Source organism: Typopeltis vanoorti, chromosome 18 (genome assembly GCF_054136105.1).
Source record: "Typopeltis vanoorti isolate ZY-2024b chromosome 18, IOZ_Tvanoo_1.0, whole genome shotgun sequence".
In the NCBI taxonomy this organism is placed as follows: domain Eukaryota; kingdom Metazoa; phylum Arthropoda; class Arachnida; order Uropygi; family Thelyphonidae; genus Typopeltis; species Typopeltis vanoorti.
In genome coordinates, this window is record NC_143566.1 from 48,946,865 (window position 1) to 49,235,222 (window position 288,358).

General features: G+C 35.9%; 8 protein-coding genes across 8 annotated transcripts; all 8 read left to right on the top strand.

Annotated features, from left to right (window-relative positions):
• The first annotated feature begins 4,121 nt into the window (after positions 1 to 4,121).
• On the top strand, positions 4,122 to 23,554 carry LOC150096646 (15-hydroxyprostaglandin dehydrogenase [NAD(+)]-like). Its single transcript, XM_090408554.1, has 8 exons — positions 4,122 to 4,165; positions 9,425 to 9,531; positions 12,240 to 12,363; positions 14,003 to 14,109; positions 16,781 to 16,877; positions 21,094 to 21,170; positions 22,814 to 22,956; positions 23,310 to 23,554. The coding sequence occupies exons 2-8, from the start codon at positions 9,439 to 9,441 to the stop codon at positions 23,404 to 23,406; spliced, it is 738 nt and encodes a 245-aa protein (XP_090264680.1). The 5' UTR covers positions 4,122 to 4,165; positions 9,425 to 9,438; the 3' UTR covers positions 23,407 to 23,554.
• Positions 23,555 to 38,575: 15,021 nt separating this feature from the next.
• LOC150096647 (15-hydroxyprostaglandin dehydrogenase [NAD(+)]-like) lies at positions 38,576 to 50,797 on the top strand. The gene is made up of 7 exons (XM_090408671.1): positions 38,576 to 38,668; positions 40,531 to 40,654; positions 42,725 to 42,831; positions 44,337 to 44,433; positions 48,073 to 48,149; positions 50,028 to 50,170; positions 50,525 to 50,797. The coding sequence occupies exons 1-7, from the start codon at positions 38,576 to 38,578 to the stop codon at positions 50,619 to 50,621; spliced, it is 738 nt and encodes a 245-aa protein (XP_090264797.1). The 3' UTR covers positions 50,622 to 50,797.
• Positions 50,798 to 55,724: 4,927 nt separating this feature from the next.
• On the top strand, positions 55,725 to 122,163 carry LOC150096648 (15-hydroxyprostaglandin dehydrogenase [NAD(+)]-like). Its single transcript, XM_090408486.1, has 8 exons — positions 55,725 to 55,741; positions 110,227 to 110,333; positions 112,466 to 112,589; positions 114,725 to 114,831; positions 116,863 to 116,959; positions 119,419 to 119,495; positions 121,390 to 121,532; positions 121,888 to 122,163. Exons 2-8 carry the CDS (start codon positions 110,241 to 110,243, stop codon positions 121,982 to 121,984), a joined length of 738 nt encoding a protein of 245 aa, XP_090264612.1. The 5' UTR covers positions 55,725 to 55,741; positions 110,227 to 110,240; the 3' UTR covers positions 121,985 to 122,163.
• LOC150096649 (15-hydroxyprostaglandin dehydrogenase [NAD(+)]-like) lies at positions 73,818 to 86,500 on the top strand. The gene is made up of 7 exons (XM_090408610.1): positions 73,818 to 73,920; positions 75,740 to 75,863; positions 77,967 to 78,073; positions 81,199 to 81,295; positions 83,955 to 84,031; positions 85,906 to 86,048; positions 86,404 to 86,500. Exons 1-7 carry the CDS (start codon positions 73,828 to 73,830, stop codon positions 86,498 to 86,500), a joined length of 738 nt encoding a protein of 245 aa, XP_090264736.1. The 5' UTR covers positions 73,818 to 73,827.
• Positions 122,164 to 127,516: 5,353 nt separating the features above from the next.
• Positions 127,517 to 154,690, top strand: LOC150096650 (15-hydroxyprostaglandin dehydrogenase [NAD(+)]-like). Its single transcript, XM_090408485.1, has 8 exons — positions 127,517 to 127,557; positions 141,705 to 141,811; positions 143,890 to 144,013; positions 146,152 to 146,258; positions 148,433 to 148,529; positions 152,209 to 152,285; positions 153,918 to 154,060; positions 154,415 to 154,690. The coding sequence occupies exons 2-8, from the start codon at positions 141,719 to 141,721 to the stop codon at positions 154,509 to 154,511; spliced, it is 738 nt and encodes a 245-aa protein (XP_090264611.1). The 5' UTR covers positions 127,517 to 127,557; positions 141,705 to 141,718; the 3' UTR covers positions 154,512 to 154,690.
• Positions 154,691 to 169,452: 14,762 nt separating this feature from the next.
• On the top strand, positions 169,453 to 180,930 carry LOC150096651 (15-hydroxyprostaglandin dehydrogenase [NAD(+)]-like). Its single transcript, XM_090408413.1, has 7 exons — positions 169,453 to 169,555; positions 171,796 to 171,919; positions 172,221 to 172,327; positions 175,104 to 175,200; positions 178,520 to 178,596; positions 180,200 to 180,342; positions 180,705 to 180,930. The coding sequence occupies exons 1-7, from the start codon at positions 169,463 to 169,465 to the stop codon at positions 180,799 to 180,801; spliced, it is 738 nt and encodes a 245-aa protein (XP_090264539.1). The 5' UTR covers positions 169,453 to 169,462; the 3' UTR covers positions 180,802 to 180,930.
• A 4,230-nt stretch (positions 180,931 to 185,160) lies between these two features.
• On the top strand, positions 185,161 to 203,374 carry LOC150096652 (15-hydroxyprostaglandin dehydrogenase [NAD(+)]-like). Its single transcript, XM_090408414.1, has 8 exons — positions 185,161 to 185,219; positions 191,580 to 191,686; positions 195,127 to 195,250; positions 195,491 to 195,597; positions 197,818 to 197,914; positions 201,030 to 201,106; positions 202,738 to 202,880; positions 203,144 to 203,374. The coding sequence occupies exons 2-8, from the start codon at positions 191,594 to 191,596 to the stop codon at positions 203,238 to 203,240; spliced, it is 738 nt and encodes a 245-aa protein (XP_090264540.1). The 5' UTR covers positions 185,161 to 185,219; positions 191,580 to 191,593; the 3' UTR covers positions 203,241 to 203,374.
• Positions 203,375 to 217,102: 13,728 nt separating this feature from the next.
• LOC150096653 (15-hydroxyprostaglandin dehydrogenase [NAD(+)]-like) lies at positions 217,103 to 251,267 on the top strand. Its single transcript, XM_090408415.1, has 8 exons — positions 217,103 to 217,154; positions 222,435 to 222,541; positions 226,101 to 226,224; positions 233,515 to 233,618; positions 240,794 to 240,890; positions 244,337 to 244,413; positions 248,165 to 248,307; positions 251,083 to 251,267. Exons 2-8 carry the CDS (start codon positions 222,449 to 222,451, stop codon positions 251,177 to 251,179), a joined length of 735 nt encoding a protein of 244 aa, XP_090264541.1. The 5' UTR covers positions 217,103 to 217,154; positions 222,435 to 222,448; the 3' UTR covers positions 251,180 to 251,267.
• Positions 251,268 to 288,358: the final 37,091 nt, after the last annotated feature.

Here is a 288,358-nt window from a genome sequence, read left to right on the forward strand (position 1 = left end):
AGTGAATAATCCTTAGCCAAAGAAGTGTATAAGAGTGCATGGCTGTTCATAGCTGGAATTGCATACTTGAAGTGATGTGTGTTGCATACTGTAAGAAATTTAGAAGGTTTTGATTATTATATTCATTCTTTGATATCAGTGAAATTAAATGTCAGAGTCTATTTATAATGTGTAAATATCTGAATTGAAATTAAATGTTCCTTTCTTTAAGTTGAACTAGTGACTTGCCTGATTTTTTATTTCTCTTGCACCTTCTCATAAAATTCGAACCACAGCGGGAGATAAATGGTTAGGGAGGCTACGACTGCAAATTAAGCTTCAGTGATTTAAGATAGTGTACTTAACTGAGTTCTGGTTCCTTGATTTTGCGCTATTCAATAATCTCGGATTCAGGGTGGTGCAGTATAATAGAAATTTTCCCTGAATCCGAAAAAGGAATCAGAACCAATACTGAAACAAAGGGGATCGGCACTGTTCAATAGTAACCCCCTTTGTCTTCAATAACCACGTGCACCATTCTTAAGAGTGAATAACGGCCCTGAGCGAATCTTAAGACGGATAGAAAAATATAGCATATTATTTAGACGAAACTAAGCTAGAGAGATTTAAGAAAAGAAATTAAGTAAAAGAGCAAAGCAAAAGTAACAAATAACATAATAAAAAGTAAATAATAGAAAATAAATAATATATAACAATGGCACAGCAGATATAACGGCATCCTATTTAGGTTTTTATTTTTGTAGACAGAAGACGTTTTAAGCTTGCGTGGTGTATCGATGGTCGATGTTTGCTCGTCTAGTCAAAGCTACCTTGGCTTGCTCGGTTGTCGGAGCTTCCAGGTCCTTGCTGCAGCAGCACTGTGATTTCATACGCACGCATAGCCATTTCCGCTCCCTTCACGTCATCTCACCGTGTTTGCTTAAACACAGGCCATACGCAATCAACGTAGCTCTAAGCAAGTGAGCTTCAGCAGCCTTTACAAGTGTGCGTGTTGCTTGGGAAAATTAAGTTACAACTAACTTTTTATGACGATGTTATTGACCAGTTCATAGAGAAGAACTGTAGAGTAGAATTTGTATTCAAGTAGCTAAATTGAAAAGATAGAATATCATTTGTAAAATAAACGTTGTATTTGTATGATTAAATGTACATAAATTTCTAAATCTATAATTTTAAATGGTCAGTAATTTATTATTCCGCTAATCAGACTTCAATCACATCTCTCACTCCTTGAATGATAACAAGAGCAAGCGTGAATTTCAAGACCAGCATTCACCCTTGGCAGAGTTCCGGGCATCGACTGGAACACGAATCTGCATAAAAACATTCAGAACCCAAGCTCACAACATGCAAGTCCCACGTTACCCGAACCAAAGAGTATGTTACAGGGGACGCGGAAGCCTGAACAGCTGTGTTATGGAGCGATAAATCACGCTACACCCTCTGTCGTGCAGATGGACGTGTGAGGCGGAAGCCCGACGAATGTCTCTTATTAGAGGGAGTAACCCCAACTATGAAATTCGGAGATGGCGGCGTGATGTTATGGTCCTTTTTTTTTCCTGGTTTGGCCTCGGACCTCTGTTTCAGACGCCACAAACATTGAACTCTGAGAGGTATCTGAACATTCTTAACAATGCAAAGAATCCTCCTTTATGGCGTTTCTACGGAACTGACCATTGTCTCTTTCAGTATGACAATGCACTCTGTCATAAGGCTGCTGCCGTAACTGCGTAGTTTGTAGACATGAATGTCACTAAATGATTGGACTCCCCAGAGCCCTGATCCCAACCCTTTTGAACATCTGTGGGACTAACTGGAGCTTCGGGTGAGGTCAAGGGACGTCCGCTCCACAACATTCCAGGACTTCATTAGAAGAATGGTCCAAAATTTCCGTTGATGGCTATCGTACGCAAGTGGAAAGTAGGTCCCGTAGAATTGCAGCAGTCATCGAAACGAAAGGTGGTCCTACGTCTTATTAAGGTGTGCGCCGTGACCCACAGTGTGAGAAACAAACAGTGTTTGTTTCTCACACTGTGGGTCACGTGAGACTTCATTCGGGTGAGACTTTTGCTCAGTTTATGTTTATTGGAGACTTGAAGTAGCTTGAAAAAATTTCCATGCTCGGTTTTTAGAGCTGCGTTTCCGAATTATGTAAAAGATTTAAATCATTTACATAAATTAAAAAAAAATAAAGATTTAATCTAATTTAATTAAATTATTATGTTTCTAAATCTAATTTAAGCACTTCCGTTATTAATTATGGTTCGTAATGTTCATTAATATTCCTACTTCTCAGTTAATCTGTGAAAGGTAAAAAACTGCTGTCGAAAACAAGAAAATATGCTAATTTAAGAAATTTGATGATAAATGCCTTTTTTCAATCTTCTTCCATTGAATTTAACAACGAAGTTAATCGTAAAAACGATTTGATGCCTTTCTTAAATACGTGTAATCTGTGGAAGCACAAGAAAAGCTAAGGATAGTCTTTTTTAAAAAAAGTACAAAAATAATTTTCCGGCAAATTCCTAATTTCCTTCTGATGTGTTCTGAAGAGGAATTCTTGTTGATTATAAATCTTAAATACTCAAATTTGCAGATCCCTCAATTACGTTTCCATTAAGATGCATTTATTTTGTAGATCTTTATCTGATTAGATTACTTTCAAGAACTATAATCGTAGTCTTACTAGGACCGCGTTCATTTCCTCTGCTCTCCTTCTCTCTCTCTCTCTCTCTGATCTCGTCTTAGCATTCCTTCCAGCTCTTCCCTGTCTGTTCAGAAGAGTGCTGTGTCATCGGAATATCTCAGGTTGCTAACTCACTTTACACCAATCTAATTCCTGACTCAAGCTGATCAAATGCCATATGCACGTAATGTAATTAGAAAAGTGGTGAACAGCTAAGAAGAAGGTAAGTATCCTTAATTCGCTCCCCTGCTCACCGGAAATCCAGTTAGTTTAATCCTAGAAGTGTTCTTATGGTGACCATTTTTACAATCTATGGCTAAACTGTCACCCTAATAGTGTATACTGAAAGCCATTTCTTTCATTACAGCCGCGAGTGTGTGTGTGTGTGTGTGTGTGTGTGTGTCCTGGCAGATCTGTCTGTTTTGCTATGTGAATCTTCTAAGGGATGCACCATGTAGGAGTTCGCTCTTTCCCAGAGAGAGTTCGCTTCTACAAAGAATGAAGCTGATTTGCATTTTTGTATATTCGAGTCTTTCATTAAAGAACGTGTGTTGTTCCGGTTATGTAATGGAAAAATAACAAAAAAATTAGTAAACTGTGTGGTTTCTTTTCCATTCAGCGGAGCGCTAAATAGGGAGAAGATGGATTTGCGCTCTCTCAAAGTATCTGGTACTATTGCAATAGTTGAGAATTGTGATGTTACGTAAAATGTGGCAATAAGTAATGCCTGCATGCTTACTTTTTATGACAAACACTGGAGGACTAATTTCTTTCAAACGTCTTTACACAGATCGGTAAACATTCAAAATTTTTTTTGTCATTATCCATGGAAGAATCCCGATCCAGCAATGAATTACCTTTCCCATCTAGAAGACATTTTTCAACTTCATAGCAGTTGAAATACTTTAACAAAAAACTAGTATTAATCAGACAAAAATACAAAATGATTTGAAAAAACAAACAAACAAATAAACTTTAATTTGAAGCAAGGCTATGATTTTCACGATCCAAACTGTTGCGAGCATCTCTATTGCTACGAATAGCACAAATGTATCTGAACTGCTGATACGGAGCAGTTACTAATTTAATAGATTTTAAAAATCTATTGTGGGAATAGCGACGTTGAGGTAACAGCAATTAAAATCAGCGTACTATGTAAACGAAGGGCAATATTCCAATTCAAACCCCCCCATCTACTTTTGTAATAAGCAGAAAGAAGGGCAACATTTCAACTTTTATTCTCATTGCATAATTCTACATTAAATATGCTACAAAAAGCTGAATTTATTCGTGTCTGTCAAAAGCTAAATTTATCAATATCTGTCAACATCGTCACGTGAGTTTTCAAGCACCAATGCTCTTCTTGATGTTTTCCTATCGACGACCTTGTCTTTTATACCTGTTTTATCACACTGGAAAAAATAAAATAAAATACCAGTACGTAAGTTTTGACTTTGCGGCTGAGTGCTGAAGCGAAAGGTAAGCAGACCTTTATTCATTTTTATGGCATTCGTTTCAAATTTACGTAGTGTTCAATGCCAGGCGTTCACATAGCTCTGTAGTTATACTATTTTCGGTAATATATATTATAAAATTCTGAAAATATATTATATCGGACTTCCTGCATTACGAACTGAAGATTACCGATTAAACTCGGGGTTCAATGTAACGAAAGATTTCAATAAAGTCGGGATTGCTTAATTTCTTAACAAAATTACAAGCTTTCCTCGTATTTTGTTGAAAACATCCAATTGTCCGCGTTTGGTCGGTTATTTTGAGTATTTACCAACAGAATTATGAGGTTTCCATATAAAATATATTTAGAATTTGGTCTCAGTTTGAGAATTACAGCGGTTCTACTGGTGACAAGTGGTATCTTTAGAGGGAAAGGTCCATTTTCAGAGGCCAGAAGACGTACGACCGGGATGTGTTTATGCTAAGAATGGCGAGATGTGAGTAGACACGGAAAAGATCTGAACTTGTTTGGAGATCAGGGTGTTATGAAAGATAAGGACAAGCGAAGTGAGATATTTCTAAAGAAAAATCAGGCAGAAAAGTTTAACTTTTATTTAATAAATTTCTTCACTGTTTTTACAATTCTACAGTAATTCTATCTATTTCAGAATTTTTCTCAATATTTAAATTTTTCAATAAAACTAAGACCAATAAACGAAAGGTTTTAACTAATAATGTAAAATGATTAATCTTTTAAGTAAACCTTTCTGTGAAATATTCTGTCTTGCGGATTTCGGCATCGTGGTTAAATTATCTTATTATTTATTTTTATTTTTAATTTATTTTTCTTCGGACTTTTCACAAATTCTTCTAATATTTATGCGGAGTGAGCCATGCTGGTAAAAAAAAAGTTTAATGCGGACTCCAAGCTAAAACCTTATTTAGACGAACTAATTAGGAAAGCAGCTAAATACATTTTTAGTTTATTGGGTATATACTAAACAGGCGTTTATTATCTCTACGTTTCTTATGTGAATAAATAGTACGCAGAATTCAACACTGTTATTGAGTTTGGCTGCATTTCAAACATTCAACTGCAATTCTCAGGTAATAACAGAGGCAAGAGGAACTCAAGTCGCACGAAAGACTCCTTTGTTTTACTATTCGGAGAAGTTGAATAATGCTTACCAAAGGATCTATGATGTACCTGATGTAGTTAAAAGAGATAATTAAAAAGAGAACAAAAGGTTTTTTATTCGTTATCCATACGAGTAGTTCATGGACAATGGTTTATCCATCATTCAAAACGATTGTCGTAAGAGAAAGCAATCAGCCTTATCCACTTATCAAACACGTTACTTTTTTCAATAGATAACAGGGTTGAGTAACATTTCACCTCGCAACGGCAGGTTGCGAGAATCGTGTATTAAGAACGAGTCATACAAAATACGTGTGTACTTCAGTCTGTCGGTTATGCATAAAGCGAAACCTCAGTTGCGAGAGCAAAATTCCTCCCACACGTTACGAGACCGGCTAACTCATCTTCGACTGAAAAGCATTAATAAAGGTTATTATTGAGGTCAGTCAAATACAGTTCTATCCAACCAAAGGGCATCTTGGAGTCTCCTAGTTTCAATTACACCAACTTTATCCAGTAAAGAACAGATAGTGCTAATAAAACAACCGTACATTATAGAGGATAATTTAAAAAAAAAACTAGGTTATTTTATTTCCTCGCATCTTTTATATATATTTATATGGAAACCTCATTTTACATTTCCATCTGTAGAGCGATGTGCTGGAATATCAGTACGAAAGTTTTAACAGCTCATTTCATTCGCTCTACCTATATATATATGTTGCTGAGGTTATAGCCTTTCGGCTCTTTATGGGCAGCTATATATACTCCACCGTTGCCTTTCTTGTCGTACTATATCCTAAGACTGTGTCCTGTGAAATCAGGGTGGGCCGGCTTTCGGGATGAAAACCCCCGATAAAGTGGCGGAAAAAACCCTGCTGTCCTGTCCATGCCCAAGACCGGCTAACTTGGCAATGGCTGAGGAAGATCCTTAAGCTCCTCATGTCGCCAACGAGAATCGAACCTAGGACACTCCACACACAAATTATATATATATACATATACGCGTAAATGATCCACCTCGTAAAGGCCACAAGCCTTTATGAGGTGCCATGTGTGGGCAAGAGTTAAAGAAGAAAGGAGGAATATCTTCACATTTTGTTTGAATAGCTCAGGATAGTAATTTTTAGGGAAGGCAGAGTGAGAGAGAGATAGAGAGAGAGAGAGAGAGCGAGAGACTATTCAAAAGGACAGAAGTAGATGGAATGAAAGAGGAGTCTGGGAAGTTGGTTCAGTTAGTTTATAGATGGACTGTAAAAGTTGTTAATTAGCAGTGGCTCTTGTTCTAATGATTTTGAAGGAATTATCGAGGTCAATTCAGCAGAGCACTTTCTATGAAAGCATCTGTAGAAGAAGCACAGAGCTGAAACGGAACGTCTGTGAGAAAGATACTGAAGTGGATATGTGAGATGATTAATTAAACAGAGTGCCCTCTTCTGGATAGGATCAAGCAAACCTAGAGACTACTTTCGTGTACCAATACAAACATGGGAGCAATATTAGCGATTCATAACATTTTAGCAATAATTTGGAATATGTACAGAGTTAGCAGCTGCGAAAGTGAAGTAGTGTCTTGTGCGAAAAAGTACACCAAGATTTTTGGCTGCTGCAGAAGCCGTAGTTGAAATACGTTTGTGCCAGGGAAGTTCGGGGTATACGTCATTTCAAGAACGGAAATCTGATTTTGTTTAGAAATCTCAGTATGACTGAAAGTAAGGGAGGGATGCGAGCTCTTTCTTGTGAGAGATCAGTCAGCACTGCGTTTTGGTTGCATTGAAGTCTACAAGGTTGTCCTTATCCACTGGGATATCGTTAGGAGATCGGAGTTCAGGCGGCCGCTGGTCGTGGTGCATCTTGAGGTTTCTAATACTTCAGCACTACAAGGTTTGTCAAAGGAAAGGAGGAATGGAGCATTCCGTCATCAGCAAAGCTATGAATAGGATAGGATCGAACGCCTGTGAGAGCAGGTTATTTATATACAAGAGGAAGAGGAGAAAGAAGGGAATTCTCTGGGATACTTCTGCATTGATGGAGAAATCTGAGGAGAGGAAACCGCCCACCATGATACTTAGCAACCAGTTGCAGAGTGTAGAAGGCAGGCCATAGGATGGCAATTTGCTAAGTATACCCCTGTGCCAAACCCGATCGAATGCCTTTGAAATGTCAAAGGCAAACATTTGAGTTTTTCCAAATTTTTCCATGGCTTCATTCCAGACGGGGGTGGTGAAAGCAAGAAGATCAGTTGTAGATGGCGAGTGGCGGAATCTGTTACTGCGGGTCACTGATTAGTTGGTAGGTGGTTCAAGAGTTGGTTGATGATGACCTTGTCCATAATTTCAGAGAGAAGTGACAGCAATTGGACGGTAGTTTGTTGGACCTTTATCACGTTTCTTTGGGAGGGCTGTGTATGGGCCTGTTTTCATATTGTAGGGTAGATGCCAGTTGAATAGGATAGATTGAGTAGGCGATACAAGGTAGGTGTTATTTCTGGGGCAGGCACAATTTTTAACACAGAAGGTGGAATACCATCAGGACCAGATGGCTTGTTTTTGTTCAGGTTACTAAGGATTGTTTGGATTTCTTTATGAGTGATATGGGAAAGCTGTTCTTGTGAGAGTGGAGGGAACTTTGCCCAGGTCGTTAATGCAGGAATTGAAAGAGAAGAGTGATGCCAGTAATTGTTTTTAGGTGAAGTAACTACGGTACCATCCGGATGTAGAGTGGTGAAAACGTAGGTGGGCAAAAGGTACTCCCAGTGGCCTCGACAAAGGGGGGAGATAGAAGCAGTGACTGCCTTTGGGAAGGATGCGAGTTTGCAGCATTTGGCCTTTCAAAGTTCTGATTTGATTTAGTAATGATTCTTTTACAGCTGTTGAGAGCTGCAGCATAGGCAAAGTAAACAGCTGGCGTTTTGGTATCGAACCGTTCGTGGTATACAGAGGTTTTTTTTATTTTACTACGGTGGCACATTTTTAGAACGAAGACTTGGATGGTAGTTGAGGATTTGAATAAGGGATGAAAGTCTTCATTTATGTGATGGTGATTTCTGTTATTAGGTCAGAGGATGTCTTTGGATTACAGGAACTAAAGCAGTAGTTGGACTTGGGAAGGAGGAATAGAAGCCACAGAGGTCGTCCAATTTCGCGCCCTTGTATTCCCAAAGAACAAGAGATTGAGAACTGGTGTTTTAGTTACATTAAAGTCTGTGAGTGAAGGCTGTTATGTGACAAAAGAGATTTGTATGAGTTTGTAGGGAATTGACATCCACAGTATACTTAGAAGGGGAGCCTGTTAGAGGTTAAGCTCGTATGCAAATTGAAGGGAAATGTCAGGTATTCTGGAAGGAAAATTGATGATCTATGATGGGTCATTGCTAATGGCAAGCCCCGTTATCCCAGTCTGCTTGATTGATGAAACTGGAGCTAATATAAATTGTGGAAGCTGAAGTCCCAAGCAGGATGACCTCACTTTTGGGATATTTTGACTGTAGAAAGTTGAGCTTAAAGAGAGATAATTGAAAAGGTCAGAGTGGTTAACGAAGTTTGTGGAGCGATAAACAGAAAGCATATGAAAAGGGCAAATGGTTTGATAGGGACATTTTGAGCCAAAGTGGATCAAACAGTGGAGATTCGTGGTCTTGCCATCTCTCGTATAGTGTGTCAGTTCTGATTAATGCACAAGTGTTGACCTTGTGGCGTCAAGAATTGTGTAATGTGTAGTTTCGGCAGTTGAGATGGACAGTCGTTATTGAGGTTAAAATTGGGGTTCTGTTAGGAATAGTAATTTTGTTTTAGACGATTGTAGGTGGTGGAGCACACATCGTTTGATGTTGCTGCTTAGGTGAAGTGGATGTGGAAATTTTTTTTTTATAAGAATTAATTGTTGTTGGCTGGCCAGTGCATTAAACAGGGGCAGGCCTGCGGAACCATTTTACTACTGTGCCTTCTAATGGGATAGAGTACGGGCCCCTTCAGTGTGATTGGTATTTCATTGAGAATATCATTCTTGCCCCATTTGGGAAGAGAGAGTAGGAAACAGAATCCTGAACACTAGCTCTAGAGACAAACATGGCTTTAGTCACTTCAAGTCTCTAATAAGCAAATTTCATATATAACTGAATATTCAAAGTATTCTACTATTTTCAGAATTGCACGGCACAATGGAGCTCCGAGGAAAAGTCGCCATCGTCACAGGAGGTGCTAATGGAATAGGGAAAGCAATTTGCGAGGCTCTTGCCAATCATGGTTGCAAGGTAAGCTCACAAAATTTTATGTAACAGGAAATTGTAGTAAAGCAACTGAGTATTTAGTTATTTTTAAAGTGGATGTTTTAACAATAATGCTAAATATATTTGTACTGAAATAGAAGAATTTTTGTTTCAAACGAAGATGGCTTGAAATCAAAATAGTTTCGATTCTTTGCTGAAAGATTATAGGGTGCGTTTATTTTCCTTATTTGCTAGTGGGAGTTCTTGTGTAATACATAGCAAAGAAATCTGAATTCCGGCCAACACAATTATTTTATTTGTTTAGTCATTTTCAAGGAAAACGAGCCCATCGGGTTATTGAACTTGAGGCAATAGGAACATAAACAACAAGGAAAAGTATATTTCCCATCGGATTTTCTGTATACAATTAGACTACTTAATAACAAGTAATAGGCAAGTTCACTTGACTCTTATGAATCCAGTTTTGACAACGATTGGGCGATCTCATAATCACAAATTACTCGAACTGCAAAACTTATTATTTTTTTTTTAATTTAAAAAAAAGATTTTTATTGATTACAAGTAAAGAAAACACCGACTATAATGGTGAAGAAATCAGTACGAATTTATAATTTACGGAAGTTCGAAGAGGGTTAATGTTCAATGTATATACAAAAACCATTCGATAAATAAAAATGAAAATAATTAAAAGCAATGGCGACCATTAATGCATTGATATAGTTCCATCACATATAGTATAGAAGTAAGCTATACAGAGGATTCTTACTAACAATGTAGTATACAGTAATATATATCGTAGATATATGAAATATGCAGATGTATACAAAATCACCCCCCCCCACTTTACACACTGATTCTCCACATTTGGCCCTACAGAATTCGCTTATTTCGGTTGTAATCAAAACCAAAACAAACCCAAAATTTACCAGAAATCTTCGAAGATTCGCTACTAGTTTGAATACAAACAAAACAGTTTACATACAAATTCTTACGTGGTCATATCCGTACTCTGGCTCATCGATCATTGTGGGAGAAATCTTAACTTGTATCAGGCGCACTTTTGATAATGGTTAACAAATGTGTACTTGCGTCATTGGATGTGGAGATTCCTGTTATGGTGAATGATCAGGCTTCTCCACACAGGCAGTCAATTGTGAATATCCGGAATCAAATTTAAGGAAAGAAAGAAATCGATTTAAGTAACAAAAGATACTTTAAAAATGCTTTTAGCTGTGCAGCTATGAAACAAATATACACTCAGTGACCAAAATATTCGGAGTGTTATCCTAATAAATGGAAACTACCAGAAACAGGCGAGTGACGATAATGCAGAAAGCAGCTTATTCAAATCGGCAGTAGACTGCCTCGAAGCAACACTCAAGTGCAATCGTAATTAATAAATCCTGTGGTCTGAGTAACTTCTAAGACCATACATAGTGGCATAGTTGGTTATTACCACAGAAGCAATTAACGTTTCGAGGGTATAATGTTTGCAAAGGTGTGGTTTGTTGTCAGTATTCTGTGATTAAAAAAAAAACAACAAGGATTTCTGGGAAAAAAAAAAAACGTCCGCAATTCTCGCATGAGAGCAGCTGACTCTGCTTCAAGTGTTATATGTAAGATTTCAGTAGGGAAAAACCTTACACTTCTAAATGATAGGCTAACACATCCTCAGATGAGTTAATTTGTAAGTTGTACCAAACACAGACGGAACTCGTTTAGCCGTATCGACAACTGATGATGATCATCAATATCGGGTGAACTACGGAGTATGAACACTTATGATGCTGCAACAAGGAATTAAGTGTTTATCTAATAGGGTTAAGCGTTAGTGTAAAAGTGCGTCTTTAAAATACAACTGAAGAGTTAATAAGTAGGACAAGGTTTTCAGTTAAAAATAAACGGGGTTTTGTAAATCACACATGATTATTGAGGTTGAATCCGCTAAGGTTGGAACTGAGTTCTTCTACAAATATTTTTGAAAAGAATATGGAATTTTAATGGTTGTAAGCAAGACGTAGTAGTCTTCAACCATCCTAGTAGTAAATAAAATGTTATTATATTAATTATTCTTATAAATTTATGCGATTTCGTCACATTAAAAAAAAGCAAATCTTATCTCATCTTGTTCTTAAGATGTTAAGTGTTAAGTTTGGACACGATACGTTCAAACAACTTAGTTTTATCATAAGCATAAATCATGTCAAGATAGAGCCGATTATTTCAATCTGCCTAGGTGTGCCAATTGGAGATTCTTAGACAGGTGGCAGATTTCCCTATTTTCGGGGACGAAACACCCAAGTTTCTGGAAGTAAATCCTTGATACATTCATATAACATTGGCCTAGTGTTAGTTGAAAACACCTTATAAACGTTCTCCGCCTCCTAGATGATATCCGAATACAGATCTCTAATCAAAAAATTTTGTACCGCCGATACAAAACGAGGCTACTTAAGCTCTTTGTAAAGATAATCTCGATAATTCAAAGTGAAAGAAAACATTTCACTTCAACGAAATGATAGCCATCCTCTTTACTGAGGAAAGACTGTCTTGTATCAATATAATCTGTCCTGTAAATTCACAACGTGAGAGGGAATTTTGTAAAAAATAAAAATAAAATAAAATAAGGGTATAAAATCACCTTCGATTTCGAAGGTGATTTGTACCTTTATATGCCAACAGATTATTTCTTTTTTTCATAGAAACAAAATAAATATTCGATGTTAATTTAGGTGTGTATAGCAGACGTGATCGTGGAGAAAGGTCAGTCCACTACTGCCGAGATCAATGAAAAACACGGAAAAGGAACTGCAATGTTCGTGAAATGCGATGTCACCTCCGACGAGGAATTCGAAGGTAAATAATGCTTTAGCTATTTAATTGTTTTTTTTTTTTTTTTTTACTAAATAACAAATTGATAAAATACACACACGGACAAAGAAATTAGCGCACCTGGAAGAAAACATGGTACAACGGCGAAACTAAGCAAATAGCTAGAGTGCGGGGTGGTATGCAAATGATCCAAGTTTGGTGCGATTGAGTATGCCCACACACCCTGCTGTGGTGTTGCAAGCACGAACCGGCAGCCTTATAAAGCCAGCGTGTAGTCGATAGCCGATTAAAGCGAAAAGCACCGGCCGACGCAAGCCAGAGTACAGAGTGACAATAATGTCGGGTAGATGCCAGAGACATCGATTTAAGCAACTTACGGACTTTGACAGAGGCATGATCATCGGCCTGAAAACCGGAGGGTGGTTGGCACGTCGTATAGGCGTGCACATGAACCGTTCTGACCATCCGACAGTGTTGGGAGCTGTGGACACGTTCCGGCACTTCCACATGGCAGAGCGGCACCGGTTGGATCAGGAGGACCAACGCTAGAGAGGTTCGACGGATCGTGCGGCAAGCACGGAGGGATCCCACGGTGACCAGGTCCACTATACAGGCAGATGTAGGGGCTCCTGTGTGCCCATGAACCATTTCCCGACGCCTCGCGGAGGCAAATCTACGATCCCAACCACCTTACGTGTGCTCCCATTACCACCGCAACATCGCTGACTCCGTTTGCAGTGGTGCCAGGCGAGAGTAACGTGGAACGCCACAAACTGGCGATGTGTGGTCTTCAGCGATGAGTGCCGCTTCGTATTGGGGATAGATGATCATCGTGTCCGGTTGTGGAGGACCCCTGGTCAAGGACACAATCCCGACCTCGCTATCGAGCGCCGCACTGCAGGCATTATGGTCTGGGGGAGCCATAGCCTACGATAGCCGATCACCCCTCGTAATGGTACGTGGCGCATTGACGGGGCAGCGGTATGTCGACGACATCGTACGGCCCCCACGTTTTCCCATTCGTGGCCGGGATACCAGGAGTACTATACCAGCAGAATAATGCCCGTCCGCACATGGCTCTGGTTGCCCAGGCCTGCCTACGTCGTGGACAGACACTTCCATGGTCTGCCCGCTCCCCGGACTTGTCCGCTATCGAGCATGTTTGGGAGCAGCTGAAACAGCAGCTCCCACCATGCCACAATATCCGGGATTTGGAGCACAGCATCCAATACGTGTGGGCCAGTCTGCCGCAGGACAACATCAGGCGTCTATTCGCCACCATGCCGGACCGTATTGCAGCATGTAACTCCCCACGAGGCGGTGCAATGCGCTATTGATGATGACCGGATTGTGTACCACAGATCCCTTTGAAATTGTCCTTCAGCTCTATTTTTTGCCATCATATGCATCACTCGCCTGTATCATTAACCAATAAAATTTAAGTTGAATCCTATGCTTCCTTCTTGGTGCGCTAATTTCTTTGTCCGTGTGTGTCTTAATTTCTTATCAGTAGAGCAATTAGGGATGAGAAATAAGATATATAATAATATATATATATATATATATATATATATATATATATATATATAAATACTTGCTGTAATAGTGGAATCATGCATACAGAGGAGTAATTATTCGGTTTTTTTTCCTTTTTCATCTGAAGGTGTGTTTCAGGAGGTGATGGCAAAGATGGATCGGGTGGACATTCTCGCTAACAACGCTGGAATATGTTCAGAAAAGAACTGGCAAAAGATGGTGGATGTTAATCTGGTAAGTAATGTTTGATGTTGCTTTCAACCACGAAAGGTTGATTTGTAAACCTTGTAATACATTCGTGCCGTGTTAAGGGTTTTTATTGATTTATTTTGAATTTTCTACATATTTATTTTTTACATATAACTTTTTGATTTCACTTCACGCCTCTAATAAGCTGGGTAGTGGTCTCACACGGCCGATGAAATTCATCTCTGTCTAAAGACAATCACAAGCATCCATGTGCACAGCAGGATTCGAACCGACAGCCCGTCGGTTGGAGAGTGGATACGCTAAGCACTTGGCCAACCAGAATGGCATAATACTAAATATATGAACGTTATGAAAGCACTATTGGCAGGTCTCATCTGTTAAGTTTAAATGTGCTCTTAATAGAAAGTCTCTTTCACAGTTATCTGAAACAACACGTTCATAAATCTAACAGAGAAGATTGGGTCTCGGATGTCTACAGAAATTAATAAGGGATCGTCATCACTACCTAGACGCCCAATGTGATAGTAATTATTCGACCTTGATGGAGGAATTAAACCTGTCCTAAGGGGCGAATGCGGAGGAAAGAAGGGAATTTAAGCCTAATGGAAGATAACGATTAGGCCATATCAAATTGGAATTTTGTTGTAAAAAAAAAACAACTTACACGAAATATTAACAGAATTCGGGAGTGCTACCTGGGAATCTTCACTGCATAATGGAAGTAATCACGCTAATACAAAATCCACAACGCTCGGATTTATTAATCCGACAACACGTGTTCACGAACAAAAAGTAGATATGCCTACCTGCTACTTATGATCCCAAATGATTAAAGATGTTATCGATTTCCTTCTATTATTCATTAGATTTGATCTGATTCCAGTGTTTGATGAAAATTTAGGTATTAATTTTTTTATAAAAAGTAAATATTAAATTATGCAAGAATATCGCATAATATGTTTATTTAAAAAATATTCTGGTCTTTTAAATGAATTCCAAGCGCAATGTTTTATGAAAATAACTGGTCGGATACATTTAGACATTCAATTATATAAGATGGTTTGAAGGAAATCTTGTCTAAATCTATTCCGTGAAGTAATTTTCATAAAACTCCTCAGCCGCCTGAATCAGTGAACAAGTTCGCAAAGAAATCATTTGTAAGGAGACGCAATGGAATTTTGGAGTTCCGATAACTATAAGCAACAACCATATTAACTAAATTGTTAATTAAAGCATAATTTGATTACAGATTAAATATAGCATATGGATAATTTTATAATTTACACTAAACTGCACTACAATCACCATTATTTACAGATAAAATTACTTTAATGATATAGATAGGAAATTTGTTGACTTGTATGGAAGGTATTAATACTTACAGGACAGTCTTTTAAAAACCATCTTCTCAAAGGTAATTAGGCGACTTGACCGGAAGATATTATGAATTATTATTATTAATAGTAGTAGTAATATTTGAATACAATGATTTAGGTCGAATGGATAGATGCAGTTTGCTGAAGATGTTAGTACTGTTGTGAGTTTTGTATATAAACGTATATGTGAACAAATATTTAAAAAATGAAAAAGAAAGATCTAAGAAGATGGAGGAAAAAGAAAATCTGTCAATGTGAACTTAGAGAAGCTAACCCATACGAACAAACCAGCCAACAGGGAGTGCGTTGGGAGGTAAATTTTGTATACTTTGTACATCGGCGGCACAGCGGCAGTTAGAAGGAATAAGCTTGATGCGCAAGTCAACTAAAGCTCAAAAGAAAACAGATCATAAATCTGGAGATCGCAACATTATCAAAATGTAAGAGGGAGCAAAGTAAAGATCTTTCTTTATAGAAATAAACAGGACTGTTTTCATATCGTTGAAGTTCACTCGCACTCTGAGAGGATCTATTTAAGATATTGGTTAAGGAATATCTTGAAGCTTGAATTATTTGAGTACTCCGTACAAGGTTTCTAGAATGAAGAAGATTGGAGAAAATTGTCGTCAGCAAAACTACGGAGAGGCTTTGCATTTAGAGAGAGAGAAGAAACTCGATGTACAGAAGAAGAAGAAGAGCGTAGGCCAGAGGCCCGGGCTATTCCTGCACTATTCATATTTCGGTCTGTATCTTGAGAAGCTCCAAAATACTAAAAATACTATTTTTCTATATCCCGAAGTATCAGTTGTGGGAAGCTTTCCGATTCTTGCGATACATCATTCGCTCATCATCTGAGATATTTTATCCCTTGGAGAATTTTGGTTTTCCCCTCTTATATATAAACCGACGTGGAACACATTTTTCGTAGTATGACATGTAAGTTATACATAAAGTGGAATTTGTGGTAATTCGTGCAGTTCATAAGGTTTCTCCATGTGATGAACTGAAGGCTTCTGGAAAGTCAATAATAGTAATAAATGATTATTTAATACACACACACACACACACACATACATACATACATACATACATACATACGAGTAGAAGTCATAAATAAAATTTATTGTTAATACTATATGATGCACTTTTTGAAAAGAGAAGTCAATTTTGTTTGTTAAAAGTAGCATCCCCCCCACCGTATTCATAATGTATATTTACATAGACGTATTTGTCTTCCATCACCCCAAAATGGACCCCTCTTTATAGGAAAGTACAAATTCAAATTCCACCCTATAACTGTCTCTCTCTGTTATTTTCAGAAAGGTGTGGTGCGTGGGACTCAGCTGGGATTGCGATTCATGGGAAAAGACCAAGGTGGACATGGTGGAAGAATAATCAATACAGCCTCCCTGGCAGGTAATACTAACGAAATTTGACATTTTTCTGATGTCATTCAAATTCTTACTCAAGTAAAAATACAAGGAAACCACATTCCTTTCAAATTCCACAAGGAAATTTTGAACACCTACTTAACAAATTAAAAAATTGAGGCAGTGGTAGAATGGAAAATCGAAAATCCAATAAATCCAGCATTCAAGCTCTTTAAGTCTTTGAATTCATCCAAAAATTTAACGACACTTCTATTCTCAATTAATTAAAAAAAATAATATTTGCAGGCATAGACAAGCGCCTTTTGTCAATGGCCCATTATCAAATATTCCAAATGCTTAAAAAAAATCAGCTAACGCCTTTTATTCCCTTATAGGGAGTAGGCAAGACCATTATACCCTATCTAGCTTTTGGATACTGAGTGGGCAGTTCAATCTCCACCGGTAGCCAATCGGAGATAGCTGGCCCATGTCTATCACTAATTACAGCAGCCACTGATGAAGAGGTTGGCAGACAAGTGCTGCCATCTCTTGATATCTAACCCTAACAAGATATGTTACTGTCTGAAATAATGTGGGTACACATTATCTTGAGTTTATGGAATTATTTTCTTGAGTTTATGGAACCAAAAACTCGAGTTTCTGTGAGGAAAAACTCGCATGCCCATGTCAGGGATCGACTAACTCGGGAATCGGCCGAAGAAAGGCTTAGAAAAAGTTCCTCTAGTCGGCGACTAGACTCGAACTTAGTCTGACTTCGAGCGACCAAGTGCAGAGGACACAAGCGACACTTCTCACTGAGCTACACAGACCAAATGCTTTTAATTGACTTGTTATCCATAAATACTACCACCAGTATTTCCTTTTCTCACATATTTCTAGATAGTTATTATACGGAGCGCAGAGATGCTCAACTCAAAGAATTCCACTTTGAAATGTTCAACTAAAGAGTTGTCGAAATCAGCCGCTTCATAGCAAAATTCAGTTAACTTAAAAGCTACTTCAGAGGAGGGAAGGAGGGAGAGTCAATTAAGGGAAGTGGCAGACTGAGAGGGGAGCCAAGAGGCCCCAAAGAAAAAGAAAAAAACTAGAAAAGTTTCAAAAAATCTGAGATAAAGAGTCAAAAGACTTCACTTCGGCGATGCAAATACTAAGAACAGTGATTAAAGCTTCTCCACCTTTACTACGAGTTGCCACGGCAAGTACTACTTGGCTTACGCGTGGACTCGCCAAACCTTTATAGGTTTTAAATTCGGCATGGAACTGTTAGATTTTCTATCTTAGAGTTTCTTAATCGACTAAGAAATAATGTTGGAGTCAATATCCACTTAATTTGAATAATTTTCAAAAAATCTTTTCCTAATTAAAATTCTTTTTTTTTATATTTATGTTGTGTCGTGTCTTCTATTTCTATACTAATTATGAATTAGCGATAATTGCAGATGCCCAGTCATAGGTCGTATGAGATACGTAGTGTGTATTCGCAAATCGTCTGCTATACTTAGAACCCCATCCCTTCCAGTTTAAATCCTGAGTGCGCTACTGGTTAGAATATATATTTAAGTAGATAATCAGTTATTAAACACGATAAGTGCTGTTCCGAAAGAAATATTTCAGATTCCAGTTTTGATTTTTTGAAAGTTAATAAGATATTAAGAGCTGGAGTTGACTTTCTATAGACTCCAAAGTACAGACAATTAAGTAGTATCGTTTATATGTCGCGTGCGTGTATAATATCTGTGGTATACGTAGAAGACTCTAGTGGATCCACGAATTATATTTAACGAACTGTGCCCCCCCCCCCGTAGATGGGATCATCATTTTTAAGGGAAAGGACGAAATTATACCAGGATCACCTCATATATAAAAAGTTCGTGTACTTTTTTTTAATGCCAATAACAAGCAATGCCGAAAGAAGGCAAAATGTCGAGAAATAAACGTAAATCCATTGATAAATGGAAATGAGAAACCTTCACCCCTACAGTGTTTCATTCAGAAAGTGTTCAAAATAACCTTCGTTTGCTTGCAACACAACTGTTTTAGGCTTCTGATTGGTAGTCTCAGCAGCAGAAAATTTCTGGCTAGTGTCTGATGGTACTGCATGCATGTTCAAATCCTGCACTTTAAGAACATTCCCCACTGGGAGTAGAGTACACCAATAATTTCAAGTTGCCTCACACACCAGAACAAAGAATTTTGATCAGATGACCGAAGCTGGTGTAATTGTTTAATTAATTAAGCAGGCAAAATGTTTGTTGCCAGATTTCTCAAGAAGTCAGGGTACGAAGGTATTGCAAGTGTATTTAGCACAGTCGTATTAAAATCTGTCTCTAAGGATTCTACCCGTACGTTCATGGTAGGTATCATTGGACAATTCTCACTAAATAACTTCATGTGGATTTTGATTGGCGCCCACTGCTTGGAAAGAAGTCAATGGACACCCTCCCCCCCATAGGCAAGATGCATCGTGCCGTGAAACAAGTTACTCGTTTGTAGTCAGTATAATGTGGAGGAATACGATGCTCCCAAGACAGTACAACTGTGTCCGGATGAAATGGCTGCGAGAAGGGAACTGACAGAGTTTGAAAGAGGCATTGTGATAGGATGCCACGTTCGGAACATTGTTGACATGTGATAGCCGAATTTTTCAACAACCAGTGATACTGTACTCTGATAGAAGCGAAGGGAGTCAAGTGCAAATATTTACCGCAGTAGACGCCCCATCACACGCACCAAACATGACTATAGGATGCTACGAATAATATGTAAAAGCCATCATTCGTCAGCCAAAACTTATACTACGGAGTTCTGGGCATCAACTGGAACACGAATCTATGCACAAAAAACATTCAGAAGCGAGACTCACAAGATGGGTTTCCATCGTAGGAAATATGCAATATGTACGTCCCACCATGTAGCGTCGTCTCTTTAGTGGTGCCAAGAGCGCATACAGTGGTGTGGAATCTTGAAAGATTTGTTATTGAACGACGAATCACTTTACACCTTCAACGGAGCAGATGGCCGGGTGTGAGTGGTGTTGCCGAAACCCGGCGAACGTCTCTTATTAGAGTGCGTAATCCCAACTATTCAATTCGGAGGTAGCGGTGTAATGGTACGGGTCTGTTAGTTTGACCTCGGACTTCTGTTTGCGATGCCACGAATATTGAACTCAGAAAGGTCCTCTAAGTTATTTATGGGAACGTCAAATACCATCCTCCATGAACAGTGCTTCGTCTGTGAAAAGCACTCGAGAGAGAGAGAGATCGTTTGTCCAACCTATACCTGTAGAATCTGCATACAAAACACTACTCGAGGACTTGCATTTCTAAGTAGGTATTTCTGAAGTTTCCTTTAGTTCAGTTTTCTTCAGTTTCCCATTGCAAAAAACTGAAGAAAATGGACATTTCTGTAGCTCAGTCAGTATCGGCGTGTGTCTCTTCTGTTTGGAAACGCCTTGTTTCCAAATCCCGTCCAGGACACGAAGAAGCGTTATAAGTGTTTTCACTTAAGGGTGAGTTAGTGATCTTACATGGACGTAGATGGATTTTTCCTGCTCAAAACAGGAACACTGCCCGTTTGAACACAGCAATTAACAGGACGTGATTCGGACATAATTTCAAATAACAGCATGAATCCAATGCCAACTGCCTTACTCACATTGAATCTGAAAGCAAGTCCAGGCGAATCCTGTATGAGATTCTGGTTATTTATCTCAAGTTATTTATCGAGTCGTGTCCATGGCGATGTTTCGAATAAAAGCACCAAAGTACCTCGTTATACTGCGTGTGTACTATTGCTGCGTAGTTTGAGGAGAATGTTGTGGGAAAAGGTTATTGGCCAGCAGAAAATGGTTATCTATAATAAGTCACCCCTGAAATTAATTTGAAAATCAGGTAGGATTCATGCAAAAAACAGCGAAATAACAGTTATTAAAGAAGACTGGTTCGAAATACTTGACTCATCTGATATCAAACTGGTGGAGGGTGTACTAATAAAAGTTACAAAAGAAGCACGTTAAATTTAGCTTTTTACACTGATCTACTATTTATTTTTAATACAATGCAATATTTAAGGTATTTGTATATATATAAATGGTTGATGCTCTCTTGTTTTTCTGGATGAGAATTCCATTTTTATAAAACGACACTTAAGATTCCTTAAATTCAGATTCCTATTAAACCCTTCAAGGATTTTCGTAGGAAAGTGAAAATGCTTACAAAGCAAACGTTTTAATTTATTTTTAGGTTTGATTCCATCTCCTAAGCATGCAGTCTATAGTGCAACTAAGTATGGCGTGATTGGAGCGACCTACAGTTTCGGAGTAAGTAGTTCAATATGTAGACATTTTCAAGTGTTTATTTATTCATCAATCTATCAGTAAACTGCAACCCGTATTTCATTAGAAATATTTGTAAATTAAATTAAGAACATACACGTTACAGACAAAAATACTGTAGGGTTGTATGTAGTTTGAGAACTGAACACTAGGAGAGACGGTTGGATGTATTTAGCGAAGTAGAGTAGAGTGCCCTCTTGCAATGAGTAATCGGACCCCTTGGAGGTGTTACATAATAATAATAATAATAATAATAATAATAATAATAATAATAATAATAATACTAATCTTGAAATTTCCATAGGTGACAAGAAGTGCCAAGTTTTCACATAATATTATCAATATTCTAAGATTATATGTCAGTATTGTTTAATTCAAAAATATTTAAAAACAGCATTTTAAAAAAAGATTTGCTTGGATTAGAATCGAGCTTTGTTAAAGATCAATCTATGATGATGTAACTTTCTAATTAAACAGCAAAAGAACACACGTAAAAATAGGACCACATATCTCCAATCGAGAAAATGATAAGTGAAATGATGGAAGAAAGATGAAAATTGCAGAATCCAATAAAGATATAATCAGTCTAAACAAAACAACCTGTAAAATGGCGTAAGCTAGATGCAGAGGTGAAGCTGTGGATAACAAAAATAATGGAATTTGTGTCTAGGACTATGATCATTTTTTTAAGCGAGATGTTTGATGTGGCACACGATGTCGCTGACTTTGCTAGAAAAAATTTAGATTTAGGAAAGGGCATGAAGTAGGCATGTAAAATAAGAAATCAAAATTTGCGATGGGTGAAGAGTGCATTAGGAGTATGTGAAACCCAAGAAAAATCCAAAGTTTTTAAAGAAATGTGGAACGGATTGGCAATTTGATGGTATGAAGATGATGAAGATGTACTGTTTGAAGGATGTTCGACTATAACAATAGTAATGAGCGTGATAATAATGATACGCGTTTTAAGGCAAACCTCACATGATATTTCCCTGTGTTTTTTTTTAATAAAGTATTTGTGAAATTTTGCTTCATAAGATTCAGGTGAATGTGGATTTATCAAAATAAGACAGAACGATATGATTGTGGTATACACCTCCATTCCGCTCAAAACTTATAAAAAAAACTTTATAAGTTTTTTTTTCTTTCCATCTGAATTTCCAGAGTTTCCTTAACGGAAAGTAGTCGAATTTTCCAAAATTATCTCAGTCGGTTCAGAAGAACACACACAATTTACAAACATAACATACTTCCACATAGCTCGAATTCGACCATAATTCCAACTGACCTACTACGATAACAGTGCAACTCAGAGTACAAGATCTGAGGACACTTCAGGATTCCAGACCGAAGTGTAAGCAGTCCCGAAAAATATCTTAATCACTCCCATTTGCAGCAATGACAGAAAGAAAAATTAACTAGGGGATAATAATGTGTAGTTCATCCTGAACTGTTTTTTTTTTTTTTGGAGGGGGGAGGGGTCGTATTTTTCATACAATACTAAAGTAATCGTACGCTATTATTTAAGTAAAGTGTTCTCAATATGACACTTATTAGCTGCTATCGTCGTGCAAAATTAATAGAAAACCAACATATTTTAACTGTTTTCTTTTTTTCTCTCTTTGCAGAGTGATTTTTACTTCGCCAAATCAGGAGTGTCGGTGTGCGCTGTTTGTCCAGGGGGAGTAGAGACCAATATGTACTGGGAAGGAATAAAGGAGTTCAGCAGTGAAGAGGTTGCATTTATAGAAAGAGAATTCCCAGTTATTCGGTAAGCCTTCGAGAGCTGAACAGTTTTACAGTGAGAGTGCGCTAAATGCAAAGTCAGTATTCTTTCAGAGAGCGTTCGATGGTGCTCAACCACCGAACGCTCAAAATATGCATTTTATATTCTATTTCTTGTTCTCATTATCATAAATCTTAAAGGTTATTAATGAAATAATGTTAAACAAGATAATATCTGAAACGGTGTATGTTTGCGGTACTAATCAAGTAATTTTACACATTAAAAATGCAGCAATTCACTTAATGAAGTAACTTGCCTTAACCATATTAAAACAATACTAATGAGATTTTTCACACATTTCATGTGATTATGCTATTCTAATTTATTATTTTTTCCAGTCCCTCTGATGTTGCCGAAGCCGTGCTGAAACTATTAAAGGATGGCAAAAATGGAGCACTTCTGAAAGTGGCCAAGGACTGCGTCGAATATGTGTGAGAGACATTTCTTCTTTTCCTAATGATGAAGGATTAAAGAAGAAATTTCCTTGTCTTATTATTTACTTTTAAAAGTAAATACGCATTGTAAGAACCACAAGACAAATTAGTATTTCTTTAGAATAATTAATTATTAAACATTAACCTCATATTTCTAATAAATTTAATTTTCAGTATTATCCAAGGAATTAATTTATTGTATTTCTACGATACTTACTGATTATTAAGCCCAAGCCCAATAAAGTTAAATTACATACAAGACATTAACATATTTTTGAATAACGTTATTAGTGGAACTTTCATAAAGGTAATAAAAATTACCTTTCACTATAATCTTGGCAACTTACTAATACAGTGTAATTGTGTAAATATACACTGGTAAATGTGGATAAAACGAACCGCTAACCTATTCTGCTTATGAGGCTACTGGTGTAGCGAAGTCACAAAGGAAGGGCTGCATGGACATGGCGTATAATGTATGGAACACGTGTTGTGTGTGCAAGTATTCTGAGGTAAAGATTAGTTTGCGAAGTATATTTGCGTGTAGTTAAATATGCTCATATCGATGATGTCGATTAGAATATTATTTAAAACCAATCCATGTTACAAATCAAAAATGTTATAGTAAAATAGACATTGAACTGATTAAAAAGTATGAATAGATTTTATATCAATTCGATCGAACGTTGAATTAACCTTCTAAATTTCCTATTTATGCACTTCTTAAACCAATACATTTCTCTCCCATAGTCTTTGATTCATACGATTATTCGGTAATCTAATCTTACGACTTCACTAGAATTATTTAGAAGTCTCAGGTGTCGAGTCAGTGGAACAACAGGCTTAAAGTATCTTGATGAACCCAAGTTAAAGGTACCACTGACAATTACTGATTGTCAGTGGTTCCTTGATTTACTGACAATTCATAACCTGCAATATTCGGTTGCCGATGAGTGGAAAAAAGTTTGGAGAAGGGTTAAAAAGCCTTATAGCATCTATGGGGACATTCAAAGTATTTCTCTAATAGGCAGAACCATTTAGTCTCGAACCCAATGTGCGACACTAACAGATTCGGAATCAAGATGATATATACATTAACTGGACAAAAATGAGAAACTCACAAGGGTTTAAATTCGGACTCATTCGCCCTGTCAATGTTTCAAACACTTTACACTAGTAAAGTGTGTTTGAAGTTTTGTATGAATTCAACGAGCAATGTTCCATTTAAAACTGCGCATGCGCTACCAAGTAGCAGTCACTCGCACGCATACAAGACTCATTTGTACCGCTCACGACTCACTAAAAAAGTGTTTGTTATCGTAGGATGTATCAATAAACAAAAGAGGAGATACATTTTAGTTTGGAAAAGAGTGGATACCAATCAAACACGATGTTACTAAATGGCAAACTTATAACCGCGATGGAATTCGTTACAGATTCCAAATAGATTTGTGAAATCTCTTCGGAATAGAAAATGAATCTTACTTATTCAGGTAAGAACCTCCTTAACTCAGTCGATATAGACGAAGCTCTTTGGTCGGAAAAACCTGGGTTGGATTGCCGTTCTTGACGTGAGGAACCTCTACCTGGTCTCTTTCGACAAAAGGTGAGATAGCTGGTCTCATACAGGGTTGCGGGGTTCCACCGGAAACTGGGGGTTTTTGGCCCACAGATTGACACACGAATCTGCACAAAAACATTCAAAACTGAGTCCCACAACGTGGGTTTCCACGGTATGACCGCAATATGCAAGCCCCCCACATTACCCGAACCAACGTCTTCTTCATTTGTGCATAAAGCGTGTACAGTGGGACGTGGAAGTTTAAAAGCTGTGTTATGGACCAACGAATCACGCCAGGCCTTCTGCCGAGACGATGGACGGGTGTGGCAGATATCCGATGAACGTCTCTTACCAGAGTGCGTAACCCCATCTACGAAATTCAGAGGTGGTGGTGTGATGGTATTGGCCTGTTTTCTTGGTTTCGCCTCAGACCTCTGTTGTGCCACGAACACCGAATTCCCAGAGCATTCGGAACAATGCAATTCATCCTCCTTCGTGTCGTTTCTACTGACTTCACCATTCTCTTTATCAGGAAGACAAAGCACAATGTTAAAGGTGTTGATGTAACTGCGTGGTTTGGGGACATGAACGAACCAAATCATTAGACTCGGCGAGCCCTGATCTCAACCCTATTGAACATCTGTGGGTGAACTTGAGCATCAGGTGAGGTCAACGGACTTCCGCTCCATAACAGTCCAGGACTTCATTAGAAGAATGGTACAAAATTTCCGTTGATCGCTATCGTACACTTGTGGAAATTATGTCCCGTAGAATTGCAGTAGTCATCGAAACGAAAGGTGGTCTTACGTCTTGTTAAGTTGTCCGCCGTGACTGTCTGTTTCTTACAATATGGCGTCCGCTGACTTCTTTCCAAGCAGTGTATACCATAAAGCGAAATCGACCAAGAGATTGCGTTTCGATTCCGCTCGGTGGCCAACGGTGTCTTCGGGGTGTGACTTTTGCTCAGCTTATTGGAGACTTGAAGTAGCTTGAAAAAATTTCCATGCTCGGTTTTTAGAGCTGCGTTTCCGAATTATGTAAAACGTTGAAATCTTTTATGTAAATGTAAAAAAAAAAAAAATTAAAATAATTTAATTAAATTATTGTTTCTAAATCGAATTTAAGTACTTCCATTATTAATTATGGTTCGTAGTGTTCATTAATATTCCTACTTCTCAGTTAATCTGTAAAAGCTAAAAAACTTCTGTTGAAAACAGGAAAATATGCTAATTTAAGAAGTTTGATGATAAATGCTTTGTTTTTCATTTTTCTTCCATTGAATTTAACAACCAAGTTAATTGTAAAAATGTTTTGATGCCTTTCTTAAACACTTATAATTACAAATTTTTAATTTTTAAAATTTTTAATTTTAAAAGCATTTTTTAATTTTTTAAGAGTACAATAATTTTTAAAATAATTTTCTGGCAAATTCCTAATTTTCTTCTGATTTGTTCTGAAGAGGAATTCCTGTTGATTATAAATCTTAAATACTCAAATTTGCAGATCCCTCGATTACGTCCTTCCCCATTAAGATACATTTCTTTTGTAGATACCTTCTTTGACTAGATTAATCTAGTCAAAGAAGTTGCTGATGTGTTGAAATGAAAGGCAATCCTAGTCTTACTAGGACTGCCTTTCATTTCCTCTGCTCTCTCTTTCTCTCTCTGATCTCGTCTTAGCATTCCTTCCAGCTCTTCCCTGTCTGTTCAGAAGAGTGCTGCGTCATCAGAATATCTCAGGTTGCTAACTCACTTTACACCAATCTAATTCCGGACTCAAGCTGATCAAATGCCATGCACGTAATGTAATTAGAAAAGTGGTGAACAGCTAAGAAGATGGTAAGTATCCTTAATTATCCCCAATGCTCATCCAAAATTCAGATAATTTAATACTACAAGTATTCTTATGGTGACCTTTTTTACAATCTATGAATAAACTATCATCCTAGCAGTGAGCTTAAACGCCATTTCTCTCATTACAGTGCAGTTTGTGTGTGTGTGTGTGTGTGTCCTTCTGGCAGATGTGTCTATTTTGCTATGTAAATCCTCTAAGGGATGCACCATGTAGGAGTTGACTCTTTCCCAGAGAGAGTTCGCTTCTACAAAGAATGAAGCTGATTTGCATTTTTGTATATTCGATTTTCCATTCAGTAGCGCACCAAATAAGGAGAAGATGGAACTGCTCTTTCTCCAAGTACTTGAATCTAATAGTAGAGAACAATTGCACTGTTCCATACAACGTGGCAATAAGGAATGACTACATTTTATAAGTCTGAAATACTGGAGGACTGATTTCTTTCAAGCATCTTTACAGAGATCGGCAAACATTCAAAAAAAAAATTGCTATTATCTAAAGGACTAAGAAATGAATTACATATTCCCCCCTCTAGAAGACCTTTTCGAGTTCACAGCGGTTGCAATACTTTAATAAAGACTATATTCTATTGATCAGGCAAAAATATAAAATTATTTGAAAAATGCCGTTAATTTGAGATCGTCCTATGGCTTTCAAGCTCGAAACTGTTGCGAATATCGAGTATAAATTGGTAATGCAGAATAGCACAAATTTATCTGAATTGCCTGATGCGAAGCAGTTATTCATTTAATCCTATCCTATCCTAATTCACGGTCACGCGTCGACCTACACATTTTACCGTGTCGGCTTTCGGTACCGAAATCCTACGGAATAGGTTGGTTACTACTTATTCATGGAGGTGTCGTACGTCTGTATAAGCGTGTGGTCACGGGGCGGTTTTGCCTGTTCACGGGGACGAAAAACCTGAGTTTTCGAGTTTCGAGTTTACTTCGTCTATAACTGAGCTACGTACCTTCATTATTTTAATAGAATTATAAATCAATTGTGGTAATAGCAACTTTGTGGTAACAATAATTAAAATCAGTGAACTAAGTAAAGGAAGGATAATATTCCAATTCAGCTCCCTCCAATATTTAATTTTGTAATAAACAGAAAGAAGGACAACATTTCAACTTTGATTCTCATTGCATAATTTTATATTAAATATGCCATAAAAAGCTAAATTTATCCGTATCTGTCGACATCGTCATGTGAGGTTTCAAGCACCCAATGCTCTTCGTGATGTTTTGTTATCAGCGAACTTGACTTTTAAGCCGGTTTTATCGCACCGAAGACAACAGAAAACAGGAACACACACGTTTTCACTTTGGAGCTGAATGCTGAGGAGAAAGGTAAGCGGACATTTATTTTTTGATTGCATTCGTTTCAAATTTACGTAGTGTTCACTGGCAGGCGGTCAGAAAATATAATATCTTTTATATATTATACAATTCTGAAAATATATTATATCGGACTTCCTGCATTACGAACTGAAGATTACCGATTAAACTCGGGGTTCAATGTAACGAAAGATTTCAATAAAGTCGAAATTGTTTAATTTCTTAACAAAATTGCAAGCTTTCCTCGTGTTTTGTTGAAAACATCTAATTGTCAGCGTTTGGTCGGTTATTTTGAGTATTTATCAACGGAATTATGAGGTTTCCATATAAAATATATTTAGAATTTGGTCTCAGTTTCAGATTTGACAGTGTCAGCAGTTGTACTGGTGACAAGAGGGTATCTTTAGAGGGGAAAGTGCATTTTCAGAGGCCAAAAGACGTACGACCGGGATGTGTTTATGCTAAGAATGGCGAAGTGTGAGTAGACAAAGAAAAGATCTGAACTTGTTTGGAGATCAGGGTGTTATGAAAGATAAGACAAGCGAAGTGAGATATTTCTAAAGAAAAATCAGGCAGAAAAGTTCAACTTTTATTTAATACATTTCGTCTCTGTTTTACAATTCTACAGTAATTCTATCTGTTTCAGAGAATTTTTCTCAATATTTAAATTTTTCAATAAAACTAAGACCAATAAACGAAAGGTTTTAACTAATAATGTAAAATGATTAATCTTTTAAGTAAACCTTTCTGCGAAATATTGTGTCTTGCGAATTTAAGCATCTTGGTTAAGTTATCCTATTTTTTTTTAAATTTATTTTTCTTCGGGCTTTTGACAAATTCTTCTAATAATTTATGCGGAGAGAGCCATGCTGGTAAAAAAAAAGTTTAATGCGGACTCCAAGCTAAAACTTTATTTAGACGAACTAATAGGAATGCAGCTAAATACATTTTGAGTTTAACTATGCGTGTGTACTAAACAGGTTTTTGTTATCCATGCTTCTCTTTTTTGAATAAATAGTAAGCAGAATTCAACACTGTTATTGAGTTTGACTGCATTTCAAACATTCAACTGCAATTCTCAGGTAATAACAGAAGCAAGAGGAACTCAAGTCGCACGAAAGACTCCTTTGTTTTACTATTCGGAGAAGATGAACAACGCTTATCAAAGAATGTGTTGGCGATGTGTTGGCGGCCATCATCTGCGTTGATGGAGAAGAGAACATGGTTAGAGAGAGAGAGCTGGCTCTGGTTCTGTTGTAAGAAATGTCTCTTTGATGTTCCTCCATGCATAAAAGGATGGATTTAGCAGTTTGGCCGTAATATGGCTTGCCACAATCACACAAAATTTTATAGACATTACCATACATCAGCTCTCTCTCCCCGAAACTGGCAAAAATGCTTCAGAAATTCAACATTACAACTTGCTTCACTACGTTCCCTAAACTTCGCTCCATACTAAGCAGACCTAAAATGAAACATCTTCCTACTCAATATCCAGGAGTCTATAAAATTTTGTGTGATTGTGGCAAGCCACGTTCTCTTCTCCATCAAAGCAGATGATGGCCGCCAACATGTCGTTGACTGGCAAAAACCCTCTAATATCCATGTGTGCTATGATGAACTGGAAAGAAAAATAATTGAATCTAAAGAAATATCACTTGATTCATCTCATATTAATAACAGCCTCAGCTATAATATTTCTGATGCGCACATTGCCACTGTCCGATACTGGCACTAATAGCAGCTCACACACGTAGTTAACTTCAGTTGGAACTCTAGCACGCATTTCTTTTAAATGTACTTGTTTTATACTAGATCTGTTAATGTATTTTTCATGTGTCTGTTATATTTTATTTTATTCTTTGCCCATGATACCTGAAGAAATTGTATTTCAACGAAACTAGTTGAATCTTAACAATAAATTTGGCATTCTCGGTATAAAGTCATTTAATTTTCTTTTTTATATACTGTTCTACCGAGTAAATAATGAACATTAATATATACAGGGTGTTCGGGATAAATTTGACATATTTATAATTAATTATATTTTCCCGTAAGTTACATGTATTAACACACACTTCTCTTCATTTAAAAGTTTGGACCCTTCTTCATTCATATACAAGATGTCAGAAAGGATGGATAGCTGGAACCCACCTGAATCATGGAAGAGAATAACTTGTATCATGATGATTCGTGCCCGCCATCAAAATAAGGATATTACGACTGCTGCCCAATGCTCCCTGAATACAGTAAAAACAATCAGGCATGAACTAGAGACTTGCAATGGTGACTACGAGGATGTAGCAAGAAGAAAGATCCCTAGCAGACGATCTGATTGCGTTCGTACAGCAGAATTCCTCGCAAATCTGCAGGAACAGGTGTTGAAGAACCCTGGCATTGGAATTCGGGCTTTGTTCGTGGAGTTGCTAACTGTAGTCAAGCCCTGGATAACAAGGGTAGCCAATGGTAGGCCGTATGTATGGCAGCAGGATTCGGCCCCTTGCCACACCTCTGGGAAAAGTCAAAAATGGTTGTCTGAAAATTTCTACGACTTCACCAGTCCAAATGTTTGGCCTCCAAACTCCCCAGACCTTAACCCCATGGATTATTTTGTATAGGGCGCAGTTGAAAAAGACACCAATCGCACTTCCAGTAATACAAAAGCCCAGTTAATGGATAAAATTAAAACAGTTTTTGCGGCCCTTCCCAGGGAGACTGTAGCATCAGCTTGTTCGAGGTTCCGAAGCAGAATTGAAGCTGTGATCGATGCTAATGGTGGTTATTTTGAGTAAATCTTGTTGATAGTATTGTAATTAACTCTGCTGTAAAGTTTTTTTGTCAATTCATTAAATTTAATAGATACAAAGAAGATTTTCTTTTTCCTTACGAAACTGTCAAATTTATCCCGAACACCCTGTATATATATATATATATATATATATATATATATATATATATATATATATATATATATATATATATATATATACAGGGTGTTCGGGATAAATTTGACATATTTATAATTAATTATATTTTTCCGTAAGTTACATGTATTAACACACACTTCTCTTCATTTAAAAGTTTGGACCCTTCTTCATTCATATACAAGATGTCAGAAAGGATGGATAGCTGGAACCCACCTGAATCATGGAAGAGAATAACTTGTATCATGATGATTCGTGCCCGCCATCAAAATAAGGATATTACGACTGCTGCCCAATGCTCCCTGAATACAGTAAAAACAATCAGGCATGAACTAGAGACTTGCAATGGTGACTACGAGGATGTAGCAAGAAGAAAGATCCCTAGCAGACGATCTGATTGCGTTCGTACAGCAGAATTCCTCGCAAATCTGCAGGAACAGGTGTTGAAGAACCCTGGCATTGGAATTCGGGCTTTGTTCGTGGAGTTGCTAACTGTAGTCAAGCCCTGGATAACAAGGGTAGCCAATGGTAGGCCGTATGTATGGCAGCAGGATTCGGCCCCTTGCCACACCTCTGGGAAAAGTCAAAAATGGTTGTCTGAAAATTTCTACGACTTCACCAGTCCAAATGTTTGGTCTCCAAACTCCCCAGACCTTAACCCCATGGATTATTTTGTATGGGGCGCAGTTGAAAAAGACACCAATCGCACTTCCATTAATACAAAAGCCCAGTTAATGGATAAAATTAAAACAGTTTTTGCGGCCCTTCCCAGGGAGACTGTGGCATCAGCTTGTTCGAGGTTCCGAAGCAGAATTGAAGCTGTGATCGATGCTAATGGTGGTTATTTTGAGTAAATCTTGTTGATAGTATTGTAATTAACTCTGCCTGTAATTTTTTTTGTCAATTCATTAAATTTAATAGATACAAAGAAGATTTTCTTTTTCCTTACGAAACTGTCAAATTTATCCCGAACACCCTGTATATATATATATATATATATATATATATATATATATATATATATATATATATATATATATATATATATATATATATATATATATATATTGTACACACACATACGTATACGCTATATGCATACGATATACATTCTCAGAAGAGGTGCTTAGATTAATCGGAAGAGGTTATCAACTACTAAAGAGGAAAGAACGACCTGGAAGAGTGATCTCTCCATAGCGAAGGGACGGTCGTTTAGAATGATAATGATTCATCAGCAAGTAATTTTATAAACTTGGTTATTTTTACTCCTAATCCCGAGTATGCAAACAATTAAGTTTGCGCTGAATCAAAGTTCAAGTCTAAAGATGGTACAACACCAGGGCAACTCATTGTAAAGGTGGTTAAGCTCTGATCACTATTCTTAGTATTTTCCCATAATATAAAGCACATCTCACTAGAAGATGTATACTGCAATACATTACGGGTGGGGTCACTACCCAGACCGGTTTCAACCTTTTTTGAGGTTTCCTCAGTGAGTAGCTAGACCCTAAATACCAAGGTTTTAGTAATACAGAGCCTTAACAACTTTACCTATAGAAGTTGCAATAAGGTGTTTTTATTTTTAATAAAAATCTATGGAGGAGATATAGATGTAATAATTTTTTTTTAACTTGGGGATATTGTATATTAGGATAACCAAGTAATTTTATAAACTTGGTTATTTTTACTACTAATACTAAGTATGCAAACAATTAAGTTTGCGCCTGAAACAAAGTTCAAGTCTAAAGATGGTACAACACCAGGGCAACTCATTGTAAAGATGGGTAAAGATCTGATCACTATTCTTAGTATTTTCCCATAATGTAAAGCACTAGAAGATGTATACCGCAATACATTATGGGTGGATGATGTATTGCATCATAATGTATTGCAGTTTATATATATGTGTGTGTGTGTTTGTTAAAGATACCAAGCTATTTTAAACCTGGTTTTTCTCCATTTCCCAAGTAAGCAAACAGACAAATAAGTCAAGTTTATGCCTGCACGTTTTTCAAGCGCATATATTATACCCAAGGTAAAACACTTCCTACATCTATCTCTCATCCTCAGAGTTTTATTTAATAAGGTCAAAGCACCTTTTGGTAACTTGTTTTGGTAAAATACTTATAAGCTGGGTATCACTTAACCTTGGTATTTCTAAGCCTGGCTTCCACTGACGGGACCTCAATAAAGATCGAAACCGGTTGGAAACTTGGGTGATGAATGGCAAAGTTGTAGCCTGTGAAGTTAACTGAGGCACGGCTGTTGCTGTTACCCTTCTAGATGAGCAAATGAGCGTTTCTGATCCTGCGGGTCGCTCATTATTGGATGATCCGGGAAATTTTACGAGTTTTTGGAATGGTATTACCGCACTTAAACTAAGGGAAACCGGTCTGGGTAGTGGCCCCTTGCCTTTAATGCATAGCATCATACATCTCCTCAAGGAGATGGGCTTTGCATTAAGGGTAAATATTAAGAATAGTGATCAGAGATTATTCCACCTTTACCACGAGTTAGCTAGACTTCCACCACTTTGCGGGTCACCATCATCATAATCATTATCAAATTCCTGCCGTGTACCCTCAAGAGGTGTACAGGATATGATAGTACTACATGAAAAATTTACATCATTACTAGCTTCCTATCTACAATTTTCCTCCAAATCAGTCTGTTACTTGTCAAGTCACGAATATTATCAGTTCTTATATTTCTGTCGTCTAAGGCACTTTGTACTGTATCAATCCACCTATATCTTGAACTTCCTCTGGGTCATTTTCCTGCCAACCTGGCAGAGAACACTTGTTTTGCCAATCTTTCCTCGCCCATTTTGTTTAAATGACCATACCACCTGAGATTAGCTGTGCTAACGCATTCCTGGATGCTGACAATGTCAAGTTCTTTCCTAATATCCTCGTTTTTAATATGATATTGCCATTGATGCCATCTGTTCACGCCTCTAATCTTTCTCAGGACTCTCTTTTCTGCGGTCTCAAGTGTTTTACTTCTGACCTAGCTCTCAGATCCATAAGTTAAAACTGGTTTGAACACTGTGTATACAACTAATTTATTGTTCCGACTAATTTCTCTCTTATTCCATATGAATTTATTCAATTTACTTCCTACTATACCAGCTTTATTGATTCTGTTTTCTATTTCCATATTTAATTTACCATCTTCACTAAAAATCGTGCCTAAGTAGGTGAAATGTTTTACTTGTTCCACAGGTTCTCCGTTCACAATGCAGTTCAAATTTTCATTCTCTTTGTCTTGTTATTGCTGACCATCATACCATATCTATTGCAACAGTTATTCAATTTAGTAAGGGAATCTTGCAGACTCATAGTGGATTTCTTGATAAGTATAACATTGTCCGCATAAAGCAAAGAACTGACATTAATATCTCCAATTTTGATATCATGTTTAATACCATTTTCCTTCATAATGTGATCCATATTGATAATGAATAACAGAGGGGATAACGTATATCCTTGTCTCACACCAGATTTAACATCAAACCATCTTCCTGTACTTCCTTCAATTCTAACTGCTGACTTACAACTCAAATAAAGACTAAGTATTGCTTGATATAATGCTCCATTGACACCATATAACTGTTGTGTATTGAATAGCTTTTCTCTTGGCACCTTGTCATATGCCTTTTTCAGATCTACAAAACCCTAAATGGAGATTATTTAAGTTAAGGGATAATGTATCCCATATTGTTTCTTAGCCGAATAAGAAACTCGAAGAGTTTCATACCGCATATAGAAACTATATAAAGTTCGGCGATTCCAAGCGTAAGCAAATACCTGGATAGCAGCACCTGATCCTTTTCGCTACAAACTTGGTATTTTAACTAGGTCTACCTACTCACTGATGAGACCTCAAGAAAGGTTGAAACCGGTCTGGGTAGTGGCCTTCACTCATAATGTAGAACAGTAATACAGCTCCTATGAGCTAAGTTCACATTATGGGTAAATATCAAGAATAGTGATCGGAGCTTGCTCCACCCTTTCTATGAGTTGCGTCAGTTTGTACTACCTAAGGGACAGGTGCTGCTATCCAGGTATTTATTTGCTTACGCTTGGCATCGCCGAACTTTATATAGTTTCTACTATATTCGGCATGAAACTCTTTGAGTTTCTTATTCGGCTAAGAAACTATATGGGATACATTATCCCTTATCTTAAATAAGTTCATGTCGCCGAATTGAAACCTTTGGCTCTTCATATAATTAGTCAAATAGAGATCTTTGTTTTATTTCCAAGATTTCGCCACTATTTGTCGTAAAGTGAAGATCTGCTCCTGACAGCCTCTATTTGGCCGGAATCCAGCTTGTTCTTCACCAAGCTTTTCTTCTACAATTCTTCTCAACCGTTTATCAAGTATACTTGCATATATCTTACCAGGTACACTCAGTAGGGAAATACCTCTGTAATTCTCACATTCAGTTTTATTTCCCTTTTTATATATGGATACTATGAGAGCTCTGCTGCAATCATCGGGAATTCGTCCCTCTGTCCAGACATTCTGAACTATGCAGTGTAGCCACTGTAAGACTTTTATACCACCGTACTTAAGCATTTCTGCTCGAATACCATCTACTACTGCTGCCTTTCCACATTTTAAGCCTTTGGTGGCTTTTTTCTATTTCAGGTATGGATATGTATTCCTGACTGTATGCCTGTTGAGTGTTTTTTAACACTGTGCTATCACTGTTTGTTTCATTTCGCAATTTTTCGAAGTAATTACTCCATACTTCAAGGATATCTTTTTCTCCTGTTTTCATGTAACATTTATCATATCTAACTCTTCATACCACTCTTTCCTCCATTTATAAGCTTCTTCAACAACCTCCAGAATATTTTGCTACCTTCTTGATATTTATTTTCTTTGTTCTTGCCAAAATCTTCCCACGACTTTTTTTTAGCTAGTTTTACAAAGTGTTTGGAATTCTTACATTAGCCTCTGTATTCTCTAAGAGCACAAGCTGACTTATCTGCCAGGAACTTTTGATATGCTTTCTTCTTTTCCTTCACTGCCTCTTTAACTTCCTGTGTCCACCATGGAGTTCTAATTTTTCTATCCTTGCAGACAACTTCACAACATGCCTCTCTAGGTGAATCAATCGAAGCTTTCTTCAAGGGTTGCCACTGAATCTCCAAGGTTTCATTGCTATTCTAAAACTCTTTCATTTTTTTTCAATAACCTTTGTGTTTTTTAGTCTACAGTTCACATCTGAGAGCTGCTCAACTTTTATCCGCTTTAAAACTTTCTTACATGTTATTCTTTTCAATATGAAATTCAATTTTATCCTGCTCAAGACTAAATAGTGATCACTTCCAATTTCAAATCCTCTGTACACTCTGGTGTCCCGCACCAGAGAGAAAACATCACTATCAACAATTACGTAGTCAATGAGACTTTTCTTATTCCTTGCGTGTCACCTGGACTTGCAATTCGTGCAGGTGCAAACTCGACTTATTTGTCTGTTTCCTTACTTGGGAAATGGAGTAACACCAAGTTTAAAATAGCTTGGCATCTTTAACATATATTATTCCCAAGGTAAAAAAACTTTCTATATATATATATATATATATAGAATTAACCTAATATAAAGGCCGCATGTCCTATAAGCACGTGTCATGTGTGGTAAAATTTAAAGAAGAAAGGAGGAATATCTTCACATTTTCTTTGAACAGCTGAGGATTTTAATCTTTAGAAAAAGCATAGTGGGGAAGAATTCCAAAGAACAGAAGAAGATGGAATGAAAGAATCCGGGAAGTTGGTTCATGAGGTTACAGATGGACTATAAAAAGAGTGGTGGTTAGCAGCAACCCTTGTTTTAATGATTTTGGAGAAGAGTGAAGGAAACTTAGTGGCCATTTCAGCAGCTCTCAGTGAAAGTATCTGTAGGGGGTACAAACTGAACGTCAATGACAGAGGATCTTTAATAGGCCAGATGGACCTCTTCTAAATAGAATCAAGCAATCCAAGAAAGGATTTTGGTGTGCCATGCCACCCCAAATGTGGGAGCAATATTTAACGATCTGTAATATTTTAGCAATAATTTGGGATTTGCATAGAGTTAGCAGCTGTGAAAGGGCGAAGTAGTGTCTTCTAAGGAAAAGTATACCAAGATTTTTGACTGCTGTAGAAGTTATAAGAGAAATGTGTTTGTGTCAGACCAAGAACGGAAATGTGATCTTGTTTGGATATCACAGTATTACTGAAGGTAAGAGAGGGATGCGATCTCTTTCTTGCAAGAGACCAGAGAGGACTGATTTTGGTGGCATTGAAATCTACAAGGTTGTCCCTGCCTCACTGGGAAATTGCTAGGGGATCGGAGTTCACGCCTCTGGCCGCAGTGCATCTTGAGGATTCTAATACTTCAGCACTACAAGATTTGTCAAAGGAAACGAGGAATGGAGCGAATTTCATCATCCAAGCAATGAATAGGATCGTTCATCTGTGAGAGCAAGTCATTTATAAACGAAAGGAAGAGAGTGGGTGAAAGAAGGGAATACTCTGGGATACTTCTGCATTGATGGAGAAATCTGAGGAGAGAAAAAACCGTCCACTATGAATCGTCGTCAGCGACCAGTTGCAGAGTGTAGTAGGCAAGCCATAGGCTGGCAGTTTGCGAAGTATACCGCTGTGCCAAACTGTGCCTTTGAAATGTCGAAGGCAATCATTTGAGTTTTTCTGTATTTTTACATCTCTTGAGTTCAGACGTGGGTGGTGAAAGCGAGAAGATCAGCTGTAGATGGCGAGTGTGCAGAATCAGTACTGCTGGTCACTAATTAGTTGGTAGGTCTCTAGGTTGCTCAAGAGTAGATTGATGATCACCTTCTCCATAATTTCAGAGAGAAGTGACAGCGATTGTACGGTAGTTCGTTGGACCTTTATCACGTTTCTTTTGCAGGGCTGTATATGGGCCTATTTCCATGTTGTAGGATTTGATGCTAGCTGATCGGCAAGCCTCTAGATTCGTTACTAACTTGTGTGGTCCCGAGCGGTAGGGTATGACCCCCCCTACAGTTTGATTTGTTTGCTATTGAGACTATCACTCTTGCTGAATGTGGGAAGAGAGAGGAGGAAACAAAAATCGGAACACTTGTTCTAGAGACGAAATATGGCCGCAGTCACTTCAATTCTCTAGAATTGAAGATTCGAGTATAATGTTTTCTTTTCATTAAAAGCGGCATTGCATAAAGAAAAATTGAGCAGAAAACACACCAATGAACGTTAGATTGGCACTTAAAAAACTGTACTTAAAGAAAAAAATTACAATTTCCTAGAATGAAAACAAGCAGCTCTAATAATGCTTGTCACGAAAGGAAAACGAAGCATGAGCGCGCGCACACATACACACATACATGCAAATCTGCACATACCATACATTGGCTGTCCCATTATTCAGAAAAGGTACATTTAATATAGATCTGAATGTTCTAAGCAATTCTACTATTTTCAGAACTGAATAGTACAATGGAGCTCGAAGGAAAAGTAGCCATCGTCACAGGAGGTGCTAACGGGATCGGGAAAGCAATATGCGAGGCTCTTGCCAGTAATGGTTGCAAGGTAAGTCCACAAACTAACATGTAGAATTGTTTAAGAAACTGTAGTAAAGCAACTGCGTATTTAGGTATTTTTAAAGGTAATATGCTAAAAATAATGCTAAATATATCCGTGCTGAAATAGAAGAAATTTTGTTTCAAACGAAGATCGTTTGAAATCAAAATAGTTCCAATTTTTTTTTATGACAGATTATAGGGTTGTGTTTATTTCCTTATTCGCTAGTGGCAGACACAATGCGTTATGCAGTTTAAGTTAAGATAATGTAATGACCATTATAATATTATATTGAGCATGTTGAGTTGCACAGATATCTTATTGATTCCATCGCTGTAGTATAATGTTTTTATCATAAATTACAGCGATGGACAGGAATCGCAGGTATATTTAGAGGGGCTAGTGACATGAGCATTAAGAAGTATAATAGCGCATTACAATATTATCCCTTTTAAAAATATCTGGCCCTACAACCTTCAATTACTTCTTTTGTAATCAAAACCAAAGCAAACACGAAATACTCGAGAAGACGAAGTATTGTCTATTAGTTTGAATACAAACAAAACCGTTTACATCCAAATCCTAATTTGGTCATATCCTCCGTACTCTGGCTCAACGATCATTGCGGAAGGGATTTTAACTTGTATCAGGCAACCTTTTGATGATGGTTAACAGCGCAAATGTGTACTTGCGTCATTGGATGTGGAGATTGCTGTTATGGTGAATGATGAGGCCTCTCCTCACAGGCAGTCAACTGTGAATATCCAGATTCGAATTTAAGGAAAGAAAGAAATCGACTAAGTAATAAAAAATGCTCTAAAAAGGCTGTTAGTTATGCATGATATGCTGCTATGAAACGAATTTATACTCGGTGACCAAAATACAAGCGGCTTATTCAAATCGGCAGTAGAATGCCTCGAAGTAAGACTCAAGTGCAATAGTAATTAATAAATCCCGAGAAGAACCACAGAAGAAATTAGGTTCCGAGAGTATCATGCCTGTAAAGGCGTTTGATTTGCTGTCAGTTTATCTCTTGGCTGAGATAAGGAGTTTATCTCAGCAAACAGACAAGGTTTTCAGTTAAAAAATAAACGGGGTTTTGTAAATCACACATGATAATTGAGGCTGAATCTGCTAAGGTTGGAACTGAGTTCTTCTACATATATTTTTGAAGAGAATATGGAATTTTAATGGTTGTAAGCAAGACGTAGTAATCTTCAACCATCCTAGTGGTAAATAAAATGTTATTATATTAATTATTCTTATAAATGTATGCGATTTCGTCATCTTAAAAGGCAAATCTCATCTCCTGTGGTCCTTACGATGTTATCTGCGTAGGTGTGCCAAGTGGGGATTTTCAGACAGGTGGCACATTTGCCTATTTTGGGAGACGAAACACCTAAGTTTCTGAAAGAAAATCCTTGATTCATCTATACAGCATCAGCGCACCGTTAGCTGAAAATAAATTCTAAATGTTTTTCGCCTCCTAGATGATTTTCAAACCCAGATCTTCAATCAAAGCAAGGTGTCGATACAGAAGGAGCTACGAAGGCTCCTTCGTAAAGATAATCGTAAATTGAAAGTAAAAGAAACCACTTGACTTCAACAAAATGATAGCCATCCTCTTTACTGAAGAATGACTACCTTGTATCAATACAATCTGAACTGTAAATTCACAACGCGAGAGAGAATTTTGTAAAACATAAAACGTAAATTAAATAAAGGTATAAAATCACCTTCGGTTTGGAAATTATAGGTTAGCAAGTTATTTTTCTTTTTCATAGAAACAAAATAAATATACGATTTGTTAAGGGATATTACATCCCATATAGTTTCTTATATAATCTAGTAAATATTCGATGTTAATTTAGGTGTGTATAGCAGACGTGGTCGTGGAGAAAGGTCAGTCCACCACTGCCGAGATCAATGAAAAACACGGAAAAGGAACTGCAATGTTCGTGAAATGCGATGTCACCTCCGACGAGGAATTTGAAGGTAAATATGCTTTAGCTACCTTGTATTCCGGCGTAAAAGTCGACCTGGATATAAGTCGATATTGGAATTTTTTGAGTTTATTTGAGTTTTAATTGTATACTCGTCGTATAAGTCGACTCGAAAAATTTATTTAAAAATAAAAATTATGACAGTTTTTAAATAAAATTTTTATACAGGCGTCAACCACTAGGATCATAACTTCCTTTTTAGTCCTTCCATTCTTTGTTTTAGCAAATGATATAAAATACTTAGTTGACAAAAGAAATTTTATTTTGTATTGACCAGTTGACTAACAGTGAACTAAAGTGCAATGGCTCCTTTTAAAAGAGTGAAATATGACGCGAGTTTTAAGTACAAAGTGATTAAATTTGCAAAAGAAAATGCTAACTGTATTGCTGCACGTCAGTTCGGAGTAAACGAAAAACTAGTTCGCGATTGGAGAAAAAATGAAACTGTAATAATGAAAATGTCAAAAAATAAGTGCGCATTACGGAAAGGAATTTGTAAGTGGCCTAATGTGGAACATAATATTACCGTTTGCTTTGAAGTGGGGCAATGCAAATCAAACGGACAGCGAAAACTTCAAAGCTACAGTGAGTTGGTGTAGCCGGTTTATTGAAAGGAAAAATTTAGTGCTTCGACTAAAAACCAAAATCGTACAGAAGCTGCCAAAGGATTTGGATGATAAGTTATTAAGTTTTCAAAGATTTATAATTGCTAAAAGAAAGCAAAAAAATTACTTATTGTCTAAAATCGGAAATAATTATGAAACTCCAGTTATGTTTGACATGATCGGGAATAGAATAGTAGAATTGAAAGGAAGTAAAATTATTATTTTATAAACAACTGGACATGAAAAAAGCCGTTTCGCAGTTGTACTTGCTTGTATGGCTGATGGTACTATATTAAAACCGATGATAATTTTTAAAAGAAAAACAATGCCAAAGATCAAAATTCCAATGAGAATGGTTGGATGGACGAAGCAGGAGTTAAGCTGTGGATAAAAAAATGTTTGGAATACACGACAAGGTGCATTAAAAAATCCAAACAGTCTTTTAGTGTGGGACATGTTCAAACCCCATTTAACGGAGAGCACAAAATCCTTATTAAGATTATTAATAATACCAATATGGCAGTGATTCCAAGTGGGTTAACCTCACTAGTGCAACCGTTGGATGTTTTTATAAACGAGCCATTTAAAGACAGTTTACGAAAACAGTGGAATGCGAGGATGCAAGAAGGAGAGAAAAGCTCCGCAAAAGGAGGACAAATGCGACATGCGTCTTTGGTAACTATGTGTGAATGGGTAGCGAAAGCATGGGATGAAATAAAACCAGATGCAGTAATAAAATCTTTAAAAATATTTGTTATATCTAGCAAATTAGATGAGGAAGATGATTTTGTTTACAATGATGACGAAACTGATGGTAAATCTGATGGAGAAAACGAATACAATTTATATGACGATATACCGGAAGAAATTAAAGAACCAGAGTACAATGAACTTTTCCGACATTCAGACAGTGGAAATTAAATTTTAATTATGTAGTTATCTACCTATTTTCGTTTGTAAATAAATAATTATATAACATGTAAATAATTTTTTCTGTAAATAAATTTGATATAAGTTGAAATATTTTTACTTATTTACCCTTTTTGTATAATGCTAATAAATTTAACAGAGTGTGATACGTACTAGTTTTTACTTGGAAAGCAATCAATTTTTGACCGGGCGTATAAGTCGACCTAAAAAATTTAGTACTTTTTTTCAATGCTGAAAAGTCGACTTATATGCTGGAATATACGGTGTTTCATTTTTTTAAAATATAAGAAATTGGTAACACATTAATTTCTTAATCGGTAGAGCAATTCGGGATGAGAAATAAGATATATAATGGAAACACTGAAATTTTGTTTACGTCAAATCTTGCCAACAATAAAAGAGTAGCTTTGGAATTATTTTAATACCATCAAAAAATATACATATACATATATATATATCTGCTGTCATAATGGAATCAAGCATAGAGATAATTATTTATTCGTTTTTTTTTTCTTTTTCACTTGAAGGTGTGTTTCAGGAGGTGATTACAAAGATGGGCCGAGTGGACATTCTCGCTAACAACGCAGGAATATGTTCAGAAAAGAACTGGCAAAAGATGGTGGATGTTAATCTGGTAAATAATGTTTGATGTTGCTTCCAACCACGAAAGGTTGATTTGTAAACTTGATAGTACATTCGTACTGTGAGCAAGTTACGGATTTTTATTGTTTTTTTTATATTTTTTACATTCATATTTTACATAGAACTTTTCATTTCACTTCACGCCTCCAATAAACTAGGCAATAGTCTCACACTGCAGATGAAATTCATCTTCGGCCTAAAGACAATAGCAAGCATCCATGTGCACAGCACGATTAGAGAGTCTGTTGGAGAGTGGATACGCTAAGCACTTGGCCAACCAGAATGGCATAATACTAAATATATGAACGTTATGGAAGCACTATTAGCAGGTCTCATCTGTTATGCTTAAATGTGCTCTTAATAGAAAGTCTCTTTCACAGTTATCTGAAACAACACGTTCATGTATATAAGAGAGAAGATTGGGACTTGGATGCATAGCTACATTAATGACGGATTATCATCATTACATAGACGCCCAATGCGATAGTAATTGACCTTGATAGAGGAATTAAACTAGTCAGCAAAACTACGGAGAGGATTTGCATTTAGAGAGAGAGAGAAGAAACTCGATGTACAGAGTAAGAAGAGAGTAGGGCAGAGGACGGAGGCCTGGGATATTCGAACACAATGCATATTTCGGTCTGTATCTTCAGAAGCTGCAAAATACTTCTTTTCCATATCCCATCGTATCAGTTGTGGGAAGCTTTCCGATTCTTGCGATAGATCATTCGCTCATCTAATGCGAATGTTCGTCGATTCTGTTCAGTACTGAGCAAATCTGCCTCGATATCTGAGATATTTTATTCCTTGGAGAATTCCGGTTTTCTTCTCTTATATATAAACCTAGCAGCAACACATTTGTCGTAGTATGACATGTAAGTTATACATAAAGTGGAATTTGTGGTAATTCTTGCAGTTCACGAGGTTTCTCCATGTGATGAACTGAAGGCTTCTTGAAAGCCAATAATAATAATAATAATAATAATAATAAATGGTTTTTTAATATGTGTGTATATATATATATATATATAATGATGAGCCTTTTTCTGTAACGTTTTTGTGTCAGGTTTTTTGTCAAGTCATTTGAAATGTTTCGAAACTCAGGAATTACCTTGAGTGTCGGGTCTTCAAAATTCGCGTCATCGGAATTCAAGGAGAACCGGCGTACCAGTCCAGAACACGGGGGGGGACGCCGTAGGCGTCAGGGGGCAAAGCCCCCTAGTATATGTATATATATATATATATATATACACACACACACACATTTAAATAGATGCATACATATGAGTAGAAGTAATAAATAAAATTTATTATTAATACTGTGTGATGCACTTTTCGAAAAGAGAAGTCAATTTTGTTTGTTAAAAGTAGCATCACCCTCGTATTCCGAATGTATTTAGATAGTCGTATTTGTTTTCCATCACCCCAAAATGGACCTCTCTTTATATGAACATAGAAATTCAAATTCCACCCTACAACTGTCTCTGTTATTTTCAGAATGGTGTGGTGCGTGGGACTCAGCTGGGATTGCGATTCATGGGAAAAGACCAAGGTGGACACGGTGGAAGAATAATCAATACAGCCTCCATAGCAGGTAATACAAACGAAATCTAACATTTTTGTTATGTCGTTGAAATTCTTACTCAGGCAAAAATACAAGGAAACCATATTCCTGTGAAATATTTCAGCGAAATTTGAACACATACTTAACAAATTAAAAAATTGAGGCAGTGGTAGAATTGAAAATCGAAAATCCCAAGAATCAAAAATTTAAACTCTTTAATTCCTGAAATTCCTGCAACAATTTAATTACACTTATATTCTGAATTAAGTAAAAAAAATAAAATAAAATAATATTTCTTTACGAAATTTTCTTCATGCTTTCAGTGTGCACTCTTCAGCTTCTAAATCACAAGCGCCTTTTGTCAATGGCCAATAATCAAATCTTCCAAATGCTTCTAATTTATTTGTTACCCATAAATACTACACTAGTATTTCCTTTTCTCGCACATTTCTTGAAAGAGTTATTATGCGTTCGCGCAGGGATGCTCAACTCAAAGAATTCCACTTTTAAATGTTCAACTAAAGCTAGTTCAGAGGAGAGAGGGAGGAAGAATCGATTACGGGAAGTAGCGCATAGAGAAGGAGGCCAATGGACCCTCAAAGAAAAAGAAAAAAACACTAGAAAAGTTTTAAAAAATCTGAGATAAAGAGCCAAAAGGATTCACTTCGGCGATGGAAATACTAAGAACAGTGATTGGAGCTTACTTCACCTTTACTACGAGTTGCACCGGTAAGTACTACCTGTAGGCTTACGCCTGGACTCGCCGAACCTTTATTGTTTTTATATTCGGAATGAAACTCTTAGATGTTCTATCTTAGAGTTTCTTATTCGGCTAAGAAATAATGTTGAATTCAATATCCACTTAATGTGAATAATTTTCTAAAAATGTTTTCCTAATTAAAATTCTTTTCTTTTTATTTATATTGTGTCGAGTCTTCTATTTCTATACTACTTATGAATTAGCGATCATTGCACCTGCTCAGTCATAGGTCGTATGCGATGCCTAGTGTGTATTCTCCAATCGTCTACTATACTTAGAACCCATCCCCTCCAAGATTAAATCCCGAGTGCGCTACTGGTTGCTGAATGTATATTTAAGTAGATAATCAGTTATTAAGCACTATAAGTGTTTAATAACTAATTAAACAGCCGGAGTTGACTTTTTATAGACTCCAAATTACAGACAATTACTAGTATATTTTATATGTTGTGTGCGTATTATACTTAACCACGAATTATACTTAACGAACTTCCGCCCCCCCCCACGTAGATGGGATCAGCATTTTTAAGGGAAAGGACGAAATTATACCAGTATCTCCTCATATATAAAAAGGTCGTGTATTTTTTTTAATGCCAATATCAAGGAATGCCGAAAGAAGGCAAAATGTCGAGAAATAAACGTAAAACCTTTGATAAATGGAAATGAGATACCTTCACCCCTACAGTGTTTCATTTAGAAAGTGTTCAAAATAACCTTCGTTTGCTTGCAACATAACTGATTGAGACTTCTAATTGGTAGTCTCAGCAGCAGAAAATGTCTGGCTAGTGTCTGATGGCACTGCATGCATGCATGTTCAAATCCTGCACTTTATGAACATTCCCCACTGGGAGTGGAGGACACCAATAATTTCAAATGACCCCACAAATCAGATCAAAGAATTTTGATCAGATGACCGAAACTGGTGTAATTGGTCCACCTCGATCAATCCATGTTTCCGGAAACATTATATGAAGATACCTGCGCGCCTGAAGTGTGAAGTCTGGGGAAGCACAGTCATGCATTTACTGCAATTTTTTTTGGATGGGAAGAGAAAATGTTTGTTGCCAGATTTCTCCAGACGTCAGGGTACAAATTTCTTGCAAGTCTACTTACCACAGTCGTATTGAAATCTGTCTCCAAGGATTCTACCCGTACGTTCATGGTAGGTATCATTGGACAATTCTCACTAAATAACTTCATGTGGATTTTGATTGGCGCCCACTGCTTGGAAAGAAGTCAGTGGACACCCCCATAGGCAAGATGCATCGTGACATGTAACGAGTTACGCGTTTGTAGTATAATTTGGAGGAATAAGATGCTCCCAAAACAGTACAACTGTGTCCAGGTGATGTGGCCGCGAGAAGGGAACTGACAGAGTTTGAAAGAGGCTTTTTGATAGGATGCCACGTTAGGAAAATTGTTAATCTGAGATGGCCCAATTTGTCAACAACCAGTGATACTATACTGTGTTAGAAGCGAAGTGAGTCAAGTGGAACACGAATCTATGCATATAAAACATTCGGAATCGAGGCTCACAAGATGGATTTCCATGGTAGGAAATATGCAATAAGTACGTCCCACGTTATCCGGATCAACATGCAGCCGTCTCTTCAGTGATAATGCCAAGAGCCTGTACAGCGGTGTGGAAACTTGGAAAGATTTGTTATTGAACGACGAATCACGTTACACCTTCTACGGAGCAGATGAACGGGTGTGAGTGGTGTTGCGGAAACCCGGCGAACGTCTCTTATTACAGTGCGTAATCCCAACTATGCAATTCGGAGGTGGTGGTGTAATGGTACGGGTCTGTCAGCTTGACCTCGGACTTCTGTTTGCGATGCTACGAACATTGAACTCAGAAAGGTTCTCTAAGTCATTTATGTGAACCTGAAATGAACAACGATGAATAACGCTTCGAATGTGAAAAGCAATAGAGAGAAATCGTTTGTCCAACGTACACTTGTAGAATCTGCATACAAAACACTAATCGAGGACTGGTAGTTCTAAGTTTTCTGTTGTTTACTTTACTTGAGTATTCTTCAGTTTCTCATTGCAAAAAACTGGAAAAATTGGACATTTCTGTTGCTCAGCAGGATCGGCGTGTCTCTTCTGTTTGGAAACGCCTTGTTTCCAAATCCCGTCCAGGACACGAAGAAGCTTTATAAGTGTGTTCATCATTGAAGGGTGAGTTAGTGATCTTACATGGACGCGGATGGATTTTTCCTGCTCAAAACAGGAACACCGCCTGTTTGAACACCCAATTAACAGGACGTAATTCGGACATAATTTCAAATAACAATATGAAACCAATGCCAAATGCCTTACTGAAGTTGAACCTGCATGTGACTGTGGTTGTTTATGATCACGTGATTTATCGAGTCGTGTCTATGGCGATGATTCGAATAAATACACCAAAGTACCTCGTTATACTGTGCGTGCACTATTGGTGCGTAGTTTCAAGAGAATGTCGTGGGAAAAGGTTATTGGCCTGCAGAAAAGGGTTATCTATAATAAGTCACCTCTGAGATTAATTTGAAAATTGAAAATCAGGTAGGATTCATGCAAAACACTGAGAAATGTGGACTGACAGTCGTATTAAGGAAGACTGGTTCCAAATACTTGACTCAACTGATATCACACTGGTGGAGAGTGTATTAATAAAATTTACAAATGAAGCACGTAAAATTTAGCTTTTTACACTGATCTACTATTTATTTTTAATACAATGCAATATTTAAGATATTTTTATATATATAATGGTTGATGCTCTCTTCCTTTTCTGGATGAGAATTCCATTTTTGTAGAACGATACTTAAAATTCATTAAATTCAGATTCCTATAATAAACCATTCAGGAATTTCGTAGGAAAGTGAAAATGCTTACAAAGCAACGTTTTAATTTATTTTTAGGTTTGATTCCAGTTCCTAAGCGTGCAGTCTATAGTGCAACTAAGTATGGCGTGGTTGGAGCGACCCGCAATTTCGGAGTAAGTAGTTTAATATGTAGATATTTTCAAGTGTTTATTTATTCACCAATATATAAGTAAACTGCAACCGTATTTCGTTAGAAAAAGTATCTAAATTAAATGAAGGACACACAAGTTACAGACAAAACTACTGTAGGGTTGTATGTAGTTTGAGAGCTAAACACTAGGAGAGACGGTTGGATGTATTTAGCGAAGTAGAGTATATCCAATCGTCTCTCCTAGTGTTTAGTTCTCAAACTAAATACAACCCTACAGTAGTTTTGTCTGTAACTTGTGTGTCCTTCATTTAATTTAGATAATTAAATAAAACTGACATGTAATCTTATAATATAGTTAATACTCTGTGAAAACTTGGCACTTCTTATCACCTATGGAAATTTCCAGATTATTATTATTATTATTATTATTATTACGTGACACCTCCAAGGTGTTCGAGGTCTCATCGCGAGAGGGCACGTAATAATAATAATAATCTGGAAATTTCCATAGGTGATAAGAAGTGCCAAGTTTTCACAAACTATATCTGTATTCTTAGATTGCATGTCAGTATTATGTATTTCAAAAATATTTAAAAACAGCATTTTAGACAAAGATTTGCTTGAATTAGAATCGATCTTTGTTGAAATCAATCTATGATGATGTAACTTTCTAATTAAACAGCAAAAGAACACACGTAAAAATAGGACAACATATCTCCAATCGAGAAAATGATGTGAAATGATGGAAGAAAGATGAAAATTGCAGAATCCAATAAAGATATAATCAGTCTAAACAAAACAACCTGTAAAATGGCGTAAGCTAGATGCAGAGGTGAAGCTGTGGATAACAGAAATAACGGAATTTGTGTCTAGAACTATGATCATTTTTTAAGCGAGATGTTTGACGGGCACATGATGTCGCTGACTTTGCTAGAAAAAGATTTAGATTTTGGAAAGGGCATGAAGTAGGCATGTAAAATAAGAAATCAAAATTTGCGAGGGGTGAAGATTGCATTAGGCGTATGTGAAACCCAAGAAAAATCCAAAGTTTTTAAAGAAATGTGGGATGGATTGGCAATTTGATGGTATGAAGATGATGAAGATGTACTGTTTGAAGGATGTTCGACTATAACAATAGTAATGAGCGTGATAGTAATGATACATGTTTTAAGACCAAACCTCAGATGATATTTGTTTTCACATGACATTATATTTCCCTGTTTTTTTTTTAATAAAGTACTTGTGAAATTTTGCTTCATAAGATTCGGGTGAATGTGGATTTATCGTAACATAGCAGAAAGATATGATTGTGGTGTAGTCCTCCATCCTCCTCAAATTCTAGCTGCCTATAATTTTTTTTCTCTCGAGTTAGGATTCAGAACCTGCAAAACTTTTATAAGTTTTTTCTTTCTTTTAATCTGAATTTCCAGAATTTACCTAAAGGAAAGTAGTCGAATTTTTCATCTTTTTCTCAAAACAGGTAAGTCAGTTCAGAAGAACACACGCAATTTATAAACATAACATACTGCCACATAGCTCGAATTCGGTCTGGATTCCTGAAGTGCCCTCACTATGATAACAGTGCGACTCAGAGTACGAGATCTGAGGGCACTTCATGAATCCAGACCGAAGTATAAGCAGTCCCGAAAAATATCTCAATCACTCCCATTTGCAGGAATGACAGAAAGAAAAATTATCTAGGGAATAATAATATGTAGTTCATCCTGAATGTTTTTTTTTGGGGAGGAGGGGCTCGTATTTTTCATACAATACTAAAGTCATCGTACGCTATTATTTAACAAAAGTGTTCTCAATATGTCACTCATTAGCTACTATCGTCCTGCTAATTTAATAGAAAATCAACATATTTTAACTGTTTTTTTTTTTTCTCTCGTTACAGACTGATTTTTACTTCACCAACTCAGGAGTGTCGGTGTGCACTGTTTGTCCAGGGTCAGTAGAGACCGATATGTACTTGGAAGCGATAAAGGAGTCTAACAGTGAAGAGGTTGCATTTATAGAAAGAGAATTCCCAGTTATTCGGTAAGCCTTCGAGAGCTGAACAGTTTTACAGTGAGAGTGCCCTAAATGCAAAGTCAGTATTCTTACAGAGAGCGTTCGATGGTGCTCAACCACCGAACGCTCAAAATATGCAATTATATATTCTATTTCTTGTTCTCATTATCATAAATCTTAAAGGTTATTAATGAAATAATGTTAAATAAGATAATATCTGAAACGGTGTATGTTTGCGGTACTAGTCAAGTAATTTTACACATTAAAAATGCAGCAATTCTCTTTATGAAATAGCTTGTCTTAACCAAAATAAAACAAATCGAACGAGATTTGTCACACACTTCATGTGATTCTCCTATTCTAATTTATTATTTTTTCCAGTCCCTCTGATGTTGCCGATGCCGTGCTGAAACTAATAAAGGATGGGAAAAATGGAGCCGTTCTGAAGGTGGTCAAGAACTGCATCGAATATGTGTGAGAGACATTTCCTCTTTTCCTAATGATGAAGGATGGAAGAAGAAATTTCCTTGTCTTATTGTGTACTTTTAAAAGTAAATACGCATTGTACACAAGACAAATTAGTATTTTCTTTAGAAGAATTAATTATTAAACATGAATCTAATATTTCTAATAAATTTAATTTCTTTTTCTGTATTTTGCATTGAATTCATTAACTGTATTTCTCCGATACTTACGGATAATTAAGCCTAAGCCCAATAGAGTTAAATTACATACAAGACATTAATATATTTTTGAATAGCGTTATTAGTGGAACTTTCATAAAGGTAATAAAAATTACGTTTCACTATAATTTTGGCAAACTACTAATACAGTGTAATTGTGTAAATATAGCACTGGTAAATGTGGATAAAACGAACAGCTAACCTATTCTGCTTATGAGGCTACTGGTGTAGCGAAGTCACAAATAAATACACCATATGATAATTAAAAATCTGTGATTAGACTACGCAATGAAATGTCAAATGCAGCTGTACAAAAGAAGAAACGAACCAAGGTAAATAAATATGAAGAAGAGAATATTTTAGTAACTGTCGAAGAGAGGGAAGGACTACAAGCAAATGACGTAAAATGTATGGAACACGTGTTGTGTGTGCAAGTATTCTGAGGTAAAGATTAGTTTGCGAAGTATATTTGCGTGTAGTTAAATATGCTCATATCGATGATGTCGATTAGAATATTATTTAAAACCTCTCCATGTTACAAATCAAAAATGTTATAGTAAAATAGACATTGAACTGATTAAAATGTATGAATAGATTTTATATCAATTCAATCGAACGTTGAATTAACCTTTTAAATTTCCTATTTATGCACTTCTTAAACCAATACATTTCTATCTCATAGTCTTTGATTCATACGATTATTCGGTAATCTAATCTTACGACTTCACTAGAAATATTTAGAAGTCTCAGGTGTCGAGTCAGTGGAACGACAGGCTTAAAGTATCTTGATGAACACAATTTAGAGGTACCACTGACAATTACTGATTGTCAGTGGTTCCTTGATTTACTGACAATTCATAACCTGCAATATTCGATTGCCGATTAGTGGAAAAAATTTTGGAGAAGGGTTAAAAAACCTTATAGCATCTATGGGGACATTCAAAGTGCTTCTCTAATGGGAAGTACCATTTGGTCTCGAACCCACTGTGCGACACTAACAGATTCGAAATCAAGATGATATATACATTAATTGGACAAAAATGAGAAACTCACAAGGGTTTAAATTCGGACTCATTCGCCCTGTCAATGTTTCAAACACTTTACACTAGTAAAGTGTGTTTGAAGTTTTGTATGAATTCAACGAGCAATGTTCCATTTAAAACTGCGCATGCGCTACCAAGTAGCAGTCACTTGCAAGCATACAAGACTCATTTGAACCGCTCACGACTCACTAAAAAAGTGTTTGTTATCGTAGAATGTATCAATAAACAAAAGAGGAGATACATTTTAGTTTGGAAAAGAGTGGATACCAATCAAACACGATGTTACTAAATGGCAAACTTATAACCGCGATGGAATTCGTTACAGATTCCAAATAGATTTGTGAAATCTCTTCGGAATAGAAAATGAATCTTACTTATTCAGGTAAGAACCTCTTTAACTCAGTCGATATAGACGAAGCTCTTTGGTCGGAAAAACATGGGTTCGATTGCCGTTCTTGACGTGAGGAACCTCTAAATGGTTCTTTCGACAAAAGGTGAGATAGCTGGTCTCATACAGGGTTGGGGGGTTCCACCTGAAACTGGGGGTTTTTGTCCCCCAGATTGGCACACGAATCTATCTGCACAAAAACATTCAGAACTGAGTCCCACAACATGGGTTTCCACGGTATGACCGCAATATGCAAACCCCCACATTACCCGAACCAACGTCTTCTTCATTTGTGCATAAAGCGTGTACAGTGGGACGTGGAAGTTTAAAAGCTGTGTTATGGACCAACGAATCACGCCAGGCCGTCTACCGAGACGATGGACGGGTGTGGCAGATATCCGATGAACGTCTCTTACCAGAGTGCGTAACCCCATCTACGAAATTCAGAGGTGGTAGTGTGATGGTATTGGCCTGTTTTCTTGGTTTCGCCTCAGACCTCTGTTTGTTGTGCCACGAACACTGAATTCCCAGAGCATTCGGAACAATGCAATGCATCCTCCTTTGTGTCGTTTCTACCGAATTGACCTTTGTCTTTATCAGCAAGACGATGCACAATGTCATAAAAGTGCTGATGTGACTGCGTGGTTTGTGGACATGAACGACACCAAATCATTAGACTCCGCGAGCCCTGATCTCAACCCTATTGAAGATCTGTGGGGTGAACTTGAGCATCAGGTGAGGTCAACGGACTTCCGCTCCATAACAGTCCAGGAATTCATTAGAAGAATGGTACAAAATTTCCGCTGATCGCTATCGTACGCTTGTGGAAATTATGTCCCGTAGAATTGCAGCAGTCATCGAAACGAAAGGTGGTGTTACCATTGTTTAGTTGTCCGCCGTGACTGTCTGTTTCTTACAGTATGGCCTCCGCTGACCTCTTTCTAAGCAGTATATTCCGTAAAGCGAATTCGACCAAGAGATCGCGTTTTCATTCCGCTCGGTGGCCAACGGTGTCTTCGAATGTCTACGGGGTGAGACTTTTGCTCAGCTTATTGAAGACTTGAAGTAGCTTGAAAAAATTTCCATGCTTTTGTTTTAGAGCTGCGTTTCCGAATTATGTAAAACGTTTAAATCTTTTTTTATGTAAATGTAAAAAAAAAGAAAGATTTAATATAATTTAATTAAATAATTATGTTTCTAAATCGAATTTAAGTACTTCCATTATTAATTATTAATCTTAATGTTCATTAATATTCCTACTTCTCAGTTAATCTGTGAAAGCTAAAAAACTGCTGTTGAAAACAAGAAAATATGCTAATTTAAGAAGTTTGATGATAAATGCCTTTTTTCATTCTTCTTCCATTGAATTTAACGACCAAGTTAATTGTAAAAACGTTTTGATGCCTTTCTTAAATACTTCTAATGGCGGGGAATTACAAATTTTTAATTTTTAAAATTTTTAATTTTAAAAGCATTTTTTAATTTTTTAAAAGAGTACAATAATTTTTATAATAATGTTCTGGCAAATTCCTAATTTTCTTCTGATGTGTTCTGAAGAAGAATTCTTGTTGATTATAAATCTTAAATACTCAAATTTGCAGATCCCTCGATTACGTCCCCATTAAGATACATTTCTTTTGTAGATCCTTCTTTGACTAGATTACCCTCGCGTAATCTAGTCAAAGAAGTTGCTGATGTGTTGAAATGAAAGGCAATCCTAGTCTTACTAGGATTGCCTTATCATTTCCTCTGCTCTCTCTTTCTCTCTCTGATCTCGTCTTAGCATTTCTTCCAACTCTCCCCTGTCTGTTCAGAAGAGTGCTGCTTCATCAGAATATCTAAGGTTGCTAACTCACTTTACACCAATCTAATTCCTGACTCAAGCTGATCAAATGCTATGCAATTAGAAAAGTGGTGAACAGGTAAGAAGAAGGTACGTATCCTTAATTATCCCCCATGCTCATCCAAAATTCAGATAGTTTAATACTACAAGTATTCTTATGGTGACCTCTTCACAATCTATGAATAAACTATTATCCTAACAGTGTGCTTAAACGCAATTTCTCTCATTACAGTACAGCGCAGTGTGTGTGTGTGTGTGTCCTTCTGGCAGATGTCTATTTTGCTATGTAAATCCTCTAAGGGGTGCATCATGTAGGAGTTGACTCTTTCCCAGAGAGAGTTCGCTTCTACAAAGAATGAAGCTGATTTGCATTATTGTATATTCTAGTGTTTCCAATTAAAGAACGTGTGCTGTTCCGGTTATGTAATGGAAAAATAACAAAAAAAAAATTAGTAAACCGTCTGGTTCCTTTTCCATTCAGTAGCGCACTAAATAAGCAGAAGATGGAACTGCTCTTTCTCCAAGTACTTGAATCTAATAGTAGAGAACAATTGCACTGTTCCGTACAACGTGGCAATAAGGAATGACTACATTTTATAAGTCTGAAATACTGGAGGACTGATTTCTTTCAAGCATCTTTACAGAGATCGGCAAACATTAAAAAAATTACTATTATTTACTGGACTGAGAAATGAATTACATATTCCCCCCTCCAGAAGACATTTTCGAGTTCATAGCAGTTGCAATACTTTAATAAAGACTATATTCTATTGATCAGACAAAAATATAAAATTATTTGAAAAACGCCGTTAATTTGAGGTCATCCTATGATTTTCAAACTCCAAATTGTTGCGAATATCGAGTATAAATTTGTGCTACAGAATAACACAAATTTATCTGAATTGCCTGATGCGAAGCAGTTATTCATTTAATCCTATCCAATCCAAATTGACGGTCACGCGTCGACCTATACATTTTACCGTGTCGGCTTTCGGAACCGAAATCCTATGGAATAGGTTGGTCACTCCTTATTCTTGGAAGTGTCGTACGTCTGTATAACCGTGTGTTCACGGGGGGTTTGTCTGTTCTGGGGGACGAAAAACCTGAGTGTCCGGGTGAAAAATTTCCCTACCCCCGTATGGGACCAGCTAACTCACCTTTCGTCGAAAGAGACCAGATAAAGTTCCTCACGTCATTTACGAGAATCGAACCCAAGTCTTTCCGACCAAAGAGCTTCGTCTATAACGACTGGGCTTGGAAGATTCATTATTTTAATAGATTTTAAAAATGAATTGTGGTAATAGCAACTTTCTGGTAACAATAATTAAAATCAGTGAACTACGTAAAGGAAGGATAATATTCCAATTCAGCTCCCACCAATATTTAATTTTGTAATAAACAGAAAGAAGGGCAACATTTCAACTTTGATTCTCATTGCATAATTTTATATTAAATATGCCATAAAAAGCCGAATTTATCCGTATCTGTCAACATCGTCATGTGAGGTTTCAAGCACCCAATGCTCTTCTAGATGTTTTGTTATCAGCGAAATTGACTTTTAAGCCGGTTTTATCGCACCGAAAACAATAGAAAACAGGAACACATAACTTTTGACTTTGGAGCTGAATGCTGAGGAGAAAGGTAAGCGGACTTTTATTTTTTGATTGCATTCGTTTCAAATTTACGTAGTGTTCACTGGCAGGCAGTCAGAAAATATAATATATTTTATATATTATAACATTCTGAAAATATATTATATCGGACATCCTCCGTTACGAACTGAAGATTACCGATTAAATTTGAGGCTTAATGTAACGAAAGATTTCAATAAAATCGGGATTGCTTAATTTCTTCACAAAATTGCAAGCTTTCCTCGTATTTTGTTGAAAACATCCAACTGTAAGCGTTTGGTCGGTTATTTTGAGTATTTCCGAAACAGAAGTAGGAGGCTTCAATATAAAATATATTTAGAATTTGGTCTCCGTTTGAGATTTGATAATTACATAGTGTTAGCGGTTGTACTGGTGAAAAGGGGTATCTTTGGAGGGAAAAGTCCATTTTCAGAGGTCAAAAGACGTACGACCGGGATGTGTTTATGTTAAGAATGGCGAAGTGTGAGTAGACAAAGAAAAGGTCTGGATCTTGCTTGGATATCAGGGTGTTATGAAAGATAAAGACAAGCGAAGTGAGATATTTCTAAAGAAAAATCAGGCAGAAAAGTTTAACTTGTATTTAATAAATTCTTCTCTGCTTTTACAATTCTACAGTAATTCTATCTGTTTCGGAGAATTTTTCTCAATATTTAAATTTTTCAATAAAACTAAGACAAATAAACCACAGGTTTTAACTAATAATTAAAATTATTAATCTTTTAAGTAAACCTTTCTGCGAAATATTGTATCTTGCGGATTTCGGCATCGTGGTTAAATTATCTTATTATTTATTTTTATTTTTAATTATTTTCTTCCGACTTTTCACAAATTCTTCTAATATTTATGCGGAGTGAGCCATGCTGGTAAAAAAAAGTTTAATGCGGACTCCAAGCAAAAACCTTATTTAGAGGAACTCATAGGAATGCAGCTAAATACATTTTTACTTTAACGCGTGTGTACTAAAAAGGCGTTTATTATCTCTACGTCTCTTAAGTGAATTAATAGTACGCAGAATTCAACACTGTTATTGAGTTTGACTGCATTTCAAACATTCAACTGCAATTCTCAGGTAATAACAGAGGCAAGAGGAACTCAAGTCGCACGAAAGACTCCCTTGTTTTACTATTCGGAGAAGTTGAACGACGCTTATCAAAGGATGTATGATGTACTTAATGTATATAAAAGAGATAATTAAAAAGAGAACAAAGGGTTTTTATTCGTTATCCGTACGAGTAGTGCAAGAACAGAAGTTTGGACTTTCTTATCCATAAGTTAGAACGATTGTCATACGAGAAAGCAATCAGCCTTATCCACTTATCAAATAGGTTACTTTTTTAAAAAATATTTTTAATAGATAACAGGGTTGAGTAACATTTCAACTCGCAACGGCAGGTTGCGAGAATCGTGTATTAAGAACGAGTCATACAAAATGCGTGTGTACTTCAGTCTGTCGGTTATGCATAAAGCGAAACCTGAGTTGCGAGAGCAAAATTCCTCCCACACGTTACGAGACCGGCTAACTCATCTTCGACTGAAAAGCCATTTATAAAGGTTATTATTGACGGGAGTCAAATACAATTCTATCCAACCAAAGGGCATCGCCTATACCTATTTAGGAACGGAGTAACCCAGTTTCAATTACACCAACTTTATCCAGTAAAGAACAGTCAGTGGTAGTAAAACAACACTACATTATAGAGGATAATTAAAACAAAAATTAGTTTACTTTATTTTCCTCCCTTCTCTCATAGATATTTATATGGAGACTTCTTATTACATTCCTATCTGTAGTGCAATATGATGGAATATCAATACAAAAGTTTTAGTAGTTCAATTGATTCGCTATTTACATATATTTACATATATAATATATGTAATTTACATATTTACATATATAATATATGTAATTTACATATTTACATATATAATATATGTAATTTACATATTTACATATATAATATATATATATATTGTACACACAGATATGTATACGCTATATGCATACAATATCAATTCTCAGAAGAGGTGCTTAGATTAATCGGAATAGGTTATCAATTTCTAACGAGGAAAGCCAGAAATAGGATGACCTGGAAGAGTGATCTCTCCATAGCGAAAGGGACGGTCCTTTAGAATGATAATGTTTAATCAGCAAATATTGGCAACATCCATTACAGCTAACAGAATGAAATGGCAACGTTATATGTTATATATATATATATATAGAAAGTTTTTTTTTTTTACCTTGGGAATAATGTATATATATATGTGTGTGTGTTAAAGATACCAAGCTATTTTAAACCTGGTTTTACTCCATTTTCCAAGTAAGCAAACAGACAAATAAGCTAAGTTTCCGCCTGGAAGTTTTGCAAGTCTAGGTAACCCGCAAATTAGTGTAAGTCTAGGCAACTCGTGGTAAATGTAGTAAAACCAGGTTTAAAATAGCTTGGCATCTTTAACATATATTATACCCAAGGTAAAAAACTTCCTACATCTATCTCTCATCCTGAGAGTTTTATTTAATAAGATCAAAGCACCTTTTGGTAACTTGTTTTGGTAAAATACTTATAAGCTAGGTATCACTTAACCTTGGTATTTCTAAGCCTGGCTCCCACTGACGGGACTTCAATAAAGGTCGAAACTGGTTGGAAGCTTGGGTGATGAATGGGAATGATGTAGCCTGTAAAGTTAGCTGAGGCACGGCTGTGGCTGTTACCCTTCCAGATGAGCAAATTAGAGTTTCTGATCCTACGGGTGTCGCAAATTATTGGATGATACGGGAGAATTTGCGAGTTTTTGGAATGGTATCCCAGCACTTAAACCAAGGGAAACAGTTCTGGGTAGTGGCCCCTTGCCTTTAATGCATAGCATCACATATCTCCTCAAGGAGATAGGCTTTGCATTAAGGGTAAATATTAAGAATAGTAATCAGAGCTTATTCCACCTTCACCACGAGTTAGCTAGACTTGCACTATTTTGCGGGTGACCATCATCATCATCATCATTATCAAATTCCTGCCGTGTACCCTCAAGAGGTGTACAGGATATGATAGTACCACATGAAAAATTTACATCATTACTAACTTCCTATCTACAATTTTCCTCAAAATCAGTCTGTTACTTGTCAAGTCACGAATATTATCAGTTCTTATATTTCTATCGTCTAAGGCACATTGTACCGTATCAATCCACCTATATCTTGGTCTTCTTCTGGGTCGTTTTCCTGTTAACCTGGCAGAGAACACTTGTTTTGCTAATCTTTCCTCTCCCATTCTATTTAAGTGACCATACCACCTGAGATTAGCTCTGCTAACGCATTTCTGGATGCTGACAATGTCAAGTTCTTTCCTAATATCCTCGTTTTTAATATGATATTGCCATTGATGCCATCTGTTCATGTCCCTAATCTTTCTCAGGACTCTCATATATGCGGTCTCTACTCTTTGATCAAGTGTTTTACTTGTGACCCAGCTCTCAGATCCATAAGTTAAAACTGGTTTGAAAACTGTCTTGTATACAGCTAATTTAGTTTTCCGAGTAATTTCTCTCTTATTCCATATGAAGGTATTCAATAGACTTCCACTATACCAGCTTTATTGATTCTGTTTTCTATTTCTTTATTTAATTTACCATCTTCACTAAAAATTGTGCCTAACTAGGTAAAATGTTTTACTTGTTCCACAGGTTCTCCGTTCACAATGCAGTTAACATTTTCAACGATCTGCCTATTTTCATTGTCTTTGTCTTGTTATTGCTGACTTTCATACCATATCTATTACAACAGTTATTCAATTTAGTCAAGGAATCTTGCAGACTTGTAGTGGATTTATTGATAAGTATAACATCGTCCGCATAAAGCAAAGAACTGACATTAACATCTCCAATTTTGATATGTTTAATACCACTTTCCTTCATAATGTGATCCATATAGATAACGGATAACAGAGGGGATAATGTACATCCTTGTCTCACACCATATGTAACATTAAACCATCATCCTGTACTTCCATCAATTCTAACTGCTGACTTACAACTCAAATAAAGACTAAGTATTGCTTGATATAATGCTCCATTAACACCATATAACTGTTGCATATTGAATAGCTACTCTCTTGGCACCTTGTCATATGCCTTTTCCAGATCTACAAAACTCAAATAGAGATTATTTAAATTAAGGGATAATGTATCCCATATTGTTTCTTAGCCGAATAAGAAACTCAAAGAGTTTCATGCCGAATATAGAAACTATATAAAGTTCGGCGATTCCAAGCGTAAGCAAATACCTGGATAGCAGCACCTGATCCTTTTCGCTACAAACTTGGTATTTTAACTAGGTCTACCTACTCACTGATGAGACCTCAATAAAGGTCGAAACCGGTCTGCGTGACCTTCTCTTATAATGTAGAATAGTAATACAGCTCCTAGGAGCTGGATTTCACATTATGGGAAAATATCAAGAATAGTGATCGGAGCTTGCGCCTCCCTTTCTATGAGTTGCCTCAGTTTGCACTACCAAATGGGTCAGGTGCTGCTATCCAGATATTTGCTTACACTTGGAATCGCCGAACTTTATATAGTTTCTATATTCGGCATGAAATTCTTTGAGTTTCTTATTCGGCAAAGGAACAATATGGGATACATTATCCCTTATCTTAAATAAGTTCATGTCGCCGAATTGAAGCCTTTGGCTCTTCATATAATTAGAAAAATAGAGATCTTTGTTTTATTTCCAAGATTTCGCCACTATTTGTCGTAAAGTGAAGATCTGATCCTGATAGCCTCTATTTGGCCAGAATCCAGCATGTTCTTCACCAAGCTTTTCTTCTACAATTCTTCTCAACCATTTATCAAGTATATAAGTAGTATATAAGTAGTATACCAGGTGCTTTAGACAAAATGCATCCGGTGGGCGTGGCTTCCTGACGTCATTGTGAGTGACGTCATGAGTTTGGAATGTTTGGAATTTCGTGTGGGCAAATGTGTTACTGGCTTCAGTTCTTGTGTTTTGGTTCGCGTATGGGATTATGGGTGATGATAGAGATAAGGATTCGTGTTGTGATTGGTGGGACATTTTGAACCAAATGCTGCCGGTGTGCGTGGCTTCATCAGTCAGGAATTTCCCTGGGAGTATATGTGGTCAATGGCTTCAGTTCTTGTGTTTTGGTTTGTTTGTAAATAAATGTCGTCATTTGTAAATAAGTAATGTTGTTGTTTTGAATGGAAAAGGGAGATATATTAGAGATAAGGATTCGTGTTGTGATTGGTGGGACATTTTAAACCAAATGCTTGCGGTGTGCGTGGCTTCATGAGTCAGTAATTTCCCTGGGAGCACATGTGGTCAATGGCTTCAGTTCTTGTGATTTGGTTTGTTTGTAAATAAATGTTGTCATTTGTAAATAAGTGACGCTGTTGTTTTGAATGGAAAGGATGATATTAGTGGATAAGAAATCATGTCGTGATTGGTGGACATTTTAAACCAGATCAAGATCACGATAAGATAAGGAAATGTGACATGAATATTTGTTGTTAGTTGTAAATAAGTGATGTTATTGTTTTGAATGGGAAGGATGATTTTAGTGGTTAAGTAATCGTGTCGTGATTGGTGGGACACTTCTGACAACATCAAGATCAAGATAACATTAGGATTCGTGAACACAAACATACAGTTTTTTTTTCTTCTATAGATGGTTGTACTAATTTCCAACACATTTTGGGTATTTCTTTCCTGCTAAAGTGTGGGAATTCTTAGAGAAAGTCGTGATGGCTCTCGTGTTTCGAGTTTTTCTGAATAATTAATTATATACTTAAAAAACCTGTCCTTGAACACACACACATACACACACATATACATATTAGATATAAAAAATCGCTAATGTATCCATGTTGATACTCTAATATATACCCTATGATTATTCTTAACGGAAAAAAAAAACTATTCAGTATTAGAATTACGCTTACCAAAAACATACGAGCAGTTGTTATGTTTAAGTTAAAAAAGTACTTACAGTTTTCCAGATGACTCTTCTAAATACGAATATTCCAAAATAGTTGAATTTTATATCCACAACACAACACAAACACAAAAACCACAAAGAATGAAATTTCTGTAAATACTGTAACCTGAACTAGTTACTTCATCCTTTAGATTACGGACCATAGATGCGGAGGTTTCGTCATTTGCAATATCCCCCAGCGAGCACTTTTCTTCAAAGGGGATGACATGAGTCACATCCGTAAATTGGGGTATTGTTCAAAAGGTAGCATTTCTTCAAGTTTGGATATTCTCAAATACTTACATATGACTAAGGGATTCGTATCCACATGTTTGAATGAAAATTATTCATTCTTCGTTACCGTCGGCATTCATTGGTGTAGTAAATTAATGCTTACATTTAATGTTAATTTAGATTGCTGTTAGAGTATGGAATTCAGACAAGTGAAATTATTATTATTTTTTTTTCAAATTGATTCGTTATTTTCTGTATTTTACTTTTACAGGTCATATTCTAACAGAATAACTGAGTAGAATTAATAAATATATAAAGTATATGTGAATTTATTTTCCAACACTGTATATTTCTCAGTAAGTCTTATATTTAAGGTATCTATCTTATCCGGTCGCCTTTTGTTGTACGTAGGTGAAAAATCGTGTGTTTTGTTTCGAACTCTTGGTTTCCGTTGGGAAATTACCAATATAACTATTAATTTTACCTTCGATTCCTTGTGCTCTTAACCTATTTCTGTAAGTAGAATTTATTTGTGAATTATTTTCCCATACTGTTAATTTTCATTAACCTTGTTTGTAGATAACGAACAAATAAGACTTTTAATTCAATGAATCAAAAAAAAATTCTCTGGTTACTTTGTGGCATGAAATTTCACAAGGAAAAAAAAAATGTTATCTTCCTTCTTAAATTTGTATAACACATATGACACCCAATTTGTTCATTTAAATTTACACATTTTATTGAACGAAATATTATTTACAAATTGTATTTACTGAACCTAACAATACAGAAAATAAATAAATTGAAAAATACATCACAATGTACGTGTCTTCTAAAATAATAATCGGTTTCCATCCTTTTAGAGCTAGGTGAAGAGTTTTGTCTCGTGCTATTTTCCTGAAGAAAGAAAATTTCAATGACTTTTGTGGCTCACCCATTATTTTACTTTACTTTACTTTCCTGGATACCAATCACCACAACACAATACGATAACTTCACAGGATGAACGAATTGTCGTAACTGCAAAGACACTTGACTCGTTTATTTTTCCTTATAGTACTGTTTACCTGACCCTTAACCCTGACCGTTCCTTCCAAAATGAAACTTTTGCGCAGATGATTCATGAACATGTTTCTACATGGTGTTGGATAAACCATGATGACAATGATGGATGTGTGTCACCCTGGAAAAATTCTAAGATATCTTATCTCAAAAACATCACCCACAATTCCATAGCCAAACAAAACATGACAACAATGTCGTTATATGTTTGGATATTTCTGGGGAACATATGTCTCTCATACTGTGATATCACAGAGGGTGACAGATGTCTTCCCTGCAATGCTCCCCCACCTAACCCCATCACCCTAGTCTCTCACCATCCCCTCTCCTCCAGAAGATGTCTGCTCAGCCTAGTAGAGATGAGTGAACTCATCGTTTGCGGATATCTTTTAGTGATGTCACCTCCAATTGATACTGATAATTTTTTTGGGAAAAAACAATTTAAAAAACTGGTTTTTTATGATAACTTTTTAGGAAAAAATGCGTTTTTTTATTTAAAAAAAATTAAAAAAACCAGAAAGATTTCATAAAAAATGCATTTTTTCCTAAAAAGTTATCATAAAAAACCAGTTTTTTAAATTATTTTTTTCCCAAAAAAGTTATCAGTATCAATTGGAGGTGACATCACTAAAAGATATCCGCAAACGATGAGTTCACTCATCTCTACTAGGCTGAGCAGACATCTTCTGGAGGAGAGGGGATGGTGAGAGACTAGGGTGATGGGGTTAGGTGGGGGAGCATTGCAGGGAAGACATCTGTCACCCTCTGTGATATCACAGTATGAGAGACATATGTTCCCCAGAAATATCCAAACATATAACGACATTGTTGTCATGTTTTGTTTGGCTATGGAATTGTGGGTGATGTTTTTGAGATAAGATATCTTAGAATTTTTCCAGGGTGACACACATCCATCATTGTCGTCATGGTTTATCCAACACCATGTAGAAACATGTTCATGAATCATCTGCGCAAAAGTTTCATTTTGGAAGGAACGGTCAGGGTTAAGGGTCAGGTAAACAGTACTATAAGGAAAAATAAACGAGTCAAGTGTCTTTGCAGTTACGACAATTCGTTCATCCTGTGAAGTTATCGTATTGTGTTGTGGTGATTGGTATCCAGGAAAGTAAAGTAAAGTAAAATAATGGGTGAGCCACAAAAGTCATTGAAATTTTCTTTCTTCAGCAAAATAGCACGAGACAAAACTCTTCACCTAGCTCTAAAAGGATGGAAACCGATTATTATTTTAGAAGACACGTACATTGTGATGTATTTATCCCAGACCACTTGGGAAAAATTAAGCAGAAAGTGGTCTCATAACCTCGGCTACTTGCAAAGAAGAGTTGACTACGAAATGGACCTCGGTGAGTGTTATATTCTGAAATGCCAAGATGGGAAACTAATACCTGATGATACAGGAGCTGATGGAAGTAAGGTTTTTTCTATTAGTTGTGAAGAAGCTGAGAGATTTTCAACAAAAATGTACGACATTGATAATCATTTACTATTTTTAGAAACTGAATTACCATCTGTTCGTATAATGGGAAAAATTATCGCTCAACATTTAAATTCATCAATGGTAAAATTAGACTTTCAAGATTTTATCCAATTCGATAAAGATTCTTTATTTTGGGACATTTATGAACATTTTACAAAAACTGTTTGTGTATATTTGCTGACAAAAGAATACACAGAATGTTTAGTGAGGCATGGTGTCATTTCCAGACTGACACAATATCAAACGTATGGAAGTGTGGTTACCATGGTATCTGATTTAAAAATTCTTTTGCGTGACCAGCTATTTTGATGTAATGTAACCAAGAAACAGTGAGTAACAAAAAATTTTATTCATTGAACTCTTTGGAAAATGTTAAGAGTCTAAACTAAATATTGTGAAATATTTTTAGGTAATTACATGTTTTCGAATTTTTCTCAGTGAATATTCTTGTAAATAGTATTTCACCAAAATAAAATGTACATTTGTAAACTTAAATGAACAAAGATGTGTGTTTTTGTTGTGGTATTTTTCCACAGTGAATTTTTACTCAGTTATTCTGATTAGATCTTGATATTTAAATCCACAACTTTATAGCTTAATGCAATTCTGTTTAATTATTTAAAAAAATCACAACTGTGAAATTAAATGCCAGGACAGGAAAAAAAGTGTTGAAAAGGAATATCCATATATTGATTATTTTAGAAATTGTCTAATGCTACCTATTAATATTATTTGAGTTATCTGAAAAGAAATCGTTCACATAATCGAAAATCCAAACTGTTAGAATTTGGTTATTTTACAGAGAGAGAGAGAGAGAGAGAGAAAGAGAGAAGCACCTAATTAAACCAACAAAACGTGACTTTAACACTTCTTTAAAGTTTGGCATAGAGAAAATGTTTGTACTCTACAGATAACACATATACAAATTTTACCTTTCCCTACACAAAGTAAGATAAAAACACACCAACAGTATATCCAACAGCATGTGAAAACATGTCGTTGAGTCATCTGCACAAAAGGTTCATTTTGAAGGAACGGTCAGGGTAGGGGATTGTAAGTGTAAACAGTACTATAAGAAAATACCATAGAGTCATGTGACTTTGGACTTAAGGTAATCGTTCATCCACTGCAGCTGCTGTTTTGTGATTTGTGTTTGGTAATGCAAAAATAATGGGTGAGCCACAAATTCTTTTAAAGTTTCTTTGTGAAAAGTTCTAATTGTTTAGAATTTTGTAAACGAATGTTACCATAAAGTATACGATCAGCGCTAATAATCAGTGAAATAATAATAAATAACTATTTATTGTGCTGCCATATGAAGTAATCAAAGAAGAAGAATGAAGGAAAACGATTATGAAAATTCGACAGTGGGTGAAAAATACGAATTTTCAGTTATCATTGGGATAATTGATGTACAATTTTTGTTGAATAAGAGTTCAAATTTATTTCCTAAAGAAATTTGTATTTCTGATGGAATTAGTGTGAGATATGCAGTGACAAAATCACCTTGTAGTTGGAAAGAATTACCTGAAAGAGTTAAAAAACAGAATTCTTGGTTAATAAAATATAACCATCAGCTGAAGTGGGAAATTGGTTCACTAGCTTTGGACAAACTAAGAGATTGGATGATAGAATCAACATGCAAATATCATATATTACTTGCCAAAGGAAGAGAAAAATCAAAAACATTAACGAAGTTAATAGGGAGGCCTGTTCTTGATTAAAATGAAATTGGATGCCCAAAACGTGAAAACATAACGTGTACTTTTAAATGCTTTTGGAAACATAACGAAAGATTCTGTGCTTTTAATAATTCTCTTTAGTATACATATTGGATTCAAAGAAATAAATACAAAACCCTTAATTTTACTACAGTAATAAATTCTCAACGAACGCCAAACGAAAAATTAACTTTCAGATGAGAGTCACATTGTCAAAACCATACGATGGCAATTCCACAACCATGGAAGAACCTTTGATGTATTTTTCAATTTATTTATTTTCTGTATTGTTAGATTCAGTAAATACAATTTGTAAATAATATTTCATTCAATAAAATGTGTAAATTTAAATGAACAAATTGGGTGTCGTATACGTGTTATACAAATTTAAGAAGGAAGATAACATTTTTTTTTCCTTGTGAAATATCATGCCACAAAGTAAACAGAGAATTTTTTTTTTTGATTCATTGAATTAAAAGTCTTATTTGTTCGTTATCTACAAACAAGGATAATGAAAATTAACAGAGTGGGAAAATAATTCATAAATAAATTCTACTTACAGAAATAGGTTAAGAGCACAAGGAATCGAAGGTAAAATTAATAGTTATATTGGTAATTTCCCAACAGAAACCAAGAGTTCGAAACAAAACAAACGATTTCTCACCTACGTACAACAAAAGGCGACCGGATAAGATAGATACCTTAAAGATAAGACTTACTGAGAAATATACAGTGTTGGAAAATAAATTCACATATAATTTATATATTTATTAATTCTGCTCAGTTATTCTGTTAGAATATGACCTGTAAAAGTAATATACAGAAAATAACGAATCAATTGAAAAAATAATAATAATTTCACTTGTCAGAATTCCGTACTCTAACAGCAATCGGAATTCGAAACCGGAAATAACACTTACCCTAAACAAAACGGCGCATAGATTTTCCCACCAAGGTTGGGCAACTTTAAGAAAAGACTATGAGAAATATTCAGTGTTGGAAAATAAATTCACATATACTTTATATATTTATTAATTCTGCTCAGTTATTCTGTTAGAATATGACCTGTAAAAGTAAAATACAGAAAATAACGAATCAATTTGAAAAAAAAAAAAATTTCACTTGTCAGAATTCCATACTCTAACAGCAATCGGAATTCGAAACCGGAAATAACACTTACCCTAAACAAAACGGCGCATAGATTTTCCCACCAAGGTTGGGCAACTTTAAGAAAAGACTATGAGAAATATTCAGTGTTGGAAAATAAATTCACATATACTTTATATATTAATTAATTTTACTCAGTTATTCTGTTAGAATATGACTTTTAAAAATAAAATACAGAAAATAACCAATCAATTTGAAAAAAAAAATAATAATTTCACTTCTCTGAATTCCATACTCTAATAGCAGTCTAAATTAACATTAAATGTAAGTATTAATTTACTACACCAATGAATGCCGACGGTAACGAAGAATGAATAATTTTCATTCAAACATGTGGATACTAATCCCTTAGTCATATGTAAGTATTTGAGAAATATCCAAATTTGAGGAAATGCTACCTTTTGAACAATACCCCAATTTACGGATGTGACTCATGTCATCCCCTTTGAAGAAAAGCGCTCGCTGGGGGATATTGCAAATGACGAAACCTCAGCATCTATGGTCTGTAATCTAAAGGATGAAGTAACTAGTTCAGGTTACAGTATTTACAGAAATTTCATTCTTTGTGGTTTTTGTGTTTGTGTTGTGTTGTGGATATAAAATTCAACTATTTTGGAATATTCGTATTTAGAAGAGTCATCTGGAAAACTGTAAGTACTTTTTTAACTTAAACATAACAACTGCTCGTATGTTTTTGGTAAGCGTAATTCTAATACTGAATAGTTTTTTTTTTCCGTTAAGAATAATCATAGGGTATATATTAGAGTATCAACATGGATACATTAGCGATTTTTTATATCTAATATGTGTATGTGTGTGTATGTGTGTGTGTTTAAGGACAGGTTTTTTAAGTATATAATTAATTATTCAGAAAAACTCGAAACACGAGAGCCATCACGACTTTCTCTAAGAATTCCCACACTTTAACAGGAAAGAAATACTCGAAATGTATTGGAAATTAGTACAACCATTTACAGAAGAAAAAAAACTATATGTTTGTGTGACATAGAATATAGTTAAATTAAATTATCATTCCAAACTCAATAACAACAAACATTCACGTCACGAATCCTAATGTTATCTTGATCTTGATCTTGTCAGAAGTGTCCCACCAATCATGACACGATTACTTAACCACTAAAATCATCCTTCCCATTCAAAACAATAACGTCACTTATTTACAACTAACAACAAATATTCACGTCACATTTCCTTATCTTATCTTGATCTTGATTTGGTTTAAAATGTCCACCAATCACGACACGATTTCTTATCCACTAATATCATCCTTTCCATTCAAAACAACAACGTCACTTATTTACAAATGACGACATTTATTTACAAACAAACCAAAACACAAGAACTGAAGCCATTGACCACATATGCTCCCAGGGAAATTCCTGACTCATGAAGCCACGCACACTGGAAGCATTTGGTTCAAAATGTCCCACCAATCACAACACGAATCCTTATCTCTATCATCACCCATAATCCCATACGCGAACCAAAACACAAGAACTGAAGCCAGTAACACATTTGCCCACACGAAATTCCAAACATTCCAAACTCATGACTTCACTCACAATGACATCAGGAAGCCACGCCCACCGGATGCATTTTGTCTAAAGCACCTGGTATACTACTCATATATCTTACCAGGTACACTCGGTAGGGAAATACCTCTGTAATTCTCACATTCAGTTTTATTTCCCTTTTTATATATGGATACTATGAGAGATCTGCTGCAATCATCGGGAATTCGTCCCTCTGTCCAGACATTCTGAACTATGCAGTGCAGCCACTGTAAGACTTTTATACCACCATACTTCAGCATTTCTGGTCGAATATCATCTACTCCTGCTGCCTTTCCACATTTCAAGCCTTTGAATGGCTTTTTCTACTTCAAGTATGGATATGTATTCCTGACTGCATGCCTGGTCAGTGTTTTTTACCACTGTGCTATCACTGTTTGTTTCATTTCGCAATTTTTCGAAGTAATTACTCCATACTTCAAGGATATCTTTTTCTCCTGTTTTCATGTAACATTTATCATATCTAACTCTTCATACCACTCTTTCCTCCATTTATAAGCTTTTTCAACAACCTCCAGAATATTTTGCTGCCTTCTTGATATTTATTTTCTATGTTCGTTTAGCTAGTTTTACAACGTGTTTGGCTTTCTTACATTTGTCTCTGTATTCTCAAAGAGCACAAGCTGAGTTATTTGCTAGGAACTTTTGATATGCTTTCTTCTTTTCTTTCATTGCCTCTTTAACTTCCTGTGTCCACCATGGAGTTCAAATTTTTCTATCCTTGCAGACAACTTCACCACATGCCTCTCTAGGTGAATAAATCGGGGCTTTCTTCAAGGCTTGCCACTGAATCTCCAAGGTTTCATTACTATTCTCAAACTCTTTCATTTTTTTTCCAATAACCATTGTGTTTTTTAGTCTACAGTTCACATCTGACACCTGCTCAACTCTTATTCGCTTTAGAACTTTCTTACATGTTATTCTTTTCAATATGAAATTCAATTTTATCCTGATGAAGACTAAATAGTGATCACTTCCAATTTCAAATCCTCTGTACACTCTGGTGTCCTGCACCAGAGAGAAAACATCACTATCAACAATGACGTAGTCAATGAGACTTTTCTTATTCCTTGCGTGTCACCTAGACTTGCAATTCGTGCAGGAGCAAACTCGACTTATTTGTCTGTTTGCTTACTTGGGAAATGGAGTAAACGCAGGTTTAAAATAGCTTGGCATCTTTAGCATATATTATACCCAAGGTAAAAAATCTTTCTATATATATATATATATATATATATATATATATATATATATATATATATATATATATATATATATATATATATATATATATAATTAACCTCATATAAAGGCCGCAAGCCCTATTAAGCACGTGTCATGTGTGGTAAAAGTTAAAGAAAGGAGGAATATCTTCACATTTTATTTGAACAGCTGAGGATTTTAATCTTTAGAAAAAGCATAGTGGGGAAGACTTCCAAAGAACAGAAGAAGATGGAATGAAAGAATCCGGGAAGTTGGTTCATGAGGTTACAGATGGACTATGAAAAGAGTGGTGTTTAGCAGTAACCCTTGTTTTAATGATTTTGGAGAAGAGTGAAGGAAAATTAGTGGCCATTTCAGCAGAGTACTCTCAATGAAAGTATCTGTAGGGAATTAGAAACTGAACGTCAATGACAGAGGAACTTTAAAAGGCCAGCTGGACCTCTTCTGGATAGAATCAAGCAATCTTAGAAAGGCTTTTGGTGTGTCATGCCACCCCAAATGTGGGAGAAATATTTAACGATCTGTAATATTTTAGCAATAATTTCGGATTTGCATAGAGTTACCAGCTGTGAAAGGGTGAAATAGTGTCTTCTGAGGAAAAGTACACCAAGTTTTTTGGCTGCTGTAGAGGTTATAAGAGAAATGTGTTTGTGTCAGCCCAAGACGGAAATGTGATTGTGTTTGGATATCACAGTATTACTGAAGGTAAGGGAGGGATGCGATCTCTTTCTTGCAAGAGACCAGAGAGGACTGATTTTGGTGGCAATGAAATCTACAAGGTTGTCCTTGCCTCACTGGGATATAGCTAGGGGATCGGAGTTCAGGTCTCTGGCCGCAGTGCATCTTGAGGATTCTAATACTTCAACACTACAAGATTTGTCAAAGGAAACGAGGAATGGAGCGAACTTTCATCATCAAAGCAATGAATAAGATCGTTCATCTGTGAGAGCAAGTCATTTATAAACGAAAGGAAGAGAGTGGGTGAAAAACGGATTACTCTGGGATACTTCTGCATTGATGGAGAAATCTTAGTAGAGAAAACCGTCCACAATGATATCGTCAGCGACCCGTTGCAGAGTGTAGTAGGCATGCCATAGGATGGCAGTTTGCTAAGTATACCGCTTTGCCGAACTGTGCCTTTGAAATGTCGAAGGCAACCATTTGAGTTTTTCTGCATTTTTACATCTCTTTGGTTCAGACGTGGGTGGTGAAAGCAAGAAGATCAGCTGTAGATGGCGAGTGTGCAGAATCAGTACTGCTGGTCACTAATTAGTTGGTTGGTCTCTAGGTTGGTCAAGAGTTGGTTGATGATGACCTTCTCCATAATTTTAGAGAGAAGTAACAGCGATTGCACGGTAGTTCATTGGATCTTTATCACGTTTCATTTGGAGGGCTGTGTATGGGCATGTTTCCATGTTGTAGGATAGATGCCAGCTGAATATGATAGACTGAATAGGCGGTACAAGATAGGTGTCGGTTCTGGGGCACAATTTTTAAAACACAGTAGCTGGGATACCGTAATGACCAGTGGATTGTATGGGTTCAGGTTACTTAGGATTGTTTACATATCTTTATGAGTGATATGGAGAAGCTGTTCTTGGTAGCGAGGAGGGAACTTTGCCCAGGTCGTTAATGCAGGAATTGGAAGAGAAGAATGATGCCAGTAAATTAGCCTTGTCTTTAGGTTAAGTAACTAGAATGCTATCCGGATGTAGAGTGGTCAAAAGGTAGTTGGCCCTTTCAAAGTTCTGATTTCATTTGGTGATGATTCTTTTACAGCTGTCGAGAGCTGCAGCATAGGCAAAGTGAGCAGCTGGCGTTTTGGTATCGACCCATTCGTGGTATGCAGAGATTTTTCTTTTATTGCGTTGGCACATTTTTAGAACAAAGGCTTGGATGGTGGTTGAGAAATTGGAGTGTAATAAGGGATTCAGTGAAAGCCTTCATTTATGTGAGGATGATTTCTGTTATTTGGTCTGAGCAGATCTTTGGATCAGAGGAACTGAAGCAGTAGTCGGACCTTGGGAAGGAGGAATAGAAGTCACAGAGGTGGTCCCATTTTTCGCCTAAAAAACACGAGACTGAGGTCTGGCAAAAGAGACTTGTATGAGATTGTGATTTCAGTTACCAAGATCGGAACTGACAGCCACAATATACTTGGAAGGGGAGCTTGTTAGAGGTGATGTGTTGCAAATTAGAGTAAATAGTCAGGTATTCAGGCCGGAAAATTAATGATTTGTGATAGATCATTGCTAATGGCAAACACCTCGTTAACCTGTCTGCATAATCGGTGAAACTGGACAAGAGAAGCTAATATGAGTTGTGGACGTTTAATTACCCAAGCAGGATGACCTTACTATTGGGATATTTTGATTGTATAAAGTGTATCTTTAGAGAGAGATAATTGAAAAGATTCAAGTAGTTAACGAAATTTGTGGATCTATAGAGAGAGAGAGACAGAGAGAGAGCTTATGGATACAGCAGGTGGTCTGGCTGGGAAATTTTGAACCAAAGAAGATCAAACAGTGGGGGATGCGTGGTTTTGCAATCTCTCGTATAGTGTGTCAGTTCTGATTAATGCACAAGTGTCACACTTGTGGCGGAAAGAATTGTGTAAGGTACTTTGGGCAGTTGAGATGAACGGTCGTAATTGTGGTTACAAATTGCGGTTTCGATGAGAATAATAATTCTGGTTTAGATGACTGTTGGTGATGTAGCACGTCGTTTAAATTGCTGCTCACGTGAAGAGGATTGCGAATCTTTTTCATAGGAATTAATGTTGTTGGTCATTTGAGAATGTTTATTCGATTTTTGTTGTTTTTTATGACTTAACTGTTGTTTTGTGTTCCGCAGTAAAATCGCATTTCTTTGGGTTGTGATCCATTATATGTGATGAGAAAGAGGGGAAAAGGAAGTGGGTAATGCATTGAACTCGCAAGCAAATCGCCCACATAGAACTTTGGTCTCTTTTCCATATGTGGCCTTGACACCCCCCCTCTCCCTGCAGTCACTGTCTTTGTTCCTCCTCCAGTGGCAAAACACGTGCTTGTAGGATTTGATGCTAGCTGATCGGCAAGCCTCTAGATTCGTTACTAACTTGTGTGGTTCCGCGCGGTAGGGTATGACCCCCCCCTACAGTTTGATTTGTTTGCTATTGAGACTATCACTCTTGCTGAATGTGGGAAGAGAGAGGAGGAAACAAAACTCGGAACAATTGTTCTAGAGACAAATATGGCCGCAGTCACTTCAATTCTCTAGAATTGAAGATTCGAGTATAATGTTTTCTTTTTATTAAAAGCGGCATTGCATAAAGAAAAATTGAACAGATAACACACCAAGGAACGTTGGATTGGCACTTAAAAAACTGCACTTAAAGAAAAAAATTACGATTTCCTAGAATGAAAACAAGCAGCTCTAATAATGCTTGTCACGAAAGGAAAACGATGCATGAGCGCGCGCACACATACACACATACATGCAAAGCTGCAAATACCATACATTGGCTGTCCAATTATTCAGAAAAGGTACATTTAATATATATCTGAATGTACTAAGTAATTCTACTATTTTCAGAACTGAATAGTACAATGGAGCTCGAAGGAAAAGTAGCCATCGTCACAGGAGGTGCTAACGGGATCGGGAAAGCAATATGCGAGGCTCTTGCCAGTAACGGTTGCAAGGTAAGTCCACAAACTAACATGTAGAATTGTTTAAGAAACTGTAGTAAAGCAACTGCGTATTTAGGTATTTTTAAAGTAAAAATGCTAAAAATGATGCTAAATATATTCAAGCTGAAATAGAAGAAATTTTGTTTCAAACGAAGATCGTTTGAAATCAAAATAGTTCCAATTTTTTTTGATGACAGATTATAGGGTTGTGTTTATTTCCTTATTCGCTAGTGGAAGACACAATGTGTTATTCAGTTTAAGTTAAGAAAATGTATTGACCATTATAATATTATATTGAGCATGTTGAGTTGCACAGATATCTTATTGATTCCATCGCTGTAGTATATTGTTTTCATCATAAATTACAGCGATGGACAGGAATCGCAAGTATATTTAGAGGCGCTAGTGACAGAGCATAAAGAAGTATAATAGCGTATTTTATATTATTGCACAGTACAGTATTATCCCTTTTAAAAATATCTCGCCCTACAACCTTCAATTACTTCTTTTGTAATCAAAACCAAAGCAAACAAAAATACTTGAGAAGACGAAGTATTGGCTATTAGTTTGAATACAAACAAAACTGTTTACATCCAAATCCTAACTTGGTCATATCCTCCGTATACTCTGGCTCAACGATCATTGCGGAAGGGATTTTAACTTGTATCAGGCAACCTTTTGATAATGGTTAACAGTGCAAATGTGTACTTGCGTCATTGGATGTGGAGATTGCTGTTATGGTGAATGATGAGGCCTCTCCTCACAGGCAGTCAACTGTGAATATCCAGATTCGAATTTAAGGAAAGAAAGAAACCGACTAAGCAATAAAAGATGCTCTAAAAAGACTGTTAGTTATGCATGATATGCTGCTATGAAATGAATATATACTCGGTGACCAAAATACAAGCATCTTATTCAAATCGGCAGTAGAATGCCTCGAAGTAAGACTCAAGTGCAATCGTAATTAATAAATCCCGAGAAGAACCACAGAAGAAATTAGGTTCCGAGAGTATCATGCCTGTAAAGGGGTGTGATTTGCTATCAGTTTGTCTGTTTGCTGAGATAAGGAGTTTATCTCAGCAAACAGACAAGGTTTTCAGTTAAAAAATAAACGGGGTTTTGTAAATCACACATGATAATTGAGGCTGAATCTGCTAAGGTTGGAACTGAGTTCTTCTACAAATATTTTTGAAGAGAATATGGAATTTTAATGGTTGTAAGTAAGACGTAGTAATCTTCAACCATCCTAGTAGTAAATAAAATGTTATTATATTAATTATTCTTATAAATGCATGCGATTTCGTCATCTTAAAAGGCAAATCTCATCTCCTCTGGTCCTTACGATGTTATCTGCGTAGGTGTGCCAAGTGGGGATTTTCAGACAGGTGGCAGATTTGCCTATTTTTGGAGACGAAACACCGAAGTTTCTGAAAGAAAATCCTTGATTCATCCATACAGCATCAGCGCACCGTTAGTTGAAAATAAATTCTAAATGTTTTTCGCCTCCTAGATGATTTTCAAAACCAGATCTTCAATCACAGGAAGCCGTCGATACAGAAGGAGCTACGAAGGCTCCTTCGTAAAGATAATCGTAAATTAAAAGTAAAAGAAACCACTTGACTTCAACGAAATGATAGCCATCGTCTTTACTGAGGAATGACTATCTTGTCAATATAATCTGTCTTGTAAATGCAGAAAATGAGAGGGAATCTGGTAAAAAATGAAAATAAAATAAAATAAAGGTACAAATCACATTCTGTTTTGAAATTACACATCAACAGATTACTTTTGTTTTTCATAGAAACAAAATAAATATTCGATGTTAATTAAGGTGTGTATAGCAGACGTGGTCGTGGAGAAAGGTCAGTCCACCACTGCCGAGATCAATGAAAAACACGGAAAAGGAACTGCAATGTTCGTGAAATGCGATGTCACCTCCGACGAGGAATTCGAAGGTAAATATGCTTTAGCTACCTTGTATTCCGGCGTACAAATCGACCTGGCATATAAGTCGATATTGGAATTTTTTTGAGTTTATTTGAGTTTTCATAGGATACTCGTCGTTTAAGTCGACTCGAAAAATTTCTTTAAAAATAAAAATTATGACAGTTTTTAAGTAAGATTTTTATACAGGCGTCAGCCACTAGGATCATAACTACCTTTTTAGTTTGTTCTTCCATTCTTTGTTTTAGCAAAAGATATAAAATACTTAGTTGACAAAAGAAATTTTATTTCGTATTGACCAGTTGACCAACAGTGAACTCAAGTGCAATGGCTCCTTTTAAAAGAATGAAATATGACGCGAGTTTTAAGTACAAAGTGATTAAATTTGCAAAAGAAAATGCTAACTGTATTGCTGCACGTCAGTTGGGAGTAAACGAAAAACTATTTCGCGATTGGAGAAAAAATGAAACTGTAATAATGAAAAAGCCAAAACATTAAGTGCGCATTACGGAAAGGAATTTATAAGTGGCCTAATCTGAAACATAATGTTGCCGTTTGCTTTGAAGTGGGGTAAAGCAAATAAAAAGGACAGCGAAGACTTCAAAGCTACCGTGAGTTGGTGTAGCCGGTTTATGGAAAGGAAAAATTTAGTGCTTCGACTAAAAACGAAAACCTCACAGAAGCTGCCAAAGGATTTGGATGATAAGTTATTAAGTTTTCAAAGATTTATAATTGCTAAAAGAAAGCAAAAAAATTACTTATTGTCTCAAATCGGAAATATGGATGAAACTCCAGTTATGTTTGACATGATCGGGAATAGAACAGTAGAATTGAAAGGAAGTAAAATTATTTCTTTAAAAACAACTGGACATGAAAAAAGCCGTTTCGCAGTTGAACTTGCTTGTATGGCTGATGGTACTAAATTAAAACCTATGATAATTAAAAAAAAAAACAATGCCAAAGTTCAAAATTCCAAGAAACGTTTTTGTCCATGTTCATGAGAATGGTTGGATAGACGAAGCAGGAGTTAAGCTGTGGAAAACAAATGTTTGGAATACATGACAAGGTGTATTAAAAAATCCAAACAGTCTTTTAGCGTGGGACGTGTTCAAACCCCATTTAACGGAGAGCACGAAATCTTTATTAAGAGAGAATAATACCAATATGGTAGTGATTCCAAGTGGGTTAACCTCACTAGTGAAACCGTTGGATGTTTGTATAAACGAGCCATTTAAAGACAGTTTACGAAAACAGTGGAACGCGGGGATGCAAGAAGGAGAGAAAAGCTCCGCAAAAGGAAGACAAATGCGACTTTCGTCTTTGGTAACTATGTGTGAATGGGTAGCGAAAGCATGGGATGAAATAAAACCAGATGCAGTGATAAAATCTTTAAAAAAATGTGTTATATCTAGCAAATTAGATGGTCCGGAAGATGATTTTGTTTACAATGATGACGAAATTGATGCTAAATCTGATGGAGAAAACGAATACAATTTATATGACGATATACCGGAAGAAATTACAGAACCAGAGTACAATGAACTTTTCAGACATTCAGACAATGAAAATTAAATTTTAATTATGTAGTTACCTACCTATTTTCTTTTGTGAATAAATAATTATATAACATGTAAATAATTTTTTCTGTAAATAAATTTGATATAAGTTGAAATATTTTTACTTATTTACCCTTTTTGTATAATGCTAATAAATTTAACAGAGTGTGATACGTACTAGTTTTTTTCTTGGAAAGCAATCAATTTTTGACCGGGCGTATAAGTCGACTTCAAAAATTTAGTACTTTTTTTCAATGCTGAAAACTCGACTTATATGCTGGAATATACAGTGTTTCATTTTTTTTAATAAATAAGAAATTGGTGATATATTAATTTCTTAATCGGTAGAGCAATTCGGGATGAGAAATAAGATATATAAAGGAAACACTGACTGAAATTTTGTTTACGTGAAATCTTTCCGACAATAAAAGAGCAGCTTTAGAATTATTTTAATACCATCAAAAAATATACATATACATATATATATATCTGCTGTCATAATGGAATCAAGCATAGAGATAATTATTTATTTGTTTTTTTTTTCTTTTTCACCTGAAGGTGTGTTTCAGGAGGTGATTGCAAAGATGGGTCGAGTGGACATTCTTGCAAACAACGCTGGAATATGTTCAGAAAAGAACTGGCAAAAGATGGTGGATGTTAATCTGGTAAGTAATGTTTGATGTTGCTTCCAATCACGAAGGGTTGATTTGTAAACTTTATAGTACATTCGTGCCGTGAGCAAGTTAAGGAATTTTATTGTTTTTTTTATATTTTTACATTCATTTTTTACATAGAACTTTTCATTTCACTTCACGCCTCCAATAAACTGGGCAATAGTCTCACACTGCAGATGAAATTCATCTTCCGCCTAAAGACAATCGCAAGCATCCATGTGCACAGCAGGATTCGCACCTACAACCCGTCTGTTGGAGAGTGGATACGCTAAGCACTTGGCCAACCAGAATGGCATAATACTAAATATATGAACGTTATGGAAGCACTATTGGCAGGTCTCATCTGCCATGTTTAAATGTGCTCTTAATAGAAAGTCTTTTTCACAGTAATCTGAAACAACACGTTTATAAATCTAACAGAGAAGATTGGAAGTTGGATGCATAGCTACATTACTGACGGATCATCATCATTACCTAGACGGCCAAAGCGATAGTAATTGACCTTGATAGAGGAATTAAACCAGTCCTTAGAGGCAGATGAGAAGGAAAGGACAGGCGGCTAAGCCTAATCGAAGATAACTATTAGGCCATATCAAATTGGAATTTTAAAAAAAATCAACTTACATGAAATGATAACAGATTTATGGAGTGCTATCTGGGAAACACTACAGCTTAATGGAGTAATCACGCTAATACAAAATCCACAACCATCGGATTTATTAATCCGACAACACGTGTGTTCACGAAGAAAAAGTAGATGCATGTCTACCAGCTACTTCTGATCCTAATGATTTAAGATATTATGGATTTCCTAATGGAGGAAAAAGTAAAACTATCGATGCGAACTTTTAGAAGCCAACCTAAAAGGACAAGCCAACTAATAGGGAGTACGTTGGGAGGTGAATTTTGTATACTTTGTACATCGGCATGGACACAGCGGCAGTTAGAAGAAATAAGCTTGATTCGCAAGTCAACTAAAGCTCAAAAGAAAATAGATCTTAAATCTGGAGATCGCAACATTATCGAAATGTGAGTGGGAGCAAAGTAAAGATCTTTCATTCAAGAAATAAATAGGACTGTTTTCATATCAATGAAGTTCACTCGCACTCTGAAGGAATCTATTTCAGATATTGGTTAAGGAATATCTTGAAGCTTGAATCATTTGAGCACTACAAGGTTGCTAGAATGAAGAGGAATGGAGAATACTATCGTCAGCAAAACTAGGGAGAGGATTTGCATTTAGAGAGAGAGAAAAGAAACTCGATGTACAGAAGACGAAGAGCGTAGGCCAGAGGCCTGGAATATTCAAACACTATGCATATTTCGGTCTATATCTTCAGAAGCTGCAAAATACTTCTTTTCCATATCCCGATGTATCAGTTGTGGGAAGCTTTCCGATTCCTGCGATACATCATTCGCTCATCTAATGCGAATGTTCGTCGATTCTGTTCAGTACTGAGCAAATCTGCCTCGAGATCTCAGATATTTTATTCCTTGGAGAATTCCGGTTTTCTTCTCTTATATATAAACCTAGCAGCAACACATTTTTCGTAGTATGACATGTAAGTTATACATAAAGTGGAATTTGTGGTAATTCTTGCAGTTCACGAGGTTTCTCCATGTGATGAACTGAAGGCTTCTGGAAAGCCAATAATAATAATAATAATAAATGGTTGTTAAATATTAATATGTGTGTGTATATATACAGGGTGTTCGGGATAAATTTGACATATTTATAATTAATTATATTTTTCCGTAAGTTACATGTATTAACACACACTTCTCTTCATTTAAAAGTTTGGACCCTTCTTCATTCATATACAAGATGTCAGAAAGGATGGATAGCTGGAACCCACCTGAATCATGGAAGAGAATAACTTGTATCATGATGATTCGTGCCCGCCATCAAAATAAGGATATTACGACTGCTGCCCAATGCTCCCTGAATACAGTAAAAACAATCAGGCATGAACTAGAGACTTGCAATGGTGACTACGAGGATGTAGCAAGAAGAAAGATCCCTAGCAGACGATCTGATTGCGTTCGTACAGCAGAATTCCTCGCAAATCTGCAGGAACAGGTGTTGAAGAACCCTGGCATTGGAATTCGGGCTTTGTTCGTGGAGTTGCTAACTGTAGTCAAGCCCTGGATAACAAGGGTAGCCAATGGTAGGCCGTATGTATGGCAGCAGGATTCGGCCCCTTGCCACACCTCTGGGAAAAGTCAAAAATGGTTGTCTGAAAATTTCTACGACTTCACCAGTCCAAATGTTTGGCCTCCAAACTCCCCAGACCTTAACCCCATGGATTATTTTGTATGGGGCGCAGTTGAAAAAGACACCAATCGCACTTCCAGTAATACAAAAGCCCAGTTAATGGATAAAATTAAAACAGTTTTTGCGGCCCTTCCCAGGGAGACTGTAGCATCAGCTTGTTCGAGGTTCCGAAGCAGAATTGAAGCTGTGATCGATGCTAATGGTGGTTATTTTGAGTAAATCTTGTTGATAGTATTGTAATTAACTCTGCCTGTAATGTTTTTTTGTCAATTCATTAAATTTAATAGATACAAAGAAGATTTTCTTTTTCCTTACGAAACTGTCAAATTTATCCCGAACACCCTGTATATACCCTATAATATAAAATGATGAGCCTTTTTCTGTAACGTTTTTGTGTCAGGTTTTTTGTCAAGTCATTTGAAACGTTTCGAAACTCAGAGGCTACCTTGAGTGTCGAGTCTTCAAAATTCGCGTCATCGGAATTCAAGGAGAAACGGCCTACCAGTCCAGAACACGGGGGCGCCGTAGGCGTCAGGAGGCAAATCCCCCTAGTATATATATATATATATATACACACACACACACACATACACACACACACACACACATTTAAATTGATGCATACATATGAGTAGCAGTAATAAATAAAATTTATTATTGATACTGTGTGATGCACTTTTCGAAAAGAGAAGTCAATTTTGTTTGTTAAAAGTAGCATCCCCCTCGTATTCCGAATGTATTTAGATAGTCGTATTTGTTTTCCATCACCCCAAAATGGACCTCTCTTTATATGAACATAGAAATTCAAATTCCAACCTACAACTGTCTCTGTTATTTTCAGAACGGTGTGGTGCGTGGGACTCAGCTGGGATTGCGATTCATGGGAAAAGACCAAGGTGGACACGGTGGAAGAATAATCAATACAGCCTCCCTAGCAGGTAATGATAACGAAATCTAACATTTTTCTTATGTCGTTGAAATTCCTACTCAGGCAAAAATACAAGGAAACCATATTCCTGTGAAATTCTTCATCGAAATTTGAACACATACTTAACAAATTTAAAAATTGAGGCAGTGGTAGAATGTAAAATCGAAAATCCCAAGAATCAAGAATATAAGCTCTTTAATTCCTGAAATTCCTGCAACAATTTAATTACACTTATATTCTGAATTAAGTGTAAAAAAAATAAAATAAAATAATATTTCTTTACGAATTTTTCTTCATGCTTTCAGTGTGCACTCTTCAGCTCCTAAATCACAAGCGCCTTTTGTCAATGGCCCATAATAAAATCTTCCAAATGCTTCTAATTTATTTGTTACCCATAAATACTACACCAGTATTTCCTTTTCTCACACATTTCTTGAAAGAGTTATTATACGTCCGCGCAGGGATGCTCAACTCAAAGAATTCCACTTTGAAATGTTAAACTAAAGCTAGTTAAGAGGGGAGAGGGAGGAAGAATCAATTAGGGCAAGTAGCGCATCGAGAGGGAGGCCAATGGACCCTCAAAGAAAAAGAAAAAAACACTAGAAAAGTTTTAAAAAATCTGAGATAAAGAGCCAAAAGGATTCACTTTGGAAATACTAAGAACAATGATTGGAGCTTACTTCACCTTTACTACGAGTTGCACCGGTAAGTACTACCTGTTGGCTTACGCCTGGACTCGCCGAGCCTTTATAGTTTTTATATTCGGAATGAAACTCTTAGATGTTCTAAAGTTTTGGATGGGAAGAGAAAATGTTTGTTGCCAGATTTCTCCAGACGTCAGGGTACAAATTTCTTGCAAGTGTACTTAGCACAGTCTTATTAAAATCTGTCTCCAAGGATTCTACCCGTACGTTCATGGTAGGTATCACTGGACAATTCTCACTAAATAACTTCATGTGGATTTTGATTGGCGCCCACTGCTTGGAAAGAAGTCAGTGGACACCCCCATAGGCAAGATGCATCGTGACATGTAACGAGTTACGCGTTTGTAGTATAATTTGGAGGAATAAGATGCTCACAAAACAGTACAACTGTGTCCAGGTGATGTGGCTGCGAGAAGGGAACTGACAGAGTTTGAAAGAGGCGTTTTGATAGGATGCCACGTTCGGAAAATTGTTAACCTGAGATGGGCCAATTTGTCAACAACCAGTGATACTATACTCTGATAGAAGCGAAAGGAGTCAAGTTGAACACGAATCTATGCATATAAAACATTCAGAATCGAGGCTCACAAGATGGGTTTCCATGGTAGGAAATAGGCAATATGTACCTCCCACGTTATCCGAATCAACATGCAGCGTCGTCTCTTCAGTGATAATGCCAAGAGCGTGTACAGCGGTGTGGAAACTTGGAAAGATTTGTTATTGAACGACGAATCACGTTACACCTTCTACGGAGCAGATGAACGGGTGTGAGTGGTGTTGCGGAAACCCGGCGAACGTCTCTTATTACAGTGCGTAATCCCAACTATGCAATTCGGAGGTGGTGGTGGTGTAATGGTACGGGTCTGTCAGCTTGACCTCGGACTTCTGTTTGCGATGCTACGAACATTGAACTCAGAAAGGTTCTCTAAGTCATTTATGTGAACCTGAAATGAACAACGATGAATAACGCTTCGAATGTGAAAAGCAATAGAGAGAAATCGTTTGTCCAACGTACACTTGTAGAATCTGCATACAAAACACTAATCGAGGACTGGTAGTTCTAAGTTTTCTGTTGTTTACTTTACTTGAGTATTCTTCAGTTTCTCATTGCAAAAAACTGGAAAAAATGGACATTTCTGTTGCTCAGCAGGATCGGCGTGTCTCTTCTGTTTGGAAACGCCTTGTTTCCAAATCCCGTCCAGGACACGAAGAAGCTTTATAAGTGTGTTCATCATTGAAGGGTGAGATAGTGATCTTACATGGACGCGGATGGATTTTTCCTGCTCAAAACAGGAACACCGCCTGTTTGAACACGCAATTAACAGGACGTAATTCGGACATAATTTCAAATAACAATATGAAACCAATGCCAAATGCCTTACTGAAGTTGAACCTGCATTTGACTGTGGTTGTTTACGATCACGTGATTTATCGAGTCGTGTCTATGGCGATGATTCGAATAAATACACCAAAGTACCTCGTTATACTGTGCGTGCACTATTGGTGCGTAGTTTCAAGAGAATGTCGTGGGAAAAGGTTATTGGCCTGCAGAAAAGGGTTATCTATAATAAGTCACCTCTGAGATTAATTTGAAAATTGAAAATCAGGTAGGATTCATGCAGAACACTGAGAAATATGGACTGACAATCGTATTAAGGAAGACGGGTTCCAAATACTTGACTCAACTGATATCACACTGGTGGAGAGTGTATTAATAAAATATACAAATGAAGTGCGTAAAAATTAGCTTTTTATACTGACCTACAATTTATTTTTAACACAATGCAATATTTAAGATATTTTTATATATAAATGGTTGATACTCTCTTATTTTTCTGGATGAGAATTCCATTTTTGTAGAACGATACTTAAAATTCATTAAATTCAGATTCCTATAATAAACCATTCAGGAATTTCGTAGGAAAGTGAAAATGCTTACAAAACAACGTTTGAATTTATTTTTAGGTTTGATTCCAGTTCCTAATCATGAAGTCTATAGTGCAACTAAGTATGGCGTGGTTGGAGCGACCCGCAATTTCGGAGTAAGTAGTTTAATATGTAGATATTTTCAAGTGTTTATTTATTCACCAATATATAAGTAAACTGCAACCCGTATTTCGTTAGAAAAAGTATCTAAATTAAATGAAGGACACACAAGTTACAGACAAAACTACTGTAGGGTTGTATGTAGTTTGACAACTAAATACTAGGAGAGACGGTTAGATGTATTTAGCGAAGTAGAGTAGATCCAACCGTCTGTCCTAGTGTTTAGTTCTCAAACTAAATACAACCCTACAGTAGTTATGTCTGTAACTTGTGTGTCCTTCATTTAATTTAGATAATTAAATAAAACTGACATGTAATCTTAGAATACAGATAATACTCTGTGAAAACTTGGCACTTCTTATCACCTATGGAAATTTCCAGATTATTATTATTATTACGTGACACCTCCAAGGTGTCCGAGGACTCATCGCGAGAGGGCACGTAATAATAATAATAATCTGGAAATTTCCATAGGTGATAAGAAGTGCCAAGTTTTCACAGAGTATTATCTGTATTCTAAGATTACATGTCAGTTTTATTTAATTCAAAAATATTTAAAAACAGCATTTTAAACAAAGATTTGCTTGAATTAGAATCGATCTTTGTTAAAAATAAATTATGATGATGTAAGTTTCTAATTAAACAGCAAAAGAACACACACAAAAATAGGACTACATATCTCCAATCGAGAAAATGATAAGTGAAATGATGAAAGCAAGATGAAAATTTCCGATTTCAATAAAGATATAATCAGTCTATACAAAACAACCTGTAAAATGGCGTAAGCTAGATGCAGTGGTGAAGCTCTGGATAACAGAAATAACGGAATTTGTGTCTAGAACTATGATCGTTTTTTAAGCGAGATGTTTGACGGGCACACGATGTCGCTGACTTTGCTAGAAAAAGATTTAGATTTTGGAAAGGGCATGAAGTAGGCATGTAAAATAAGAAATCAAAATTTGCGAGGGGTGAAGATTGCATTAGGCGTATGTGAAACCCAAGAAAAAATCCAAAGTTTTTAAAGAAATGTGGGACGGATTGGCAATTTGATGGTATGAAGATGATGAAGATGTACTGTTTGAAGGATGTTCGACTATAACAATAGTAATGAGCGTGATAGTAATGATACACGTTTTAAGACCAAACCTCAGATGATATTTGTGCTCACATGACATTATATTTCCCGTTTTTTTTTTTTTTTAATAAAGTACTTGTGAAATTTTGCTTCATAAGATTCGGGTGAATGTGGATTTATCGTAACATGACAGAAAGATATGATTGTGGTGTAGTCCTCCATCCTCCTCAAAATCTAGCTGCCTATAATTTTTTTTCTCTCGAGTTAGGATTCAGAACGTGCAAAACTTTTATAAGTTTTTTTTTTCTTTTAATGTGAATTTCCAGAATTTACCTAAAGGAAAGTAGTCGAATTTTTCATCTTTTTCTCAAAACAGGTAAGTCGGTTCAGAAGAACACACGCAATTTATAAACATAACATACTGCCACATATCTCGAATTCGGTCTGGATTCCTGAAGTGCTCTCACTATGATAACAGTGCGACTCAGAGTACGAGATTTGAGGGCACTTCATGAATCCAGACCGAAGCATAAGCAGTCCCGAAAAATATCTCAATCACTCCCATTTGCAGGAATGACAGAAAGAAAAATTAACTAGATAATAATAATATGTAGTTCATCCTGAATGTTTTTTTTTGGGGTGGGGGGCTCGTATTTTTCATACAATACTAAAGTCATCGTACGCTATTATTTAAGTAAAGTGTTCTCAATATATCACTCATTAGCTGCTGTCGTCCTGCTAAATTAATAGAAAATCAACATATTTTAACTGTTTTCTTTTTTTCTCTCGTTACAGACTGATTTTTACTTCACCAACTCAGGAGTGTCGGTGTGCGCTGTTTGTCCAGGGTCAGTAGAGACCGATATGTACTTGGAAGCGATGAAGGAGTCTAACAGTGAAGAGGCTGCATTTATAGAAAGAGAATACACAGTTATTCGGTAAGCCTTCGAGAGCTGAACAGTTTTACAGTGAGAGTGCCCTAAATGCAAAGTCTGAGATTCTTACAGAGAGCGTTCGATGGCGCTCAATCACCAAGCGCTCAAAATATGAAATTATATTTTCTCTTTCTTGTTCTCATTATCATAAATCTTAATGGTTATTTCTTAAATAATGATAAACAAGATTATATCTGAAAAGGTGTATGTTTGCGGTACTAGTCAAGTAATTTTACACATTAAAAATGCAGCAATTCTCTTTATGAAATAGCTTGTCTTAACCAAAATAAAACAATACTAACGAGATTTTTCACACACTTCATGTGATTCTCCTATTCTAATTTATTATTTTTTTCAGTCCCTCTGATGTTGCCGAAGCCGTGCTGAAACTATTAAAGGATGGCAAAAATGGAGCCGTTCTGAAAGTGGCCAAGGACTGCGTCGAATATGTGTGAGAGACATTTCCTCTTTTCCTAATGATGAAGGATGGAAGAAGAAATTTCCTTGTCTTATTATTTACTTTTAAAAGTAAATACGCATTGTAAGAACCACAAGACAAATTAGTATTTTCTTTAGAAGAATTAATTATTAAACATGAATCTAATATTTATAATAAATTTAATTTTTTTCTGTATTTTGCATTGAATTAATTTACTGTATTTCTCCGATACTTACTGATTATTAAGCCCAAGCCCAATGGAGTTAAATTACATAGAAGACATTCACATATTTTTGAATAACGTTATTAGTGCAACTTTCTTAAAGGCAATAAAAATCACCTTTCACTATATAATTTGGGCAACCTACTAATACAGTGTAATTGTGTAAATACAGTCCTGCTAAACATGGATAAAACGAACCGCTAATCTATTCTCTTATGAGGCTACTGGTGTGGCAAAGTCACAAATAAATACACCATATGGAAATTAAAAATCTGTGATTAGACTACGCGATGAAATGTCAAATGCAGCTGTACAAAAGAAGAAACGAACCAAGATAAATAAATACGAAGAAGAGAATATTTTAGTGACTGTCGAAGAGAGGGAAGGACTACAAGGAAATGACATAAAATGCATGGAACACGTGTTGTGTGTGCAAGTATTCTCAAGTAAAGATTCTTTTGCGAAGAAAATTTACGTATAGTTAAATATGTTCATATTGATGATGTCGATTAGAATATTATTTAAAACCCATCCGTGTTACAAATCAAAAATGTTATAGTAAAAGTAGACTCTCCCATTGAACTGATCAAAAAGTATGAATAGATTTCATATCAGTTCGATCGGACGTTGAATTACCCTTGTAAAGTTCCTATTTATCGGGTTTTCAGAGCAAACTATGCACTTCTTAAACCAATACATTTCTATCCTATAGTCTTTGATTCATACGATTATTCAGTAGTCTAATCTTACGACTTCACTAGAATTATTTAGAAGTCTCAGGTGTCGAGTCTGTGGAACGACAGGCTTAAAGTATCTTGATGAACACAATTTAAAGGTACCACTGACAATTACTGATTGTCAGTGGTTCCTTGATTTACTGATAATTCATAACGTGCAATATTCGGTTGCCGATGAGTGGAAAAAAAGTTTGGAGAAGGGTTAAAAAGCCTTTTAGCATCTATGGGGACATTCAAAGTGCTTCTCTAATGGGAAGTACCATTTGGTCTCGAACCCACTGTGCGACACTAACAGATTCGGAATCAAGATGATATATACATTAACTGGACAAAAATTAGAAACTCACAACGGTTTAAATTCGAACTCATTTGACCTGTCGATGTTCCAAAACCTTTACACTAGTAAAGTGTGTTTGAAGTTCTGTATGAATTCAACGAACAATGTTCTATTTAAAACTGCGCATGCGCTACCAAGTAGCAGTCACTCGCAAGCATACAAGACTCATTTGGCGCACTAACAGTGTTTGTTATCGTAGAATGTATCAATAAACAAAAGAGGAGATACATTTTAGTTTGGAAAAGAGTGGATACCAATCAAACACGATGTTCCTAAATGGCAAACTCATAAGTGCGATGGAATTCGTTACAGATTCCAAATAGATTTGTAAATCTCTTAGGAATAGAAAATGAATCTTACTTATCCAGGTAAGAACCTCCTGAACTCAGTCGATATAGACGAAGCTCTTTGGTCGGAAAAACCTGGGTTCGATTGCTGTTCTTGACGTGAGGAACCTCTACCTGGTCTCTTTCGACAAAAGGTGAGATAGCTGGCCTCATACAGGGTTGGGGGTTCCACCGGAAACTGGGGGATTTTGTGTCCCCAGATTGGAACAAGAATCTGCACAAAAATATTCAGAACTGAGTCCCACAACATTAGTTTCGACGGTATGACTGCAATATGCAAGCCCCACATTACCCGAACCAACGTCTTCTTCATTTGTGCATAAAGCGTGTACAGTGGGACGTGGAAGTTTAAAAGCTGTGTTATGGCCCAACGAATCACGCCAAGCCTTCTACCGAGACGATGGACGGGTGTGGCAGATATCCGATGAACGTCTCTTACCAGAGTGCGTAACCCCATCTACGAAATTCAGAGGTGGTAGTGTGATGGTATTGGCCTGTTTTCTTGGTTTCGCCTCAGACCTCTGTTTGTTGTGCCACGAACACCGAATTCCCAGAGCATTCGGAACAATGCAATGCATCCTCCTTCGTGTCGTTTCTACTGAATTCACCATTCTCTTTATCAGCAAGACAATGCACAATGTCATAAAGGTGTTGATGTGACTGCGTGGTTTGGGGACATGAACGACACCAAATCATTAGACTCCGCGAGCCCTGATCTCAACCCTATTGAACATCTGTGGGCGTGAACTTGATCATCAGGTGAGGTCAACGGACTTTCGCTCCATAACAGTCCAGGACTTCATTAGAAGAATGGTACAAAATTTCCGTTGATCGCTATCGTACGCTTGTGGAAATTATGTCCCGTAGAATTGCAGCGACGAAAGGTGGTCCTACGTTTGTTAAGTTGTCCGCCGTGACTATCTGTTTCTTACAATATGGTGTCCGCTGACTTCTTTCCAAGCAGTGTATACGGTAATGCGAAATCGACCAAGAGATTGCGTTTTGATACCGCTCGGTGGCCAACGGTGTCTTCGAATGTCTTCGGGGTGAGACTATTGCTCAGCTTATTGGATACTTGAAGTAGCTTGAAAAAATTTCCTTGCTCGGTTTTTTGAGCTGCGTTTCCGAATTTAATTATGGTTCGTAGTGTTCATTAATATTCCTACTTCTCAGTTAATCTGTGAAAGCTAAAAAACTTCTGTTGAAAACAGGAAAATATACTAATTTAAGAAGTGTGATGATAAATGCTTTGTTTTTCATTCTTCTTTCATTGAATTTAACGACCAAGTTAATTGTAAAAACGTTTTGATGCCTTTCTTAAAGACTTCTAATGCGGGGAATTAAAATTTTTATTTAAAAAAATTTTTAATTTTAAAAGCATTTTTTAATTTTTTTAAAAGACTAAAATAATTTTTTAAATAATTTTCTGGCAAATTCCTAATTTTCTTCATGTGTTCTGAAGAAGAATTCTTGTTGATTATAAATCTTAAATACTCAAATTTGCAGATCCCTCGATTACGTCCTCCCCCATTAAGATACATTTCTTTTGTAGATCCTTCTTTGACTAGACTACCCTCGCGTAATCTAGTCAAAGAAGTTGCTGATGTGTTGAAATGAAAGGCAATCCTAGTCTTACTAGGATTGCCTTATCATTTCCTCTGCTCTCTTTCTCTCTCTGATCTCGTCTTAGCATTCCTTCCAGTTCTTCCCTGTCTGTTCAGAAGAGTGCTGCGTCATTAGAATATCTCAGGTTTTTAACTCACTTTACACCAATCTGATTCCTGACTCAAGCTGATCAAATGCCATGCACGTAATGTAATTAGAAAAGTAGTGAACAACTAAGAAGAAGGTAAGTATACTTAATTATTCCCAATGCTCATCCAAAATTCAGATAGTTTAATACTACAAGTATTCTTATGGTGACCTTTTTTACAATCTATGAATAAACTATCATCCTAGCAGTGAGCTTAAACGCCATTTCTCTCATTACAGCGCAGTTTGTGTGTGTGTGTGTGTGTGTGTCCTTCTGGCAGATGTGTCTATTTTGCTATGTAAATCCTCTAATGGATGCACCAAGGAGGAGTTGACTCTTTCCCAGAGAGAGTTCGCTTCTACAAAGAATGAAGCTGATTTGCATTTTTGTATATTCGATTTTCCATTCAGTAGCGCACTAAATAAGCAGAAGATGGAACTGCTCTTTCTCCAAGTACTTGAATCTAATAAATGAGAACAATTGCACTGTTCCATACAACGTGGCAATAAGGAATGACTACATTTTATAAGTCTGAAATACTGGAGGACTGATTTCTTTGAAGCATCTTTACAGACATCGGCAAACATTAAAAAAAAATTGCTATTATCTAAAGGACTAAGAAATGAATTACATATTCCCCCTCTAGAAGACCTTTTCGAGTTCATAGCAGTTGCAATACTTTAATAAAGACTATTCTATTGATCAGACAAAAATATAAAATTATTTGAAAAACGCCGTTAATTTGAGGATAGCCTATGATTTTGAATTATCCCCAATGCTCATTCAAAATTCAGATAGTTTAATACTACAAGTATTCTTATGGTGACCTCTTGCACAATCTATGAATAATAGCTCGAAACTGTTGCGAATATCGAGTATAAATTTGTGCTACAGAATAGCACAAATTTAACTGAATTGCCTGATGCGAAACAATTATTCATTTAATCCTATCCTATCCTAATTCACGGTCACACGTGGACCTACACATTTTACCGTGTCGGCTTTCGGAACCGAAATCCTATGGAATAGGTTGGTTACTGCTTATTCCTGGAGATGTCGTACGTCTGTATGAGCGTGAGTTCATGGTGCGGGTTTGCCTGTTCTGGGGGAAGCAAAACCCGAATTTTCGAGTAAAAAATTCCCCTAACCTACCTTCGTATGAGATCAGCTAACTCACCTTTCGTCGAAAGAGACCAGATAAAGTTCCTCATGTCACTGGCGGGAATCGAACCCAGGTCTTTCCAAACAAAGAGTTTCTTATATACTGACTGAGCTACGGAGGTTCATTATGTTAACAGATTTTAAAGATCAATTGTCGTAATAATAATTAAAATCAGTGAACTAAGTAAAGGAAGGATAATATTCCAATTCACCTCCCCTCTCCTATTTAATTTTGTAATAAACAGAAAGAAGGGCAACATTTCAACTTTGATTCTCATTGCATAATTTTATATTAAATATGCCATAAAAAGCTGAATTTATCTGTCAACATCGTCATATGAGGTTTCAAGCACCCAATGCTCTTCTTGATGTTTTCTTATCAGCGAACTTGACTTTTAAGCCGGTTTTATCGCACCGAAAACAATAGAAAACAGGAACACATACGTTTTCACTTTGCAGCTGAATGCTGAGGAGAAAGGTAAGCGGACTTTTATTTTTTGATTGCATTTGTTTTAAATTTACGTAGTGTTCGCTGGCAGGAGGTCAGAAAATATAATATATTTTATATATTATACAATTCTGAAAATATATTATATCGGACTTCCTCCCTTACGAACTGAAGATTATCGATTAAACTTGGGGCTTAATAACGCAAGATTTCAATAAAGTCGGGATTGCTTAATTTCTTAACAAAATTTACTAGCTTTCCTGATATTTTGTTGAAAACATGTAATTGTTCGCGTTTGGTCGGTTATTTTGAGTATTTCCGAACAGAATTATGAGGTTTCGATATAAACTATATTTAGAATTTGGTCTCAGTTTCATATTTGATAATTACATAGTGTTAGCGGTTGTACTGGTGACAAGCGGTATCTTTGGAGGGAAAAGTCCATTTTCAGAGGCCAAAAGACCTACGACCGAGAAGTGTTTATGCTAAGAATGGCGAAGTGTGAGTAGACAAAGAAAACGTCTGGATCTTGTTTGGAGATTAGAGTGTTATGAAAGATGAGGACAGGCGAAGTGAGATATTTCTAAAGAAAAATCAGACAGAAAAGTTCAACTTTTATTTAATAAATATCTTGATGTTCTTACAATTTTACAGTAATTCTATCTTTTTCAGAGAATGAATTTTTCTCAATATTTTTATTTTTCAATCAAACTAAGACCAACAAAAGACAGGTTTTAACTAATAATTAAAATTATTAATTTTTTAAGTAAACCTTTATGCGAAATATTATCCTATTTTTTATTTATTTTTCTTCGGACTTTTGAAAAATTCTTCTAATATTTATGCGGAGTGAGCCATGCTGGTTAAAAAAAGTTTAATGCGGACTCCAAGCTAAAACCTTATTTAGACGAACTAATAGGAATGGAGCTAAATACATTTTTAGTTTATTGGGTATATACTAAACAGGTGTTTATGATCTCTACGTCTCTTATGTGAATAAACAGTAATCAGAATTCAACACCGTTATTGAGAATGACTGCATTTCAAACATTTAACTGCAATTCTCAGGTAATAACAGAAGCAAGAGGAACTCAAGTCGCACGAAAGACTCCTTTGTTTTAATATTCGGAGAAGTTGAATAATGCTTACCAAAGGATGTATGATTTACTTAAAAGTATATAAAAGAGATAATTAAAAAGAGAACAAAGGGTTTTTATTCGTTATCCGTACGAGTAGTTCAAGGACAGAAGTTTAGACTTTCTTATCCATCATTCAGAACGATTGTCGTAACAGAAAACAATCAGCCTTATCCACTTATCAAACAGGTAACTTTTTTAATATTTTTAATAGATAACAGGGTTGAGCAATTTTTCATCTCTTCAACGGCAGGTTGCGAGAATCGTGTATTAAGAACGAGTCATACAAAATGCGTGTGTCCTTCAGCCTGTCGTTATGCATAAAGCGAAACCTCATTTGCGAGAGCAAATTTCCTCCCACACGTTACGAGACCGGCTAACTCATCTTCGACTGAAAAGCCATTAATAAAGGTTATTATTGACGTCAGTCAAATACAATTCTATCCAACTATTTAGGAATGGAGTCTCCTAGTTTCAATGAAATCAACTTTAGCCATTAAAGAAGTAAAACAACAAGTCAGTGCTCGTAAAACAACAGTACATTATAGAGGATAATTAAAACAAAAATTAGTTTACTTTATTTTCCTCCCTTCTCTCATAGATATTTATATGGAGACTTCTTATTACATTTCTATCTGCAGTGCGATATGTTGGAATATCAATACAAAAGTTTTAGTAGTTCAATTGATTCGCTATTTACATTCTCCGCTATATATGTGAAATTTTTTTTACCTTGGAGATAATATATATTAAGGATACTAAGTAATTTTATAAACTTGGTTTTTTTACTCCTTCTCCCAAGTAAGCAAAACAGTTGAGTTTGGCTTGAACGTAGTTCAATTCTAAAAGGTAGTGATTCGCTGTTTACATTCTCCGCTATATATTGTACACACATATATATACGCTATATGCATACAATATACATTCTCAGAAGAGGTGCTTAGATTAATCGGAGAAGGGTGTGGAGTTAATCGACCGTGAGATTCGGTGATTGATACCCTTGGAGGGTAATGGATGGCAATGCTGTAGCCAAATGAAGTTCTAACTGAGGCTTGGCTATTGCTGTTACCCTCCTGCCATGATCAAAGCTTTAATAGCTCAATAACACCTTATCCCTGAAAAGCATTCTTGCTTCGCCCCTTTAAGCCAGTCCTTATAAGGACTTAGATTAATCGGAAGAGGTTATAAACTACTAAAGAGGAAAGCCAGAAATAGGATGACCAGGAAGAGTGATCTCTCCATAGCGACAGGGACGGTCCTTTAGAATGATAATGATTCATCAGCAAGTATTAGCAACATCCATTGCAGTAAACGGAATGAAATGATATATATATATATAACACGTTGTACATCTCCTCTAGGAGACGTGCTTTGCATTAAGGGTAAATATTATATATCATTTCATTCCGTTTACTGCAATGGACGTTGCTAATACTTGCTGATGAATCATTATCATTCTAAAGGACCATCCATGTCGCTATGGAGAGATATTTTAGTTTTAGTAATACAGAGCCTTATCAACTTTACCTATACAAGTTGCTACAAGGTGTTTTTATTTTTAATAAGAATCTCTGGAGGAGATTTTTATTAAAAATAAATATAGATGTAGTTAATTATATAGATGTAATAAGATATAGATATAGTTAATTTTTTAACTTGGGGATACTGTATATTAGGGTTACCAAGTAATTTTATAAGCTTGGTTATTTAACTCCTAATCCCAAGTAAGAAAACAGTTAAGTTTGCGCCTGAAGCATAGTTCAAGTCTAAAGACAGTACAACACCAGGGCAATTCATTGTAAAGGTAGGTAAATCTCTGATCACTATTCTTAGTATTTCCCATAATGTAAAGCACATCACTCTAGAAGATGTATACTGCAATGCATTATGGGTTAAATAACTAAGATTATAAAACTATTTGGTAACCCTAATATAACCCTAATAATATACAGTATTCCCAAGTTAAAAAATTAATTACATCTATATCTCCTCCAGTGATTCTTATTAAAAATAAAAAGACCTTGTAGCAACTTGTATAGGTAAAGTTGATAAGACTCTGTATTACTAAAATCTTGGTATGGTATATGGTATATATGGTATTTATCTTGGTATGGTATATTTATCTTGGTATGGTATATGGTATTTAGGGTCTAGCTACTCACTGAGGAGACCTCAAAAAAGGTTGAAGCCGGTCTGGGTAGTGGCCCCACCCATAATGTATTGCAGCATATTGCAGTATACATCTTTTAGTGAGATGTGCTTTACATTATGGAAAATACTAAGAATAGTGATCAGAGCTTCACCCACCTTAACAATGAGTTGTTCTGGTGTTGTACCATCTTTAGATTTGAACTATGTTTCAGGCTCAAACTTAACTGTTTGCTTACTTGGGATTAGGAGTTAAATAACCAAGCACTAGTACATCCATGACCAGGTCAAATAGGTAGGGGCTCAGAGCTGATCCTTGTTGTAGCCCTACGACAATGGGGAACCCTTCTGTCATGCCGACACTAGACCTGACCTGAGTTTCTGTTCCCTCATACATCTCCTTCACCAACCTTACGTACTTCTCCGACACCCCCCTTCTTCCTCATACACCTCCATACCTCCTGCCTGGCCACTCTGTCGTATACCTTTTCCAGGTCTATAAATAACATGTGCAGATCCACTTGCATCTCTCTATATTTCTCCATCAATCGCCTTAGCGCAAATATCGCATCCGTTGTCCCTCTTCCTGGCACAAATCCAAACTGTTCCTCACCAATTTTCATTTCCTACCGTATCATTCCTTCAACTACTCTTTCCCATATCTTCAATGTGTGTAACATCAGCTTGATCCCTCTATAGTTGCCACAGTCTTGAACATCTCCTCTTCCTTTGTAGATTGGGACGAGAATACTTTTCCTCCATTCCTCTAGTATCTTTTCCTGTTGGGCTATTTTCCTCATCAGATCCCATAACATATCCACGCCCTCACTGCCCAAACTTTTCCACACTTCCCCAAGTATCTGGTCTGCCTCCACAGCCTTTCCATTCTTCATTTTTCTTAGTACCCAATCCACTTCCTCTCTACTTGTCTTGCACCGGTCTCTCGTTTGCCTCTCCATCCTCACACCTCTCTCTCGGATTCTCCTCATTTAGTAGTTTACGGAAATATTCTTTCCATCTTCCTCTGATTTTGTCCTCCTCTTGTAATACTACTACTGAGGCATCCTTTATCTGCTTGACTGATTTTATGTCTTTCGAGTCCTTATCTCTGGCTTTCGCTATTCTCAACAACTGAGCCTCACCACCGTTTCTCTCTAGTTCTTCATAAACCTCATCAACTGCCCTCGCTTTCGCCCTTGCCACAGCTCTCTTTGCATTTTCTTCGCTAATCTATATACCTCCTTGTCGGCTCTAGTTCCAGTCATGTCCCATTTTTTCTTTGGTAACCCTAATGTGTGTATGTATATATATATATATATATATATAGAAAGATTTTTCATCTTGATTTTTCACTTTTTTATATATATATATATATATATATATATAAAATCAGCTAACGCCTTTTATTCCCGCATACGGGGAGTAGGCGAGGCCAATTAGCCTTATCTAACTTTTGGAGACTGAGTGGGCAGTTCAATCTCCACTGGTACCAATCAGAGATAGATGGCCCAAGGCTATCACTAATTAAACGGTACTCAGTGAAGAGAGACGGCTCAAATGTGCCGCCATCTCGTGGTCCCTAACCCTAACACAATATATTTAATGTCTGAAATAATGTGGGGCTTACGGTCGATTTTCTTGAGTTTACAGGACGAAAAACCCGAGTTTCCGGGAGGAAAAACCTGCTTGCCCGTGCAAGAGATCGACTAACTCGGGAACCGGTCGAAAAAATGCTTAGAAAAAAATTTCCTCTAGTTGCCGACTAGACTCGAAACCAAGTCTTCCTTTGTGCGGCCAAGCGCCGTGGTTTGCAATCGCCACATCCACTGAGTATATTTTTATTAACACTAAAGCATCTATGTACAATCAAAATAAATATATATACAACTATTTACAATATATACATTTGTACATAGAATGCTTATTCTAATTGACATTTTGATTTACATTTCTTGAGGCTACTTCAACTGAGGTTATTTGTATCAACAACAGCAGCTGTGTACATTTAAAAATAAATATATATATATATATACAGCTATTTACAATTTGTACATAGGCTGCTAATTCTATTAGGCATTTTCATTTACTCGTTACAATATACTTATGACACCTGTTTTACAATCACTGCTTAAATAAGATACAACATCACATGCTCAATTTCTATTTTCCTTATTGTCCTATTGAATTGCTTGAGCTGTTATTTTTGTTGGTATATGTTACATAGTGATTTCAGTCTATAAGTTCCATTATCAGATCAGTCTATTCTCGTTTATATATATATATATACATACATACATACATACATACATATACGCACACATATACACCCACACACACATATACATATACATACATATATATGTTAGCATTGACATTTTCCATATGTACAATTCGTTTTACATATATCTTCATTTTATATCTTTGTTCACATATTTTGGAAGACTATTTTATTAACTTAATTTAAATGCACATCTTATTCTTAAAATACATACATTGCTTATGTTTTTATTTACATTTATATATGCATATATTTTGGTAGTATCTCTATATACTCATGCAGATTTTATTTTTTTGTAGGCACTCTTATTTTTACAAAAAGAATTCCATCTTGCTTTAACATTATATTGTTTGCTTAACTTAAGAGGTAAATCTGTAGTTTCTTATATACAAAGTTTTCTGAATTGCAGAATTAGTTATAGGTCTATAAATGGATAATATATCCTATTAACATTTTGGGTTATTATCATGTTATGAACTTATGTTATCTGCATTTCTTACAATTGACATTTCTACCGTCCTTGTGTCTGTATATACAAGAACATATACATATGTCTGGTAGTATATCTTAATCTACATATTTATTACTAGAGTAGTACTGACTTATCTTAAGGAGTAATTTGCTATTTACTTTTTTTTTTTTTTTTTTTTTTTACACAATTAGATATATATAACATTCTTATCCCTTATATATAGGCGTACCTATATATTATTATTAATATTTTTATTATTATTTTTAAACTTTTACTTATTTATTTATTTTAATTATTTTATATACATATATTACTTTTTTTTATTTTTTTATTTTTATTTTATTTTTTTTATTAGATTTGATATCTTGTTGTCATTATTCCTCTCGTTGTGGCGAATGAGCCTACGTTAACAGCACCTTTGTCTGGGATTATGCTTTTTGTTCAGATAGTGGGTTATCATTATTGTCTACCACTAACTATGGGGGTTCCATTATCGGTATAAGTTTTATTTTTCCTTCTTCTCCTCCTTCTTCATTTAGGCCGAGTTTCCTCCATTGCTGTGTTGTTATGCTTTTGGTTTGTGTAGTGTTTATGATAATTTCCTTTAAGTAATTGTTAATTTTTGCTAGTATGTCTGGTCTGGTCTGGTGTCTCTTCCGTGTATTTTGTCACATCTGTGGGACCATATTGCATACATTGTTATTATTATGATTATTAGTTCTGTTTTTTCATTTTTTGGTCTTCCAACCAAAATAATGTGTTTTCAGAGAATGGTTGTGTCTTATGTAGGAATTTCTGTATGGTGTTCCATACTGTGGACGTTTTGCTACAGAACATCATAATATGATATATTGTTTCTGGGTCGGGACAGAAATGACACTTCGCTGGGCCTTGTAGTGGGATTTTTTTTTGCTACACACCACATTTTTGTTGGGAGAGAGGCATGGTGTACTTTATAGAAGAATGTTTTTTATTTTGGTGATATTGGAAGTCGGAAAACTTTGCTAAGCACTGGACTTAGCCTAATTTCTCCTTTTCTTATTTCCCTGTGTTGGGGAGGTGGGAATGTCACTTGACTTAATGTTTTATATAGTTTTCTTGGTTTAATTGTCAGTAAGGTTTCGGTATCTGAGTGTTTCATTATATATGTGTATCCTTCGGCTATTTCTTTGAACATTCTCGGGCTTGGTTTTTTTTATGTCTGGAAGTGAGCTTATAAACCTATGCGGCAAACACTTTTGTAAGAATGTTGCCGCATGGGCATGATAGGTTTTTGTGTGTGCTCGGGCTGCTGTTATTGCCCTGCCGATGAGAGTTTTCAGATGGATGTTTAGCAATGCTAAACCTCCAGCTTCAACTTCATGGAAGAGTGTTGATCTGCGCATGGGTTCATACTGAGAGCCCCAGATGTATGTAGCGCATAGCCTGTGTATTTTTTCGGCCCACCTTCCGTGATACGGGGTGTTGTGTATCTTGTACCACAGGCGAGATGTTAGGTAGATGTTGCAAACCCGGGCTCTTCCTCTGACGGACAGCTGTCTAGGGCGCATTGCATTAATTTTCTTCTTTATGCCGTCATGGAGTTCTTTCCACTGTTCTTCGTGTGATTCTGAGCTTCCGATGTTGATGCCCAGAACTGGTATGTAATTATTCATCTGTATTCCTGAAGGAATCCTTGGTTGGTTTTCCCACTTGCCAATTATTTTGCAGTGGGATTTTGCCAGATTCACATTCAGTGCTGAGGCTTTGCTGAAGTCTTTTATTATTTTGAGTGTTGTGTCCAAGGATTTTTGTGTTCCTAGTGTTAAAGTGACGTCATTAGCATATGCCAAAATTTTGGCGTCACTTTCTCCGTGTATATGTGTTCCTTTGATATTGTTGTTTGTGTTAATGGCTATAATGAGTGGTTCTAGGGCTAGAACAAATAGAGCCATGGATAGTGGGTCTCCTTGCCGGATGGAACATTTTACTGGAAAAGAGGCTGAGAGATTTTTATTGATGATCAGCCTACTTTCCGCGTTTCTGTACAAAAGCTTAATCGTTTCTTTCCAGTTTACTCCAACTCCTATTCGGTCTAGTGTTTCAAACAGGTATTGGTGGCTAACTGTGTCAAATGCCTTTTGAATATCTAGACCCATTACAATACATGGATTTTCTGTGAGGCTGTAATAACCGCAAATGCATTGGAGGTGCATTATTTTGTCAAGAATATTTCTTCCTTTCACTGCACATGACTGTGCTGGTGAGATAAGTTTATGGAGGTGCTTTTGTATTCGGTTTGTAAGTATTTTAGATATTATTTTGTAATCAGTATTCAGTAGGGTTATGCCTCTCCAGTTTTTTATGTCTTGTAACTTCTGTTGATCCCCGACCTTTGGTAGTAGTACAATGTGTCCTGTGTTGAATTTTGCTGGCGTTGTCTCTGTTGTAATCATCGTGTTGATCATTTTAATAAAAATATGTTCAAATTTTGGGAAGTATTCTTTATAGAATTCGCCTGTTAGTCCGTCTTCACCTGGTGATTTGTTATCCGGGAGCTGTTTCACTATAAGACGGCATTCTGCTACGGTGATTGGTGCGTCGATCTCCTCAGCCTCCTGCTGGGTGATTTTGGGGAGCAGTGAAAGGAATCTTTCTCTTTCTTCCTGACTGCTGGGTTTTTCTTGAAATAGTGAAGAAAAGTATTTTTGAACACCACGAATTATTTCGGAGTCTTTATTTAGAGTTTGGCCTTCGTATGTTATGGTTTTTATTCTCTGTTTTGCGTTCCGTTGTTTCTCAAACAGCCATGCTGTCGAGGTCTTCCCTTCATCATTTTCAATTATTTTGAGACCAGCACGTAGCCACGCTCCTTCTATTTCCTTAAACCGTTTCGCTGTTATGCGGTTTTTAATTTCTTCTATTTCTGTTCTGATGTTTTCATTATTTCTGTCATGGTGGTGATACAATTTTGATAATTTCTTCGTGTCAGCGTTCTGTTTGTTCCTTTGTTGCTGCTTTTTTATTCTACTAATTTTGATTGCCGTTTGTTTTGTCATGTGTTTAAATTTCTCCCAGGCTGTTACAGCATTTTCTATGGATTCTATTTCCTCGACTATTTTCTCTATGTTATTGTTGAATTCATCGTCATCTTTAAGGTGTTTATTAAATTTCCATAGGGGGAAATTTCTGTTTGTAAACTTATCAGCTGTTTCTGTTTGTTGATATTGTAGTTCAGCCATCACCATATGGTGATCGCTGAACATGACAGGTATGTGTGTTGTACAGTTTTGACCTTTATATTTCTGAATGTTTGGATGTATATGCGGTCTATTCTAGAGGCGTTTCCGGGTGCAAAATATGTGAATTCTTTCTTTTGGGGATGCAAGATTCTGAAGGCATCTGATAGGCCACAGTGGGTGAAAACTCTTGTGAAATTTTTCTGCGGAATTAAGTTTGGGTGTTCTTGATCCTTTTGTGGTTGTTCTGTAAAGTTCATATCTCCTGCTATTATTGGGTTATTTTTTTTTAATATAGTGTCGCACTTCCTCCCAGAAGGTGGTCTTATGATTATGTGTAGCTGGTCCATACATGTTAATTATGTTGTGTATTTTTTTCTGCCAAAGGAGCTCGACCTCCAGAATTCTATGCCTGATTACGACATTATGGGATAATATTTGGAGGTTACCCGATTTTTTTTATTAGTGTAGTAACTCCACCTATTCCATTGGTCTGAGCCTCTTCGGCAACGATATGGTACATTGTTTGTAACTTGTATTTGAAGCTGTTTGATGGGTCAGTGTTGTTGTGTAGTCTAGTGTCTTGTATCATAAGTATATCGGGTCTGTGTTGAAAGATTAAATTAACTGTTAGTTGAATCGATGTTTTATTATTTAGCCCGTTTACATTTAGTGTGATGATTTTTAGATTGTGAGTCATAGTTAGAAAGTTGAAAGTTTTCTAGAGCCTTTTCTTTCCGGACACTTAGCTATTTTTTTTTTTCTTTGGGTTTTGACTTCCGGCTTTTGGTGATGTTAGGCGTAAAATTCATTTTTGCTCTCTTTACTGGGGTCTGTTTAGTATTCCATTCCGATTTCTCTACTTCGTTTTCTAAATCCGTTTTACTTTTTTCTGTAATTTGTGTTACCGAGATGGTTTCAATTATTTCACTGTTTGGAAGTTCTTCATCTTCAACCGGGCAATTATTATTTAATTCTTCATTTGTGTTATTCGGAGTGATTTTTTTTTCTCTGTAGTTTCAGGTTTTGTTACTTTTTCTGAATTTGAAACTGACCTTTGGCTGTTATTCTCCTCTCCCGCCCGGATAATCCCTTCCTTTGCCTTTAGCGGAGAGTTATTCTCATTACATTCCGCGTGGCCGTGGGTGTTAAGCCCTGGGGTGCTGCTCTCATTGACCGGATTATCTGCCTCAAATGCAATACTTGAGGTTATTTCCTGGAAGTCTTCTGCTTTTTCAAGCTCATCGCATGTGTTCGGTTGACTGCCCGAAGGGCGTGCGGCCAACATGGAGGCATATGTCTGCCCTGGACATTGTTTAATATCGTGTCCGATTCTCTTGCATCGCTCACATTTAGATGCTGTACATTCTCTTCTTAGATGACCTACCTGACTGCATCTGAAGCATACAGGAGGTCTTCCTGGAATGATTACTAAGCCTGGCATTTTAGAAACTTTTATAATGTACGGGATATTTTCTATTCTGGCATCGTCATTCAATGTAATAGTCAATCTTTTTTTGTTGGATAATACATGCGCCCATTCTTTATCTTTTATATTGGATACATTTTCAATACATTCTATTTTACCAAATCATTCAAAGTGCATGCCAACTAATCTATTAGATATTTGGGGGGGGGGGAACCAATGAATTAAAATATCTAATTTTCTAGATCTCACAATGGGGATAATTTCACATGTATGGTTATTAACATTAAGCGATTTTAATTTAGCAAATTTTTCTTTCAAAGAAACATGTTTAAATGAAATTATGAAAACATAACTGAACTTTAAGGAGCCAAAGTGCCCTACATCAGAACCTCTTACCTTGCCTTTCAAACTTTCGATGATATCCAGTTCTGTATATGGGGCGCCAGAAGGATCACGCTTTAGGATGCAGGCCTTGCTCCAATCTAGTTCATCTGGGAGATTCAACGATGAGAGAACATCTGAATTGAAATCCTTCATTGTACTGGCAGCAGGTAACTGAAAGACGGTCGCTGATGCCTGTTCCATTGAGTTATGTAGATTTGTTACTGTAGAGACTGGGGATGTATCCTTCAGAGATCCAGTAGCCTTGGTACTTGAAGAGGTATTGCCAGATGAAACATTTCCTTCCGGTAGTTGTTGAAAGCTAGTAGCCTTAATAGGTGAGCTTGTATTAGCAAGTAAAGATTTTTCCGCGATCGACGACATGCTGTATGAAAGCAGCCGGTACGTTAAGGGCAGCGTGCCCGCACTGGTAAGGCTTAGCAGCACTAATCCTCTTACGCTCGAACACTAAGGAGCACACAAAAACACGTCTGCTCTGGTCAGAGTTCATGCCACTTCCCACGCCACATCCACTGAGCTACACAGGCTCTCTCTCTCTCTCTCTCTCTCTCTCTCTCTCTCTCTCTCTCTCTCTCTATATATATATATATATATATATATATATAAATTACTTGGTAACCTTAATGTGTGTGTGTGTTTTAAAGATACCAAGCTATTTTAAACCTGGTTTTACTCCATTTCCCAAGTAAGCAAATAGACAAATAAGTCAAATTTGCGACTGCATGTTTCGCAAGTCTAGATGACCCCAAAGTAGTGCAAGTCTAGGCAACTCGTGGTAAATGGAGTAAAACCAGGTTTAAAATGGCTTGGCATCTTTAACATATATTATACCCAAGGTAAAAAAACTTCCTACATCTATCTCTGATCCTAAGATTTTTATTTAATAAAGTCAAAGCACTTTTTGGTAACTTGTTTTGGTAAAATACTTATAAGCTATGTATCACTTAACCTTGGTATTTCTAAGCCTGGCTCCCACTGATGGGACCTCAATAAAGATCGAAACCGGCTGGAAACTTGGATGATGAATGGCAATGCTGTAGCCCGTGAAGTTTTAACTGAGGCTCGGCTGTTGCTGATACCCAGGGCCTGCGAGGTGGGGTAATGAATGGCAATGTTGTAGCCTGTGAAGTTGACTGAGGCAGGGCTGTTGCTGTTACCCATCCAGATGAGCAAATGAGCGTTTCTAAGATTCTGATCCTGTTGGTCGCTCATTATTGGGTTATCCGGGAAATTTTACAAGTTTTTGGAATGGTATCCCTGCACTTAAACAAAGGGAAACCGGTCTGGGTAAAGGCCCCTTGCCTTTAATGCATAGCATCACACATCTCCTCAAGGAGATGGGCTTTGCATTAAGAGTAAATATTAAGAATAGTGATCAGTTCTTATTCCACCTTTACCACGAGTTAGCTAGACTTGAACTATGCGGGTCACCGTCATCATCATCAAATTCCTGAAATGTATCCTCAAGGGGTGTACAAGATATTATAGTACTACATGAAAAATTTACATCATTACTAGCTTCCTACCTACAATTTTCCTCCAAATGAGTCTGTTACTTGTCAAGTCACGAATATTATCAATTCTTATATTTCTGTCGTCTAAGGCACTTTGTACCCTATCAAACCAGCTATATCTTGGTCTTCCTCTGGGTCATTTTCCTGCCAAACTGGCAGAGAACACTTGTTTTGCTAATCTAACCTCGCCCATTCTGTTTAAGTGACCATACCACCTGAGATTAGCTCTGCTAACGCATTACTGGATGCTGGCAATGTCAAGTTCTTTCCTAATATCCTCGTTTTTAATATGATATTGCCATTGATGGCAATATCATATTAAAATAATGTTTCTCAGGACTCTCTTATTAGCGGTCTCTAGACTTTGGTCAAGTGTTTTACTTCTGACCCAGCTCTCAGTTCCATAAGTTAAAACTGGTTTGAACACTGTCTTGTATACAGCTAATTTAGTGTTCCGAGTAATTTTCTCTTTTTCCATATGAATTTATTCAATTGACTTCCTACTATACCAGCTTTATTGATTCTGTTAACTATTTTCATAGTTAATTTACCATCTTCACTAAAAATCGTGCCTAATTAGGTGAAATGTTTTACTTGTTCCAGAGGTTCTCCGTTCACAACGTGGTTGACATTTTCAACGATTCTGCCTATTTTCATTGTCTTTGTCTTTTTATTGCTGGCCTTCATACCATATCCATTAAAACAGTTATTCAATTTAGATAAGGAATCTTGCAGATTCGTAGTGGATTTATTGATAAGTACAACATCGTCCGCATAAAGCAAAGAGCTGACATTAACATCTCCAATTTTGATATCATGTTTAATACCGCTTTCCTTCATAATGTGATCCATATAGATAATGAATGACAGAGGGGATGATGTACATCCTTGTCTCACACCAGATTTAACATTAAACCACCTTCCTGTACTTCCTTCAATTCTAACTGCTGACTTACAACTCAAATAAATACTAAGTATTGCTTGATATAATGCTCTATCGACACCATATAACTGTAGCGTATTGAATAGCTTCTCTCTTGGTACCTTGTCATATGCCTTTTCCAGATCGACAAAACTTAAATACAGATCTTTTGTTATATTTCCATGATTTCTCCACAATTTGTCGGAAAGTGAAGATCTGCTCCTGACAGCCTCTATTTGGCCTGAATTAAGCTTGTTCTTCACCAAGCTTTTATTCTACAATTCTTCTCAACCGTTTCTCAAGTATACTTGTATATATCTTACCAGCAACACTCAGTAGGGAAATACCTCTGTAATTCGCACATTCAGTTTTATTTCCCTTTTAATATATGAGCACTATGAGAGCTGTACTGCAATCATCGGAATTCGTCCCTCTGTCCAAACATTCTGAGCTATGCAGTGTAGCCACTGTAAGACTTTTATACCACCGTACTTAAGCAATTCTGGTCTAATATCATCTACTCCTGATGCCTTTCTAAATTTCACGCTTTTGATGGCGTTGTTTACTTCAAGTATGGATATGTATTCCTAACTGCATACCTGTTGAGTGTTTTTCACCGCTGTGCTATCACTGCTCGTTTCATTTAGGAAGTTCACGAAGTAATTACTCCATACTTCAAGGATATCTTTTTCTCCCGTTTTCATGTCACCTTTATTCTCTAAATCCTTTTACAGCACTCTTTCCTCCATTCTTAAGCTTCTTCAACAACCTCCAGAATATTTTGATGCCTTCTTGATATTTATTTTCTATGTTCTTGCCAAAGTCTTCCCACGACTTTTGTTTAGCTCGTTTTACAAAGTGTTTCGCTTTCTTACATTTGTCTCTGTATTCTCTACGAGCACAAGCTGACTTATTTGCTAGGAACTTTTGATATGCTTTCTTCTTTTCCTTCACTGCCTCTTTAACTTCCTGTGTCCACCATGGAGTTCTAATTTTTTTATCCTTGCAGACAACTTCACCACATGCCTCTCTAGGTGAATCAATCGGGGCTTTCTTCAAGGCTTGCCACTGAATCTCCAAGGTTTCATTGCTATTCTCAAACTCTTTCATTTTTTTCCAATAACCTTTGTGTTTTTCAGTCTACAGTTCACATCTCAGAGCTGCGCAACTGTTATTCGCTTTAAAACTTTCTTACATGTTATTCTTTTCAATATGAAATTCAATTTTATCCTACTCAAGACTATATAGTGATCACTTCCAATTTCAAATCCTCTGTACACTCTGGTGTCCTGCCACCAGGGAGAAAACATCACTATCAACAATAACATAGTCAATGAAACTTTTCTTATTCCTTGCGGGTCACCTGTACTTGCAATACGTGCAGGCGCAAACTTGACTTGTTTGTCTGTTTGCTTACTCGGTAAATGAAGTAAAACCAGGTTTAAAATAGCTTGGTATTTTTAACATTTATTATACCTAAGGTAAAATACTTTCTACACACACACCACACACACACACACAAACACACACACACACACACACACACACACACACACACACACATATATATATATATATATATATATATAATTAATCTGATATAAAGGCCGCAAGCCCTATAATCACGTGTCATGTGTGGTAAGAGTTAAAGAAGAAAGGAGGAATAAAGGAGGAATATCTTCAAATTTTATTTGAACAGCTGAGGATTTTAATCTTTAGGGAAGGCATAGTGGGGAAGACATCCAAAGAACTGAAGAAGATGGAATGAAAGAGACAGAAAAGTTGGTTTATGAGTTTACAAATGGACTGTAAATAGAGTGGTGGTTAGCAGTGTAATGATTTTGCAAAGGAATGGAGGAAAAATAGTGGCCATTCCAGCAGAGTACTCTCGATGAAAGTATCTCTAGGGGGGGCGCAGAAGGTAGAAACTGAACGTCTCTGAGAGAGGGACTGAAGAAGGTCAGTGAGAGAGGGATCATTAATAGGCCAGATTGCCCTCTTCTGGATAGAATCGAGCAATCTTATAGAGGATTTTGTGTGTCATGCCACTTCAAATATGAGAGAGTTACTTAACGATCTGTAATGTTTTAGCAATAATTTGGGATTTGCATAGAGTTAGCAGCTGTGAAAGGGTGAAGTAGTGTCTTCTGAGAAAACGTACACCAAGATTTCTGGCTGCTGGAGAAGTTATAAGAGAAATGTGTTTGTGTCAGTCCAAGAACACGAACCTGATCGTGTTTGGCTATCACAGTATTACTTAAGGTAAGGGAAGGATGCAATCTCTTTCTTTCAAGACACCAGAGAGGACTGATTTTGGTAGCATTGAAGTTCACAAGGATGTCCTTGCCTCACTGGGATATAACTAGGTGATCGGAGTTCAGGCCTCTGATCGCAGTGCATCTCGATGTTTCTAATACTTCAGCACTACAAGGTTCATCAAAGGAAAGGAGGAATTGAGCATTCCGTCATCAGCAAAGCTATGGATAGGATCGAACGTCTGTGAGAGCAGGTTATTTATATACAAAAGGAAGAGGAGGAGGTGAAAGAAGGGAATTCTCTGGGATACTTCTGCATTGATGGAGAAATCTGAGAAGAGGAAACCGTCCAGCATGATAATTAGTTAGCAACTAGTTGAAGATTTGGAAGTCAGGCCATAGGTTGGCAGTTTGCTGAGTATACCCCTGTGTCAAACCTGATCAAATGCCTTTGAAATGTCGAAGGCAACAATTTGAGTTTTCTACTTTTTTCCATGTCTTGAGTTCAGACGTGGGTGGTGAAAGCAAGAAGACCAGCTGTAGATGACGAGTGTGCGGAATCAGTACTGCTGGTCACTAATTAGTTGGTAGGTCTCTAGGTTGCTCAAGAGTTGGTTGATGATGACCCTCTCCACAATTTTAGAGAGGAGTGACAGCGATTGCACGGTAGTTCGATGGACTTTTATCACGTTTCTTTGGTAGGCCTGTGTATGGACCAGTTTCCTTGTTGTAGGAGAGATGCCAGTTGAACAGGATAGATTGAATTGGCGATACCGGATAAGTGTCAGTTCTGGGTCACAATTTTTAACACAGTAGGTGGGATACCGTAATGACCAGTGGCTTGTTTGTGTTCAGGTTACTAAGGATTGTTTAGATTTCTTTATGAGTAATATCTGTTCTTGGTAGAGTGGAGGGAACTTTGCCCAGGTGATTAATGCAAGAATCGGAAGAGAAGAGTGATGCCAGTAAATTAGCCTTGTCTTTAGGTTAAGTAACTGCAGTACCATCCGGATGTAGAGTGGTAAAAACGTAGGTGGGCAAACGTTACGCCCAATGGCCTTCGCAAGCGGATTAGAAGGATTAACTACCATTTGGGAATGTTGGGAGTTTGCAGCATTTGGCCCATTTTTCTGATTCTAATGTTCTGATTTGATTTTAGTGATGATTCTTTTACAGCATTCGAGAGCTGCAGCATAGGCAAAGTGAGCAGCTGGCGTTTTGGTATCGAACCATTCATAGTATGCAGAGGTTTTTTCTTTTACTGCGTTGGCACATTTTTAGAACAAAGGCTTGAATGGTTGTTGAGAATTTGGAGAGCAATAAGGGATTTAAGCCTTCATTTATGTGAGGATGATTTCTGTTATTCGGTCTGAGCAGGTCTTTCGATCAAAGGAACTGAAGAAGTGGTCGGACGGTGGGAAGGAGGAATAGAAGTGACAGAAGTCGTCCCATTTGTCGACTAAAGGAAGCGAGACTGAGAACTGGCAAAAGAGACTTGTATGAGGTTGTGATTTGAGTTACCAAGAGGGAAACTGAAACCACAGTACACTTCGAAGTGGAGCTTGTTAGAGGTGAAGTGTTGCAAATTGGAGGGAATTGTCAGATATTATGGCAGGAAGATTGATGATTTTTGATAGATCATTGCTAATGGCAAACACCTCGTTATCCCTGTCTGGATGATCGGTGAAACTGGACAAGAGAAGCTAATATGAGTTGTGGACGCTTAATTACCCAAGCAGGATGACCTTACTATTGGAATATTTCGGCAGTAGAAAGATGAGCTTAAAGAGTGATAATTGAAAAGGTTCGAGTAGTTAACGAAATTTGTGGATCGATAGAGAGAGACAGAGAGAGAGCATATGGATACAGCAGGTGGTCTGGTAGGGAAATTTTGAACCAAAGAAGATCAAACAGTGGGGATGCGTGGTTTTGCAATCTCTCGTATAGTGTGTCAGTTCTGATTAATGCACAAGCGTTGCCCTTGTGGCGGAAAGAATTGTGTAATGTGTACTTTGGGCAGTTGCGATGGACAGTCCTAATTGTGGTTACAAGTTGCGGTTTTGATAAGAATAATAATTCTCGTTTAGATGACTGTAGGTGGTGGAGCACATCGTTTAAATTGCTGCTTAGGTGAAGAGGATTGTGAACCTGTTTTATAGGAAAGAATGTTGTTGGTCATTTGAGGGTTTTTATTGTTTTTTATGACTTAACTTTTGTTTTGTGTTCCGCATTAAATCGCAATTCCTTGGGTTGTGATCCATTGTATGTGATGAAAAAGAGGTAAAAAGGAAGTGGGTCATGCATTGAAAGGTGACAGACTCGCAATCAAACCTCCCACACAGAGGAAATTCGGTCTCTTGTTCATACGTGGCATTGACAGCCACTTCCCTGCAGTCACTGTCTTTGTTCCTCCTCCAGTTGCAAAATACATGGTTGTAGGATTTGATGCTAGCTTATCGGGAAACCTCTGGATTCGGTACAAACTTGTGTGGTTCCGCGCGGTAGGGTATGGGACCCCTACAGCGCGATTTGTTTGCTATTGAGACTATCACCCTTGCTGAATGTGGGAAGAGGGAGGAGGAAACAAAAATCGGAACACTTGTTCTAGAGACCAAATATGGCCGCAGTCACTTGAGTTCTCTATTTGTGAGGAAAAGATTCGAGTATAATGTTTTCTTTTTATAAAGAGGCATTGCATAAAGAAAAATTGAACAGACAACACACCAAAGAACGTTGTATTGGTACTTGAAAAACTGGACTTACAGAAAAAAATAACGATTGCCAAGAATGAAAACAAGCAGCTCTAATAATGCTTGTCACGAAAGAAAAAAAGCAAGCAAGCACGCAGGCACGCACACACACACATGCAAAGATGTACATACCATACATTGGCTGTCCCATCATTCAGAAAAGGTACATTTAATATAGAACTGAATGTTCTAAGTAATTCTACTATTTTCAGAACTGCACAGCACAATGGAGCTCGAAGGAAAAGTAGCCATCGTCACAGGAGGTGCTAACGGGATCGGGAAAGCAATATGCGAGGCTCTTGCCAGTCACGGTTGCAAGGTAAGTACACAAACTAACATGTAGAATTGTTTAAGAAACTGTAGTAAAGCAACTGCATATTTAGGTATTTTTAAAGTTAATATGCTAACAATAATGCTAAATATATCCATGCTGAAATAGAAGACATTTTGTTTCAAACGAAGATAGCTCGAAATCAAAATAGTTCAACTTTTTTTGCTGACAGATTATAGGGTTATGTTTATTTCCTTATTCACTAGTGGCAGACACTATGTATTATGCAGGATTTAAGTTAAGAAAATGTAATGACCATTATACTATTATATTGAGCATGTTCAGTTGCAGAGATATCTTATTGATTCCATCACCCTAGGATAATGCGTTATCATAAATTACACGGATGGACAGGAATCGCAAGGTATATTTAGTGCCGCTAGTGATAAGAGCATTAAGAAGTATTATAGAGCATTTAATGTTATAGCGCATTACAGTATTATCCCTTTTAAAAATATCTGACCCATAACCTTCAATTATTTCTTTTGTAATCAAAACCAAAACAAACACAAAATACTCCAGAAGACGAAGTGTTCGCTACTAGTTTGAATACAAACGAAACATTTTATATCCAAATCCTCACTTGGTCATATCCTCCGTACTCTGGCTCAACGATCATTGCGGAAGGGATTTTAACTTGTATCAGGCAATTTTTTGATGATGGTTAACAGTGCAAATGCAATCGATGTGGAGATTCCTGTAATGATGAATGATGAGACCTCTCCTCACAGGCAGTCAACTGTGAATATTCGGAATCGAATTTAAGGAAAGAGCGAAATCAGTTTAAGTAATAAAAGATGCTCTAAAAAGGTCATGCATGATATGCTGCTATGAAACGAATATACACTCGGTGACCAAAATATGCAGGCATTATCCTAATAAATAGAAACTACCAGAAACACAGGAGTGACGATAATAATGCAGCAATTCTTCGGCAGTAGAATGCCTCTTCGAGGCATTCTACTGCCGATTTGAATAAGCAAGCAGCTTATTCAAATCGGCAGTAGAATGCCTCGAAGTAACACTCAAGTGCAATCGTAATTAATAAATCCCGTGGTCTTAGTAACGTCTAAGACCATAGTGGGAGAGCTTATTATCACCATAGAAGCAATTAGGTTCCGAGAGTATCATGTTCCGTAAAGGCGTGTGATTTGCTGTCAGTTTTTCTGTTTGCTGTGATAAGGAATTTATCGAACAGGGTTGCCCATTAGGGTAAAAGTGCATCTTTAAAATAGGACAAGATTTTCAGTTAAAATATAAACAGGGTTTTGTAAATCACACATGATAATTGAGGCTGAATCTGCTAAGGTTGGAACTGAGTTCTTCTACAAATATGTTTGAAGAGAATTTGGAATTTTAAAGGTTGTACACAAGACCTAGTAATCTTCAACCATCCTAGTAGTAAATAAAATGTTATTATATTAAATATTCTTATAAATGTACCCGATTTCGTCATCTTAAAAGCAAATCTCATCTCATTTGGTTTAGTCGAACCACATTAAGATGTTAGGTGGTACGACCAAACAACTTAGTTTTATCATAAGCATAAATCATGTCAAGACAGAGCCGATTATTTCAACCTGCCTAGGTGTGCCAATTGGAGATTTTTAGACAGGTAGCAGATTTGCCTATTTTAGGGGACGAAAAACAGAAGTTTCTGGAAGAAAATACTTGATTCATCCATACAGCATCAGCGAACTGTTAGTTGAAAATAACTTGTAAATATTTTTCGCCTAATAGATGATATTCGAACCCAGACCTCCAATCATAGAATACCACCGATACAAAACGAGCTACGGAGGCTTTTTGTAAAGACAATGGTAAATTCAAAGTGAAAGAAACCACTTGACTTCAACAAAATGATAGCCATCCTCTTTACTGAAGAATGACTAACTTGTATCAATATAATCTGAACTGTAAATTCACAACGTGAGAGAGAATTTTGAAAAAAATAAAACATAAATTAAATAAAGGTATAAAATCACCTTCGGTTTTGAAATTATAGGTTAGCAAGTTATTTTTCTTTTTCATAGAAACAAAATAAATATACGATTTGTTAAGGAATATTACATCCCATATAGTTTCTTATATAATCTAATAAATATTCGATGTTAATTTAGGTGTGTATAGCAGACGTGGTCGTGGAGAAAGGTCAGTCCACTACCGCCGAGATCAATGAAAAACACGGAAAAGGAAATGCAATGTTCGTGAAATGCGATGTCACCTCTGACGAGGAATTCGAAGGTAAATATGCATTAGCTACCTTGTATTCCGGCGTACAAGTTGACCTGGATATAAGTCGATATTGGAATTTTTTGAGTTTATTTGAGTTTTAATAGTATACTCGTCGTTTAAGTCGACTCGAAAAATTTCTTTAAAAATAAAAATTATGACAGTTTTTAAATAAAATTTTTATACAGGCGTCAACCACTAGGATCATAACTGCCTTTTTAGTCCTTCCATTCTTTGTTTTAGCAAAAGATATAAAATACTTAGTTGACAAAAGAAATTTCATTTTGTATTGACCAGTTGATTAACAGTGAATTCAAGTGCAATGGCTCCTTTTAAAAGAATGAAATATGACGCGAGTTTTAAGTACAAAGTGATTAAATTTGCAAAAGAAAATGCTAACTGTATTGCTGCACCTCAGTTCGGAGTAAAGTTCGCGATTGGAGAAAAAATGAAACTGTAATAATGAAAATGCCAAAAAATAAGTGCGCATTACGGAAAGGAATTTGTAAGCCCTATTCTTGAAAATAATGTTGCCGTTTGGGTTCGAGAAAATCGCCAAAATGGGCTCATTACAACGAGAAATAATATTCATTTATTTGCTTTGAAGAGGGGCAAAGCAAATAAAACGGACAGCGAAAACTTCAAAGCTAACCTGAGTTGGTGAAGCCGGTTTATGGAAAGGAAAAATTTAGTGCTTCGACTAAAAACGAAAATCGCACAGAAGCTGCCAAAGGATTTGGATGATAAGTTATTAAGTTTTCAAAGATTTATAATTGCTAAAAGAAAGCAAAAAAATTACTTATTGTCTCAAATCGGAAATATGGATGAAACTCCAGTTATGCTTGACATGATCGGGAATAGAACAGTAGAATTGAAAGGAAGTAAAACTATTTCTTTAAAAACAACTGGACATGAAAAAAGCCGTTTCGCAGTTTTACTTGCTTGTATGGCTGATGGTTCTAAATTAAAACGGATGATAATTTTTAAAATAAAAACAATGCCAAAGATCAAAATTCCAAGAAAGGTTTTTGTCCATGTTCATGAGAATGGTTGGATGGACGAAGCAGGAGTTAAGCTGTGGGTAAAAAAATGTTTGGAATACACGACAAGGTGCATTAAAAAATCCAAACAGTCTTTTAGTGTGGAACATGTTCAAACCCCATTTAACGGAGAGCACAAAATCCTTATTAAGATTATTAATAATACCAATATGGCAGTGATTCCAAGTGGGTTAACCTCACTAGCTCAACCGTTGGATGTTTGTATAAACGAGCCATTTAAAGACAGTTTACGAAAACAGTGGAATGCGAGGATGCAAGAAGTAGAGAAAAGTTACGCAAAAGGAGGTCAAATGCGACATGCGTCTTTGGTAACTATGTGTGAGTGGGTAGCGAAAGCATGGGATGAAATAAAACCAGATGCAGTAATAAAATCTTTAAAAAAATGTGTTATATCTAGCAAATTAGATGGTTCGGAAGATGACTTTGTTTACGATGATGACGAAATTGATGGTAAATCTGATAGAGAAGTCGAATACAATTTATATGACGATATACCGGAAGAAATTACAGAACCAGAGTACAATGAACTTTTCAGACATTCAGACAGTGAAAATTAAATTTTAATTATGTAGTTATCTACCTATTTTCTTTTGTAAATAAATAATTACATAACATGTAAATAATTTTTTCTGTAAATAAATTTGATATAAGTTCAAATATTTGTACTTATTTACCTTTTTTGTATATTGCTAATAAATTAAAGAGAGTGTGATACGTACTAGTTTTTACTTGGAAAGCAATCAATTTTTGACCGGGCGTATAAGTCGACCTAAAAAATTTAGTACTTTTTTTCAATGCTGAAAAGTCGACTTATATGCTGGAATATACGGTGTTTCATTTTTTTTTAATAAATACGAAATTGGTAATACATTAATTTCTTAATCGGTAGAGCAATTCGGGATGAGAAATAAGATATATAATGGAAACACTGAAATTTTGTTTACGTCAAATCTTTCCAACAATAAAAGAGTAGCTTTGGAATTATTTTAATACCATCAATAATATACATATATATATCTGCTGTCATAATGGAATCAAGCATAGAGATAATTATTTATTCGTTTTTTTTTTCTTTTTCACTTGAAGGTGTGTTTCAGGAGGTGATTACAAAGATGGGCCGAGTGGACATTCTCGCTAACAACGCTGGAACATGTTCAGAAAAGAACTGGCAAACGATGGTGGATGTTAATCTGGTAAGTAATGTTTGATGTTGCTTCCAACCACGAAAGGTTGATTTGTAAACTTTATAGTACATTCGTACTGTGAGCAAGTTACGGATTTTTATTGTTTTTTTTTTATATTTTTTACATTCATTTTTTACATAGAACTTTTCATTTCACTTCACGCCTCCAATAAACTGGGCAATAGTCTCACACGGCAGATGAAATTCATCTTCCGCCTAAAGACAATCGCAAGCATCAATCTGCACAGCAGGATTCGAACCCACAGCCCGTCGGTTGGAGAGTGCATTCACTAAGCACTTGGCCAAACAGGGTGGCATAATACTAAATATATGAACGTTATGGAAGCACTATTGGCAGGTCTCATCTGTTATGTTTAAATGTGCTCTTAATAGAAAGTCTCTTTCACAGTTATCTGAAACAACACGTTCATGTATATAAGAGAGAAGATTGGGACTTGGATGCATAGCTACATTAATGACGGATCATCATCATTACCTAGACGCCAAATGCGATAGTAATTGACCTTGATAGAGGAATTAAACCAGTCCTAAGAGGCAGATGAGAAGGAAAGGACAGGGTGCTAAGCCTAATCGAAGATAACTATTAGGCCATATCAAATTGGAATTAAAAAATATCAACTTACATGAAATGATAACAGATTTATGGAGTGCTATCTGGGAAACACCACAGCTTAATGGAGGTAATCACGCTAATATAAAATCCACAACCATCGGATTTATTAATCCGACAACACGTGTGTTCACGAAGAAAAAGTAGATGCATGTCTACCAGTTGCTTCGTTCCCAAACGATTTAAGATATTATGGATTTCCTAATGGAGGAAAAAGTAAAACTATCGGTGCGAACTTTTAGAAGCCAACCTATAAGGACAAGCCAACTAATAGGGAGTACTTTGGGAGGTGAATTTTGTATACTTTGTACATCGGCATGGACACAGCGAAAGTTAGAAGAAATAAGCTTGATTCGCAAGTCAACTAAAGCTCAAAAGAAAATAGATCTTAAATCTGGAGATCTCAACATTATCAAAATGAGAGAGGGAGCAAAGTAATGATCTTTCTTTCAAGAAATAAACAGGACTGTTTTCCTATCAATGAAGTTCACTCGCACTCTGAGGGGATCTATTTAAGATATTGGTTAAGAAATATCTTGAAGCTTGAATCATTTGAGCACTACAAGGTTTCTAGAATGAAGAGGAATGGAGAATACTGTCGTCAGCAAAACTACGGAGAGGATTTGCATTTAGAGAGAGAGAGAAGAACCTCGATGTACAGAACAAGAAGAGCGTAGGCCAGAGGAGGGAGGCCTGGGATATTCCTACACTATGCATATTTCGGTCTGTATCTTCAGAAGCTGCAAAATACTTCTTTTCCATATCCCATCGTATCAGTTGTGGGAAGCTTTCCGATTCTTGCGATACATCATTCACTCATCTAATGTGAATGTTCGTTGATTCTGTTCAGTACTGAGGAAATCTGCCTCGAGATCTGAGATATTTTATTCCTTGGAGAATTCTGGTTTTCTTCTCTTTATATATATATATATATATATATATATATATATATATATATATATATATGATGAGCCTTTTTCTGTAACGTTTTTGTGTCAGTTTTTTTGTCAAGTCATTTGAAACGTTTTGAAACTCAGGGGCTACCTTGAGTGTGGAGTCTTCAAAATTCGAGTCATCGGAATTCAAGGAGAACCGGCCTACCAGTTAAGAACACGGGGGAGGGGGCGCCGTAGGCGTCAGGGGGCGGAGCCCCCTAGTATATATACACACACACACTTAAATAGATGCATACATATGAGTAGAAGTAATAAATAAAATTTATTATTAATACTGTGTGATGCACTTTTCGGAAAGAGAAGTCAATTTTGTTTGTTAAAAGTAGCATCCCCCTCGTATTCCCAATGTATTTAGATAGCCTTTTATTTGTTTTCCATCACCCCAAAATGGACCTCTCTTTATATGAAAGTAGAAATTCAAATTCTACCCTACAACTGTCTCTGTCATTTTCAGAATGGTGTGGTGCGTGGGACTCAGCTGGGATTGCGATTCATGGGAAAAGACCAAGGTGGACATGGTGGAAGAATTATCAATACAGCCTCCCTAACAGGTAATGATAACGAAATCTAACATTTTTCTTATGTTATTGAAATTCTTACTCAGGCAAAAATACAAGGAAACCCTATTCCTGTGAAATTCTTCAGCGAAATTTGAACATAGGTGGGATCAGCATTTTTAAGGGAAAGGACGAAATTATACCAGGATTTCCTCATATATAAAAAGGTCGTGTATTTTTTTAATGCCAATATCAGGGAATGCCGAAAGAAGGCAAAATGTCGAGAAATAAACGTAAACCTTTCATAAATGGAAATGAGATACCTTCACCCTTACAGTGCTTCATTCAGAAAGTGTTCAAAATAATCTTCGTTTGCTTGCAACACAACTGATTGAGACTTCTGATTGGTAGTCTCAGCAGCAGAAAATGTCTGGCTAGTGTCTGATGGCACTGCATGCATGTTCAAATCCTGCACTTTATGAACATTCCCCACTGGGAGTAGAGGACACCAATAATTTCAAATGACCCCACAAATCAGAACAAAGAATTTTGATCAGATGACCGAAGCTGGTGTAATTGGTCCACCTCGATCAATCCATGTTTCCGGAAACATTATATGAAGATACCTGCGCGCCTCAAGTGTGAAGTCTGGGGAAGCGCAGTAATGCATTGACTACAATTTTTTTTTGGATGGGAAGAGAAAATGTTTGTTGCCAGATTTCTCCAGACGTCAGGGTACAAATTTCTTGCAAGTCTACTTAGCACAGTCTTATTAAAATCTCTCCAAGGATTTTCCCGTACGTTCATGGTAGGTATCATTGGACAATTCTCACTAAATAACTTCATGTGGATTTTGATTGGCGCCCACTGCTTGGAAAGAAGTCAGTAGACACCCCCATAGGCAAGATGCATCGTGACATGTAACGAGTTACGCGTTTGTAGTATAATTTGGAGGAATAAGATGCTCCCAAAACTGTACAACTGTTTCCAGGTGATGTGGCTGCGAGAAGGGAACTGACAGAGTTTGAAAGAGGTGTTTTGAAAGGATGCCACGTTCGGAAAATTGTTAACCTGAGATGGCCCAATTTGTTAACAACCAGTGATAATATACTGTGATAGAAGCGCAGGGAGTCAAGTTAAACACGAATCTATGCATATAAAACATTCAGAATCGAGGCTCACAAGATGGGTTTCCATAGTAGGAAATATGCAATATGTCCGTCCCACGTTATCCGAATCAACATGCTGCGTCGTCTCTTCAGTGATAATGCCAAGATCGTGTACAGCGGTGTGGAAACTTGGAAAGATTTGTTATTGAATGACGAATCACGTTACACCTTCTACGGAGCAGATGGACAGGTATGAGTGGTGTTGCGGAAACCCGGCGAACGTCTCTTATTAGAGTGCGTAATCCCAACTATGCAATTCGGAGGTGTGGTGTAATTGTACGGGTCTGTTAGCTTGACCTCGGACTTCTGTTTGCGATGCCACGAATATTGAACTCAGAAAGGTTCTCTAAGTTATTTATGTGAACGTCAAATGAACAACGCTTCGTCTTTGAAAAGCAATAGAGAGAAACCCTTTGTCCAGCGTATACCTGTAGAATTTGCATACAAAACACCAATCGAGGACTGGTAGTTCTAAGTTTTCTGTTGTTTACTTTACTTGAGTATTCTTCAGTTTCCCATTGCAAAAAACTGGAAAAAAATGGACATTTCTGTAGTTCAGCCAGTATCGGCGTGTCTCTTCTGTTTGGAAACGCCTTGTTTCCAAATCCCGTCCAGATCACGAAGAAGCGTTATAAGTGTTTTTTCTTAAGGGTTCAAAACAGGAACACCGCCTGTTTGAACACAGCAATTAACAGGACGTAATTCGGACATACTTTAAAATAACAGCATGAAACAAACTGCAACTGTCTTGCTCACAATGAACCTGAAAGCAAGTCCAGGCGAGTCTTGCATGGGACTGTGGTTGTTTACGATCACGTGATTTATCGAGTCGTGTCTATGGCGATGTTTCGAATAAATACACCAAAGTACCTCGTTATACTGTGCGTGCACTATTGCTGCGTAGTTTGAAGAGAATGTCGTGGGAAAAGGTTATTGGCCTGTAGAAAAGGATTATCCATAATAAGTCACCCCTGAGATTAATTTGAAAATCAGGTAGGATTCATGCAAAAAACAGCGAAATAACAGTTATTAAGGAAGACTGGTTCCATATACTTGACTCATCTGGTATCATACTGGTGGAGAGTGTATTAATAAAAGTTACAAATGAAGCTTGTAAAATTTAGCTTTTTATATTGATCTAATATTTATTTTTAACACAATGCATTATTTAAAATATTTTTATATATGAATAGTTGACGCCTGTCTTGTTCTACTGGATGAGAATTCCATTTTTGTAGAACGACACTTAAGATTCATTAAATTCAGATTCCTATAACAAACCCTTCAAGAAATTTCGTACGAAAGTGAAAATGCTTACAAAGCAACGTTTTAATTTATTTTTAGGTCTGATTCCATTTCCTAAGTATGCAATCTATAGTGCAACTAAGTATGGAGTAGTTGGAGCGACCCGCAATTTCGGAGTAAGTAGTCCAATATGTAGACATTCTCAAGTGTTTATTTATTCACCAATATATCAGTAAACTGCAACCCGTATTTCGTTAGAAAAATTATCTAAATTAAATAAAGAACACACAAGTTACAGACAAAACTACTGTAGGGTTGTATGTAGTTTAAGAACTAAACACTAGGAGAGACGGTTGGATGTATTTAGCGAAGTAGAGTAGATCCAATCGTCTCTCCTAGTGTTTAGTTCTCAAACTAAGTACAACCCTACAGTAGTTTTGTCTGTAACTTGTATGTCTTTCATTTAATTTAGATAATTAAATAAAACTGACATGTAAACTTAGAATACAGATAATACTCTGTGAAAACTTGGCACTTCTTATTACCTATGGAAATTTCCAGATAATAATTATTATTATTATTACGTGACACCTCCATGGTGTCCAGGACTCATCGCGAGAGGGAACGTAATAATAATAATAATAATCTGGAAATTTCCATAGGTGATAAGAAGTTCCAAGTTTTCACAAAATATTATCTGTATTCTTAGATTGCATGTCAGTATTATTTAGTTCAAAAAATATTTAAAAATATCACTTTAAACAAAGATTTGCTTGGAATTAGAATCGATCTATGTTAAAAATCAATCTATGATGATGTAAGGTTCTAATTAAACAGCAAAAGAACACACGTAAAAATAGGACCACATATCTCTAATCAAGAAAATGATGAATTTTCTCGATTCATCATTAATGAGATGATGGAAGCAAGATGAAAATTGCGGAATTCAATAAAAATGTAATCAGTCTAAACAAAACAACCTGTAAAATGTCGTAAGCTAGATGCAGAGGTGAAGCTCTGGATAACACAAATAACGGAATTTGTGTCTAGGACTATGATCATTTTTGAAGCGAGATGTTTGACGGAACCACGATGTCGCTGACTTTGCTAGAAAAAATTTAGATTTAGGAAAGGGCATGAAGTAGGCATGTAAAATAAGAAATCAAAATTTGCGAGGGGTGAAGATTACATTAGACGTATGTGAAACCCAAGAAAAATCCAAAGTTTTTAAAGAAATGTGGAACGGATTGGCAATTTGATGGTATGAAGATGATGAAGATGTACTGTTTGAAGGATGTTCGACTATAACAATAGTAATGAGCTTGATAATAATGATACACGTTTTAAGACCAAACCTCAGATGATATTTGTTTTCACATGACATTATATTTCCCTGTTTTTTTTTTAATAAAGTACTTGTGAAATTTTGCTTCATAAGATTCGGGTGAATGTGGATTTATCGTAACATAGCAGAAAGATATGATTGTGGTGTAGTCCTCCATCCTCCTCAAATTCTAGCTGCCTATAATTTTTTTTCTCTCGAGTTAGGATTCAGAACCTGAAAAACTTTTATAAGTTTTTTTTTTCTTTTAATCTGAATTTCCAGAATTTACCTAAAGGAAAGTAGTCGAATTTTTCATCTTTTTCTCAAAACAGGTAAGTCGGTTCAGAAGAACACACGCAATTTATAAACATAACATACTGCCACATAGCTCGAATTCGGTCTGGATTCCTGAAGTGCCCTCACTATGATATCAGTGCAACTCAGAGTACGAGATCTGAGGGCACTTCATGAATCCAGACCGAAGCAAAAGCAGTCCCGAAAAATATCTTAATCACTCCCATTTGCAGGAATGACGGAAAGAAAACTTAACTAGGGAATAATAATATGTAGTTCATCCTGAATGTTTTTTTTTGGGGGGGGGCTCGTATTTTTCATACAATACTAAAGTAATCGTACGCTATTATTTAACTAAAGTGTTCTCAATATATCACTCATTAGCTGCTGTCGTCCTGCTAAATTAATAGAAAATCAACATATTTTAACTGTTTTTTTTTCTCTCTTTACAGACTGATTTTTACTTCACCAAATCAGGAGTGTCGGTGTGCGCTGTTTGTCCAGGGGCAGTAGAGACCGATATGTACCTGGAAGTGATAAAGGAGTCTAACAGTGAAGAGGCGGCATTTATAGAAAGAGAATACACAGTTATTCGGTAAGCCTTCGAGAGCTGAACAGTTTTACAGTGAGAGTGCCCTAAATGCAAAGTCTGTATTCTTACATAGAGCGTTCGATGGTGCTCAATCACCGAACGCTCAAATTATGAAATTATATTTTTCTATTTCTTGTTCTCATTATCATAAATCTTAATGGTTATTTCTTAAATAATGTTAAACAAGATAATATCTGAAACGGTGTATGTTTGCGGTACTTGTCAAGTAATTTTACACATTAAAAATGCAGCAATTCTCTTTATGAAATAGCTTGTCTTAACCAAAATAAAACAATACTAACGAGATTTGTCACACACTTCATGTGATTCTCCTATTCTAATTTATTATTTTTTCCAGTCCTTCTGATGTTGCCGAAGCCGTGCTGAAACTATTAAAGGATGGCAAAAATGGAGCCCTTCTGAAAGTGGCCAAGGACTGCGTCGAATATGTGTGAGAGACATTTCTTCTTTTCCTAATGATGAAGGATGGAAGAAGAAATTTCCTTGTCTTATTGTGTACTTTTAAAAGTAAATACGCATTGTAAGAACCACAAGACAAATTAGTATTTTCTTTAGAAGAATTAATTATTAAACATGAATCTAATATTTCTAATAAATTTAATTTTTTTCTGTATTTTGCATTGAATTCATTTACTGTATTTCTACAATACTTACGGATTATTAAGCCTAAGCCCAATAGAGTTAAATTACATACAAGACATTCACATATTTTTGAATAACGTTATTAGTGGAACATTCATAAAGGTAATAAAAATTACCTTTCACTATAATTTTGGCAAGCTACTAATCCAGTGTTATTGTGTAGATATAGTCCTGGTAAAGGTGGATAAAACGAACAGCTAACCTATTCTGCTTATGAGGCTACTGGTGTAGCGAAGTCACAAATAAATACACCATATGGAAATTAAAAATCTGTGATTAGACTACGCGATGAAATGTCAAATGCAGCTGTACAAAAGAAGAAACGAACCACGGTAAATAAATAATAATAAGAGAATATTTTAGTGACTGTCGGAGAGATGGAAGGGCTGCATGGACATGGCGTATAATGTATGGAACACGTGTTGGGTATGTAAGTATTCTGAGGTAAAGATTAGTTTGCGAAGTATATTTGCGTCTAGTTAAATATGCTCATATCGATGATGTCGATTAGAATATTATTTAAAACCCATCCATGTTACAAATCAAAAATGTTATAGTATAATAGACATTGAACTGATCAAAAAGTATGAATAGATTTTATATCAGTTCGATCGGACGTTGAATTAATCTTGTAAAGTTCCTATTTATTGGGTTTTCAGAGCGAACTATGCACTTCTTAAAACAATACATGTCTATCCCATAGTCTTTGATTCATACGATTATTCGGTAGTCTAATCTTACGACTTCACTAGAATTATTCAGAAGTCTCAGTTGTCGAGTCTGTGGAACGACAGGCTTAAAGTATCTTGATGAACACAAGTTAAAGGTAACACTGACAATTACTGATTGTCAATGGTTCCATGATTTACTGACAATTCATAACCTGCAATATTCGGTTGGCGATGACTGAAAAAATTTGGAGAAGGGTTAAATAGCATCTATGGGGACATTCAAAGTGTTTCTCTAATGGGAAGAACCATTTAGTCTCGAACCCACTGTGCGACACGAACAGATTCGGAATCAAGATGATATATACATTAACTGGACAAAAATGAGAAACTCACAAGGGTTTAAATTCGGACTCATTCGATCTGTCAATGTTTCAAACACTTTTACACTAGTAAAGTGTGCTTGAAATTCTGTATGAATTCAACGAACAATGTTCCATTTAAAACTGCGCATGCGCAACCAATTAGCAGTCACTCGCACGCATACAAGACTCATTTGACCCGCTCACGACGCACTAAAAAGTGTTTGTTATCGTAGAATGTATCAATAAACAAAAGAGGAGATACATTTTAGTTTGGAAAAGAGTGGATACCAATCAAACACGATATTCCTAAATGGCAAACTCATAAGCGCGATGGAATTCGTTACAGATTCCAAATAGATTTGTGAAATCTCTTCGGAATAGAAAATGAATCTTACTTATCCAGGTAAGAACCTGGATGCGACACGAACAGATTCGGAATCAAGATGATATATACATTAACTGGACAAAAATGAGAAACTCACAAGGGTTTAAATTCGGACTCATTCGATCTGTCAATGTTTCAAACACTTTTACACTAGTAAAGTGTGCTTGAAATTCTGTATGAATTCAACGAACAATGTTCCATTTAAAACTGCGCATGCGCAACCAATTAGCAGTCACTCGCACGCATACAAGACTCATTTGACCCGCTCACGACGCACTAAAAAGTGTTTGTTATCGTAGAATGTATCAATAAACAAAAGAGGAGATACATTTTAGTTTGGAAAAGAGTGGATACCAATCAAACACGATATTCCTAAATGGCAAACTCATAAGCGCGATGGAATTCGTTACAGATTCCAAATAGATTTGTGAAATCTCTTCGGAATAGAAAATGAATCTTACTTATCCAGGTAAGAACCTCTTTAACTCAGTCGATATAGACGAAGCTCTTTGGTCGGAAAAACCTGGGTTCGATTGCCGTTCTTGACGTGAGGAACCTCTACCTGGTCTCTTTCGACAAAAGGTGAGATAGCTGGCCTCATCCAGGGTTGGGGGTTCCACCGGAAACTGGGAGATTTTGTTTCCCCAGATTGGAACAAGAATCTGCACAAAAATATTCAGAACTGAGTCCCACAACATTAGTTTCGACGGTATGACCGCAATATGCAAGCCCCACATTACCCGAACCAACGTCTTTTTCATTTATTCATAAAGCGTGTACAGTGGGACGTGGAAGTTTAAAAGCTGTGTTATGGACCAACGAATCACGCCAGGCGTTCTACCAAGACGATGGACGGGTGTGGTAGATATCCGATGAACGTCTCTTACCAGAGTGCGTAACCCCATCTACGAAATTCAGAGGTGGTAGTGTGATGGTATTGGCCTGTTTTCTTGGTTTCGCCTTAGACCTCTGTTTGTTGTGCCACGAACACAGAATTCCCAGAGCATTCGGAACAATGCAATGCATCCTCCTTTGTGTCGTTTCTACTGAATTCATTCTACCATTGTCTTTATCAGCAAGACAATGTACAATGTCATAAAGGTGTTGATGTGACTGCGTGGTTTGGGGACATGAACGACACCAAATCATTAGACTCAGCGAGCCCTGATCTCAACCCTAGTGATCATGTGTGGGGTGAACTTGAGCATCAGGTGAGGTCAACGGACTTCCGCTCCATAACATTCCAGGACTTCATTAGAAGAATGGTACAAAATTTCCGTTGATCGCTATCGTACACTTGTGGAAATTGTGTCCCGTAGAATTGCAGCGATGAAAGGTGGTCCTGCGTTTGTTAAGTTGTCCGCCGTGACTGTCTGTTTCTTACACTATGGCGTCCGCTGACTTCTTTCCAAGCAGTGTATACCGTAAAGCGAAATCGACCAAGAGATTGCGTTTCGATTCCGCTCGGTGGCCAACGGTGTCTTCGAATGTCTTCGGGGTGCGACTTTTGCTCAGCTTATTGGAGACTTGAAGTAGCTTGAAAAAATTTCCATGCTCGGTTTTTAGAGCTGCGTTTCCGAATTATGTAAAACGTTTAAATCTTTTATGTAAATGTAAAAAAAAAAAAAAAATTTAATATAATTTAATTAAATTATTATGTTTCTAAATCGAATTTAAGTACTTCGATTATTAATTATGGTCCGTAATGTTCATTAATATTCCTACTTCTCAGTTAATCTGTGAAAGCTAAAAAACTTCTGTTGAAAACAAGAATATATGCTAATTTAAGAAGTTTGATGATAAATGCTTTGTTTTTCATTCTTCTTTAACTGAATTTAACGACCAAGTTAATTGTTAAAACGTTTTGATGCCTTTCTTAAATACTTCTAATGCGGGGAATTACAAATTTTTAATTTAAAAAATTTTTAATTTTAAAAGCATTTTTTAATTTTTTAAAAGAGTAAAATAATTTTCTGGCAAATTCATAATTTTCTTGTGATGTGTTCTGAAGAAGAATTCTTGTTGATTATAAATCTTAAATACTCAAATTTGCAGATCCCTCGATTAGGTCCTCCCCCATTAAGATACATTTCTTTTGTAGATCCTTCTTTGACTAGATTACCCTCTCGTAATCTAGTCAAAGAAGTTGCTGATGTGTTGAAATGAAAGGCAATCCTAGTCTTACTAGGATTGCCTTATCGTTTCCTCTGCTCTCTCTTTCTCTCTCTGATCTCGTCTTAGCATTCCTTCGAGCTCTTCCCTGCCTGTTCAGAAGAGTGCTGCGTCATCAGGATATCTCAGGTTGCTAACTCACTTTACACCAATCTGATTCCTGACTCAAGCTGATCAAATGCTATGCAATTAGACAAGTGGTGAACAGGTAAGAAGAAGGTACGTATCCTTAATTATCCCCCATGCTCATCCAAAATTCAGATAGTTTAATACTACAAGTATTCTTATGGTGACCTCTTCACAATCTATGAATAAACTATAATCCTAATAGTGTTTAAACGCCATTTCTCTCATTACGGTACAGCGCATTGTGTGTGTGTGTCCTTCTGGCAGATGTGTCTATTTTGCTATGTAAATCTTCTAAGGGGTGCATCATGTAGGAGTTGACTCTTTCCCAGAGAGAGTTCGCTTCTACAAAGAATGAAGCTGATTTGCATTTTTGTATATTCGAGTCTTTCTAATTAAAGAACGCGTGTTGTACCGGTTATGTAATGGAAAAATAACAAAAAAAAATTAGTAAACCGTCTGATTCCTTTTCCATTCAGTAGCGCACTAAATAAGGAGAAGATGGAACTGCTCTTTCTCCAAGTACTTGAATCTAATAGTTGAGAACAATTGCACTGTTCCGTACAACGTGGCAATAAGGAATGACTACATTTTATAAGTCTGAAATACTGGAGGACTGATTTCTTTCAAGCATCTTTACAGAGATCGGCAAACATTAAAAAAAATTGCTATTATCTACTGGACTGAGAAATAAATCACCTATATTCCCCCGTCTAGAAGACATTTTCCAGTTCACAGCGGTTGCAATACTTTAATAAAGACTATATTCTATTGATCAGACAAAAATATAAAATTATTTGAAAAACGCCGTTAATTTGAGCACAGCCTATGATTTTGAAGCTCGAAACTGTTGCGAATATCGAGTATAAATTTGTGCTACAGAATAGCACAAATTTATCTGAATTGCCTGATGCGGAACAGTTATTCATTTAATCCTATCCTATCCTAATTTACGGTCACGCGTAGACCTATATATTTTACCGTGTCGGCTTTCGGAACCGAAATCCTACGGAATAGGTTGGTTACTGCTTATTCATGGAGATGTCGGACGTCTGTAGAAGCGTGTGTTCACGGTACGGGTTTGCCTGTTCTGGGAGACGAAATACCCGAGTTTTCGAGTAAAAAATTCCCCTAACCTACCTCCATATGAGACCGGCTAACTCACCTTTCGTCGAATGAGACCAGATAAAGTTCTTCATGTCACTGATGGGAATCGAACCCAAGTCTTTCCGACCAAAGGGCTTCGTCAATACTGACTGAGCTACGGAGGTTTATTATTTTAACAGATTTTAAAAATGAATTGTGGTAATAGTAACTTTGTGGTAACAATAATTAAAATCAGTGAACTAAGTAAAGGAAGGAAAATATTCCAATTCAGCTCCCTCCCCTATTTAATTTTGTAATAAACAGAAAGAAGGGCAGCATTTCAACTTTGATTCTCATTGCATAATTTTATATTAAATATGCCATAAAAAGCTGAATTTATCCGTATCTGTCAACATCGTCATGTGAGGTTTCAAGCACCCAATGCTCTTCTTGATGTTTTGTTATCAGCGAACTTGACTTTTAAGCCGGTTTTATCGCACCGAAGACAATAGAAAACAGGAACACACACGTTTTCACTTTGGAGCTGAATGCTGAGGAGAAAGGTAAGCGGACTTTTATTTTTTGATTGCATTCGTTTCAAATTTACGTAGTGTTCACTGGCAGGCGGTCAGAAAATATAATATATTTTATATATTATACAATTCTGAAAATATATTATGTCGGACTTCCTGCATTACGAACTGAAGATTATCGATTAAACTCGGGGCTTAATAACGCAAGATTTCAATAAAGTCGGGATTGCTTAATTTCTTAACAAAATTTACTAGCTTTCCTGGTATTTTGTTGAAAACATCAAATTGTCAGCGTCTGGTTGGTTATTTTGAGTATTTACAAACAGAATTATGAGGTTTCGATATAAAAAAAATATTTAGAATTTGGTCTCAGTTTCAGATTTGAGAATTACATAGTGTTAGCGGTTGTACTGGTGACAAGTGGTATCTTTAGAGGAAAAAGTACATTTTCAGAGGCCAAAAGACGTACGACCGAGAAGTGTTTATGCTAAGAATGGCGAAGTGTGAGTAGACAAAGTAAACATCTGGATCTTGTTTGGAGATTAGAGTGTTATGAAAGATAAGGACAGGCTAAGTGAGATATTTCTAAAGAAAAATCAGAACAGAAAAGTTTAACTTTTATTTAATAAATATCTTGATGTTTTTACAATTTTACAGTAATTCTATCTTTTTCAGAGAATGAATTTTTCTCAATATTTAAATTTTTCAATCAAACTAAGACCAACAAAAGACAGGTTTTAACTAATAATTAAAATTATTAATTTTTTAAGTCAACCTTTATGTGAAATATTATCCTATTTTTTATTTATTTTTCTTCGGACTTCTGAAAAATTCTTCCAATATTTATGCAGAGTGAGCCATGCTGGTAAAAAAAGTTTAATACGGACTCTAAGCTAAAACCTTATTTAGACGAACTAATAGGAATGCAGCTAAATACATTTTTAGTTTATTGGGTATATACTAAACAGGTGTTTATTATCTCTACGTCTCTTATGTGAATAAATAGTAATCAGAATTCAACACCGTTATTGAGAATGACTGCATTTCAAACATTTAACTGCAATTCTCAGGTAATAACAGAAGCAAGAGGAACTCAAGTCGCACGAAAGACTCCTTTGTTTTAATATTCGGAGAAGTTGAATAATGCTTACCAAAGGATGTATGATTTACTTAAAAGTATATAAAAGAGATAATTAAAAAGAGAACAAAGGATTTTTATTCGTTATCCGTACGAGTAGTTCAAGGACAGAAGTTTAGACTTTCTTATCCATCATTCAGAACGATTGTCGTAACAGAAAACAATCAGCCTTATCCACTTATCAAACAGGTAACTTTTTTAATATTTTTAATAGATAACAGGGTTGAGCAATTTTTCATCTCTTCAACGGCAGTTTGCAAGAATCGTGTATTAAGAATGAGTCATACAAAATGCGTGTGTCCTTCAGCCTGTCGTTATGCATAAAGCGAAACCTCATTTGCGAGAGCAAATTTCCTCCCACACGTTACGAGACCGGCTAACTCATCTTCGACTGAAAAGCCATTAATAAAGGTTATTATTGACGTCAGTCAAATACAATTCTATCCAACTATTTAGGAATGGAGTCTCCTAGTTTCAATGAAATCAACTTTAGCCATTAAAGAAGTAAAACAACAAGTCAGTGCTAGTAAAACAACACTACATCATAGAGGATAATTAAAACAAAAATTAGTTTACTTTATTTTCCTCCCTTCTCTCATAGATATTTATATGGAGACTTCTTATTACATTTCTATCTGCAGTGCGATATGTTGGAATATCAATACCAAAGTGTTAGTAGTTCAATTCGCTATTTACATTCTCCGCTATATATGTGAATTTTTTTTTTCCTTGGAGATAATATATATTAAGGATACCAAGTAATTTTATAAACTTGGTTTTTTTACTCCTTCTCCCAAGTAAGCAAAACAGTTGAGTTTGCGCCTGAACGTAGTTCAATTCTAAAAGGTAGTGATTCGCTATTTACATTCTCCGCTATATATATTGTACACACATACGTATACGCTATATGCATACAATATACATTCTCAGAAGAGGTGCTTAGATTAATCGGAGACGGGTGTGGAGTTAATCGACCGTGAGATTCGGTGATTGATACCCTTGGAGGGTAATGGATGGCAATGCTGTAGCCAAATGAAGTTCTAACTGAGGCTTGGATATTGCTGTTACCCTCCTGCCATTATCAAAGCTTTAATAGCTCAATAACACCTTATCCCTACACTGTCCTCTACTCATAACGCGGAAGATGAAAAGCATTCTTGCTTCGCTCGTTTAAGCCAGTCCTTATAAGGACTTAGATTAATCGGAAGAGGTTATAAACTACTAAAGAGGAAAGCCAGAAATAGGATGACCTGGAAGAGTGATCTCTCCATAGCGACAGGGACGGTCCTTTAGAATGATAATGATTCATCAGCAAACATTAGCAACATCCATTGCAGTAAATGGAATGAAATGATATATATATATATATAACACGTTGTACATCTCCTCTAGGAGACATGCTTTGTATTAAGGGTAAATATTATATATCATTTCATTCCGTTTACTGCAATGGACGTTGCTAATACTTGCTGATGAATCATTATCATTCTAAAGGACCATCCATGTCTCTATGGAGAGATATTTTAGTTTTAGTAATACAGAGCCTTATCAACTTTACATATAGAAGTTGCAACAAGGTATTTTTATTTTTAATAAGAATCTCTGGAAGAGATATAGATGTAATTAATTTTTTAACTTGGGGATACTGTATATTAGGGTTACCAAGTAATTTTATAAGCTTGGTTATTTAACTCCTAATCCCAAGTAAGAAAACAGTTAAGTTTGCGCCTGAAGCATAGTTCAAGTCTAAAGATGGTACAACACCAGGGCAACTCATTGTAAAGGTAGGTAAATCTCTGATCACTATTCTTAGTATTTCCCATAATGTAAAGCACATCACTCTAGAAGATGTATACTGCAATACATTATGCGTTAAATAACTAAGATTATAAAATTACTTGGTAACCCTAATATACAGTATCCCCAAGTTAAAAAATTAATTACATCTATATCTTCTCCAGAGATTCTTATTAAAAATAAAAAGACCTTGTAGCAACTTGTATAGGTAAAGTTGATAAGACTCTGTATTACTAAAATCTTAGTATGGTATATGGTATATATCTTGGTATGGTATATGGTATTTAGGGTCTAGCTACTCACTGAGGAGACCTCAAAAAAGGTTGAAGCCGGTCTGGGTAGTGGCCCCACCCATAATGTATTGCAGCATATTGCAGTATACATCTTTTAGTGAGATGTGCTTTACATTATGGAAAATACTAAGAATAGTGATCAGAGCTTTACCCACCTTAAGAATGAGTTGCTCTGGTGTTGTACCATCATTAGATTTGAACTATGTTTCAGGCTCAAACTTAACTGTTTGCTTACTTGGGATTAGGAGTTAAATAACCAAGCACTAGTACATCCATGACCAGGTCAAATAGGTAGGGGCTCAGAGCTGATCCTTGTTGTAGCCCTACGACAATGGGGAAACCTTCTGTCATGCCGACACTAGACCTGACCTGAGTTTCTGTTTCCTCATACATCTCCTTCACCAACCTCACGTACTTCTCCGACACCCCCTTCTTCCTCATACACCTCCATACCTCCTGCCTGGCCACTCTGTCGTATACATTTTCCAGGTCTATAAATACCATGTGCAGATCTACTTGCATCTCTCTATATTTCTCCATTAATCGCCTTAGCGCAAATATCGCATCCGTTGTCCCTCTTCCTGGCATAAATCCAAACTGATCCTCACCAATTTTCATTTCCTGCCGTATCATTCCTTCAACTACTCTTTCCCATATCTTCAATGTGTGTAACATCAGCTTGATCCCTCTATAGTTGCCACAGTCTTGAACATCTCCTCTTCCTTTGTAGATTGGGACGAGAATACTTTTCCTCAATTCCTCTAGTATCTTTTCCTTCTTCTTCTTCTTCGTCTATGATCTCTTATGCTTTTAAGCGTCGAGATTTTGCCAAAGAGATTTCCATGCCGTCCTGTCCAAGGTTTGTTGTTTTGCTTCTTTCCAGTTAATTCCCTTCTTTTCCAATTTTTCTTTAATTTCCTTTTGCCAACCTTTCCTGGGTCTGCCTATGTTTCTTTTCCCTATTTTCTGGCTTTCGTATACAGTTTTTGCTATTCTTCCTTCTTCCATTCGATTGAGATGTCCAAACCATCTCATTTGGGCTTGTGTTATGAATTGATTCAGAGGTGCAACTTGAAGGCTGTCTCTTATGGTTTGATTTCTTTTTCGGTCTAGTCTTGTTTTTTGTGCCACTTTCTTGAGATATTTCATTTCAATTGTTTGTAGTTTATTTGTGTTTCCTGTTGTTAAACACCAAGACTCACAACTGTATGTTAATGTTGGTAGGAACACTGAACGGTACACTGCCAGTTTGGTATTTTGGGTGACTTCTTTCTTATCTAGGAGTGGGCCTTTCATTGCATAGAATAGCTTTGTTCCCCCCCTCTTACCTGTTGTTAATTTCTGTGTCTAGTCTACCATCTTCTTGTATATGATCCCAAGTATTTAAAGGAGTGGACTTGTTCCAGTTGGTGATTCTCTATTTTTATTGTGTGTTTTTGTTGATTTCTAGATATGATCATTGTTTTAGTTTTATTTATATTTATGGTCATATTCCTTTTCTTTGTTTCTTCATGCCAAAATGTTGATATTGTACTGCAGATCTTCAGCTATATTTGCTAGAATCACTACATCATCTGCAAAAGCCATATGTGATATCCTAGTTTCTTTCAGTTTCCTGTATCCTAAGTGGAACTTTTTTGTTTTTGTTTGGCATGCCTTTAAAATTTCATTCATTACTACGATGAAGAGAAGAGGGCTGAGGATACAGCCTTGCCTCACTCCTACATTTGTTTCAAATTCTTTTGATCTATTATTACAGGTTCTTACATAATTTCTATTACTTTTGTAGAGGCTTTGTATGGCTGCTATTAAGTTATCTTGTTTTTCTTTAATGTTTGCCATATTAAGTGTCTGGGAACTCGGTCAAAGGCCTTTTCAAAATCTATAAAACATGAATGTAGTTCTTTTCCATATTCCAATGTTTTCTCTGATATTTGTCTAAGACTGAAGATAAGATCCTGTGTGCTTCTATTTTTTCGAAAGCCATATTGCATTTCATCCAGCGTGTCCTCTATTTGATTCCTAAGCCTCGCTTCTAAAATGCGGGCATATAATTTTCCTGGAACGCTTAAAAGCGAAATTCCTCTATGGTTTTCACATTTGCGTTTGTTTCCTTTCTTAAATATGGGGATTATTATAGCTACTTCCCAGTCTTTGGGAATAATTTTCTTTTTCCATACAACATTGAATAGGTGTAAAAGAAATTTTATGGCTTTCGTTCCTAAATTCTTTACCATTTCTGGTGTTATTTGGTCATGGCCTGCTGATATGCCCAGTTTTATTTTATTTATTGCTGCTAACAGTTCATTTGCATGAATTTCTTCACTCTGATCTTCTATTTTCCTTGTGTGTCTTGCTCTTAGGGTTCTATTTTTTCCATGTACTGCATCTTCCAATAATTCTTGAAAGTACTGTTTCCATCTTTCCATGATGTCTTCGGAATTTGTAACTTTCCATCCTTATTTTTGATAAACTTTATGGGGCATCCTTTCTCTGACCTCATTCTTCTTAAAACATTATAGAAGAGTTTTTGGTTTCCTTTAAAATTTTGTTCTAAAGTATGTCCGAAGTCTTCCCAGCATTTTATTTTCTCTGCTTTCACTAAGGTTTTAACTTTATTTCTTTGGTTGTTGTATAGTTCTCCATCAACCTGCAGCTTTGATGTTATATATCTCTTCCATAATTGCTTTTTCTTTTTGATTTCTTCTTTCAGTTCTTCAGTCCACCAGGGTGTTTTATGTTTCTTATGTTTATTATTTAATGATACACCACAAATTTCTTTGCTTGTTTCTAGAAGTGTTTTGAACCTGTACCATAGGTTTTCTACATCTTGATTTTTTCTTCTTTCTTTAGTTTGTAGCTCTTTATCTTAACATTTATTTCCTTGCTACGTTTTCTACATTTTTCAACTTTTATTTTATGGATTGTTTCCAATACTAATAAGTAGTGATCACTGCCTATTTCAGGACCTCTGTAGACACTTGCATTTTTTGTATACTTCCAGTACGATCTGCTTATGATGGCGTAGTGGATTATAGATTTTCCGTTTCTATTGGGCTCTTCCCTGGTAAACTTATGGATTTCTTTATGCTTGAACATAGTATTCGCTATTACTAAATTATTTGTAAGGCAAAGATTTATTATTCTTTCTCCATTATTATTCCGGGTTATTTCTCCTTGTGATCTCAACACTTGTTTCGTTTCTTCATCTACTTGATCCCCTGCCGGCCAATTAGGTCTCCTAGTGGTATGATATGCCCTTGAACTTCAATTGTTTTTTGTAAGAGTTCGAAGAATTCATCTTTAATTTCATTATTGGCATTATCGTTTGGGCCATATGCAACAATTACAGTGAATACTTGGTTGTCTGATTTAAAATCTATAGTGATTGTCAACAACCTTTAGTTTATTAGTTGCCATGTAGTAATATATTCTTTGAGATCTGGTTTAATTATGCAGTATCTTTTCCTGTTGGGCTATTTTTTTTTATCAGATCCCATAACATATCCACGCCCTCACTGCCCAAACTTTTCCACACTTCCCCAGGTATCTGGTCTGCCTCCACAGCCTTTCCATTCTTCATTTTTCTTAGTACCCAATCCACTTCCTCTCTACTTATGTCTTGCACCGGTCTCTCGTTTGCCTGTCCATCCTCACACCTCTCTCTCGGATTCTCCTCATTTAGTAGTTTACGGAAATATTCTTTCCATCTTCCTCTGATTTTCTCCTCCTCTTGTAATACTACTCCTGAGGCATCCTTTATCTGCTTGACTGATGTTATGACTTTCGAGTCCTTATCTCTGGCTTTCGCTATTCTCAACAGCAGAGCTTCACCACCGTTTCTCTCTAGTTCTTCATAAACCTCATCAACTGCCCTCGCTTTCGCCCTTGCCACAGTTCTCTTTGCATTTTTCTTCGCTAATCTATATGCCTCCTTGTCGGCTCTAGTTCCAGTCATGTCCCATTTTTTTCTTTGGTAACCCTAATGTGTATATATATATATATATATATATATATATATATATAACAGACAAATAAGTCAAATTTGCGCCTGCACGTTTCGCAAGTCTAGGTGACCCGCAAAGTTGTGCAAGTCTAGGCAACTCGTGGTAAATGGAGTAAAACCAGGTATAAAATGGCTTGGCATCTTTAACATATATTATACCCAAGGTAAAAAACTTCCTACATCTATCTCTGATCCTAAGATTTTTATTTAATAAAGTCAAAGCACCTTTTGGTAACTTGTTTTGGTAAAATACTTATAAGCTATGTATCACTTAACCTTGGTATTTCTAAGCCTGGCTGCCACTGACGGGACCTCAATAAAGATCGAAACCGGTTGGAAGCTTGGACGATGAATGGCAATGCTGTAGCCCGTGAAGTTTTAACCGAGGCTCGGCTGTTGCTGTTACCCAGGGCCTGCGTGGGGGAGTAATGAATGGCAAAGCTATAGCCTGTGAAGTTAACTGAGGTACGGCTGTTGCTGTTACCCATCCAAATGAGTAAATGAGCGTTTCTAAGTTTCTGATCTTGCGGGGAGCTCATTATTGGGTTATCCGGGAGATTTTACAAGTTTTTGGAATGATATCCCGCACTTAAACAAAGGGAAACCGGTCTGGGTAGTGGCCCCTTGCCTTTAATGCATAGCATCACACATCTGCTCAAGGAGATGGGCTTTGCATTAAGGGTAAATATTAAGAATAGTGATCAGAGCTTATTCCACCTTTACCACGAGTTAGCTAGACTTGAACTACTTTGCTGGTCACCATCATCATCATCAAATTCCTGAGATGTATCCTCAAGGGGTGTACAAGATATGATAGTACTACATGAAAAAATTACATCGTTACTAACTGCCTACCTACAATATTCCTCCAGATCAGTCTGTTACTTGTCAAGACACGAATATTATCAGATCTTATATTTCTGTCGTCTAAGGCACTTTGTACCCTATCAAACCACCTATATCTTGGTCTTCCTCTGGGTCGTTTTCCTGCCACCCTGGCAGAGAACACTTGTTTTGCTAATCTTTCTTCGCCCATTCTGTTTAAGTGACCATACCACCTGAGATTAGCTCTGCTAACGCATTCCTGGATGCTGACAATGTCAAGTTCTTTCCTAATATCCTCGTTTTTAATAAGATATTGCCATTGATGGCAATATCATATTAAAATAATCTTTCTCAGGACTCTCTTATTAGCGGTCTCTAAACTTTGGTCAAGTGTTTTACTTTTGACCCAGCTCTCAGTTCCATAAGTTAAAACTGGTTTGAACACTGTCTTGTATACAGCTAATTTAGTGTTCCGAGTAATTTTTTCCTTTTCCATATGCATTTATTCAATTGACTTCCTACTATACCAGCTGTATTGATTCTATTGTCTATTTCCATATTTAATTTACTATCTTCAGTAAAAATCGTGCCTAAGTAGCTGAAATGTTTTACTTGTTCCACAGGTTCCCCGTTCACAACACAGTTGACATTTTCAATAAGTCTGCCTATTTTCATTGTCTTTGTCTTTTTATTGCTGACCTTCATACCATATCTATTACAACAGCTATTCAATTTAGTCAAGGAATCTTGCAGACTTGTAGCGGATTTATTGATAAGTACAACATCGTCCGCATAAAGCAAAGAGCTGACATTAACATCTCCAATTTTGATATCAGGTTTAATACCACTTTCCTTCATAATGTGATCCATATAGATAATGAATAACAGAGGGGACAATGTACATCCTTGTCTCACACCAGATTTAACATTAAATGTACTTCCTTCAATTCTAAGTGCTGACTTACAACTCAAATAAATACTAAGTAGTGCTTCATATAATGCTCCATCGACACTATATAACTGTAGCGTATTGAATAGCTTCTCTCTTGGCACCTTATCATATGCTTTTTACAGATTTACAAAACTCAAATAGAGATCTTTGTTATATTCCCATGCTTTCTCGGCTATTTGTCGTAAAGTGAAGATCTGATCCTGACAGCCTCTATTTGGCCTAAATCCAGCTTGTTCTTCACCAAGCTTTTCTTCCACAATTCTTCTCAACCGTTTCTCAAGTATACTTGCATAGATCTTGCCAGGAACACTCAGGAGAGAAATACCTCTGTAATTCTCACATTCAGTTTTATTTCCCTTTTTATATATGGGCACTATGAGAGCTCTATTGCAATCATCGGAATTCGTCCCTCTGTCCAAACATTCTGAGCTATGCAGTGTAGCCACTGTAAGACTTTTATACCACCGTACTTAAGCATTTCTGGTCTAATATCATCTACTCCTAAAGCCTTTCTAAATTTCACGCTTTTGATGGCGTTGTTTACTTCAAGTATGGATATGTATTCCTAACTGCATGCCTGTTGAGAGTTTTTCCCCGCTGTGCTATCACTACTTGTTTCATTTAGGAATTTCACGAAGTAATTACTCCATACTTCAAGGATATCTTTTTCTCCCGTTTTCATGTCACCTTTATTCTCTAAATCCTTTTACAGCACTCTTTCCTCCATTCGTAAGCTTCAACAACCTCCAGAATATTTTGCTGCCTTCTTGATATTTATTTTCAATGTTCTTGCCCAAGTCATCCCATGACTTTTGTTTAGCTAGTTTTATAGTGTTTGGCTTTCTTACATTTGTCTCTGTATTCTCTAAGAGCACAAACTGACTTATTTGCCAGGAACTTTTGATATGCTTTCTTCTTTTCCTTCACAGCCTCTTTAACTTCCTGTGTCCACCATGGAGTTCTAATTTTTCTATCCTTGCAGACAACTTCACCACATGCCTCTCTAGGTGAATCAATCGTAGCTTTCTTCAAGGCTTGCCACTGAATCTCCAGGGTTTCATTGCTATTCTCAAACTCTTTCATTTTTTTTCCAATAACCTTTGTGTTTTTTAGTCTACAGTTCACATCTGACACCTACTTAACTGTTATTCGCTTTAAAACTTTCTTACATGTTATTCTTTTCAATGTGGAATTCCATTTTATCCTGCTCAAGATGAAATAGTGATCGCTTCCAATTTCAAATCGTCTGTACACTCTGGTGTCCTGCACCAGGGAGAAAACATCACTATCAACAATAACATAGTCAATGAGACTTTTCTTATTCCTTGCGTGTCACCTGCACTTGCAATTCGTGCAGGAGCAAACTTGACTTGTTTGTCTGTTTGCTTACTCGGGAAATGAAGTAAAACCAGGTTTAAAATAGCTTGGCATCTTTAACATATATTATATCCAAGGTAAAAACTTTCTACGCACACCACACACACACACACACACACACACACACACACACACACACACACACACATATATATATATATATATATATAATTAATCTGATATAAAGGCCGCAAGCCCTATAAGCACGTGCCATTTGTGGTAAGAGTTAAAGAATAAAGGAGGAATATCTTCAAATTTTATTTGAACAGCTGGGGATTTTAATCTTTAGGGAAGGCATAGTGGGGAAGACATCCAAAGAACAGAATAAGATGGAATGAAAGAGGCAGAGAAGTTGGTTCAAGTCCGAGTTTACAAACGGACTGTAATTAGAGTGGTGGTTAGCAGTGTAATGATTCTGCAAAAGAATGGAGGAAAAATAGTGGCCATTCCAGCAGAGTACTCTCAATGAAAGTATCTGTAGGGGGGGGCGCAGAAGGCAGAAACTGAACGTCTCTGAGCGAGGGATTGAAGAGGGTCAGTTAGAGAGGGATCATTAATAGGCCAGATGGCCCTCTTCTGGATAGAATCAAGCAATCTTATAGAGGATTTTGTGTGTCATACCACTTCAAATATGAGAGCAATACTTAACGATCTGTAATGTTTTAGCAATAATTTGGGATTTGTATAGAGTTAGCAGCTGTGAAAGGATGAAGTAGTGTCTTCTGAGAAAAAGTGCACCAAGATTTTTGGCTGCTGGAGAAGTTATAATAGAAATGCGTTTGTGTCAGTCCAAGAACGCAAACGTGATCGTGTTTGGATATCACAGTATTACTGAAGGTAAGGGAGGGATGCGATCTCTTTCTTTCAAGACACCAGAGAGGACTGATTTTGGTAGCATTGAAGTCCACAAGGTTGTCCTTGCCTCACTGGGATATAACTAGGTGATCGGAGTTCAGGCCTCTGATCGCAGTGCATCTCGATGTTTCTAATACTTCAGCACTACAAGGCTCATCAAAGGAAAGGAGGAATTGAGCATTCCGTCGTCAGCAAAGCTATGAATAGGATCGAACGTCTGTGAGAGCAGGTTATTTATATACAAAAGGAAGAGGAGGAGGTGAAAGAAGGGAATTCTCTGGGATACTTCTGCATTGATGGAGAAATCTGAGAAGAGGAAACAGTCCAGCATGATACTTAGTTAGCAACTAGTTGAAGATTTGGAAGTCAGGCCATAGGATGGCAGTTTACTAAGTATACCCCTGTGCCAAACCTGATCAAATGCCTTTGAAATGTCTAAGACAACAATTTGAGTTTTCTACATTTTTCCGTGACTTGAGTTCAGACGTGGGTGGTGAAAGCAAGAAGACCAGCTGTAGATGACGAGTGTGCGGAATCAGTACTGCTGGTCACCAATTAGTTGGTAAGTCTCTAGGTTGCTCAAGAGTTGGTTGATGATGACCCTCTCCTCAATTTAAGAGAGGAGTGACAGCGATTGCACGGTAGTTCGATGGACTTTTATCACGTTTCTTTGATAGGCCTATGTATGGACCAGTTTCCTTGTTGTAGGATAGATGCCAGTTGAATAGGATAGATTGAATAGGCGATACAGGATAAGTGTCAGTTCTGGGGCACAATTTTTAAAACAGTAGGTGGGATACCGTAATGACCAGTGGCTTGTTTGTGTTCAGGTTACTAAGGATTGTTTAGATTTCTTTATGAGTAATATCTGTTCTTGGTAGAGTCGAGGGAACTTTGCCCAGGTGATTAATGCAGGAATCGGAACAGAAGAGTGATGCCAGTAAATTAGCCTTGTCTTTAGGTTAAGTAACTACAGTACCATCCGGATGTAGAGTGGTGAAAACGTAGGTGGGCAAACGTTACGCCCAATGGCCTTCGCAAACGGATTAGAAGGATTAACTACCATTTGGGAATGATGGGAGTTTGCAGCATTTGGCCCATTTTTCTGATTCTAAAGTTCTGATTTGATTTTAGTGATGATTCTTTTACAGCAATCGAGAGCTGCAGCATAGGCAAAGTGAGCAGCTGGCGTTTTGGTATCGAACCATTCATAGTATGCAGAGGTTTTTTCTTTTACTGCGTTGGCACATTTTTAGAACAAAGGCTTGAATGGTTGTTGAGAATTTGGAGTGCAATAAGGGATTTAAGCCTTCATTTATGTGAGGATGATTTCTGTTATTCGGTCTGAGCAGGTGTTTGGATCAAAGGAACTGAAGAAGTGGTCGGACGGTGGGAAGGAGGAATAGAAGTCACAGAAGTCGTCCCATTTGTCGACTAAAGGACGCGAGACTGAGAACTGGCAAAAGCGACTTGTATGAGGTTGTGATTTGAGTTACCAAGAGGGAAACTGAAACCACAGTACACTTCGAAGTGGAGCTTGTTAGAGGTGAAGTGCTGCAAATTGGAGGGAATTGTCAGATATTCTGGCAGGAAGATTGATGATTTGTGATAGATCATTGCTAATGGCAAACCCCTCGTTATCCCTGTCTGGATGATCGGTGAAACTGGAGAAGAGAAGCTAATATGAGTTATGGACGCTAAAGTACTCAAGCAGGATGACCTTACTATTGGAAAATTTCTACCGTAGAAAGATGAGCTTAAAGAGAGATAATTGAAAAGGTTCGAGTAGTTAACGAAATTTGTGGATCGATTGAGAGAGAGCATATGGATACAGCAGGTGGTCTGGTAGGGAAATTTTGAACCAAAGAAGATTAAACAGTGGGGATGCGTGGTTTTGCAATCTCTCGTATAGTGTGTCAGTTCTGATTAATGCTCAAGCGTTGCCCTTGTGGCGGAAAGAATTGTGTAATGTGTACTTTGGGCAGTTGAGATGGACAGTCCTAATTGTGGTTACAAGTTGCGGTTTAGATAAGAATAATAATTCTCGTTTAGATGACTGTAGGTGGTGGAGCACGTCGTTTAGATTGCTGCTTAGATGAAGAGGATTGCGAACCTATTTTATAGGAAAGAATGTTGTTGGTCATTTGAGGGTTTTTATTGTTTTTTATGACTTAACTTTTGTTTTGTGTTCCGCATTAAATCGCAATTCCTTGGGTTGTGATCCATTGTATGTGATGAAAAAGAGGTAAAAAGGAAGTGGGTCATGCATTGAAAGGTGACAGACTCGCAATCAAACCTCCCACACAGAAGAAATTCGGTCTCTTGTTCATATGTGGCCTTGACAGCCACTTCCCTGCAGTCACTGTCTTTGGTCTTCCTCCAGTTGCAAAATACATGGTTGTAGGATTTGATGCTAGCTGATCGGGAAACCTCTAGATTCGGTACAAGCTTGTGTGGTTCGGCGCGGTAGGGTATGGGACCCCTACAATGCGATGTTTGCTATTGAGACAATCACTCTTGCTGAATGTGGGAAGGGAGTGATGGAAACAAAAATCGGAACACTTGTTCTAGAGACCAAATATGGCCGCAGTCACTTGAGTTCTCTATCTGTGAGGAAAAGATTCGAGCATAATGTTTTCTTTTTATAAAGAGGTATTGCATAAAGAAAAATTGAACAGACAACACACCAAAGAACGTTGTACTGGTACTTGAAAAACTGGACTTAAAGAAAAAAATAACGATTGTAAAGAATGAAAACAAGCAGCTCTAATAATGCTTGTCACGAAAGAAAAAAAGCAAGCACGAGCGCGCGCGCGCACACACACACACACACACATGCAAAAGATGTACATACCATACATTGGCTGTCCTATTATTCAGAAAAGGTACATTTAATATAGAACCGAATGTTCTAAGTAATTCTACTATTTTCAGAACTGCACAGCACAATGGAGCTCGAAGGAAAAGTAGCCATCGTCACAGGAGGTGCTAACGGGATCGGGAAAGCAATATGCGAGGCTCTTGCCAGTCACGGTTGCAAGGTAAGTACACAAACTAACATGTAGAATTGTTTAAGAAACTGTAGTAAAGCAACTGCATATTTAGGTATTTTTAAAGTTAATATGCTAAAAATAATGCTAAATATATCCATGCTGAAAGAGAAGAAATTTTGTTTCAAACGAAGAAAACTCGAAATCAAAATAGTTTCAACTTTTTTTGCTGACAGATTATAGGGTTATGCTTATTTCCTTATTCACTAGTGGCAGACACTATGTATTATGCAGGATTTAAGTTAAGAAAATGTAATGACCATTATACTATTATATTGGGCATGTTCAGTTGCAGAGATATCTTATTGATTCCATCACCCTAGGATAATGCGTTATCATAAATTACACGGATGGACAGGAATCGCAAGGTATATTTAGTGCCGCTAGTGATAAGAGCATTAAGAAGTATTATAGAGCATTTAATGTTATAGCGCATTACAGTATTATCCCTTTTAAAAATATCTGACCCATAACCTTCAATTATTTCTTTTGTAATCAAAACCAAAGCAAACACAAAATACTCCAGAAGACGAAGTATTCGCTACTAGTTTGAATACAAACGAAACATTTTATATCCAAATCCTTACTTGGTCATATCCACCATACTCTGGCTCAACGATCATTGCGGAAGGGATTTTAACTTGTATCATGCAACCTTTTGATGATGGTTAACAGTGCAAATGCAATCGATGTGGAGATTCCTGTAATGGTGAATGATGAGACCTCTCCTCACAGGCAGTCAACTGTGAATATCCGGAATCGAATTTAAGGAAAGAGCGAAATCGGTTTAAGTAATAAAAGATGCTCTAAAAAGGTCATGCATGATATGCTGCTATGAAACGAATATACACTCGGTGACCAAAATATGCAGGCATTATCCTGATAAATAGAAACTACCAGAAACACAGGAGTGACGATAATAATGCAGCAAGCAGCTTATTCAAATCGGCAGTAGAATCCCTCGAAGTAATTATCTCAAGTGCAATCGTAATTAATAAATCCCGTGGTCTGAGTAACGTCTAATACCATAGTGGGAGAGCTTATTATCACCACAGAAGAAATAAGGTTCCGAGAGTATCATGTTCGGTAAAGGCGTGTGATTTGCTGTCAGTTTTTCTGTTTGCTGTGATAAGGAATTTATCGAATAGAGTTGCCCATTAGTGTAAAAGTGCATCTTTAAAATAGGACAAGGTTTTTAGTTAAAATATAAACGGGGTTTTGTAAATCACACATGATAATTGAGGCTGAACTGCTAATGTTGAAACTGAGTTCTTCTACAAATATTTTTGAAGAGAATATGGAATTTTAACGGTTGTACACAAGACGTAGTAATCTTCAACCATCCTAGTAGTAAATAAAATGTTATTATATTAAATATTCTTATAAATGTATCCGATTTCGTCATCTTAAAAGCAAATCTCATCTCATTTGGTTTGGTCGAACCACCTTAAGATGTTAGGTGGTTCGACCAAACAACTTAGTTTTATCATAAGCATAAATCATGTCAAGACAGAGCCGATTATTTCAACCTGCCTAGGTGTGCCAATTGGGGATTTTTAGACAGGTGGCAGATTTGCCTATTTTAGGGGAAGAAAAACAGAGGTTTCTGGAAGAAAATCCTTGATTCATCCATACAGCATCAGCGAACTGTTAGTTGAAAATAATTTGTAAATATTCTTCGCCTAATAGATGATATTCGAACCCACACCTCCAATCAAAGAATACCACCGATACAAAACGAGCTACGGAGGCTCTTTGTAAAGACAATGGTAAATTCAAAGTGAAAGAAACCACTTGACTTCAACAAAATGATAGCCATCCTCTTTACTGAAGAATGACTACCTTGTATCAATATAATCTGAACTGTAAATTCACAACGTGAGAGAGAATTTTAAAAAAAATAAAACATAAATTAAATAAAGGTATAAAATCACCTTCGGTTTTGAAATTATACGTTAGCAAATTATTTTTCTTTTTCATAGAAACAAAATAAATATACGATTTGTTAAGGGATATTACATCCCATATAGTTTTTTATATAATCTAATAAATATTCGATGTTAATTTAGGTGTGTATAGCAGACGTGATCGTGGAGAAAGGTCAGTCCACTACCGCCGAGATCAATGAAAAACACGGAAAAGGAACTGCAATGTTCGTAAAATGCGATGTCAGCTCCGACGAGGAATTCGAAGGTAAATATGCTTTAGCTACCTTGTATTCCGGCGTACAAGTCGACCTGGCGTATAAGTCGATATTGGAATTTTTTGAGTTTATTTGAGTTTTTATTGTATACTCGTCGTTTAAGTCGACTCGAAAAATTTCTTTCAAAATAAAAATTATGAGAGTTTTTAAGTAAAATTTTTATACAGGCGTCAACCACTTGGATCATAACTTCCTTTTTAGTCCTTCCATTCTTTGTTTTAGCAAAAGATATAAAAGACTTAGTTGACAAAAGGAATTTTATTTTGTATAGACCAGTTGACCAACAGTGAACTCAAGTGCAATGGCTCCTTTTAAAAGAGTGAAATATGACGCGAGTTTTAAGTACAAAGTGATTAAATTTACAAAAGAAAATGCTAACTGTATTGCTGCACCTCAGTTCGGAGTAAAGTTCGCGATTGGAGAAAAAATGAAACTGTAATAATGAAAATGCCAAAAAATAAGTGCGCATTACCGAAAGGAATTTGTAAGTGCCCTATTCTGGAAAATAATGTTGCCGTTTGGGTTCGAGAAATTCGCCAAAATGGGCTCATTACAACGAGAAATAATATTCATTTATTTGCTTTGAAGTGGGGCAAAGCAAATAAAATGGACAGCGAAAACTTCAAAGCTACAGTAAGTCGGTGGAGCCAGTTTATGGAAAGGAGAAATTTAGTGCTTCGACTAAAAACGAAAATCGCATAGAAGCTGCCAAAGCATTTGGGTGATAAGTTATTAAGTTTTCAAAGATTTATAATTGCTAAAAGAAAGCAAAAAATTATTTATTGTATCAAATCAGAAATATGGATGAAACTCCAGTTATGTTTGACATGATCGGGAATAGAACAGTAGACTTGAAAGGAAGTAAAATTATTTCTTTAAAAACAACTGGACATGAAAAAAGCCGTTTGGCAGTTGTACTTGTTTGTATGGCTGATGGTTCTAAATTAAAAGGGACGATAATTTTTAAAATAAAAACAATGCCAAAGTTAAAAATTCCAAGAAAGGTTTTTGTCCATGTTCGTGAGAATGTTTGGATGGACGAAGCAGGAGTTAAGCTGTGGATAAAAAATGTTTGGAATACACGACAAGGTGCAATAAAAATCCAAACAGTCTTTTACCGTGGGACGTGTTCAAATCCCATTTAACGGAGAGTACGAAATCTTTATTAAGAGAGAATAATACCAATATGGCAGTGGTTCCAAGTGGGTTAACCTCACTAGTGAAACCGTTGGATGTTTGTATAAACGAGCCATTTAAAGACAGTTTACGAAAACAGTGGAATGCGAGGATGCAAGAAGTAGAGAAAAGTTACGCAAAAGGAGGTCAAATGCGACATGCGTCTTTGGTAACTATGTGTGAGTGGGTAGCGAAAGCATGGGATGAAATAAAACCAGATGCAGTAATAAAATCTTTTAAAAATGTGCTGGATCTAACAAATTAGATGGCTCGGAAGATGACTTTGTTTACAATGATGACGAAATTGATGGTAAATCTGATGGAGAAAACGAATACAATTTATATGACGATATACCGGAAGAAATTACAGAACCAGAGTACAATGAACTTTTCAGACATTCAGACAATGAAAATTAAATTTTAATTATGTAGTTTCCTACCTATTTTCTTTTGTAAATAAATAATTATATAACATGTAAATAATTTTTTCTGTAAATAAATTTGATATAAGTTGAAATATTTTTTACATATTCACCCTTTTTGTATAATGCTAATAAAATTAACAGAGTATGATACGTGCTAGTTTTTTCTTGGAAAGCAATCAATTTTTGACCGGGCGTATAAGTCGACCTAAAAAAATGTAGTACTTTTTTTTAATGCTGAAAACTCGACTTATACGCCGGAATATACGGTGTTTCGTTTTTTTTAATAAATACGAAATTGGTAAAATACTAATTTCTTAATCAGTAGAGCAGTTCGGGATGAGAAATAAGATATATAATGGAACTGAAATTTTGTTTACGTTAAATCTTTCCAACAACAAAAGAGCGGCTTTCGGGATTATATTAATACCATCAAAAATATGCATATACATATATATATCTGCTGTCATAATGAAATCAAGCACACAGCTAATTATTTATTCGTTTTTTTTTTCCTTTTTCATTTGAAGGTGTGTTTCAGGAGGTGATTACAAAGATGGGTCGAGTGGACATTCTCGCTAACAACGCTGGAACGTGTTCAGAAAAGAACTGGCAAAAGATGGTGGATGTTAATCTGGTAAATAATGTTTGATTTTGCTTCCAACCACGAAAGGTTTATTTTTAAACCTTATAGTACAGTCATACTGTGAGCAAGTTAAGGGTTTTTATTGATTTATTTTGTATTTTCTACATATTTATTTTTTACATAGAACTTTTTCATTTCACTTCATGCCTTCAATAAGCTGGGGAGTGGTCTCACACAGCAGATGAAATTCATCTTCCGCCTAAAGACAATCGCAAGCATCCATGTGTACAGTAGGATTCGAACCTACAGCCCGTCGGTTGGAGAGTGGATACGCTAAGCACTTGGCCAACCAGAATGGCATAATACTAAATATATGAACGTTATGAAAGCACTATTGGCAGGTCTCATCTGCCATGTTTAAATGTGCTGTTAATAGAAAGTCTCTTTCACAGTTATCTGAAACAACACGTTCATGTATATAAGAGAGAAGATTGGGTCTCGGATGTCTAGAGAAATTAATGAGGGATGATGATCATCATCACCTAGACGCCCAATGCGATAGTAATTGACCTTGATAGAGGAATGAAACATGTGATAAGGGGGGGGGGGGATGAGAAGGAAAGGACGGGGTATCAAGCCTAATCGAAGATAACGATTAGGTCATATCAAACTGGAATTTTGTTGTAAAAAAAAAAACAACTTACACGAAATATTAACAGAATTAAGGAGTGCTATCTGGGAAACACCACAGCTTAATGGAAGGAATCACGCTAATACAAAATCCCCGACCATTGGATTTATTAATCCGACAACACGTGTGTTCACGAAGAAAAAGTAGATGCATGTTTACCTGCTACTTCTGATCCCAAATGATTTAAGATATTATGAATTTCCTAATGGAGGAAAAAGTAAAACTATCGATGCGAACTTTGAGAAGCCAACCAACTTCCCAACTTAGTTGGGAAGTAAATTTTGTAAACTTTGTACATCGGCATGGACACAGCGGCAATTAGAAGGAATAAGCTTGATGAGCAGGTCAACTAAAGCTCAAAAGAAAACAGATCTTAAATCTGGTGATCTCAACATTATCAAAATGTAAGAGGGAGCAAAGTAAAGATCTTTCTTTCAAGAAATAAACAGGACTGTTTTCATATCAATGAAGTTCACTCGCACTCTGAAGGAATCTATTTCAGATATTGGTTAAGAAATATCTTGAAGCTTGAATCATTTGAGCACTACAAGGTTTCTAGAATGAACAGGAATGGAGAATACTGTCGTCAGCAAAACTACGGAGAGGATTTGTATTTAGAGAGTGAGAAAAGAAACTCGATGTACACAAGAAGAAGAGCGTAGGCCAGAGGCCTGGGATATTCCAACACTATGCATATTTCGGTCTGTATCTTCAGAAGCTGCAAAATACTTCTTTTCCATATCCCATCGTATCAGTTGGGGGAAGCTTTCCGATTCTTGCGATACATCATTCACTCATCTAATGTGAATTTTCATTGCTCTGTTCAGTACTGAGTTAATCTGCCTCGATATCTGAGATATTTTATTCCTTGGAGAATTCCGGTTTTCTTCTATTATATATAAACCAGCAGCACCTTAGTGCTGCTGGTTTATATATAAGTGGTTTACATAAAGTGGAATTTGTGGTAATTCGTGCAGTTCATGAGGTTTCTCCATGTGATGAACTGAAGGCTTCTGGAAAGCCAATAATAGTAATAAATGGTTGTTTAATATATATATATATATATATATATATATATACCCTATAATATAAAATGATAAGCCTTTTTCTGTAACGATTTTGTGTCACGTTTTTTGTCAAGTTATTTGAAACGTTTCGAAACTCAGGGGCTGCCTTGAGTGTCGAGGCTTCAAAATTCGAGTCATCAGAATTCAAGGAAAAGAGGTCCGGAACTCGGGGGGGGGCGCCGTAGGCGTCAGGGGGGGAGGATCCTCCTAGTATATAATATATATATATATACACACACTTACATAGATGCATACATACGAGTAGAAGTAATAAATAAAATTTATTGTTAATACTATGTGATTCACTTTTAGAAAAGAGAAGTCAATTTTATTTGTTAAAAGTAGCATCCCCCCAACCATATTCACATAGACATATTTATCTACCATCACTCCAAAATGGACCTCTCTTTATAGGAAAGTACAAATTTAAATTCCACCCTATAACTGTCTCTCTCTTTTATTTTCAGAAAGGTGTGGTGCGTGGGATTCAGCTGGGATTGCGATTCATGGGAAAAGACCAAGGTGGACATGGTGGAAGAATAATCAATACAGCCTCCCTAGCAGGTAATACTAACGAAATCTTGACATTTTTCTGATGTCATTCAAATTCTTACTCAAGTAAAAATACAAGGAAATCACATTCGTTTCAAATTCCACAAGGAAATTTTGAACACCTACTTAACAAATTAAAAAACTGAGGCAGTGGTAGAATGGAAAATCAAAAATCCAATAAATCCAGAATTTAAGCTCTTTAATTCCTTAAATTCATGCAAGAATTTAATGACACTTCTATTCTCAATTATATATATATATATATATATATATATATATATATATATTAGAAAAATAGAAAATAAAAAATTTAATAGAAAAATTAGTAAAGATATATATATATATCTTTACTAATTTTTCTTTATGCTTTCAGTGTGCACTATTCAGCTCCTAAATCACAAGCGACTTTTGCCAATGGCCCATAATCAAATCTTCCAAATGCTTCTAATGTATTTGTTATCCATAAATACTACACCAATATTTCCTTTTCTCACACATTTCTAGAAAGAGTTATTATACGTCCGCGCAGGGATGCTCAACTCAAAGAATTCCACTTTGAAATGTTCAACTAAAGCTAGTTCAGAGGAGGAAGGGAGAGTCAATTAAGGGAAGTAGCGCATCGACAGGGAGGCTAATGGGCCCCCCCCCAAAGAAAAAGAAAAAAAACAATAGAAAAGTTTCAAAAAATCTGAGATAAAGAGCCAAAAGGTTTCACTTCGGCGATGCAAATACTAAGAACAGTAATTGGAGCTTACTCCCCCTTTACTACGAGTTGCCCCAGCAAGTACTAACTGTTGGCTTACGGGTGGACTCGCGAACGTTTATAGTTTTTATATTCGGCATGAAACTCTTAGATTTTCTGTCTTAGAGTTTCTTATTCGACTAAAAAATAATGTTGGATTCAATATCACTTAATTTGAATAATTTTCAAAAAATTGTTTCCTAATTAAAATTCTCTTCTTTTTATTTATGTTGTGTCGTGTCTACTATTTCTATACTACTTATGAATTAGCGATCATTGCAGATGCTCAGTCATAGGTCGTATGCGATACGTAGTGTGTATTCTCAAATCGTCTACTATACTTAGAGCCCATCCCCTTCCAGTTTAAATCCTGAGTACGCTACTGGTTACGGAAAATATATTTAAGTAGATAATCAGTTATTAAACACTATAAGTGCTGTTCCAAAAGAAATATTTCAGATTCCAGTTTTCATTTGCTGAAAGTTAATAAGATATTAAGAGCTGGAGTTGACTTTTATAGACTCCAAAGTACAGACAATTAAGTAATATCTTTTATATGTCTTGTGTGTGTGTATAATATGTGTGGTATACGTAGAAGACTCTAGTGGATCCACGAATTATACTTAACGAACTGATCCCCCCCCACACACACAATGTAGATGGGATCATCATTTTTCAGGGAAAGGACGAAATTATACTAGGATCACCTCATATATAAAAAGTTCATGTATTTTTTTTTAATGTCAATAACACGCAATGACGAAAGAAGGTAATATTTAGAGAAATAAAGGTACATCCATTGATAAATGGAAATGAAACACTGCAGGGGTGAACGTATTTCACAGAAAGGGTTCAAAATAACCTTCGTTTGCTAGCAACACAACTGTTTGAGACTTCTGATTGGTAGTCTCAGCAGCAGAAAATTTCTGGCTAGTGTCTGATGGTACTGCATGCATGTTCAAATCCTGCACTTTATGAACATTCCCCACTGGGAGTAGAGTATACGAATAATTTCAAGTGGTCCCACAAATCAGAACAAAGAATTTTGATCAGATGACCGAAGCTGGTGTAATTGGTACACTTCGATCAATCCATGTTTCCGAAAACATTATATGAAGATACCTGCGCGCCTCAAGTGTGAAGTCTGGGGAAGCGCAGTCATGCATTGACTACATTTTTTTTTTTTTTTGGATGGCAAGGCAAAATGTTTGTTGCCAGATTTCTCAAGAAGTCAGGGTACGAAGGTATTGCAAGTCTACTTACCACAGTCATATTAAAATCTGTCTCCAAGGATTCTACTCGTACTTTCATGGTAGATATCATTGGACAATTCTCACTAAATAACTTCATGTGGATTTTGATTGGCACCCACTGCTTGGAAAGAAGTCAATAGGCACCCCATGTGCAAGGTGTATCGTGCCGTGTAACAAGTTACTCGTTTGTAGTCAGTATAATTTGGAGGAATAAGATGCAACTGTGTCCAGGTGATGTGGCCGCGAGAAGGGAACTGACAGAGTTTGAAAGAGGCGTTTTGATAGGATGCCACGTTTGGAAAATTGTTAACCTGAGATGGCCCAATTTGTCAACAACCAGTGATACTATACTCTGATAGAAGCAAAAGGAGTCAAGTGGAACACGAATCTATGCAAAAAACTACAGAATCGGGTTCACAGGATGGGTTTCCATGGTATTAATTATGCAATATATCCGTCCAACGTTATCCGAATCAACATGCAGCGTCGGCTCTTCAGTGATAATGCCTAGAGCGTGTACAAAGGTGTGGAATCTTAAAAGATTTGTTATTGAACGACGAATCACGTTACACTTTCTACGGAGCAGATGGACGGGTGTGAGTGGTGTTGCGCAAACCCGATGAACGTCTCTTATTAGAGTGCGTGATCCCAACTATGAAATTTGGAGGTGGCGGTGTGATCGTACGGTTCTGTTAGCTTGACTTCGGACTTCTGTTTGCGATGCCACGAATATTGAACTCAGAAAGGTTCTCTAAGTTATTTATGTGAATGTCAAATGAACAACGATGAACAACGTTTAGTCTTTGAAAAGCAATAGAGAGAAACCGTTTGTCCAACGTATACCTGTAGAATTTGCATACAAAACACTAATCGAGGACTGGTAGTTCTAAGTTTTCTGTTGTTTACTTTACTTGAGTATTCTTCAGTTTCCCATTGCAAAAAACTGGAAAAAAATGGAGATTTCTGTAGTTCAGCCAGTATCGGCGTGTCTCTTCTGTTTGGAAACGCCTTGTTTCCAAATCTCGTCCAGATCACGAAGAAGCGTTATAAGAGTTTTTTCTTAAGGGTTGAAAACAGGAACTGAGCCTGTTTGAACACAGCAATTAACAGGACGTAATTCGGACATAATTTCAAATAACAGCATGAAACAAACTGCAACTGTCTTGCTCACAATGAACCTGAAAGCAAGTCCAGGCGAGTCCTGCATGGGACTATGGTTATTTACGATCACGTGATTTATCGAGTCGTGTCTATGGCGATGTTTCGAATAAATGCACCAAAGTACCTCGTTATACCGTGCGTGCACTATTACTGCGTAGTTTGAAGAGAATGTCGTGGGAAAAGGTTATTGGCCTGTAGAAAAGGATTATCCATAATAAGTCACCCCTGAGATTAATTTGAAAATCAGGCAGGATTCATGCAAAAAACAGCGAAATGTGGACTAACAGTTATTAAGGAAGACTGGTTCCAAATACTTGACTCATCTAATATCAAACTGGTGGAGAGTGTACTAATAAAAGTTACAAATGAAGCGCGTAAAATTTAGCTTTTTATACTGATCTACTATTTACTTTTAACACAATGCAATATTTAAGATATTTGCATATATAAAAGGTTAATGCTCTCTTGTTTTTCTTCAAGGAATTTCGTAAGAAAGTGAAAATGCTTACAAAGCAACGTTTTAATTTATTTTTAGGTTTGATTCCATTTCCTATACATGCAATCTATAGTGCAACTAAGTATGGCGTGGTTGGAGCGACCCGCAATTTCGGAGTAAGTAGTCCAATATGTAGACATTTTCAAGTGTTTATTTATTCACCAATATATCAGTAAACTGCAACCCGTATTTCGTTAGAAAAATTATCTAAATTAAATGAAGGACACACAAGTTACAGACAAAAATACAGTTGCGGTTGTATGTAGTTTGAGAACTGAACACTAGGAGAGACGGTTGGATGTATTTAGCGAAGTAGAGTACAGTGCCCTCTCGCGATGAGTCCTCGGACCCCTGGAGGTGTCACGTAATAATAATAATAATAATCTTAAAATTTCCATAGGTGATAAGAAGTGCCAAATTTTCACAGAGTATTATCTGTATTCTAAGATTACATGTCAGTATTATTTAATTCAAAAATATTTAAAAACAGTATTTTAAACAGAGATTTGCTTGAATTAGAACCGATGTTTGTTAAAAATAAATCTATGATGATGTAAGTTTCTAATTAAACAGCAAAAGAACACATATAAAAATTAGGATCACGTATCTCCAATAGAGAAAATGATAAGTGAAATGATGGAAGCAAGATGAAAATTGCGGAATTCAAGAAAGATGTAATCAGTCTAAACAAAACAACCTGTAAAATGGCGTAAGCTAGATGCAGAGGTGAAGCTCCGGATAACAGAAATAACGGAATTTGTGTCTAGGACTATGATCATTTTTGAAGCGAGATGTTTGACGGACACACGATGTGGCTGACTTTGCTAGAAAAAAGTTAGATTTAGGAACGGGCATGAAGTAGGCATTTAAAATAAGAAATCAAAATTTGCGAGGGGTGAAGATTGCATTAGGCGTATGTGAAACCCGTGAAAACTTCAAAGTTCTTAAAGAAATGTGGGATGGATTGGCAATTTGATTGTAGGAAGATGATGAAGATGTACTGTTTGAAGGATGTTCGACTATAACAATAATAATAAGTTACACGTTTTAAGACAAAACCTCACATATTTCCCGTTTTTTTTTTTTTTTTTAAGAAAGTACTTGTGAAAGTTTACTTCATAAGATTCAGGTGAATGTGGCTTTATCATATCAAGACAGAACGATATGATTGTGGTATACTCCTCCATCCTCCTCAAAACCTAGCTGCCTATAATTTTTTTCTTCCGAGGTTGGATTCAGAACGCGCAGAACGTTTATACGTTTTTTTTTTTTCTTTCCATCTGAATTTCCAGAGTTTCCGTAACGGAAAGTAGTCGAAGTTTTCATCTTTTTCTCAGTCGGTTCAGAAGAACACACACAATTTACAAACATAACATACTTCCACATAGCTCGAATTCGACCATAATTCCAACTGACCTGTTATGATAACAGTGCAACTCAGAGTACGAGATCTGAGGACACTTCAGGATTCCAGACCTAAGTGTAAGCAGTCCCGAAAAATATCTTAATCACACCCATTTGCAGGAATGACAGAAAGAAAATTTAACTAGGGAATAATAATATGCAGTTCATCCTGAACTTTTTTTTTTGGTGGAGGGGGGGACTCGTATTTTTCATACTATACTTCAGTGAACGTACGCTATAATTTAACTAAAGTGTTCTCAATATGTCACTCATTAGCTGCTGTCGTCCTGCTAAATTAATAGAAAATCAACATATTTTAACTGTTTTTTTTTCTCTCTTTACAGACTGATTTTTACTTCACGAAATCAGGCGTGTCGGTGTGCACTGTTTGTCCAGGGGTAGTAAAGACGGATTTGTACTTGGAAGGCATAAAGGAGTTTAGCAGTGAAGAGGTTGCATTAATAGAAAGAAGAAGCACGGTTATTCGGTAAGCCTTCGAGAGCTGAACAGTTTTACAGTGAGAGTGCCCTAAATGCAAAGTCTGTATTCTTACAGAGAGCGTTCGATGGTACTCAACCACCGAACGCTCAAAATATGCAATTACATTTTCTATTTCTTGTTCTGATTATTATAAATATTAATGGTTATTTCTAAAATAATGTTAAACAGGATAATATCTGAAACGGTGTATGTTTGCGGTACTAGTCAAGTAATTTTACACATTAAAAATGCAGCAATTCACTTCATGAAATAACTTTCCTTAACCAAAATAAAACAAAACTAACGAGCTTTGTCACACATTTTATATGACTCTCCTGTTCTAATTTATTATTTTTTCCAGTCCCTCTGATGTTGCCGAAGCCGTGCTGAAACTATTAAAGGATGGCAAAAATGGAGCCGTTCTGAAAGTGGCCAAGGACTGCGTCGAATATGTGTGAGAGACATTTCCTCTTTTCCTAATGATGAAGGATGGAAGAAGAAATTTCCTTGACTTATTGTGTACTTTTAAAAGTAAATACGCATTATAAGAACCACAAGACAAATTAGTATTTTCTTTAGAAGAATTAATTATTAAACATTAATCTAATATTTCTAATAAATTTCATTTTTTTCTGTATTTTGCATTGAATTCATTTACTGTATTTCTCCGATACTTACGGATCATTAAGCCTAAGCCCAAGAGAGTTAAATTACATACAAGACATTCACATATTTTTGAATAACGTTATTAGTGGAACTTTCTTAAAGGCAATAAAAATTACCTTTCACTATAATTTGAGCAACTTACTAATACAGTGTAATTGTGTAGATATAGTCCTGCTAAATGTGGATAAAACGAACCGCTAATCTATTCTCTTATGAGGCTACTGGTGTAGCGAAGTCACAAATAAATACACCATATGGAAATTAAAAATCTGTGATTAGACTACGCGATAAAATGTCAAATGCAGCTGTACAAAAGAAGAAACGAACCAAGGTAAATAAATACGAAGAAGAGAATATTTTAGTGACTGTCGAAGAGAGGGAAGGACTACAAGGAAATGACGTAAAATGTATGGAACACGTGTTGTGTATGCAAGTATTCTGAGGTAAAGATTAGTTTGCGAAGTATATTTGCGTGTAGTTAAATATGCTCATATCGATGATGTCGATTAGAATATTATTTAAAACCCATCCATGTTACAAATCAAAAATGTTATAGTAAAATAGACATTGAACTGATCAAAAAGTATGAATAGATTTTATATCAATTCGATCGAACGTTGAATTATCCTTGTAATGTTCCTATTTATCGGGTTTTCAGAGCAAACTATGCACTTCTTAAAACAATGCATTTCTATCCCACAGTCTTTGATTCATACGATTATTCGGTAATCTAATCTTGCGAATTCACTAGAAATATTTAGAAGTCTCAGGTGTCGAGTCAGTGGAACGACAGGCTTAAAGTATCTTGATGAACACAAGTTAAAGGTACCACTGATAATTACTGATTGTCAATGGTTCCTTGATTTACTGATAATTCATAACCTGCACTATTCGGTTGCCGATGAGTGGAAAAAAAGTTTGGAGAAGGGTTAAAAAGCCTTATAGCATCTATGGGGACATTCAAAGTGCTTCTCTAATGGGAAGAACCATTTGGTCTCGAACCCACTGTGCGACACTAACAGATTCGGAATCAAGATGATGTATACATTAACTGGACAAAAATGAGAAACTCACAAGGGTTTCAATTCGGACTGATTCGCCCTGTCAATGTTCCAAAACCTTTACACTAGTAAAGTGTGTTTGAAATTTTGTATGAATTCAACGAGCAATGTTCCATTTAAAACTGCGCATGCGCTACCAAGTAGCAGTCACTCGCACGCATACAAGACTCATTTGACGCACTGACAAAGTGTTTGTTATCGTAAATGTATCAATAAACAAAAGAGGAGATACATTTTAGTTTGGAAAAGAATGGATACCAATCAAACACGATGTTACTAAATGGCAAACTTATAAGCGCGATGGAATTCGTTAGAGATTCCAAATAGATTTGTGAAATCTTTTAGGAATAGAAAATGAATCTTACTTATCCAGGTAAGAACTTCCGTAACTCAATTGATATAGACGAACCTCTTTGGTCGGAGAAACCTGGGATCGATTTCCGTCCGTGACGTGAGGAACCTCTACCTGGTCTCTTTCGACTAAAGGTGAGTAAGCTGGTCTCATACAGGGTGAATGGGTTTTACCGGAAACTGGGTTTTTTTGTCCCGAGGACAGGCAAATCGGCATCGTGAACACACTCATATACAGATAGGACACATCGGGAGGCATAGTGCTAATCACCTTATCCTTGAATTACGGTTGCGAGGCAATTCTTGAACACCGTACTTCTACCTTTACTGTGTCCAAGAATAACCTGGACACTGTAAAGGTAGAAGAGGAGGATTAAGTAAAGTACTTATATAGGTATATGTACCACGACGCAATTTAGATATGGAGAATAAGACACTATTCAATGAATATTTAGAGTATTATTCAAAATAAGAGGGCAATCATGTTAGAAGATCTGAAAGGCATACGTCAGAGACAAAAGAACACGAGTTGGAAAACATTTTAGGTCAATTGAGATTTGTTCAGAGAAATGCGAACTGACAAGCGTTGTTCGATTTTCTGCATCAGAAATGATCACAGCATTGAAAAGACGTTGACTTTGAGAGACGATCCGGTAATCAAATTACACAGCATGCTTGTGATGGTGAGCAAAAATGAATAAATGATTATTTCATCCTTGATAAAGAATTCAGTAGGGTGGTCATCTACATCAAAAATTTGTATGTTGCTTAAAATAAGATCATAGTCTTTTTATAGTCACCGTTAAGTGGCGAATGGGAAATAAATGTGTCAAGCGAAAAAGAGATAGAATGCTGAAATAGACTGAAGTGAAGAACAAATATGCATCTAATATCAGGTCTAAGGCCCATGGGTTAATTACTGATGCTGAATGGGAAAGGTTTCGAGATGTCCTGGTAGGAATAGCAGAAGAGGTGTGGAAAAGAATGAGTGGAAGCAGAAAAGGTAAAGAAAAGTACACAATAGTGGAATGAGAGCGAGAGCTAAAGAAGCAGAAACGGAGACCACTCAGAGAGTACGTCAAGAATAAATCACGTTGTGATAGAATTGTTTGTAATCAGAGATTAAAATAATCAATAAAATAAACTATATTAATCAACGTAGAAACGATAAAACGCTCAGTTTTTAATAAATGGAGATGGAAATCTTGTGACTACTGGAAGAGAAATCAGAATGATATGGCAACAATATTTAAGAGATAAAATTAAAAAAAAAAAACACTGAGAAAAGCCTATTAACCGTTGAGACATGTTCATGTAAAACTTACACGAAGAATAAATCATACAATAAAGACAGAGGATCTTTATAGCGAGATATTACCATGAATTTAACCCTAATCCAAGAAAAGGCTTAAGCTTGTACGAAACTAAGGATGGAGGAAGGGGAAAAGGTTCCCATGCGCAACACTAAAACGCAGATCTAAGAGAGATTATATACCATATAGACTTTGAGTAAGGAAAGAAATATAGTTGGTATTTCGGTTTTGATTTACTGAGGACACTCATATTTTTGTCTGATCTATTGATCAGACAAAAATATAAAATCATTTGAAAAACGCCGTTAATTTGAAGGCATCCTATGATTTTCAAGCTCGAAACTGTTGCGAATATCGAGTATAAATTTGTGCTACAAAATAGCACAATTTTATCTGAATTGCCTGACGCGGAGCAGTTATTCATTTAATCCTATCCTGTTCTAATTTACGGTCACGCGTAGACCTACGCATTTTACGTGTCGGCTTTCGGAACAGAAATCCTACAGAATATGTTGATTACTCCTTATTCATGGAGGTGTCGTACGTCTGTAGAAGCGTGTGTTCACGGGGTGGTTTTGCTTGTTCTGGGGGACGAAAAACCCGATTTTTCGAGTAAAGTTCATCTACCTCAGCATGAGACCGGCTAACTCATCTTTCATCGAAAGAGATCAGATAAAGGTTCCTCACGTTACTAACGGGAATCGAACCCAAGTCTTTATGACCAAAGGGCTTCTTCAATACTAACTGAGCTACGGAGGTTCATTATTTTAATAGATTTTAAAAATCAATTATGGTAATAGCAACTTTGTGGTAACAGTAATTAAAATCAGTGCACTACGTAAAGGAAGGATAATATTCCAATTCAGCTCCCCTCCTCTATTTAATTTTGTAATAAACAGAAAGAAGGGCAACATTTCAACTTTGATTCTCATTGCATAATTTTATATTAAATATGCCATAAAAAGCCGAATTTATCCGTATCTGTCGACATCGTCATGTGAGGTTTCAAGCACCCAATGCTCTTCTTGATGTTTTATTATCAGCGAACTTGACTTTTAAGCCGGTTTTATCGCACCGAAAACAATAGAAAACAGGAACACATACGTTTTCACTTTGCAGCTGAATGCTGAGGAGAAAGGTAAGCGGACTTTTATTTTTTGATTGCACTCGTTTCAAATTTACGTAGTGTTCACTGGCAGGCGGTCAGAAAATATAATATATTTTATATATTATAAAATTCTGAAAATATATTATATCGGACTTCCTCCCTTACGAACTGAAGATTACCGATTAAACTCGGGGTTCAATATAACGAAAGATTTCAATAAAGTCGGGACTGCTTAATTTCTTAACAAAATTACAAGCTTTCCTCGTGTTTTGTTGAAAACATCTAATTGTCAGCGTTTGGTCGGTTATTTTGAGTATTTCCGAACAGAATTATGAGGTTTCGATATAAAATATATTTACAATTCGATTTCAGTTTCAGATTTGAGAATTACATAGTATTAGCGGTTGTTCTGGTGACAAGGGGTATCTTTAGAGGGAAAAGTCCATTTTCAGAGGTCAAAAGACATACGAACGAGAAGTGTTTATGCTAAGAATGACGAAGTGTGAGTAGACAAAGAAAAGATCTGAACTTGTTTGGAGATCAGGGTGTAATGAAAGATAAAGACAAGCGAAGTGAGATATTTCTAAAGAAAAATCAGGCAGAAAAGTTTAACTTTTATTTAATAAATTTCTTCACTGTTTTTACAATTCTACAGTAATTCTATCTGTTTCGGAGAATTTTTCTCAATATTTAAATTTTTCAATAAAATTAAGACCCTTTAACGAATAATTAAAATTAATAATTTTAATTATTAATTTTAATTATTTAATAATTTAATTTTTAAATATTAAATAATTATTTAATTATTTAATATTTAATAATAATTATTGGTTAAAATTAATAATTTTAACGAATAATTAAAAGTATTAATCTTTTAAGTAAGCCTTTCTGCGAAATATTGTATCTTGCGGATTTCGGCATCTTGGATAAATTATCTTATTATTTATTTTTATTTTTAATTTATTTTTCTTCGGAATTTTGACAAATTCTTCTAATATTTATGCGGACAGTGCCATGTTGGTAAAAACAAAAAGTTTAATACGGACTCCAAGCTAAAACCTTATTTAGACGAACTAATAGGAATGCAGCTAAAGACATGTTTAGTTTAATGCGTGTGTACTAAACAGGCTTGTATTATTTCTGCTTCTCTTATGTGAATAAATAGTAAGCAGAATTCAACACTGTTATTGAGTTTGACTGCATTTCAAACATTCAACTGCAATTCTCAGGTAATAACAGAACCAAAAGGAACTCAAGTCGCACAAAAGACTTATTTGTTTTACTATTCGGAGGAGTTGAATAATGTTTACCCAAGGAATGTAAGATCTACTTAAATGTACATAAAAGAGACAATTAAAAATAGAACAAAGGGTTTATATTCGTTATCCGTACGAGTAGTTCAAGGATAGCAGTTTCTCCATCATTCAGAACGATTGTCGTAAGAGAAATCAATCAGCCTTATCCACTTATCAAACTACTTTTTTAATAGATAACAGGGTTGAGTAACATTTCACCTCGCAACAGCAGGTTGCGAGGATCGTGTATTAAGAACGAGTCATACAAAATGCGTGTGTCCTTCAGCCTGTCGGTTATGCATAAAGCGAAACCTCAGTTGCGAGAACAAAATTCCTCGCACACGTTACGAGACCGGCTAACTCATCTTCGACTGAAAAGCATTAATAAAGGTTATTATTGACGGGAGTCAAATACAATTCAATCCAACCAATGGGCATCGTCTATACCTATTCAGGAACGGAGTCTCCTAGTTTCAATATCAGCTTTTGCCATTAAAGAACAGTCAGTGCTAGTAAAACAACAGTACATTATAGAGGATAATTAAAAGAAAAACTAGGCTATTTTATTTTCCTCCCTTCTTTCATAGATATTTATATGGAGACTTTATATAACATTTCTATCTGTAGTGTGATATGTTGGAATATCAAAAAAAAAATTTAGTAGTTCAATTGATTCGCTATTTACATTCTCCGCTATATATATTATACACACACATATGTATACGCTATATGCATACAATATACATTCTCAGAAGAGGTGCTTAGATTAATCAGAAGAGGTTATCAACTACTAAAGAGGAAAGCCAGAAATAGGATGACCTGGAAGAGTGATCTCTCCATAGCGAAAATGACGGTCCTTTAGAATGATAATGATTCATCAGCAAGTATTGACAACATCCATTGCAGCTAACAGAATGAAATGGCAACGTTTTATGTTATATATATATATATATATATATATATATATATATATATATATATACCGTGTGATTATAAAATAACGTCAAGTGTTCAGAGCCCTCTAGCGAGTAATGTATTGGACGAAACACGAATATTCTGTAGACTTCCACAGTGGAACATGGGGATTCGATTTAACGAAAAACAATAGTACCAAAAGTCGCCAACAAGGGAAATCGTGGCGCTGTTTACCGAGTAAAGTGCATTAATTTGCATTATCGCGTTTCTTGTGAGCGATCATGCAATAAAAGGAAAGCCTGTGAGATTTCTTATCATTCGTAGATGAACTACTTTTCGATGCCTCTTACCTTACGTGGGTGTGCTTTGTTAGTCAAACTCTATTATCGCGGAACAATATTGCCAGTGCTTGTCTTCGTGATTTTCGGCGTATGAAAAATTACGAAAAGGATCAATTAGCGTAACAAACTCACGAAAACTGATTCGGTGATTTGAAACTACTGGAACTCTAGCAGTGCAGGTAGGCAGGGGACGCAAACCAATCAATCACCAACAAGTTGAACAAGTTGCAACTGCTATTGTTGAACAGGAGATGACGAATGTGCAGGGTACCAGCAGTGCACGAACAATATCCCGGAAAACAGATATCGCATACACAACGGTGTGGAAAATTCTACATCAGATGTTGAAGTTTCATCCCTATAAAATCAGTCATGTTCAAGAATTGCGCCCTGGTGATGCGACCACACGAATCGACTTATCTTTGAGATTCTTAGCGCGGAAGGTGGAAGTGGATGAAGCATGGTCGTGGCAGATTTTATGGAGTGACGAAGCGTATTTTTATTTGAACGGCGATATTAACACACGCAACTCACATTTGGGATGCAACTAATCCGCACGTGTGTTTGCAGATGCCTATCCGTTCGCCCAAAGTCACAGTGTGGTGCGGATGTACGGCATCTTTTATCATCGGTCCATACTTTTACGAGGAAAATCGCCAAAATGGACCAGTGAACTGTTCCGTCAATGCTAACAGGTATGCCAATATGCTACAGAACTTTGTGGTTCCACAACTGCAGCAAAGAGGATGTCTGGATTCGACCATCTTCATGCAGGATGGTGCACCATCCCACATCGGACTTCAGGTACATCGTGTTTTGCGACAACATTTCTCTGACAGAAGAATCATTAGTCGTGTATTTCCCACGTCATGGCCACCGGGATCGCCTGATCTCAATCCTTGTGACTTTTGGCCGTGGGGATTTCTTAAAAGCATTGTGTATCAAGGACATGTGGCCGATATTCCAACTTTGAAAGATCGAATAACGTTACACGTGAGACAAATCAATTCCGATATGTTGCGAGCCACTGTGGAAAATGTCGTGCACCGTATGCAATTCCTGGAATATCAGAATGGTGGTCATATTGAACCTCATTTGTAATTAACAATAAACATCATGAAATTGATGTGTGCTGTCTCTCATTTGCCAATTTTTTCATTCATTAGTCACATCTACTAAATTAATTTGGCAGTGCCCAAATTTCCCCTGTTAGCGACATTTAGTACTATTTTTTTTTTTTTCGTTAAATCGAATCCCCATGTTACACTGTGTACGTCTACCGAATATTGGTGTGTTTCGTCCAACAATGCATTACTCGTTAGAGGGGCTCTGAACACTTGACGTTATTTTATAATCATCCGGTATATATATACACTGGGTGATCCAAAAGTCACAGAAAAAGTAAAAATTCAATAATTCGAAAAGTATAGACAGTAGCACGATGCGGTTTTCACAGAAATGAAGACATGGGATTTTTTTAATAACAAAAAATTTTATAGCCAGAATAGTTACATTTATCACCGACAGATGGTTCTATAGAGCTCCTGGAGCTGCTACCTGTCACTATTTAAACCGTGAGGCATGCAAATTTCAGATGTAGTGAATACTGAAGTTGAACTTTCAGCATTTAACGTTTATTACTGAAGTTAAACGTTCAGCCAAGGTGAGTCATGTTATCGTTATTACGAGATAAAGCACTTTTAGTTAAGCTGTATTATCAGAACTCCGAATATGCAAGTGTGGCTTTACGCACCTTTCGTTCGATGCGGGGTATTAGAAGTGGAAAGGGACCGATGTCTTGTTCCTCACTGATAGCTATGATGAAAAGATTTGAGGACACAGGCAGTTTGGAAGCACGTGCAAGAAGCGGGAGACCCAAAAAACTATTGCAGTTGTGCACGAGGTCGAACACGAGACCGACACACAATCGGCAGCTTCCACACATGGGGAATGCAGTGCGCGTGAAATTTCGCAATCATGTGACAGGAATTACAGCTGAAGCCCTCTTCGATGCTGTGCAGAGTGTCGTGCGCAGTATGACGTCCATTCTCAGGCATGACGTCCGTCACATTGAACATTTGTAATTCTAGCTGCGTTGCGAACTGTTCTGTGACACTGCACAAACTACTGGCACAACTGAAGCGCCACCTGTCGGTGGCAAATGTAACTATTCTGGTAATAAAATGTTTCGTTATTAAAATAAAATCTCATCTTTCTGCGCATTTCTGTGAAAACCGCATCCTTCTACTGTCTATACTTTTCGAATTATTGAATTTTTACTTTTTCTGTTACTTTTGGATCACCTGATATATATATATATATAATTAAATAGGCCGGGAAGTTGGTTCAGTGAGTTTACAAATAAACTGTAAAAGAGTGTTAGTTAACAGCCGCTCTTGTTTTAATGATTGTGGAGGAGAGTGGAGGGAAAATAGTGGCCATTTCAGCAGAGTACTCTCAATGAAAGTATCTGTAGGGGGAAGAAGGCGGAAACTGAACGTCTCTGAGAGAGGGATTGAAGAGGGTCTGTGAGAGAATAGGCCAGATAGCCCTCTTCTGGACAGATCAAGCAATCTTAGATGGGATTTTGTGTTTCATGCTACCCCAAATATGAGAGCAATACTTAACGATCTGTAATATTTTAGCAATAATTTGGGATTTGTGTAGAGTTAGTAGCTGTGAAAGGGTGAAGTATTGTCTTCTGAGAAAAAGTACACCAAGATTTTTGGCTGCTTTAGAAGTTATAACAGAAATGTGATCGTGTTTGGATATCACAGTATTACTGAAGGTAAGGGAAGGATGCGATCTATTTCTTGCAAGACACCAGAGAGGACTGATTTTGGTGGCATTGAAGTCTACAACAAGGTTGTCCTTGCCTCATTGGGATATAGCTAGGGGATCGGAGTTCAGTCCTCTGGTCGCAGTGCATCTTGAGGTTTCTAATACTTCAGCACTACAAGGTTTATCAAAGGAAAGGAGGAATGGAGCATTCCGTCATCAGCAAAGCTATGGATAGGATCGAACGTCTGTGAGAGCAGGTTATTTATATACAAAAGGAAGAGGAGGAGGTCAAAGAAGGAAATTCTCTGGGATACCTATGCATTGATGGAGAAATCCGAGAAGAGGAAACCGTCCACAATGATACTTAATTAGTAACCAGTTGAAGAATTTGGAAGTCAAGCCATAGGATATCAGTTCGCTAAGTATACCGCGGTGCAAAACTGTGCCTTTGAAATGTCGAAGGCAACCATTTGAGTTTTTCTGCATTTTTACATCTCCTGAGTTCAGACGTGGGTGGTGAAAGCAAGAAGATCAGCTGTAGATGGCGAGTGTGCGGAATCAGTACTGCTGGTCACTAATTAGTTGGTAGGTCTCTAGGTTGCTCAAGAGTTGGTTGATGATGACCCTCTCCACAATTTTAGAGAGAAGTGACAACGATTGCACGGTAGTTCGTTGGACTTTTATCACGTTTCCTTTGGAGGGCTGTGTATGGGCCTGTTTTCAAGTTGTAGGATAGATGCCAGCTGAATATGATAGATTGAATAGGCGATACAGGATAAGTGTCTGTTCTGGGGCACAATTTTTAGCACAGTAGGTGGGATACCGTAATGACCAGTGGCTTGTTTGTGTTCAGGTTACTAAGGATTGTTTAGATTTCTTTATGAGTGATATGAAGAAGCTGTTCTTGGTAGAGTGGAGGAAACTTTGCCCAGGTCATTAATGCAGGAATCGGAAGAGAAGAGTGATGCCAGTAAATTAGCCTTGTCTTTAGGTTAAGTAACTATAGTACAATCCGGATGTAGAGTGGTGAAAACGTAGGTGAGCAAAAGTTACGCCCAATGGGCATTTGCAAGCGAACTAGAAGGAGTGACTTCCATTTGGGAGTGATGCCAGTTCTCAGCATTTGACCCTTTCAAAGTTCTGATTTCATTTGGTGATGATTCTTTTACGGCTGTCGAGAGCTGCAGCATAGGCAAAGTGAGCAGCTGGCGTTTTGGTATCGAACCATTGGTGGTATGCAAAGGTTTTTTCTTTTACTACGTTCGCACATTTTTAGAACGAAGGCTTGGATGGTGGTTGAGAATTTGGAGTGTAATAAGGGATGAAAACCTTCATTTACGTGAGGATGATTTCTGTTATTCGGTCTGAGCAGTTCTTTGGATCAGAGGAACTGAAGCAGTAGTCGGACCGTGGGAAGGAGGAATAGAATTCACAAAGGTCGTCACATTTGTCGCCTAAAGAACACGAAACTGAGAACTGGTGTGATTTGAGTTACCAAGAGGAGAACTGACAGTAACAGTATACTTGGAAGGGGAGCTTGTTAGAGGTGAAGTGTTGCAAATTGGAGGGAATTGTCAGGTATTCTGGCAGGAAAATTGATGATTTGTGATAGATCATTGCTAATGGCAAACACCTCGTTATCCTGTCTGCATGATGGTGAAACTGAAGAGGAGAAGCTAATATGAGTTGTGGACGCTAAAGTACTCAAGCAGGATGACCTTACTATTGTAATATTTCGACTGTAGAAAGTTGAGCTTAAAGAGAGATAATTGAAAAGTTTCAAGTAGTTAACGAAATTTGTGGATCGATAGAGAGAGAGCATATGGATACAGCAGGTGGTCTGGTAGGGAAATTTTGAGCCAAACAGATCAAACAGTGGGGGATGCGTGGTTTTGCAATCTCTAGTATAGTGTGTCAGTTCTGATTAATGCACAAACGTCGCCCTTGTGGCGGAAAGAATTGTGTAATGTGTAGTTTGGGTAGTTGAGATGGACGGTCGTAATTTTGGTTACAAATTGCGATTTTGATAATAATAATAATTCTGGTTTAGATGACTGTTGGTGATGTAGCACTTCGTTTAAATTGCTGCTTAGGTGAAGAGGATTGCGAATCTTTTTTATAGGAATTAATGTTGTTGGTCATTTGAGGATTTTTATTCGATTCTTGTTTTTTATGACTTAACTGTTGTTTTGTGTTCCGCAGTAAAATCGCATTTCTTTGGGTTGTGATCCATCGTATATGACGAGAAAGAGGTAAAAAGGAAGTGGGTCATGCATTGAACTCGCAAACAAATCGCCCACACAGAGGAAATTCGGTCTCTTTTCCATATGTGGCCTTGACAGCCCCCCCCCTCCCTGCAGTCACTGTATTTGGTCTTCCTCCAGTGGCAAAATACGTGGTTGTAGGATTTGATGCTAGCTGATTGGGAAGCTATGCCCTAACCACAGATCACGAGGACTCCGACGTAGGGGAGTTTCATGGTCAGCGTAATGCAACAATCACCAGAGATAATAGAAAAGATCTTTTGATTGTACAGGGCTATTGAAATGCCAAAATTGGAACAGACATCGGCAAGGATTATCTCCCATTTGTCGGACCGTATGGCTATGGGGAGTCAAACGAAAGAGGTTTTGAATTGATCAATTTTGCCTCACAAAATGAACTTACCATTACTAACACTCTATTTCTCCATACACCTTCCAGACGATGGACATGGACTTCCACTGATGGTAAAACACAGAACCAAATTGACTTTATCCTTGTAAGCACAAGATTTAATAACTCCATCAACCTCACAAGAACCAGATCATTTCCTGGAGCCGACATTGGCAGTGACCACAATATGGTCATCCCAACTGTGAATATGAAAATGAGGGAAAGATTACCTACAAAATCAATTCGTAAAAGATGTAATATTGAAAAATTAAAAGATCCGAAATAAATACACTATATAAATACAAATTAAAACACCTTTTTGACACAAGCTTCAAGAAATATAATAGTATCGAATCTAAAACCAAATATTTCTCACAAAAGACAACTGAGAAAGAAATCCTTGGATACAAAAGAAAAATAAATAAACTATGGATAACCAAAAATATTTTGGACCTATGCGATGAAAGAAGATATTTGAAATCTCATATTAATAGCGATGATAACAGAGAACATTATAAAAATATTACTAAGGTTATTAAAAAAGAAATCAAATATGCTAGAAACTTGTGGGTATTGGATGAATGCAAAAATATAGAAGAGGACTTAAATAAATATAGTTCTAAAAGTGCTTTTAAAATTATCAATAATTTAACGAAACCTTTTACCGCAATTAATTGGAGCATAGAAGATGAAGATGGAACTCCTATCACGGATAACCAGAAAATAGTTGATAGATGGAAATCTTACGCAACCAAGCTTTTTCAAAAGGATCCTGAACTGACCGATGATATTTTGGACGGAATTTTGCCAGGAGGTTCGGAGGAAGGAGATTACCCGATATTAAGAAGAAGATATTGCAGCAGTTAGCTCCTCAAAAACAGGAAAATCACCGGGAAGTGATGGTGTCACAGTGGAACTGATACACGAAGGAGGTGACATCATCATAGACACCTCGCTAAATTTATTCCAGGATGTATGGAACACAGAGAGTTGGCCTTCTGATTGGCGGACTTCTGTCATTGTACCTATCCCTGAAAACGGAAACAGCAATAAATGTAGTAACTATAGAATCATAAGCCTTATTAGTCATCCAAGCAAAATCCTGTTAAAAATACTATTGTCAAGAATCGAAAAGAAAATAGAAAGCAGACTAGCAGATGAACAAGCGGGTTTCCGGAAGTCCAGAAGTACAATTGATCATATTTTTACAATACACATACTAGGCGAAAAATACATAGAACATAACAAAATAATCTGTCACAAATTCTTAGACATTCAAAAAGCTTTTGACTCAATATGGCACGAGACATTATGGAAAATCTTAGAACATTATGGTATTGACAACAAAATCATTAGGATTATTAAATGTCTTTATTCCTCATCTGATATGAGAATTAAAATTACAGCAGTGAACCGTTTCCGGCAGAACGTGGGGTAAGACAGCGACGCATCTTGTCCCCTCTTCTTTTTAATTGCTTTCTGGAATATGCTCTTTATGAATATGACACTGGAATAGTAGGAATAAATAACTTATTCCTACTATTTATAAATAATTAAAGGAATAAAAAACACGGACTAAGAATAAATAACTTACGTTTCGCTGTCGATATCGATCTTCTGGCAGAAAGTGAAGAATTACAAGAGATAACCAGCCGTGTTTTTGGAACATTAAAAAAATATGGATTATACCTAAACCTACAAAAAACAAAAAAAAATAATAACCTCAAAATCAGACGTTAAATTCTTAACGATACAAATTGGCAACAATCAAATTGAGAATGCAAACAAGTTCACTTATCTGGGAAGCACGTTGAGTCAAGATGGCCGCTCAAAAACCGACATTAAATACCGAATTTCTAAGGCAACCGTGGCCCTACAGAAGTTAAAACCATTGTGGGGAGATAACAGAATAGCAATCACAACCAGACTAATTGACACCTTGGTGAATTCTATCCTCGTGTATGGTTGTGAGGCCTAGACTTTATTGAAAGATGAGAGGAGACTTCTGTCTTTTGAAATAAAAACTTACTGAAGACTTTTGAGTATTTCCTATACCACTCACGAAAATAATGAAAATGTCCGAAAACTGATCGATTCAATAGACGGAAGAAAAAGGGAAATATTCTCACAGTCATCAGAAGAAGAAGTGGATAGATGAAATGGTTCGGACAAGTGGAGAGGGCTAATGGCATTCCAAAGCAAGGACCAGAAGGAATCATTCCGGGACCAAGGGTTAGGGGCCGACTTCGATTAAAATGGACTGATGACATCAAAAAATAGAGAAATTCCTCCCTTTCTCAACTGACGTCAAGAATAAGAGACCGAGACGACTGGTGGAGGCTAGCAAAGAGTATCACCTACCAGCCATGAATGACCCAATGGTTCATTTAGGACTACGGGAGAAGAAGAAGATCGGGAAGCCTCTAGATTCGTTACTAACTTGTTTGGTCCCGCGCGGTACGGTATGAGCCCCCTACAGTGCGATTTGTTTTCTATTGAGACTATCACTCTTGCTGAATGTGGGAAGAGAGTGGTGGAAACAAAAATCGGAACACTTGTTCTAGAGACGAAATATGGCCGCAGTCACTTCAATTCTCTAGAATTGAAGATTCGAGTATAATGTTTTCTTTTTATTAAAAGCGGCATTGCATAAAGAAAAATTGAACAGATAACACACCAAGGAACGTTGGATTAGCACTTAAAAAACTGCACTTAAAGAAAAAAATTACGATTTCCTAGAATGAAAACAAGCAGCTCTAATAATGCTTGTCACGAAAGGAAAACGAAGCATGAGCGCGCGCTCACACATACATGCAAAGCTGCACATACCATACATTGGCTGTCCCATTATTCAGAAAAGGTACATTTAATATAGAACTGAATGTTCTAAGCAATTCTACTATTTTCAGAACTGCACAGCACAATGGAGCTCGAAGGAAAAGTAGCCATCGTCACAGGAGGTGCTAACGGGATCGGGAAAGCAATATGCGAGGCTCTTGCCAGTAACGGTTGCAAGGTAAGTTCACAAACTAACACGTAGAAGTGTTTAAGAAACTGTAGTAAAGTAACTGCGTATTTAGGTATTTTTAAAGTTAATATGCTAACAATAATGCTAAATATATCCATGCTGAAATAGAAGAAATTTTGTTTCAAACGAAGATAACTCGAAATCAAAATAGTTCCAACTTTTTTTGCTGACAGATTATAGGGTTATGCTTATTTCCTTATTCACTAGTGGCAGACACAATGCGTTATGCAGTTTAAGTTAAAGAAGATGTAATGACTACTACAACGTTATATTGAACACGTTGAGTTGCACAGATATCTTATTGATTCCATTGCTCTAGGATAACTTTTATCATAAATTACAGAGATGGACAGGAATCGCAGGTATATTTAGAGACGCTAGTGACATGAGCATTAAGAAGTCTAATAGCGCATTTTATATTATAGCGCATTAGAGTATTATCCATTTCAAAAATATCTGGCCCTACAACCTTCAATTACTTCTTTTGTAATCAACACCAAAGCAAACACAAAATACTCCAGAAGACTTGAAGTATTCGCTACTAGTTTGAATTCAAACAAAACCGTTTACATCCAAATCCTAACTTGGTCATATCCTCCGTACTCTGGCTCAACGATCATTGCCGAAGAGATTTTAACTTGTATCAGGCAACCTTTTGATGATGGTTAACAGTGCAAATGCAATCGATGTGGAGATTCCTCCTATGGCGAATGATGAGTCCTCTCCTCACAGGCAGTCAACTGTGAATATCCGGAATCGAATATAAGGAAAAAAAGAAATCGACTAAGTAATAAAAGGTGCTCTAAAAAGGCTGTTAGTTATGCATGATATGCTGCTATGAAACGAATATATACTCGGTGACCAAAATACAAGCAGCTTATTCAAATCAGCAGTAGAATGCCTCGAAGTAAGACTCAAGTGCAATCGTAATTAATAAATCCCTTGGTCTGAGTAACGTCTAAGACCATAGTGGGAGAGCTGATTATTACCACAGAAGAAATTAGGTTCCGAGAGTATCATGCCTGTAAAGGCGTGTGATTTGCTGTCAGTTTGGCTGTTTGCTGTGATAAAAAAAACAACAAAAGGAGAATTCCCGGTAAGAAAAAAAAAAATCCCCAATTCTCGCATGACGCCAGCAAACTAGTCTTCGAGTGATATCTTTAATATTAAGATTTCAGTAGGGAAAAAACCCTTACACTTCTAAATGATAGGCTAACACATCCTCTGATGTGTTGTAAGTTGTACCAACCACAGGCAGAACTCAATTAGACATATCGACAGCTCATGAATATCGGGTGTGCTACGGAGTCTATCTATGAATGCTTATGATGCTGCAAGAAGGAATTAGGTGTTTAACTAATAGGGTTGCCCGTTAGTGTAAAAGTGTTTCTTTAAAATGCAACCGAAGAGTTAATAAATAGGACAAGGTTTTCAGTTAAAAAATAAACTGGGTTTTGTAAATCACACATGATTATTGAGGCTGAATCTGCTAAGGTTGGAACAGAGTTCTTCTACAAATATTTTTGAAGAGAATATGGAATTTTAATGGTTGTAAGCAAGACGTAGTAGTCTTCAGCCATCCTAGTAGTAAATAAAATATTATATTAAATATACTTATAAATGTATGCGATTTCGTCATCTTAAAAGCAAATCTCATCTCATTTGGTCCTTAAGATGTTAGGTGGTTCGTCCAAACAACTTAGTTTTATCATAAGCATAAATCATGTCAAGCCAGAGTCGATTATTTCAATCTGCCTAGGTTTGCCAATTGGGGATTTTTAGACAGGTGGCAGATTTGCCTATTTTAGGGGACGAAAAACAGACGTTTCTGGAAGAAAATCCTTGATACATCCATACAGCATCAACCTACTGTTAGTGGAAAATAACTTATAAATATTCTTCGCCTCCTAGATGACATTCGAACCCAGACCTCCAATCAAAGAATACCGCCGATACAAAACTAGCAACGGAGGCTCTTTGTAAAGACAATGGTAAATTCAAAGTGAAAGAAAACACTTGACTTCAACGAAATGAGAGTCATCATCTTTACTGAAGAATGACTAACTTGAATCAATATAATCTCTCTTGTAAATGCACAACGTGAGAGGGAAGTTTGTAAAAAATAAAATAAAACAAAAGAATAAAATCACCTTCGGTTTTGATATTACACGTTAGCAAATAATGTTTCTTTTTCATAGAAACAAAATAAATATTCGATGTTAATTTAGGTGTGTATCGCAGACGTGATCGTGGAGAAAGGTCAGTCCACTACCGCCGAGATCAATGAAAACCACGGAAAAGGAATTGCAATGTTCGTGAAATGCGATGTCACCTCCGACGAGGAATTCGAAGGTAAATATGCTTTAACTATTTCATTTTTTTTAATAAATAAGAAATTAGTAAAATATTAATTTGTTAATCAGTAGAGCAATTCGGGATGAGAAGTAAGATATATAATGGAAACACTGAAATTTTGTTTACGGCAAATCTTTCCAACAACAAAAGAGTAGCTTCGGAATTATTTTAATACCATCAAAAAAAAAAAATATATATATATATATATATATATATACTGTATATACCTGCTCTCATAGTAGAATCAAGCATACAGATAATTATTTATTTGTTGTTTTTTTTTCTTTTTCACCTGAAGGTGTGTTTCAGGAGGTCATGGCAAGGATGGGTCGAGTGGACATTCTTGCAAACAATGCTGGAATATCTTCAAAAAAGAATTGGCAAAAGATGGTGGATGTTAATCTGGTAAGTAATGTTTGATGTCCCCTCCACCCACGAAAGGCTTATTTGTAAACATTATAGTACATTTGTACCGTGAGCAATTTAAGGATTTTTATTGGTTTATTTTGTATTTTTTACATTTATTTTTACATAGAACTTTTTCATTTCACTTCACACCTCCAATAAGCTGGGCAGTAGTCTCACACGGCAGATGAAATTCATCTTCCGCCTAAAGACAATCGCAAATATCCATGTGTACATTAGGATTCGAACCTACAGCCCGTCGGTTGGAGAGTGGAAACGCTAAGCACTTGGCCAACCAGGATGGTATAATACTAAATATATGAAAGTTATGGAAGCACTAAAGCCAGGTCTCATCTGTTAAGTTTAAATGTTCTCTTAATAGAAAGTCTCTTTCACAGTTATCTGAAACAACACGTTCATAAATCTAACAGAGAAGATTGGGACTTGGATGCATAGCTACATTAATGACGGATCATCATCATGATCATTACCTAGACGCCCAATGCGATAGTAATTGACCTTGATAGAGGAATTAAACCCGTCCTAATGGGCGGATGAGAACTAAAGGACGGGGTATCAAGCCTACTTGAAGATAACGATTAGGCCATATCAAATTGGATTTTTTTTTAATCTACTTACACGATATGAAAAAAACAAAATTAAGGAGTACTATCTGGGAATCATCACTGCTTAATGGAAGTAATCACGCTAATACAAAATCCACAACTCTCCGATTTATTAATCCGACAACACATCTGTTCACGAAGAAAAAGTAAATATATGTCTACCTGCTACTTATGATTCCAAATGATTTAAGATATTATGGATTTCCTTCTATTATTTATTACCTCTGATCTGATTCCAGTGTTTGATGAAAATTTAGGTATTAATTTTAAAAAAATTAAACATTAAATTATGTAGGAATATCGGGTGATATGTTTCTTTTTTTTTTTTTTTTTTAATTTATTCGGATCTGTTATCCTAAAGATATTTTAAGCAAAATGTTTTATGAAAATAACTGCTCAGAATAAATGTAGACATTCAATGATATAAGATTCTTTTCGGGAAATCTTGTTTAAATTTATTCCGTGAAGTAATTTTCATAAAACTCCTCAGCCGCCTGAATCAGTGAACAAGTTCGCAAAGATATTAGTTGCAAGGAGACGCAATGGAATTTTGGAGTTCCAATTACTATAAGCAACAACCAGATTAACTAAATTTTTCAAATGACTTGGAACAAATTAAATAAATTGTTAATGAAAGCATAATTTGATTACAGATTAAATATAGCATATGGATAATTTTATAATTTAACTAAATTCCGCTACAACCACCATTATTTACAGATAAAATTACTTTAATTATATGAATAGGAAATTTGTTGACAGCTGTATGAAAGGCAGAATACTTACAGGGTAGTCTTTTAAAAACCATCTTCTCAAAGGTAATTGGGCGACTTGGCCAGAAGATATTATGAATTATTATTATTCGTAATAGTAATAGTATTTTAATACGATAATTTAGATCGAATGGATAGATGCAGTTTGCTGAAGATGTTAGTACTGTTGTGAGTTTTGTATATAAATGTATATGTGAACAAATATTTAAAAAATGAAAAAGAAAGATGGAGGAAAAAGAAAATCTGTCAATGTGAACTTGAAAATCTGTCAATGTGAACTTGAAAATCTGTCAATGTGAACTTGAAAATCTGTCAATGAGAAGCTAACCCATACGGACAAACCAGCCAACAGGGAGTACGTTGGGAGGTAAATTTTGTATACTTTGTACATCGGCATGGACACAGCGGCAATTAGAAGGAATGCACAAGTCAATGGAAACTCAAAAGAAAACAGATGTTACATCTGTCGATCGCAACATTAATAAAATGTACGAGGGGAGCAAAGAAAAGTTCTTTCTTTTAAGAAATAACCCAGGACTGTTTTGATATAATTGAAGTTCACCACATTAGCTTCACTTTCCCTGTGAGGGGATCTGTTTAAGATATTGGTTAAGGATTATCTTCTAGCTTGAATCCTTTGAGTACTACAAGGTTCAGTTCTGAGCGAGACTGTCTCGAGATCTGAGATATTTTATCCCTTGGAGATTTTCGGTTTTCTCCTCTTATATATAAACCGACGTGGAACACATTTGTCGTAGTATGACATGCAAGTTATACATAAAGTGGAATTTGCGGTAATTCGTGCAGTTCACAACGTTTCTCCCTGAGATGGACTGAAGTCTTCTAGAAAGCCGATAATAATAATAAATGACTGCTTAATATATATATATATATATATATATATACACACATGTTTAGTAATAAATAAAATTAATTGTTTTACGTGATGCACGTTTCGAAAAGAGAAGTCATTTTGTTCGTTAAAAGTAGTCTCTCCCCCTCCCAAATTCAGAATATATTTACAGATAGCCTTATTTGTCTTCCAAATTTGTTCTAATTCGTGCAGTTCACGACGGTGCCCCCTGTGATGGACTGAAGTCTTCTGGAAAGCCGATAATAATAATAATAATAAATGGTTGTTTAATACACACACACATATACAAGTTTAATAATAAATGAAATTTATTATTAATAGTACATTATGTATTTTTTGAAAAGAGAAATCAATTTTTTTGATTAAACATAATATCCCCCTCTCTCTCCATTCAGAATGTATTTAGATAGCTTTATTTGTCTTCCATCACCCCAAAATGGACCTCTCTTTATATGAAAGTAGAAATCCAAATTCCACCCTACAACTGTCTCTGTTGTTTTCAGAAAGGTGTGGTGCGTGGGACTCAGCTGCGCTTGCGATTCATGGGAAAAGACCAAGGTGGACATGGTGGAAGAATAATCAATACAGCCTCCATAGCAGGTAATACTAAAGAAATTTGATATTTTTATGATGTCATACAAATTTTTACTCAAGCAAAAATACAAGGAAACGACATTTCTGTCAAATTCGGCAGGGAAATTTTGAACAGCTACTTAACAAATTAAAAAATTGAGGCAGTGGTAGAATGGAAAAATCGAAAATCCAATAAATCCAGAATTTAAGCTCTTTAATTGCTTAAATGCATGCAAGAATTTAATGACACTTCTATTCTCAATTAAGTAAAAAAATACAATATTTCTCTACTAATTTTTCTTCATGCTTTCAGTGTGCACTCTTCAGCTCCTAAATCACAAGCGACTTTTGTCAATGGCCCATTATCAAATCTTCCAAATGCTTCTAATTTATTTGTTATCCATAAATACTACCACCATTTTTCCCTTTTCTCATACATTTTTAGAAAGAGCTATTATACGTCAGCGCAGCGATGTTCAACTCGAAGATTTCTACTTGGAAATCTTCAACTAAAGGGTTGTCGAAAGCAGTCGCTTCGTAGCTAAATTCAGTTACCTTAACAGCTAATTCAGAGGAGGGAGGGAGAGAGAGTTGGTAACGGACGGGTATATTTAAGTAGATAATTAGTTACTAAAACACTAATTGCTGATCCAAAGCAAATATTTCATATTACAGTTTAGATTTTTTTAAAGGTAATAGGATATTAAGAGATGGAGTTGACTTTTTATAGACTCCAAAGTACAGACAATTAAGTAATATTTTTTACATGTCACGTGTGTGTAATATCTGTGGTATGCGCAGAAGAGTCCAGCGGATCCACGGATTATATATACTTAACGATCCCCCCCCTCCCTGAATGGAATCATCATTTTAAGGGAAAAGACGAAATTATATCCCAATTATATTTTTGAATGCCAATAACACGCAACGCCGAAAGAAGGTGAAATGTTGAGAAATAAACATACATCCATTGATAAATGGAAATGAAACACTGTAGGGATGAACGTATCTCACAGAAAGTGTTCAAAATAACCTTCATTTGCTAGCAACAAAACTGTTTCAGACTTCTGATTGGTAGTCTCGGCACCAGAAAATTTCTGGCTATGTCTGATGGCACTACATGCATGTTCAAATCCTGCACTTGATGAACATTCCCACTGGGAGTAGACTACACGAATAATTTCATGTAGCCCCACAAATCATAACAAAGAATTTTGATCAGATGACCGAAGCTGGTGTAATTGCTCCACCTCGATTAATCCATGTTTCCGGAAACATTATATGAAGATAACTGCGTGCCTCAAGTGTGAAGTTTGGGGAAGCGCAGTAATGCGTTGACTACAATTTTTTTTTTTTTTTGCATGACAAGGGAAAATGTTTGTTGCCAGATTTCTCAAGAAGTCAGGGTATGAAGGTATTGCAAGTCTACTTAGCACAGTCGTATTAAAATCTATCTCCAAGGATTCTGCCCGCACGTTCATGGGTAGGTATCATTGAACAATTCTCACTAAATAACTTCATGTTTATTTTGATTGGCGTTCGCTCATGTGAAAGATTCATCGTGCCGTGTAACGAGTTACTCGTTTGTAGCCAGTATAATGTGAAGAAATACGATGCTCTCAAGAGAGTGCAACTGTCCAGGTGATTTGGCTGCGAGAAGGGAATTGACAGAGTTTGAAAGAGGCGTTATGATAAAATGTCATGTTCGGAAAATTGTTGGCTTGAAATGGCCCAATTTGTCGACAACTAGTAATACTATACTGTGATAGAAGCGTAAGGAGTCAACTGCAACTGCTACCCGCAGTTAGACGCCCCATTACAGTATTCTAGAATTCACCAAACACGACTGTAAGGAGCTACGATTGGTGATAGTAAAAGCAGCCATTCGTTAGCCAAAACGTTGAATGCGAATTTCCGGGCATCAAGTGGAACACAAATCCACACACACACAAAAAAACCCATTCAGAATCGAGGCTCACAAGATGGGTTTCCATGGTAGGAAATATGCAATATGTACGTTCCATGGTATAACCAACATGCAGTGTCGTCTTCAGTGGTGGTGCCAAAAGCGTGTACGGTGGTGTGAAACTTGGAAAGATTTGTTATTGAGAGCAGATGGGCGAATGCGAGTGGTGTTGCGGAAACCCGGTGAACGTCTCTTACCGGAGTGCGTAATCCCAACTATGAAGTTCGGAGGTGGTGGTGTGATATTATTTTTCTGGTTTTCCTAGTTTGGCCTCGGACTTCTGTTTCCTGTGCCACGAACACTGAACTTAGAAAGGTTCTCTAAGTTATTTATCTGAACATCTAATCCCATCTTCCATGAACAACGCTTAGTCTGTGAAAAGCACTCGAGAGAGAGAAATCGTTTGTCCAACGTACACTTGTAGAATTTGCACACAAAACATTAATCGAGGACTGATATTGCTAAGTATGTATTTCTGAAGTTTTCTTTAGTTGAGTTTTCTTCAGAGTCCCATTGCAAAATACTGAAGAAAATAGACATTTCTGTGGCTCAGTCTGTATCGGCGCGTCTCTTCTGTTTGGAAACGCCTTGTCAAATCCTGTCCACGAAGAAGCGTTATAAGTGTTTTCACTTAAGGGTGAGTTAGTGACCTTACATGGACGCGGATGTATTTTTCCTACTCAAAACAGGAACACTGCCTGTTTGAACACAGCAATTAGCATGACGTAATTCGGACATAATTTCAAATATCAGCATGAAACATGAGGCAACTGTCTTGCTCACAGTGAACCTGAAAGCAAGTCCAGGCGAGTCCTAAATGTGATTCTGATTATTTATCTGAAGTTATTTATCGAGTTGTGTTTATGGCGATGTCTCTAATAAATACACTAAAGTACCTCGTTATACTGCGTGTGTACTATTGCTGCGTAGTTTCAGGAGAATGTCGTGGGAAAAGATTATTGGTCTGTAAAAAAGGATTATCTATAATAAGTCACCCCTGCGATTAATTTGAAAATCAGGTAGGATTCATGCATGAAACAGCGAAATGTGGACTAACAGTGGTATTAAAGAAGTCTGGTTCAAAATACTTGACTCATCCGATATCAAACTGGTGGAGAGAGTGTACTGATAAAAGTTACAAATGAAGAGTGTAAAATTTAGCTTTTTATACTGATCTACTATTTATTTTTAACACAATGCAATATTTAAGATATTTTTATATATAAATGTTTGATGCTCTCTTGTTTTTCTGAATGAGAATTCCATTTTTGTAGAACGACGCTTAAGATTCATTAAATTCAGATTCCTATAATAAACCTTTCAAGGAATTTCGTAGGAAAGTGAAAATGCTTACAAAGCAATGTTTTAATTTATTTTTAGGTTTAATGCCATTACCTAATGCTGCAGTCTATAGTGCAACTAAGTATGGCGTGGTTGGAGCGACCCGCAATTTCGGAGTAAGTAGTTCAATATGTTTACATTTTTAAGTATTTATTTATTGAATGGAAAAAATTCATATTTGTGTTAATGGAGAAGCCGAATAGCATTGCTTATCAATCTATCAGGAAACTGTATTTCATCAGATATATTATCCAAATTAATTGAAGAACACACACACAATTCGCAGACAAAAATATTGTTAGTGGTAGTGATGTGCGTTAGATGGCGCTGGTAGTAGTTGTGTGTAGTGGGAGAATTAAGCAGTGGAGGAGATGGTTTGATATGGGTAACGGAGTGGAGTATAATAATAATAATAATAATAACAATAATTATTATTATTTTTAACGTTTCCAAAGCATCGTAATAAGAAGTGCTAAATTTTCACAGAATATTATCAATGTTGTAAGACTTACATGTCAGTATTATCCAATTCAAAAATATTTAAAACAGTTTTTAAACAAAGCTTTGCTTGGTTAAAATTCACTTTGTTATGATGTTGGTGTCCAACTAAACAGCAAAAGAACACATAATAATAGCACGACAGATCTCTAATCGATAAAATATGTGAAATGAGGGAAGAAAGATGAATAATTGCAGAATTCAGGAAAGATATAATCAATTTAAACAAAAACAACTTGTAAAATGGCGTAAGCTGGAAGCAGAGGTTAAGCTCTGGAATTTTCGTGTCTACAACTATGATCATTTTTTAAGCGACATGTTTGATGTGGCACACGATGTCGCGGACTTTGGTAGGAAAAAATTTAGATTTATGAAGATGTATGCACTAGGCATGTAAAATACGAAATGAAAGATATGCAATAGGTGAAGAGTACATTGGGCGTATGTGAAATCCGAGTAAAATTCAGTCCTTAAAGAAATGTGGGATTGGCAATTTGGTATGGAGATGTACTGTTTGAAGGATGTTCGACTATAACAATAGTAATGAGTGTTATATTACTATCACACTCATTACACTGATACAAATTTTCAGGTAACAGTTCACATTATGTTCTCTTTTTTTTCTTAAGTACTTGTGAAATTTTCTTTCCTAAGTTTCAGGTCAATGCGGATTTATCATAGCATAATAGAACGACATGATTGTGTAGTCCTCCACTCTCCTTAAAACCTAGCAGCCTGTATTTTTTTTTCTCCCGAGTTTGGATCCGAAACGCGCAGACAGTTTTTTTTTTTTCTTTTCATTTGAATTTCCAGTGTTTACTTAACGGAAATTCGGATTTATCATCTCTTTCTCAAAACAGGTAATCTAGTTCAGAACACACGCAATTTACAAACAACATACTGCCACATAGCTCGAATTTGAACATAATTCCAACTGACCTACTATGATAACAGTGCAACTCAGAGTACGAGATCTGAGAGGAATTCAGTAATCCAGACCAAAGCGTAAGTAAGTAAAAAGTTAATAGTTTAGGATTAACTATAGGGAAAGACATCTATAGTTAATCCTAAACTGTTTTTTTTTGGAGAATACTTCACAGTAAAACCGTACGCTATTATTTAACTAAAGGGTTCTCAATATGACACTCATTAGCTACTATCGTCCTGCAAAATTAATAGAAAACAAACATACTTTAACTGTTTTCTTTTCTTTCTTTGCAGAGTGATTTTTACTTCACCAAATCAGGAGTGTCGGTGTGCGCTGTTTGCCCAACGGTAGTAAAGACCAACATGTACTGGGAAGGCATAAAGCAGCTTAGTAGTGAAGAGGTTGCATCTTTAGAAAGAGAATTCACAGTTATTCGGTAAGCCTTCGAGAGCTGAACAGTTTTACAGTGAGAGTGCCCTAAATGCAAAGCCAGTATTCTTACAGAGAGCATTCGATGGTGCTCAACCACCGAACGCTCAAAATATGAAATTATATTTTTTATTTCTTGTTCTCATTATCATAAATCTTAAAGGTTATTAATGACATAATGTTAAACAAGATAATATCTGAAAAGGTGTATGTTCGCGATATTAGTCAAGTAATTTTATATTAAAATGCTAGCTGCATTTTAATAATTCTATTTATGAAGTAACTTGCCTTAACCAAAATAAAACAATACTAACGAGATTTGTCACACATTTCATATGCCTCTCCTGTTCTAATTTATTATTTTTCCAGTCCCTGTGATGTTGCCGAAGCCGTGCTGAAACTATTAAAGGATGGCAAAAATGGAGCCCTTCTGAAAGTGGCCAAGGACTGCGTCGAATATGTGTGATTGACATTTCCTTTTTTCACAATCAAGAATGGCTGAATAAGAAATTTTCTTGTCTCATTGTGTACTTTTAAAAATGAAAGTGATTTGTAAGAACCGCAAGACAAAGAAGTATTTTCTTTAAATGAATTAATTATTAAATATTAACCTAATATTTCATATAAATTTAATTTTCAGTATTTTGCATGGAATTCATCTACTGTATTTCTACGATCCTTATAGCTTACTAAGCCTAAGCTCAAGAGAGTTAAATTACATACAAGACATTCACATATTTTTGAATAACGTTATTAGTGGAACTTTCATAAAGGTAATAAAAATTACCTTTCACTATAATTTTGGCAGGCTACTAATACAGTATGATTGATTAAATTTAGCACTGCTAAATGTGGATAAAACGAATCGCTCCCTATTCTGCATATGAAGAATTCCTATTCGTTACCAATTCTGGTGTAGCGAAGTCACAACTAAATATGCAACCATATGGAAATTTGAAATCCGGGATTAGACTACGCGATAAAATGTCAAATGCAGCTCTACAAAAAAAAAGAAAGAAACAAACCACGGTAAATAAATACGAAGAAGAGAATATTTTAGTGACTGTCTAAGAGAGAGAGAGAGAGAGAGGAAAGGACTTTACTACTTCAGAATACTTCCGTACACTGTTGTGTACGCAAGTATTCTGAAGTAAAGATTAGTTTGCGAAGAATATTTGCGTGTATTTAAATATGTTCATATCAATGATGTTAGAATATTATTTAAAACCCGTCCATGTTACAAAACAAAAATGTTATAGTAAAAGTAGACTTTCCCATTGAACTGATCAAAAAGTATGAATTGATTTTTATATCAATTCAATCGGACGTTGAATTAACCTTGTAAATTTTTTATGTTTTCAGGATTTCAGAGCAAACTATGCACTTCTTAAACCAATACATTTCTATCCCACAGTCTTTGATTCATACGATTATTCGGTAGTCTAATCTTATGACTTCACTAGAAATATTCAGAAGTCTCAGGTGTCGAGTCAGTGGAACGACAGGCTTAAAGTATCTTGATGAACACAAGTTAAAGGTACCACTGACAATTACTGATTGTCAGTGGTTCCTTGATTTACTGACAATTCATAACCTGCAATATTCGGTTGCCGATGAGTGGAAAAATGTAGAGAAGGGTTAAAAATCATTTTGCATCCATGGGGACATTCAAAGTGCTTCTCTAATGGGAAGAGCCATTTGGTCTCGAGCCCACTGCGTGACGCTAACAGATTCGGAATCAAGATGATATAATTATCTTGACAAAAATTAGAAACACAGAATGGTTTAAATTCGGACTCATTCGACCTGTCAATGTTTCAAACACTTTACACTAGTTAAGTGTGTTTGAAATTCTGTATGAATTCAACGAGCAATGTTTCATTTAAAAATGCGCATGCGCTACCACATAGCAGCCATCTGCCCGCATACAAGACTCATTTGACCCGCTCACGACCCACTAACAAAGTGTTTCTGTTATCGTAGAATGCATCAAAAAAAGAAACAAAAGAGTGATTTTTTTAGTTTGGAAAAGAGAGGATACCAATTAAACATGATATTAGTAAATGACAGACTTATAAGTGCTATGGAATTCGTTACAGATTCCAAATAGATTTGTGAAATCTCTTTGGAATAGAAAATGAATCTTACTTATCCAGGTAAGAGCATCCGTAGCTCAGTCGATACAAACGAAGCCAGGTCGGAAAGACCTGGGTGCGATTCTCGTCGGTGACTTGAGGAAACTTTATCTGGTCTCTTTCGACAAAAGCTGAGTTAGCCGGTCTCACACCGAGGTAGGGATTTTGGACATCCGGAACAGGCAAACCGGCCTCATGAACACATGCATCTACACACATAGGACACACCGAGAGGCATAGGGCTAACCACCTTATCTTCGAGTAACGGTTGCAAAGTCCAAGAATAACCTGGACACCGTAAACGTAGAATAGCAGGATTAAGTAAAGTACTTATCCAGGAATATGTACCACGACAAAATTTAGATTTGGAGGATAAGACACTATTTGATGAATATTTGGAGTATTACTCAAAATAAGAGTGTAATCATTATTATCTCAACGATAATAAAAGCTACTGTAAATACAAGCTAAATACATGGTATTTCTAAATACCATGTATTTAGCTTATACAGCCAAGGATGAAGTGGGTTGCCTATCAATCTTTTTTATATAGACTTTGACACTCGACTCTGCAATTGAAACGTTCTTTTTTAAACAAGGAGTCTAAAAATGTCTACACCTTGTTAATTCGAATATGAACGAAGGAGGAAATATCACATTCGAATCATCAAACAAATGTTTTACACACTTGGTTAGTTCTGTAAAATATTCAGCCAAATATTTTACATCACCAATTAAAAACTAAATACGAACAAAAATGAAGTCTCACAACACTTAAATCATGATATTTGGTTATAAACAACAAGTAATTGCAGTTGCCTCTCCAGTCCCTCATTGAAATATAAATGAAAATTTTCTTAATTACCCATGATTGTTTCTCAAATGAAGGTAAAATATTTTATATATGAGAAAACGTTTCGTGGTATCGATCTACAAGAATAAGGAAGTGGTGACAGCTACTGAAGAATAATGAAATAGTGAAGTTATCAGAAGGAATGAGAGAGAAAAGGAGGGAATTAAAAGCGATCCCAGAAGACCAGTTTAATCATAAATTTAGAGAAATATTAAAAGATTTTTATGTCCTGGAGACAACCTGCAACAGGAAGGTATTTGGTATACACTGGCCAGGGAAAGAATTTCCTATAATCTCTCTAAATTATATAAATTGACATCATTAAGGATCAGGTAATGATGAGATAAGTGTAAGTGTGACAGGTGATTGTGGAGAAATAGATGGGTTGTTCAGAGATGGACAGTACTAAGAACTATTGCTGATGTCAATATATAAGCAGCGAATTCGTTTTTCGTTTTCTAGCCAATACTTACCAGATTTTTCCTACTGTAGATTTTCTTTAGGAAAATAAAGGCTACAGCAAATATTTTATTTTTCTTCTATATTTTTCATCCGCAATCATTCAACCCCTTGGCACTTCATCTAGTATATCCCCAGACAACTCATTCATGTCATTGCAATAGCGTTGGATGTTTATGGATGATGAGATACTGATTTACTAGCAGAAGGTTTAAATAAGTCGAAACAACGGATGCAGGAAGGGGAACGGTTCCAAAGCGAAGTGCTAAAACCATACAGAATTTGAGTAAGGAGAGAAATATGGTTGGTAATTCGGTTTTGATTTACTGCAGTTAGTTTAATCGTAGAAGTGCTCTTATAGTGACCTCTTGCACAATATACGAATAAACTATCATCCTAACAGTGTGCTTAAAAGCCATTTCTCTCATTACAACCCTGTGTGTGTGTGTGTGTGTCGTTCGTCCTTCTGGTAGATGTGTCTGTTTTGTTATATGAATCCCCTAAGGGATGCATCATCTAGGAGTTGATTCTCCCAGAGAGAGAGAGAGTTCGCTTCTACAAAGAATGAAGCTGATTTGCATTTTTGTATATTCGAGTGTTTCCAATGAAAGACTGTGTGCTGTTCCCGTTATATCATGGAAAAATAACAAAAAAAAAATCAGTAAACTGTCCGGATTCTTCTTTTCCGTTCAGAGACGTATTAAATAGGGAGAAGATGGATTTGCGTTTTCTCAAAGTACCTGGTTGTAATAGTTGAGAATTGTGATGGACGTACAATGTGACAATAAGTAATGACTACATGCTTGCTTTTTATAACTCTGAAACACTGGAGGACTGATTTCTTTCAAGCATCTTTAGAGAAATCGGTAAACATTCGAAAAGAAAATTGCTATTATTCGCGGAAGAGCTGCTTCCGGACCGAACAATGAATTACCTACACCCTCTAGAAGACATTTTTCGAGTTCCTATTGCAAAAACGCCGTTAATTTGAGAATAATTAATATGCAAACTGTTGCGAGTATCTCTAGTGCTACGAATAGCACAAATGTATCTGAATTGCCTGATGGGGGGCAATTAATTTAATAGACTTTATTGTGGTAATAGCAACTTTGAGGTAACGATTATTAAAATGAATGGACTATGTAAAGAAAGGACAATATTTCAATTCAGCTCTTCCCCTTTATTCTAATTTGTAATAATCAGAAAAAAGGGCAACATTTCAACTTTTCTTCTCATTGCATAATTTTATAATAAATATGCTACAAAAAGCTGAATTTATCCGTATCTGTCAACATCATGTGAATTTTCAAGCACCCAATGCTCTACTTAATGTTTTGCTATCAACGACCTTGTCTTTTATGCCGGTTTTATCACACTGAAAACAATAGAAAACCGGTACATAAGTTTTGACTTTGCGGCTGAGTGCTGAGGAGAAAGGTAATCAGACTTTTATTCATTTTTATTGCATCTGTTTCAAATTTACGTAGTGTTGTTCACTGGCAGGGGCGTTCATGTAGCTCTTTTCGATAATATACTGTATATAATATATCATGAATTAACGTTATTTTCCACAAAAACCTCTGAAAATATAAAAAGTCGGACTTCCTTCTGAACTGAAGACTATCGATTAAACTCTGGGTTTAATGTAACGAAAGATTTCAATAAAGTCGGAATTTTTTTAAATTTCTTAACAGACTTGCAAGCTTTCCTTTTATTTTGTAGAAAACATCCGATTGTCCGCGTTTGGTGGGTTATTTTATTTTGAGTATTTACCAACAGAAGTATGAGGTTTCAATATAAAATACAATATATTTAGTATTTGGTCTCTAAGAATGGCGAGGTGTAAGTAGACAAAGAAAATATCTGAGCTTGTTTGGAAATTAGGGTGTTATGTAAGGTAAGGACAAGGGAAGTGAGATATTTCTAAAGAAAAATCAGACAGAAAAGTTTAACTTTTATTTCATAAATATCTTGATGTTTTTACAATTCTACAGTAATTCTGTGTTACAGAGAAATGTTTCAATATTTCAATAAAACCAAGACCAATAAACTACAGGTTTTTAACTAATAATTAAAATTATGAATCTTTTAACTAAACTTTTGTGCAAAATATTGTGTTTTGCGGATTTCTCCATCTTGATGAAGTTATCCTATTTTTTTTTATTTATTTACCTTCCGACTTTTGACAAATTATTATAATATTTATGCGGAGAGAGTGTCGGTAAAAGAAAGCACGAGCTAAAACCTTATTTAGACGAACTAATAGGAAAAGCAGCTAAATACATTTTTAATTTATTGGGTATATACTAAACAGGCTTTTATTATCTCCGCGTCTCTTATGTGAATAAATAGTACGCAGAATTCAACACTGTTATTAAAAATGACTACATTTCAAACATTCAACTGCAATTCTCAGGTAAGAATTTTTATTTATCCAAATTTTGATTGTATAGCAGTAGAATCTCATAAGAATGAAAATGCATCTATTGAACTGTTGCGGGACAGCTTCCTCAAGCAGCATGAGACAGAAGGAACTCGGAGTCAAAGAGTGTTAGATTTGATTATAGTGTCAGAGGGCGTTTCAGTTAAAGATGTAACTATTCTGCCTTCAGTTGTATGGAATGTATGGTAATTCTATTGCACAAGGGTGGTGCAAAGACCGGTGTATCCAACTATCGACCAATTACTATCTCAGGAGTGGTGGTGATGATTTTGGAAAAATTGGTTAGGGTCCGCATTCAGAAATGGGTTGACAGTGAATATCTACTTTGCAATGAACAACATGGATTTACTAAGGGAAGGTCATGTTTTAGCAACTTACTCACAATCAGTAATAATGTTGCTATTGAAAAAGACAAGGAGAATGGATACACCATGATCCTTTTTGATTTTCCTAAGGTTTTGACAGAATACAGCATGGCAGTCTGCTGCATAAATTGGAGAAAATGAGTTTGGGTTATACAATATTAGCATGGATAAGAGGATGGTTGACTGACAGATATCAAAAAGTGGTATACGGGGGGTCTGAGTCTGCAAGGTTTAAGGTAACAAGTGGTGTACCACAAGGATCAGTGCTTGGTCCACTGTTATTCAATCTGTACATGAATGATATTGGGAAGGATTTGACAAGTGACATACAGTTATTTGCTGATGACGCAAAGATAGGTAGGGTAAACAGGAATGCTGCTGATATGCAGTCTTTGCAGAATGATTTTTAAATAGGCTGAAATTGTGGGCATGAGAAAATGGTGTCAATTCAAAGTCAGTAAGTGTAAAGTTATTCACTTCGGCATGATTAGATATCCAATGTCTTATTATAATGATAGGATTAGGCTAGAAGAAACTGATGAGGCTAGGGATCTTGAAGTGTTAATAGAGAGGAAGGTGAAGTTTAGGGGCCATGTGGCAAAGTTTGCAAATACAACTCAAAAGATAATTGAAATGTTGAAACGAACGTTCACATGTAAAGATAAGGATGTTATTTAGCCTCTTTACAAGGCCTTGATAAGACCTCACTTGGACTATTGTGCGCAGGTCTGGTCTCCGTTGTGATTCTGATATGTTGGAGAGAGTGCAAAGAATAGTGTTAAAAATGATATCAGGGTTGTGAAATATTGATTATGAAGACAGATTGAGAATTTGTAGACTGCAGACACTAGCAAACAGTAGAAAGAGGGGTGATATGATTGAGACTTACAAACTTCTGGAAGGATCATACAGGATTTCAATTGATGGAATATTTAAATTTATGGAGGGTGAGGAATGGACGAGAGGGCATCCATGGAAGCTGAGAATGAAGGCCGCCAAGAAGGGTGTGAGGGCTAGATTTTCTCTCAGAGGGTGGTACGTGATTGGAATGGATTGCAATTGGATGTTGTGAGTGCAAGCAGTGTGACTGAATTCAAGAATAAGTATGATAGCTGGTGCGTGTAGTATGTGGCCTCCCTCGATGAGTCTCTGACTCCCTGGAGGTCTCATAATAATAATAATAATAATAATAATATCAGAGGAAAAAGGAACTCAAGTCGCACGAAAAACTTATTTGTTTTACTATTCGGAGAAGTCGAATAATGCTTACCAAAGGAATGTATGATATACTTAAATGTATATAAAAGAGATAATTAAAAAGAGAACAAAGGGTGCTTATTCGTTATCCTTACGAGTAGTTCAAGGACAGAAGTTTGTAGAGTACTTTGTTATCTATCATTTAGAACGATTGTCTTCACAGAAAGCAATCAGCCTTATCCACTTATCAAACAGGTAACTTTTTTTAAAGAGATAACAGAGTTGAGTAACTTTTGCACCTCATCAAGGGCAGGTTTCGAGAGTGGCGTAATAAGATCGAATCATACAACATGTGTGCTCTTCAGTCTGTCGGTTATGCATAAAGCGAAACCTCAGTTGTCGACAGCAAAATTCCTCCCACACGGTACGAGACCGGCTAACTCATATTCAAAGGAAAAGCATTAATAAAGGTTATTGTTGACGGAGTCAAATACAATTCTGTTCAACCAAAGGGCATCGTCTATATCTATTGAGATGTAGAGTCTCCTAGTTTCAGTGACGCCAACTTTATCCAGTAAATAACAGTTATTGCTAATAAAACAACCGTTCATTATAGACAGTAATAAAAATAACTAGGTTATTTTATTCTTCCCCCCTTCTTTTATATATATATTGTACACACACGTATGCATACAATATACATTCTCAGAAGAGGTGTTTAGTTCAATCGAAAGAGGTTATCAACTATTAAAGAGGAAATTAAGAAATAGGATGACCTGGAAGAGGGTAAATAACATAGCGACAGGAACAGTCCCTTAGAATGATAATGATTTATCAGCTAGTATTGGCAACATCCATTACAGTTAATAAAATGGCAACGTGTTTTATATATCTGATCGACTTCATAAAGGCAACAAGCCCTAATAAGCACGTGCCATGTGTGGGCAAGAGTTAAAGAAGAAAGGAGGAATATCTTCACATTTTGTTTGAACAGCTGAGGATTGTAATCTTTAAGGAAGGCAGAGTGGGGAAGACTGGTCCAAAGAACAGAAGTGGATGGAATAAAAGAGGAGGCCTGGAAGTTGGTTCGATTAGTTTACAGATGGACTGTAAAAGGTTGTTGGATAGCAGTGGCTCTTGTTCTAATGATTTTGAAGGAATTATCGAGGTCAATTCAGTAGAGCACTTTCTATGAGAGCATCTGTAGAAGAGGCACAAAGCTGAAACTGAACGTCAGTGAGAAAGTGGATGTGTTGAGAGAGGGATGATTAATTAAACAGAGTGAACTCTTCTGGATAGAATCGAGGAATCTTAGAGAGACGTTTGGTGCCCTAATACAAACATGGAAGCAATATCGAGTGATTTGTAATATTGTAGCAATAATTTGGAATTTGCATAGAGTTAGCAGCGATAAAAGTGAAGTAGTGTATTGGGGAAGAAGTATACCAAGATTGCTGCAGAATCTATAGTTGAAATGTGTTTATGTTAGGAAAATTCAGGGGGTATAGGTCCGTTAAAAAACGAAAATCTGATCATGTTTGGATATCCCGGTATTACTGAAGGTAAGAAAGAAAGTTGCGAGCTTTTTTCTCGCGAGAGCTCAGAGGACAGTTTTGGTTGCATTGACGTCTACAAGTTTGTCCGTTCCCCATTAGGGTATAGCTAGGGGATCGTAGTTCAGGCCACTGGTCGTGGTGAATCTTGAGGATTCTAATTCTTCAGCACTACAAGATCCCATCCATAGTGTACCGTTATCAGCAAAGCTATGAATAGGATATGAAGAGGAAGAGAGTGGGTGAAAGAGGGGAATACTCTGGGATACTTCTGCATTGATGAGGAAATCTGAGGAGAGGAATCCGCCCACCATGATACTTAGCAACCAGTTGCAGAGTGTAGAAGGCAGGTAGGATGGCAGTTTGCTAATTATACCGCTGTGTCAAACCCGATCAAATGCCTTTGAAATGTCAAAGGCAACCATTTGAGTTTTTCCAAATTTTTCCATGGCTTCAGTCCAGACGGGGGTGGTGAAAGCAAGAGGATCAGTTGTAGATGGCGAGTGGCGGAATCCGTACTGCTGATCACTGAGTAGTTGGTAGATCTCCAAGTACTTCAAGAGTAGGGTAGATTCCAGTTGAATTGGATAGATGGATAAATAGATGATACAGGATAGTTGTCAGTTCTGGGGCAATTTTTAAAACAGTAGGTGGAATACCGTACAACAAAGGCCTTCTTTGTGTTCAGGTTACTAAGGATCCTTTGGACTTTTTTATGACTGATATGGAGAAAGCCCTTCTTGGTGGAGTGGAGGGAACTTTGCTCAGCTCGTTAATGCAGGAATTGGTGGGCAAACATTACGTCCAGTGGCCTTCTCAAAGTGACCAGAAGGAATGACTGCCATTTGGGAAGGATGCGAGTTTGCGGCATTTGGCCCTTTCAAAATTATCATTTCATTTAGTGATGATTCTTTTACAGCGGTTGATAGATGCAGCATACGCAAAGTGAGGCTGGAGGTTTGGTGTATTGAGCCATTCGTGGTATGTAGAGTTTCTGTTTCTGCGTTGGCACATTTTTTTAGAACAAAGGCTTCGATGGTTGGTGGTTGAGAATTTGGAGTGAAATAAGGAATGAAAGCATTAATTTATGTAAGGATGATTTCTGTTATTCGGTCTGAGCAGGTTTTTGGATCAGAGCAACTGAAGAAGTACGTTTGTGGATCGATAGAGAGAAAAAGAGAGCATATGGAAAGGGCAGTTGGTTTAGTAGAGAACATTTGATCTGCTTTGGCAGATCAAATGTTCTTATTTTGATCTGCCAAAGCAGATCAAAATAAAAGCCAAATTTTGATTATTAGGTGAAGATGATTGGGAAACGTTTTATAAGAATTAATGTTGTTGGTTATTTCAGGGTTTTTATTGGATTTTTGTTGTTTTTTATGACTTAATTCTTGTTTTGTGTTCCTCAGTAAAATCGGGTTGTGATTCATTGGATATGATGAGAAAGAGAAAATAAAGGAGTGGGGTATGCAATGAATGGTGACAGACTCGAAAAAGAAACGCCCATGCAGAGGGAACTCCTCCTATTCATATGTGGCCTTGATACCCTCCCCTTCCCGCAGCAACTGTATTTGGTCTTCCTCTAGTTACGAACTGGCAAAATACGTGGCTGAAGAAGTTGATGCTACCTGATTGGGAAGCCCCAGATTCGTTACTAATTTGTTCGGTCCCATGCATTAATCAGTTGCTGGTCTGCGGAACCGTTTTTCTACTGTGCCTTCGAATGGGGTAGGGTACGGGCCCCCTATAGTGTGATTGGTATATCATTCAGAACAGCATTCTTGCTGCATGTGTGAAGAGAGAGGAGGAAACAGAATCCGGAACACTTGCTCTAGAGACCAAACATGGCAACAGTCATTACAAGTCTCTAATAAGCAAATGGGACGAATATAAGCGGGACAAATCGGTATTCAAAATCTGTGAGAAAAAGATTCGACTGTTTTCGAGTAATGTTTTCTTTTTACAAAAGTGGCATTGAATAAAGCAAAATTGAACAGACGACACTCTAAGGAATGTTGGATTGGTGCTTAAAGAACTGTACTTAAAAAAGAAAACAACGATTTCGAAGAATGGAAACAAGCAGCTCTAATAATGCCTGTCACGGGAAAAAAAAAAAACCCGTGAACACCCAGACACACAAGCGCTTAACTACACATAACCATACATTGGCTACCATTATTCAGAAAAGGTACATTTCATATATATCTCAATATATTCAAAGTAGTTCTACTATTTTCAGAACTGCACGATACAATGGAGTTCCAAGGAAAAGTCGCCATCGTCACAGGAGGTGCTAATGGAATAGGGAAAGCAATTTGCGAGGCTCTCGCCAATCACGGTTGCAAGGTAAGCTCAGAAAATTTTATGTAACAGGAAATTGTAGTAAAGCTAATGCTAAATATATCCATACTGAAATAGAAGAAATTTTGTGTCAAAATTAGTTTTAACTGTTTTTTTTGCTGAAAGATTATTCTTTCAGCAATTTTTTTTATTTATTTTGGTTGTATTTATATACAGGTTGTATATAAATATAGGTTGTATTTATTTTCCTTATTCTTCATTGGCAGTTCTTATGTAATATATAACAAAGAATCCTTTTGAATTCCGGCCAATACAATTACTTTGTTTGGAAAAACTTTTATTGGGATTATATTGATCAAGTGTATATAATAAATAACTAAGTTATACCAACTAAGTCTGTTGGCATTTTCAGGGTACATAACTGATGTAAGGCACTAAAGAGTAAAAAACTGTTACAAACTAAAATCAATTGATTACAATTATATTAAACAAAGAACAGAGCGCGTACAATACATTCATAGAGCGTGGATGATCTCACTTGTTATTTAGGAACGTTCTATAGTTGGCACTATAATTCAGTTCTGGCGAGTTGAAGGATCTGATAAGGGTCTTCCAGATCACGGGCAAGATTAGTCCATGGTTCCTATTAAGGTTTTGTGTACAGCGGGCAACTGTTGTGGCCTCCTTAAAAATTCGGGAGCGGAAGTCCTCCTCCATGTAAGGAATGTACCCTGAAGATGCCAACAGACTTAGTTGGTGAAACTAGTTGGTATAACATAGTTGTTTATTATATACACTTGATCAATATAATCCCAATAAAAGTTTTTCCAGAACTTTTTGGTCAAGAAAATTAAACGTTTTTTAATATTATTTTGTTTGTTTAGTTACTTTCAATTATAACAAGCCTATCGGGATATTGGGCGTAAGGCAATAGGAACATAAACACCAAAGAAAATTTGGTTTCCCCATCGTATTTTCCTTAACATGTAATGGGCAAGTTCACTTGGATTTTATAAATCCAATTATAAATTTACAACAATTGAAAGATCTCATAATAATCACAATGAAAAAAATTACTCAAAACTTATTCCTTTTTTTAATATCAAAAAAAAAAAGTTTGATTGGTTACAAGAAAAAAAAGACCGTTGTAATGGTGAAGAAATCAGTAAGAATTTATAACTGACGGAAGTTCAAGGAGAGTTAATGTCCATTTTAGATACAAAACTAACTAAATAAATAAAAATAAAAATAATGGCGACCATTAATGCATTGATACACTTCTACCACACAAAACCGCTTTCGTACGGTGTAGTATAGAAGTTATAGCTATACAAAGGTCTCACACTTGTTTTTAATAATGCAGTGTACAGATGTAGAGCATACTGTCTACATACAATAAACAAAATGTGTTATGCAAGATTTAAGTTAAGAAAATGTAATGACCATTACAGTATTATGTTGAGCTGCACAGATATCTTATTGATTCCATCGCTCTAGGATAATGCTGTTATCATAAATTACACGGCTGGACAGGAATCGCAGCTATATTTAGAGGGGCTAGTGACATGAGCATAAGAAGTATTATGGCGCATTTATCCCTTTCAAAAATATCTGGCCCTACAACCTTCAATTACTTCTTTTGTAATCAAAACCAAAGCAAACACAAAATACTCCAGAAGACTTGAAGTATTCGCTACTAGTTTGAATTCAAACAAAACAGTTTATATCCAAATCCTTACTTGGTCATATCCGTACTCTGGCTCATCGATCATTGCGGAAGAGATTTTAGCTTGTATCAGGCGATTATTTGATAATTGTTATTTGAAATTCCTCCTATGGTGAATGATGAGGCATCTCCTCAAAGGCAGTCAACTGTGAATATCCGAAATCAAATTTAAGAAAAGAAAGAAATCGACCAAGTAATAAAAGTTGCTCTAAAAATGCTTTTAGCTATGAGTGATATGCTGCCATGAAACGAATATACACTCGGTGAGCAAAATATTCGGTGCGTTATCCTGATAAATGAAAACTACCAGAAACAGGCGAGTGACGATAATACAGCAAGCAGCTTATTTAAATCGGCAGTAGAATGCCTCGAAGTAACATTCAAGTGGAGTCGTCATTAATAAACACCCTGGTCTGAATAACTTTTAAGATAATAGTGGGAGATCTGGTTATTACCACAGAAGTAATTAGGGTTCCGAGAGTATCACGTCTGTAAAGGTGTGTGATTTGTTGTCAGCTACTCTGTTTGCGGTGATTAAAAAAAAAAAATTTCCAGTAAAAAAAAACGTCTCCAATATTCGCATGAGATTTGGAGAGAAATGAGAAAATGGCGTACGTTAAACTGTTTTGAATTAAGAGAGAAGACAAATAATTATATGAGGTAGGTGTATGATGTCTATTAATTTCATGTATTCATCTGGCCGGCTTTGTTTGTTCTACGGAATGAAAACTGGAATTTCATTAGGAAAAAACCTCACACTTCTAAATGACAATTTAACTTACACTCAGATGAAAAGTTGTTGTAAGTTGTACCAATCACAGACGGAATTCGATTAGTGGTTGACAGCTATCATAATGCTGCAACAAGGAATTAGATGTTTATCTAATAGGGTTGCCGGCTAGGGTAAAAGTGCTTCTTTAAAATACAACCGAAGAGTTAATAAATAGGAAAAGGTTTTCAGTTAAAAAATAAAGGTTTTGTAAATCACACATCATAATTGAGCCTGAATCTGCTAAGATTGGAACTGAGTTCTTCTACAAATATTTTTGAAGAGAATATGGAATTTTAACGGTTGTAAGCAAGACGTAGTAGTCTTCAACCATCCTAGTAGTAAATAAAATGTTATTATATTAATTATTCTTATAAATTTATGTGATTTCGTCATCTTAAAAGGAAATCTCATCTGATTCTTAACGTGTTAGGTTCGGTAACATGATACGACTAAACAAATTAGTTTTATCTGAAACGTAATACATGTGAAGATAGGGCGGTTATTTCAATCTGCCTAGATCTGGCAATTGGAGATCCTCAGGTAGGCGGCGGATTTGCCTATTTTAAGGGACACTGCTTTTTCTTCCCAAGTTTCTGGAAGAAAATCCTTGATACATTCATACAACATCCGTCTACTGTTAGTTGAAAATACCTTATAAACGTTCTTCGCCTCCTAGATGATATTCGAACTCAGACCTCCAATCAAAGAATACCACCGATACAGAACGAGCTACGGAGGCTCTTTGTAAATACAATGGTAAATTCAAAGTGAAAGAAACCACTTGACTTCAAAAAATGATAGCCATCCTCTTTACTGAAGAATAACAGTATAATTTGTCCTGTAAATGCACAACGTGAGAGGGAATTTTGTAAAAAATAAAAATAAAATAAAATAAGAGTATAAAATCACCTTCGGTTTCGAAATTAAACATCAACAGATTACTTTTGTTTTTCATAGAAACAAAATAAATATTCGATGTTAATTTAGGTGTGTATAGCAGACGTGATCGTGGAGAAAGGTCAGTCCACTACTGCCGAGATCAATGAGAAACATGGAAAAGGAACTGCAATGTTCGTGAAATGCGATGTCACCTCTGACGAGGAATTCGAAGGTAAATAATGCTTTCGCTATTTGGTTTTTTTTTTTACTAAATAACAAATTGGTAAAATATGAATTTCTTCATCAGTAGAGTAACTGGGAATGAGAAATAAGATCTATAATGGAAACACTGAAATTTTGTTTACGTCAAATCTTTCCAATAATAAAAGAGTGGCGTTCGTATTTTGATAATAGTGGAATCAAGCATACAGATGATCAATTATTCGTTTTTTGTATTCTTTTTCATCTGAAGGTGTGTTTCAAGAGGTGATGGCAAAGATGGGTCGAGTGGACATTCTGGCTAACAACGCTGGAATAATAACTACAACTGACTGGCAAAAGATGGTGGATGTTAATCTGGTAAGTAATGTTTGATGTTCCCTCCACTCACGAAAGGTTTATTTGTAAACATTATAGTCCATTTATACCTTGAGCAATTTAAGGATTTTTATTAGTTTATTTTGTATTTTTTATATATTACTTTTTACATGGAACGTTTTTAAAGCCACTGCACGCCTCCAAGTGAAGCAGTGATCTCACACGGACGATGAAATTCATCTTTCGCCTAAAGACAATCGCAAGCATCCATGTGCACAGCAGGATTCGAACTTACAGCCCATCGGTTGGAGAGTGGATTCGCTAAGCACTTTGCCAACCAGGATGGTATAATACTAAATATATGAACGTTATGGATGCATTATAGGCAGGTGTAATCCCATGTTTAAATGTGCTCTTAATAGAAAGTCTCTTTCACAGTTATCTGAAACAACACGTTCATGAAACAGAGAAGAATGGGTCTCGGATGTCTAGAGAAATTAATGAGGGATCATCATCATTACCTAGACGCTCAATGTGATAGGAACCATTTTATTCTGATAGAGGAATTAAACCCGTCCTAAGGGACGAATGAGGAGGAAAGGAACAGGAATTAAGGATAATGGAAAATAATGATCAGGCCATATCAAAGTGGAGATTAAAAAAAAACTTACACGAAATATTAACAGAATTAAGGAGTGCTATCTGGGAAACACCACTGCTTAATGGAAGTAATCACGCTAATACAAAATCCACAACGCTCGGATTTATTAATCCGACAACACATCTGTTCATGAAGAAAAAGTAGATGCATGTCTACTTGCTACTTATGAACCCAAATAATTTACGACATTATAGATTTCCTTTTATTATTCAAAGCTTTTAGCTGATTCCTGTGTTTTATGAATATTTAGGTATTAATTTTTATAAAACTTTAAACATTGTATTATGCAACAATATCGCATAATATGTTTATTTATTTTTTAATTTATTCTGATCTGTTATCCTAAAGTTATTTCAAGCACAATGTTTTATGAAAATAACTGCTCAGAATAAATTTAGACATTAAATTATATAAGATTGTTTTCAGGAAATTTTGTCAGACAAGATTTAGATCAATAAAAACTATCAAGTGAACATAGAGAAGTCAACCTATAAGGATAAGCCAGCCGACAGGGATATACACGTTGGGAGGTGAATTTTGTATACTTTGCGCATCGGTCTAGACACAGCGGCAGTTATAAGAGGATAAGATTGATGCGAAGTCAAATAAAACTTAAAAGAAAAAGATCTTAAATCTGGAGATCGTGACATTATCTACATGTAAGAGGGAACAAGGTCAAGATCATTCTTTCAAGAAAGAACCCAGGACTGTTTTGATATCACTGAAGTTCACTACATTAATTTCATTCGCCCTCTGAGGGGATCTATTTAAGATATTGGTTAAGGAATATCTTGAAGCTTGAATCACTTGAGTACTACAAGATGTCTAGAATGAAGAGGAATGGAGAATACTGTCGTCAGCAAAACTACGAAGAGAATGTGCGGTCTATATATAAACTCGTTGATGTACAGAAAGAAGAGTGTAGGTGAGACGAAAGAGGACTGAGATATTCTACCACTATCGCTATGCATATTTCTGTCTGTATCTTCAGAAACTGTAGCATACGACTTTTGTATATCCTGATGTATCACTTGTGGGAAGCTTCCCGATTCTTGCGATACACCATTCGTTCATCTAATGTGAATTTGTGTTGATTCTGTTCAGTACTGAGCTAGCCTGTCTGAAGATCTGAGATTTCTTTCCCTCCGAGTATTTCGGTTTTCTCTTCTTATATATAAACCTACCAGCAACATATTTGTTGGTAGAATGACATGCAAGTTATATATAAAGTGAAATTTGTGCTAATTCGTGCAATTCACGACGGTGGCCCCTGTGATGGACTGGTATTCTGGAAAGCCGATAATAATAATAAATGGCTGCTTATATATATGTATGTGTGTATATATATATATATATACACACACAAATACACACACATATATATGTTTAGTACTAAATAAAATTTATTGTTAATACCACGTGATGCACTTTTTGAAAAGAGAAGTCTTTTTTTTCGTTAAAAGTAGTATCTTCCCCTTCCTAAATTCAGAACGTATTTACAGATAGCTTTATTTGTCTTAAATCACCCCCCAAAATGGATCCCTCTTTATAAGAAAGTACAAATTCAAATTCCGCCCTATAACTGTCTCTGTTATTTCCAGAAAGGTGTGGTGCGTGGGACTCAGCTAGGAATGCGATTCATGGGAAAAGACCAAGGTGGACATGGTGGAAGAATAATCAATACAGCCTCCATAGCAGGTAATACTAACGAATTCTAACATTTATCTGATGTCGTTGAAATTCTTACTCAGGTAAAAATACAAAGAAACTATATTCATGTCAAATTCCGCAGGGAAATTTTGAACACCTACTTAACAAATTAAAAAATTGAGGCAGTGGTAGAATGAAAAAATCGAAAATCCAATAAATCCACAATTTAAGCTCTTTAATTCCTTAAATTCATGCAAGAATTGAATGACACTTCTATTCTCAATTAAGTAAAATAAAATAAAATATTTCTTTACTAAGTTTTCTTCATGTTTTCGGTGTACACTAACTCCTAAACCACAAGGGCCATTTGTCAATGGCCCATTATCAAATCTTCCATATGTTTTTAATTTATTTCTTATTCATAAATACTACCACCATTTTTTCTTTTTATCACACATTTTAGGAAGAACTATTATAACTATTCGGTCACAGGACGCAAAAAAGGTTTATGTCTGTAATTTTGGTACAATTTTCAAAAGTTGATCATTTGTTTCGGCATCCCTTCGTTGACGTAATTCGCAGCTGAAGTCACATCGAACGGAAGCCTTCAAGTTAAACATTTCATTAATAGTTAAACATAAGAGTTGTCAAAAGCAGTCGCTTCATAACTAAATTCAGTTAACTTAAACAGCTAGTTCGGAGGGAGAGAGAGTAACGGAAGGGTATATTTAAGTAGGTAATCAGTTATCGAAACACTATAAATGTTGTTCCAAAGCAAATATTTCAAAATCCAGTTTAGATTTTATGAAAGTAAACATGATATTAACATTTGGAGTTGAGTTTTCATAGACTCCAAAGTGCAGACAATTATGTAATATCTTTTATATGTCGTGTGTGTGTGTAATATCTGTGGTATACGCAGAAGAGTCCAGCGGATCCACGGATTACACTTAACGATCTCTCATCCCCTCCCTTTGGATGGGATCTTAAGAGAAATGATGAAATTATACTATCATCTCCTCATATATAAAAAGGTCTGTATTTTTTTATTTTTTTTTGAATGTCAATAACACGCAATGCCGAAAAAAGGTAAAATGTCGAGAAATAAACGTACATCCATTGGTAACTGGAAATGAAACACTGGTGGGTGAACGTATCTCACATTGAAAACAACACCTCCCTTTACTAGCAACACAACTGTTTGAGACGTCTGATTAGTAGTCTCATCTCAACACCAGAAAGTTTCTGTCTAGTGTCTGACGGCACGGCATGCATGTTCAAATCCTGCATTTCCTCAACCTTCCCTACTTTGGCACAGTACACCAATAATTTCAAATGGCCTCTCAAATAAAAACAAAGCATTTTCGTCAAATAACCGAAGCGGGTGTAATTGGTCCACCTCGTTCAATCCATCTTTCAGAAAACATTTTATGAGGTGTGGGGAAGCTCAGTCATGCATGAACCACATATTTCTTCTGTGTGCGAAGGGAAAATATTTGTTACCAGGTTTCCCAAGAAGTCACGATATAAAGGTCATGCAAGTGTATTTAGCATAGTCTTATTAAATCTGTCTCCAAGTATTCTACCCGTACGTTGATGGGTAGGTATCATTGGAAAATTCTCACTAAATAACTTCATGTGGATTTCGATTGGGGTCTACTGCTTGGAAAGAAGTCAATGGACATCCCCATAGCAAGATGCATCGTGCCATGTAACGAGTTACCAGTTGTAGTATAATTTGGAGGAATAAGATGCTCTCAAGACAGTGCAACTGTCTCCAGGTGATGTGGCTGCGAGGAGGGAACTGACAGAGTTTGAAAGAGGCGTTGTCATAGGATGCCATGTTCGGAGAATTGTTGAATTGAGATGGCCCAATTTGTCAACAGTCAGTGATACTATACTGTGATAGAAGCGCAGGTAGTCAACCGGAAATGTTGCTGCAATATAGACACCCAATTACACTCACCAAACATGACTGTAAGGTGCTACGAATAATTTGTAAAAGCTACCATTCGTCAGCCAAGACGTATAATGCGGAGTTCCGGGCATCAACTGGAACACGAATCCATACACAAAAAACATTCAGAATCGAGGGTCACAAGATGGGTTTCCATGGTAGGAAATATGCAATATGTACGTCCCATGCTATCCGAACCAACATGCAGCGTCGTGTTCAGTGGTGGTGGTGCCAAGAGCGTATCCATTGGTGTGGAAACTTGAAAAGCTTTATTATTGAACTGCGAATCACGTTACACCTTCTACGGAGCAGATGGATGGGTGTGAGTGTAGAGACCTGGTGAACGTCTCTTACCAGACTACATAACCCTGAGTACGAAATTCGGAGGTGGCGGTGTTATGCTATGGTGTCCTGTTTTTTCCTGGTTTGGCCTTCTGTTCGTGATGCCACGAACATGGAACTTAGAGAGGTTCTCTAAGTTCACAATGTTAACTGGAAATACCATCCTCCACGAACAATGCTTCGACCGTGAAAAGCACTCGAGAGAGAGAGAAATCGTTGATCCAACGAGCACTTGTAGAATTTATATACAAAACACTAATCGTGAACTGGTATTTGTGAGGTCTCTGCAGTTTCCTCTTAATTGGTGAAGAAACTATGCCACTCTAAAAAAAAAGCCAGTAATGAAAACAATGAAAACACTAAGAGTATTTAATTCGAGAGCTGATGAAATGTTGTACGTAGTTTGAGGAGAATGTCGTAGGAAAAGGTTGTTCGCCTGTAGAAAAGGGTTATCTATAATAAGTCACCCTGAGAATAATTTGAAAATTGAAAATCAGGTAGGATTCATGTAAAACACAGCGAAATGTGGACTGACATCTTGACAGTCGTATTAAGGAAGACTGGTTCCAAATACTTGACTCATCTGATATCATACTGGCGGAGAGTGTACTAATAAAAGTTACAAAAGAAGCGCGTAAAATTTAGCTTTTTATATTGATCTACTATTTATTTTTAACACAATGCATTATTTAAAATATTTTTATATATGAATAGTTGACGCCTGTCTTGTTCTACTGGAGAGAATTCCATTTTTGTAGAACGACATTTAAGATTCATTAAATTCAGATTCTTATAATAAACTCTTCAAGGAATTTCATAGAAAAGTGAACATGCTTACAGAGCAACGTTTTAATTTATTTTTAGGTTTGATTCCATTTCCGAATATTGCAATCTATAGTGCAACTAAGTATGGCGTGGTTGGAGCGACCCTTAATTTCGGAGTAAGTAGTTCAATATGTAGACATTTTCAAGTGTTTATTTATTCATTGGAGAAAATGGATATTTGTGTTAATGGAGACGACGAAGAGTATTGCACATCGGTCTATCAATAAACTGTATTTCATCAGAAATATTTTCCAAATTAAATAAAGAAATCACACAATTCACAGACAAAAAAAATGTTAGTGATAGTAATGTGTGGTGGATGGCGTTGGTGGTAGTTGTGTGTAGTGGGAGAATTAAGCATTAGAGAAGACGGTTAGATGTGCGTAATGGAGAGTGGAGTGGCGCCCTCCTGCGATGAGTACTCGGATTCCTTGAAGATGTCACGTAATAAATAATAATAATCTTAAACTTTCCACAACATACTTGATAAGAAGTGCCAAGTTTTCACAGAATATTATCAATGGCCTAACATGTACATATCATTATTATTTAATTCAATTCAAAAATATTTAAAACAGCTTTTTAAGCAAAGCTTTACTTGTTTTAAAATCGGTCTCGCATGTTTCTAATTAAACAATAAAAGGACTCATAATAATACTGCAACAGATCACCAATCGAGAAAATGATACTCGTATGTGAAATGATGGATGCAAGATGAGCAATTACAGAATTCAGGAAAGATATAATCAGTTTAAACAAAACAACTGCAAAATGGCGTAAGCTAAAAGCAGAAGGTGAAGTTTCGGATAACAGACCCCAGAAATAACGGCATTTTTGGGTCTAGAACTATGATCATTTTTGAAGCCAGATATTTGATGGCCACACGATGTCCCTGACTTTGCTGGGAAAAAAATTTAGATTTAGGAGGAGGCATGGACTGGGTATGTAAAATACGAAATCAAAAATTTCTGATGGGTGAAGAGTACATTGGGCGTGTGTGTGAAACGCAGGAAAAATTCAAAGTCCTTAAAGAAATATGGGAAGGATTGGCAATTTGATAGTATGAAGATGTACTGTTTGAAGGATGTTCGACTATAACAATAGTAATGAGCGTGATAGTAATGATACACATTTAAGGCAAAACTTCACATTATATTCCTTTTTTTTACTTAAAAAAGTACTTGTAAAATTTTGCTTCCAAAGGTTCAGGTGAATTCAGATTATAACAAGATAAAATAACATGATTGTGGTGTAGTCCATCATCCTCAAAATCTAGCTGCCTATAATTTTTCCTAACGTTTCCCTAACGGAAACACGGATTTTTCAACTCTTTCTCAAAATAGGTAATCCGGGTCAGAACACACGCAATTTACAAACATAATATACTGGCCACGTAACTCGAATACGACATAATTCCAACTAACCTACTTTGATGATATTGCAGGTCAGAGTACGAAATCTAACGGCGCTTCAGGAATCCAGACCAAGGAGTAAGAAGTGCTGAAAAATACCTCAATCACTCCCATTTACAGCAATGAAAGAACGAAAAATTAACAAGGGAATAATAATATGTAGTTAATCCTAACTGGTTTGTGATAACACTTCATATTTTTCATACTATATTTCAGTAAACGTACGCTATTATTTAACTAAAGTGTTCTCAATATGACACTCGTTAGCTACTATCGTCCTGCTAAATTAATAGACAATCAACACACTTTAACTGTTTTGTTTTCTTTCTTTGCAGAGTGATTTTTACTTCACCAAATCAGGAGTGTCGGTGTGCGCTATTTGTCCAACGATAATAAAGACCGACATGTACTGGGAAGGCATAAAGGAGTTTAGCAGTGAAGAAATTGCATTTTTAGAAAGAGAATACCCAGATATTCGGTAAGCCTTCGAGAGCTGAGAAGTTTTACAGTGAGAGTGCCCTAAATGAAAAGTCAGAATATGAAATTATATTTTCTATTTCATGTTCTCATTATTTGAAATTTCAACGGTTAATGATGGAATAATGTCAAACAGTGAAATAATGTGAAACAATGAAAGGTGTACGTTTGCGATAGTAGTCAAGTAATTTTACACATTAAAAATGCAGCTAGAAAATTTGTCACACATGTGATTCTCCTATTCTAATTTTTTTTTTCTTCCAGTCCCTCTGATGTTGCCGAAGCCGTGATGAAACTATTAAAGGATGGCAAAAATGGAGCCCTTCTGAAAGTGGCCAAGGACTGTGTCGAATATGTGTGATAGACATTTCCTGTTTTACTAATGATGAAGGATTCAATAAGTTTCCTTGTCTTATTGTGTACTTTTAAAATAAATGCACATTGTAAGAACCGCAAGACAAAGAAGTATTTTCTTTAAATGAATTAATTATTAAACATTAACCTAATATTTCAAATAAATTTAATTTTCAGCCTTTTGCATGGAATTCATGTATATTTCTACGATCCTTATAGCTTACTAAGCCCAAGCCCAATAGAGTTAAATTACATACAAGACATTAACATATTTTTGAATAACGTTATGAGTGGAACTTGAATAAAGTTAATAAAAACTACCTTTGATTATAATTTTGGTAAGCTACTAATACAGTTCAACTGTTTAAATATTGCACTGCAAAATGTGGATAAAACGAATCGCTCGCTATTCTGCATATGAAGAATTCCTATTCGTTACCAATTCTTGTGTAGCAAAGTCACAACTAAATATGCAACCATACGAAATTGAAAATCCGGGATTAGACTACGCGATAAAATGTCAAATGCAGCTTTACAAAAGAAGTAATGAACAAACAGAGCTGAACTGTTTTACGGTAAGAGTGCCCCTAAATGAAAAGTCAGAATATGAAATTATATGTTCTAGATAAATAAATACGAAGAAGGGAATATTTTAGTGACTGTAGAAGAGACAGAGGGAAGGGCTACATGAACATGACGTGTAATATGTGGAACACGTTCTCTTATATATTCTCAAGTAAAGGTTAGTTTGCGAAGAATATTTGCATGTATTTAAATATGTACGTATCACTGATGTCGATTAGAATCTTATTTAAAACCAATCCATGTTACAAAACAAAATGTCATGGCAAATGTAGTCTTTTCCTTGAACTGTTCAAAAAGTATGAATAGATTTTATATCAATTTGATCACATGTTATATTACCCTTTTAAATTACTTATTTATCGGGTTTTAGAGAGAACTATGCACTTCTTAAAACAATGCATTTCTATCCCATAGTCTTTGATTCATACGATTATTCGGTAGTCTAATCTTACGACTTCACTAGAATTATTTAGAAGTCTCAGGTGTCGAGTCTGTGGAACGACAAGCTTAAAGTATCTTGATGAACACAAGTTAAATGTACCACTGACTGATTTACTGACAATTCATAACCTGCACTATTCGATTGCCGATGAACGAAAAAAATTTTGGAGAAGGGTTAAAAAATCTTATAGCATCTATGGGGACATCCAAAATGCTTCTCTAATGGGAAGAACCATTTGGTCTCGAGTCCACTGTGTGACGCTAATAGATTCGGAATCGAGATGATATAATTACGTGGACAAAAATTAGAAACACACAATGGTTTAAATTTGGATTCATTCGACCTGTCAGTATTTCGAAACCTGAACACTAGTAAAGTATCTTTGAAATTCTCTGTGAATTCATCGAGCAATATTCCATTTAAAACTGCGCATGCGCTACCACATAGCAGTCTCCTGCCCGCATACAAGACTCACTTGACCCTCTCACGATGCACTAACAAAGTATTTCTGTTATCGTAAAATGTATAAATAAAAAGAAAAACAGAGGAGATACATTTTAGTTAGGAAAAATGCGGAGCCAATCAAACACGATGTTAGTAAATGACAGACTTATAAGCGCGATGGAATTCGTTACAGATTCCAAACAGATTTATGAAATCTCTTTGGAATAGAAAATGAATCTTACTTATCCAGGTAAGAGCCTCCGTAGCTCAGTCGATATAGACGACGTCCTTTGGTCGGAAAGACCTGAGTTCGATTCATGTCCGTGACGTGAGGAACCTCTACCTGGTCTCTTTCGACAAAAGCTGAGTTAGACGGTCTCATACGGAGTAGGTGGTTTTATCACCCGGAAAATGAGGTTTTAAGTCCTTCAGAACAGGCAAACCGGCCTCGTGAACACAAGCATCTACAAAAACAGAACACACTCGTAGGCATATTGTTAATTATCTTATCCTCGAGTTACGGTTGTGGAGTCCAAGAATAACCTGGATACCGTAAAAGTAGAAGAGGAGGATTAAGTAAAGTACTTATCCAGTTATATGCACCACGACAAAGTTCAGATACGGTTTTTAATAAATGGAGATGGAAAACTTGTGACTACTGGAAGGGAAATCAGAATGATGTGGCAACAATATTTAAGAGATAAAATTAAAAAAAAAAAACACTGAGAAAAGCCTATTAACCGTTGAGACATGTTCATGTAAAACTTACACGAAGAATAAATCATGCAATAAAGACAGAGGATCTTTATAGCTAGATATTACCATGAATTTAACCCTAATCCAAGAAAAGGCTTAAGTTTGCACGGATGTACGGAAGTCAACAGGAGATAAAGAAGCAGAGGAAGGTGTTGCCTTCAAAAGGTTAGTTTCATCGATTTCAGAATTATCATGAATTTAAGAACGTAGATACAAGGAGAGATTGATAATGGCGATAATGCAGCTAAAGCTTTTCCAGAAACATCAAAATGTTATATCGAACAGAAAGCTGTATACAGATTTTCAATGCTAACAACTCGGATGTAATCGATCACATATTGCGGACAAAGAAATATCTGTCCCTGGTGTCAAGGCATCAAAAGATAGTGTGCTATTGCTTCTTTTCATCTTCTGCTTGTTACAAATGGTGAAAAAAGCAGCCAGTTAAAAGCAAATCATGGGAAGAGTCTCATGGCCGTCAACCCTCTGATTTCCAGACATCTCTTATAAAGAAAAGATGATCAGATGAATGGATAATCCGTTTAGTTTTTCTGCCTCGTCTTCATTTTAAGACTAACCTTAAACCAGCAGTTTATAAGATTCGTTTATATATGTTTCACTGTCAGTGGTCACTTTGATCCCTCCTTACTCCACTTATAACGAAAACCTGCTTGTAATGTAAATTATTTCACTCGATAGAAAAATGTACCTTATATTGAATGTTTAATTAATGGTGAAATAATTAGAACCTTTCACATTCAAACAGAAAAGAAAAAAATGAGATGAGAAGAATAAGATGGAAGATTCTTACTTTATGGTAGTCTCATCCTCGAATGGTGAATGGAGACAAAAGTGAATTCCGCGTGTTGAATTCAGGATGTTAATTGTATCATTAACGTACTTCAACCAAGGGTAGAAAAATACCCAGTAATTTCTGTCAATTAAGAGATTCTTTATATCGTGAAATGTCATGGCACGCGTACCATGACATTTAACGAGTTTAATGAAATTTATTTCGTCAATACAAATTCCAAAGTTTTATTCATTTTCTGATGGCTACTGTTTTAAGACAAGCAGATAAAATTCGAGGAGCGGTACAAGTTTGCACGCTGTTATTACAAATATACGCCTGTGGCAAGATTTGAATTCACAGCTTTTGGAACATGCTAAGTTGGGTGAGTTAATGATAAACTCGTGTTTCAATCAACTGGCTTCCGAATTCCGTCACGGGCAAGCCATTTTGAGTTTCATTAGGAGGAAAATAAATTTCATCGTTCAGTGTAAAACCACCTCCGTGTTTATTGGAAGCCTGAAATAATTTGAAAATAAATACCAAGTATGGTCTATAAAAGACAAAAAAAAAGGACCTTTAGTAGTCTATTCTGCCATGAGACTTAAGAGACTATGAAGTTCATTCAGCATTCGCTTCGCTATTAATTTTTCTAGCAATAATGACCCTGGGTTATAAATAATAAGGAAGCGAGCTCTGCGTCCGTGTACTACGTTATAAGATTCCTTCAACTTAAAGATTCTCAAAATCCTGGGAATGAGTTGGTCAGAGAAGTTTATTGAGTTCATTCTCGTGTTCCTTACGATAAAAACATGTGAAACTTCTGGCGGGTATAATACATGTTTTCTTACAGGTTAGCATCTTGTCGTCCATTCGTGGATATCAATAGAGAATGAACACGTGATTTATCGCTTGGGGCTGCCCATAAACTTTAGTGATTTCATTTGAGTAGAAAGGTTTACATCCGATGTTATCTAGTGAAAAAGATGGATTTGTTCTGAGATCGACAGCAGCAGCAGCAGAGAATTCGTTTTCTACCCAATAGTTACCAGATATATTCCTACTGTAGGTTTTCTTTAGGAAAAAAAAAATACAGCAAATATTTTATTTTCCTTCTATATTTTTCATCCGCAATCATTCAACGCCATGCACTGCACTTCGTCTTGTATATATATCCCCAGAGAACTGATTCATGTCATTGCCATAGCGTTGGATGTTTATCGATGATAAGATACTGATTTACTATCTAAAGGTTTAAATGAGTCGAAATTACGGATGGAGGAAGCAGAAAGGTTCCAAAGCGAAGGGCTAAAACCCAGATCTAAGAGAAATTATATGACATATAGAATTTGAGTAAGGAAAGAAATATGGTTGGTATTTCGGTTTTGATTTACTGAGTACACTCTTGTTCAAATCAGCCTGTTTTTTGTTTGGACTTTGGACGAAGAAATCAAGTGCAGCTAGTGTAATTATGTCTGTAAACTGTATGTGTGCTACAGCCGGTTTGCCTGGTTTTTTTTTTTTTTTGAGGAACCTACTATTAGGAAGAACTAATGATAGAATAAAGAAACTGCTGGATAAGTGGCAAATAGAATTTCAATTAAATGAGTAAAGCAAATAGTTGGAAATAATGCGAAAACTTCCTTTAACCGATAACAGTTAAAGGAAGTTTTATAAGAATGTGGTAAGCGACTTTGATGTATGTTAAGAAAGTTGGGTGGGTAAAGAAGTATGAACAAAGATTTCCAAGAAGCAAAATGTGGATGGCGAAGTGGACGTATGAAGTGACGAGGATAAACTGGACTAGAAACCTCACTATTGGGAAGAATCCAAGGGATGGATATCACTGAACAAGAGATGGATGAAAACAAACCACAAAGGATAATTTGGTCGTGTGGGGAGAAGACTGGAGAGTGATCCAGTTAGAAGAAAACAGAGGTACTGATGGATTGAGCTCGTAGAAGGGAAGATTCAGAAAACAATGTTGGTGGTGGAAAGAGAGAGGGCTGATGATTGTGGAATAATTAAAAAGCTATTCCAAAATATTAGGATATAAATATATACATTTTTATTTTATGAGTGCTGAAGTGAAAAATCGGTAAAAGTACTTTTTATTGCATTAATCCAGCTAATTATCGAGCTTTCATCAGATTACGGATGTGTTACCAGCTTTCGGCATAAATTATATTTGACATTTAGTCTCAGCGTGTTTTTGATACTGTGATCATCGATAAGGTCATAAGCTATCCATGAGATTGCACTGAACATGGTAAAAACCCTCTTTCATATTTTATTCTCTGTCAGGAGAAATACGGAAGGAAATAAGTTGACATATTGTTTAGGCAAACTGCAGATGGCATTTTCAATAGCGCATTTCTTCTTGTGACTCAAGTAATGCAGAAAAGATCAGTCAAGTTACTGAACTGTAAAATAACCTTGCATATCACTAGAATAGAGAACAATACGAACACATCCTTGGAGATTAATAGAAGGAGATTATAGGAAATCCATAGTTTTTTAACGAATTAAATACTTATTTAAGGATTCAACGGCTTAGATATTTACTTTTGTAAGAATGATACTTCAGACAGAAATAAATAATGAAAAGATCTGTGTTATTACACTACCTTTACTTTTGAAGAGGGAATCAATAGTAAAAATGTGTTTAAATTTTTTTTTGTCTCTTGTCTTATCAATAATAGATGTGACACATATACTAGTATTTTGTTTTGAAGTCAATGAACGCAGTCCACTATCTTATATCACATAGGATTCCTTTTTATTCTGGAATAGAGAATTGTTATACGGCTGTTCTTTCCAAACACTGGAGACTAAAAATATTACTATACCGTGAAAAGCATTCTACTCTCACCAGACACAATACTGTGGAAGTAAGACAAACAAGTAGTTTTATTGTATCACTGAATTTATTATATTTAGCAACAATTAGTGTATTTAGAGACAACCGGAATCAGACCCGCCTTCCACAACACAATGCTGTACGCATGCAAGCGAAACATTTTTATTGTAACGCCGGATATAATATCTTAATAAATACATTTGTTCTGACATCTTGTTTCAAATATTCACTTGAATAAAATTCGTGATAACAACTGCTTAAAATGCACTCATTGTTGAACCCTTAAACTTGTGAAAATACACCCATCATACGCACAAAAGTGAATCGTTCTTTATAACGAGTCACGTGTTTATAACCGATATAAATTGGATGAATATGATCTTCCAAAATCAGTGCAACTGTGTCCAGCTGGAATGGCTGCAAGAAGGGAACTGACAGAGCTTCAAAGAAGCGTTGTGATAGGGTGGCTCGGTGGAGGCCTATCTGTTCAGCAATTTTATTGAAAAATTGGGTCATCCCAGGTGAACACTCAGTGGTACAATACTGAGTTGGAAGTGCAGGGAGTAAGAGTTACCCGCAGTGGACGACTCACCACACTTTCCGAACGTGACTATAGGGTGCTACGAAGGATAACATGTAAAAACCGCCATTCGCCGGCCCACGCGTAGAATTCAGAGTTCCGGGCATCGACCTGGACGGCTGTGGGTGTGTGACCGATGCCCATGAATGTCTCTTACCAGAGTACGTAATCCCCAACTATGATATTCGGAGGCGGTGCGTGATGGTATGGGCATGTTTTTCCTGGTTTTGCCTCGGACCCCTGTTTGTGGTACCACGAACAATGAACTCCAATAGATCTGAACATTCCAAACAATGCAATGCGTACTCCTTTGTGGCGTTTCCATGGACGTGATCATTGTCTCTTTCAGGAAGACAATGCACCGTGTCATACGACTGCTGCTGTAACTGCGTGGTTTGTGGACATGAACGTCACCACACTTGACTGGCTTCCACAGATCCCTAATCTGTAACCTATCGAACATCTTCGGGATGAACTCGAGCGTCGGATCAGGTCCAGGACATCATTACATGCATACAGGAAGAATGGTCCAAATTTAGAATTGAAGCATTCATCGCAGCAAAAGGCGGTCCTAAATCTTATTAAGGTAGGGGCCATGGCTGTTTGTTCCTCACACTATGATGTTCGTTGGCTTCTTTCCAAGCAATGTATACCGTAAAGCGAAATCGTACAAGAGGTTGCGTCTTGATTCCGCTCCGTGGACAACGGTGTCTGCGAATATCTTTAGTTGGGAGATTGGTTTCATCATTCGGGTGAGACTTTTGCTCAGCTTATTAGAGACTTGAAGTAGCTTGGAAAAATTTACATGCTTCGTTTTTAGAGCTGCGTTTCCGAATTATGTAAAAGATTTAAATCTTTTACGTAAATTAAAAAAAAACTAAAGAAAAAAATTCATTTAATTAAATTAATTATGCAAATTAAGTGGATATTGAATCCAACATTATTTCAAAACTGAATATAGAAACTATAAAAGTTTCGGCGGATCCAAGCGTAAGCCAACACCTGGTTCAGGCTTGGGCAACTCGTAGTAAAGGTGGAGTAAGTTCTGATCACTATCCTTAGTATTTTCCATAATGTAAAGCACATCTCCTTACGGACATGTATGACGCTATACATTATGGATGGAAGATCACTACCCAGATCGGTTTCGACCTTTGTTGAATGTTCAAGTACAGGTCGAACTCCAAAAACTCAGCGTTGTTCCCCTCAGTAATAGCAACAGCTGTGCCTCAGTTAACTTCACAGGCTACAGTATTGCCATTCATTACCCCCCCCCAACACACACACACACCTAGGTGACAACAACAGCCAAGCCTCAGTTAAAACTTCATGGGCTACAGCATTGCCATTTATCACCACTTCCCAGATCGGTTTCGACCTTTATTGAGGTGTGTTTAAGTAAAGACTTCTTTAAAAATTAGGCGATCCCCACACCCCTCCCTACGAGTGACCAGAGGACAGTCCAACTCAGCGTTGTTCCACTCAGTGACAGGCTCACTCCGTCACCGAGAAGAACTTCTCAGCGTTGACTCTAACCAGTTGTAGGCTCACCCCACCACCAGCACCAGACAGCCATAATCTCATACCTTGGGTAGGCAAAAACCTACCCCAAGCAGAGCCTCTCATACATCAAGCATCTAACCCCTCATCAATGAGTAGGTAGACCCAGATGTAAATACTGAGGTTGAAGTGATGCAGAAGTTATTCTTTACTGTACGAGTTGCTAAGAGGTACACCAAGAATTACTGAGATAACGAGCCAAAAAGGCTTCTCTTCGGCGATGCAAAATTATACAAATTAAGTGGATACTGAATCCAGTGCTGGTTCTAATAGGTGTGCAGGGCGTGCGTGCACGCAGGCGGCCAAATCTCTAGGACGGCCGATGGAATAAATTCGATATAGCCTATAGTTAATTTAAAAATATTGGCGATGAAATAGGAACGTAACATTGTTAAAATGTATAGCGGTGCTAACTTCGAAATATCTTCTTTGGATTTCATTCTCTATCTCTTTAAAAACCTCACTCAACAAGGAATTTTATTCAAGCGAACCATAGTTTTGGCCTGGTTTTTTGCTACTAAAAATACATAATTGGGGAAAAAATGGAATTACAATTTTTTTTTCTCTAGTACCTGTTATAAAATATGCCACCGTCTTTCAGATTGACCTGACAGACAGACAAACAGATGGACAGATCGCAGTTTTTTCGGAATCTGTACAGAAAGGCTTAAGTCAGTTTGGGTCATTACAACATTTATTTATTCATTCAAAAAGAGAAAAAATAATTTGGGCTTATTATTATTATTACCATTATTATTAATGTTTTTTATTATATGTTTAGATATGTCGGATAGGAAAACTAAACGTCTGTCTGGTGATTTTTATCGCGAAAGAATGAAAGTGATAAGGAAAAGGAAAAATTACGAACCTTTTCCAGACAGTAAGAGTGAAATCAAAGTGGAATGTGAAAAATCAAATGAAAAGTGAATTTCGTTCAGTACTGTGCCAGGAGGAAGAGTCAACGCCGAAGTCAAGCCGTGGGGATAGTTTGCAAAGTAAGCCTTCTGGTAATTGTGCTGAATTCACGACAGGATTTTAGGGGATCCTTGTACCTGGCCATCTATTGTTAATAATCCGTTATTAGAACTCATAATTCATAAGGAACTTGTAACACCTCAAAATATAAACTTTATTTAAAGATAACAATGGAAGATCATTTTGCACGTCACAGTTTGTAAGACTCTTACCTAATGGTGAAAAAGTTCAAAGAACTTGGTAAATCTATTCTGAAAATTCGAATAGTGTATTTTGATTTTGTTGTAAGCTGTTTGCTTTAAAGAAAAACAAATTAATAGATAGTCAGGGGTTTTCAGATTGGCGACATTTGGCCACTAATTTATCACGACATGAAACGAGTGTAGATCATATGCAAAATTGTAAAAAGTGCTATGAATTAAAAACACGCCTTGACACAATTTGTACAATTGATAAAGAACAGCAGCGGTATTTTGAATCTGAAAAAAGACGATGGCAAGCCATCATCCAAGGAATCGTTGCAACTGTACAATTTTTAGCAGGGCAGTGTTTAGCTTTCAGAGGTACAAATAATAAATTATACGAAGCAAATAATGGAAATTTTTAAAGACCGTAGAAATGTTGGCAAAATTTGACTCTATTATTTCATAGCATGTAAATAACATAACAGAATCTCAAAATTCTAGAAATCGTATACCCCATTACTTAGGCCATTCTTTTCAAAACGAAATTATATCTGTTTTAGCAAACGGCATTAAATCAAAAATTAAGGAATGTATAAAAAGGGCGAAATATTTTTCTATAATTCTCGACTGCACTCCAGATGCCAGTCACATTGAACAGATATCGTTTGTAGTAAGAATTGTAAATATTTACACTTTTGACGTTGCAATTCAAGAATTAATTCTTGGATTTTATCCATTTTCAGACACACTACAGGGGAAGGTGTATGTAATTATCTTTTAGGTGGACTCTTGATAGATTATGAGTTAGATATTCAAAATACGCGTGGACAAGGGTATGATAATGGGGCCAATATGCGTGGCAAGCACAATGGTTTGCAGAACAAAATTAGGAATATAAATCCTAGAGCCTTTTTTGTACCTTGTGCATCTCATTCTTTAAATCTTGTTGTAAACGATGCTGCCAAAAAACATTTGAAACAGTTAATTTCTTTAACATTATCCAAGAATTGCATACATTTTTACCTGCATCCCCTTATAGATGGGATATACTAAAAAGCAATATTCCTAAATTGACACTAAAGCCTGTAAGTGATACAAGATGGGAGAGTAGAATAAAAGTGGTGCGACCGCTCAGATTGCAATTAAGTGAAGTCTTAAAAAGTTTAAATGATATATTAGTTGATAATTCCAGAGACATGAAAACAAAACATACAGCTCAGTGTTTGTTCGATCAGATTACTTCTTTCAAATTCATTTGCTCAATTGTTATGTGGAACGATATTCTGTCAAAAATTGATGTCGTAAGCCAAATGTTACAATCTCCTGAATCTAATATAAATGAATCTTTTAATATTTTGGGTGAGCTCGTTAAATTTTTAAGGGAAACTAGATGCGATAAAGCCTTTAATACTTATATTAAAGACGCAGACGTTTTAGCTAAAGAAGTAAACATGGTATCCGAATTTCCAGTTGTAAGGTACAGAACCAACGTTCGCCACTTAAATTATGAAAGTCCAGATGAACTTGAGGAAGAAATAAAAAATACAAAAGAATTGTCAGAATACAATTTTATCTAGTAATTGTTGATACTGCATTAAATTCCATAAAGGAAAGATTTGAAATTCTGAGTGAATGTAATAATGTATTTAAATTTCTTTGTGAATTCAGAGAAATGATAGAAGAAAAAATTAAAAAATCTTGTGTTGATTTAGATGCTTCCCTTCAAATTAATAAAGATGGTGAATATATTAAAGATATTGATGGTTTTGAGCTCTTCAATGAGCTGATAACGTATAGAACGTTTAGCGGGGGCATTACAGAAACTGATTCATTAAAAAATTTGACATATATTGCATTTCCAAATCTATTTATAGCTTTGAGAATTTTTCTCACATTATCGGTTAGTGTAGCATCAGGTAAAAGGAGCTTTTCGAAACTCAAACTTATAAAAACATATTTAAGAACATCAATGACCCAAGACAGGTTCAGTGATTTAGAATTGCTAGCAATAGAAAAGGATTTGTCTGAAAAATTAGAATTATCAAATGTTATTGATGAATTTGGCAAATAAAAAAGCAAGAAGAGCAATGTTTAGACGTAATGACTGCATCTGTTTGGGAAGTTGTACATTTTGCACCTGTTTGATATAATTTATACATTCATTGTACTTTTTCTATTTTTATAAAATTAAAATAAATAGCCTAAAGTATATAAAATATTTTATGAATTTTCCTTTGTGTATTTTATGAATTTCCTTTGTCAATTAGGCTACATATACTGTCATAAAACGTACTAATAGTAATATTCTGGGCTATGCTATAAATGTATTCGAGATCTGCATTGTTAGGGTAAGGTTATACTAGTTTTTTTTTTCGAACATGTACAGCAGTGAATAGAACATATGCACAAGAATGGTGATTTTCTGTACAATTTTTTTCCGTCAACGTGGCCATCATCATTCTTGCATATGTTCTATTCACTGCTGTACATGTTCGGAAAAAAAAAACACTAGAGTAGCCTTACCCTCAAGGGCGGCCAATTATCTCTAGCACGCAGGCATCTAACAGTCTAAAATCGGCCCTGATTGAATCCAACATTATTTCAAAGCCGAATATAGAAACTCTAAGAGTTTCATGCTGAATGTATAAAAACTATAAAAGTTTCGACGGATCCTAGCGTAAGCCAACACCTGGTTCAGGCTAGGGCAACTCGTAGAAAGGTGGAGTAAATGCAACCTGAACCAGGTGTTGGCTTACGCTAGGATCCGTCGAAACTTTTATAGTTTCTATACATTCAGCATGAAACTCATAGAGGTTCTATATTCGGCTTTGAAATAATGTTGGTTTCAATATCCACTTAATATGTATAATTTCGCATCGCCGAAGTAAATCCATTTTGTCTCTTTATCTCAGTTATTAATTATGTTTCTAAATCTAATTTAAGCACTTCCGTTATTAATTATGGTTCGTAATGTTCATTAATATTCCTACTTCTCAGTTAATCTGTGAAAGCTAAAAAACTGCTGTTGAAAACAAGAAAATATGCTAATTTAAGAAGTTCGATGATAAATGCTTTTTTTTTTTTTTCATTCTTCTTTCATTGAATGTAACGACCAGGTTACTTGGAAAAACGATTCGATGCCCTTTGTTAAATACTGCTAATCTGTGGAATTACAAGAAAAGCTAAGGATAGTAATTTTTAACAATGTACAAACAATTTTCCGGCAAATTCCTAATTTTCTTCCGATGTGTTCTGAAGAGGAATTCTTGTTGATTATGGATCTTCAATAGTCAAATTTGCAGATCCCTTAATTACTTTCCCATTAAGATGCATTTATTTTGTAGATCCTTCTCTGACTAGATTACCTTCAAGAACTACAATCGTAGTCTTACTAGGACTGCGTTCATTTTCTCTGCTCTCTCTCTCTCTCTCTCTCTCTCTGATCTTCTCCTAGGATTGCTTTTAGATCTTCCCTGTCTGTTCAGAAGAGTGCTGCGTCATCAGGATATCTCAGGTTGCTAACTCACTTTACACCAATCTAATTCCTGACTCAAGCTGATCAAATGCTGTGCACGTAATGTAATTAGAAAAGTGGTGAACAGCTAAAAGAAGGTACGTATCCTTATTTAGCATCCTTGCTCACCCGAAATGCAGTTAATTTAATCCTAGAAGTGTTCTTATGGTGACCCCTTGCTCAATCTATGAATAAACTATCATCCTAACAGTGTGTGCTTAAAAGCCATTTCTCTCATTACAGCCCTGTGTGTGTGTGTGTGTGTGTGTGTGTGTGTGTGTGTGTGTGTGTGTGTGTGTGTGTGTGTGTGTGTCCGTCCGTCCGTCCGTCTGGTAGATGTGTCTGTTTTGCTATATGAATCCCCTAAGGGATGCACAATGTAGGAGTTGACTCTTTCCCAGACAGAATTTGCTTCTACAGAGAAAGAAGGTGATTTGCAATTTTCTGTATTCGAGTCTTTGCAATTAAAGAAGATGTGTTGTTTCGGTTATGTCATGGAGAAAAAAATTAATAAACTGCCTACTTTCTTTTCCATTCGGTGGAGTGCTAAATAGGAAGAAGAAGGAAATGCTTTTTCTCCAAGTACCTGGCTCTAATAGTTGAGAACAACTATAGTGTTACATAAAACATGGCAATAAGTAATGACTACTTTTTATAACTCAGAAATACTGGAGAATTGATTTCTTTCATCTTTACAGAGATCGGTAAACATTTTTAAAAAAAATGCTATTATTCAGGGAAGAGCTGCTTCCGGACCGTTAATTTGAGGCCAGGCTATGATTTTTACGCTCCAAACTGTTGCGAGTATCGCTAAGTGCTACAGAATAGCACAAATGTATCTGAACTGCCTGATAAGAAGCAGTTATTAATTTAATATATTTTAAAAAATTTATTGTGGTAATAGCAACTTTGAGGTAACAATTATTAAAATCAGTGGACTATGTAAAGAAAGGACAATATTCCAATTCAGCTTTTCCCCCATATCTAATGTAATAAGCAGAAAGAATGACAACATTTCAACTTTGATTCTCATTACATAATTTTATATTAAATATGCCAAATTTATCAGTATCTGTCAACATCGTCATGTGAATTTTCAAGTACCCAATGCTCTACTTAATGTTTTGTTATCAACGACCTTGTCTTTTATGCAGGTTTTATCACACTGAAAAAAATAATAAAAATCCGGTACATAAGTTTTGACTTTGCGGCTAAGTGCTAAGGCGAAAGGTAAGCAGACTTTTATTCATTTTTATTGCATCCGTTTCAAATTTACGTAGTGTTGTTCACTACGTAAATTTGAAACGTTCTTTGAGCAGCCGTTCACGTAGCTCTGTAGTTATATTATTTTCGATAATATATATATATATAAGATTAATGTAATGATTATTATATTAAAATTAATATATATATTAAGGATTAATGTTATTTTCCTCAAAACAAGAGAAAAATAGATTTATCACCGAAATGTCTGAAAATATAATAAATCGCACTTCCTCCCTTATGAAGTGAAGACTACTCTTGGATTAATGTAACGAAAATTTCAATAAAGTAAGGATATTTAAAATTTTTTTTTAACAGACTTGAAGCTTTCCTTGTATTTTGTAGAAAACATCCAATTTTCCATGTTTGGTCGGTTATTTTGAGTATTTACGAACAGAAGTAGGAGGCTTCAATATAAAATATATTTAGAATTTGGTCTCAGCCTTTGAGATTTGACAAATACATAGTGTTAGTGGTTCTACTTGTAATATGTAGTATCTTTAGAGGAAAAAGTACATTTTTAGAGGCCAAAAGACGTACGACCGGGATGTGTTATGATAAGAATGGCGAGGTGTGAGTAGACAAAGAAAAGACCTAATCTTATTTAGAGATAAGGGTGTAATGAAAGGTAAGGACAGGCGAAGTGAGATATTTCTATAGAGAAATCAGACAAAGACGTTTGTCTGATTTCTCTATAGAAATCAGACAAAGGAAGATCTAATTAGACCTGGAAGATCTAATTGTAAAGGGAGTTAAGAAATTCATAAAATTTCTTAACTCCCTTTACAATTTTATAGTAATTCTAAGTGTTGCAGAGAATTTTTTTTCAATATTTCAATAAAAGCAAGACTAATAAACGATAGGTTTTTAACTAATAATTAAAATTATAAATCTTTTAAGTAAACCTTCCTGCGAAATATTGTGTCTTGCGGATTTCGGCATCTTAGTTAAATTATCTTATTTTGTTAATTTATTTTTCTTCGGACGTTTGACAAATTCTTCTAATATTTATGCGGAGAGAGCCATGTTGGTAAAAAGAAAAAGTTTAATACGGACTCCAAGCAAAAACCTTATTTAGACGAACTAATAGGAAAGCAGCTAAATACATTTTTAGTTTATTGGCAAGAGGACCTAAAGTCGCACGAAAGACTCATTTGTTTTAATATTCGGAGAAGCTGAATAATGCTTACCAAAGGATGTATGATTTATTTGATGTATATAAAAGAGATAATTAAAAAGAGAACAAAGTGTTTTTATTTGTTATCCGTACGAGCAGTTCAAGGAAAGCAGTTTGACTTTTTTTATCCATCATTCAGAAGATTGTCGTAAGAGAAAGCAATCAGCCTTATCCACTCATCAAACAGGTTACTTTTTTTTTAAAAAATGTTTAATAGATAACAGGGTTGAGTAATTTCTACACTTCATCAAGAGCAGGTTGCAAAAAGTCGCGTATTAAAACGAGTAATACAACATGAGTGTGACCTTCAAAATGTCCTTCATAATGAAGGACATTTTGCATAATGTCCTTCATTATGCAAAAAGCGAAACCTTAGTTGCCGAGAGCAAAATTCCTCCCACATGGTATGAGGTCGACTAACTCATCTTTAACTGAAAAGCCATTTATAAAATTCTTCCAGTCTTAGACGTGATCAAATACAATTCTGTCAAATCAAAGGGCATTGTCTATATCTGTTGAAGTACGGCATCTCCCAGTTTCAATTACACCAACTTTATCCAGTAAAGAACAGTCCGTGCTAGAAAACAATCGCACATTACAAAGGATAATTAAAAACTAGGTTATTATATTTTTCCAATTCTTTTATTTCATATATATTTATATGGGGACCTCATTTTACATTTCCATCTGCAGTGCGATGTGTTGGAATATCAGTACGAAATTTTTAATAGTTCATTTTATTCGTTATATATTTATATATTGCGCGCGCGCGCACATACACACAATATATACGCTATATGCATACAATATGCATTCTCAGAAGAGGTATTTAGATTAATCGGAACAGGTTATTAATTACTAAGGAGGAAAGCCAGAAATAGGATGACCTGGAAGATCGAACTCTCCATAGCGAGAGAAATGGTGCATTGTAGTGATTCAGATTTATCAGCTAGTATTGGCAACATCCATTGCAGCTAACAGAATGAAATGGCAACGTGTGTTTTATATCTGATAAAAGCTGGTCTCATAAAGGCCACAAGTACGTGACATATGTGGACAGGAGTTAAAGAAGAAAGGAGGAATATCTTCACATTTTGTTTGAACAACTGAGGATTGTAGGTTGACTGAAGATTGAGGATCTTTAGGGAAGGCAGAGTGTGGAAGACTGTTTCAAAGAACAGAAGTAGATGGAATGAAAGAGGAGTCTGGGAAGTTGGCTCAGTTAGTTTATAGATGGACTGTAAAAGTTGTTGATTAGCAGTGGCTCTTGTTCTAATGATTTTGAAGGAATTATTGAGGTCAATTCAGCAGAACACTTTCTATGAAAGCATCTGTAGAAGAAGCACAGAGCTGAAACGGAACGTCTGTGAGAAAGATACTGAAGTGGATATGTGAGAGAGGGATGATTAATTAAACAGAGTGCCCTCTTTTGGATAGGATCGAGCAATCCTAGAGACTACTTTCGTGTACCAATACAAACATGGGAGCAATATTTAGCGATTTGTAATATTTTAACAATAATGTGGAATTTGTATAGAATTAACAGCTGTGAAAGTGCAGTAGTGTCTTGTGCAAAAATGTACACCAAGGTTTTTGAACTTTTCTGCTGCAGAAGCCGTACTTGAAATACATTTGTGTCAGGAAAGTTGGGGGTATACGTCATTCCAAGAACGGAAATCTGATTGTGTTTGAATATCTAAGTATTACTGAGGGTAAGGGAGGGATGCGAGCTCTTTCTTGCGAGAGATCAGAGAGGACTGACTTTTGGTGTGAGGATTGACTTATGTCCTTGTCCCACTAGGATATAGCTAGGGGATCGGAGTTCAGGCCATTGTCGTCTGAATCTTGAGGATTCTAATATTTCTTCACTACAATATTTGTCAAAGGAAAGGAGGAATGTAGTGTACCGTCATCAGCCAAGCTATGGGTAGGATCGAACGTCTGTGAGAGAGCAGGTCATTTTACACTAGGAAAAAAAGGTAAAAGAAGGGAGTACGCTGGGATACGTCTGCATTAATGGAGAGTTCCGATAAGAGAAAACCGTCCACCATGATATTTAGCAACCAGTTGAAGAATGTAGAAGGCAGGCCATAGGATGGCAGTTTGCTAAGTATACCCCTGTGCCAAACCCGATCAAATGCCTTTGAAATGTCGCAGGCAACCATTTGAGCTTATGCAATTTTTTCCATGGCTTGAGTCCAGACATGAGTGGTGCAAGAAAGATCAACTGGAGACCGCGAGTGGTGGAATCCGTACTATTGATCACTAATTTGTTGGTTTGTCTCTAAGTGGTTCAAGAGTTGGTTGATGATGATGAACTTCTCCATAATTTTAGAGAGAAGTGACAGCAATTGGACGGTAGTTCGTTGGACATTTATCACGTTTCTTTGGGAGCGCTGGGTATGGGCCTGTTTCCATGTTGTAGGGTAGATGTCAGTTGAATAGGATAGATTGAGTAGGCGATACAAGGTAGGTGTTATTTCTGGGGCACAAGTTTTAACACAGAAGGTAGAATACCGTCAGGACCAGATGCCTTGTATTCAGATTACTAAGGATTCTTTGCATTTCTTTATGAGTGACATAGAGAAAGCGGTTCTCAATGGAGTGGAGACAATTTTGCCCAGGTAGCTAATACAGGAACTGTATTAACGACCTGGGCAAAATTACCTTTAAGTGAAGTAACTACAGTACCATCTGGATGCAGAGTGGTGAATGTTTAGGTGGGCAAAAGTTACGTCCAGTGCTCTTGGTAAGGGGAGCAGAAGGAGTGACTGCCATTTAGGAAGGATGCGAGTTTGCAGCATTTGGCCCTTTCAAAGTTCTGATTTCATTTGGTGATGATTCTTTTACAGCTGTCGAGAGCTGCAGCATAGGCAAAGTGAGCAGCTGGCGTCTTGGTATCGAACCATTCGTGGTATGCAGAGGTTTTTTTCCTTTTACTTCGTTGGCGCATTTTTTCAGAACGAAGGCTTGGATAGTGGTTGAGAATTTGGAGTAGAATAAGGGATGAAAGCCTTCATGTATGTGACGACGACGACAAGAAGTTTGTGTAATGTGTAGTTTGGGAAGTTGAGGTGGACACTCGTTATTGAGGTTGGCGGTTGGCGTTATGATAGGAATAATAATTCTGGTTTAGATGATTGCAGGTGGAAATCCACATCGTTTATATTGCTGCTAAGGTGAAGTGGAATGGGGAAACTTTTTTATATAAGCATTCATATTGTTGAATTCTTTGAGGGCTTTTTGTTGGATTTTTGTTTTTTATGACTTTTAACTATTGTTTTATGATCAGCAGTAAAATCGCATTTCTTTCGGTTGTGATCCATTGTATGCGATGAGAAAGAGATAAAAAGAGAGTGGGGGGGGGGATGAAAGGTGACAGACTCGCAAACAAACCGCCCACACAGAGGGAACTCTGTCTATGTATGGCCTTGAGAGCCTCGTCACTCCCCACAGCCACTGTATTTGGTCTTCCCCCAGTTACGTGCCAAAATACGTTCCTACAGGATTCGATGCTAGCTGATCAGGAAGCCTCCAGATTCGTTACTAATTTGTTCGTTCCGTGCATTAACCAAGGGCCGGCCTGCGGAAACGTTTTACTACTGTGCCTAATGGGGTAGGGTTCGAGCACCTACAGTGTGATTGGTATATCCCTGAAACATCACTCTCGGTACATGTTGGAAGAGAGAGGAGGAAACAGAATGCGGAACACTTGCTCTAGAGACAAACATGGCTTCAATCACTTCAAGTCTCTAATAAGCAAATGGGACGAATATAAGTGGGACAAATCGGTATTCAAAATCTGTGAGAAAAAGATTCGCCTGTTTTCGAGTAATGTTTTCTTTTTACAAAAGTGGCATTGAATAAAGCAAAACTGAACAGACGACACACTAAGAAATGTTGGGTTGGTGCTTAAAAAACTGGATTTAAAGAAGAAAACAATGGTTTCCAAGAATGGAAACAAGCAGCTGTAATAATGCCAGTCACGGAAAAAAAAAACGCATGCGCTCATTACACAGAAAATGTACATTTAATATATATCTGAATATTCAAAGTAGTTCTATTTTCAGAACTGTACGATACAATGGAGCTCCAAGGAAAAGTCGCCATCGTCACAGGAGGTGCTAATGGAATAGGGAAAGCAATTTGCGAGGCTCTCGCCAATCACGGTTGCAAGGTAAGCTCAGAAAATTTTATGTAACAGGAAATTGTAGTAAAGCAACTGAGTATTTAGATATTTTTAAAGTTGATATTTTAACAACAATGCTAAATATATCTATACTGAAATAGAAGAATTTTTGTTTCAAACGAAGATGGCTTGAAATCAAGATAGTTTCGACACTTTGCTGAAAGATTATAGGGTTGTGTTTATTTCCTTATTCGCTGGTGGGAGTTCTTGTGTAATGCATAACAAGGAAGTCTTGAATTCCGGCCAATACAATTATTTTATTTGTTTAATTGCAAATACAATTCAAAAGATAATTGCAATGCTGAAACTAACGTTCACATGTAAGATAAGGATGTTATTTTGCCTCTTTACAAGGCTTTGATAAGACCTCACTTGGACTATTGTGAGCAGGTCTGGTCTCCTGGATTCGTTGTGATTCTCATATATTGGAGAGAGTACAAAGGAGAGTGTAAAAATGATATCAGGATTGTGGAATAGTGGTTATGAAGACAGATTGAGTACTTGTAGATTGCAGACACTAGCAAACAGGAGAAAGAGGGGTGATATGATTGAGACTTACAAACTGCTGAAAGGGTCATACAGGTTTCAATTGATGGAATGTTTCAATTTATGGAGGGTGGGAAAAGGACGAGAAGGGGCATCCCTGGAAGCAGAGAATGAAGGCCGTCAAGAAGGGTGTGAGGGCTAGATTTTTCTCTCATAGGGCGGTGCGTGATTGGAATGGAGTGCCATTGGATGTTGTGAGTGCAAGCAGTGTGAATGAATTCAAGAATAAGTATGATAGCTGGTGTGTGTGTGTGTGTGTGGTATTTGGCCTCCCTCGATGAGTCTCTGACTCCCTGGAGGTCGCTCTTAATAATAATAATAATAATAATTATTATTATTATTTACAATGCAAACAGGCCTATACGGTTATTGGGCGTGAAGCAATAAGAACATAAACACCAAAGAAAATTATATTTCCCATCCTATTTTCCTGTACATATTAGACTACTTTATATCATGAAAGGGATAAGTTCCATTGGCTTTTATAAATGGGGTTTTTAAAAGAAATGAGCAATCTCATAATAATCAGAAAGAAAAAAAAATTACTCGTTTCATGTTTTTTAAATATCAAAAAAAAAAGGATTTTGATTGGTCACGAGAAAAGAAAACGACCAACTGCGATGGTGAAGAAATCAGTAAGAATTTATAATTTACTAAAGTTTGAAGGGAGTTAATGTGCAATGTACATATAAAAATCAATCAATAAATAAAAATGGAAATAATAAAAACGATGGCGACCATTAATGCATTGATATACTTCCATCACATAAAACAGCTTCGTACGGTGTAGCATAGAAGTCAGCTCTACAAAGGATTCTTACACTAACAATGTAGTACACAGTAATATATATCGTAGATATATGTAGTATATAATCACCTCCCACTTTATACACTGATCCTCCCACATTGTGGTGAATGATGAGGCTTCTCCTCACAGGCAGTCAACTGTGAATATCCGGAATCAATTTAAGGAAAGAAAGAAATCGACTAAGTAATAAAAGATGCTCTAAAAAGGCTTTCAGCTATGCAGGATTTGCTGCCATGAAACGAATATACACTCAGTGACCAAAATATTCGGGGAGTTAGCCTGATAAATGGAAACTACCAGAATAACAGACGAGTGACGATAATGCAGCAAGCAGCTTATTTAAATCGGCAGTAGAATACCTCGAAGTAACACTCAAGTGCAATCGTAATTAATAAATCCCGTGGTCTGAGTAACTTCTAAGACCATACATAGTGAAATAGCTGGTTATTACCACAGAAGCAATTAGGTTCCGAGGGTATCATGTCTGTAAAGGCGTGTGATTTGCTGTTAATATCTCTGTTTGCTGTGATAAAAAAAAACAACTAGAATTTTCGCTAAAATAAAAAACGTTCCTAATTCTCGCGAGAGACCAACTAACTCGGCTTCACTTCGAGTGATCTCTCTAATATTAACAGGCTGGCGTGACAAACAAGGCTGGTAATGTGTCTGAAATTAGCAGATTGTTGTGTCAGTTAATTTTCCAAACGCTGCCTGTTTTAGAATGAAAAACATAAGAAAAAACTTTACGACACCACCTCCACTTTATAAGACAGGTTAAATCCCTTTAAAAAGCTTCTTTTAAAGGCTTTTCGCTTCCTAGCAGGAATTTGAAGGAATTTAACCTAGGTCTTTCAAACAAAAAGAGGACTACATACTGAGCAATTTACAGAAACTAAATGGAGAGAAGAGAAAATGGGATACATCAAACGGTTTTGAATTAAGAATGGAGATTAAATAATTATATGAAGTAGGTGTATGCCTACTGATTTCATGTATTCATCTGGCCGGCTTTGTTTGTTCTACCGCAGGGATTCTCAACCTATGGTTACGCGTACCACTGGTGATATGTGAGCCACTGCCTTACTGGTACATCTAATATCTTGAATTAAATATAGTAGTACGCCACTGGAAAAGGTTGAGAACCGAATGAAATCTGGAGATTTCAGTAGGGAAAAAACTTTACACTTCTAAATGACAGGTTAGCACATCCTTAGATGAAAAATTCTTGTAAGTTGTACCAATTACAGACGGAATTTGATTAGCTGTATTGACAGCTGATGATTATCATCAATATCGGGTGAACTACGAAGTCTCTCTATGAACACTTATGATGCTGCAACAAGGAATTAAATAGGGTTGCCCGTTAGTGTAAAAGTGCTTCTTTAAAATATAACCGAAGAGTTAATAAATAGGACAAGGTTTTAGTTAAAAAAAGTAAACGGGGTTTTGTAAATCACACATGATAATTGAAGCTGAGTCTGGTAAGGTTGCAACTGAGTTCTTCTACAAATATGTTTGAAGAGAATATGAAATTTTAAGCAAGCAAGATGTAGTAATCTTCAACCATCCTATTAGTAAATAAAATATTATATTAAAAATGTATATAAATTTATGCGATTTCGTTATCTTGGTCTTAAGGTGTTAGGTTTTCGGTAACATGATAGGACCAAACAAGTTAGTTTTATCATAAACGTAATTCATGTCAAGATAGAGACGGTTATTTCAATCTGCCTAAGTGTGCCAATTGGGGATTTTCAGACAGGTGGCAGTTTCCTTTTTTTGGGGGGAAGAAACACCCAAGTTTCTGGAAGAAACTCCTTGATAGATTCACATCAGCCTACTGTTAGTTGAAAATACCATATAAATGTTCTTCGCCTAATAGATGATATTCGAACCCAGATTTCCAATCAAAGAATACCGCCAATATAAAACGAGTTACGTAAGCTCTTTATGACGATAATTGAAAATTCAAATTGAAAGAAAACATTTCACTTCAACGAAATGATAGCATCCTCCTTACTTTAGAATAACAGTATACATAAAATCTGTCCTGTAAATGCACAACGTGAGAGGGAATTTTGTAAAAAATAAAATAAAATAAGGGTATAAAATCACCTTCAGTTTCGAAATTACACATCAACAGATTACTTTTGTGTTTCAGAGAAACAAAATAAATATTAAATGTTAATTTAGGTGTGTATAGCAGACGTGATCGTGGAGAAAGGTCAGTCCACTACTGCCGAGATCAATGAGAAACATGGAAAAGGAACTGCAATGTTCGTGAAATGCGATGTCACTTCCGATGAGGAATTCGAAGGTAAATAATGCTTTAGCTATTTCATCTTTTTATACTAAATAATAACAAATAGGTAAAATATTAATTTCTGAAACAGCAGAGCAATTCGGGAGGAGAAGTAAGATATATAATGGAAACACAGACTGAAATTTTGTTTACGTCAAAATTTTCTAATAATAAAATATTGACTTTTGCAATTATTTTAATACCATCTTAATTTAAACTTCATATTTAAATACAGCCTAGTAGTAGTCCAGTCACTCTGAACAAGATCAAGAGAAGATAAGGATTTGTGACGTAATTATGTGTGATTTGATCAGTGAATTCATGAGTATGGAATGTTTGAAATTTCGCTTGGAAACGCGTGTCACTGACGTTATGGTGTGTCTTTTTGTTCGCCTATGGCATTCTAGATAATTGTTTGCATATGGAATTGTGAGTGATGGTTAGAGTATGGAATTCTGACAAGATTGAGATGTCGATAAGATAAGATGTTAACTTAAATGGCAACTTTTTTACAATAATTAAAGAGAATTGCATTAAAGTATAAAGTTATGGTTTTATATATCAACTTCTAAACAGAATAACTGAGAAAGAATTTCACGGTTGAAAACACACCAACAACACAAAACACAAAACTTTGGTTCATTTTAGTTTACAAATACATATTTTATTTTGCTTTCGCTTTTATTTACAAGCATATTCACAGAGAAAAATTCGAACATGTAATTACCTAGAAATATTTCAACAGATTTATTTTACACTCTTAACCTTTTCCAATGAGTTCAATAAAGAAAATGTTCATAACCCACTGTTTCCTGATTATATTACATCAAAATAGCAGGTCACACAAAACAGGCTTAATACCCGACACCATAGGAAGCACAGCTCCATACATCTGATAAAGTGTATGGAGAAAAAATGGAATTTTTTCTCCATAGAGAAAAAATTCCATGGAGAAAAAATGGAATTTTTTCTCCATGGAAAAAAAGCTGACATAGATTCTTGAAATATTTGAAGGTTGGCATGAACAAATCAGACTAATAATTCACTGAGTGGTTTCTGGATACGACACCATGCCTCCCTAAACTTTCCAGGTATTCTTTTGTCACCAGATATACACAAGCAGTCTTCATATAATGTTCATAAAGTCTCAAAATAAAGAATCTTTATCGAACTGAATAGTCTTGAAAGTCTAATTTTACCATTGGTGACGTTAGATGGTGAGCAATAATTTTTCCTATGATACAAATATATGGTAATTCAGTTTCCAAAAATAGTAAATTATTATCAATTTGGTATATTTTTGGTGAAAATCTCTCAGCTTCTATACAACTAATAGAGAAACTTTATTTCCACCAGCTCCTTTATCATCGACCATTAGTTCCCCATCTTGGCATTTGAGAATATAACAGTCCCAGAGGTCCAATTTGTAGTCTACTCTTCTTGGCAAGTAGGTGAGGATATCAAACCACTTCCTGCATAACTTTTCCCAAGTGGTCTTGGATAACCATATCACAGTGCACGTATCTTCTAAATAATAATCGGGTTTCATCCTTTTAGAGCTATGTGAAGAGTTTTATCTAATGCTATTATCCTGAAGAAAGAAAATTTCAAAGACTTTTGTGGCTCACCCATTATTTTACTTTACTGGACACACAACACCACAACATGATAGCTGCACTGGATGAACGATTGCAGTAACTGAAAAGACACTAGACTCGATTGTTTTTCCTTATATTACTGTTTAACCTGACTATTTCTTCAAATATGTAACATTTAAGCAGATGACTCAAGGATTTGTTTTTGCATGTTGGTGGATATGATGTTGATGTGATTTTATCTTACTTTGTGACATCATAGTGCAAAGCTTATATCTGTAGCTAGAATGGTTTTCTATAGCATTTATCCTTATTATGTTAAGTATTTTTTTTGAACACAACTAAAGAAATTATTTATTATTGTTTCAACTGAACATTAGATGTGATACTATACTTTTCACGTTAGATCTTCCCCACTAAAAATTCTGGCTATTAATTTGACATCCAATTCCTTGTGCGTCCAAGCTACCTCTGCAGCTGAATTTGTTTTTACAAAAAACGCTGACATAGATTCTTGAAATATTTGAAGGTTGGCATGAACAAATCAGACTAATAATTCACTGAGTGGATTCTCAAAAAAGCCTCTTTATTTTTGAAAACACCATCGAGAGTTTCTAATATTACTTGCTCAAACAGCATTTTTGATGTAAGAGCAAGTGACTAATTCTGTCATCCATATGTCTGAAATTGTTTGGTGAAGGGTGACAGGGTAGTCAAGAGGGTAATGGCAATCTTCCCGACAATGACCCCCCCTCATCCATTCTACTCCAGAAGATGTCCCAATGATCCCCTCACCTCCTCTCCTCCAGTAGATGTCCGCTCATTCACAGGAGATAAGTAACCTCTCTGTTTGCAGATATCTGATAATGTCACTTACCTCAAACTATTAGTTGATAGTTTGAGGTAAGTGATGTCACCCAAATGAACTTAGTGATGTCACCCAAACTATCAGTTTGGGTGACATCACTAAGTACTCTACAAGAAGAAAACAAAAAAAGACAGAGCTAGCAAATAACGTAATTGTGGATTTTTTAATGGATAATATACAAAATGAATAAAATAGTGGCAATTTGCTTACTATATTAGATGTATCAAACAGATTACAATAAAAAAAACCGAAAGAAATTTGCATCATTGCAGACAAATCTTGTGAAATATCTTGCCACAAACTAATCAGAGCCTTTTTTGAAAATACACTTAGTGAATTCTTAGTCTTATTTGTTCATACCAACATACAAATATTTCAAGAAGAAACTGTGTCAACTTTTTTCGAAAAAAAATTCAGCTACAGAAAGAACTTGGAAGCACAAGGAATTGGATGTTAAATTAATAGCCAGAATTTTTAGTGCAGAAGATTTAATATGAAAAGTATATTATCAGACCTAATGTTCAGTTGAAACAATAATAACAATAATAAATAATTACTTTATTTGTGTTGGAAAAAAATACTTAACATAATAAGGATAAATGCTATAGAAAACCATTCAAGCCACAGATATAAGCTTTGCCCTATGATGTCACAAAGTAAGATAAAATCACATCAACATCATATCCACCAGGATGCAAAAACATGTCCATGAGTCATCTGCACAAATGTTGCATTTTTGAAGAAATGGTCAGGTTAAACAGTACCATAAGGAAAAACAATCGAATTGAGTGTCTTTTCAGTTACTGCAATTGTTCATACAGTGCCACTATCGTATTGTGTTGTGTGTCCAGTAAAGTAAAATAATGGGTGAGCCACAAAAGTCTGAAAATTTCTTTCTTCAGGAAAATAGCATGAGACAAAACTCTTCACATAGCTCTAAAAGGATGGAAACCGATTATTATTTTAGAAGATACATACGCTGTGATGTGGTTATCCAGGACCACTTGGGAAAAATTATGCAGGAAGTAGTCTGATACCTTCGCCTACTTGCAAAGAAGAGTAGATTACAAATTGGACCTTGGAGACTGTTATATTCTCAAATGCCAAGATGGGGAACTAATGGTCGATGGTACAGGAGCTGGCGGAAGTAAAGATTTCTCTATTAGTTATGTAGAAGAGAGATTTGTACCAAAAATGTATGAAACTGATAATCATTTACTATATTTGAAAACTGAATTACCATATATTCGTATCATGGGAAAAATTATTGCTAACCATCTGACTTCATCAATAGTAAAATTAGACTTTCAAGACTTTATTCAATTCGATAAAGATTCTTTATTATGAAATATTTACGACCATTAAATGAAGATTGCTTGTGTATATCTGGTGAAAAAAGAATACATGGAAAGTTTAGGGAGGCACGGAGTCATATCCAGGCTAACACCTTACCAGATGTAAGGGGCTGTGTTTCCTATGGTGTTTACTCTTAAGACTGTTTTCTGTGACCTGCTATTTTGATGTAATGTAATCAGGAAACAGTGGGTTACAAACAGTTTCTTTATTGAACTCATTGGAAAATGTTATGATTGTAAACTCAATCTTGTGAAATATTTGTAGGTAATTACATGTTCGAATTTTTCTCCATGAATATACCTGTAAATAATAATTCAACAAAATAAAATATGCATCTGTAAACTTAAATGAACGAAAGTTTTGTGTTGTTAGTGTGTTTTCCACAGTGAAATTTGTATTCAGTTATTCTGTTTAGAAGTTGATATATAAAACCATAACTTTATACCTTAATGCAATTATGTTTAATTATTGCAAAAAAGAAGTTAATATTTCTTTAGGAAAAGTAATGAATTTTTGAAGATCCAGAAAGTTACATCTGTACGAAGACCATATATGTAAAAATCGATGACAAAGACATCTTTAACCAGAATCACTAACACAGATCATAATACAAGAAAATTAAATGTAAAAATAAAGAAATATATATATATATATATATATATATATATATATATATATATATATATATATCACTACTGTGAAATTAATGTCGGGAATGGGAAAAAAGTGAGGAAAACTGATAACCTATAGTTAATTATTTTAAAAATTGTTTAATGTTACCTATTGACATTGAGTTATCTGTAAACATTTCGTTCGTATATTCGAAAACCAGAACTGATAATCTCAATTAGAATGTTGGTGTCATTAGCATCACAGACGGACCGAGTATAAACAAGAAAATGGAGGATATGAGTCATGATTAGTCACCATTGACTTTACACTCACATAAACATAACACTATAAGCTAACGTTTTAAATGTTTGGAACTTTTTAGCATAGAAATTAACAAAGTATGCTACAGAGGTAATATTCATTTGAAATAACAATAACTAACTTTTTATTTGTGCTGGCAAAAGAAGTTTGTAATAAGAAATCGCTAACACAGAGTCCAACCCTTGTTTATCTAATTTCCTTTAAACTTACTAATGCTAAAGAAAAATATAACATTTTGAAAAAAAAATTTAAATTTCAGCTGCAGAAATAACTTTGAAGCACAAGGAATCGAAGGTAACATTAATAGCCCGAAGGGACAACAAGTTCATCCCCACAGTTTTGCAAGCAAAAGCAGCTTCTGTATGCCAACAAAGGAGACATAAAAAGTAGAGTTTGAAAGCATATTTTGAATTTTAAAGTAAAATAGAGAAAAACAACCAATCAGATTTAAAAAATATATAGAAGCATATCAAAAGCCCGCATCATGTGATGCAAATGTTTGGGTTACAGTATTCCAAATGATGAAAACAATATGGGTGTGAATGTCAAAACTTAATTTGTCTTAATATCTGTTTAGTTATGAATGCGAAAAGAAAAATTACGAGTGCAAATTACCAAGTCTTAGTGAAATATGTCACACTACACTGTGAAAATTAACAGAAAAGGTTACGGGTGACTTTACTTTACTTCCAATCCTTGTTTCTCTCATTTCCCGTATTTTTCTTTTGAAAATATGGGAGTCTAAAGTATAATCTTTGGAAGTTGTAACAGAGGAATTAAGATGAAAATTATAGTACCAGACCTAATATTCAGTTGAAATAAGAATAAATAATTATTTGTGTTGGAAAAAATACCTAACATAATAAATGAGTTAAAAAAATATCACTACTGTGAAATTAATGCCGGGAACGAAAAAAAAACCCATAATGCTACACGAGAACAACAACAGCAACAAAAAAAAACTCATCTGTCGTGTCAGAATTCCATACTCTAACCATCACTCAGAATTTTACACACATGACAATAACGTCCATTTCCACTTCAATGCAATGATGTCGTATTGGACAGAAACCTATAGGAACAATAATCAAGTGCATTTCGTTCTTTCAGGCCACAGATCATCTTGCGTGTATGTTGTGTTGTACTGTTTTGTGTATCCTATAAAGTAAAATAATGGGCGAACACAAAAGGCTTTGGAATTTTTCTTTCTTCAGGAAAATAGCAAGAGAGACAAATCTTGTGAAATATTTCTAGATAATTACGTTTTAATTTTTTATTGTGAATATACATGTAAATAATATTTCAGTCACATAAATGCGTATTTGTAAACTTAAATGAACAATTAAGGTATCGTTGATGTGTTCTCCATATTTAAGAATATTTATTCTGCTTAGAATTGTAATAAAAGTAACATTTAATTAGTTTTAGAAATGTGAACATGAAAGGAAAAAAATGTGTGTGTGTTCGAAGGGGGATGCGGGGAACACTACTGATAGCCTATAATTAATCATTTTAGAAAATGTCTAACTACAACCTATTGAGAAGTAAAACATGAAAGGAAAAAAAATAGTAAAACTGAGATTCCAGTAATTAATTATTTTAGAAAATGTAAACATGAAAAAAAAAGTGTGTGTGTGCGTTTGAGGTGAATGGGGTACACTACTGATATCCAATAGTTAATTATTTTGGAAAATGTAAACATGAATGAAAGAAAAAAGATGTGTATCCTATAAATAAATAAATGTGTATCCTATAATCTGGTCTCGTGTGTGTTTGAGAAGGGTGAGGAGGACACCAGTGATATCCAGTTATTAATTATTTTAGAAAATGTCTACTGGTATATTAAAAAATATTCTCCCATAGTTCCACAATCGAGCCAAAGACCCCAAAACTTGACCAAATATTCTCCCAGAATTCCAATCGCTAATCATTAACCATAATGCGACACACAAACAAAAAGCTCATCTCATGTCAATGAAATACACAGCCACATCCCAGAATTCCATGCTCTGACCATCACCCGCAATTCCATACGTGAACTATTAACCATAATGCCCCTCATGAATGAAAAGCTCATCTCATGTCAATGACAAACACAACCCTATCCCAGAATTCCTCTCTCTAACCATTACCCAGAATTTCATACTCTAACCATCATCCACAATTCCATATGCAAACAATTACCCCGAATTCCACATGCGAACCAAAACACACAACGTGATGTCTCAGACAGATATATCCCCCATGGAAATTCCAAGGATTCCATACTCGATCTTATCTCTATCACCCACAATTCCATACGCAAACAATTACCCAGAATTCCATATGCGAACAAAAAGACACAACGTGACCTCAATGACAACCATGTCCCCCAGCGAAAAAATTCCAAACATTCCATACTCATGACGTCACTGATCTTATCAGCCAATGATGTCACGAATCTGGTCACTCTGAACAAGATCAGAGTGACCAGACTACTAGCCTTGCTATAATAGTGGAATAAAGCATACAGATGATTAATTACTCGTGTTTTTTTTTCTTTTTCTTTTGAAGGTGTGTTTCAGGAGGTGATTTCAAATATGGGTCGAGTGGACATTGTCGCTAACAATGCTGGAATACCTTCAAATGACTGGCAAAAGATGGTGGATGTTAATCTGGTAAGTAATTTATGATGTTGCTTCCACCCATGAAAGGTTTATTTGGAAACCTTACAGTACATTAGTACTGTGGAAGAGATAAGAATTTTTTTTATTTTTGTTGATTTTTTTACATTTATTTTTTACTTAGTCTAGAAATCCTGCTTTAGAGAATACTCAGGCCTGGAATAAGCGGGACGGCGGTGGTCTCACACGGGCGATAAAATTCATCTCCCATCTCACACGTTCGTGAACCTAACAAAGAATGTCGGAAGTTTAGCTCAATTAGTGACGGATCGTCATCATTACAATGAGACCCGATTAGATGGTAATCGTTTGACCTTGATAGAGGAACCTGCTACTTGTGAACCAAAACGATTTAAAATATTATGGATTTCTTTGTATTATTCATTAGCTTTTAGCTGATTCCAGTGCTTATGAAAATTTAGGTATTCATTTACTTATTCAATGAATAAGTTCTCAAAAAAATTAGCCGCAAGGAAACGCAATGGAATTTTGTAGTTTTGATAACTTTAAGCAACAACAAGTATTAACAAAATCGTTTATTAAAGTATAATTTGAATACAGATTAAACATAGCGCATAATACTATTGACGATTTATACTTTACACTTTAACTACCGAACAGTTCGTTAGAGTGCAAATTGCACTACAAACACCTCCCTTATTATTTACAGATAAGATTAGTTTAGGAAATTTGTTGACAGTTGTATGGAAGGTATTAATACTTACAGGACAGACTTTTAAAAACCATCTTCTCAAAGGTAATTAGGCGACTTGGCCGGAAGATATTATTATTAGTAGTAGTAGTATTTTAATACAATAATTTAGGTCGAATGGATAGAATGCAATTAGAAAATAGAATGTGAACTTAGAAAAGCCAAACTATAAGGACAAGCCAGCGGATGGGGAGTACATTGGGAAGTGAATTTTGTATACTATTAAAATATGTCTGGATACTGCGGCAGTTATAAGAGGACAGGCTTGATGGGAAAGTCAACTAAAACTAAAAAGAAAACAGATCTTAAATCTGAAGATAGTAACATTATCAAAATGTGAGAGGGAGCAAAGTAAAGACCTCTCTTTCAAGAAATAACCCAAGACTGTTTTGATATAATTGAAGTTCACTACATTAACTGCACTCTCCCTCTGAGAATGGTGAGGAGGGTCTACTGTATTTAAGATATTAGTTAAGGAATATCTTTAAACTTGAATCATTTGAGTACTACAAGGTTTCTAGAATGAAGACGAGTGGAGAATACTGTCGTCAGCAAAACTATGGAGAGGATTTGCATTTAGAAAGAAAGAGAGAAGAAACTCGATGTATAGAAGAAGAGCGTGGGCCAGAGGCCTGGGATATTCCAGCACTATGCATATTTCTGTCTGTATCTTCAGAAGTTCCAAAATACTACTTTTGTATATCCCGATGTATCACTTGCAGGAAGCTGTCGGATTCTTGCGATACATCATTCACTCATCTGGTCTGGTCTGTCTCGAGATCTGAGATTTTTTATTCCTTAGAGAATTTCGGTTTTCTCTTCTTATGTATAAACCTACTAGCAACACATTTGTAGTATGACAAGTCAGTTATACATCATCATGCGTATCAAGGATTTGGGCCTAGCATGGCCTTCCGGCCTTAGAAGTCATCGTTTAAGAGGGTGTCCCGCTTTTCTTTTTCCTAATGGCCTGTACTTTAAGACTTGTTTTGGTAATCTTTCTGTTTTCATTCTTTGAACGTGTTCCACCCATTTATGTTTATATTTTTTAATTTTTTCTATTACTGGTTCTTGGTTTAATTCTTTCATAATTTCTTCGTTTTTTGTGTGATCAAATAGGGTATACTTTGCAGTTTTTCTCATAAACTTCATTTCTGCTGTTGTTAATCTTTGTCTTTTTGTTTTATTGTCCAGATTTCGCTTCCATACATTAAGACTGGTAGGGCTAATGTATTGTATACTTTTTAGTCTGATTTATTTTTGAACTAGGTTTGGGTTTAAATATAGAGTTAATTACAACTGTTGTTTTTAAATATTTTGCAATAAATTTTTACGTTTATATCTTTTTCATTTTCATATGTGATCATACATCCTAGGTAATTAAATGAATTCACCTGTTCTAAGATCTTGTTATCTATTACTATTTTGTTATTGCTGGATCTTGTCCTTTTAGAGTCCATAGTTTTTGATTTTTCTGTTGATATTATCATACCATAATCTTTGGATATCTCATTTAGATTTAAAATAGCTTTCTGTAAGTTATCTTCAGAATTTTTAATTATTATTTGGTCGTCGGCAAAAAGGAGAGTGTTCAAGTTCACTGCAGGAGAAAGTTTAATACTTTCTCCTACAGTGATGTAAATTTTTATTCCATTTTATTATTATTTCATTTAAGTAAATATTAAAAAGAGTTGCGGAGAGGGGACATCCCTGTCGGACCCCTTGGTTTGTCTCTTAGATATGATAGCTCGTGATTTAATCTTATTTGTATTTGATTATTTTCATATATACTTGTGACAGCTTTTAGGATATTATTTGGTATTTGTCTTTCTTTTAATATGTTAAATAATATGTTTCTTATAACTTTGTCAAATGCTTTTTCAAAGTCAATAAATGCAATATATGTTTCTAAATTGTATCCTCTTCTTTTCTCTATTATTAATTTTAGGCAAAATTAATAATAGAAAAAAATATAGACTCAGCCTTTTAGGCAAAAGGCTGAGTCTATACATGATCGTCCTTTTCTAAATCCATTCTATACCTCTAGAGTAAAGTTTTCGGAATATTTCATTAGTTTGTTATTTAAGATTCTGCTATATATTTTGTAACAGGAATTTAGCATACTGACACCTCCATAGTTTTTAGGGTCATCTCTATTACCTTTCTTAAAGATAGGAATCACAATTGCTTTTTTCCATTCTATTGGGGGGATACCAGTTGAGTAAAGTTTATTTAAAAATAATAAGAGTCTTTCTTTGAATCTTGTTCCTGCGTATTTATATAGTTCTGAACTTAGCTTATCTTCTCCAGGTGATTTTCCGTTTCTTGTTTCTTTCAGGCTGATTTCTAATTCTTCTTTGGTTATTTCTTTTTCATTGTCGTTAATTGTTTTGCCAGTTGTCTTTTTTAAAAGATTTGTCTGACCACAATTCTGTGTAGTAATTTAGAAATTCCTCTAATTTCAATTCGGTGTTTAATTTTAATGTTTTCTTTGGTATCTGCATTTAAGTGTTTCAAAATCTTATATACATTGGGTCTTATTTTATATAAATTATGTTCTAAATTAGAAATAAATTTGTTCCATGATTCTGTCTTTTTCTGACTTCTCTTTTAGCTACGGCTCTTATTCTTTTATATTCTATTTCATCTTCTAACCTTTTATTGCTTAACCATTTGTTGATAGGCTTCTTTTTTTCTTTTTGATTATTTCTTTGATTGTATCATCCCAGATCTTCAGTTTTTTCCTTTTATTGAATTTTTTGGTCTTTCCTAAGCTTTCATTTGCTGCAGCATTTAGTATCGTTTTTATATTAAGCCATTCTATTTCTTCGTTTTGTTTTATTTTATCTAGATATTGGTTAATTCTTTGTTCATTTAGCCATTTTTTTTTTGTCGTTCAATAGTCTAGATTTATAAACAAATGCTTCATTTTTTCTTTCTGTTCTTGTTACTTGTAGCCATTTAGGTGGAAATCTTAATTTTATTTTAACAAGGAAGTGGTCACTGCTTATTTCATATCCTCTGTGAACTTAACATCTAGTGAAAATTTGATGTCTTTTCATTTAATATAAAGTAATCTAATATTGATTTCCATCCTCTTGCTGCCCAAGTATATTTATGTATGTCTTTATGTTTATAGAAGGAATTCATTATTTTTAGGTTATTATAAACTACAAAGTCAATCAACTTTTTACCATTCCTGTTTAGAGTATGTTCTCCATGATGTATTCCTATATTATTATTAATTTTCGTGTTTCCAATTCTTGCATTTAGGTCTCCTGCTAAAATTACCTAATCATTTTTATTCATTTTATTATATATGTTTTGTAGCTGATTATAAAAATTAATATTATCCTAATACTATTACACTTTTTTATAAAATCTTTATCAAGCAGCTTTATTTTTATCCTCCTACATGTTTCGCCAATCTGTTTCTATTGGCATCCTCAGGGAATACAAATCAGTAAGCACAAAATGAAGGTTACAGACTAGGTTATAACCGATGGTTCTAAATCATACAAAAATTGGTATTGTGCGTGACAATGTGCGTGTCTCGTTAACGTGATTTATTCGTGATGACTCATGACGTAATTGTTATGAAAGTTCATTTCTTTGATATTTAATGATCTGATAAAAGTTTTCCAAATTTCTGGTAAAATTAGACCTTGATTCTTGTTTAGGTTTTCAGTTTTACGGACGACTATAGCTGCTTATTTAAAGGTTCTTGAATGGTAGTTATCTTCTATGTATGGCATAAGGCTCTTATCCCACTCAATGTGATGGTTAGTAGAGGCAAAGTGGCATGAAAGGCCTGAAATGTCTTGTCTGTTATTTCTGACATATCCTATGTGTTCTTTCTTTCTCGTTTCGAAGCTTCTAGATGTCTGACCTACGTAACTAATACCACATGAGCAAGGAATATTATATACTCCAGAGTATTTGTAGAATGGGTGAGGATATTTCGGTGATCTTAAAAATTTCCGAATAATATTGATTGGTTTGAATGCCACTCTGATCTTATGTGGTTTTAAAAGTTTAGCTAATTTTTTGGAAAGGTTGTTGACAAAAGGAATCGTAATTGTACTGATGTATTGGACGTCATCACGTTGTCGATGTGGTATATCAGTAAATAGAATCTTGTTGTAGAGTCTTTTAGGGTAACCATTTAATGGAAATGGTTACCCTAATTTTTTCCATTTCTAATCACATTAGAAATGGAAAAAGATAAAAAACTGCCATTCCTTGACATTTTAATAAAGAAACAATCCAATAATAGTATCAACCTATCTGTATACAGAAAACCTACAAATACTGGACGTTACCTCCATTTCAACTCAGCTCATCACATAGCTCAGAAACTTAGCATTATCAATAGTCTCAAGAAAAGAGCTATACAGTATACGACAGACAAGGATGACCTACTAACGGAATTAACCACAATTTCCAGAGAACTTTCTTTAAATGGTTACCCTAAAAGACTCTACAACAAGATTCTATTTACTGATATACCACATCGACAACGTGATGACGTCCAATACATCAGTACAATTACGATTCCTTTTGTCAACAACCTTTCCAAAAAATTAGCTAACCTTTTAAAACCACATAAGATCAGAGTGGCATTCAAACCAATCAATATTATTCGGAAATTTTTAAGATCACCGAAATATCCTCACCCATTCTACAAATACTCTGGAGTATATAATATTCCTTGCTCATGTGGTATTAGTTACGTAGGTCAGACCTCTAGAAGCTTCGAAACGAGAAAGAAAGAACACATAGGATATGTCAGAAATAACAGACAAGACATTTCAGGCCTTTCATGCCACTTTGCCTCTACTAACCATCACAGTGAGTGGGATAAGAGCCTTATGCCATACATAGAAGATAACTACCATTCAAGAACCTTTAAAGAAGGCTACAGTCGTCCGTAAAACTGAAAACCTAAACAAGAATCAAGGTCTAATTTTACCAGAAATTTGGAAAACTTTTATCAGATCATTAAATATCAAAGAAATGAACTTTCATAACAATTACGTCATGAGTCATCACGAATAAATCACGTTAACGAGACACGCACATTGTCACGCACAATACCAATTTTTGTATGATTTAGAACCATCGGTTATAACCTAGTCTGTAACATTCATTTTGTGCTTACTGATTTGTATTCCCTGAGGATGCCAATAGAAACAGATTGGCGAAACATGTAGGAGGATAAAAATAAAGCTACTTGATAAAGATTTTATAAAAAAGTGTAATAGTATTATGAATAATTATCAAGAAAAAATTCAACATAATATTATCCTGTTCTCTTCCTTCTTCTGGGGCATATAATACAATGATTTTTAAATAGCCTCTATCTATTTTTATTCTAGCTTCTATTATTCTTTCATTCCATAATTTATAATGTTTTAACTGTTTTGAAAGGGAGTTATGAATCCAAATCATGACTCCTGCTTGTGCTCTTTGGTCTCTGTCGACTCCACTGTATATCACATTAAAAGTTTCGGATCTCATAGTTCCTTTTAATTTCTTTTTTGTTTCAGTGATTACTGCTATTTAAACATTTTTTTCATTTAATAGTTGGTCTAATTCTATTTCTTTATATGCTATTCCTCTTACATTCCAGTTTGCTATGTATATTATATTTTGTCGTTTCCATTTTTGTTTTACCTTTTCCATTCCAGGGTCGTTTCCCATAGATTCAATCCGATTATATTCTGTCAGCTTACAAGTAGAATTATGTTCTCCATGTCAGAGAACTAGCCTGACGATGGAATAGTTCAGTGGCTACCTTAAAGCTTCCGAATTTAAACCCATAGGAGGAATAGGGTATATTGAAGGGGGAAAGAGTAGATTATATAAGAATTATAGTAAGGTTTATAGAGAGAGAATAGTTGTAAGGCCAGAAATGAAAAGACCTCATGGCCCTCGAGTACTCTAACAGCAAAGGGTCATAAAATAAGAAGAGTTGGCTGATAAGGCCTTATAGGAAAGATTAAATTAAGTGGATCTTCCTCAAAGTAGAAGAAGGAGAGAATAGATCCAACTAGGGGTCCTTGGGAGTGCTGCTTCCCTTACAATCAAGATGATAATGCCATAAGGGGCAAGTAAGTTATACATAAAGTAGAATTTGCCGTAATTCGTGCAGTTCACGACGTTTCTCCCTGTGATGGACTGAAGTCTTCTGGAAAGCCGATGATAATAATAAATGGTTGTTTAATACACACACACGTTTATTAATAAATGAAATTTATTATTAATAGTACGTGATGCATTTCTTGAAAAGAGAAATAAATTTTTTTGTTAAAAGTAGCATCCCCCCCCCCTCCGTATTCCGAATGTATTTAAGAATAGCCTTATTTGTCTTTCATCACCCCAAAATGGACTTCTCTTTATAGGAAAGTACAAATTCAAATTCCACCCTACAACTGTCTCTCTGTGTTATTTCCAGAAAGGTGTGGTGCGTGGGACTCAGCTGGGATTGCGATTCATGGGAAAAGACCAAGGTGGACATGGGGGAAGAATAATCAATACAGCCTCCATAGCAGGTAATAATAACGAATTCTAACATTATTATGATGTCGTTGAAATTCTTACTCAAGCAAAAATACAAGAAAACCACATTGCTGTCAAATTCCGCAGGGAACTTTTGAACAAATTTAAAAATTGAGGCAGTGGTAGAATGGAAAATCGAAAATCCAATAAATCCAGATTTAAGCTCTTTAATTCCTTAAATTCATGCAATAATTTCATGACACTTCTATTCTCAATTAAGATAAAAAATATTCATTTACTAATTTTTCTTCGTGTTTTCAGCGTACACTAACTCCTAGATCACAAGCGCCTTTTGCCAATGGCCCACAATCAAATCTTCCAAATGCTTTTAATTTATTTGTTATCCGTAAATACCACCACTATTATTTCCTTTTCTCACACATTTTAGGAAGAGCTATTATAACTATTCGGTCATAGGACGCAAAAATGTTTATATTTGCAATTTTAGTACATTTTTCAAAAGTTGACGATAATTTGTTTCCGCATCCTTGCGCTGACGGAAGTCGCAGCTGAAGTCTCATCAAACGGAAACCTTCAAGTTGAACATTTCCTTAATAATTAAACTAAAAAGTTGTCAAAAGCAGTCACTTCGTAGCTAAATTCAGTTAACTTAACAGCCACTTTAGAGGGAGGGAGTCAGTGTATGAAGAAAACACTCTACGAGTGCTGTTCCAAAGCAAATATTTCAGATTCCAGTTTAGATTTTTTGAAAGTGAATTAAGATATTCACAGTTGGGGTTGACTTTTTATAGACTCCAAAGTGCAGACAATTAAGTAATGTCTTTTATATGTCGTGTGTGTGTGTGTAATATCTGTGGTATACGCAGAAGAGTCCAGCGAATCCACGGATTATACTTGATGATCTTCCCACCTCCCTTTGGATGAGATCATCTTAAGGAAAAGGATGAAATTATACTTCCATCTCTTGATATATAAAAAGGTCTGTATTTTTTTTTGGAATGTCAATAACACGCAATGCCGAAAAAAATCGAGAAAAATGTCGAGAAATAAACTTGCATCCATTGGTAAATGAAACACTGTAATGTGAACGTATATCACAGCAGGTATTCAAAGTAACTTTCGTTTGCTAGCAACACAACTGTTTGAGACTTTGATTGATAGCCACAGCGTCTGAAAGTTCATGAGTAATGTTTGGTGGCGCTACATGCATGTTCAAATCCTGCGCTTCATCAACGTTCCATAGTGGGTAAGAGTACACTAATACTTTCAAATGTCCTCACAAATAAAAACAAAGAATTTTGGTCAAATGACCGAAGCGGGTGTAATTAGTCCACCTCGTTCAATCCATCTTTCAGGAAACATTATATGAAGTATGGGAAAGCTCAGTCACACATGAACCACGTTTTTTCTGCATTCCAAACGAAAATGTTCGATGCCAGGTTTTTCAATAAGTCAGAGTACAAAGGTCTTGCAAGTCTATTTAACACAGTCTTATGAAATCTGTGTCCACAGATTCTACTCGTACGTTGATGGGTAGCGATCATTCGACAATTCTCACTAAATAACTTCATGTGGATTTTGATTAATGTTCACTGCTTGGAAAGAAATCAATGGAAACCCCCATGGGCCATCGTGTCATGTAACAAGTTACTCGTTTGTAGCCAGTATAATTTGGAGAAATAAGATGCTCCCAAGACAGTGCAACTGTGTCCAGGTGATGTGGCTGCGAGAAGGGAACTGACCGAGTTTGAAAGAGACGTTGTGACAGGATGCCATGTTCGGAAAATTGTTGACCTGAGATGGCATAATTTGTCAACAATCAGTGATACTATACTGTGATAGGAGCGCAAGGAGTCAACTGCGAGTGCTACCCGCAGTAGACGTCACATTACTCATCAAACGTGACCATAGGGTGTTGCGATGGGTAATAAGTAAAATCCGCCAAATCCGCCGGGACATAAAGAAGCCAAAACGTTGAATGAGGAGTTCAGGGCATCAAGTGGAACACGAATCTATACACAAAAAACAATTCAGAATCGAGGCTCTCAAGATGGGTTTCCATGGTAGGAAATATGCAATATGTACGTCCCACGGTATCCGAACCACCATGTAGCGTCGTCTCTTTAGTGGTGCCAAGAGCGTGTACAGTGGTGTGGAAACTTGGAAATATTTGTTATTGAACGACAAATCACGTTACGCCTTCTACGTGTTGCGGAAACCCGGTGAACGTCACTTACCAGAGTAAATAACCCCGACTACGAAATTCGGAGGTGGCGGTGTGATGGTATGATTCTGTTTTTCCTGGTTTGGCCTCTGACTTCTGTTTTCTTTACCACGAATATTTAACTTAGAAACGTTCTCTAAGTTATTTATGTTAACTGCAAATAGAACAAGGCTTCGTCTGTGAAAAGCACTGGACAGAGAGAGAAAAAAAAATAAAGTGAGAATAAAGAGAAATCGTTTGTCCAACGTATACCTCTAGAATTAGCAAACAAAACACTAATTGAGGACTGGTATTTCTAAGTTTTCTGCAGTTTCCTTTAGTTGAGTTTTCTTCAGTTTCCCATTGCAAAAAACTGGAAGTTCAGTCAATATCGACGTGCTCTCTGTTTGGAAACGCCTGGTTTCCAAATCCCGTCTGGGACATGAAGAAGCTTTATAAGTGAAAAGTTTTTTACCTTGGGTATAATATTTGTTAAAGAATCTTTAACAAGTTTTATAAGTGTTTTCATTTAAGGGTGAGTTAGTGATCTTATATGGACGCGAATGGATTTTTCCTACTCAAAACAGCAACACTGCCTGTTTGAACACAGCAATTAATAGGACGTAATTCAAATAATAGCATGAAACCAATGCCAATTGCCTTAAGTTGAATCTGAAAGCAAGTCCAGGCGAGTCCTGCATGGGACTCGCCTGGACTTGCTTTACGATCCAGTCATTTATCGAGTCGTGTCCATGGCGATGTTTCGAATAAAAGCACCAAAGTACCTCGTTATATTGCGTGTGTGCCATTGCTGCGTAGTTTGAGGAGAATATCGTTGGAAAAGTTTATTGGTCTACAGAAAACGGTTATCTATAATTAGTCACCCTCTGAGATTAATTTGAAAATTGAAAATCAAGTAGGATTCGTGCATAACGCTGAGAAATGTGGACTGACAGTCGTATTAAAGAAGTCTGGTTCCAAATACTTGACTCATCTGATATCAAACTGGTGGCGGGTGTACTAATAAAAGTTAAAAATGAAGCGCGTAAAATTTAGCTTTTTATACTGATCTACTATTTATTTTTAACACAATGCATTATTTAAGATAATTTTATATATGAATATTAGACGCTCTCTTGTTTTTCTGGATGAGAATTCCATTTTTGTAGAACGACACTTACGATTCATTAAATTCAGATTCCTATAATAAACCCTTCAAGGAATTTCGTAGGAAATTGAAAATGCTTACAAAGCAATGTTTTAATTTATTTTTAGGTTTAATGCCATTTCCTAATATTGCAGCCTATAGTGCAGCTAAGTATGGCGTGGTTGGAGCGACCCGCAATTTCGGAGTAAGTAGTTCAAATATGTATTACAATTTTAAGTTTGTATTTATTCATTGGAGAAAATGCATATTTGTATTAATGGAGAAGCCGAATGGTATTACACATCAATCTATCAGTAAACTGCGACCCGTATTTCATCAGAAAAATTATCTAAATTAAATGAAGAACACACAAAACATAATTCACAAACAAAAATCGTAAATGGCGTTGATGCTAGTTGTGTGTAGTGGGAGAATTAAGCAATAGAGTAGACGGTTAGATGTATCTAACGGAATGGAGTAGAGTGCCCTCCTACGATGAGTCCTCGGACTCCTTGGAGGTGTCACGTAATGATACTCTTAAAATTTCCACAATATACATGATAAGAAATGTCAAGTTTTCACAGAATATTATCAACGTTCTAAGACATACATGTCAGTATGATTTAATTCAAAATTATTTAAAACAGCTTTTTATACAAAGCTTTGCTTGGTTTTAAATCGATCTAGTATGATTGATGCAAGTTCCAATTAATCAGCAAAAGAACACATAATAATAGGACAACATATCTCCAATCCAGAAAATGATATGTGAAATGCTGGAAGCAACACGAACAATTGCGCAATTCATGGAAAGATATAATCAGTCTAAACCATCGGTTCCCAACCTGTGGTACGCGGTCCCCCAGGGGATTCGTGCTGGGCTGTTCAGTGGTACATGAAAAATAATCAGTAATGCGGAAAAAAAACACGTAAATTGAACAAAACGTTGGTTATGGAACAATAACTGTTAAGTTTGCATCACCGCGAATGGAGGCACTTCAAAACTAGCTCACATTAGCGAATGATGATTGGTGACGGCATGGTTGTGAACCCCCTCCTACAACCCCCTTTTCTACCAATCATTACGCAGAGTTTATCCGTCACTTTTGTCACCCATCCTCCTTTCCAGAACATAACGAACCTTCCACTGACTTCTATTTCGCGGCGTTTCTAGAACTTCTCCAAAAATACATTCGTAGCCAGACTGTTTGATCAGTTCAGTTATTGACTGAGTATAAGTAAGTGCGTTGTCTTTAATTGCGATTCTTTTTAAGTAGTGTTTTTATTTAATGTTTAACGTAGTTTCAGTTATTATTGTCAGTGATTTTTAGACGTGTCAGTTATGGACCAGTGGTTGAAAACAGGAACGGTTAAAAAACCAAAACTTGATGTGGATTATAACCCGTCGCCAAGTACTTCTCAATACGTGTCCATAGCTACGAGTAACACCCACTGCTGGAGATAGTAAAAAAGGGAAGAACATGTCCGCAAAAGCGATACTATCTCTTTTTCAAACAATACAATGTCTCGAAGAATTCAGGATATGTCTGACAAAATTAAAGCTGCAGTAGTAGATAGAATTAAAAAAATTAAATTCTTTTCTATCCAGGTCGATGAAAGTGTAAATGTTACTGATTTCTCTATTTTACTGGTCATCGAGACGTACTTGACAGAAAATGAAATTGAGGAAAACCTGTTGATATTTTTAATGTGATCGATTTATTTCATCGACATTAGTTGGTCGAATTGTTGTGGTGTATGCACTGACGGAGCCATGTCTATGTCAAGTTGTTTTATAGAACTACGCGGCCAAGTTAAAGAAGCAGCTCCCGATGTACCATGGAGTCACTGTTGCGTTCATAGACAAACTCTTGCATCCAAGCCTCTTCCAAGTGATCTGAAAGACGTTCTTAATGAGGCTGTAAAAGTTGTACATTTTATTAAGTTACAACCACGTTAAAGCGCTGTGTGAAGAAATGAACAGCCATCACAGCACATTACTTTTGCATACGGAGGTAAGGTCTGGACAACTTATCTGAGAATGACTTGCAGCTATCGCAAAACGTGAACGAGAATATTTTAAGTCACTTAGAATATCTCAAAGTGTCCTTTTATAAGTACTTTCTTCAACATGGAAAAGGAAACAATTGGATTGTAGATCCCTTCAATGAAGAATTCTCCAAAGAAGCTAAACTATCAATCAATGAAAAAGAGCAGTTAATTGAACTTTCAACCGATTCTTCTTTAAATTCTGATTTTAAAAGAAAGCATCTTATTACCTTTTGGTTAGATGTCAGTGAGGAATACGAACAGCTCACTGAGAAGACACTCAAATACCTCTTGCCATTTACTAATACTGAATTAGTGGAGAGAGCTCTTTCTTCTTACACCTTCATAAAAAATACGTATCGCAACAAGCTTAATGCAAGTCCGGATTTAAGACTATCTTGCATCTTTCTAGCCTGATTTCAAGAAATTAAGTGCATCAAAGGAAGCTCAACGATCTCACCAACAATATTGCAATCGAATAGTGACCTGTATACCAATTATTACAGACTTTTCAGATACACAAATAAATATTATTTATAATAATAAATAAAAAGTTTGTTAAATACTTGATCATCATTATCAATATTTAACATGAAGCTATACTTATTTCTGTGTTGCGAATATTGTAAAATTAAATCTGTGGTTTGGTTTGTACTTTTAGTGAAGTCATTTTCCTTTCCCAACTCATTACCTCATTTCCACTATTAAGATAGGCACTGAACAAAAGTGTCAGTATTTAAAAAAAAACATTATTTTAAAAACGAGGGGTACAATATAAAAATAATTTTTAAAAATAGGTTTAAAAGGGGTAAACAAGCGGGATGGGAACCGCTGGTCTAAACAAAACAACTGTAAAATGGCGTAAGCTAAAAGCAGAAGGTGAAGTTTCGGATAACAGAAATAACGGCATTTTGTGTCCAGAACTATGATCATTTTTGATGCGAGATGTTTGACGGGCACACGATGCCGCTGACTTTGCTAGAAAAAAATTTAGATTTAGGAGGAGGCATGGATTGGGTATGTAAAATACGAAATCAAAAATTTGTGATGGGTGAAGAGTACATTGAGCGTGTGTGAAACGCGGGAAAAATTCGAAGTCCTTAAAGAAATGTGGGAAGAATTGGCAATTTGATGGTATGAAGATGTACTGTTTGAAGGATGTTCGACTATAACAATAGGAATGAGCGTGATAGTAATGATACACATTTTAAGGCAAAACTTAACATTATATTCCCCCTTTTTTTTTCTTAAGGAAGTACTTGTGAAATTTTGCTTCCCAAGATTCAGGTGAATGTGGATGCATCATAACATGACAGATCGATGTGATTGTGGTATACTCCTTCATCCTCAAAACCTACCTGCCTATATTTTTTTTTCCTCCGGAGTTTGGATTCAGGACGTGCAGGATGGAAAGAAAAAAAAAACAAAGTTTTTTTCTTTTTTTCCATCTGAATTTACCTAAAGGAAAGTAGTCGGATTTTTCATCTTTTTCTCAAAACAGGTAAGTCGGTTCAGAAGAACACACGGCAACTTACAAACATAACATATTGTCACATAGCTCGAATTTGACCATAATTCCAACTGACCTACTACGATAACAGTGCAACTCAGAGTACAAGATCTGAGGGCACTTCAGGATTCCAGACCGAAGTGTAAGCAGTGCCGAAAAATATCTCAATCATTCCCATTTTTAATGACAGAGAGAAAAATTAACAAGGGAATAATAATATGTAGTTAATCCTGAACTGGTTTGTGGAAACACTTAATATTTTTCATGCTATACTTCAGTAAACGTACGCTATTATTTAAGTAAAGTGTTCTCAATATAACACTCATTAGCTGCTATCGTCCTGCAAAATTAGTAGACAATCAACATACTTTAACTGTTTTGTTTTCTCTCTTTGCAGAGTGATTTTTACTTCACCAAATCAGGAGTGTCGGTGTGCGCTGTTTGTCCAACGATAGTAGAGACCGATACGTACTTGGGATTGAAAAAGAAGTATAGCAGTGAAAAGGTTGCATTTATAGAAAGAGAATACCCAGTTATTCGGTAAGGCTTCGAGAGCTAAACAGTTTTACAGTAAGAATGCCCTAAATCAGTGCTTAACCGGGGCCGAGAAAAATTTATAAAACGTTTCTAGTTTGTAAAATTTTGAAAATCTGTTAAATAATTATTTTTTGCTCTTTATATTACTTCTTTTCAAACTTGTATCGGTTTATATTAGTTATCCGAATTATGCACTTTAATGCAGTAGTTTCTTTTGTGGTGGCGCAACAAGTCGACTTTTCGATGCTAGCAACACTGCCAGTCGTGACATCTGCCTACTGGACGTGTTATAGAAGTGATTCTCTGAAGTTTCAAACAATACTACTACGATGCATAGAACTTAACATTGTCGAGTGTTACTTGAGGGCAATTACTTTTCGAAACTTTCAGTGTCGTAATACTGATTTGTTATTTCTTAAAATTTACCCTCTTATAAAATGAACAAACAAAGAAAATTATTTGATTTTCAAAAATGTGAAAGTAGTGATAATTCCACGGATGATGTAAACGCGTGTGAAACAGAAAATAACGCTAGTCGTAAATGTAAAAAATAATTAGAAGAAAACAAAGGAAACATGATACAAGCTATATAAAATTCGGAGTTTTTAATGTAGAAATGGATAAAATTCAAAAACCATAATGTGATGTTTGCGGTGTAGTCCTCTCAAATGAATATCTGAAACCAAATAAAGAAGGCATTTAAAAACGAAGCATCGGCAAGCATAACAAGGTAAACGAGAAGAGATTTTTAGAAGAAAAAAAAGATGGAAAAAAAAACCCAGAAATCCTTCATGAATGCAATAACTGTTAGAAATAAATCATTAGTTAAAGCTGCGTTTACAACAGCTTTGCATATTGCGAAATTGAAGCCATGCATGATTAATATTTGCGAGGAACTATTTGGGATATCAGAGGCTAATAAAATCAAAGAAATGCTTATGTCGAAAGATTATTTGTCATAGAACTACACTGATTGCGGACGATCTCCAAGAGCAGATAATTCAGAATATTAAAAATTCTCCGTGGTTTTCACTGCAAATAGATGAATCAACTGACGTTTCCAACAAGTAAAAATTCTTATCTGTTTGGGATATGTGCGAAATATTGACCATAATAAAGAAGATATGTTTGAAGAAATGTTGTTTTGTTTAGAATTATAAACTGATACAAATGAAAGTATATTTAACAAAAATAAATTAAATTTTCACATCCAATGACTTACAGTGGAAAAACTGTGTCGGAATCTGATCTGTACAGATGGTGCAGCCGTTACGACAGGTCGTCGTATCGGTGCTGTCTCTCGAATAAAACAAATTGCAAATTCTAATATAATGGTTACTCATTGTTTCATACACAAAGAACAACTAGCTTCTAAAGAAACGAGTCTGGAATTACAGGAAGTAATGAGGTTGCTGTAAAAGTTGTAAATTTTATAAAAGCAAATACTCTAAATTCAAGACTCTTCGTGAAGAAGTTGGCGCCGATCGCACATCGCTCTTCTACTTCATACAGAAACTAGGTGGCTGTCGAAAGGGAAAATTCTTGCTTGTTTATTAGAATTAAAAACGGAAGTCGAAATATTTTTAAATGATAAAAAATGCAGCCTGCATTGGATTACAAAACTTTCATGTTTAGAAGATATTTTCTCTATTCTAAATCAAGTGAATTTATCTTTATAAGGAAATCAGTCTAACATTTTTATTACCCTAAGTCAAATAGAGGCAATGAAAATAAAACTGCATAGATGGATTCAAAGAGAATTTCAGAAGTTTTTGAAATGTTTCTGAACTAGTCGCAAATGATTTCAGACTACAATTTTAAATTTGATAAACTACACGTAAATTCTTTAGTTTTAATATCATCTCCAGAGATTAATTGAAAAGTTCGATGAATATTTTCCAAATAATGAACTCGATTGTAAAAATTGTGGATTCAAGATTCATATAATAACTGCAAAAATTCAAATTTATCACCAGTGGACGATGACACACTACTGGAATTGACAAAGGATTTTAGTCTGATCTCCGTTTTCAGGATTTGGTCCAATTTCGGATACACATCCGGAGGGAATATCCGCAACTGTTTACTATCGCCTTTAAAAATGTGTTCCCTTTTGTTTCTACGTATTTGTGTGAAAAGGGATTTTCACAATGGTAAATATTAAAACGAAATCGATTCCGAATAGATTCTTGCATGCGAATAGCATTGAGTAACAAAACTGAAGCAAGAGTAGACAAATTAGTAGAGTGTGTTCAACAGCAGAGGTCTCATTTAGTAAATATTTAAGTAAAGTTAATTTCTGTTTTCTGATTTTTTGTCACTAGAATCTGTAAGATTATAATGTAAAACTACTAATTTAAAAATGTTTAATTATTATTATTATGTTACTACAAACTAGGGGGCTCTCGAATATATTTCAGGACACTTAGGGGGCCGCGGCTACTAAAAGGTTAAGAACCACTGCCCTAAACAAAGCCAGTATTCTCACAGAGAAGGTTCGATGGTGCTCTACCACCTAACACTCAAAATATGCAATTATATTTTCTATTTCTTGTTATCATTAACATAAATCTTAATGGTTATTTCTTAAATAATGTTAAACAAGATAATATCTGAAATGGTGTATGTTTGCGATACTAATCAAATAATTTTACACATTAAAATGCAGCTAGAAAATTCTCTTCATGAAGTAGCTTATCTTAACCAAAATAAAACAATACTAACGAGATTTGTCACACTTCATATGATTCTCCTATTCTAATTTTTTTTTTCTTCCAGTCCCTCTGATGTTGCCGAAGCCGTGCTGAAACTATTAAATGATGACAAAAATGGGGCCCTTCTGAAAGTGACCAAGAACTGCGTCGAATATGTGTGATTGACATTTCCTCGTTTACTAATGATGAAGGATTCAATAAGTTTCTTTGTCTTATTGTGTACTTTTAAAATAAATGCACACTGTAAGAACCACAAGACAAAGAAGTATTTTCTTTAAACGAATTAATTATTAAATATTAACCTAATATTTCATATATATTTAATTTTCAGTATTTTGCATGGAATTCATTTACTGTATTTCTACAATACATAAAGCTTACTAAGCCTAAGAGAGTTAAATTACATACAAGACATTAACATATTTTTGAATAACGTTATTAGTGGAACTTTCATAAAATTAATAAACATTACCTTTCACTATAATTTTGGCAAGCGACTAACACAGTTTAACTGTTTCAATATAGCAATGCTAAAGGTGGATAAAACGAACCGCTACTTATTCTTCGAATGAGGCTACTGGGTGTGAAGTCACAACTAAATATATCACTGGAAATTAAAAATCCGGGATTAGACTACGCGATAAAATGTTAAATGCAGCTCAAAAAACCACGAACCACGGTAAATAAATACGAAGAAGAGAATATTTTAGTGACTGTTGGAGGGGGGGGGGGGAGAGAGAGAGAGAGGGAAGGAGTACATGGACATGACGTATAATATATGCATGTATTCTGAAGTAAAGATTAGTTTTCGAAGAATATTTGCGTGTATTTAAATATGTTCATATCATATTTATCGATTAGAATATTATTTAAAACCTATCCAAGTTACAAAATAAAATATAAAAATTATAGTAAAAGTAGACTTTTCCATTGAACTATTCAAAAAGTATGAATATACAGTAATCCTCGATTAATGACGATTAGTGCGTTTTCGATTAATGCGTCATTTTTTTTCGATACCCAAATTCGATTAGCTCCTCTAAAATTCGATTAGTGTGCCTATATACAGAGTGTCCCAAAATTCACGCAAGTAATTTTGATAGAAAACACGGGTTTTTAATTAAAAATTGTAATTTCTTATTGATTCATAAAGTATACAATATAGGGTTATGCATGGAATAGCATATCGGGTAAATGGCCTCCACGGCTTTGCTGGCACATACGCACTCTTTTGTCGAAATTTTCCATGACCGTTTTGCATAAATGTGACTGAATTTCGTTGATACAGCGCTCAATTTCCTCCTTCAAGGCGTGAGTGCTGGTGGGCTTATTGGCATAAACCTTAGACTTCAAAAAAACCCAAAGAAAAAAGTCCAACGGCGTTAAGTCACATGATCTGGGCAGCCAATTCTTATCACCAAAACGGGAAATTACACCACCAGGAAATGACTCATGCAGTAATTGAATTGTTTCTCGGGCTGTATGGCATGTGGCACCGTCTTGTTGAAACCACATGTCGTCCCCATCCATATCTTGCAATTCAGGCACAAAAACTGGATTATCATGTCGCGATAGCGAGCACCATTAACTGTTATTGCCTTACCAGCCGCATTTTCGAAGAAGAATGGACCGATGATGCCTCCAGCCCAAAATCCGCACCAAACAGTGACACGTTGTGGATGCATTTGTTTCTCAACAATCACTCGTGGATTTTCTGAACCCCAAATGCGACAATTTTGTCGATTAACGAAGCCATCAAGATGAAAATGAGCCTCATCGCTGAAAATGATTTTGTTCGAAAAATAAGCATCCACTTGTTGTTGTTCCATAATCCATTCAACGAACTCTCTTCGCTGTGTGTGGTCATTTTTAATAACCCTGAACTGTCAGCTGTCACGCTGTCTTTTTTTCTCGTTGGCAACACTTTACCGTACAAATGGCGCTAAATTTAAATCTTGCGTGAATTTTGGGACACCCTGTACGTCTTAACAATAAATGTTACAGATTTTAAAAATTTTATATGTATACATTTTTATGGCTAACTATTTTTTAAAAAAATCACTCACCAGGATGAAATAATTTAGTTACCTATTTGAAACATTTTACAAAGTTATTTTTAATGGCATACTATACTACTTCCATATACACTATGTTCCAAATTTTTACCGCCAAAATTTATGTCGTCTGCTATAGTACGCCCACAGATTCGAGACCCTTCGACACTTCTGCTCATGTCACAAAAAGGAGAATCCATTCCGATAATAGGGTAATCAATCAGTCTTCTGGGATGAGTTTTTTATTATTACACGTTAGAAAATTAACTTCTCTTTTATGATCATTGTAGTTTTTAAAGTGGTAGCTATTTTGCTTGTATAACAGTTGGAAAATTGTACGTATAAAGAACGTGATTTCGCGTGTTGGCGACTAATTCGTACGTCCTTCATTTCTTTCTCCCCTTCAATGATAACGTCCATTAATTAAATCTCATTCTGAAGAACTGAGTGATTACGATCTGCTAAATTTAGATGTACGGCGGGAAGATCCAGAAGAATATGAAGAAAATATAACCATATATAAAAGATAGTCAGCCAAAATAGATTCAAGGAAACAATTTGAAAATATTTTTCGTACAATCGAAGATTTTAAGCAGCGATATTTAGAGGCTGTTCCTGATGAAGAGAGAAGCAGTAAAATTTGCAGAAGAGTAAAAGAGGCAATAGGACCATACTGTCGGGTGAATGAAAAAAAGAAACAAAATGCCCACCAAACTACGTTAGCTCAATTCTTCGTTAAGAAGTAGAATAATAAAATTTATATTCTGAATATGTAGCATCCATGGGGACATTCAAGGGACTTCTCTAATGGGAAGAATCATTTGGTCTCGAACCCACTGTGTGACACTAACGGATTCGGAATCAAGATGATAAATACATTAACTGGACAAAAATTAGAAACACAGAATGGTTTAAATTTGGACTCATTCGACCTGCCAATGTTCCAAACACTTTATACTAGTAAAGTGTGTTTGAAATTCTGTATGAATTCAACGAACAATGTTCCATTTAAAACTGCGCATGCGCTACCACGTAGCAGTCAACCGCTCGCATACAAGACTCATTTGACCCGCTCACGACGCACTAACAAACATTCTACGATAACAAAATATTGTTTTGTTATCGTAGAATGCATCAATAAAAAAAAAGAGACACATTTTAGTTTGGAAAAGAGCGGATGCCAATCAAACGCCGATGTTAGTAAATGACAGACTTATAAGTGTGATGGAATTCGTTACAAATTCCAAATAGATTCGTTAAATATCTTTGGAATAGAAAATGAATCTTACTTATCCAGGTAAGAGCCTCCGTAGTTCAGTCGGTATAAACGAAGCCATTTGGTCGGAAAGACCTGGATTCGATTCCTGTCATTGACGTAAGGAACCTTTATCTGGTCTCTTCCGACAAAAGCTGAGTTAGCTGGTCTCGTACGGTGGTAGGATTTTTTCAGCTGAATACTCGGGTTTTTTCCTTCCCTAGAACAGACCTGTCCCGTGCACACACCCATCGACAGACTCACGACACACCGGTAGGCAACCTCGAGTAACGGTTGCGAAGTCCAAGAATAACCTGGACACCGTAAAGGTGGAAGACGAAGGATTATGTATTAAGACAAAATTTAGATATGGAGGATAAGACACTATTAGATGAATATTTGGAGAGTATTATTCAAAATAAGAGTGGAATCATGTTAGAAGATCTGAAAGGCCTACGTCAAAGAAGAAAGACCACTAGTAGAAAAACATTTTAGGTCCATTCAGATTTGGTCACAGAAATCAGAAATAATTTCTGAAACGGCTTTGAGAGACGATACGGCAATCAAATTGCGCAGCATAGTTTTGATGGTGAGCAAAATCAATAATTGATTATTTTATCCTTGATAAAGAATGCAGCAGGGACGTTATCGACATCAAAGATTTGTCTATTGCTTTAGATTGAGATCATAGTCTTCTCATAGGCACCGTTAAGTGGTAAATGGAAAATAAATGTGTCAAGCGAAAACGAGATAGAATGCTGAAGCTATGCATGTTGAAATAGACTGAAGTGAAGAAAAAATATATATATTAATCAACGAAGAAAGGATAAAACGCTCTGTTTTTAATAAATGGCGGTGGAAATCTTGTGACTACTGGAAGAGAAATGAGAATGATGTGGCAACAATATTTAAGAGATAAAATAGAGGAAGATCGAAGGGAAGAGCAGTTTGGTTTCAGAAAAGCCTTTAACCGTTGATTTGATTTTTGCTTTAAGGGAAATGATGGAAAGACAGAGAAAGTGGGGGAAAACCCTATTTATAGCATTTCTTGATTAGGGAAAAAAGCCGTTGTAACGAGAAAAAATCTTAGAAAGTTTGGAAACGATGGGAATAGAAAAAGAAAAAATAGTCATGACCAAGAATCTGAATAGTAAATTTTCAAATTCGGAGTGGCTTACACTTAATAATTGATTGTACCAAGAAAGATCTTAACTCCACTGCTGTTCACTATGCGATGAGCAGTTTTCTAGATACGGTTGATGGCTAGTAAGGCGAAACAACCGTGTTTGCAAATGATGTATGTGGTGGGCAGATTTAGAAGAAGAGCTAAAGAAAAAAAACCTGGGCAAATGAAACAGCGCGACACAAAACTATGGATTATTTACATATTAACAGCAGGAAGAGGAGCATGGTTTTAAATCCCCGAGAAAATGTAAACGTTAATGGTGTTAGACTCAATCGGCAAGATTTGACGTGTAGTGATAACTTACATTCAGGAAGTATACTTTCTGATGATGGAAGTTTCGATCAAGAGATAATGAAAAGGATTTCAATGAAAAAAAATATTTTTAACAGTGTAACTATTAAAAATGTTTAACAGTGTCCTAAAGTAGTTCACTTTAGGACATTAAAGATTCCACTGAAAAACAAGATTTTGATTCATAGAAGTGGCTTTTTGCTCATTTTATTAGCAGAGACATAAGTAGAATGCAATCCATGGAAATAAAAGTTTTTAAGGACAACGTTGACTTCACCTTACGCTCCAGTTCATCTCACAGGTGTTCACTAGGGTTGAGATCAGGGCTATATGGAGGCCAGTCAAGGGTGGTGACGTTCATGTCCACAAACTAAGTAGTTACAGCAACGGCCTTATGACACGATGCATTGTCTTGCTGAAAGATACAATGGTTAGTTCTTTAGAAACGCCGCAAAGTAGGAAACATTGCATTGTCCAGAATGTTCAGATACCTGTCATAGTTCAATGTTCATGGCACCACAAACGGAGGTCCGAGGCCAAAGCAAGAAAAATCATCACCCTATCATTACCACTGAATTTAATAGTCGGGGTAACGCAGTCTGGTAAGAGACGTTCACCGGGCATCCGCCACACCCATCTGCACGGTAGAGTGTGTAGCGTGATTCGTCGCTCTATAACACAGCTTCCGACGCTTTTTTGCACCACTGCAAAAAGTTCTTTTCAGTGGTGCAAAACTATTTGCACCATTGAAAACGACGTTACGTTTTGGTTCAGGTAATGTGAGTCTTGTATGCTGCGGTCCTACAATAGAAACCCATGTTGTAAGCTTCGGTTCCGAATGTTATTGTTCAGAATTTGTGTTCCAGTCGATGCCTGGAACTCTGCATTCAGCGTATCGTTCGACGAATGGCGGTTTTTACATATTATCCTTCGTAGCACCCAACAGTCACATTCGGTGAGTGTGGTGGGTCTTTCATTGCGGGTAGCAGTTGCCTTCGTACTACCTTCGTCACTGGTGCCATCCCAGGTCAACTGATTGTTCATCTGGAATGGCCCAATTTTTCAGCAGTTTGCCAAACATATGCCTCCAACATGGCATCCTATCACAATGCCTTTTTCAAACTCCGTCAGTTCCCTTCTCGCAGCCATTATATATATATATATATATATATATATATAATGCTATAAATGCTATATATATATATATATATATATATATATATATATATATATATATATATATATATATATATATATATATATATATATATATATATATATATTCAAATTCATCTTTTAATATGGTTGCGTCCATTTCAAGTCTTGTTTTTTTGGCATTTTTGTCTAGATATTCTCCATTACACTGCAGAGTTTTTGTAAGTACTCCTCACATCTTCTAGTAATTTTGTCTTTATAAGAATGCTCCAGTATTTTGTTAGTTGTTTTTTTAATATTTTTGCTTACTTTCTTCATTTGGAGGAGTTTAGCATTTTGCTTCGTCTATTAGGTTTAGAATACCTTGAGTGATCGCTGGCTTTTTTTTCTTTTTGTTGTTGTTGACCTGTTCTTTGATCTTATACAATCATTGGCTGCCTCGATGCTTGTGTCCTTAAAATGAGTTTCCTTCTGTGCTTTTCTTTCCTATATTTTTCCTTTTATCGGTCTATGTTTATATTAATATCATTTTTCTCTATCTTCAGGTTATCTACTTGGGTTACCCCAGTTGGGCCTCTCCCTTGGTTCTTACAGCTTGTTATATCTCAAGTTGTTGCATTTCAGTAAACCAAACACCAACTGAGTCAAATCCAGAGTAACTTTTGTATGATCTTACTTGATTTTTAAATTTGTTTTTTTCTCATAATATAATATCTTTGATATGTTCCTACATCCCCTGGAATTTTTTAAGTGTACATTTTCTTTTTGGTATCTCAAACCAGGTTTTAGTAATTAATAGATTAAATTGTTGACAGAACTGTAGAAGCCCATCCCCGGCATTCAAGTCAGGTTAGGGGTTCAAGTGGACGTTGTTTACTTCTGGTAGATTTTTAATGTAAAGTTTTGCTCTCACTTGAAAGCGAGAATATTTTGTGCCTTATATCAATGCATAATACGCATACTATTTTGAAACTCTTCTCAGGTGTAAAAAAGTATGTTATGCATAGATAAGGGTGATGATGATAATAATATTAATAATAAATGTGCCACATTATTACACTTTTTTTGAAAAAAAAACGAAAACAAAAGTTCATCTTTTTTTTTGGAAATATCTCCGAATTCTAGTCAGAATACATTTATGGATAGTCTTATTTCTTCACAATCAACCGAAAAATGGACTTTTTCAGTAACAGTACAAATTCAAAATTACACTCTAACCTCTCCTGTTATTTACAGAATGGTGTTGTGCGTGGGACAATGCTAGGTTTCCGATTCATGGAAGAAGATCAAGGCGGACATGGCGGAACTGTAATAAATATATTACACTTCGAGTTCAATCATTGCTAAAATCAGTATTTTAGCAATGATAAAAGAAAAACATATTCCTATTAAATTCTGCAGCGAAATTTTGAACTACAATGAGCTCCCACCTGAAAAGCATAAATGACACTGAGTGACCGTACCATTTATGTTTATTCAGTGCGTTCTCTCCAAGTCCAAAATAACCAGCGACTTCAGTTAACTTCCATTGACAGACCTTCCTAAAGCCTTTAAATTATTTGTTATTCTTAAACACCACCACAGTCACTCATTTTTAGAAGAAAAAGTAAACTGAATAGAAGTAATTTGTTTTTTTATATTTTTATTTTTTGTAATGAGTCTCGTGTATATAAAGGCTGCAAAAACCTATAGTTGAGCAATGTCGTGTGTGTCGTGTGTCGAGATATGCTAAATGACTGGTGACTATTATCGCAACATTATTTTAATCCCTAGACAGCTCACTACTGTTTTGCATTGTCTAAGTATCTGGATCACTAATGCACAAACAGTTGGAAGAACGACATTTATCTGTTAAGCGGACAAAAGATATTTCCATTTTTGAAATGAACTTGAAAAGTTTTTGGGCTTTTCTAATATACAGAGCTAGCCAGTCTTATCCGAGTACTAAAGGTTTTAGCTCAGAGACTCTAGATTTTCTTCCCCTAATATAGATAATCCAGACGGAAAATACAAACAACTAATACACTCTCCACGTATCCTCATCAATCTCAGTGTTAATTCTAAACATCAAGAACATGCCATCTCGTGTTCCTTACATGCACTGAAATATTATATTAAAACAATCTTCGAGAGTTGTATTTGATACAGTGTTCTGAAAAACTACCTGGTTGTTTTGAAACTGAACAAAACAATGTATTTTCAATGGCTAAATTTAAATGAAATCATAAACTTGGCTGAACTTTACTGCTGAAAAATTACAGTGTGACTTTAGTCATACAGAAAACTACCTTAATTACAGAAGGAATGGACATAATTATATTATCACTAATGGTGTAACGCAGATTCGGAACATGTCGGGTCTACATAAGCTGAGAATTACAGTTTAGAAATTGATAGATCGGCACAGATTCTTTCATTTCTTCAGCGGAAAAAAAAAATTATAAACTTTTCTTTCTAACTCTTCATCCCCCCCCCCCCCCAACCTGGAATTTCTTATACCGGAGAGCTCACCTCTTACTGTAAGTACGCAGGCATCGTAATTATGAAATATTAACAAGAAATTTTGAAATTGGAAGATAGTCGTCGCAGTTAAATTAGTATGGTTGCCGGCCATGAGGTATACGTTTGATGTGACTCATATGAGGAGGTTCTTCAACCCGTTTATCTGTTCTGGCATAATGGAAATAAGAAAATGCCAAGAAATAAGCATAAACCCTTGGTAACGAAAAGAAACAATGTAAGTCGAACGTATCTTACAACAGGTGATTAAAATGATCTCAGTTACTTGTAATACAGTTTTTGAACCTTCACTCCGTTAATAGCCTTACGCATTCGCAAGTTTTTTCTAGTCTATGTTGATCATGGTGCATTCATGTTCAATTTCTGAGGTTCATCAACATTCCCCATTGGGGAATGATCTGGTAACCATGGAGGCAATGCACACAGCCTGCCTCTTTAATCAATCTTTCAGGCGCGAGGGCATTTCATGAAAATACCTTCGGACCTCACAAGTGAAATATATTGAAGCTCCATCACGTACGAAGTACATTTTGTTTTTTCTCCGCGCTAATCGAAAACATTTAATAAATGGTTTGGCAAGAAGTCACAGTAAGAAGGTCCTCTTATAAGAATGTATGGCAATACCAATTAATCTAATTCCAACGATACCTGAATTTACCATGAATTTATGGAGTAACTTCATGGTAAATTGCTGCTGATGGCTCCTAGCTGAACAACTTCATGAAGAATTTGATTGGCCCTCCGTAGGATAGGAAAACTCAAAGCGAAAGTGCATATTTATATAGCAATGCGAGTTGAAATATAAATCCAATAAACATAAGCTAAAGTCATATGGTAAAAGAGCTAAAAATAACTGGCGAAATCTGCAAAATGTACTAATATGATATGTTGATAAGCCTCGTGATAACTGATTTTTCTTTCATTCTAAAGACTAAAAAGAAAAAGCATTTATCTCCCTAGACAAATTCTGTATTTCTGTACTTAACGTATTACATCTGTAAGAGCTTTTTCTTGTTTAAAAGCATCAAGAGTAAGAACAGAAATCATCTAATTTCAGTTAAAAATAAAATCCGCATGGACTTATCTCAAGTTCTACTCACACTGAGTACTTGTGTGGCAGAATCCAACAGCAGGTTTCATATTAAAAGACAGAGTTCATTCTTCTTTTTTATGCGCATAAAGGCTTGTAAGAGCCTTCGTAGCTCATCAGGTATAGACGAAGCCGTTTTTGTTGGAAAGAGCTGGGTTCAATTCCAGTCTATGACGTGAGGAACCTTCATCTGCTCTCTTTCGACTAAAAGTGAGTCAGCCGGTCTCACGTATTTGTTTTTTTTTTTTTTACTCAGAAACTTGCGTTCTTCGTCCCTCAAAGCAAGCAAACCGGCCCCTTGAACACACACGGATCTATAGTCAAAAATATATATGGTTTTTAAAACAGCAGAGCTGACTGGTTTCTCAAAAGGTGAGAGATCCCGGGTGTTTAAATTAGTGGAAAAAAATTGCTTATCTAACAGGCTTAATTGGGATCTCAAGACAGTCTGTCAGGAAAGGGATCGCCGCCGTCTGACAGGTCTTATACCGACAAACAGAACTTCCTTTGTGCAGCAGTTGACCGAAGCATTTAATGAGGGCTATTCCTGACCCATATCTCACCGAATTATGCACAGAGAATTGAAGAAGATTGGTGTTGGAAGTCGGATTCTTAAATAAAAGTTCATAATTCAGTGCCCATTATGTGTACCTGTCTTTTTTTTAATCACATACCATATCTCATTGGCCTCTTGATAGTAGAAATTTCAGATAAGACTTTTAGGCCTACTTGGATAAAGTAAAAAATCAAGTACAAAATTCTTTTAAAAAAGGGAAAACTGAAGTTTCCTCTACATACACCACCGATGTGCATTAGAATTGATATTCTTCGTGGGGAGGAGGAATCCCACAAAAAGAGTAGTCTAATAAGTTGGCTACAATAATAAGATCAGCAGGAAAATATCATTCTTGATTCAAAAGAGCACCGATAATTAATATTGGATTATTTTACAGCTAAATGATCATGCTAACGTACCATTGCTAATATATATAATTTAATGCAGGGGTTCCACGAGCCTGTAAATTATTCAAGGATTCCTCAAAGGTAAAAAGATGCTTCAGACTATCAACTGGACCAAGTTAAATGTAAAAACTATTTGATGTATTTTTTGAATACTTCTAATTGGTCGCATTACATTAAAAGGTTAATAATGATAATTTTTAAAAAGTAGGAAAATAATTTTATTTTTTCTCCTCGTTCGTAAAATATCATTTTACACTGGTTGTGTAGCATTACATATACGGAGCGTATATCACAGTACGTGCATATCCAAAACTATTTCACTTTTATTTTTTTAAGGAGACCATGTGTTGGAATGATTCATTAAGGGCTCCGCAAACTGTGGGCCCTCGAATTTCAGACTGAGAAACTTGATTAGGCAGAGACACGCCACATTAATTTCGCAGCTATTTTCATCAATCTTTACAAATACTTGGAAAAAATCACTCCTACTTCTTTCTTACTTTGCTGACTGACGACTTTTTTTCCCACATTAGCAATGAATTTTTACAAAGATTGAAAATACTGAAAAATATTTTCGATTTAGTATTGGTTGAAAATTACCTTTCATTTGAAGTATTTGGTTCTAGCTTCAGTAAGTCCTCTCAACTTTCTCCTTTTAAAGCTAAATGCAGCAACTTCATCACAACCAAAAGAGCACAAAAAACACCAACAGAAATTCTGTAAACATACACTAAGTTATCAACTGAAATCCATAATTTCAATTAATATAAATATTAAGTATACAATTTAATATTTATAAATATCCTATTTTAAATCACAAATACACGTAGTTATTTTTCACAAATTGTTTTTTTTTTCTGGTTTCATTCTTTTCATTAATGTTCTCCAATCAAGAAAGTGGGAAAAATTTTCTAGGTCTTTTTCAAACGAAGTAAAGTTAACAGATCTGAGAATATAGTAACAGAATACTGTCCCCCAGAAACACAAGTTTTATTTCCCAGAAAAAATGGCATAAAAGTCAATTGTGTGTGTATACAATAGACAGATAAATTACATGCCTCAGGAACGTGCTTGGTCGGGTGATTAATTTTGAATAACACAGTTTATGAAATATTTATATGTCAATATTTTCCAACATTGAACGTGCCTTCTGGTGAATTCCTTACTCTTCTTCCGAGAAGACTGAAACCATGTCAAAATGTGCGCAAATAATCGTTCTAATTACAACATATTGAAAAGAAAAACAGAATCCGTTTAAATCTTCATGTATATGTCAAGGAAACGTAGCAGGCAGTTTAGCTTAGTTGAGTTCTTTAGCAAGAAGAGTGAGTGCTTCTATTAATGAAAGTCTAGATCGGAGATATCGAGAAGGATTTCTTTGGCCAAGCTTTTAAGTTTAAGTAGTTTACTTTGGAATGAAGTCCTGTGTCAATGAAGTCCTACGCATCATGAGATTTTTTATGAACAGAAGTTATTTTGTTTGCCCATTTTGTCTTGCGTTAAGAGCCATCATCAGAATACAAGAAATATAAATAAGTGAGAGGTTTGAGACCAAGTTAGCAAAAACAAGGAAAAACAGAATAAAAAAATGTAGGCATTATGGATGTTTTGGGACTAGAAAGTAAAGTGACGAAGGAATGTTTGCTGATTCTCTCTCTCTTAAGGTGGATTGGACATCTAATGAGAATGAATTTAGAAGCAATACCAAAAATGTATGAAATTAGATGAAAAAAATTAGAGGAAGGCCTACTAAAAGTTAGAGATCAGATAACAGAAGAACGCATACCCACCATTCCAGCTTATTCAAACCATTCTGCGAACTGCATGTCAGTTGCATTCCCTATTACCCTATCTATCTTTGCATCTCCAGCAAATAGTAAGTGTCGTGTCAAATCCTTCCCAATATTATTAATGTAAAGATTGAATAACAATGAACCAAGGATTGATCCATGGGGTACCTCACTGGTTGCCTTAAATCTTGCATGCTCATATTCCTTATTATCTTCTTATCAATGCCAATATTTTATAATCAAATCTCATATCCCCCAACTTATGCAGCATTCCATGCTAAACCCTGCCAAAAGTATCATGGTTTATCCATTTCTCTTGTCTAAATGAACCGTGATTATTATAAAATGTGAGCAAGTTACACAAATATGGCCCTCCGGTAGTAAATCCATATCCAAACTATCCATTGCAAAGTATATATTTTCTGTCAACCGTAGACTTCTTAGAAGGAAGTTAAAATATTTTGGACACATTCAAAGTATGACTTCTCAGAACAGTAATAGAAGTAAAGTTCCTGGAAAAAGAGGAAGGGGTGGACCGTCAATGAGATAGACGGATGGATGGTGTGTATGTGTGTGGAGTGACTGATCTTCAGGGAGTTAAAGCATCCAGAAAATCATACAGGGACTACATGGCGAGGACTGGTGTGGCACATCACCGTGCATCGAAGAAATCATACGGCATTTTGGATGCCCAATAAACAGATGATGACGTAAACTTTTCAAATAAGACCTTTTGCCTTAGCCCTGAAAAGAGCCCTGAATGTTTCGCGTGAACGATGCAGCAAGAGATCTGTTATATTATCTTATTGAGTTTTGAAGGGAAATCACTGCTAAAAGAAAACAAAAAAAGAAACATGGATAGGATCACAAGAACCCCATCTGCAGTATATAGAAATAAAAATGTCCATTGGTATAACATAGTTCTTCTTATTCTGGAATTAGACTCAGTTGGTTTGAATTATAACCGAAGGAACTAAGGCTACGCTGACAGTATCTTATGTCTATGAATTTCACTCGGCCAACCAGGCCAACACTTGGTTGACTGGGTTGTTAGCATATCCGCATCCCCCCCTCTCCAGGCTGCGAATTTGAATTCCGTTATGGAGATAGATGTTTGTTATTGACTTTAGGTGGTAGATGAATTTCATCGCCCACTGTGAGACTCTCCAGCTTATTGGAGGCCTGGAGAAGGAGTGTCCTAGGTTGGATTCCCGTCGGTGACGTGAGGAGTTCAAGGATCTTCTTCAGTCATGGCCAAGTTAGCCTGTCTTGAGCGCGGGCAGTAGAGTTTTTCCCCCAGTTTAGCTGGGATTTTTTCATCCCGAAAGCAGGCAAACCGGCCCCGTTAACACAGGGGACCGGTTTGGAGAGAAATTAATTTGGAAAGAAACTGTTGTAGTTCATCAGTAAATGCACTTCATCCAAGAATCCAGTTCACCTTAGAAGTTGATTTAAATAAGCAGTTAGCCTTTTTAGATCTTTTAATTCTTCGCCTGTTAACCTACATTTCTTAGTCTATAGGAAGAAGACTCATACAGGTCATTATATTCATGCTGAATCTCATCACCATCCCAGTCAAAAGGCAGGAACTATTAAAATACTGGTTCATAGGGACCACTCCTTTTGTTCTTCAGACGACCTGTTACGCAAAGAACTACAATATATTAATTCTACCTTTTTATTAAATAGATATAAGAATTCTTTCATCAAAAGAGTTTTAAGTAGTTTTAATATGGCTCTCTCTTCAAATACAGAAGAAATAACACGCGTTCCTATTCTTTATGTGCAAGGCATTAGTGAACGCATAGCTAAAGTTTTAAGACCACTAAATATTTTTGTTGCCTTTCGACCTTACAGAAAATTCTCCACCTTTCTCTCTTCTCCAAAAGACAAGCTTCCCCCATCTTAGTTATCTAGGTGTCTACCAGATTCCTTGCTCTTGTGGTGTAAATAAAACAAACAAAAAAAAAACAGTGATAGGATATTTCGGACAAACAGGAAGATCTGCCTCTGTTTAGTAGAAGAACACCAGTCTTATATTCAATAATTTGAACCTGAACAGTCTGGACTTGCAGAACACGCCATCATCACTAGACATAGAGTTCATTGGAGCAAGACAAGAGTCAAAGATACCAAGCAACGTTATAAGCTAGGTTTTAATCCTTTTTCCCAAGTAAGCAAACAGACAAGTAAATCAAGTTTGCGTCTGAAAATTGTTCAGGTCTGAGGCAACTCGTAGTAAAGGTGGAGTAAGCTCTGATCACTTTCCTTAGTATTCCTCTAATGCAAAGTACATCCCCATGCAGAGATGTATGATGCTATGCGTTAAAGGCAAGGGCCACTACACAGACCGGTTTCGACCTTTATTGAGGTCTCGTCAGTGGGGGCCAGACCGAAAAATACCAAGGTTGAAGTAATGCAGATCTTATAAATTTTACCTAAACAAGTTGACACAAGGTTCTTTGACCTTATTAAATAAAAATCTCAGGATGAGAGTAAGATATTGAAAGTTTTTTTTTTACCTTGGGTATATACTATGTTAAAGATACAAAGAAATTTTATAACCTAGATTTTAATCCTTTTTCCCAAGTAAGAAACCGATCTGGGTAGTGGCCCTTGCCTTTAATGCATAGCATCATATATCTCTGCAAGGCGATGTGCTTTGCATTAGGGGAAAATACTAAGGAAAGTGATCAGAGCTTACTCCACTTTCCTCAGACCTGAACTATGTTCAGGCGCAAACTTGATTTACTTGTCTGTTTGCTTACTTGGGAAAAAGGATTAAAACCTAGCTTATAAAATTGCTTGGTATCTTTAACATAGTATATACCCAAGGTAAAAAACTTTCCACATAAGACAAGAGTCCTTCCTAAAAGTCGGTTCCTCATGAAACGTCTTTATAAAGAAATGTGAAACTTTACTTCACTCTCCTGACTTAAACAGATCCAATGGTTTACGTCTACCCCCCCCCCTTTGTGGGAGATAGTCCTTTATAAATCAGCTAATTTTTCCTAACTTTTAATTGTATATTTTAGCTAAAAATGTAGTGAAGATGCCTGTGACACGCATGCGAAAATTATACTAATAAATAATTATTTTACATGAGTTTTTCCGTTATTAAAATTTTATTTATGATACACCAGTACAATGTGCCAATAGCAAAGGGGAATTTATGGGAATGACATTATGGATCCAACCATATTTGATAGCGAAATAGAGAAAGAAACTTCAAAAGTTTCGAAAATTTAAGAGCTAATTAAAGGCGAATATACGGACTCTTGGGAAGAGCTCGTGTCTTTTAAGTAGTGCAAAACAAAGCAACTGATGTCGAAGGTTATATTCTCATAAACTCGCTGGTAAATTTTAGAAACATTTTAAGTTTATTTCTATATTTGGCTATAAAATATGGTTGGATCCATAATATCCTCATTTTATTATCTTACTTATGACAAAATGAAGCCTTAATGCTCTATGATTTAATTTTTATTTCCTAACAGCGAGACAAAAATCAGTTTCGAAAGCTTCAAAATATGCGACCGGACGCGTTATGTATATGGTGCAACATATTATATTAGATTAATGTTAAAACATGCATTTTTTATTTATGGGAAGGAAATCTTAAAAAAAATGGAACCAGTTAATTTTTAAAGAAATAGATTTTGGTCATTGGGCGAAAAGGTCTGACAGGTGTAATGATTGTCATCACAGTGTGGAATTAGGACTGAAGTGCGAAGAAAGAGCGGCGAAGATATTCGAGATTGATTTGTAATCACTGCTTAGAAATAGCAGACTTAAAATAAATAATGTAGATAGTAATAAATGAGTCTGCAATAGTGCAATACACTAAGTGTAATAAAGTCTGATGGAGTTCCAGATATCGGATTATGACATTTATGTCCGCTAATCCCATAGCAAATAAAATGCGGGAATTTGACTAAAGGGAATTACTTACGGACAGAAGAGTGGTTTATCTAGAAAACTGATAGATTCAATGGAAAATGATTTAGTAAAGAACAGGTGTTCGGGACTGAATGTGGCAAATCGAGAATAAAATTGTAGTTTTCTGAAGAAACATTTAAACGAACTTCATATCAAAATGTAACAAAATCTTAATTGTCGAATAGCATCAGAAGAATTATTCATGGAAGGTGTTTAGCATATCCGCTCTCCAAACGAACAGAATGTGGGTTCGAATCCTACCGCTGAAAAGGATGCTTCGTAAATGACTTTAGACTACAGACGAATTTAATCGCCTGGTGTAAGACCATTATCACCATCCCACTTCCTGGAGATCTGAAGTGGACCGAAAAAGTTCCTTTGGTCTCTAGAGCTGTTTCTAGATCATCTCACTATTATGTTTACAATCCATTATGGGCTGACTTTGCAAGGGGGAATTAAGACTAAGGGTGATAATCAGAAAGCATTAGATGAATAAATAAATAAAATAAAAAATAACTGAGAGTATGATAAGAAAGTTTTAAAAATGTTTAAAAGTGGGCGACATTATGACACTAGGAATTCAATTCGAGTGACACTAGGAAAATGAGGAAAACATCGTATAATTCTATCAAAAGAAGCAAATATCATAATAAATTTCGAGTTAGATTAGATGAAGAATCAAGTTCTCAAAGAAAGATTTGTAAAAATAATTTATCTGAGAATTCGACTATTAAGTATAATAAACATAATCGACAATAAGCATTAATTAAACTGCTATTTAAATATTCTGAAGCAAACTTTCATAAAGATGTAAAAAATAAAGATGAAATAAACGGAATAAGCTAACTCCAACTTCCGATCCCCAGCGGATATCCTAGCAATCGCCATCGGCCTTTGAACAAGCCACGGAAAGATTTGGAAACTTGTGTGGTAGCAGTTATTATTTCCATGATATTTCACCAAACTATCACCTTTAGTCTGCCTTCTACTCTTTGCAATTGACACGAATACATTCTTCACATGCATTCTTCCTCTTCTTCATTTGACAAACTTTGTAGTACACAATCATTCCAAGCTTCAAACTCATCCATAAATCCTTAAACTCTGTTCTCTTTTTTACTCTAAAGTGCGTCGAGGTGTAAAGAAGGCTATTCCAAAAGTAGATCGAATGAATGAGTATCAACAGAAGCTGATTCGGTAGATTCGCGTTTAGAACAATAAATGCACGTTGACTAGCAATTATTTGTGTTCTTGCATGCTTAAAGAAAAGTGAAGGAATGATAGGGACCTGTCCAGCAGAATAGCGCTCAGGGAAATAGTCAGACAAGATGCATAAGGTAGAAACAGGGCGTCTATGATCAGGATCAGTGATGGAGTAAACCGTACATGTGTGTGTGTGTGTGTGTGTGTGTGTGAGGGGGTGGGGGATGTTCTATTAATCGGATTGTCCTCTTGTGGAGAGTATCGAGTACTATTTAAGACTAAAAAATTCTCTATATGTGTAAGTAGCATTCCAATCTGATTTGGATAGTGTTTACAATCGTAAAAATTACCCGTAGTGTCTTGAGAGAGAAAGTACCAGCTTTTAAAGGCTGAAGGAGCTATGACTGAGATATGTGTTTGGATAGAACAGAAGATAGTCTAGAGAGAAATAAGGCAAGAAAATGTTGTTAAATAATATTTAGCAAGAATTTATAAGTTAATTTATTGGTTGTTCAATTCTTCAATTCTGCGGAGATTTAGAGATTTTTTTAATAATATTCCATTGTACCAATCAATTAGAAACCAAAACCAACAAGTGAGAGGTTTTTAACTGCAACTTAACGGCATCAGTCCGCTTAACTAAACTTTTGTAGGTTTTTTTTTTTTTTTGCATATTTCTTTATTTTTTTTCCCCACTGCTGGCAAATTCATATGGAGTAATTGAAGTAATTGAATATATTTTAGCTTAATATATTATATTAAATATTGGCTTTTATTATCGCTATGGTTCTATTGGAAATAAATACTATGCGAAATTCAATCCCGTTATTGAGAATTACTGTCTTTTCAATATTCAGAAGAAATTCTCTGATAAATAAGATAAACGAAAGGAACTCTAGGCGCTCAAAAGATTGGAATTTGTTTTCTTATTCATTGCTATTTTTATCTGTAGTCAAACTTCCGGTCAACGACCGAAAGTTTGACCTCTAGACGTTATTTGGAAATGACTGTTTCAACAGAATGACAAGTAGCATTGCATACTTACCAAACAAGTAACTTCTTAGAGATAAATAACAGGGTCGATTAACTTTTACACTTCATCTAGAGACAGAAATCATCGGGTATTATTTCTGAAGGAAGCTCAAAATTTTACGAATTTAAAGTATACACCAAAGATTGCGACCTCTCAGCAATCAGTTTCGAGAGGAGGGGGTGAGGTTCTGATGTTTATTAGAACTTTCCAGACCCCCCCCACACACACACCCGTAGCTGTACCGCAAAAGAAAAAAATAGTTTGAAATGAAGACAGCCTGAACTCATAATAGTTCCACCACTTTGCTCGAAGATTTCTCATTCCTTTTTTTTAACAATTTTTTTATGCAATAGATGATAAAGTCTCCCGAAAGATTCTGGCCATTACAGATATATTATTGATTTAATTATTTATAATGGTAACAAGGATCCTATCCTCCCAGCGGCAGACTAGGCGACAAGTCGGTTGGGAGTGGTACTAGCAAGTAGTCGCATCTAGGTAACACGCGGACCTTGCATAGGAAGCGGGAATAACGCGCAGTGAAAGAAGAATGATAACAAGGATCCTCCGTAGCTCAGATAATATAGATGAGCCCTTCGATTGGAAAGATACAGGTTTGAATCCTGTCTATGCAATCAAATAGTCGGTTAGCTGGTCTCATACAGGGATTGAGGATTTTTCGTCCCTCAGATCATATAGATGAGCCCTTCGATTGGAAAGATACAGGTTTGAATCCTGTCTATGCAATCAAATAGTATGTTAGCTGGTCTCATACAGGGATTGAGGATTTTTCGTCCCTCAGATCAGGCAAAGCCGACATGAACACACAGTTCTATAGTCACGAATACTTGTCCTTAGAGGATATAGCAGAAGAGTGACGTGCCGGCTACAATAATTCGTCGTTAACCCCTAATTAGGGGACTCTACGAATCCTAATGGGCGGGTGGATCAAAGAAGAAGAATGATAAGTCAGCGTGTTAATAAACCTGAGGCAGAAGGAACATATACACTAATGAAAATGTTATTTCCAATCCTGTGTTCCTGTACATATACGAATACTCAACGAATTCATATATGGACAAATTCACTTAATATTTAAGAAACTCAGTTTACATAACGATCAACCTGTTAATCCTACTCAGTGATCTGCTCTCTGCTATGTCTCGTAATATGTGACGCGTGTATGAGCAGTTGTGCGCTTTTCGCAGACAAAATATCTGAAGCTATCATAGAAAAGTAATTTCGAGTTTATCAATGATATTTCTGATTGGTTCTCAAAAGTGGCAAGCGCGCCATAGGCATCTTTTCTTGAGCATATAATAAAGCACAAGCAAAAATAAAATTCATAGATGAAGGGATTAACGATTCATCATCTCCCCTAATTTTTATAAAATGGGATAATCATCATCATCTACTTTATATTCCGATAATGCCGATATTTGTCCTTTGGCTGTAGACTTGGGTTTCAGTTTAAACCTATCTTTGCGGATGACATCAGTTTAAACGGGATTGAAACGTAATATGCAACAAAACAGAAAACGCAAACAGGACATGAAACACGTGATACTTTCAGTGTAATTCTAAACGCCAACATATGAAATTATAAACAACTAGACTTGAAATTCCGTGCTGAACAATGCATTTGAACTAGTAATGTTTCCTTCTGAATCCGTAGGAATATCTTTATGAGAGTCAAGCACTTAGATTGTGTTCAATGGAGCTTGCTCTTACTTCATTTTATTATCATGGATTAACTTAATATTATAACTTCTATATAGATTAGCTCTTATTAAATAAAACATTACTAATTCCAATCCAGGAATTATAAATAAACATGAGGCAATTAAAGAACTGTTTACAAATCAACCATAACCGGAACAATAAGTCTTTAGTATCAAAAATGGAAATCCTCTTACGCCCCTATGAGATCGGCTAAGTCATTTATTTTTAGCTGAAAAGCCTTATGAAAATTATATTGTCCTAGCGATGATTGGAATTTACGTCTTTCCAGTCAAAGAGCAAACGTCCTCACGAATGAGCCACAGACATGATTTATCTTTAACTAATCCACAGTTAGTACATAACTTGTAAAAGGCAAATTATTCTCGTTGAGAAAACCGCCCATCAATAAAAAAATGAAGAAATCGATTATTATCAAACAAAGACGGATTAGTCCATACTCGATCAAATGTCTGACTTACTTGAGTTCCACCTGCGAACTTTCGCCGTACATTCTAATAAGTGAACAAAAAATCTCACTGGGCAGTTTCAGATCAAGATTGGTTAATAGGATTTTACCAAATCATCAATACACAACGCGAACGGATGGCAGAAGTCACGATTAACTTCAGTTTTAGCTATATTCCTGAATAGAAGCATCCACAATAAAAGAGATGGGAGTAAAGAACGAGTGAACAACTAATAGTTAGCAAGAACATCATGACGTCGATTTGAGCAGAACAAAATTTTATACTTCAGGAAATCATGTTAATTATGTCATGAAGTTAGTGTTTACATTTATATTTGCAATTAAATTATTGATTCTTCTATAGGAAAAAAAAGAGGCTGAAGATTTTATTATTAATCTGTCGTGATATTATTTATTATTATCATGACTATCATAAAAATATTTCTTGATAACCAAGCAACAGTGCTGATTATTTTCAATCCGCAAAAACGAAATCAGTAATCGTCTCTTACAAATCAGCCAGGTAACATATGCAGAAACAAACTCGAGATGTTAAAAATAATAATAATCAAAATCAGAGAAATTAAATGAATGGTGAATGACGCCCATTATGATAGATTTGAAACCCTTGATTCTTTTGTCAATATATGTACCGGTTTCTGTTGTTTCTCATTTTGTTATTTTTAATAAGTGTATTCTTAAATTTTACCTTAGCAGGTGTCGCTGTGCAACATATTGTTTTTAAAAAAATACGAAGTCGGTATATCTGATAATGGTGTTATGTTTCTTTCAAGTGTAGCGATGCACAAACCGTCGTAAAGGGAGTGTTAAAGACGTAGTTTTGGTGTCTACAATTTGCATTGTGTAAGGAATTAGAGTGAAATCTAAGAAGTAAGTAGTTTGGATATTAATTACAAATTATATGTGTTTTTAAAGTGCGCATAACTCGATAGAACTTCCTTCCAGTTAAGGACATGAAATGCCGATTTTAAATGCATGGCTTCTCTAATTTATAAGATTATTATTATATTATTACACACTTTATGCACGATATTGAAATGACAGTTTTAAGTGCATGGTTTCTGTAATTTATAAGATTATTAACAATAACTCAAATTCTGCTCATCATTCAGAGGAAAATATCATATATACTAGATACTTGTAGGTAAGCTGTGCTAGATATATTACCATTACAAAATGTAAAGTTTGGAATTTACAAGTAGGATATCTTGCGCGATATGTTATAGGAGTAAAACCTGAAACCAGTATTTCTTATATTGCTTTTTAATGCCGTCTGTAGTGATTCTACTATCACTGTAAATTATTGCGGTCATGTCTTTTGATGAGAGGTGTTGAGTTCTAATTGCATGAGATATTTACGTGAACAAATTATGCCAAGTTGATCTGCTTGGTTCTTTGAATAACACAGGGAATGTTGTCTGAAACAGCGTTATTGTACGATATAATGGACTGTCTCTAATATGCTAAGAAAGAACAACCGATGTTTCCTTCTATTTTACTATCGTCAGAGTGTATGGGATTTTCGTCAGCTTTCGGAGATGTCCTTTGCGTTCATATATGTGTTCTTTGCTAGTGAGGTCACATATCGTACCGAAGCGAAAGTTCGGAGCAGTTTGAATCTATATTGACATTTCCGCTGTATCTTCCGGAAGTGAGTTCATGTAAAAGACAAAATTCCAGTATTTTCAGGAAGAATGATTGGTATCAGACGGACAATAGCATAAGCTGCCTCGAAAGATACCTATAATTATCCGTAACGTGTTGAAATTTGTTTTACGTTTTCTTGATTTTTGTTTGAATTTTGGTGCATCTGCCCAACAAGGTACAGCGTGCGATATCAGTGGTGGTATAGCTCTGATATATATATTGCACTCAGCGCTCGTTGGCCTAATTCCAGTTTTTATCCAATCACACAAAAATATTAAACACAAATGGATGATGGAGGCAAGAAAAGTCAACCAGATTGCAACCGAACAGTTTGATGAGCAACTAAAGCCAGTGACTTTCTAAATAAAGAGTACTTGATCAAACTCAACAAACAACTTCTTTATCAAAAAAGGAAAAGGATGCAGTTAAGTATTTGTGGTAAGAGATGGTAAATTTTTCATCAGGAAGGACGACACACAAACGTGTTATGGATTAAAATACCAGCGAACGAAATCAAAGAAATCAGTAACCGAAAGCAGAATGTTCACTGTGCGTAATTGAAACAATGCTCATCCAAATGTATATGAACTAGCACTTGAACAACTTGGATCTAGTTGCGACCGACAACCGAAAAAAACTTGGTAATTTAACCCGTGTAAAACCGTTTTTTGATTCTACTTCCAACTCATACCATGTAAAATTATACCATGCAAATATTATTTGGTGAACGTCAAATTTAGATAATTGTATGTTGCTCTTCTCAGAAATTTAACGATATGAATGAAGATGAGATATGAATCCAATAACTTGAAATTGGTGGATATTCTCACGTTGATTACGATACCTTTCATGACTGTTGGGAATATAAATGTCCAGGTGGAATAGCCGTCTACGTTAAAAATGAAATACTGTTCAACTACATGCACTATAATTAAATACGCAGTGCTGAAACTATGATCATTTATGACATAGTAATAAATACTAATAAAGAAATAAATAAGACATTAAAACATAAGAATATCATAGTAATGGGTGTTATGAATTTGCATTTAAATAACATAGCAAAATTGGAGAGTATATTATTATGTAACACCTCCAAGGAGTACAAAGTCTCATCGAGGGAGGGCACTTACTCTACAACTCTCCGTTGCAGAGTAAGTGCCCTCTTCACCAACCGCACCTACCTTCATTATCTACACTAGTGCCATCTACCGCCGACCACCACTATTTTCACAGACAATCACAAAGATCCATGCCCACAGGGGGATTCGAACCCATATGGAGAGCGGATACGCTAGCCACTCGGCCAACCATGCCGGCCTATAAAAGTATGTTATCTTCGCATGGGTTTCTTACATAACAGAAGGTAATACGAGATAAGCAAGCAATTCAAATTGTATTGATCAGATATTTATAAGAAATGAGCTGTCCTATGCGGTATCCTTCTGCAATCTAACTAATATAACGGATCACCTCTCTATTTTTACCGGACAGTACTGATATGAGCAAGTCTGGTAGTATTGATATCATAGAAATTAGCATAAATTAGAATATATTTGATGAATACATAAAAATTTACAAACTACCAGGCCTGTTAAATGTAAATAAATTATACAAGGAACTAATCAAAATAATTAAATGCAGATGGCAAACCATAACATATTAAAAGAAGTGTAAAAAATGGATCATCACATACGCTGGATTACAGACGAATTAAAAATGATTAGGACTAAAGTAAAATTATACAATAAGCATATACAATAATAAAAAATTCGCTAATCGCTTAAAGCAAAAAAAAAGAAAAAGAAAAAAAAAACATAATAATAAACTTTGAAGCATAGGAAATTTATAGAAAGCTTAAAGATTGCTTCAGTTCTTCCGTTATTCAAACCAGATAGAAATGAAATCAGAAATTACAGACCAATATCTGTGTTAACAATAATCTCAAAATTTATTGAAATTCTAATAAAAAAACGATTAAATAGCTACTTAAATTACATATCCTTTTCGCGCCTAATCAGTACTGGTTCAGATCCGCAGTTGGAGTTTCATAAATGTTTAGTTGTATAAATTGAGGCATGCACACATCAGTCGTTTTTCTTGATATATTTAAGGCATTCGACTGTGTGCATCATTTCTTATTCCTTCTGAAATGTCTAGGTATGGTATTATAATAGTTTATATTTATTGTTTCAAATCCTATTTGAATAAGAGTAAACAATATACCAACTGTGGTATTTCAGCAGAGTAGTAGGATAGGCACTAGTGACCAGATCAAGATAAGATAAGGAATCGTGACGTGATTGGTTGTTCATTTGAAGATGTCATTGTGTGTGACGTCATGAGTTTGGAATGTTTGGAATTTCCCTGGGGGTATATGCGTCAGTGGGTTCAGTTCTTGCGTTTTGGTATGCATATGGAATTATGGGTGATGGTTGAGATAAGGTTTCGTGTTGTGATTGGTGGGGCACTAGTGACCAGATCAAGATCACGATAAGAAAAGGAATCGTGTCGTGGATGCGTGTTGTTTTCTGATGTAGATAAGTGACGTTATCGTTTTGAATGGAAAGGAATATATATATTAGTGGATAAGGAATCGTGTCGTGATTCGTGGGACACTTTTAACCAGATCAAGATAAGATAAGGCATCGTGACGTGAATGTTTGTTATTATAAGATGAATATTAATGACGTTATTTGTAAATAAGTGACGTTATTGGTGGGACACTATGAACCAAATAGGGGTAGGGTGAAAGGAGAAGCAACGTTAGTGTCCTGGATGTGTGTTGTTATGGGTTGTAGATAAGTAAATGGTTTCCGAATGGCATTATGGGTGATGGATAGTGATAAGATAAATTTTGGAATGTGTGGAATTTCGGTGCTCCCCCTTCTGTCAGGGACATCACGTGGTGTGTTGGGTTCGCGTAATGAATTGTGGGTAATTTTTAGAGAGAAGCAATCGTGACGTTGTGTGTTTGAAATTTTCTGGGGAACATATGTCTCTCTGTGATATCACATGGTGTTTTGGTTTGCCTATGGAATTGTGGGCATGTTTTTGAGATAAGATATCTTGGAATTTTCCCAGCGTGACACACATCCGTCATTGTCATCATATTTTGTCCTTGGTTGTCTATAGATGTCTGAACTAATTTTCCAATACATTTTGAGGTATTTCTTTCCTGTTAAACTGTGGGAATTCTTAGAGTAGAGTCGTGATGGCGGCAGTGATTAGGTTTTTCTGAATAATTTAATTATATGCTGGTGTCCCTCACACACACACACACTAGACATGAAAAGTAGTTTAAAACAATAATAGGAATAACATACAGTTAGGGCGCATGATTACAATAGAATCTCATTAAACGTGCGTAATGTGTTACAGAAGTAAAAAAAAATTAACACAATTTCCCATACTTTGGGAATAGTAACAGCGTCGTTGCAGTTTAAGTTTGGTCTGTGTAGTAGGGCTTCAGAACTTTCTTTGTATAAACGTTCATGTTTATATAAAGATCTGTGTAAAAGTTTAGACTTTTCCCAATGGAGCCTATGGTTTGGATTTTCAATTCCGTGTTGAGAGAGGCCAGATTTCTGCGGTTTAGAAAGACGAATGTGGTCTTGATGTTCCGAGATGCGTCTCTGAACAGACCTACCTGTCTGTCCAAAGTAAGACAATTTGCTTGAGTATGGAATCTCATAAACGCCAGGCAACATCAAAAATAGGTAGTCAATTTATCTAACCGTCCACTAACAAAAGTTGAATTAAATGTTCTAGCAAGAGCCATTAATTTGCGATTTCACCAAAATGTTTCCCATATTTAGACTTCATACATAATATACAAAGAAACGTCAACCATCTCTCCAGTATTGAAGCCAACAGACTTCGATTTGAAGTAGCTAAAGTGATCTACAATGCCAAACCTTCAGAATTAAATATCCCACAATCAGAATTGAAAGCTATCATTTCCTTAAAAGGTAATAAAAACATAATCATTACCACAGCTGATAAAGTAAATACCACTGTGGTTCTTGATACAAACTCATATGACCGAAAAATGAATTTACTTCTTCGAGATCGTAATACTTACGCCAAATTGGATTATGATCCTACAAAACGTCAACTCAGAAAATTAAATAAGCTACTTAATGAAACTTCCTCCTTAGATGAAAAAACAATCAAAAAACTTAAGACATACCATGCAAGACCTCCTAGAATTTATGGCTTACCTAAGCTACACAAAACTAATGTTCCACTTAGACCCGTCGTAGGCTGTATCAGCAGTCCAACTTACAAGTTATCAAGATTCTTATCTAACCTTCTCCGCCCTCACATAGGCCACTCAGTCTCTTCAATCAAAAATTCTACTGAGTTTCACACAAAAATTAAAGACATTTAACTATCAAAAACTGACTTGTTAATCAGCTTCGACATTGTCTCCCTCTTCACAAACATTCCCCATAAAGAAACAATAGAATTACTAACTCAAACATTTCCGTCTGATATAGCTGAATTGTTCAAGTTTGTTATTGCATCAGGTTACTTCACCTGGAAAGGTCAAATTTACAAGCAAGAAGAAGGAACAGCAATGGGATCTCCTTTATCACCAAACCTAGCAAACGTGTTTCTATAACACCTTGAGGAAAAAGTATTCACTTTTGAACCCAAACCAAAATTTGGTTAAGATATATCGACGACGTATTTGCAATCTGGGATCATCCCAAACATGAATTACAACTGTTTCTAGATAAAATTAACCTTCTTCATCATCGCATCAACTTTAAGTTAGAAAATGAATCTCCACAGGTTATCTCCTTTTTGGATTTACACATCCAAAGAAAAGAAGACGGTTCCATCGCCACGTCTGTCTTTCACAAGCCTACATTCTCAGGTCACTACATTCACAATTCTTCCGCTCATCATCCATCTCAGAAATCTGGCATTATTAAATCGCTGGTCTCCAGAGCACACAAATTCTGCTCCTCTGAAGAATCTTTAAACCAGGAATTAGAAGTTATCAAAAATACAGCCATCCTAAATGGATATAATCCTAAAACAACTCAAAAAATCATCAGTCACTTCTCTACACATCAAACCAGAGAGGAAGAAGTCCATTGGATTCCCATACCTTACGTCAAAGCCATCTCTGAACGTCTTTCTAAAATTATGAAGAAATGCAATTTTGCCACTACTTACAAACCTATCAACCAAATTTACAACTTGTTACCTTCTCCTAAAGAAAAACTCTCACATTTGATGTTGCCTGGCATTTACGAGATTCCATGCTCATGCAAATTGTCTTACTTTGGACTGACAGGTAGGCCTGTTCAGAAACGCATCTCGGAACATCAAGACCACATTCGTCTTTTTAAATCGCAGAAATCTGGCCTCTCTCAACACGGAATTGAAAATCCAAACCATAGGCTCCATTGGGAAAAGTCTAAACTTTTACACAGATCTTTATATAAACATGAACGTTTATACAAAGAAAGTTCTGAAGCCCTACTACACAGACCAAACTTAAAACCGCAACGACGTTGTTACTATTCCTAAAGTATGGGAAATTGTCATACAGAATTGTGTTAAATAACACAATTCTGTATGACAATTGTATTAAAATGTTAGCATGCGCCCTAACTGTATGTTATTCCTATTATTGTTTTAAACTACTGTATTGATGATGTCCTAAGATACTTAGGATGAAATATTTACAGTTAAATAATTTTCACTGTGGTGTTAATACGTGTGTTTCTTTTAATTATGATCGCACCACAGGTTTCGTTATTTAAAAAAAAATGTGTCCATGTTGATACCCTAATATGTACCCTATGATTATTCTTATGAAAAAAAATATTCAGTATTAGAATTACACTTATCAAAACATACGAGCAGTGATTATTGAAATTACAATTATCAGTTGTTATGTTTAAGTTAAAAAAAAATTAACTTGCATTTCTTTTCAGAATGGGAACATCTTGATACTATCTAGGTTTTCTGAATATTCCAAATTATTGATTTTTAACATATATTCACACCACAAAACACAAACGAGTCTGAAAATGCAGTTGACATTTTCATTATAGGTTACTGGGGCTAAAATATATTCACGGCACAAAAGAAACTATGGAACTGTAGTTTAATCTGTTTGTATTAATCACATCCTGTAATTTATGAGTTACGGTATTGTTGAAAAGGTATCATTTTCCACGGTTGGTTTCTCAAACATTTACATATGACTAAGTGATTAGCATTCACATGATTGTGATGACACATATCCTAAATTTATTAATTCCTGATTAAGGATTTTATACACTGATTGTTTCAAAGTAGATGGCTTGTTTGTTTGTTTATATTTTGTGTAGCTAGGAAACTGGAATTTATTTCAAATGAATATTAGCTCTGTAATATATACTTTGTTAATTTCTATGTTACCTTTTATTTGACTGTAATATTATTAACATATTATATTTACTGAATCTAACATACAGAAATTAAATAAAGTGAAAAAGACAGCATTTTTTCTTTTCTTATTCTTCTGATTTAATATTTGCACTGATGTTCATAGTGTATGATTTGCCACTGGTGCTTACGTGTAATCCACGTGATTTTTCTCCATGTGACATTTCAAAACAATTTGAACTATGGTTTTTATATAGTTCAACTATGCAAAACTCATTTCCGTTAGTCCCAATTGACTGTTGTCCTCTCAGCCCGACATTTATTTCACAGTAGGGATATTTATATATATATTTTAACACAAGTATAATATTAGATATTCTTTCCAATACAAATAAATAATTATTTATTCTTATTTCAAATGAAAGTTAGCTCAGATAGAAAGAAAAAAAATGTTTATGTTTTTTTATGATCACAGCAAACAAGAAATTCATCAGTTTTTTCAAAGTTTTGAAATTCATGCAAATATTGTTTTCATCATTTGGTATCATTTAAATGAAGAACGGGTCTGGCTATTAAGTTCGTTAATGTTTTTTATTTATTTTTCTCTTCCAATGACGAGTATTATTTGATATATGCAATTTGATTCACTTGATGTTATCTGCACACTACGATACCTTTTTTCTACAGCAGTATTTTTAAGAGTTTAATAACGTGTTGGTTTAAAATATCTAATATCTCTCTCTGTAAAATAACCAAATTCTAACAGTCCTACTTTCAGTACGGCTATTTTTTCTACCCTGTTGGAGGTATCTACAGCTATAACAACAAAATTGTGACTTTTTAGGTGAAATCTCCACTAAAATTCTGGCTATTAATTTAGTACCCGATTCCTTTTACTTCCAAGAGTTGACAGTTCCTTGAAATATTTGAGGACTTGCATGAACAAATAAGACTTTTAATTCACTGAGTGGATTTTCAAAAAAAAAAAAAAGTCTGGTTAGTTTGTGGCATGAAATTTTACACAAAAAAGTCTTAAATTTGTATAACACATCAAGAACACACAATTTGTTCATTCTAATTTACACATTTTATTTGAGTGAAAATTTTATTTACAATGTATTTACTGAATCTAACATAACAGAAAATAAATAATGTGAAAAATACAATCTTAGTTTTTGGTCCTTAATCTGGTTATTGTTAATTTTGCACTGTTGTTCAAAGGTTCTTCCCATGGTTGCAGGATGGCGATCATGTGGTTTTTCGACAATGTTTGTGATCGTTGGGAATTTTTTACTGCAGTAAAATTAAGGGTCACGTTTTTATTATTTTGAAACCAATACATATATTTCTCAGCATTATTAAAAGCCAGAAACGTTCGCTATGTTTCCAAAAGCATTTAAAGGTACACCTTATGTTTTCACGTTTTGGGCATCCAATTTCATTTAAATCAAGAACAGGTCTCTCTAACAACCTTGTTAATGTTTTTGATAATTCCATACGCGAACCAAAACACAAGAACTGAACCCATTGACACATATGCCCCCAGGTAAATTTTAAACTCGTGACGTCACACACAAAGACGTCATCAAATGAACAACCAATCACGTCACGATTCCTTATCTTATCTTCATCTGATCACTAGTGCCTACCCTACTACTCAGCAGTGTAACAAAAATAATAAAACGCAGTCGTACAACGTTCAATGCTAGTGTGCCTATCATATTTTCAATATACAGGGTGATCAACAAGGAAAGTATCCCTGTTTAAAGCCTTGTGAAGCGACATAAATGTGCAAAGCTTTGCAGGAATACATTGTGCAGTAGCGAATTTTGGAAAAAAAAAGTTCCAAAATTCACCCACCACAGGCGTTGTAAACACCACATACATGGAATTTGCATATGATGCAACTCAGCAGGTGCGGATGGAAACGAGATTTTTCCCTTCTTTCGGGTTAATACTGTCCATAATGATGGAACTAATTTTGCTCTACCGTGCTTTCGATGCCGAAAACCCCGCATGCCATCCAAGAAATTCCGTTGCATTCAACCATTGTTACTGTCTGGTGCAGGTTTATAGCTTCGTTTATCTTTGCACCATTCTTCTTTGAGGACATTCGCCAGTCTGGTTCTGTGACCTGCTCAGTAAACGACCCGACCATGTGATAATCAATGTTTTTTTTTTCCCACAGCTGTGCTATGTATGGATTCAGTTATTTTCATGCAGGTTGGGGTCCCTCCACATATCGGCCGATGGGTACAAGAGGATCGATAGCATTTCACGGAAGCCAGAGGGATCAGCCATTCGTTTCCACTGCATGGAAGCCTCGTTTATATGATCTGATTACCCCACCGTGACTTCTGGCTCTGGGGATTTCTCAAAGATAGGGTTTATCAGGATCATCCTGATACCTTGCCAACTCTGAAGGACAGCATTACGCATAATGTGCGCAACATCAGTCTCATCTTGCTGAGTTCTGCCGTTGAACATGCTGCTAAAAATTCAGTTTGTGGCATACTTGGAAGGGCAGCACAAAGAATAGCACAGACTGAGAAAGTTTAATGGAAGCAAATAAAAATATATAAATTATGCTTCTGTCGTTTTTCGCCTTACACACACAGCAATATTATCCTAAATGCATTCGGTTCACAACATGCAGAGCCCACGGTTGGAGAATTTTGGAACTACTTTTTTTCTCAGATATTACTTCCGCATGATGCACAAATGTATTCGTACAAAGTTTCGCAGCATTTGGTTCACTGGATGGCGCTCCACGAGGCCTAAACAGCGATAGTTTTTATTTTGTTCACCCTGTATGTTTTTGTTTGAACACAAATGTTTTGACAAAATTATGCCGTTCGCTGATGAAACTACATAATATATGCTGAAACAACCATTGAGGATTTGAAAAAGTCGATTAAACATGATATATTGAAACTGAATCAGTGGCTTAGAATTGTTGGCCTTAAAATCTCTATCAATAAAACTTAACATATATTTCACATTAACAGATAACTTAATTCACAATACTCGTATAAATATTATATGGCATGAAACGAATTATACTGGTATTCAAAATTATAACTGTGGCTGGCTTAATATATATATATAAAAATAGAGAGATAAAATCAGTCAATATTTGGGTTTACATATCGACAGTCAACCCAAAATGGAACTCTCTTATTTTTAACAAATAAGGTGAATGTTGGAATTAACGGAATATATATTAAGATCCGGATACTATTCACGAGTAAATTCTTTAGGATAGTATGGTACTCGTGTTGGGTGTAGACTACCACAACAATCTTCTTCCTTTGACTCGAACACAAAATAGAATAATTAGAGCTATGGCCATTACTAATTTCTTCACATATTCAACTAGCGACTTGCTTGCCATTCTTAATATTTTCCCATTATAGAATCCATTTATATAATAGAATTATATAAATGGATTCTAATTATATAAATAGCATATGAAAGAATAACATGATAAATTTCTTTGTATATAATGTAGTTCCCAAGGTTAACAAAGAATTTTTTCACAAAGCTTTTCAGTACTTACTACAAGCACCTACACTGAAATAACACCAGAACATACATTAAATTAAGGGGATATTAGATCCCACATTGTTTTAAAACCGAATAAGAAACTCAAAGATTGGAATCAGAGAGTTTCATGCCGAATATAGTATAAAAAACTATAAAAGTATCGGCGAATACTAGCGTAAGCTAAATGCAAGTAGTCTTAGAACGTAGCACAAACACAGGCAACTCGTTGCAAAGGTGGGGAAAGTTCTGATCGCTATTCTTGGTATTTTCCATAATGTAAAAACACATTTCCTAGGAAATGTATGATGTTATTACATCCCTACCCAGACCTGTTTCAGCCTTTTTTGAGGCTTCATCAGTGAGTAGCTAGACCAAATTAATACTAAAGGGTATAGCGAAAAGAACTCATATACTCTGCTATACGAGTTGTCCCAAAAGATGCCCACATTAAGTTACTTAAATATAAAGAGCCAACAGGCTTCATTTCGGCGATATAAACATTAATTAAATTAAGTGGATATTAGATCCCACATTGATTTAAAACCGAATAAGAAATTATTTAAGTAACCAGAACATACTATTACAAAAAGGTTAACAGACTAATACGGCAATGAATAAATTTGATTTTTATTTTAAACGTATATTATAATATAACACAGAATGTTATATATTATTTCTCAGGTATATGCTGTTTGTTACGTGTAGGTGCCGTGTTACGAGTAGATACAGAAGTTTAATTTTGCAGTGACTGCGTACAATTGAATACATTTGTATTCTTAATTACAAACTAAGAATAGCTCTTGGTTACATTGCAGTTTCTTTTTTTTAACCTACCCATCTCTGTGTTATCACTTAAACAGTTATTGTAATATTTTTATAATATATGTATTGCTTTTACTCTCTGCTATTATCACTTTTATTTTCCTATTCATCACTGTTGTGATGAATAGGAATTTCTTATTCGTGCTACTTCTTCAGCGCAAAAAGAATTCAAACGTGAGAAATCATAGGCACCAGTGCAATTTGGTTGACAAAATAAGTTGTAGAAACAGGAATCTTGTGTGAGTAATATTGCATTTTCAGATAAGGTGAACAGAATATGAAAATAGAAGAGGTGGTATTGTTGTCAATAGCAGAATTACATCCACCAGAATTAGAGGCTTCACATGACAGCAGAATATGGTGGATGTGGAGCTTTTCAGGCTTTCTTATGTAAGATAAATGTAAATTTAGCAAAAGATATGTACACGCGTGCCAGCACTGAGTGAAAAGGAAGTAAGGATTGTAGAATGTTTTGGCATTTTAGCTCAAATGAGCACAAGATGATTAATTATCATTTAAGACTTTAAAGACGTGAAAAACGAAAGAACATGTGAGGGAAGGAATTCGAATTTATGCAACAACTGGAAATCGATCCTGGAGTGTAATTAGACGAACCACGTAATACTGAGTTATTTGGTTGGAAAAGACTTGACTTCGACTTTTCTTATAACGAGAGGAATCCTTTAGTGGGTTTGCTGAAATGAAGATGATTTTTCCGATTTTATACGGAATTAGCTTTTATTTTATTTTTTCTATATAATTTTAAATTTCGCTTGAAGGAAGATTCGGACGTAGCGCAAAATGATATTAATGGCAGTAGATGGTATAGTTGTGGGAATGTAGCCTGGTTAGGCGGAGGTTTAACAGTCGCGTGGACGGAGATGCGTAGAATGGAGTTGCCTACCGTAACGATACCTTGGACTCTAGTTATCACGTGACAATAAAATTAACTACCTAAGAGAGCAAACTCTGGGGTGAGAGTGCTAATTTTGTGATAACATCGGTTTGCCTAGATCAAAGAGAGAGAGAGAGACGTTTTGCATCTGATTTCATAGAGATCGCACAGTATTGATATGTCACATGTTCAGAGGCGTAAATATATTGACTGGGGAGGTGTTACACATAACAGTATCCACAAATTCAGCATAAAAACAATTTCAATTGCTAAACAAATTCTGTAAAAATACATTTATTAATTCATATAAAAATAAAGTTTTGCAGTCATTTGCTTTACATTTTTATAATCCCAACGTTTTATAATAAATATCAGGTTTAATATATATATACCCAATCATACTGCATTATAATTGTGTATTCATTACTGATGGGAAGAGTCAAGAGAAATTTTATTCTTACAGAACTACGTCATTAAAAAGCAGTGAACTCCTTTGCTAAAACCCCTTATGAAATAAATCCACATATTATATAGAATTATAATTACTAAGCTGTTACTATAATTAGGGTATAAATAAGTGCGAATGTTCCTATAATTAATGGATTGAACTTTATTTAATTAGTATATTCAGAACATCATATGCTACTTTGTGTAAAATTAAGAAAACATTTTTGGTATAAGTTAATTTTGTCTGTGTAACAACTTTACAATTTTTCTCGCAATTCGTATTTAATTTTTTGTAGGAAAAGAAATAAATGAAAAATTAGCTGATGCAGGCAAAGAAGAAAACCTGGAGATGATGCCCTTCTGTCAACCTTAATGTCAAATTTTCTTCAAATTGTTTTTCTTATTAAAGATTAAATATTGAAAATCGAATCAGTATAAAAACGAGGATTCAGTGAGAGAACTACTCAAGAGAACAAATTACAAAATAATTTATGCAAACCTAAATTTAGAAAATATTCATTGCTAAACATATGGTAAAAATAGTTGATCAGAAAAATTACAGATAAGTTTATTAATAAATGCTCAAAAGAAATTCATTTATTGTGGAAGCAGAAAATATTTTAGAAACAGGATGACTTAAATGAACAAAACAAGGAACATTCTTCTCTTTTATGGCAAGATATTTTAAAATCAAATAAGCTGAAAACATTCGCGATAGTTCATGCTTAGCGAAAACGATGTCTTGTAATATATGCGGAAAAACATATTTGAAATCAGGTAATTTGGAAAGACATTTATTACTTCACAATCATTCACAACAATTATCTGAAATTTGTGGTAAGATATTTACAAAATCCGGTAATATTAAAAATCACTTATTCGTTTACAGTAAGAAGTCTTTCTCTTATGCAACGTGCGGTAAAGCCTTTTCCATATCAGGTAAATTGAAAAGACATTTATTAGTACACAATGTAGAAAAACCAGTCTCCTGTGAAACTTGTGGGAAGGCATCATCACAGTCAAGCCACATGAAAAGCCATTTATTGGTTCACACTAAAGAAAAACCCTTTTGTGTAACTTGTGGAAAGGCATTTTCACGATCACGTCAATTGAAATCTCATTCGTTAGTACATACTAAACAAAGCCCATTCTCCTGTGAGACTTGTGGGAAGGCATTTTCAAGGTCAAGTCAATTGAAATCCCATTTGTTCGTACATACTCAAGAAAAACCATTCTCCTGTGAAATCTGTGGGAAGAAATTCTCACAGTCAAGCAACTTGAAAACCCATTTGTTAGTTCACACTGAAGAAAAACCATTCTCCTGTGAATTCTGTGGGAAGGCATTTTCACGGACAAGTGACTTGAAATGTCATTTATTAGTTCACACTAAAGAAAAACCATTCTCCTGTGAAATCTGTGGGAAGAAATTCTCACAATCAAGCAACTTGAAAACCCATTTGTTGATTCACACTAAAGAAAAACCATTCTCCTGTGTAATTTGTGGGAAAGCATTTTCAACGTCAAGCAACTTGAGAACCCATTTGTTAGTTCACGCTGAAGAAAAATTATTTTCCTGTGAAATTTGTGGGAAGGCATTTTCACGAAGAAGTCACTTGAAATCCCATTTGTTAGTACATAATGAAGAAAGACCATTCTCCTGTGAAACTTGTGGGAAGGCATTTTCACGAAAAAGTGACTTGAAATGCCATTTATTAGTTCACACTAAAGAAAAACCATTCTCCTGTGAAACTTGTGGGAAGGCATTTTCAACGTCAAGCAACTTGAGAAAACATCTGTTAGTTCACACTAAAGAAAGACCATTCTCCTGTGAAACTTGTGGGAAGGCATTTTCACGGCGAAATCAATTAAAATCCCATTTGTTAGTACATACTGAAGAAAGACCATTCACCTGTGAAATTTGTGGGAATAAATTCTCACACTCAAGCAACTTGAAAACACATTTCTTAGTTCACACTAAAGAAAAACCATTCCCCTGTGAGATCTGTGGGAAGAAATTCTCACACTCAAACAACTTGAAAACCCATTTGTTAGTTCACGCTAAAAAAACATTCTCTTGTGAAACTTGTGGGAAGAAATTTTCACAGAGAAACCACTTGAAATCCCATTTAATTGTTCACACTGAAAAAACCTCTCTCTTTTGAGAATTGTGGAAAGGCATGCATACAACCTATAAAACATTTATTAGTTCATAATCTTTAAAGTGATTTATCTTGTGAAATTTTGGCAAGTGAGTTTCGAAACCAATCTTTAATCCATTGATTACTTCATATTCAAGAGAAATGTGAAATTTGTAGAAAATCATTTTCAACATTATGCGACTTGAAAGGCCATTTACTGGTTCATACTTAGTAAAATCTATTTGTCTCCTAAGTGTATAGTGAAATGATTTGACGAGCTGTCAGGTTGAACAGCCATCTATCAGTTCATAAAAGCAGTAAGGCAAGACCATTTTTTTAAAACTTTCTAAGGATGAAGTATTTCATCATGGAAACGTTTTCGTGATCAGTTTAGTTGAAAAGGCCTTTAAGAGTTCAAAATCAGGGAGATATCGTGTGAATCTCTATGGAAAAGGTTTTCGAAATACGTAAGCTGAAAAATAATTTTCACTTGAGATTGGCTATTTTCTCTTGGCTAACTTGTTGCGTTATTTTTCGCAGCTACGCAACTTTAAAAGTCATTTCTTAGTTCATCCTAAGTATAAATGTTTCTTATGTGCAACATATGAAATACTTCTGCAAATTAAAATGTTATTATAAGGTGATAAATATTAAAGAAATCATTTTGATAAGAAATTTGTAGAATTGAAGCCAGAAATTTACTCCTGGTTGTCATACTATACTTTGCAAAAGCTATTTGCTTGTATGTGTTCAGAAACCTAAAT

What these genes read in the sequence shown, in the direction of transcription:
- LOC150096648 (XM_090408486.1), top strand. Translation starts at nt 110,241, where the DNA reads ATGGAGCTCGAAGGAAAAGTAGCCATCGTCACAGGAGGTGCTAACGGG. An exon ending in GAGCGACCCGCAATTTCGGA is followed by an intron (nt 119,496 to 121,389) that starts GTAAGTAGTCCA and finishes CTCTCTTTACAG; the next exon opens with ACTGATTTTTACTTCACCAA. An exon ending in AGAGAATACACAGTTATTCG is followed by an intron (nt 121,533 to 121,887) that starts GTAAGCCTTCGA and finishes TATTTTTTCCAG; the next exon opens with TCCTTCTGATGTTGCCGAAG.
- LOC150096649 (XM_090408610.1), top strand. Translation starts at nt 73,828, where the DNA reads ATGGAGCTCGAAGGAAAAGTAGCCATCGTCACAGGAGGTGCTAACGGG. An exon ending in CTCCGACGAGGAATTCGAAG is followed by an intron (nt 75,864 to 77,966) that starts GTAAATATGCTT and finishes TTTCACCTGAAG; the next exon opens with GTGTGTTTCAGGAGGTGATT. An exon ending in GAGCGACCCGCAATTTCGGA is followed by an intron (nt 84,032 to 85,905) that starts GTAAGTAGTTTA and finishes CTCTCGTTACAG; the next exon opens with ACTGATTTTTACTTCACCAA.
- LOC150096650 (XM_090408485.1), top strand. Translation starts at nt 141,719, where the DNA reads ATGGAGCTCGAAGGAAAAGTAGCCATCGTCACAGGAGGTGCTAACGGG. An exon ending in CTCCGACGAGGAATTCGAAG is followed by an intron (nt 144,014 to 146,151) that starts GTAAATATGCTT and finishes TTTCATTTGAAG; the next exon opens with GTGTGTTTCAGGAGGTGATT. An exon ending in CAATACAGCCTCCCTAGCAG is followed by an intron (nt 148,530 to 152,208) that starts GTAATACTAACG and finishes ATTTATTTTTAG; the next exon opens with GTTTGATTCCATTTCCTATA.
- LOC150096651 (XM_090408413.1), top strand. Translation starts at nt 169,463, where the DNA reads ATGGAGCTCGAAGGAAAAGTAGCCATCGTCACAGGAGGTGCTAACGGG. An exon ending in CTCCGACGAGGAATTCGAAG is followed by an intron (nt 171,920 to 172,220) that starts GTAAATATGCTT and finishes TTTCACCTGAAG; the next exon opens with GTGTGTTTCAGGAGGTCATG. An exon ending in AGATGGTGGATGTTAATCTG is followed by an intron (nt 172,328 to 175,103) that starts GTAAGTAATGTT and finishes TGTTGTTTTCAG; the next exon opens with AAAGGTGTGGTGCGTGGGAC.
- LOC150096653 (XM_090408415.1), top strand. Translation starts at nt 222,449, where the DNA reads ATGGAGCTCCAAGGAAAAGTCGCCATCGTCACAGGAGGTGCTAATGGA. An exon ending in TTCCGATGAGGAATTCGAAG is followed by an intron (nt 226,225 to 233,514) that starts GTAAATAATGCT and finishes TTTCTTTTGAAG; the next exon opens with GTGTGTTTCAGGAGGTGATT. An exon ending in GAGCGACCCGCAATTTCGGA is followed by an intron (nt 244,414 to 248,164) that starts GTAAGTAGTTCA and finishes CTCTCTTTGCAG; the next exon opens with AGTGATTTTTACTTCACCAA.
- LOC150096647 (XM_090408671.1), top strand. Translation starts at nt 38,576, where the DNA reads ATGGAGCTCGAAGGAAAAGTAGCCATCGTCACAGGAGGTGCTAACGGG. An exon ending in AGATGGTGGATGTTAATCTG is followed by an intron (nt 42,832 to 44,336) that starts GTAAATAATGTT and finishes TGTTATTTTCAG; the next exon opens with AATGGTGTGGTGCGTGGGAC. An exon ending in GAGCGACCCGCAATTTCGGA is followed by an intron (nt 48,150 to 50,027) that starts GTAAGTAGTTTA and finishes CTCTCGTTACAG; the next exon opens with ACTGATTTTTACTTCACCAA.
- LOC150096652 (XM_090408414.1), top strand. Translation starts at nt 191,594, where the DNA reads ATGGAGTTCCAAGGAAAAGTCGCCATCGTCACAGGAGGTGCTAATGGA. An exon ending in CAATACAGCCTCCATAGCAG is followed by an intron (nt 197,915 to 201,029) that starts GTAATACTAACG and finishes ATTTATTTTTAG; the next exon opens with GTTTGATTCCATTTCCGAAT. An exon ending in GAGCGACCCTTAATTTCGGA is followed by an intron (nt 201,107 to 202,737) that starts GTAAGTAGTTCA and finishes CTTTCTTTGCAG; the next exon opens with AGTGATTTTTACTTCACCAA.
- LOC150096646 (XM_090408554.1), top strand. Translation starts at nt 9,439, where the DNA reads ATGGAGCTCCGAGGAAAAGTCGCCATCGTCACAGGAGGTGCTAATGGA. An exon ending in TTGCCAATCATGGTTGCAAG is followed by an intron (nt 9,532 to 12,239) that starts GTAAGCTCACAA and finishes ATGTTAATTTAG; the next exon opens with GTGTGTATAGCAGACGTGAT. An exon ending in CTCCGACGAGGAATTCGAAG is followed by an intron (nt 12,364 to 14,002) that starts GTAAATAATGCT and finishes TTTCATCTGAAG; the next exon opens with GTGTGTTTCAGGAGGTGATG.